Source organism: Rhinolophus sinicus, chromosome 18, assembly GCF_057876585.1.
Source record: "Rhinolophus sinicus isolate RSI-liver-muscle chromosome 18, RSI-T2T, whole genome shotgun sequence".
Taxonomy (NCBI): Eukaryota; Metazoa; Chordata; class Mammalia; order Chiroptera; family Rhinolophidae; genus Rhinolophus; species Rhinolophus sinicus.
The window spans coordinates 91,081,394-91,369,751 of NC_142518.1; the positions used below are offsets into that span (position 1 = coordinate 91,081,394).

At 38.5% G+C, this 288,358-nt stretch overlaps 2 protein-coding genes across 12 annotated transcripts; one reads left to right on the top strand and one right to left on the bottom strand.

The window, feature by feature from the left end:
* Nucleotides 1-26,231: 26,231 nt before the first annotated feature.
* Nucleotides 26,232-143,173, bottom strand: SMARCA1 (SNF2 related chromatin remodeling ATPase 1). 9 transcript variants are annotated; one of them, XM_019719814.3, is made up of 25 exons: nt 142,808-143,159; nt 138,192-138,278; nt 136,065-136,231; nt 135,648-135,748; nt 135,440-135,540; nt 132,875-133,054; nt 129,114-129,269; nt 127,836-127,967; nt 126,258-126,326; nt 122,785-122,894; nt 118,211-118,437; nt 117,129-117,250; nt 114,469-114,504; nt 113,397-113,549; nt 100,420-100,552; nt 99,669-99,817; nt 96,380-96,499; nt 90,778-90,888; nt 90,386-90,499; nt 69,614-69,736; nt 66,042-66,174; nt 54,189-54,307; nt 53,861-54,073; nt 28,085-28,195; nt 26,232-26,968 (listed from the first exon to the last, which is right to left on the bottom strand). In XM_019719814.3, exons 1-25 carry the CDS (start codon nt 142,979-142,981, stop codon nt 26,897-26,899), a joined length of 3,213 nt encoding a protein of 1,070 aa, XP_019575373.2. In that variant the 5' UTR covers nt 142,982-143,159; the 3' UTR covers nt 26,232-26,896. The 9 variants fall into 9 exon arrangements, with proteins under 9 accessions (XP_019575373.2, XP_019575376.2, XP_019575374.2 ...); XM_019719817.3 differs by having other exon boundaries at nt 28,054-28,195; XM_019719818.3 differs by having other exon boundaries at nt 26,804-27,037.
* A 15,850-nt stretch (nt 143,174-159,023) lies between these two features.
* OCRL (OCRL inositol polyphosphate-5-phosphatase) lies at nt 159,024-224,078 on the top strand. 3 transcript variants are annotated; one of them, XM_074323274.2, is made up of 24 exons: nt 159,024-159,263; nt 159,486-159,565; nt 170,309-170,388; nt 173,519-173,557; nt 182,253-182,363; nt 182,793-182,879; nt 183,547-183,667; nt 183,756-183,917; nt 185,112-185,213; nt 185,739-185,853; nt 186,995-187,111; nt 187,215-187,402; nt 191,807-191,918; nt 193,248-193,357; nt 195,050-195,185; nt 204,238-204,348; nt 205,001-205,166; nt 205,433-205,668; nt 213,407-213,430; nt 216,087-216,203; nt 219,753-219,837; nt 220,442-220,569; nt 221,322-221,433; nt 221,650-224,078. In XM_074323274.2, the coding sequence occupies exons 1-24, from the start codon at nt 159,225-159,227 to the stop codon at nt 221,772-221,774; spliced, it is 2,703 nt and encodes a 900-aa protein (XP_074179375.1). In that variant the 5' UTR covers nt 159,024-159,224; the 3' UTR covers nt 221,775-224,078. The 3 variants fall into 3 exon arrangements, with proteins under 3 accessions (XP_074179375.1, XP_019587848.2, XP_074179377.1); XM_019732289.2 differs by having other exon boundaries at nt 159,076-159,263; nt 159,495-159,565; XM_074323276.1 differs by lacking the exon at nt 213,407-213,430 and having other exon boundaries at nt 159,076-159,263.
* The last annotated feature ends 64,280 nt before the right edge of the window (nt 224,079-288,358 follow it).

Sequence of the window (288,358 nt, forward strand, 5' to 3'; positions counted from 1 at the left end):
AAGAGGCTGTCTTTGCTCCATTGTATGTTTTTAGCTTCTTTGTCAAAAATTATCTGTCCATATTTATGTGGTTTTATTTCTGGGTTCTCAATTCTATTCCATTGGTCTATGTGTCTGTTTTTCTGCCAATACCATGCTGTTTTGATTATTGTAGCCCTGTAGTACAAGCCAAAGTCAGGAAGTGTGATACCTCCATTATTGTTCTTTTTTCTTAAGATTGCTTTGGCTATTCGGGGTCTTTTGTGGTTCCAAACAAATCTGATGATTTTTTGTTCTATTTCTTTAAAATGTGCCATTGGGATTTTGATGGGGATTGCATTGAATCTGTATATTGCTTTGGGTAATATGGCCATTTGAACTATGTTGATTCTTCCAATCCATGAGCACGGAATGTCTTTCCATTTCTTTGTGTCTTCTTCAATTTCTTTCAAAAATGTCTTATAGTTTTCAGCATATAGGTGTTTCACATCCTTGGTTAAGTTTATTCCTAGGTATTTTATTCTTTTTGCTGCAATTGCAAAAGGAATCGTTTTTTGTATTTCTTTTTCTGAGATTTCATTGTTAGTATATAGGAAGGCAATGGACTTTTGTGCGTTGATTTTGTAGCCGGCAACTTTACTGTATTCGTTGATTGTTTCTAATAACTTTTTGGTGGAGTCTTTAGGGTTTTCTATATATAGCATCATGTCATCTGCAAAGAGTGATAATTTAACTTCTTCATTCCCAATTTGGATGCCTTTTATTTCTTTCTCTTGCCTGATTGCTCTGGCAAGGACTTCCAACACTATGTTGAAAAGCAGAGGTGACAGGGGACAGCCCTGTCGTGTTCCTGAACGTAGAGCAAAGGGCTTCAGTTTTTCTCCATTAATTATGAGATTAGCAGAGGGTTTGTCATATATGGCCTTTATTATGTTAAGGTATTTTCCTTCTATACCCATTTTATTAAGTGTTTTAATCATAAATGGATGTTGTATCTTGTCAAATGCGTTTTCTGCATCAATTGATATAATCATATGATTTTTGTCCTTTATTTTGTTTATGTGATGTATCACATTGATGGATTTGCGTATGTTGAACCATCCTTGTGCCCCGGGGATGAACCCCACTTGGTCGTGATGAATAATCTTTTTAATGCATTGTTGTATTCGATTTGCTAGAATTTTATTTAGGATTTTTGCATCGGTATTCATTAGAGATATTGGTCTGTAGTTTTCTTTTTTTGTGTGATCCTTACCAGGTTTTGGTATCAGGGTAATGTTGGCCTCATAGAATGAGTTAGGGAGTACTGTCTCTTCTTCAATTTTTTGGAAGAGTTTGTGCAGAATTGGTATTAGATCCTCTTTGAAGGTTTGGTAGAATTCACTATTGAAGCCATCTGGTCCCGGACTTTTGCTTTTGGGAAGGTTTTGGATGACTGATTCAATTTCGTTACTGGTGATCGGTCTGTTTAGATTTTCCAGTTCTTCATGGTACAGCCTTGGAAGGCTATATGTTTCTAAGAACTTGTCCATTTCTTCTAGGTTGTTGAATTTGGTGGCATATAGTCCTTCATAGTATTCTTGGATGATCCTTTGTATTTCTGTGGTGTCCGTGATAACTTCCCATTTTACGTTTCTGATTTTGTTAATCAGTGTCTTCTCTCTTTTTATCTTAGTAAGTCTAGCCAAGGGTTTGTCAATTTTGTTAATCTTTTCAAAGAACCAGCTCTTTGTCATATTAATTTTTTCTATTGTCTTTTTGTTCTCTATTTCATTTAGTTCTGCTCTAATTTTTGTTATTTCCTTTCTTCTGCTGACCTTGGGTTTTACTTGTTCTTCTTTTTCTAGTTCTTTAAGGTGTAACATGAGGTTATTTATTTGGGAGTTTTCTTGTTTCTTGAGATAGGCCTGTAGTGAGATAAATTTCCCTCTTAAAACTGCTTTCGCTGCATCCCAAAAATTTTGGTAGGATGTATTTTCATTGTCATTTGTTTCTATGTATCTTTTGATCTCTCCTCTAATTTCTTCTTTGACCCAGTCTTTCTTTAAAAGTATGTTATTTAATCTCCATGTATTTATGTTTTTTCCCTCTTTCTTTTTACAGTTGATATCCAATTTCAAAGCCTTGTGATCAGAGAATATGCTTGGTATGATTTCAATCTTCTTAAATTTGTTGAGACTGATTTTATGTCCCAATATATGGTCTATCCTTGAGAATGTTCCATGTACACTAGAAAAGAATGTATAGTCTGATGTTTTAGGATGAAGTGCTCTATAAATGTCAATTATGTCCATTTCATCTAATGTGTCATTTAGGGCTACTATTTCGTTATTTATTTTCTGTTTGGATGATCTATCCATAGCTGTCAGTGATGTATTTAAGTCCCCTAGTATAATTGTGTTTTGGTCAATTTCTCCCTTTAGTTCTGTTAGTAGTTGCTTGGTGTATTTCGGTGCTCCCTGATTGGGGGCATAAATATTGATGACTGTTATGTCTTCTTGTTGTACAGTCCCCTTCACCATTATGAAATGTCCATCTTTGTCTCTTGTTATCTTTTTCACCTTGAAGTCTGTTTCATCTGATATCATTATGGCTACACCTGATTTTCTCTGGGCACCATTTGCTTGGAGTGTCAATTTCCACCCTTTCACTTTGAGTCTATGCTTGTCCTTGTAGCTGAGATGTGTCTCTTGGAGACAGCATATGGTTGGGTTTAGTTTTTTGATCCAATCTGCTACTCTGTGCCTTTTTATTGGTGAGTTCAGTCCATTTACATTTAGGGTGATTATTGATATGTGAGGATTTCCTGTCATTCTATCCTTAGTTTTCTGGTAAGGTTGTGTCTCCATTGTTTCTTTGCCTTTTTGTTGTTGTCTATTATTTCTGTGTGGTGGTATTCTATGATGTTTCCCTCTGTTTCTTCTTTTATTTCAGTATATATTTCAATTCTGGATTTATTTTGAGTGGTTACCCTTAAGTTTATGTAAAAGAAAGTTTGATATTTAGAGTATTCCATTTTCTTCAGCACGCTTACTTTCTCCATTCCCATATTCCGGTTCAGGCCTTTACTCTCCCCCTTTTTGAGTTGTGGTTGCCACAAATTGTCCCTGTTGATGGTGGTCGAATAGCCTCCTTTAGTATTTCTTGTAGTGCAGGTCGTGTATTAGAAAATTCCCTCAGCTTCTGTATGTCTGGAAAGGTCTTTATTCCTCCTTCATATCTAAAGGATATCTTTGCTGGATATATTATTCTTGGCTCATGGTTTCTCTCTTTCAATAGTTTGAATATTTGGTTCCACTCCTTCCTGGCTTGTAGAGTTTCTGCTGAAAAATCTGATGATAATCTAATGGGCTTTCCTTTGTAAGTTACCGTCTTCTTTTCCCTGGCTGCCTTGAGGATTCTTTCTTTGTCGTTGATTTTAGACAGCTTCAATACAATGTGCCTTGGAGAAGGTCTGTTGGGATTGAGGTAACTAGGTGTTCTATTTGCTTCTTGGATTCGAGGGTCCAGTTCTGTCCACAAATTTGGGAAGTTCTCATCGACAATTTGTTTGAATATATTCTCTGTTCCCTTCTCTCTTTCTTCTCCTTCTGGTATGCCCATTATTCTTATATTGCTCTTTCTGATGGAGTCAGAAAGTTCTTGTAGAGTTCTTTCATTTCTTTTAAGTCTCAAATCTCTTTCTTCTTCAATTTGTGTCATTTCCAGGTTTCTATCTTCGATGTCACTGATTCTTTGCTCCATCTGGTCAACTCTACTACCTAAGCTGGTTATTTCATTCTTAAATTCTTCTATTGAGTTCTTAATCTCCAGAAATTTTATTTGGTTCTTTTTTAAAATTTCAATCTCTTTCGTAAAATGCTCATGCTGTTCTTTGATTGAGTTTCTGAGTTCCTTTAACTGCCTATCTGTGTTTTCTTGTATCTCGTTGAGTTTTTTCAGAACTGCAATCTTGAATTCTCTGTCATTTAAGTCACATATTTCTGTATCTTTAAGTGCCTTCTCTGGAGATTTTTCACTTTCTTTCTGAGCTATCTTGTTGCCTTGGTTATTCATGGTGATTACTGGTTTACTATTTCTCTTCCTAGACATCTACAGGAGTGACTTCTGCAACAGGTTGATAGAAAGCGGTCTTTCTTTTGTTTGCCAGTACTTGTTGGTAGAATGTTTTATTATTTCTCCAACTGCAACTTATTTTTCTTCTCTCACACAGTAATGCTATGTTTTCTCTGCACTATTCCAACTTCTCACGCAAAGGGGGGATTCCCTGGGAGACGGGCTTCTCCTCTGTTAAATAGTTCGTGTAGGTCACAGGGCGCAGTGTCCTGGTGGCTATGCGGAGAGCTTTTGATGTTCGAAAGCTCTTCCAGCTGCTGATTCAGAGCCCGTATATTTCAGCAGTTCTGTTTACTCCTGCAGGGATCCGCCCAGATAGGTGGGGTCAGGGGCGGGGTGAGTTGTGAGAGGTGGCCCAGAGCAATGGCGGCGACCACCACCACAGCCGGTCCCGCCTCCACTGGTCTCTCCCCTTTGCTGGAACCAGCTGGGCTGCGAATTTGTGCTTGCGGTGCACAGATCTCAAAACAGCAAATTTTCCGTTGTTTTGATCTGACACTGCTACTGTTTCGCTTCTAGCACCGGGCAGGTGGGGGCGGGGCGAGCTCTGGGAGGGGAGGGAGGGGGCGGCTAGTCTCAGTGCCTAAGGCTCTGTTCTCTGCTCGGCAGTGCGGGCTTAAACCACCGTTTTCAGCCTTTTTCCCTCAGTCCTTTCTCCGAGGTCTCTGCCGTAAGCGTTGGGTTCAGCCGTGGTATATGCTGTCCCCTCAGCCCTGTGGAGCCCTGGCGGAGCCCTAGCAGTCCGAGTTCTTCCCTCTCCCGCAGCTGCGGTAGCTCCGGGAAGCAGCGAGCTCGGCGCACTGAGCCAGGTCTGCGTCCCGCGCCCGCGCGCCTCCGTCTCCGCGCCCTTCTCCCTTTCCTCCTCCTCCCTCCACTCGCGCGAATCTCCCACCCGTAGGTGATTTCAGTCGGTAGTGGGCCTCTTCATGTTGCCCGTCTGCTGTGCAGGGAGTTCTTTGTGGAGCTTTTGTTGTTCGATTCTTTGTAAATTCCGGGGGAGCTTTACAGAGGCTCACCTCACGCCGCCATTTTTCCGGAAGTCCCCATTTCCAACTTTTTGAGATACTCCATACTGATTTCTATAGTGGTTACACCAATCCCACCAACAGTGCACAAGGGTTCCCTTTTCTCCACATCCTTGCCAGCACTTGTTGTTTGTTGATTTATTGATGATAGCCATTCTGACTGGAGTGAGGTGGTATCTTATTGTGGTTTTTATTTGCATTTCTTTAATGATTAGTGATGTTGAGCATTTTTTCATATGTCTGTTGGCCACCTGTATGTCCTCTTTAGAAAAATGTCTCTTCATGTCCTCTGCCCATTTTTTAATTGGGTTGTTTGTTTTTTTGGTGTTGAGTTGAATGTGTTTTTTATAAATTTTGGGTATTAACACCTTATCAGATGTATCATTGACAAATATCTTCTCCCATTCACTAGGATGCCTTTTTGCTTTATTGGTGGTTTCCTTTGTTGTGAAAAAATCTTTTTAATTTGATGTAATCCCATGTCTATTTTTTCTCTTACTTTCTTTGCTCGAGGGGATATATCAGTATAAATATTAATAAGGGTAAAGTCTGCAAATTTACTTCCTATATTTTCTTCTAGGAGTTTTATGGTTTCAGATCTTACATTTAAGTCTTTCATCCATTTTAAATTGTCTTGTATATGGCCTAAGGAAGTGGTCCAACTTCATTTTTTTTTTTTCTTGCATCTGTCTGTCCAGGTTTCCCAGCAACATTTAGTGAATAGACTGTCTTCACCCCAATGTAAATTCTTGCTTCCATTGTTGTAGATTAAATGACCATATAGGTATGGATTTATTTCTGGGTTCTCTATTCTGTTCCATTGAACTATGTGTCTGTTTTTATGCCAGTACCATGCTGTTTTGATTACTGTAGCCTTGTAGCATGGTTTGATGTCAGGTATGATGATTCCTCCCACTTTGTTCTTATTTCTCAAGATTGCTGTGGCTATTCTTGGTCTTTTATGGTTCCATATAAATTTTAGGATTATATGTTCTATTTCTGTGAAAAATGTCCTTGGTCATTTGATAGGAATTGGGTTAAATCTGTATATTGCCTTACACTTTATGGACATTTTAACTAAATTATTTCTTCAATAGGTGTAACTGTTGATTGGAATCTCACAAAGCCAAAAGCAAACCAATCATTCCTGACACTGTAGGTTTTATATTATGCAGATAAATCCCAAACACAACTGCACTGAGCTCAAGGCTTATGTGACACCCCAATGTTACAAGTCAACTTTTGAAAAGAATGCAAACATGTTCACTCTTTGCATCCTTTCCTGTGCAAACTCCTCTAGATTTTTCATTAAAACGATCCATAGACCAGAGTAGCGGTAGTTGTTCCTGATTGGTAACTTGTCTAGAAAGTGACTAATACAATTCCTTATTCTTAATAACCATATTGTTGCTAGGAAGTATAAATTAAGCAGAATATACTGATGGAGTGCCCTCAGGCAAAAGTAGCTTGATTTTATTATTGGAAGACCACTGCAGTATTGGAAGACCAATACCCCAATCAAAAGTATTACCCCATGAGCTGGTTCTTCTGTCCAAAATTCTTACCATTTGTCATTGTCAGGGTGTCCAAAGACCTTTGCCTCTTAAGCCCTAGGATCCATTCTAAGTCTCAGGTCAGTTTCCCATGCTCTCACGAACACTAGTTAACACTCATTGAACATTTACTTATATGCCAGGCACTCAGCTAAGCACTTCACATTCATTACCTCACTAAATCTGTACAAAACTCTATGAAATAGGTAATAGTATCCTATTTCTGATTCCAAGATACCGTTGATTTTAAGATTCTCTATTTAACAATACTTATATGAGTTACACACTAATTATAAAATACATATCATAGTTTAGTGGTTGCCAGAGGGTAAGGGGGGTGGGGGGTGGGGGGTGGGAGATGAGGGTAAGGGAGATCGAATATATGGTGATGGAAGGAGAACTGACTCTGGGTGATGAACACACAATGGGATTTATAGATGATGTAATACAGAATTGTACACCTGAAATCTATGTAATTTTACTAACAATTGTCACCCCAATAAATTTAATAAAATAAAATTTTAAAAAAAAAACCTAATACATGCTGCATCCAGCACCATCCAGCACCAAAACGATTGAAATATAGAGGAATCCTTGAAAGACATAAAGCAGGTGAGATAGTACTAAAGAAAGAAACTATAGCCTAGGACTTATGCAGTAAAACTCTACTGTGGTAGATGACAGCAGTACAAAGGATGTTTCATGCCCTCAGGTGATGGAAACAGGAAGAGTTCAAGGACAACTACAGGACGATTGGGCAAGATCAAGTAGAGGATTCGGCCCTGCACATCCCATCCCACCCTCTCCTTCCATAGACCAAGTAGTAGCAACAATAGCAGCAGTAACGTCTAACTCCAAGTGAGAGCAGAGAGAATGGGAGCTTCAATTAAAGAGACAGCAATGGGTTACATGTTATATTGTCACACAAAACACAGGCCACCCAGTTAAATTTGAATTTCAGGTAAGTGATGAATTTATTTCTCGATAACTATGTACCATATATTTCATGGAACATGCTTTTTTTTAAGATTTTTTTATTGGGGAAGGGGAACAGGACTTTATTGGGGAACAGTGTGTACTTCCAGGCCTTTTTTTCCAAGTCAAGTTGTTGTCCTTTCAATCTTAGTTGTGGAGGGTGCCGTTCAGCTTCAAGTTGTTGTCCTTTTAGTCTTAGTTGTGTCGGGCGCAGCTCAGCTCCAGGTCCAGTTGCCATTTTCTAGTTGCAGGGGGCACAGCCCACCATCGCTTGTGGGAGTCGAACCGGCAACCTTGTGGTTGAGAGGATGGGCTCCAACAAACTGAGCCAACCGGGAGCTCAGTGGCAGCTCAGCTCAAGGTGCCATGTTCAATCTTAGTGAATTCTACCAAACCTTCAAAGAGGATCTAATACCAATCCTGCTCAAACTCTTCCAAAGAATTGAAGAAGAGACAGTACTCCCCAACTCATTTTATGATGCCAACATTACCCTGATACCAAAACCTGGTAAGGAGAACACACAAAAAAGAACACTACAGACCAATATCTCTGATGAATACAGATGCAAAAATCCTAAACAAAATTCTAGCAAATCGAATACAACAATGCATTAAAAAGATTATTCATCACGACCAAGTGGGGTTCATCCCCGGAGCACAAGGATGGTTCAACATCCCAAATACATCAATGTGATACATCACATAAACAAAATAAAGGACAAAAATCATATGATTATATCAATTGATGCAGAAAAAGCATTTGACAAGCTATAACATCCATTTATGATTAAAACACTTAATAAAATAGGTATAGAAGGAAAACACCTTAATATAATAAAGGCCATATATGACAAACCCTCAGCTAATCTCACAATTAATGGTGAAAAACTGAAGCGCTTTGCTCTACATTCAGGAACACCACAGGGCTGTCCCCTATCACCTCTGCTTTTCAACATAGTGTTGGAAGTCCTTCAGAGCAATCAAGCAAGAGAAAGAAATAAACGGCATCCAAATTGGGAATGAAGAAGTTAAATTGTCACTCTTTGCAGATGACAGGATGTTATATATGGAAAACCTTAAAGACTCCACCAAAAAGCTATTAGAAACAACCAACGAATACAGTAAAGTTGCCGGCTGCAAAACCAACGTGCAAAAGTCCATTGCATTCCTATATACTAACAAAGAAATCTCAGAAAACTAGTACAAAAAGCAATTCCTTTTGAAATTTCAGCAAAAAGAATAAAATACCTAGTAATCAACTTAACCAAGGATGTCAAAACCTATATGCTGAAAACTACAAGACATCATTAAAAGAAATTGAAGAAGACACAAAGAAATGGAAAGACATTCCATGCTCATGGATTGGAAGAATAAACATATTTAAAATGGCCATATTACCCAAAGCAATATACAGATTTAATGCAATCCCCATCAAAATCCCAATGGCATTTTTTAAAGAGGTAGAAAAAAAAAATCATCAGATATGTTTGGAACCACAAAAGACCCCAAATAGCCACAATACAAAAACGAACAATACTGGAGGTATCACACTCCCTGACTTTAGCTTGTACTACAGGGCTACAATAATGAAAACACCATGGTATTGGCAGAAAAACAGACACATAGACCAATGGAATAGAATTGAGAACACAGAAATAAAACCACATAAATATGGACAGGTAATTTTTTTAATTTATTTTTTAAATTTATTGGGGTGACAATTGTTAGTAAAATTATATAGATTTCAGGTGTACAATTCTGTATCACATCATCTATAAATCCCATTGTGTGTTCACCACCCAGAGTCAGTTCTCCTTCCATCACCATATATTTGATCTTCCTTACCCTCATCTCCCACCTCCCACCCCCCACCCCCCTTACCCTCTGGTAACCACTAAACTATTGTCTGCATCTATGAGTTTCTGTTTCTCATTTGTTTGTCTTGTTCTTTTGTTGTTTTTGTTTTATATACCACGTATCAGTGAAATCACATGGTTCTCTGCTTTTTCTGTCTGACTTATTTCGCTCAGCATTACACTCTCAAGATCCATCCATGTTGTCACAAATGTTCCTATATCATCTTTTCTTACCGCCGAATAGTATTCCATTGTGTATATATACCACAACTTCTTCATCCGTTCATCTATCGAAGGACATTTTGCTTCTTTCCATGTCTTGGCCACTGTAAACAAAGCTGCAGTGAACATTGGAGCACACGTGTCTTTATGTATAAATGTTTTCAGATTTTTGGGGTAGATACCCACGAGAGGGATTGCTGGGTCTTATGGTAATTCTATTCGTAATTTTTTGAGGAACCTCCACACTGCTTTCCATAACGGCTGCATGGACAGGTAATTTTTGACAAAGAAGCAAAAAACATACAATGGAGGAAAGACAGCCTCTTCAATAAATGGTGATGGGAGAATTGGATAGCCACGTGCAAAAGAATGAAACTGGACTGCTATGTGTCACCATGTACCAAAATTAATTCAAAATGGATCAAAGACTTAAGCATAAGACCTGAAACAATAAACTGCATAGAAGAAAACATAGGTACTAAACTTATGGACCTTGGGTTCAAAGAGCATTTTATTAATTTGACTCCAAAGGCAATGGAAGTAAAAGCTAAAATAAACGAATGGGACTATATGAAACTTAAAAGCTTCTGCACAGCAAAAGAAACCATCGACAAAAAAAATGAGGCAACCAACTGAATGGGAGATTTTTGCAAACAGTGCCTCCAATAAAGGGTGATCCAAAGTATACAAGGAACTCATGCAACTCAACAACAAAAAAACAAATAACCCAATTGAAAAATGAGCAGACGACCTGTAGAGACATTTCTCCAGAGAGGACATACAAATGACAAATAGATATATGAAAAAATGCTCAACATCACTAATCATCAGAGAACTGCAAATAAAAACCTCAATAAGATATCACCTCACCCCAGTCAGAATGGCTATCATCAACAAGACAAATAGTAACAAGTGTTGGAGAGGCTGTGGAGAAAAAGGAACTCTCATACACTGTTGGTGGGAATGCAGACTGGTGCAGCCGCTATGGAAGGCAGTGTGAAGGTTCCTCAAAAAATTACAAAAAGAATTACCATATGACCCAGCAATCCCTCTCCTGGGTATCTACCTAAAAAAATCCGAAAACATTTATACATAAAGACACGTGTGCTCCAATGTTCATTGCAGCTTTATTTACGGTGGCCAAAACATGGAAACAAGCAAAATGTCCTTCGATAGATGAATGGATAAAGAAGTTGTGGTATATATACACAATGGAATACTATTCGGCGGGAAGAAAAGACAAAATAGGACCATTTGTGACAACATGGATGTATCTTGAGAGTATAATGTTAAGCGAAATAAATCAAACAGAAAAAGCAGAGAACCATGTGATTTCACTGATATGTGGTATATAAACCAAAACAACAAAAGAACAAGACAAACAAATGATAAACAAAAACTCATAGACAATAGTTTAGTGGTTACCAGAGGGTAAGGGGTTAGGGGAGTCAGAAATGAGGGTAAGGGGAGCAAATATATGGTGATGGAAGAAGAACTGACTCTGGGTGGTGAACACACAATGAGATTTATAGATGATGTAATACAGAATATACACCTGAAATCTATGTAATTTTACTAACAATTGTCTCCCCAATAAACTTTTAAAAAAAGTCAATTGTGTATCAGGCCACTCTCTAAGACAGCATTCTTCTGTGAGGTGACTCAGGAGTTAAGACTGCTATGATCATGTGGCTCTATTATCTCTAAAGCCTATCTCCATGCCCATGACGCAAGGTGGAGAGAGGAAGTGAAGAAGAGAAAGAGACTATAGAATCAAGAGACTTTTCACTGCCTCAATGAGGAGGTGACCCACATCACTTCTGCTCACATTTTATTGGTCAGAACTAGTCATATGGCCCTGCAAGAGGACTGAAAAGTATAGTTTTCTGTTGTTCAGGAAGAAGGACTATGAAATAATTTGGTAAATATATAGCATGTCTCTGACACAAATGTGCATTTCAGTTTATAAGGTGAAAAAAATATAGTTTGTAATGTAAAAACTTGAAAACAATATGAATATCCACCAAAGTGTTAAATAAAGTAGAGATTTATACACTGGAATACTATAGTTAAAATGAATGAACTAGGTCCATCCATGTTGCAAATGTAAGATTTCATTCTTTTTTTATAGCAGATGGAAGGGGTGTTGAGGCATAAGGGAGAAGGTGAAGGGATTAGAAAGTACACATTGGTAGTCACAAAATAGTCACAGGGATGTGAAATACAGTATCGGAAATATAACCAATAATGTTGTATAGTTTACATAGGGTGCCAGATGGGTACTGGACTTACTAGGGGGATCACTTCATAGACTGTGTAGATGCCTAACTACTGAGCTATACAACTGAAGCTGAAGTAGAATAACATTGAATGTCAACTATAATATATACTGGGGGTGCCAAAATAATGTATACACATCACTTGTATTCATCTTTTGTTATTGGTATACACTGAGTGTTACAATTTTAATAGTTTCTCCCTTTCTTAAAATGTGTATACAATTTTTTGGCACCCTCTGTATATATCGTTAAGGGATGTAAAGTAGAGCATAAGGAATATAGTCAATGGTATTGTCACAGCTATATATGATGTCAGATGGGTAATAGACTCGGGGGCATTATCACTTTGTGAGGGGTGTAAATGTCTAATCATTATGCTGTTTTCTAAACCTGAAACTAATATAAAAAATGTTTTAAAAAATTAATGAACTAGATCTGCATGTCTTAACAAAGTAATTCTAAAAAAACATAATGTTGAAAAAGCATAACAAGATGTATAGGAGGAATAAGTACCAACTTCTAGATAATGATTACCTCTGAAGAGGAAAGGAAGGAGGAGAATGACGGTTCGTGGAAGGGTAATGAGTTTTCAGTGGTATGATGTGACATTTTGTTTTTTTTGAAAAATGATATGAAGGGGAGACTTCCGGAAAAATGGCGGCGTGAGGTGAGCCTCTATAAAGCTCCCCTGGAATTTACAAAGAATCGAACAACAAAAACTCCACAAAGGACTCCCTGCACAGCAGACAGGCAAGACTAACAGGCCCACTACCGACTGAAATCACCTACACGTGAGAGATTCGCGCCAGTGGAGGGAGGAGGAAAGGGAGAAGTGCGCGGAGACGGAGCCGCGCGGGCGCAGGACGCAGACCGAGCTCAGTGCGCCGAGCTCGCTGCTTCCCGGAACTACCGCAGCTGCGGGAGAGGGAAGAACTCGGACTGCTGGGGCTCTGCTTAGGGCTCACAGGGCTGAGGGGGCAGCATATAACATGGCTGAACCCAACGCTCACGGCAGAGACCTCAGAGAAAAGACTGAGGGAAAAAGGCTGAAAACGGTGGTTTAAGCCTGCACTGCCGAGCAGAGAACGGAGCCTTAGGCACTGAGACTAGCCGCCCCCTCCCTCCCCTCCCAGAGCTCGCCCCGCCCCCACCTGCCCGGTGCTAGAAGCGAAACAGTAGCAGTGTCAGATCAAAACAACAAAATTTGCTATTTTGAGAACTGTAGACCGCAAACACAAATTCACAGCCCAACTAGTTCCAGCAAAGGGGAGACAGCTGTGAAAGCAGGACCGGCTGTGGTGGTGGTCGCCACCATTGCTCTGGGCCACCTCTCACAACTCACCCCGCCCCTGACCCCACCTATCTGGGCGGATCCCTGCAGTAGTAAACAGAACAGCTGAAATATATGGGCTCTGAATCAGGAGCTGGAAGAGCTTTGGAACATAAAAAGCTCTCTGCATACCCACCTGGACACTGCGACCTGTGACCTAGACGAACTATTTAACAGAGGAGAAGCCCGTCTCCCAGGGAATCCCCCCATTGTGTGAGAAATTGGAATAGTACAGAGAAAACATAGCACTACAGTGTGGGAGAAGAAAAATAAGTTGCAGTTGGAGAAATAATAAAACATTCTTCCAACAAGTACTGGCAAACAAAAGAAAGACCGCTTTCTATCAACCTGTTGCAGAAGTCACTCCTGTGGATGTCTAGGAAGAGAAATAGTAAACCAGTAATCGCCATGAATAACCAAGGCAACAAGATAGCACAGAAAGAAAGTGAAAAATCTCCAGAGAAGGCACTTAAAGATACAGAAATATGTGACTTAAATGACAGAGAATTCAAGATTGCAGTTCTGAAAAAACTCAATGAGATACAAGAAAACACAGATAGGCAGTTAAAGGAACTCAGAAACTCAATCAAAGAACAGCATGAGCATTTTACGAAAGAGATTGAAATCTTAAAAAAGAACCAAATAGAATTTCTGAAGATTAAGAACTCAATAGAAGAATTTAAGAATGAAATAACCAGCTAAGGTAGTAGAGTTGACCAGATGGAGCAAAGAATCAGTGACATCGAAGATAGAAACCTGGAAATGACACAAATAGAAGAAAGAGACTTGAGACTTAAAAGAAATGAAAGAACTCTACAAGAACTTTCTGACTCCATCAGAAAGAGCAATATAAGAATAATGGGCATACCAGAAGGAGAAGGAAGACAGAGGGAACACAGAATATATTCAAACAAATTGTCGATGAGAACTTCCCAAATTTGTGGACAGAACTGGACCCTCGAATCCAAGAAGCAAATAGAACACCTAGTTACCTCAATCCCAACAGACCTTCTCCAAGGCACATTGTATTGAAGCTGTCTAAAATCAACGACAAAGAAAGAATCCTCAAGGCAGCCAGGGAAAAGAAGATGGTAACTTACAAAGGAAAGCCCATTAGATTATCATCAGATTTTTCAGCAGAAACTCTACAAGCCAGGAGGGAGTGGAACCAAATATTCAAACTATTGAAAGAGAGAAACCATGAGCCAAGAATAATATATCCAGCAAAGATATCCTTTAGATATGAAGGAGGAATAAAGACCTTTCCAGACATACAGAAGCTGAGGGAATTTTCTAATACACGACCTGCACTACAAGAAATACTAAAGGAGGCTATTCGACCACCATCAACAGGGACAATTTGTGGCAACCACAACTCAAAAAGGGGGAGAGTAAAGGCCTGAACCGGAATATGGGAATGGAGAAAGTAAGCGTGCTGAAGAAAATGGAATACTCTAAATATCAAACTTTCTTTTACATAAACTTAAGGGTAACCACTCAAAATAAATCCAGAACTGAAATATATACTGAAATAAAAGAAGAAACAGAGGGAAACATCATAGAATACCACCACACAGAAATAATAGACAACAACAAAAAGGCAAAGATACAATGGAGACACAACCTTACCAGAAAACTAAGGATAGAATGACAGGAAATCCTCACATATCAATAATCACCCTAAATGTAAATGGACTGAACTCACCAATAAAAAGGCACAGAGTAGCAGATTGGATCAAAAAACTAAACCCAACCATATGCTGTCTCCAAGAGACACATCTCAGCTACAAGGACAAGCATAGACTCAAAGTGAAAGGGTGGAAATTGACACTCCAAGCAAATGGTACCCAGAGAAAATCAGGTGTAGCCATAATGATATCAGATGAAACAGACTTCAAGGTGAAAAAGATAACAAGAGACAAAGGACAAAGATGGACACTTCATGATGGTAAAGGGGACTATACAACAAGAAGACATAACAGTCATCAATATTTATGCCCCCAATCAGGGAGCACCGAAATACACCAAGCAACTACTAACAGAACTAATGGGAGAAATTGACCAAAACACAATTATACTAGGGGACTTAAATACATCATTGACAGCTATGGATAGATCATCCAAACAGAAAATAAATAACGAAATAGTAGCCCTAAATGACACATTAGATGAAATGGACATAATTGACATATATAGAGCACTTCATACTAAAACATCAGACTACACATTCTTTTCTAGTGTACACGGAACATTCTCAAGGATAGACCATATATTGGGACATAAAATCAGTCTCAACAAATTTAAGAAGATTGAAATCATACCATTCATATTCTCTGATCACAAGGCTTTGAAATTGGATATCACCTGTAAAAAGAAAGCGGGAAAAAACACAAATACATGGAGATTAAACAACATACTTTTAAAGATGGACTGGGTCAAAGAAGAAATTAGAGGAGAGATCAAAAGATACATAGAAACAAATGACAATGAAAATACATCCTACCAAAATTTTTGGGATGCAGCGAAAGCAGTTTTAAGAGGGAAATTTATCTCATTACAGGCCTATCTCAAGAAACAAGAAAACTCCCAAATAAATAACCTCATGTTACACCTTAAAGAACTAGAAAAAGAAGAACAAGTAAAACCCAAGGTCAGAAGAAGAAAGGAAATAACAAAAATTAGAGCAGAACTAAATGAAATAGAGAACAAAAAAAAATAGAAAAAATTAATATGACAAAGAGCTGGTTCTTTGAAAAGATTAACAAAATTGACAAACCCTTGGCTAGACTTACTAAGATAAAAAGAGAGAAGACACTGATTAACAAAATCAGAAACGTAAAAGGGGAAGTTATCACGGACACCACAGAAATACAAAGAATCATCCAAGAATACTATGAAGGACTATATGCCACCAAATTCAACAACCTAGAAGAAATGGACAAGTTCTTAGAAACATATAGCTTTCCAAGGCTGAACTATGAAGAACTGGAAAATCTAAACAGACCGATCACCAGTAACGAAATTGAATCAGCCATCCAAAACCTTCCCAAAAGCAAAAGTCCGGGACTAGATGGCTTCACTAGTGAATTCTACCAAACCTTCAAAGAGGATCTAATACCAATCCTGCACAAACTCTTCCAAAAAATTGAAGAAGAGACAGTACTCCCTAACTCATTTTATGAGGCCAACATTACCCTGATACCAAAACCTCGTAAGGACAGCACAAAAAAAGAAAACTACAGACCAATATCTCTAATGAATACCGATGCAAAAATCCTAAATAAAATTCTAGCAAATCGAATACAACAATGCATTAAAAAGATTATTCATCACAACCAAGGGGGGTTTATCCCCAGGGCACAAGAATGGTTCAACAAACGCAAATCAATCAAAGTGATACATCCCATAAACAAAATAAATCAGGCAAAAGAAAGAAATAAAAGGCATCCAAATTGGGAATGAAGAAGTTAAATTGTCACTCTTTGCTGATGACATGATGCTGTATACAGAAGACCCTACAGACTCCACCAAAAAGCTATTAGAAACAATCAACGAATACAGTAATGTGGCTGGCTACAAAATCAACGTACAAAAGTACATTGCATTCCTATATACTAACAATGAAATCTCAGATAAACAAATAAAAAAACCAATTCATTTTGCAATTGCAGCCAAAAGAATAAAATACCTAGGAATAAACTTAACCAAGGATGTGAAACACCTATATGCTGTAGACTATAATACATTTTCGAAAGAAACTGAAGAAGACACAAAATATGGAAAGACATTCCATGCTCATGGATTGGAAGAATCAACATAGTTAAAATGGCCATATTACCCAAAGCAATATACAGATTCAAAGCAATGCCCATCAAAATCCCAATGGCATATTTTAAAGAAATAGAACAAAAAATCATCAGATTTGTTTGGAACCACAAAAGACCCCGAATAGCCAAAGAAATCATAAGGGAAAAGAACAATAATGGAGGTATCACACTCCCTGACTTTAGCTTGTACTACAGGGCTACAATAATCAAAACAGCATGGTATTGGCAGAAAAACAGACACATAGACCAATGGAATAGAATTGAGAACTCAGAAATGAAACCACATAAATATTGACAGACAATTTTTGATAAAGCAGCAAAAAACATACAATGGAGGAAAGACAGCCTCTTCAATAAATGGTGCTGGGAGAATTGGAAAGCCACGTGCAAAAGAATGGAACTGGACTACTATCTATCAACATGTACCAAAATTAATTCAAAATGGATCAAAGTCTTAAGCATAAGACCTGAAACAATAAACTGCATAGAAGAAAACATAGTTACTAAACTTATGGACCTTGGGTTCAAAGAGCATTTTATGAACTTGACTCCAAAGCAATGGAAGTAAAAGCTAAAATAAACGAATGGGACTATATGAAACTTAAAAGCTTCTGCACAGCAAAAGAAACCATTGACAAAATAAAGAGGCCACCAACTGAATGGGAGAAGATTTTTGCAAACAGTGCCTCCGATAAGGGGCTAGTATCCAGAATATACAAGGAACTCATGCAACTCAACAACAAAAAAACAAACAACCCAATTGAAAAATGGGCAGAGGACTTGAAGAGACATTTCTCCAAAGAGGACATACAAATGGCAAATAGACATATGAAAAAATGCTCAACATCACTAATCATCAGAGAAATGCAAATCAAAACCACAATGAGATATCACCTCACCCCAGTCAGAATGGCGATCATCAACAAGACAAATAGTAACAAATGTTGGAGAGGCTGTGGAGAAAAAGGAACCCTCATACACTGTTGGTGGGAATGCAGACTGGTGCAGCCGTTATGGAAGGTAGTGTGGAGGTTCCTCAAAAAATGAAAAATAGAATTGCCATATGACCCAGCAATCCCTCTCCTGGGTATCTACCCAAAAAATCTGAAAACATTTATCCATAAAGACAAGTGTGCTCCCAAGTTCATTGCAGCTTTATTTATGGTGACCAAGACATGGAAACAACTAAAATGTCCTTCGATAGATGAGTGGATAAAGCATTTGTGGTATATATACACAATGGAATACTATTCAGTGCTAAGGAAAGATGAAATAGGACCATTTGTGACAACATGGATGGATCTTGAGAGAGTAATGCTGAGCGAAATAAGTCAGACACAAAAAGCAGAGAACCATATGATTTCACTGATGTGTGGTATATGAACCAAAAACAACAAAAGAACAAGACAAACAAATGAGATACAGAAACTCATAGACACAGACAATAGTTTAGTGGTTGCCAGAGGGTAAGGGGGGCAAGGGGTGGGGGGTGGGAGTTGAGGGTAAGGGGGATCAAATATATGGTGATGGAAGGAGAACTGACTCTGGGTGGTGAACACACAATGGGATTTATAGATGATGTAACACAGAATTGTACACCTCAAATCTATGTAACCTTACTAACAAGTGTCACCCCAATAAACTTCAATTAAAAAATAAAGAGGTGGTAAAATATAATTAAAAATAAGAATTATTAACTCAAAGTCAACATATTTTTTAGGGGAAATTAAGGGAATACAATAATAGAGAATCACACAGGGGGTTTTGAAATTTAAAAAAAATCTAAGCATATTGTGACTACCAATTTGTGCTTTTTAATTGCCACGGGAATGTGGAAAACAATTTCGGGAATATAATCAATAATGTTGAAAAGATTTTTTAGGGTGTTAGGTGGGCACTTGTCTTATTAGGGAGACCATTTCATGGACAGTGTAGATGCCTGACCACTGTGCTGTACACCTGAAGCTGAAGCTGAATGATAATGAATGCCAACTATAACTATAACTATAACTATAACTATAACTATAACTATAACTATAACTATAACTATAACTATAACTATAACTATATATATATATATAGTCATAGGATGTGGAGTACAGTCATAGGGAATAGAGTCAGTGGAATTGTAACAGCTATATACAATGTCAGAGGGGTAATAGATTGGGGGAGTGAGGTTATCACTTTGTGACAGGTGTAAATGTCTATCGATTACATTGTTTTTTACACCTGAAGCTGATAATAAAAAGAAATCTAAGCATAAAAAAAGAAAAAATCTACAAGTGAAGAAAATTGTGGAGTGCAAATTGTTCACTCATAGTTTGTATCACTTCTTTTTAAACTACAAATAAAAGCAAATATTTTAAAAATAGTCCATCCATATTCAGATTTTAGCAGTAGATATACATTCATAACAGCATATGAAAGCATCACTTTTTCTCCTATCATGACCAGGAACTGTTGCCATCTCCCCGAAGAGAAGACTCAAAACACTGTGACACTGTTGTATAGTAAACCATTGTTCTCAAGGACTCAAGTTCACTGACAAATTTAGTCTCAACAATAATCACAAAATATGGTAGATAAGAAATCCCTCAGGGGTGATATGATTCTCGTGAGAAGTTATCACATTTGCATTCTGTAAAGGTACCTCTTGTGATACCTTTTGTAAGTTTCTGTTCCAGCCATATAGCAACATGTAATCAACTAAAAGCTGTAGGAACTAACCTGGCTACAGAAGTTGAGTATCTAAGCACAGCACCCATACTGGTCTCCAGAAGGGGTTCAGAGCTCCTCTCTGGTCCTCTCCCTGTCCCCCTACACAAGTAGTGAAGGAGTGCTGAACTGATGGGTAAGATTCTTGAACACTTGTTGAACCAGTTCCAGTGGGTGGAGCTTTGGGACTATAAACAATCCGATATAATTAGAAAGCTTCTTTCTGGATTCATTCCCTCTGGAGCTGGTAGCTGTGAGCTTTTATTCTCAATGGAATCGGCAAATTCTGGTATTTGATTTTGTTTTAAGGGAAATGCTAAGTTACTCATCCTGCTTTGGTTCTGAGTTCCAGGCTGTTTCAACCCTAAACCTCATTGTGGTCAACTGAACAGTGTGCTGAACTGGAGTTTGGAGCCAATGTCCCACTTAAAAAATGTCACTTTGCTTTCTTTTGCCATACTTTTACGCACATGTACCACTTTTAGAACACACAAGGGTGGTAGGGCCAAGGCAGGATTTAAGTATTCCTGAGTCCCCTGGCCTATTACCACCATAATTCCATCCCTTAATAGTGCCTGGATCTCACCTCTGCCCCTAACACTGACATGATCTCAGCAAGCAGAGCAAATATATGCCCCAGGAACTGACATTTGGAGAGCAAAGTCCCACAAAAGAGATTGAGGTTAAATTCTCAACCTTGAAGCACTTCTTCCATAGGTTTACAATATAATCTTCCACGCAACAGGCAGGTGTTGGTACTGATGTAAACGTCCATTTAGAGCTATGGTAGTCTTTCTTGTCCATGACTTCAAATTGCAGGAGCAGCAAGGTCTGCAACATGACGGAGGCCTTCAAAAAATAAGCAGCATGACATTTTTGGCCTATTGGATTATTAGATCCAAATAGTCATATGGCCAACTAGATGGCAGGCCCAGATTCTGTTCCTGTTATTCTTATTTTAATCTGCATCCAGGAAAAAAAGAGAATGGTGGCGAAATAAAATTCCGGGTGTCATGTGCCTTATCTAAAGTTTTCTGACTCCCTTCTCCACCACAGGTTCTCATGTTGACTTTGATTTGGACATTATATAAATCCTAATCTATGGATTTGTGGAAGATAAAGGGATAGAGTAACAAAAAAATAACCCGTCATGATTTGCAAGGCTTGAGACAATACATTCCTTGCAATGGATTTCCTGATCAGGTATCTTCAGTGAGCACTGCCAAATATCTAATCATGGTTGTGATTTCAGACTTCAGAGTGCGGTTGAAATCACTGCAGAGAGGTAGATTTCACCAATAAAAATGAATTGAGGTGTTTAGTGCGTGGGGAAAGGAACCTCTTGGACTGAGGTAGAGAGGAAAATTTAATGAAAGGAAAAACAAACCAAAAAGGCATTGAATAATGCCTGTACCCAGAATGGCTTGGGTTTGAGAATTGGTTTGGTATGCTCTCCAGTCATTACTCGCCTAAAACACCCCCACCTCTTTATGAAACTAGGGGTTAAGAAGAGCTATGTGTATAAGGTTAGTGTCTTAATTTGGGATTCCTCAGAAGTAGACCCTGAGATAAAGATTCTAATGCAAGTAGTATATCTAGGAGTTGACCCCAGGAAACGCCCACAGGGAAATGAGGAAGTAATACAAGGAACGGAAAGCAGTCAATAAAGAGTGTGTTATCAACAAAGGTACGACTGTAGGTGAGTGGAGCTTAATCACATGGGTGAAAACTGGGGAATCATATAAATCACATACCTTTAAGTGACCTTGCTCAAGGGGTGAGAGAGCTGGGGTACTTATACAACAACTCCAACCAGTTTTGGGTTGAGAGCCACTCTCAGAGGCATTAACCCTCTAGATCTTCCAACCTATCACGCAAAGGGTAGAAAAGCCTTTCAAGGCCTCTTATAAAGGCCTCTTCTAACTGCCTTATACTGGCAGTTAGAAATCAGCAGGAGCACACAGAAATGGTAAGGCTGAGGAACAGGGAATAAGACAGATGGCATTAGCTACATGTATTTGAACCACAGGAAAATCTTACCCCTTATCTATCAAGGAGGGGAAGGGAGCTTAGGCAGACTAAAAGAAGGAGATGTGGGATAGAATACTGACAGAAGTTTGAAATTTGAAACTTAAGGATTTCAGGAGTTGATAAGAACACCTGGAGAGAAAGCAATGTGGACACCAGCATTATTGTGGGTCTTGAAACTAGCCCAGGAATCTGAACTGCATTGGCTACTGGCAAAGGTCCCCACTGTGATCTTCTATTGCCATTAATTGGGAAATAATAATTTATTTTAGTGACAGTATCATGAGTTGGGTAGAGGCTTTTCAAACCAAACACCCAACAGCTAGGAGAGCTGCAAAGATTCTAGTTCTGTAACTTCTCTTCACTGGGAAATTTCACACAGTGGACAAAATTGGGGGGCATAATTCATGGGAGAATTGTGTGATCCGACAAATCCCCAACTTTTCCATATAGCATAACCACTCATATGTCAAGGAGCCAGGGAATAAGAAGGAACTGTGCAATAAAGACAAAGATACAAATGGCTATGATGAAAATGATATTATTGAGCTCAACACCTTTTTTTGATTCTAAGGAAATTAAGGTCTGATTATCCAATTGATCAACAAAGACAGAAGCTTTATGAGGGCCTCAGTGTGAGTCCAAGGGTTGCTGGGAAACCTATTCAACTCTTGTCTTTTATAGATAGAGGCCTTGAGTGAAGGAAACTACTTAGGGTCCCTGTACTAATTATTTCCCTCCTTGCACGTTCCCCAAACAAGGAACCAGGTTGGATCAGATTTCAATATCATCAATTGGATCATTTCTGCTAGTGGGCTGGATCATTGTGAATTTATGAGTGCATGCACGCATATACCTGCAGATTTTCTTCTGCTTCCTCTGGCCTCCAAGCAGCTGACATGGTAAACTGACTATGCTGCTTTTTCTCCCCAACATGGCTGCCAGGTCTAGGGCAGCCCATCAGTCTAGGCCTGTTGCTTGAAATGGGATATCTTTGTTGGACTTTTAAATTCTCTATGACACTTTCTCTGCAGAAAATTGACAGTAAGTGAGGTTTCCCATAAAGACTTGGGGCACTTTGTATCCCCAACATTATATTATTTGGACTGTGCTGCCATCTGGTGTTCATTGTATGGGCTTCCTTGGTTGGCTATGTTCAACAAAGCTCCTGTACATAATCTAAGATGGGGAATAGAATAGGTGGTGAATTTTTCAGTAAATACATAGTGTGGTCTTTAACATCCTGAATAAAAGAGTTTCACAAGTTTGTGAGGGTGACAACAGAGACATTCAATGAACATCTTAGAAAGCTGAATTCCACATCTCTTTGGACCAAAATGACTCATAGCTGCCATTATATGGATTAGGCAAATGGCCCCATGAAAAAGCTCGAAGAACTTACCTGCAGATTTTCTCCCCTAAAGCAGACGTCACATACAGCTTAGCTATTAACTCTTTGGGTAAACAGAGAAATAACAAAAAGTAGAGACTGTTAAATTTCCGTGACAGAAGTTCAAAGACACTTTACTGTACCTACTCCCACCCTCCATCTTCATTCCTCCCTAACAAAAGAAATGCTAAAAGAAACCATCATACACTGCTGGTGGAAATCTAAGTTGGTATAGCCACTATGGAAAAAGAGTATGGAAGTTCCTCAGAAAATTAAGATTAGAGCTACCATATGACCCAGCAAGCCCACTTCTGGGTATCTACCCCCAAAATCTGAAAACATTTATTCAAAAAGACATATGTACCCCTATGTTCATTGCAACATTACACATGGTAGCCAAGAAATGGAAACAACCTAAGTGTCCTACGATCGGTGATTACATAAAGATGATACATATATATAATAGAATACTACTCTGCCATCAGAAAGGATGAAATCCTGCCATTTGCAACAACATGGCTGGATCCTGAAAGTATCGTGCTAAGGGAAATGAGTCAGACAGAAAAAGACAAGAACCATACGATTTCACTCATGTGGAATACAAAACAGAAAAGTAACACACGAACAAACAAAACAAACTCACAGACTCAGGCAACAGAAGGGTGGTTACCAGCGGGGAAGGGAGGGGGTGGAGGATGAAGAGGATAAAGGGAATCAAATATATGGTGACAAAAGGAGACTAAACCTTGGGTAGTCAGCACATAATGCAATATACAGATGATTTATTATAGAAATGGACACTTGAAACATATACAAGCTCTGACAATTAAGTTTGCAAACTTGTTGCAACGACGTTGCTAACCTTTTTTGATGTCAGAGGGATTATTCACTATGAATTTGTACCAGTTGGACAAACAGTTAACCAAGTTTACTATCTGGAAGTGCTGAAAAGCTGTGTGAAAAAGACAAAACCGACCTGAACTTTTCACCAACCATTCATGGCTCTTGTGTCACGACAATGCACCAGCTCACATGGCACTGTCTGTGATGGGAGTTTTTAGTCAGTAAAGAAGTAACTGTATTGGAACACCCTCCCTATTCACTTGATCTGGCCCCCAAAGATTTCTTTCTTTACCCAAAGATAAATATTGAAAGGAAGACATTTTGATGACATTCAGGACATCAAGGGTAATACAACGACAGCTCTGATGGCCATTCCAGAAAAAGAGTTCCAAAATTGCTTTGAAGGGTGGACTAGGCACTGGCGTCAGTACATAGCTTCCCAAGGGAAGTATGCTAAAGGTGACTGGAGTGATATTCAGCAATAAGGTGTGTAGCAGTTTTTATATGATGAGTTCGCAAACTTAATTGTCTGACCTCATATAATGTTATTAACCAATGTCACCCAATAAATTTAATAAAAATTTTAAAAAATAAAGTAAAAAAGACAAAAATCTACAAAGAAGAAAGAAATGCTCAACTAATTGATTAGAATTGAGGACTCTCACTGGGCTGTTTTCCAGTGCACAGAACTTGGGGGTATCAGTAAGACCCTCTTAGTTTATCATTTTCTCCCACTCCAGTGACTGCAGCTTTTAATTTCATTGGAGTGGAAAATCCAATATTCTATTTTGAACTTAAGAGCTCTGGATTTAGGTTTAGAGCCACAGCACCAGCTACTGAAGTATTATTTTGCTTACCTTCACTTCCTTTGTGGGCCTTACAGAAAGAGCAGTTAAGCCAAGGACAAATTTGGGTATCTCTGGGTCCCTTGATCTAACATCATCCTAAACTCATCTCTTACCAGCACCCCAATTTCACCAACCTCCAACAAAGTACAAGAGCCTAAGTCCTAATACTGAAAATAGTTATAGGAATCCAATCAGGAACATATCAGTAAGAAATAGGAAATCTGGACCATGAATAAAAACTTGGAAGAGTCCAGCAGACAGCGGGTTGTCATTCTAGATCTATTCCTATATTGCAGAACCATTATGAGAACACCAAGGATGTGAAAAATGCTGACTTGCACTCAGAGCTACCCAAAGATTTGCCAGTGGCACACTAAATAGAATTTGATAAGAAATGCAACAGATCTTGGTAGATGGGAGGAAGCAACTCTTTAGTGGTTCAAATCTTGTTTTGATAACTAACACCACTGACCTGTGTTCCTAGATTTCATTTATTATGTGTTTCACACTAGATTCTGATCCATTTTATCTGTTCCCTTATAAACTGACCTTGACTCTGATTAATTGCACACTAACAGTTTCATGTGACAGACCCAGATTCTTTCCTGAATAGACAGCCCCTGTAGCAAAAGCAGTAATGTAAAACATTTCGTTTGTTCCCCTACATTTGCCAGACCTCTCTTGCATATACACTGGACCACGTGACTAGTTTGGGACAATGAAATATAAGTGGATGTGACGTGTCACGTCTGGGCTGAGGCAACAAAGTGACTACATGAGCTTCTCCAGCCCCTCTTTTTTCCCTACAGGAGCAGCTGAATGGGCCACATGTCTCAGATGGTGAAGCTACAAAACAGTGGAGCCTAAGTCAACCTGGAACCTTGAGTGACTCTATGGAGCAGATCCCCTTCCAGTCTCACATCTCTCTCACCTGCAATAGGATCTGTAGTGTGAGCAAGAAATAAATACCTGGTGTATAAAATTTCTGACACTTTGAGATTATTTGTTATCTGAGCATGATTGTATTCCTATAGAAGACAGCCCCCTTTCTTCTGCATGCATAGTGCTTATTTCATACTTTTAACTTAGTTGTTAATAAATCTACAGACTCCTCTGAACTGGCTCTATGTGACAGAAAATCACACACATGTCAGCAAAGCTTTAACTTTCAACCAAATATATAGTAGTGAGCAATACAATTCAGTAAACACAACTATTTTCTACTGCACAAAAAACAGGAAATAATTAAATTTCTTATAGACATTTCTTTATTATATTTTCCCACTTGAATATTTAGAGAATAATTTAAATGTAATTCATACTGACAGCAAGCACAGTATCAAATATTAGTGTTTTTTTTAATATTTTTCTGTTCTCACCCTTTATTCCTTTAGGGGAAAAAATATTTAGATGATCTCAAAGAAACAATTATTATGCTAATCACATTATGCAGTAATACAAGCCCATACTCAATAGAAAAGAAAGCAACAAAGAAGTGAAAAAGTCTTTCTCCTCAAATCATTTTAATTCATTTTTCCACAGCCATATAAATTTAAAGTATGAAACAACAATAATACAGCTATAGAATCTAGGTTCTCTTTCAAAGCAGCGGCATATAAAACATAGAAAAGCTAAAACCTCAGCACAAGCTTAAAAAGAACAAGGACTGGGAGGATTTTGATGAAGACATGAAATGCACAAAACACAGTACACAAAAATACTAGAATGCATAAAATATAAAGCTACACATTTCAGGTAGAAAGCATTGTAAAATATATAAAATATGCAAGAAATCAAAATCAAAAAGATTTTTCTTAAGAGTACCATGAATACACTGGAACTGGCAATTAGCATTTGAAGATGGGAACAAGAAAATAGCAGTTTCCCATTTACAACTTTATTTCTAGGCTTTAGGATTTCACCTTCTTGACATCCTTCTTTCCAGAGCTCTCAGTAGCTGACTCTGCTTTTCTTTTCTGTGACTAAAATGGAAACAGATTTAATGTTCTGCTCCAATATGCATATTTTTAAATGGCCCAACAATGTTAAATCTAGGATGTAAATGCATTAAAAAAAAATTTTAACATGAATATTCACTTAAACGTTATACTCACAGTTAATGTTCTATATAGCCCAACAAACTATATAACCCAATGTAAAATAACCTTCAAAGATGTTTCTTTTTAAGACATAAAATATGCATCAAAAATAGTCATCAAGTGTCTACTTTCACATAGTACTATAAACGTCCTCTTATCTTAAAGAACTACTTAATACTTAAAGTTTTCTGGGCAAAAATGTTATTTATGAGTGTACTACTTTTAAAAACTGTACAATAGATGTTAAAATACCACATTTCATATATTCTATGATGCACATTTCTTTCCCACATTAACATCTCTGAAATCAGGATGCATCTTACAACAGATCACAAATTATAGTTAATTGGCAACAGTTTTTCTCCGTGGTACATAAAATAATGCTGTGTCTTACAGTAGAAGGCATCTCAGACTTGATGAAATATGGTAGTTTACATAACTGCACTCAAATAACATGACCTATTAAAGACTATTTTAAATTGTAGCAATACAAGGCAACCTGACTGGATTGAAATCAAGTCAACTTATTACTCAACAGTTAACTTATTAGCAAGTAAACCAAGTAAAGCTTTGCTGCCTGCTTAAAGTTCTCATTTGCACTCGTAGTTCCACAAAGATCAGAAAACTTATTTATCAAATAAAAACTCCATTTCAATTTCAGCCTCAACCCATCCCATCCCACCTCCCTCCTACTACTCTCCACGACAACTCTAGTATCAATTAGAAGGGTTTTACTTGCATTATACTTTTGCTGAAAGTCATGAGGAATTTTTTAAAATACTGAGCCCTGTTACTAGGGAGTTCCTAACTTTACGTTCTTTAAACAAATAGGAAACATGTGGTTGTAGTTTAATTCTTTCTCTGTCAAAAACAAATTAGCAGTTCATAAAACCAGTTTTTATAATAGGTATCACTATAGCATTAAACATAATATAGGCATTTTAATTATGTAAAAAAATGGGATCTACCTAAAAGTTAGGAAAATGCTGAAATTTTTACCATTGGAGTTTTAGTTGCCCGTTTCTTCTTTTCTGCTCTCTCTCTTTCCTCAATTTCCATATTTTCTTTCTCAATCAATGAAATAAGAGTATTACAGCGTCTCTGGAATTCCTAAAACAAATAATGAAAAATTTTTAATTTCTGAAACCCAGGAATAATCTTTAAAGAGTGATCATTCTTTAATTGTACTATTTCTGTGGTATAGAATTTCTAAAGTTGGTGTTCTTCAGAACAATATTCATATAGATTAATGGATTCAACCAAAAAAATATGAGTGGGTAAATGTCACCCATACCTTGAAATATTACTCAGCAATAAAAAAACAACTCTTGGTACACACAACAATCTAGATGAACCTCAAAGGAATTATGCTGAGTGAAAAAAGCTAATCTGAAAAGGTTACATACCATATTATTACATTTATATAACATTCTTGAAACGACAAAACTTTAGAAATGGAGAACATATCCATGGTTGCCAGGGGCTAGGGAAAGAAGGGCGAGTGGGTGTGGCTATAAAAACCCAGCACAGTGGAGTTTTGTGGTGGTGCTGGTTACATCTACATGTAATAAAACTGCATTGATCTACACGTAGACAAGTGCATGTATAACTGATGAAATATGAATAAGCTCTGTGGATTATACTAAAGTCAATCTGCTGGTACTATAGTTATGCAAGATGTTACCATCAGGGAAAACTGGGTGAGGGGTACCAAAGACCTCCTTGTACCTTTCTTTACAACTTCCTGTGAATGTATAAATATTTCAAAATAAAATGTTAACAAAAATCATGTTAACAAAAAAAATAATAAGGGGATGTCCTATTGCCAAAATAAGTTTTGAAAATACTGTTTTAAAAAGTCAAACAGATTTCTTTACTACAGGGCTCCTCAGGGACTTCAAGTTCCTGACCAGCACTGTCAACCATTAGGTAAGAAACATAGAATGCAAGCAGTCCTCAAAGCTGTTCAACCAATGGAACTCTCTTCTCATAGGACATCTTGTGGGATCAGAATTCTGAGGAGCAAATCTCAGGAGACATTACTGCATTTGTTAATTTGGAGCAAACAATAGCTAAAAAGATTTTGCATTAACCTTGCCACTACCTATATTTCATTGCCAGCAAACCAATGCACCCAATTATAAATTTTTTTATGAATGTATGGTGAGCATTAAGCATTTGATTCATTAATATAGACACTCATATATATTAACCCTGTATACTTGGCTATATTTTAAAGTTAAATAACAGTTTAATACCAAATGATAAGTAACACTTTAAAATATGATTCCTCTTCCATATAAGGAAAAATATATGGTAAAATATAAAATAGCTAAACATTCAAATGAAAATACAGGTTTATTAACAATTAAAAACCCCAATAGAAACTAATAGAAAAAAAAAAAGAAGAAAGAAAAGTGGAGCTACTAAAAGGAAAGAAGAATGCCAGAAAAGTAAATACGTGGATAAGTATAAAGGGCCGTTTTTTGTGTTTTTTTTTTCTTTCTCTTTATACTCTTAGAAGAGAACTGGCACAAATAAAATTAATAAAATATAAAATGTGATTTATAATGCAAAAAAAAATAAAAAAACAAAAAACACCAATAGAAAAATTGTCAAAGTACAAGAAAAAAACTCAGAAAAATTAAAATGTCCAAATATTAAACTTTTTTTCACTCAAACTAATGATCAAAGAAATGCAAAGTAAAAGAATGCCATCTTTGTGAAATTAGCATTGATTTGCACATGCATGTGTGTGTGGTGTGTGCATCCAGTGTTAATAGTAAGATGGTGAAATGAGAACTATCATTCACTGATGACAAGAAGTCAATTTTATGGACTGAATTGTGTCCCCTCAAAATTTATATGTTGAAGCCTTAGCACCCCCACAATGTGACTAAAGATAAGGCCTTTAAGGAGGTAATTGAGGTTAAATGAGGTCATATGGGCGTGGCCCTAACCTGATAGGACTTGTTTTCTTGTAAGAAGAGGAAGACACCCAAAGATACCTCTCTCTCCACACTAGCACAGAGAAAAGGACTATGTCACGACACAATGAGAAGGTGTCGTCTACAGGCCAGGGAAAGAGGTCTCACCAGAAACCAACCCTGCTAACACCTTGATCTTGGACTAACAGTCTCCAAACCTGTGAAAAATATCTGTTTAAGCCACATGCGGACTAATACACTACCGTGTATATACCCAGAGTGCCAAAAGACGTATACAAGTGGACACTGGTCAACATTGCTCAAGCAGTAGTTCACCATAATCAGAATTGTCTGAACACTTATGGTAACCACTTTGAGCACCTCTTGCAATTGCAGAAGTCAAACGTGACTTGTATTCGTCTTTTGTTATCAGTATATACTGAGTATTACAATTTTAATAGTTTTCCTTTCTTAAACTGTGTATACATTTTTTGGCACCCTCTGTGTGTGTGTGTGTGTGTGTGTGTGTGTGTGTGTGTGCGCGCGCGTGTGTATGTTTATACATACACATATGTTTATATACATACACACACAAATAAATAGCTGACTGAACATTAACTACAGCATTACTAGTGGTTAACAGCAACTGTCTATAGGACCAATAAGTAACTTATATTTTATTCCTTATACTAGCTTATATTTTCCAAATTTTCTGTAATGAACATTTAGCTGTTGGGCAACCTGCAACATTTTTAAGAAACAGCAAATGCTTTTGTAAAGAGTTTTGTCTTTCTAAATAAAAGCCAGAAAAATAGCATACAACATAACTAATGTTACATGTAGAAATATCAATTATCTAAGCATTTTCTACTCTCTAAAATTCAAGTCAAAAAACAAAGACAGTTTAGCCAGAAAACAAAATCATTAACAAGTTATTGTTTAACTATTAAAAATAACCTTACAAAACACTGGTACATTCAAATTTCATGTGCATCTTCAATTACCCAAGGTTAAATAATTTAGGAAAAATAACACTGAAATTTTCCTTACTTACCAAAACAACACTGGTATCTTTAATATGCAGACCAAATACTCTTCATAGCTTCATTTGATAACACACATACAAATTAAACAGCATGTCATTCAATTTATCTATTATAGAAATGGCTAAGTTGACCCTGATGAGATTTGATTGCTGGTTTCTAGAGAGACTAGATAGTCTTTATTTGAAGCTGCTTTCTTGAATCATTACACTATAACCTCTGGCCATTATTATTCTCAATAAGTAATAGTTGCCTGTGACTACAGATATCTTTAGATACATATTCATGGTACATACGGGTGATTCAGGAAAAGAAACACTAATACTTTTGAGAAAGTCTCATGCAGAGAAGCAGAATGTGTCAAAATGACTATATATAGACAATAAGTTCTTACCTTCATTCCTTTTTATGTCACTAACTATTCCAGACATAGAAAAATAATCTAACTCAGAATGGGAGAGTATGAATGTTACCTTCCTAGCACAGATGATGCCATTTTCTCTAGAGATACCAACCCCACTTTTTATTCACACATTTAAAGACAGCCTAACTAAACAGTAGTCATCATAAACAGAACACCAGGTAAAATCAGAAACTACAAGGAGAAAGGCCAGATTACCAACAAAAACAGTGATGTATTTTTTGAATAATTGAGTGACTGTGAAATGACTATGAGAAATTTTGTGATGTCAAAAACATTCATCTTACGTAATTTTTCCTTTCACATACATATTCTCCTATATTCTTAATACCTATTTATCTTCCTATTTTCCTGAGATTACAGGGAGTGGTTCATGTGGTCTCAAACTGTTTCTACAATTCTGTAGTTTAATTATCGCTTTCACTCAGCATTTCTCCACACTGGGTTTAGGAATGAGGTTGTTGAGAGAAAAACTAGCACACAAGAGGAAGAAAGGAGATACAAAAATAACAAAGACAAAAGGAAAATGACAAATGGAAAATTGTTCTGCAATATTAATGGTTGTGGCAAAAGAAAAAAGCATTTCGTGTTCACCCATGTGTGGAAATGCTGGATTTTAAAAAGGTTAAACAAATTTCTTCATGGCTGGACTTCTCAGAGCTTTTCACATTGTAATGTAGATTGGAGGTATCCAGGGCAGGATTCAGTACATATCAGCATTTTCCAAATATATTTGAACACAGAACCCTTGTTCTACATAAATATCATCTATCTGCTTATCCTACTACAATGTTTCGTAGAAGCCAACTGGGGAAATGTTGTGCAGGGTAAGAATAATGGATAAGTCTATGTTTGGATCAAAGTACAAAAGAAACAGAGAAACTAAGGACAAAGAACTAAGGTATTTTACTTAATTCAGTTGACAAAATGATTTCACTGACGATTTTTGAGCAGGAGCAGTGATGTAATCAGAAATGTATTTTTGTACTCAGAAAACTTTCCTTGATACAGATTCTCAATAATGAGAGTTCATAATATTATAGACTCTCAAGATGAGAAAGGGCCTTTAAAAAATCATTCAAGTTGATGCCTGAATCCCTTCTTCTAGGACCTTGTTAATTAGTTGTCCAGCATGGCTGAATTCTTTCAACGATGGGGGTTACTTTCTACCTCCCAAGGCAGTCTATTCCACTTTTGGACAAGTTAAAAATGTTCCCCTTTCCTACCTTAGAATTTCCAACAATCAGTTCTAGGTCTTAACTTTTGTAGTTATAGAAAACAAACCAATTCCTTCTTCCGTATGACAATACTTCAAATATTACAAGGCAGCTATCATGCTTCCATCACAATCAACAACAGATCCTCCAAACACCCCTCATTTAGGCTAAATAGCCTCTACAATTATGCATGCTTCATTGAACACTTTTTTTTAAAAATTTTATATTACTAAATTTATTGGGGTGACACTTGTTAGTAAAATTACATAGATTTCAGGTGTACAATTCTGTATTACATCATCTATAAATCCCATTGTGTGTTCATCACCCAGAGTCAGTTCTCCTTCCATCACCATATATTCGATCCCCCTTACCCTCATCTCCCACCCCCCACCTCCCACCCGCCTTACCCTCTGGCAACCACTAAACTATTGTCTGTGTCTATGAGTTTCTGTTTCTCATTTGTTTGTCTTGTTCTTTTGTTGTTTTTGGTTTATATACCACATATCAGTGAAATCACATGGTTCTCTGCTTTTTCTGTCTGACTTATTTCGCTCAGCATTGCTCTCTCAAGATCCATCCATGTTGTCACAAGTGTTCCTATATCATCTTTTCTTACCGCCGAATAGTATTTCATTGTGTATATATACCACAACTTCTTTATCCATTCATCTATCGAAGGACATTTTGGTTGTTTCCATGTCTTGGCCACTGAAAACAAAGCTGCAATGAACATTGCAGCACACGTGTCTTTATCTCTAAATGTTTTCAGATTTTTTGGGTAGATACCCAGGAGAGGGATTGCTGGGTCATATGGCAATTCTATTCGTAATTTTTTGAGGAACCTCCACACTGCCTTCCATAACGGCTGCACCAGTCTGCATTCCCACCAACAGTGTATGAGGGTTCCTTTTTCTCCACAGTCTCTCCAACATTTGTTACTATTTGTCTTGTTGATGATAGCCATTCTGACTGGGGTGAGGTGATATCTCATTGTGGTTTTGATTTGCATTTCTCTGATGATCAGTGATGTTGAGCATTTTTTTCATATGTATATTTGGCATTTCTTTGTCCTCTGTGGAGAAATGCCTCTTCAAGTCCTCTGCCCATTTTTCAATTGGGTTGTTTGTTTTTTTGTTGTTGAGTTGCATGAGTTCCTTGTATATTCTGGAAACTAGCCCCTTATCGAAGGCACTGTTGGCAAAAATCTTCTCCCATTCAGTTGGTGGCCTCTTTATTTTGTCAATGGTTTCTTTTGCTGCGCAGAAGCTTTTAAGTTTCATATAGTCCCATTCGTTTATTTTAGCTTTTACTTCCATTGCTTTGGAGTCAAGTTCATAAAATGCTCTTTGAACCCAACGTCCACAAGTTTAGTACCTATGTTTTCTTCTACGCAGTTTACTGTGTCAGATCTTCTGCTTAAGTCTTTGATCCATTTTGAATTAACTTTGGTACATGGTGACAAATAGCAGTCCAGTTTCGTTCTTTTGCTCGTGGCTATCCAATTCTCCCAGCACCATTTATTGAAGAGGCTGTCTTTCCTCCATTGTATGTTTTTAGCTTCTTTGTCAAAAATTATCTGTCCATATTTATGTGGTTTTATTTCTGGGTGCTCAATTCTATTCCATTGGTCTATGTGTCTGTTTTTCTGCCAATACCATGCTGTTTTCATTAATGTAGCCCTGTAGTACAAGCCAAAGTCAGGAAGTGAGATACCTCCATTATTGTTCTTTTTCCTTACGATTTCTTTGGCTTTCGGGGTCTTTTGTGGTTCCAAACAAATCTGATGATTTTTTGTTCTATTTCTTTAAAATATGCCATTGGGATTTTGATGGGGATTGCATTAAATCTGTATATTGCTTTGGGTAATATGGCCATTTTAACTATGTTGATTCTTCCAATCCATGAGCACGGAATGTCTTTCCATTTCTTTGTGTCTTCTTCAATTTCTTTCAAAAATGTCTTATACTTTTCAGCATATAGGTCTTTCACATCCTTGGTTAAGTTTATTCCTAGGTATTTTATTATTTTGGCTACAATTGCAAAAGGAATTCTTTTTTGTATTTCTTTTTCTGAGACTTCATTGTTAGTATATAGGAAGGCAATGGACTTTTGTGCGTTGATTTCGTAGCCAGCAACTTTACTGTATTCGTTGATTGTTTCTAATAGCTTTTTGGTGGAGTCTTTAGGGTTTTCTATATATAGCATCATGTCATCTGCAAAGAGTGATAATTTAACTTCTTCATTCCCAATTTGGATGCCTTTTATTTCTTTCTCTTGCCTGATTGCTCTGGCAAGGACTTCCAACACTATGTTGAAAAGCAGAGGTGATAGGGGACATCCCTATCGTGTTCCTGAACATAGAGCAAAGGGCTTCAGTTTTTCTCCATTAATTATGAGATTAGCAGAGGGTTTGTCATATATGGCCTTTATTATGTTAAGGTATTTTCCTTCTATACCCATTTTATTAAGTGTTTTAATCATAAATGGATATTGTATCTTGTCACATGCTTTTTCTGCATCAATTGATATAATCATATGATTTTTGTCCTTTATTTTGTTTATGTGATGTATCACATTGATGGATTTGCGTATGTTGAACCATCCTTGTGCCCCGGGGATGAACCCCACTTGGTCGTGATGAATAATCTTTTTAATGCATTGTTGTATTCGATTTGCTAGAATTTTATTTAGGATTTTTGCATCGGTATTCATCAGAGATATTGGTCTGTAGTTTTCTTTTTTTGTGCTGTCCTTACGAGGTTTTGGTATCAGGGTAATGTTGGCCTCATAAAATGAGTTAGGGAGTACTGTCTCTTCTTCAATTTTTTGGAAGAGTTTGTGCAGGATTGGTATTAGATCCCCTTTGAAGGTTTGGTAGAATTCACTAGTGAAGCCATCTGGTCCCGGACTTTTGCTTTTGGGAAGGTTTTGGAAGACTGATTCAATTTCGTTACTGGTGATCGGTCTGTTTAGATTTTCCAGTTCTTCATGGTACAGCCTTGGAAGGCTATATGTTTCTAAGAACTTGTCCATTTCTTCTAGGTTGTTGAATATGGTGGCATATAGTCCTTCATAGTATTCTTGGATGATCCTCTGTATTTCTGTGGAGTCCGTGATAACTTCCCCTTTTACGTTTCTGATTTTGTTAATCAGTGTCTTCTCTCTTTTTATCTGAGTAAGTCTAGCCAAGGGTTTGTCAATTTTGTTAATCTTTTCAAACAACCAGCTCTTTGTCACATTAATTTTTTCTATTGTCTTTTTGTTCTCTATTTCAATTAGTTCTGCTCTAATTTTTGTTATTTCCTTTCTTCTGCTGACCTTGGGTTTTACTTGTTCTTCTTTTTCTAGTTCTTTAAGGTGTAACATGAGGTTATTTATTTGGGAGTTTTCTTGTTTCTTGAGATAGGCCTGTAATGAGATAAATTTCCCTCTTAAAACTGCTTTCGCTTTATCCCAAAAATTTAAGTAGGATGTGTTTTCATTGTCATTTGTTTCTATGTATCTTTTGATCTCTCCTCTAATTTCTTCTTTGACCCAGTCCTTCTTTAAAAGTATGTTGTTTAATCTCCATGTATTTGTGTTTTTTCCCGATTTCTTTTTACAGTTGATATCCAATTTCAAAGCCTTGTGATCAGAGAATATGCATGGTATGATTTCAATCTTCTTAAATTTGTTGAGACTGATTTTATGTCCCAATATATGGTCTATCCTTGAGAATGTTCCATGTACACTAGAAAAGAATGTATAGTCTGATGTTTTAGGATGAAGTGCTCTATAAATGTCAATTATGTCCATTTCATCTAATGTGTCATTTAGGGCTACTATTTCGTTATTTATTTTCTGTTTGGATGACATATCCATAGTTGTCCATGATGCATTTAAGTCCCCTAGTATAATTTTGTTTTGGACAATTTCTCCCTTTAGTTTTGTTAGTAGTTGCTTGGTGTATTTCGGTGCTCCCTGAATGGGGCATAAATATTGATGACTGTTATGTCTTCTTGTTGTACAGTCCCCTTCACCATTATGAAATGTCCATCTTTGTCTCTTGTTATCTTTTTCACCCTGAAGTCTGTTTCATCTGATATCATTATGGCTACACCTGATTTTCTCTGGGCACCATTTGCTTGGAGTGTCAATTTCCACCCTTTCACTTTGAGTCTATGCTTGTCCTTGTAGCTGAGATGTGCCTCTTGGAGACAGCATATGGTTGGGTTTAGTTCTTTGATCCAATCTGCTACTCTGTGCCTTTTTATTGGTGAGTTCAGTCCATTTACATTTAGGGTGATTATTGATATGTGAGGATTTCCTGTCATTCTATCTTTAGTTTTCTGGTAAGGCTGTGTCTCCACTGTTTCTTTGCCTTTTTGTTGTTGTCTATTATTTCTGTGTGGTGGTATTCTGTGTTGTTTCCCTCTGTTTCTTCTTTTATTTCAGTATGTATTTCAGTTGTGGATTTTTTTTGAGTGGTTACCCTTAAGTTTATGTAAAAGACAGTTTGATATTTAGAGTATTCCATTTTCTTCAGCACGCTTACTTTCTCCATTCCCATATTCCGGTTCAGGCCTTACTCTCCCCCTTTTTGAGTTTTGGTTGCCACAAATTGTCCCTGTTGATGGTGGTCGAATAGCCTCTTTTAGTATTTCTTGTAGTGCAGGTCGTGTATTACAAAATCCCTCAGCTTCTGTATGTCCGGAAAGGTCTTTATTCCTCCTTCATATCTAAAGGATATCTTTGCTGGATATATTATTCTTGGCTCATGATTTCTCTCTTTCAATAGTTTGAATATTTGGTTCCACTCCCTCCTGGCTTGTAGAGTTTCTGCTGAAAAATCTGATGATAATCTAATGGGCTTTTCTTTGTAAGTTACCGTCTTCTTTTCCCTGGCTTCCTTGAGGATTCTTTCTTTGTCTTTGATTTTAGACAGCTTCAATACAATGTGCCTTGGAGAAGGTCTGTTGGGATTGAGGTAACTAGGTGTTCTATTTGCTTCTTGGATTCGAGGGTCCAGTTCTGTCCACAAATTTGGGAAGTTCTCATCGACAATTTGTTTGAATATATTCTCTGTTCCCTTCTCTCTTTCTTCTCCTTCTGGTATGCCCATTATTCTTATATTGCTCTTTCTGATGGAGTCAGAAAGTTCTTGTAGAGTTCTTTCATTTCTTTTAAGTCTCAAGTCTCTTTCTTCTTCAATTTGTGTCATTTCCAGGTTTCTATCTTCGATGTCACTGATTCTTTCCTCCATCTGGTCAACTCTACTACCTTAGCTGGTTATTTCATTCTTAATTTCTTCTATTGAGTTCTTAATCTCCAGAAATTCTCTTTGGTTCTTTTTTAAAATTTCAATCTCTTTTGTAAAATGCTCATGCTGTTCTTTGATTGAGTTTCGGAGTTCCTTTAACTGCCTATCTGTGTTTTCTTGTATCTCGTTGAGTTTTTTCAGAACTGCAATCTTGAATTCTCTGTCATTTAAGTCACATATTTCTGTATCTTTAAGTGCCTTCTCTGGAGATTTTTCACTTTCTTTCTGAGCTATCTTGTTGCCTTGGTTATTCATGGCGATTACTGGTTTACTATTTCTCTTCCTAGACATCTACAGGAGTGACTTCTCCAACAGGTTGATAGGAAGAGGTCTTTCTTTTGTTTTCCAGTACTTGTTGGTAGAATGTTTTATTATTTCTCCAAGTGCAATTTATTTTTCTTCTCCCACACGGTAGTGCTATGTTTTCTCTGCACTATTCCTGCTTCTCACACAATGGAGGGATTCCCTGGGAGACGGGCTTCTCCTCTGTTAACAGTTCATCTAGGTCACAGGGCGCAGTGTCCCGGTGGGTATGCGGAGAGCTTTTGATGTTCCAAAGCTCTTCCAGCTCCTGATTCAGAGCCCGTATATTTCAGCAGTTCTGTTTACACCTGCAGGCATCCGCACAGATAGGTGGGGCCAGGGGCAGGGTGAGTTGTGAGGGGTGGCCCAGAGCAATGGTGGCGACCACCACCACAGCTGGTCCTGCTTCCACAGCTCCCTCCCCTTTGCCGGAACTAGTTGGTCTGTGAATTTGTGTCTGCGGTCCACAGTTCTCAAAACAGCAAATTTTCTGTTGTTTTGATCTGACACTGCTACTGTTTCGCTTCTAGCCCCGGGCAGGTGGGGTCCGGGCGAGCTCTGGGAGGGGAGGGAGGGGGCGGCTAGTCTCAGTGCCTAAGGCTTCGTTCTCTGCTTGGCATTGCGGGCTTAATCCACCGTTTTCAGCCTTTTTCCCTCAGTCTTTTCTCCGAGGTCTCTGCCGTGAGCGTTGGGTTCAGCCGTGTTATATGCTGTCCCCTCAGCCCTGTGGAGCCCTCGTGGAGCCCCAGCAGTCCGAGTTCTTCCCTCTCCCGCAGCTGCGGTAGTTCCGGGAAGAAGCGAGCTCGGCACACTGAGCTAGGTCTGCGTCCTGTGCCCGCACGGCTCCATCTCCGCGCCCTTCTCCCTTTCCTCCTCCCTCCACTCGCGCGAATCTCCCACCTGTAGGTGATTTCAGTCGGTAGTGGGCCTCTTCGTCTTGCCTGTGTGCTGTGCAGGGAGTCCTTTGTGGAGTTTTTGTTGTTCGATTCTTTGTAAATTCCAGGGGAGCTTTACAGAGGCTCACCTCACACCGCCATTTTTTCGGAAATGAACACTTTTCTTAAAGGACTGTTTAACACTTACATCTACCCTTGGTTATATTACTTCTTCCTACCTTTCTTACACATTTGTTTTAAACCAGGGGTCAGCACATCTTTTCTGTGAAGAACCAGATAGTAAATATTTTCAGCTTTCCAGACCACAACTACTCACCTCTGCCACTGTAGCATGGAAAGAGCTCTATACAATGTATAAACAAATGAGTTTGACTGTGTTCCAATAAAACCTTACTTACAGATACTAAAATTTGAATTTTGTACAATTTTTACATGTCACAAAATAGTTTTCTTTTGATTGTCTTTCAACCATTTGAACATGTAAAACTCATTTTCTGCTTACAGGCCATACAAAAACAGGTGGTGAACCACAGTTTGCCAACCCATTTTCAACTACAGACTTTAGATTTACTTTAAACAAATTTTACTGCTTTGGTTTTCTATACCCTTTTAATGGTTTACGATTATATTCACTGCAAAGTCACCTGAGTTTCAACTTTTGAATACCAACAGGTATCTCTACCTTTATGTAATAAATGATGGAATGTTTGCAGTGAGCAGAGTTGCCCTTTAGTGTGTGGTAAACATCAATCATGCTGGGCACCAAGTTCAAACATCCCTTTGTCCCAATACTCAGCTTCAAAGTAACAATTCAAAAGTCACAGAAAGTATCAGTAGACTTGTTGGAAGAAATTAAAGAGACTCCACATCACATTTTCCATGTACTAAAATCCTAGACACTCAGCCTACCTACCAAAGTCTGAATGACAGAAGGTCCATGCCCATTATGGCTGAAAGTCAAAAACAGGTAAATGAGCAAGCACAAAAAAATAAACTGCACTACACATTTGCGTCTTTAAATTTTCAGGTAGTTCTATAAAGTCAGAAATTTCTTCTACAGTTCTTAAACAAAATGGGTATTTTTTTATCTTTGCTCTTTATTATAAACTCCCTGTACTTTACTGCCAGAATCAATATCTTCACCTATACATTGTGTGGTATATTTCCCAGGTTCTTTGCAATCTTGGAAACTCTATCATACTGACAAAAAGCAATGGAATTCTATAGTGGAATCTCAGGGCCCAAGAACACTGGCAGTTAAACGGGAATTAATATTTTAATAAATATACCTCACATTTCTTTTTTTTTAAATTAAAGTTTATTGGGGTGACAATTGTTAGTAAAGTTACATAGATTTCAGGTGTACAATTCTGTAACACGTCATCTATATTTCACATTGTGTGTTCATCACCCAGAGTCAGTTCTCCTTCCGTCACCATATATTTGATGCCCTTTACCCTCATCTACCACACCCGTCTCCCCTTACCCTCTGATAACCACTAAACTATTGTCTGTGTCCATGAGTTTTTGTTTCTCATTTGTTTGTCTTGTTTTTTTGTTTGTTTGTTTTTGGTTTATATACCACATATCAGTGAAATCACATGGTTCTCTGCTTTTTCTGTCTGACTTATTTCGCTCAGCATTACACTCTCAAGATCCATCCATGTTGTCACAAATGGTCCTATTTCATCTTTTCTTACTGCCGAACATTTCTTTAAAAGGTATCAAATGTTATGATGCTTTTACTTAACGGCTGCTGCTTAAATATCATTATTCATAAAATGTAATCTCACCTTCTTACAAGGTAACACATAAGTATAAATACCTAAAACAGGCTCATATTACTGCATTTATTGTATTTCAGGTTGTTAGAACAGTTCAGTCTTAAACACTACAGTCACTAATAAAACATGATATTTAAAACTGGCTATTCAAACTTATTAATAAATAAAACCTGCAGGGGTGAGAGCCAAATAAAGTTTAGCATTGGAAAAAGGTATATGAAAAGATAGAAACGTACTCAAAACCCATTGCTGCATTTCTTCACATTCTATCCAAATCTGGTCCAACAGTAGGAGTCTATGAGATAGAAGCAAACTGAAGTACAAAAATGCCATGCTCATATAGTCACTGAATACCTACTTCGTGCAAGCTGCTGTGCTGGTCCCTTTAGATAAAACCAATTGCACTTGAAGGTTAAGAGAGCAGTAGTAAAAAAAATGCCTCTGAGGTAGATAAGTACTACATTAGCCAAGAGAAGAAAGGAAAAAAGAAAACATGAACTGAGAAAAGACAGAGATAGAAATTTGGGGACCATGAGCCTATAGTTGGGTAGTTGAGGTAGACTTCCACAGAGCAATATTTCTAAAATGTAAATCTGAGCATGACAATGACCTGTTAAAATCTGTCAACGACTCCCTACTTCCTATAGACTAATGACGAAAGACTTATATAGAGCAGACAGGGCCCTTTGTAATTTGGCTGCCAGCTATTTCCTCATCCCCCAGTACTTCCCTACTCACACCTTATCATACCAACCTACTTGTAGTTTCTCAATACGCTGTGCTTGTTTATTTATACCTTTGCACATATTGTTTCTACAACCTGGAATGTAGTCCCATGGGCAACTCATAGTTTGTTAAGACTTTGTTCCAAGAAGGACCTCTTCTGTGAAGCCATTCCTCTGATCTACCCCTCAAGGCAAAGTTAAACACTATCTCCTCTGTGCATATGTCTATACAGGACCTTTTCAAAATTAAGGCTGAAAAGAGACATTTTTGTCTTTTAAGTGCTATGAGTATAAACATACTGGGTTCTTAATATTTTAATAATTCCATAGACAAGAACTAATCAACACATTTTACAGTTTACCATTAATGTTTTAATTCATGTTTCTCACAATTCATTAACAATATAATGCTCTAAAATATCAAGGTTATTTAGCTGTTATCATATAATTAAGTACTGACATATAAAAAAATTATGAGTGGCCTTCTTTATGACATTTTCTCGACCGTGCTGCATAAGCAACAAACAAAAGTGTTACTCTGACTATAGAATAAGTTGGAAATTTTTGAATTTGACTTTCATTTTTCTAAAATAGCTACAAAGAAAATCCTTCTCTGACTGTGATGAAGAATCTAATTCACATTTATTATTACTGATAAACCTATAAAAAGGAAAATAAAAAATAGTGATATTTTCTAAAAAAGTGTTTTTCTCCTATAATTCTAAAGAGGCATTTCATTTTCTTAATTTTTTCATTAATAATAAAATTGATTTGAAAACAAGCAATAACACGAATTTTTTTATTACATTGTATACATTATGTGATCTCTCTCTGAGATGCTTTCAGAAAAAATGCATTTTTTAAAAGGCAGGGTAATAACTAATTACTAATACTTTGGTTCAACTCCAAGGTACATGGCCACAGGCAATGTGCACACAGCTTCTTGAGCAGTCTAGGAAAAGAAAGAAAAAAGCTCCCCAGAAGTTAAAAGATAAGAATTTATTTTTTTACCAAAATTAATAGTCAAAGCAACCCTGCAATAAATGGTTATATCAAGAAATGTTCTTTATCTCAGGGAGTAAAATTCTGCCTTTTCTCCTTGAAGTACTTAAAAGGACCAAAGTACTTAAAGATTCAAAGAAGTACTGATTAAGCTTTGGGTACTTTCCACGTGTCCTTTCCAGTACACTGACTAATATGCTAGATCTTTTGGACCTCTCAGATTCTCAAATTTCCCAGTCACGTCAGTATATCACTAAATGAATTGAGATAGTACCCTGACATCCATTCCCTAAAATGAATAGTAAGAAAATGAGCTAATGTTGGTAAAGGGATTGGCAATTGGCAAGCATTACATAAAAGGTACTATATAAATACAAAATATTATCCTTTCGTCTTATAGTCGTTTGGTAAAAGTCCTTTTCATTCTAATAGTTTTTGAATGTCCTAAGACTAAGACCCCATTTTTAGATATTTTTCTTAGGAGGAAAATAGAACTATTCCTATGCTCTGAGCTTAAAAATCTAAATTGATCACATCCTTCCTACTTGTTTATGTAGTTCAATAGAGACTGATTATATACTTAAAGACCACACAAGTTCTCAGAGAAAGAAATTACAATCTTTTTAGCATAAAGAAATGGAACTAAGACTCGTATTTTTTTTCTTTGCACAGCAAGAATTTTTAACTGGTGAAGAGCCTCAAAGAAATCTTCAACCTTATAGCTGCAGGCTTTCAAAGTAAGGCATATTTAGAAATAGAGGTTCATGCCTTTAAGCACTTTAAGACTGTTATTTAAATCAGGAGCCATGAATTCAGTACTTTCAGGTCTCAGAATAAAATATAATTACCAAGGTTTCTACTTTTTTTCTAAATATTTCACACTGTTTATCGTTGTCTCTGGGAAAGAAGAGCATCATCTTTAAGCAAGATTATGTTTTTAAAGATAGCTTCTTTAGTAAATTAAGTTTAAAGTTTAAACATTAATAAGATTTTAATTGGAACATAGTAAAACTCAAATACTGAATTCAATTACATCCTCTGTATTTCTAAGATGTGATTTTTTAGTGAAATACATTTTAATTCTGGAAATCATAACTGCCTTTTTCAAGAGGGAAATTTCTCTTCCTAGATTGTGAATGTGATTCGCTATACAAGAACAATCATATAAAATAAGGGGGCAAAGAGATCATCTAGGAATACTAATATTCTATTCATTTAAAATTATCCACTAACCAGGAGGAAAATAAAAACCTCATGACAGAAAAGTTAACAAACAAAAAACTTTAGATTAAAATTTTAAATCTGAAATAAACTATTATACATTTTTAAAGATTCTTTAGAAATCCCACCTTCTAGAAGGTAATTAGGACACAGATGTCTTCATTTGCAAAAGACAAAATGAAGGCTTCATTTTGCAATCACCTATATAGTTAATATCTGCTCTTTGGAAAATACATATCAGAGATTTAAAGATTTAAAGATTTAAATCCTTGGTAAAGAAAGAGGTAAATGCTTTGTAGAAAGAAGACAGGAAAACAAAGATTCTTTACAAAGGAGTCCAGAGACATCTAGTGGTTAATAATATACTTGTGTGTGTTTTTCTTGGAAAATGATAGAAGGTTATGTAGTTCAACAGTCATGTTGATATTACAAATAAAAGATTTTCCTTGTACTTTTGAATATTTCAATGCACTGCTTTTGTTTAATGACTTGAGAAACTAAAAACAGTATTAAACTCTCAAGCTTTTAAAAATTAATAAAAATCACTGAAATAATACTCAAAATTCAGCAAACATTCCATCAGATAAAAGGGCATGTGTGATCTAAAACAGGATTCACAAAAAAATGCAGGTAGTCATTTATCTTTTACAAGTTGTTGATGCTGCTCTAAATAAGATCATTACACGCATAAAACTCCAAATGGCTAAAAATGTTAAATGCAAGAGGTACAAACTTCCAATTATAAAATAAGTAATAGGGATGTAATGTACAGCATGGTGACTAGAGTCAATGATATTGTAGCACATACTTGAAAGTTGATAAGAGAGTAAATCCTAAAATTTCCCACTACAAGAAAAAAAATTATTTTGTAACTCTATATGGTGACAGATGGTAATTAGACTCATTGTGGTGATCATTTCACAGCGTATACAAATACCAAATCATTATTATGCTGTACACCTGAAATTAATGTTCTATGTCAGTTATAACTCAACTTAAAAAAAGGCATGGCTTTTGAAAGGAGTTCTCTGCTAAACATGGTCACAGATGCACTGAGCTAGAAGGCACCTTAAAAGGCCAAGCAGCTCTCTCCCAAAGCCTTCAGAGAGTCAAAACAGAATCTCATTTTCAAATCTAATAGAAAAGCTATTCTACATTGTTTTTCAATAATCTATGTTAATGCTCCAAAGAACCGTGTCAAACAATTCTTCCCTACATCCAGTATCAGTCTTCCATGCTACAGCTCAATTCTTACCTTTTTTATTTTCTCTCGTCTTTCTACTGCATCTTATTAACACATGCACCTCTTAATATTCTTTTGAACATGTACAACAATTTAAATGTATTTCTATTAAATGTTGTGCTGTAGCTATGGAAGGCAATGTGGAGGTTCCTCAAAAAAATTAAGAATATTATTACCATATGATCCAGAAATCCCTCCTCTCCTAGGTATCTACCCAAAAAATCTGAAAACATTTATCCATAAAGACACGTGTGCTCCAATGTTCATTGCAGCTTTATTTACAGTGACCAAGACAGGAAAACAACCAAAGTGTCCTTCGATAGATGAATGGATAAACAAGTGGTATATATACACAATGGTATACTATTCTGCCATAAGAAAAGATGAAATAATACCATTTGTGATAACATGGATGGATCTTGAGATTATAATGCTAAGCAAAATAAATCAGATAGAAAAAGTAGAGAACCGACTTACGGAAAAATGGTGGCGTGAGGTGAGCCTCTGTAAAGCTCCCCTGGAATTTACAACAAATCGAACAACAAAAACTCCACAAAGGACTCCCTGCACAGCAGACAGGCAACACGAAGAGGACCACTACCGACTGAAATCACCTACAGGTGGGAGACTCGCGAGAGTGGAGGGAGGAGGAAATGGAGAAGTGCGCGGAGACGGAGCCGCGCGGGCGGAAGACGCAGACCTAGCTCAGTGCGCCGAGCTCGCTGCTTCCCGGAACTACCGCAGCTGCGGGAGATCGGACTGCTAGGGCTCCGCCAGGGCTCCACAGGGCTGAGGGGACAGCATATAACACGGCTGAACCCAACGCTCACGGCAGAGACCTCGGAGAAAAGACTGAGGGAAAAAGGCTGAAAACGGTGGTTTAAGCCCGCACTGCCCAGCAGAGAACGGAGCCTTAGGCACTGAGACTAGCCGCCCCCTCCCTCCCCTCCCAGAGCTCGCCCCGCCCCACCTGCCCGGTGCTAGAAGCGAAACAGTAGCAGTGTCAGATCAAAACAACAGAAAATTTGCTGTTTTGAGAACTGTGGGCCGCAAACACAAATTCACAGCCCAACTAGTTCCAGCAAAGGGGAGAGAGCTGTGGAAGCAGGACCGGCTGTAGTGGTGGTCGCCGCCATTGCTCTGGGCCACCTCTCACAACTCACCCCGCCCCTGACTCCACCTATCTGGGCGGATCCCTGCAGGAGTAAACAGAACTGCTGAAACATACGGGCTCTGAATCAGGAGCTGGAAGAGCTTTGGAACATCAAAAGCTCTCCGCATACCCACCGGGACACTGCGCCCTGTGACCTAGACGAACTATTAACAGAGGAGAAGCCCGTCTCCCAGGGAATCCCCCCATTGTGTGAGAAGTTCGAATAGTGCAGAGAAAACATAGCACTACTGTGTGGGAGAAGAAAAATAAGTTGCAGTTGGAGAAATAATAAAACATTCTACCAACAAATACTGGCAAACAAAAGAAAGACCGCTTTCTAGCAACCTGTTGCAGAAGTCACTCCTGTGGATGTCTAGGAAGAGAAATAGTAAACCAGTAATCGCCATGAATAACCAAGGCAACAAGATAGCTCAGAAAGAAAGTGAAAAATCTCCAGAGAAGGCACTCAAAGATACAGAAATATGTGACTTAAATGACAGAGAATTCAAGATTGCAGTTCTGAAAAAACTCAACGAGATACAAGAAAACACAGATAGGCAGTTTAAGGAACTCAGAAACTCAATCAAAGAACAGCATGAGCATTTTACGAAAGAGATTGAAATCTTAAAAAAGAACCAAATAGAATTTCTGGAGATTAAGAACTCAATAGAAGAAATTAAGAATGAAATAACCAGCTTAGGTAGTAGAGTTGACCAGATGGAGGAAAGAATCAGTGACATCGAAGATAGAAACCTGGAAATGACACAAATAGAAGAAGAAAGAGACTTGAGACTTAAAAGAAATGAAAAAACTCTACAAGAACTTTCTGACTCAATCAGAAAGAGCAATATAAGAATAATGGGCATACCAGAAGGAGAAGAAAGAGAGAAGGGAACAGAGAATATATTCAAACAAATTGTTGATGAGAACTTCCAAAATTTGTGGACAGAACTGGACCCTCGAATCCAAGAAGCAAATAGAACACCTAGCTACCTCAATCCCAACAGGCCTTCTCCAAGGCACATTGTATTGAAGCTGTCTAAAATCAACAACAAACAAAGAATCCTCAAGGCAGCCAGGGAAAAGAAGATGGTAACTTACAAAGGAAAGCCCATTAGATTATCATCAGATTTTTCAGCAGAAACTCTACAAGCCAGGAGGGAGTAGAACCAAATATTCAAACTATTGAAAGAGAGAAACCATGAGCCAAGAATAATATATCCAGCAAAGATATCCTTTAGATATGAAGGAGGAATAAAGACCTTTCCAGACATACAGAAGCTGAGGAATTTTCTAATACACGACCTGCACTACAAGAAATACTAAAGGAGGCTATTCGACCACCATCAACAGGGACAATTTGTGGCAACCACAACTCAAAAAGGGGGAGAGTAAAGGCCTGAACCGGAATATGGGAATGGAGAAAGTAAGCGTGCTGAAGAAAATGGAATACTCTAAATATCAAACTTTCTTTTACATAAACTTAAGGGTAACCACTCAAAATAAATCCAGAACTGAAATATATACTGAAATAACAGAAGAAACAGAGGGAAACATCATAGAATACCACCACACAGAAATAATAGACAACAACAAAAAGGGAAAGAAACAATGGAGACACAACATTACCAGAAAACTAAGGATAGAATGACAGGAAATCCTCACATATCAATAATCACCCTAAATGTAAATGGACTGAACTCACCAATAAAAAGGCACAGAGTAGCAGATTGGATCAAAAAACTAAACCCAACCATATGCTGTCTCCAAGAGACACATCTCAGCTACAAGGACAAGCATAGACTCAAAGTGAAAGGGTGGAAATTGACACTCCAAGCAAATGGTGCCCAGAGAAAATCAGGTGTAGCCATAATGATATCAGATGAAACAGACTTCAAGGTGAAAAAGATAACAAGAGACAAAGATGGACATTTCATAATGGTGAAGGGGACTGTACAACAAGAAGACATAACAGTCATCAATATTTATGCCCCCAATCAGGGAGCACCGAAATACACCAAGCAACTACTAACAGAACTAAAGGGAGAAATTGACCAAAATACAATTATACTAGGGGACTTAAATACATCATTGACAGCTATGGATATGTCATCCAAACAGAAAATAAATAACGAAATAGTAGCCCTAAATGACACATTAGATGAAATGGACATAATTGACATTTATAGAGCACTTCATCCTAAAACATCAGACTATACATTCTTTTCTAGTGTACATGGAACATTCTCAAGGATAGACCATATATTGGGACATAAAATCAGTCTCAACAAATTTAAGAAGATTGAAATCATACCATGCATATTCTCTGATCACAAGGCTTTGAAATTGGATATCAACTGTAAAAAGAAATCGGGAAAAAACACAAATACATGGAGATTAAACAACATACTTTTAAAGAAGGACTGGGTCAAAGAAGAAATTAGAGGAGAGATCAAAAGATACATAGAAACAAATGACAATGAAAATACATCCTACCAAAATTTCTGGGATGCAGCGAAAGCAGTTTTAAGAGGGAAATTTATCTCATTACAGGCCTATCTCAAGAAACAAGAAAACTCCCAAATAAATAACCTCATGTTACACCTTAAAGAACTAGAAAAAGAAGAACAAGTAAAACCCAAGGTCAGCAGAAGAAAGGAAATAATAAAAATTAGAGCAGAACTAAATGAAATAGAGAACAGAAAGACAATAGAAAAAATTAATGTGACAAAGAGCTGGTTCTTTGAGAAGATTAACAAAATTGACAAACCCTTGGCTAGACTTACTAAGATAAAAAGAGAGAAGACACTGATTAACAAAATCAGAAATGTAAAAGGGGAAGTTATCACGGACACCACAGAAATACAAAGGATCATCCAAGAATACTATGAAGGACTATATGCCACCAAATTCAACAACCTAGAAGAAATGGACAAGTTCTTAGAAACATATAGCCTTCCAAGGCTGAACCATGAAGAACTGGAAAATCTAAACAGACCGATCACCAGTAACGAAATTGAATCAGTCATCCAAAACCTTCCCAAAAGCAAAAGTCCGGGACCAGATGGCTTCACTAGTGAATTCTACCAAACCTTCAAAGAGGATCTAATACCAATTCTGCACAAACTCTTCCAAAAAATTGAAGAAGAGACAGTACTCCCTAACTCATTTTATGAGGCCAACATTACCCTGATACCAAAACCTGGTAAGGATCACACAAAAAAAGAAAACTACAGACCAATATCTCTAATGAATACCGATGCAAAAATCCTAAATAAAATTCTAGCAAATCGAATACAACAATGCATTAAAAAGATTATTCATCACGACCAAGTGGGGTTCATCCCCGGGGCACAAGGATGGTTCAACATACGCAAATCCATCAATGTGATACATCACATAAACAAAATAAAGGACAAAAATCATATGATTATATCAATTGATGCAGAAAACGCATTTGACAAGATACAACATCCATTTATGATTAAAACACTTAATAAAATGGGTATAGAAGGAAAATACCTTAACATAATAAAAGGCCATATATGACAAACCCTCTGCTAATCTCATAATTAATGGAGAAAAACTGAAGCCCTTTGCTCTAAGTTCAGGAACACGACAGGGATGTCCCCTATCACCTCTGCTTTTCAACATAGTGTTGGAAGTCCTTGCCAGAGCAATCAGGCAAGAGAAAGAAATAAAAGGCATCCAAATTGGGAATGAAGAAGTTAAATTATCACTCTTTGCAGATGACATGATGCTATATATAGAAAACCCTAAAGACTCCACCAAAAAGCTATTAGAAACAATCAACGAATACAGCAAAGTTGCCGGCTACAAAATCAACACTCAAAAGTCCATTGCCTTCCTATATACTAACAATGAAATCTCAGAAAAAGAAATACAAAAAACAATTCCTTTTGCAATTGCAGCAAAAAGAATAAAATACCTAGGAATAAACTTAACCAAGGATGTGAAAGACCTACATGCTGAAAAGTATAAGACATTTTTGAAAGAAATTGAAGAAGACACAAAGAAATGGAAAGACATTCCGTGCTCATGGATTGGAAGAATCAACATAGTTAAAATGGCCATATTACCCAAAGCAATATACAGATTTAATGCAATCCCCATCAAAATCCCAATGGCATATTTTAAAGAAATAGAACAAAAAATCATCAGATTTGTTTGGAACCACAAAAGACCCCGAATAGCCAAAGCAATCTTAAGGAAAAAGAACTATAATGGAGGTATCACACTTCCTGACTTTGGCTTGTACTACAGGGCTACAATAATCAAAACAGCATGGTATTGGCAGAAAAACAGACACATAGACCAATGGAATAGAATTGAGAACCCAGAAATAAAACCACATAAATATGGACAGATAATTTTTGACAAAGAAGCTAAAAACATACAATGGAGCAGAGACAGCCTCTTCAATAAATGGTGCTGGGAGAATTGGATAGCCAAGTGCAAAAGAATGAAACTGGACTGCTATTTGTCACCATGTACCAAAGTCAATTCAAAATGGATCAAAGACTTAAGCATAAGACCTGACACAATAAACTGCATAGAAGAAAACATAGGTACTAAACTTATGGACCTTGGGTTCAAAGAGCATTTTATGAACTTGACTCCAAAGGCAATGGAAGTAAAAGCTAAAATAAACGAATGGGACTATATGAAACTTAAAAGCTTCTGCACAGCAAAAGAAACCATTGACAAAATAAAGAGGCCACCAACTGAATGGGAGAAGATTTTTGCAAACAGTGCCTCCGATAAGGGGCTAGTATCCAGAATATACAAGGAACTCATGCAACTCAACAACAAAAAAACAAACAACCCAATTGAAAAATGGGCAGAGGACTTGAAGAGACATTTCTCCAAAGAGGACATACAAATGGCAAATAGACATATGAAAAAATGCTCAACATCACTAATCATCAGAGAAATGCAAATCAAAACCACAATGAGATATCACCTCACCCCAGTCAGAATGGCTATCATCAACAAGACAAATAATAACAAATGTTGGAGAGGCTGTGGAGAAAAAGGAACCCTCATACACTGTTGGTGGGAATGCAGACTGGTACAGCCGTTATGGAAGGCAGTGTGGAGGTTTCTCAAAGAATTACGAATAGAATTGCCATATGACCCAGCATTCCCTCTTCTGGGTATCTACCCAAAAAATCTGAAAACATTTAGAGATAAAGACACGTGTGCTCCAATGTTCATTGCAGCTTTGTTTACGGTGGCCAAGACATGGAAACAACCAAAATGTCCTTCGATAGATGAATGGATAAAGAAGTTGTGGTATATATACACAATGGAATACTATTCGGCAGTAAGAAAAGATGATATAGGAACGTTTGTGACAACATGGATGGATCTTGAGAGAGCAATGCTGAGCGAAACAAGTCAGACAGAAAAAGCAGAGAACCATGTGATTTCACTGATATGTGGTATATAAACCAAAAACAACAAAAGAACAAGACAAACAAATGAGAAACAGAAACTCATAGACACAGACAATAGTTTAGTGTTTGCCAGAGGGTAAGGGGGGCGGGGGGTGGGGGGTGGGAGATGAGGGTAAGGGGGATCGAATATATGGTGATGGAAGGAGAACTGACTCTGGGTGATGAACACACAATGGGATTTATAGAGGATGTAATACAGAATTGTACACCTGAAATCTATGTAATTTTACTAACAATTGTCACCCCAATAAATTTAATAAAAAAAAAAAAAGAAAAAAGAAAAAGTAGAGAACCATATGATTTCACTGATATGTGGTATTTAAAACTGAAAACAACAAAAGCTCATACACACAGACAATAGTTTAGGGGTTACCAAAGGGTAAGGGAGGAGGGGGGCTCTAGAAGAGGGTAAACGGGGTCAAATATATGGTGATGGAAAGAGAACTGATTCTGCATGGTGAACACACAGTGTGAAATATAGATAATGTACTACAGAATTGTACAACTGAAATCTACGTAACTTTACTAACAATTGTCACCCCAATAAACTTTAATTTAAAAAAAATGTCATGCTGTGAGATTCAACTGATCCATCATTCCAGTTTCTCTAGTTCCCTCTGGATCTTGGCTTGATCCAAAGAATGTGCTAGCTCTCCCAGCATTACATATTCTATAAACTTGATAGACACATTCTAGTAACAAAACTCTAAGTTTGTGTTAAAGTTTTAAGGAGTATCTGATCTTACAAAGCATCCACCAAAATTAGCATCTTCAATACAGCAACTTAGATTTTTCTTTTCTTTTTAATTCAACTTGAACTGAAAATATAAAAATGAGTCAAACGAAAAATTAAACATTGCTTTGCACCCCTATGAACTTTTGGCCAAGAAAACATTCATGATAGATAGCAACTACTTAAGAAAAAAGTCCAATGTTTGGATTGTTAGTTTATAGTTACTTTTAATTTTTAGGCTGTATAAATCTATTTTTGTTTTAACTACCTTTGCTAATGAAAGATGGATGTCAACATTAAAAGCATGTTGCATTTATTTCAATATCATCATCACACTGCTAAGCAGCACTAGAAGTTAACAGCAACAAAAAAAATCTCAAAAGAAAAAGAAAGTAACAGAGTAAATTACATACTGCTAAAACAAAACTCTCTCTTCTACTTAATTATTCTCTGTCTCACAATATTCTTATAAAGACGCGACTTCTCATTAAAAACAAACCCTTAAGTTTTTCAGTCTTAAGTATCGCCTGCCTAATTACAAAGGGGAAAATACACCTTCAAAGTGGACAAATCTAGTCACCATATTAACCAAGTTATCAAACTTGGCATAACCAAAAGTGTGACAACCTGACATCATGTGCAGCTGATGTGAAGCAATAAGAAATACACATCACTTATGTTGCATTCTTGCCAAAAAAGCTTAACCTAAATCTAACAATGAGCAAACAATGAGATGTGGAACATTCTAAAAGGCAATGAGTCATTGCTATGGAAAAAAAAGTTGTTGATTGAAAGACTAAAGAGACTCAACAGCCAAATGTAATGTGTGAACCTTGACTGGACCATCACGTTTAAAAAACAGCTATGAAAGGCACTTTTGGGACAGTAGGAAATTTTGTACATTGACTATATACCGGATGACATTACTGAATCAATGTTAACATTTTTGGGGAAGATAATGATATTGTGGTTCTATGGGAAAATGTCTTTATTTTTAGGAGATGAATGCTGAGGTATTCACAGGTGAACACAAATGATGTATGAAACTTACTTTCAAATGGTTCAGAAGTACAGATATGTATATTTGTGAATATAAAACACAGATACGTATTTCTGAATGTAGACGTGTTTCTGTATTTCTGAATATCACATATAGACTCTACATGTATCTATAGATTATATGCATGTATGTTTAAGTATATACATATGCGGGTGGGGAGGAGAAAGCCAATGTGGCAAAATGTTAACAATTACAGTCTAAGTAAATAATACATAATATGTGAAAATTTCAAAATGAGAAGTTGGAAGAAATAAGGAATACATACCATGGCGGTTCTAGACTTGATAAACCAGTCAAATCTAAACTGAGGAGCATTCCGTACACACTGTCTTAATTCTTCATACACGTTTTCTCTATCAAAGCCCATTTTGTGTAACATACAGATCAAGAATCTATCTTCCTCCTCAGTATAGTTCTTTCCTTTGCTGGTTCCATACTGAATACGTAACTGATGAAATGGAGCCTTGTATCTTGCAATCTATAGATTTAAACAAAATAGCACTTTTAACTAAATGTGCAGTAATAAGTCAAAGCTAATCACCATATCAATTAAAACAATCTAATAATATTTTGACAATTATGAAATACAGTACTTTGGCATCCAGGGCTTTCTTGATACTGATCTTCCGTTGAATTCTTGCTTCTCCACGTTCAATTTGGGCCATAATTTTCTCAATGTCCTGTAACTCATTGCAACGTTCCCAAAATACAGCTGAAAAACAGTTATTACTTTACAACACTATCATCTTAAGCAAATGAGTCCAAGGAACTGTAGAATAAAGAATTAACATGAGAGAATATAGTAAAATTATACTGTTTAAAATTAAGATTCAGATTCATCTGTATGTAATATGTTCAATTATTTAATACCTCTAACTTTTCATTTAAAAGAGGGTAACGGGGGCAGGGGGTGGGGGGTGGGAGATGAGGGTAAGGGGGATCGAATATATGGTGATGGAAGGAGAACTGACTCTGGGTGGTGAACACACAATGGGATTTATAGATGATGTAATACAGAATTGTACACCTGAAATCTATGTAATTTTACTAACAATTGTCACCCCAATAAATTTAATTAAAAAAAAAAAAGTAAGACCTCAACAACGAGGTTTAGGTTAGTAAGTCTCCTTTCAAGAAATACTATGGCATTTTTAATTATCTGTCCCAAATGACTAGGATTTCAAAAGATACTACAGATACTAATTTAAGGTATGTTTTTATTCAAACATGATATAGAAGGGGCAGAACACATAAAGTGGAAAGGAGGGAGGGTAGCCATATAAACTTAGAGAACATAGCTTCCTAGCAAGCAAAAACAAAAACAAAACCATTATCAACAGATTATTAAACTTTCTGTGAAGCAGCAATTTCCACTGAAATTGTTGCTTCAATTTTGGAACCACTCACTGATCTTAAAATATGCCCAATAACCTATAGCTTGTTTTTTAAACTTACTTGGAATAACTCTTTCCTAAAAAGAAAAAAACAAAACACCAAGTCACCCAAATTTTATAAAGGATCTAAATAATCTGGCTGCATTAATATGTCACATCTTATGACTTCAGTGAAAGGCGTCTTAATGATACACTTTGCATTCTCAAATTTTTCATTTTTAGAGCTTATCGAGAAAGGAATTTTAGCACTCTGATTTTTATAAGCACCTGTGTTCATTTATTCATTCTCTCACTTATTCATTCAGCACAATTTAAATACCTGCTATGTAAAAGATATTCATGAACAGCCAACTGCACACATTTCTTTTTATATTGCAACCAATTACATAAACCCACTCCAATCTCCCCACCCTCGGACAGAGCCCCAATTAAGCTGTCCTAAGCTAGTTATCCCACCAGGCCTGGTGTCAAATTTGAGGGAACAGCTAACATGGTATCTTTTAGAATCACTTGTTTTCTTGAAACTTCAAACACATGGATGCTACGTTGAATAAAAATCTATTTCAGAAAATCTCTTTGCACATATCCTTTTACACTCTTTTCAAATCTTGCTGCTAAAATTATTTTCTTGTCTATTGTTCCCTTCGCTAAGCCTCCAAAAGCCCTAAACTTACACAATAAAGTTTAAGAGTAATAGAAATGTTATGTTGGTATCAAGGAAAAAGAAGTTCATCAACCTGATTTATTTATACAAAATAAAAAATACAATCAACCTCTAAAGTCCCTGGTAATCACGAGAAGACCCCTTCATATTTCCGAAAGAAAAAAAAATGTATTGTCTAAACCTGGAGTTCTTCAAGCATTCGCACTATAGATATTTTAAGAGCTGTTCCTAGACTGCATTAATCTTTGGTACATTTATTAGTATTGTAATGTTTCCTCCCTACTATGTTGCATTGCAAAAGAACACAGAATTTGAGTTGCTAAGATAAATAGGCTTTAAGGAGCAAGCATAGAAACCTAAACCTACTTTGCAACATTGCTTCCATGACAAAAAATGTGCTAGATTCAAAACAGCTGATATTTAGATTAAATTTGAGAGCTCAACCTATCAGAAAGTTAGAAACTTCCTGTTCCATGTTGGATATGCTGTGACACATACTAACTCCATATGCTTTAGCAGCTAATCTAGTTCTGATCAACACCAAAGACACAGATCAAAATGGAGGCGTGAGGTGAGTCTGTAAATCTCCACTGGAATTTACAACTCACCGAACAACTATAACTCCACAAAGGACTACCTGCACAGCAGACAGGCAAGACGCAGAGGCCCACTACTGAACTCACCTAAAGGTGGGCGAATCGCAGGGGGGGGGAGGGAGAAGTGCGGAGAGGGAGCTGCGGGGGTGCAGGACGCAGACCTAGCTCAGTGCACCAAGATCGCTGCTTCCCGAAACAACTGCAGCTGTGGGAGAGGGAAGAACTCGGCCTGCTAGGGCTCCATTTATGCCCACAGGGCTGAAGGGACAGCATATAACACTGCTGAACCCAACGCTCACGGCAGAGACCTCGGACAAAACACTGAGAGAAGAAGGCTGAAAACGGTGGTTTAAATCCCTCACCGCCGAGCAGAGAACCGAAGCCGTAGGAACTGAGACGAGCCGCCCCCTCCCTACCCTCCCAGAGCCTGACTCGCCCCCACCTGCCAGGTGATAGAAGTGGAAAAGTAGCAGTGTCAGATCAAAAGAACAGAGTATTTGCTGTTCTGAGAACTGTGGACCGGGGACACAGATTCGCAGCCTAACTAGTTCCAGCAAAGGGGAGAGAACTGTGGAAGCAGGATTAGCCGTGGTGGTAGTCACCAGCATTGCTCTGAGTCACCTCTCACAACTCACACCGCCCCTGTCCCCACCTATGGGCGGATCCCTGCAGGAGTAAAGAGAAATGCTGAAACATACTGGCTCTGAATCTGGTGCAGGAAGAGCTTTGGAACTATAAAAACTGTCCGCATACCCACACGGACACTGTGCCCTGTAACCCAGGCAAACTATTAACAGAGCAGGGATTCGCCCCATTGTGTTAGAAGCTGGAACACTGCAGAGAAAACATAGCACTACCGTGTAAGAGAAAAAAAGGCTGCAGTCAGAGAGAAAATAAAACATTCTACCAACAAGTACTGGGGAAAAAAAAGAAAGACCTCTTCCTATCAACCTGTTGCAGAAGCCACTCCTGTAGATGTCTAGGAAGAGAAAAAAATCAGTAATTGCCATGAATAACCAACCCAACCAGACAGCTCAGAAAGAAAGTGAAAACTCTCCAGAACAGGAACTTAAAGATATGGAAATATGTGACATAAATGATAGAGAATTCAAGATTGCAGTTCTGAAAAACCTCAACAAGACGCAAGAAAACACAGAAAGGAAGTTTAATGAACTCAGAAACACAATCAAAGAACAACATGAGCATTTTATGAAAGAGATTGAAATTTTACGAAAAAACAAATAGAGTTTCTGGAGATTAAGAACTCAGTAGAAGAAATTAAGAATGAAACACTTTACTATTGTTTGTGTCTATGAGTTTTTGTTTCTCATTTGTTTGTCTTGTTCTTTTGTTGTTTTTGGTTTATATACCACATATCAGTGAAATCACATGGTTCTCTGCTTTTTCTGTCTGAATTATTTCGCTTAGCATCATACTCTCAAGATCCATCCATTTTGTTACAAATGTTCCTATATCACCTTTTCTTAGAGCCGAATACTATTAAACTATGTATATATATATATATATATATCACAACTTCTTTAGCCATTCATCTATCAAAGGACATTTTGGTTGCTTCCGTGTCATGGCCACCGTAAACAAAGCTGCAATGAACATTGGAGCACACGTGTCTTTATGGACAAACGATTTCAGATTTTTTCGGTAGATACCCAGGAGAGGGAATGCTGGGTCATATGGTAATTCTATTCGTAATTTTTTCAGTAACCTCCTCACTGCCTTCCATAATGGGTGCACCAGTCTGCATTCCCACCAACAGTGTATGAGGGTTCCTTTTCCTCTACAGCCTCTCCAACACTTGTTACTATTTGTCTTGTTGATGATAGCCATTCTGACTGGGGTGAGGTGATGTCTCATTGTGGTTTTGATTTGCATTTCTCTGAAGATTAGTGATGTTGAGCATTGTTTCATATGTCTATTTGCCATTTGCATGTCCTCTTTGGAGAAATGCCTCTTCAAGTCCTCTGCCCATTTTTCAAATGGGTTCTTTGTTTTTTTGCTGTTGAGATTCAGGAGTTCCATGTATATTTGGATATTAGCCCCTTATCAGAGGCACTGTTTGCAAAAATCTTCTCCCATTTAGTTGGTGGCCTCTTTATTTTGTCGATGGTTTCTTTTGCTGTGCAGAAGCTTTTAAGTTTCATATAGTCCCATTCGTTTATTTTAGCTTTTACTTCCATTGCCTTTGGAGTCAAATTCATGAAATGCTCTTTGAACCCAAGGTCCATAAGTTCAGTACCGGTTTTCTTCTATGCATTTTATTGTGTCAGGTCTTATGCTTAAGTCTTTGATTCATTTTGAATGAATTTTGATACGTGGTAACAGACAGCAGTCCAGTTTCATTCTTTTGCACGTGGCTATCCAATTCTCCCAGCACCATTTATTAAAGAGGCTGTCTTTTCTCCATTGTATGTTTTTAGATTCTTTGTCAAAAATTATCTGTCCATATTTATGTGGTTTTATTTCTGGGTTCTCAATTCTATTCCATTGGTCTATGTGTCTGTTTTTCTGCCCACACCATGCTGTTTTGATTATTGTAGCCCTGTAGTACAAGCCAAAGTCAGAAAGTGTGATACCTCCATTATTGTTCTTTTTTCTTAAGATTGCTTTGGCTATTCGGGGTCTTTTGTGGTTCCAAACAAATCTGATGATTTTTTGTTCTATTTCTTTAAAAAAATGCCGTTGTGATTTTGATGGGGATTGTATTAAATCTGTATATTGCTTTGGGTAATATGGCCATTTAAACTATGTTGATTCTTCCAATCCATGAGCACGAAATGTCTTTCCATTTCTTTGTGTCTTCAATTTCTTTGAAAAAAGTCTTATAGTTTTCAGCATATAGGTCTTTCACATCTTTGGTTAAGTTTATTCCTAGATATTTTATTCTTTTTGCTGCAATTGCAAAAGGAATTGTTTTTCGTATTTCTTTTTCTGGGATTTCACTGTTAGTATATAGAAATGCAATGGACTTTTGTACGTTGATTTTGTAGCCACCAACTTTACTGTATTCGTTGATTGTTTCTAATAGCTTCTTGGTGGAGTCTTTAGGGTTTTCTGTGTATAGCATCATGTCATCTGCAAAGAGTGACAATTTAACTTCTTCATTCCCAATTTGGATGCCTTTTATTTATTTCTCTTGCCTGATTGCTCTGGCAAGGACTTCCAACACTATGTTAAAAAGCTGAGGTGATACGGGACATCCCTGTCGTGTTCCTGAACGTAGAGCAAAGCGCTTCAGTTTTTCACCGTTAATTATGAGATTAGCTGAGGGCTTGTCATACATGGCCTTTATTCTATTATGGTACTTTCCTTCTATACTTATTTTATTAAGTGTTTTAATCATAAATGGATTTCTGTCTTGTCAAATGCTTTTTCTGCAGCAGTTGACAAAATCTTATGATTTTTGTACTTTATTTTGTTTATGTGATGTATCACATTGATGGATTTGCGGATGTTGAAACATCCTTGTGCCCCGGGGATGAACCCCACTTGGTCTTGATGAATAATCTTTTTAATGCATTATTGTATTCGATTTGCTAGGATTTTATTTTGGATTTTTCCATCTGTATTCATCAGAGATATTGGTCTGTAGTTTTCTTTTTTTGTGTTGTCCTTACCAGGTTTTGGTATCAGGGTAATGTTGGCCTCATAAAATGAGTTAGGGAGTACTGTCTCTTCTTCAGTTTTTTTGTAGGAGTTTGAGCAGGATTGGTATTAGATCCTCTTTGAAGGTTTGGTAGAATTCACTAGTGAAGCCATCTGGTCCCGGACTTTTGCTTTTGGGAAGGTTTCGGATAACTGATTCAATTTCGTTACTGGTGATCGGTCTGTTTAGATTTTCCAGTTCTTCATGGTTCAGCCTTGGAAGGCTATATGTTTCTAAGAACTTGTCCATTTCTTCTAGGTTGTTGAATTTGGTGGCATATAGTCCTTCACAGTATTTACGGATGATCCTTTGTATTTCTGTGGTGTCCGTGATAATGTCCCCTTTTTCATTTCTGATTTTGTTAATTAGTGTCTCCTTTCTTTTTATCTTAGTGAGTCTAGCCAAGGTTTTGTCAATTTTGTTAATCTTTTCAAAGAACTAGCTCTTTGACACATTAATTTTTGCTATTGTCTTTTTGTTCTCTATTTCATTTAGTTCTGCTCTGATTTTTGTCATTTCCTTTCTTCTGCTGACCTTGGGTTTCACTTATTCTTCTTTTCCTAGTTGTTTAAGGTGTACAAGAGGTTGTTTATTTGGGAGTTTTCTTGTTTCTTGAGATAGGCCTGTAACGAGATAAATTTCCCTCTTAAAACTGCTTTCGCTGCATCCCAAAAATTTTGGTAGGATGTATTTTCATTGTCATTTGTTTCTATGTATCTTTTGATATCTGCTCTAATTTCTTCTTTGACCCAGTCGTTCATTAAAAGTATGTTGTTTAATCTCCATGTATTTGTGTTTTTTCCTGCTTTCTTTTTGCAGTTGATATCCAATCTCAAAGCCTTGTGATCAGAAAATATGCTTGGTATGATTTCAGTCTTCTTAAATATGCTGAGGCTGATTTTATGTCCCAATATATGGTCTATACTTGAGACTGTTCCATGTACAGTAGAAAATAATGTATAGTCTGATGTTTTAGGATGAAGTGCTCTATGTATGTCAATTACGTCCATTTCATCTAATGTGTCATTTAGGGCTGCTACTTCGTTATTTTCTGTTTGGATGATCTATGTATAGCTGTCAATGATGTACTTAAGTCCCCTAGTATAATTGTGTTTTGGTCAATTTCTCCCTTTAGTTCTGTTAGTAGTTGCTTGGTATATTTCGGTGCTCCCTGATTGGGGGCATAAATATTGATGACTGTTATGTCTTCTTGTTATATAGTCCCTTTTACCATTATGAAATGTCCATCTTTGTCTCTCGTTACCTTTTTCACCCTGAAGTCTGTTTCATCTGATATCATTGTGGCTACACCTGATTTTCTCTGGGTACCATTTGCTTGGAGTGTCAAATTCCACCCTTTCACTTTGAGTCTATGCTTGTCCTTGTAGCTGAGATGTGTCTCTTGGAGACAACATTTGGTTGGGTTTAGTTTTTTGATCCAATCTGCTACTCTGTGCCTTTTTGTTCTTGAGTTCAGTCCATTTACATTTAGGGTGATTATTGATATGTGAGGATTTCCTGTCATTCCATCCTTAGTTTTCTGGTAAGGCTGTGTCGCCATTGTTTCCTTGCCTTTTTGTTGTTGTCTATTATCTCTGTGCGTTGGTACTGTATTTTTTTTCCCTCTGTTTCTTGTTTTATTAAAGTATATATTTCAGTTGTGAATTTTTTTTGAGTGGTTACCCTTAAGTTTATGTAAAAGAAAGTTTGATATTAAGAGTATTCCATTTTCTTCAGCACGCTTACTTTCTCTGTTCCCATATTCCGGCTCAGTCCTTTACTCTCCCCCTTTTTATGTTTTGGTTGCCACAAATTGTCCCTGTTGATCGTGGTCAAATAGCTTCCTTTAGTATTTCTTGTAGTGCAGGTCATATATTATAAATTTCCCTCAGCTTCTTTATGTTCGGAAAGGTCTTTGTTCCTCCTTCCTATCTAAAGGATATCTTTGCTGGACATATCATTCTTGGCTCATAATTTCTCTCTTTCAATAGTTTGAATATTTGGTTCCACTCCCTCCTGACTTGGAGAGTTTCTGCTGAAAAATCTGCTGAGAATCTAATGGGCTTTCCTTTGTAGATTACCGTCTTCTTTTCCCTGGCTGCCTTGAGGATTCTTTGTTTGTTGTTGATTTTAGACAGGTTCAATACAATGTGCCTTGGAGAAGGCCTTTTGGGATTGAGGTAATTAGGTGTTCTATTTGCGTCTTGGATTCGAGGATCCAGTTCTGTCCACAAGTTTGGGAAGTTCTCATCAACAATTTCTTTGAAAATATTATCTGTTTCCTTCTCTCTTTCTTCTCCTTCTGGTATGCCCATTATTCTATATTGCTATTTCTGATGGAATCAGAAAGTTTGTAAAGTTCTTTCATTTCTTTTAAGTCTCAAGTCTCTTTCTTCTTCCATCTGTGTAATTTCCAGGTATCTATCTTCGATGTCACTGATTCTTTCCTCCATGTGGTCAACTCTACTACCTTAGCTGGTTTTTCATTCTTAATTTCTTCTATTGAGTTCTTAATCTTCAGAAGTTCTATTTGGTTCTTTTTTAAAATTTCAATCTCTTTAGTAAAATGCTCATGCTGTTCTTTGATTGCATTTCGGAGTTCATTAAACTGCCTTTCTGTGCTTTCTTGCATCTCGTTGAGTTTTTTCAGAACTGCAATCATGAATTCTCTGTCATTTAAGTCACATATTTCCAAATCTTTAAGTTCCTTTTCTTTAGACTTTTCACTTTCTCAGCTGTCTGTTGCCTTCGTTATTCATTGCAATTACTCATTTATTGTTTCCCTTCCTAGACATCTACAGGAGTGGCTTCTGCAACAGGTTGATAGGAAGAGGTCTTTCTTTTGTTTTCCAGTACTTGTTGGTAGCATGTTGTTTTTCTCTCCGACTTCAGCCTTTTTTTCTCTCTTACATGGTAGTGCTATGTTTCCTCTGCACTATTCCACCTTCTCACACAATGGGGGAATTCCCTGGGAGACAGACTTCTCCTCTGTTAATAGTTCACCTGGGTCACAGGGTGCAGTGACCGTGTGGGTATTCGGAGAGCTTCTGAAGTTCCAAAGCTCTTCCTGCACCAGATTCAGAGCCTGTATGTTTCAGCAGTTCTGCTTACTCCTGCAGGGATCCGCCCAGATAGGTGGGGTCACGGGCGGGGTGAGTGTGAGATATGGCCCAGAGCTATGGCGGAGACCACCACCACAGCCAGTCCTACTTCCACAGCTCCGTCCCCTTTGCCGGAACTAGTTGGGCTGCGAATCTCTGTCTGCGGTCCACAATTCTCAGAACAGCAACTATTCTGTTCTTTGGATCTGACACTGCTACTGTTCCACTTCTAGAACTGGGCAAGTGGGGGCGGGGCGAGCTTTGGGAGGGTAGGGGGGCGGGGCGGCTAGTGTCAGTGCCTATGGCTTCGGTTCTCTGCTCGGCAGTGAGGGCTTAAACCACCGTTTTGAGCCTTCTTCCCTCAGTCTTTCTCCAAGGTCTCTGCCGTGAGCGTTGGGTTCAGCCGTGTTATATGCTGCCCCCTCAGCCCTGTGGGCCATAAGCAGAGCCCTGGCAGTCCGAGGTCTTTCCTCTCCCACAGCTGCAGTAGTTCTGGGATCCAGGAAGCTGGGAGCACTGAGCTAGGTCTGTGTCCTGCCCCTGAAGAGCCCCGCCTCCGCACTTCTCCCTTCCCTCCTCCACCCCCCCCCACCGCTCGCGCGTTTCGCCCACCTTTAGGTGAATTCAGTAGTGGGCCTCTTCGTCTTGCCTGTCTGCTGTGCAGGGAGTCCTTTGTGGAGTCATTGTTGTTCAATTAGTTGTAAATTCCAGGTGAGCTTTACAGAGGCTCACCTCACGCTGCCATTTTGATGACGTCACTCTCCCCCCACTATTGACAGATAATTTTTGACAAAGAAGCAAAAAACATACAATGGAGAAAAGACAGCCTCCTCAATAAATGGTGCTGGGAGAATTGGTTAGCTACGTGCAGAAGAATGAAACTAGACTGCTATCTGTCACCATGTACCAAAATTAATTCAAAATCGATCAAAGACTTAAGCATAAGACCTGACACAATAAAGTGCATACAATAAAACATAGGTACTAAACTTAGGGACCTTGGGTTCAAAGAGCATTTTATGAATTTAACTCCAAAGGCAACGTAAGTAAAAGCTAAAATAAACCAATGGGACTATATGAAACTTAAAAGCTTCTGCACAGCTAAATAAACCATCAACAAAATAAAGAGGCACACAACTGAATGGAGAAGATTTTTGCAAACAGTGCCTCCGGTAAGGGGCTAATATACAAACTGTACAAGGAACTCATGCAACTCAACAACAAAAAAACAAACAACCCAATTGAAAAATGGGCAGATGACCTGAAGAGACATTTCTCCAAAGAGGACATACAAATGGCAAATAGACATATGAAAAAATGCTCAACATCACTAATCATCAGAGAAATGCAAATCAAAACCACAATGAGATATTACCTAACCCCAGTCAGAATAGCTATCATCAACAAGACAAATAGTAACAAGTGTTGGAGAGGCTGTGGAGAAAAAGGAACCCTCATACACTGTTGCTGAGAATGCAGACCGGTGCAGCCATTATGGAAGGCAGTGTGGAGGTTCCTCAAAAAATTATGAATAGAATTGCCATATGACCCAGCAATCCCTCTCCTGGGTATCTACCCAAAAGATCTGAAAAAATTTATACATAAAGACACATGTGCTCCAATGTTCACTGCAGCTTTGTTTACGGTGGCCAAGACATGGAAACAACCAAAATGTCCTTCGATAGATGAATGGATAAAGAAGTTGTGGTATATATACACAAGGGAATACTATTCGGTGGTAAGAAAAAATGATATAGGAACATTTGTGACAATATGGATGGATCTTGAGAGTATAATGCTAAGCAAAATATGAGAGACAGGAAAAACAGAGAACCATATGATTTCTCTGATATGTGGTATATAAACCAAAAACAAGAAAAGAGCAAGACAAACAAATGAGAAACAAAACTCATAGACACAGACAATAGTTTAGTGGTTGCCAGAGGGTAAGGGGGGAGGGGGTTGGGAGATGAGGGTAAGGGGGATCAAATATATGGTGATGGAAGGAGAACTGACTCTGGGTGGTGAACACACAATGGGATATTTAGATGATGCAATACAGAATTGTACACCTGATATCTATGTAATTTTACTAACAATTGTCACCCCAATATATTTTAAAAAAAAGCCCAAAGACACAGCTGAGTAAGAGAGGAATATGTTCCTAGGATCTATCAACAAATTTATTCAAGCAGTTTTAGATTTATTGCAGCTTGCCTGGAGTTCATGGAGTCCACATGACCTGCCTGAAGTTTACCGGAATCCTGAGGGTGTCTGAGGATCTAAAAGGGCCTGATAGGAATTCTCTACTTCAAGCATGGCCTAGAAAGACACTAATTGAATCCACTGAACCGGAAGTCTGAAACTTGACTTGCCTAGGAGAGGACCAAATTCCAGAGGTGGGAAAGTGGGTGTCATGCACTGTCTCTGGTCCCGCTCCCCACATAAAAATGCAGGATATGGTGAAGCCAAAAAGGAACACCAACAGAGCCATGGATGTGGGGTTCATACCACTATATTCTTGCTGGTGGGAAGCAGAAGCCTCACCATCCATAACCTGCTGTCCACTTCTCTGCCAACCAACCAACCCCTTGCTAGCGGCAATCCACACTTGCTAGCTCAGCCATGGCAGTTATATCAGTGGCCAATGACTAACTAGATACAGCTGATAACCATCTACTATCCGAGCCAGCACGTTTCCACGTGAGGTTGAGAGCCTCAAAACTGCTCTCTGGGACTCTGTCCCCACAGTGGGGTATTTATTTTATCAATGTTCATCCAATAGCCACTCTTGTTTCATCAGAGCTTTACTTTTCTCCATTAGCTAACTACCAGGGACAGTAACAGTCACTTTGGTTTGATAAATCTTATGATCTTTTAGTAGAAATACAATTCTATTTTATACTCTCACCTACATTTTATTCATGAAAGTATAAAATATCTCTGAACAATGGTACAAAATTAAATTGACACTATTGAAATGAATAAGATTAAAATTAAACAACATGTTTGAAGTTATATACAAACCTGAATACTCCATGACCTCCTCAGGGGATTTGCCCTCCACCTCTCGAGCTATATTATCAATGTCATCTCTTCCATACTTCTCATTAGCTTTAATAAACTGGTTAAAATCTCGCTTAGTCCAGTTTGTGAATCCCTGTGGAAAAAAAAAATAAACATCATCAATCAAGGTTAAATTAACAACTCTATTATTACTTCTATACAATGATACATTAAAACAGTTTAAAAGATTTAAAATGTTCCTCCTTTTAAAACCCCAGGTTTTTTACGTTGGAATCAAAAGTTGAATGAGCGTTATTCATAAAAATAACTGCTTTTCTATCATGAAGAGAATGTACTTCTCTCCAAGTACTAAAAACTGATTTATAGGTCTTAAACCAAAAAAAAAAAAAAAGTGCTAAAATCTTGTGTCGTTTTTAATTGCATATTTTATAGATGCCTACATTAAAATACAAAAGTATTAAAGTGCTACTATAAATGCTGAAGTCCTGATATTCCAGAACTTCATATTTTTGTGTATTTTTAAATTATTTTTCATTTTCTATTACAGTTGACATTCAATATTATTTTATATTAGTTTCAGGGGCACAGTATAGTGGTTAGACATTTATATAATTCACAAAATGGTCCCCTGATTAGTGTAGTACCCACCTGGCACTATACATATCTGTTCCCATGTAAATTAAGGGAGGAATGTGGATACATTAAATCAAAAAACAAGCATGGAGGAAAAAAAGAATGCAGAAGAAAAATTTTGTAGCTCTTTATATCATTTCAAATACATAAGTAATTTCAAATAAGTAATTTCTGTTCAAAACTGTATTCACAAATAGAATTTCTATAAACAGAATTTTATTGGGCTTACTCAATTTCTTTACTAAAACATAGACCAGTTTAACCAACCATTGTTTTTAAACTCTTTTGGTTATTAGCATGTCTGTGAAGTCACAAAACCAAGAATTTGTTTTCTACTCATTTCTCAACCCACATAAATGTGATACCCTCAATATTGCACAACTCTATCCCTACACTTTAGTTGATGAAGATTTCAGATGACCCCACATATTGTTCTTTTGTACTGCCATGAGTTCTTAATCATGGATATATGGTCAATTAATTTATGACAAATAAGTCAAGAACACAGAATGGGAAAAGGACAGTCTCTTAAACAAATGATGTTGGGAAAACTGGACAACCACAAGCAAAAGAATGAAACTGGACCACCATCTTACATCATATACAAAAATTTTCTCAAAAAGAATTAGACTTGAACGTAAGTCCTGAAACCAAAAACTCCTAGAACACATAAGTAATAAGCTCCTTGACATAGGTCTTGGAAATGATTTTTTTGAATCTGACACCAAAAGCAAAAGGAACAAAATCAAAAATAAACAAGTGGGACTACATGAAAATATAAAGCTTTTGCACAGCAAAGGAAACCATCAACAAAACCAAAAGGCAACCTACTGAATGGGAAAAAAAAATTGAAAGTCATATATTTGATACGGAGCTAATATCCAAAATATATAGAGAACTCATACAACTCAACACCAAAAAAAAAATCCTCTAACCTATGTAACTTTACTAACCATTGTCACCCCAATAAATTTTAATTTAAAAAAAATCCGATTAAAAAATGGGCAGAAGATCTATATAGACATTTTTTCTAAAGAAGACATATAAAGGGCCAACACGTACATGAAAATATGCTCAGTATCTTTAATCATCAGGGAAATGCAAATCAAAACCATAAGGAGATATCACCTCACACCTGTTAGGATGGCTATTATCAAAAAGACTAGAAATAAGTGTTGGCAAGGATGTGAAAAAAAGGGAACCTTGTGCAATGTTAATACGAGTGCAAATTCATGGAGCCACCACAGAAAACAGTATGGAGGTTACTCAAAAATTTACAAGTAGAACTATCACATGATCCAGCAATTCTACTTCTGAATGTTTATCTGAAAAAAATGAAAACACTCATTCGAAAAGACTTATGCACCCCTATGTTCACTGCAGCACTATTTATAATAGCAAAAATATGGAAACAATCTAAGTATCCATCTATGGATGAATGGACAAGTTAATTGTGACACACACAGATTATTATTCAACCATAAAAGAATGAAATCTTGCCATTTGCGACAACATGGATGGACCCTAAGGGCATTATGCTAAGTGAAGTAAGTCAGAGAAAGATAAATACTATACATGGAATCTTAAAAACAACAACAACAAAAAAAACTAAGCTCATAGATACAGAGAGCAGTGGTGGTTGCCAGGGGAAAGGTGGGGAGTAGGAGAAATGGGTGAACTGTATTTGGGGTGTTATTTTTTTCAGTTTAAATAAATTGAAGGTTTTTTTAAAAAACAATTATTTAGGGCAGCAGATAAAGATGATTATAGGTGAATTAAACTAGTAGGAGAGGCAAAAATTTTGATTTTACTTGTAATTACAAACTAAAGCAATTTCTCATTTGAGACTGTATATTCACAATATATTGTACATTCACAATATACTGCAAGCCACGTAGTATTCTAATACCATAACTTTATTTTTGTGTTCAGGAAATAAATTATGAAAATAAAAGATGAATATTTAAATATTTTATTCTGTGGTAAGTCTCAATATTCAGCCAACTGCAATTATTTTTCAAACTACACTTTATGACTTCCAGGCATTTGGCTCAAAAACTTCTGAATACAATTTATAAAAATTCATGCAATAAAATTACATGTTATAACAAAGAAAAGACCTATTTAATAAAAAAGATATAAAAACTACCTTTCAATAATTAATGTGGAAAATTTCCTAGCAATGTGCCATGCATATTTTTCAAAAGAATTTGCTGAATAAATAAATCTTGCTGGTAACTTTCTATAATAAGGTGGTATCATACAGTACACATTTTTGTTTATTATTTTGCAAGGGTATTTAGTGCTATAACTTTTTCATCTTCTACAGGTTACTTTGTAAGTATGACAGTCATAAAACTCATTAAAGCAACAATAACTAGAAAGTATTAATATTTTGTCCAAATGGAAATGTTCCCGATTTAGAAAGTATTAGCTTTTAATTATACAATGATCACCTTAAAATGTCTTAGAAATCTCTCATCATTGTATTAAAGTTCTTTCCAAGAAAGGATGACACGCATTTTGACAATTATGAAATTATTCCATAAATAAAAGATTAGTAGAACATAATTTCAGAACACTATTCATATCACTCAAAAAATCAATTTAAATTTTCAAGAATATGCTAGTAATTATTGTCTATCAGGATTCATGTGAATTAACTGACCTAATTATAATTGATAAAATACATGTCTTCTTTCTAATAATTGACACCTACATTTTTCATTTTTGTCTTTTCTAGTATTTCCAAAAGGGTATAGTATGTGAAAGAGATAAAAAAAATAGGGATATTTGGTCTAAACATATACAAAATATCTCTATGTTTTGTTAATGTGTCCAATCAGAGTACTGGGCCCATACAATAAGAAGTAAGTGATCCATATTTTCTTTTTTCTATTGGTTGACCAGAAGTAATTCAGCTATTTAAAATATTTTACTTGTGTGAGAAGTTTTTCCTTTTCTTCAGTCTCTTCTGGTGTGAGAGGTTCAGCTCCATCAATCTTTTTTTGTTCCTCTCTTTGAGCCACAGCTGGATTTGGCATATCAGGATTCCTTGGGACCTATAAATCAAGAGATAACTTATGAGTAAACTGTTGGGAAAAATTAATTAAGGGTGTATATACATGCATCAATCTTTAGATTTATTCCAACAGTAAACAATATAACGTCATACCAGAATGATACATGATCCTCTCTACATTCCCACTACCATGATATTACCAAAATAAAAACCTTAAGTGTGCCACTTAGTATTTTAGAGTTAAAACCCAATGCTAAAGGCCACATTACATTCTAGAGTTAGTTATACTGTAAAACAAAATGTATCTTTTAATATTGTAATACATGGCAATAACAATTATATCATTAACCTCAATACCAACATTATACAATAAATTCTCAAGCCCAGAAGAAACAAAAAGTTTGGAAGTACAAAAAGAGCCCATATTCATCCAGCAATATAGACCAGGGTAGAGAAGTGGCAATGCACCCGAAGACTGCATCCACTGCTCTGATCAGTTCATTGTGAAAAAGGAAAGGAATGCTTTTATTGCCTGCCAGGGTATGGAAAGAGACAGAGCATCTTCACATAAAATGCAAAAAGTCTAGAAATGATGGGATAATAGAGAAGCAAAAGATAATAATAGATTGTGTGTGAATGTGTCAGTGTGAGTGTGAGTGTGAGTGTGTGTGTGTGTTTGTGTTTGTGTGTAGCAGAGCACACAAACAGCTGTGAGGAGATCCACAATCAAGGGAAAAAGACTACAGTAGCAATGGTCAACAGATGTCATAAATAGTGTTCTGGGTACAGAGTTGCAAATACACTCTCAACTAAGAGGAAAAGAGTTTAACTCCAAAAGAATGAGGACAGAAACTTAGCTCTCCAAAGAAGCAGTCAGTCACCTATATCTCAAAAATGTAGCCCCAGGGCCCTCGGTTTATTACAGTGAACACAGACAACCAGTACAGTTCAGCAATATGGAGCAGCATTCATTGTATGGAGTGACAAACTAAATCACTCAGTCCAAAGCCTCACAATATTTCTATGTGCATCTACAGTGATGATGCAGCACACTGATTGAAAAAGGCAGGTACATAATGTTTGTAGTACATTTTATTGTATGCCATTACACATGAAAAGGGTTGACAGTAAGCCTTCCACTGTTTGGAATGCACACCTATCATAAATGACTCATTCCCTAAGGGAATCACATGGTTTTAGTACAATGTAATTATAACATATATTATAGTACATTTTTCTAATTTTGATATATATTTCATAGAGTTTGAAACTGTATCATTGTAACTTAAAATAAATATTTTTAAAACTATTATATTCAACAGTTGTTTAAATATAAAACCTACTAACTGGGCATTAAAAAGAAATACTGAAAAAAAACAGATTAATTTGTAGTCAACATCAGAAAATCAAATTACGAAGTATTCACTAAATGTCTACTACCATATGTCCATAGCACTATAATAGGTATTCATTGAAATATAAAAGATGTAGTGGACATGACCCTTACCCACAGGGAGCTCACAACCTAGTTGTGGTATTTTGAGCTGTACCTTAAGAAACTGAAGGATTTGAAGATATGGAGAGGAGGGAAAGAGTATTCTAGGCTGGAGCACTACAAGCAAAAACAAAGGAAGAAATGTACATGAATGAGCACATATGGTTTATTCTGAGAAGGGATAAGACACAAGGCCAGGTGGAGACAGATTTAGAGCGCCTTTTGAAACTACACAGCAGACAACAGACAGCCATTGGAGACTTTTGAACAAGGGAATAAAGTGTCAAAACATAAATTTTTCACCCTTTAGGCCTTCTGATACATGGATTAAAGTGGGGAAGTGACCAGCGGCAAGAGAACCAGCTAAACTATTGTAATCTAGAAATGAGGTATGATCACCTAGCCTAGGATAATGGCAAATGGAAATGGAAAAGAAGGCAAAATTTAAAAATGAAACGTAGTTCAGTGATAAGCATGATTAAAAATAACTTTTTTCAATGGCTAAATTCAGTTTATAAATTACAGGATCACCATCAATTCCATTCCTAACTATTCATCCAAGGAAATAAAAACAAATCTTTACAAAGATTTTTACACAAATGTTCACAGCTGCTTTATTCGTAATAGCCAAAAACCAGAAAACAGGACAGATATCCATCAACAAGAGAATGGATAAGCAAACTGTACTATATCTTTACAATGGAACAGTACTCACCAACTAAAAAAAGAACTACTTAACAATGGGACAACATGAATGAATCTCAAAAACAGTATGCTAAGTAAAAGAAGCCTTACACATAGTGTATGATTCAACTTATGTGAAATTCTAGAAAAAAAAATACTAATCTATGGAGAAAAATAATAGCTGAACAGTAGTTATGTCTGGGGAGTGGTTATGGGGATTGACTGAGAAGAGGTACTCTCTGGGGTGACAGTCATGTTTTGCATCTTTATAGGGGTTTTTAGTTATGTAGGTGTAACCATTTGTCAAAATACATCAATTGATACACTTAAGATTTATACATTTCACTGTACGTACATTTTACCTTGAAAAAGAATCAAATGATATTGAACTCTGGCTAACAATATGCATGTTGAAGTGTTTCTGGGTGAAATATACTTATGTCTACAACTGTGAAACGGATGAAAAAATAAGATGGATATCCATTTGACAGAAGGTTAGAGAATACAACAAATAGGCGATAAACCAAATACAGTAAAATATAAATTGGAAAATACATATGGTGTGTATATGGGTTTTCAGTGTACAATTATTTCAGCCTTTTTTGTATGTATGCTTAAAAACAATTACAGACATCACTTTAAAAGTTTAATACACTCCTTAAATTATTGGTATGTGAAATGATTTTGCCTTCAAATTTCAACTGAGAAAAATACCTTTAATCTTAAAATACTTCTCTATCAAATAACTTCAAAATTCTATGTCTAAGAAATCATATTTTAACAAAATGAAGTTATCTGATAAGCATCTAAATTTATGACAGAAATTGGATAAAATACACAAAATAAACTCTATGCCTATGGAGATATCCCCAATACTAAAGCTTTCCCTCTTGAACATTAATATAAGCAAAATCAGAATATTATGTCATATGATTAAATATTAGGATGCACTACAGACTACTTCCACATCCACTGGTCATATTTTTTAATACAGCAAAACTTCAGAATGACTTCATCAATGTCACGTTTACTATTTTAATTCTAGAAATTACTCAAATACATAGTTGCTAAAAATTTTTAGAATTAGATAATGGCTTTAAATTCCAGTATCTCATCCTACAAAACAATCTCCTTCTTAACATTCATCATTTGTAAAAGGTATGCATTTCTCACCTCATGAGATTCTTATCAGCATTAAGCTTCCTGGAGTGATTTCAAAGTGGTATATAAGAATTAAGCACAGGGCCGGCCCGGTGGCTCAGGCGGTTAGAGCTCCATGCTCCTAACTCCGAAGGCTGCTGGTTCGATTCCCACATGGGCCAGTGGGCTCTCAACCACAAGGTTGCCAGTTCAATTCCTCGAGTCCCGCAAGGGATGGTGGGTAGTGCCCCCTGCAACTAAGATTGAACACGGCACCTTGAGCTGAGCTGCCTCCCGAATGGCTCAGTTGGTTGGAGCGCAGGCTCTCAACCACAAGGTTGCCAGTTCAATTCCTTGACTCCCACAAGGGATGGTGGGCAGCGCCCCCTGCAACTAAAAAATTGAACATGGCACCTTGAGCTGAGCTGCCGCTGAGCTCCCAAATGGCTCAGTTGGTTGGAGCATGTCCTCTCAACCACAAGGTTGCCAGTTCGACTCCCGCAAGGGATGGTGGGCTGCGCCCCCTGCAACTACCAACGGCAACTGGACCTGGAGCTGAGCTGCGCCCTCCACAACTAAGGCTGAAAGGACAACCTGACTTGGAAAAAGTCCTGGAAGTACACACTGTTCCCAATAAAGTCCTGTTCCCCTTCCCCAATTAAAAAAAAAAAAAAAAAAACCTTTAAAAAAGCAACAAAAAAGAATTAAGTACACAGATTTCCAGTCAAGATGGCATAGTAGGTTGTCTTTCAGGGTGTGATGCAGGGTCTCTAGTCCCGCTCCCCACATAAGAATGCAGGACATGGTGAGGCCAAAAAGGAGCACCCACGGAGCCATAGATAGGGGAGTCATACTACTATATTGTCACTGGCAACTGGGTTGGAAACACAGGAAGCAGGAGCCACACTATCTGCAACCTGCCGTCCACTTCTCTGACAACCAAACTCACGTGCTAACTGCAATCCGTTCTTGCTAGCTCAGCCACCAACTTCTTGCTAGCCCCCATTTTTTCTGCTAGCGTAGCCACAGCAGTTATATTAGTGGCTTACCTCATGTCACGACTACATCAAAATTACAACTAAACTATACAACCACCATCATTGAGAATCACCTGAAATCTTGCTGAACCAAAGCCCTACAATGAAGGATATACAGAAGAAGCCACCTCGAGAATGGTAGGAGGGGCAGAGACACCAAACAGGCTGGTTCCACACTCACGTGTGACCATTAAAAGTCAGGAGGAATATCTCAGCTGTGGAGGTCCCACCTCGGAGGAGGGGTCCCAGCCCACCAGGCTCCCAATCCAGGGTTCCAGTGCCAGGAAAAAGAAGTCCCCACAACCTCTAGCTGTGAAAACCAGCAAAGACTATGGCTGAGTGAGGCTGGATGGAGGGCGGCTGGAGTCCCAGGCATTCCTCTTAAAGGGCCTATGCATGGACTTACTTGCTGATGGACTCACTCGCTCTGAGCTCCAGTGTTAGGGCAGGAACTCAAAAGGTGCCAGGGACATTTGGGGAGGAACTGAATTATCTGGCTTAGGGCGAGGGATTAAGGAACAGATTTCTCCCGGATGGTGGTGCTGACCAAAGCCATTGTTTCTTTGTTGAGCCCTACCTACTCCTAGTATACAGACACAGGGAGCAGCCATACCTGAGTCTCCATCAATCTGGCTAACTCCAGTCATCCATCCTCCCAGGTGATTCCCTAAGACCCTGTGTCGTGCGGGGTGTCATGCGGGGTCTCAGCTCCCGCTCCCCACACAAGAACATGGTGAGGCCAAAAAGGAACACTCACACAGCCATAGATAGGGGAGTCATACCACTATATTCTCGCTGGCGGCTGGGTTGGAGACACAGGAAGCAGGAGCCACACGATCCGCAACCCGCCGTTCACTTCTCTGCCAACCAACCAACTTGTTAGCTGCAACCTGCCGTGCTAACTGCAATCCATGCTTGCTAGCTCAGCCACCATCTTATTGCTAGCCCCCATTTTCTGCTTGCATAGCCACTGCAGTTATATTAGTGGCCACTGGCTCACTGGTTACAGCTGACGACCACTAGCCACAGCTGATGGCAATCCAATCACAGTTGATGGCCATTTACTACCTGAGCCAGTACCTTTCCACGTGAGGGCGAGAGCCTGGAAAGTGCACTCCTGGCTCTGTCCCCACACCCTGTCCCACCCAACTTTCAGGCACATCCAAGCTGCTTCCAGTGGCTTTTCCATACAAATGACCTGTCTTGGCCCATGCTGCAGACTTTCCAAAATTTTCTCAAACGGTCACAAAACCCAAGCAAGCAAAATCTGGATTCGGTGTGTCCCATACCTCTTGCTGAGCAGCTCCAAACCCGGCACTAGCAGCATCCAGCCTCAGTCCATGGCTTGGCTTCTCGAGGCACCTCCATGCCCAGCATGGGTAGCAGCCATTTGCAAATTGCTCTGTGGCTCATGCCACATGGCCCCATGCAGGGCACAGGCTGCAGCTGAAACTGTCCTGTGGCTGGGCCCTCCCAGGAAGGAAGCTGTGGGACTGGCAGGCCCAGAGGCCAGCTTTGGATGGAGGTGGAGCATCACCCAGCCACCTCCAAGGACAACACACCCAAAAGGTACACTGGGCAGGCACCAGAACCCTGCTAAAGTGAATCCCGTTCTATAGGGTCAGCCCCTGCACAAGAGCTCCTCCACTGTAGTCAAGGCCAGTCCTTACAACCAGTCAACCCAAAGGTCAATCCCTCTCACTGATGTGTGAACAGCAACCAAGTCTCCACTTGGAAGGCACATACAACCCACACAAGCGACACACCTGGAACACCCAGCTCTGGTGAACAGGGAGACTGTGCCACTGAAACCCACAGCACACTTACTACATAAGGCCACTCTACTAAGACCACAAGGCATAGCAGTCCTACCTAATACATAGAAACAAACACAGGGAAGCAGCCAAAATGGGGAGACAAAGAAATATGACCCAAATCAAAGAACATAACAAAGCTCCAGAAAAAGAACCAAGCAAAATGGAGACAAGTAACCTACCAGAGGCAAAGTTCCAAACACTGATTCTTAGAATGCTCAATGATCTCAGGAAGAACTTCAACAAAGAGATAGGAAACATAAAAATGGAGATAGAAAACATAAAAAAAAGAACCAATCACAAATGAAGAACATAACAATTGAAAAGGATACATTATAGGGAATCAACAGATTAGATGAAGGAGAGAATCAAGTCAGCGATTCAGAAGGTAGAAAACACCCAAACAGAACAGCAAAAGGAAAAAAAGAATCCAAATAAATGAGGATAGTTTAAGGGGCCTCTGGCACAACCTCAAGCACACCAACATTCGCATCATAGAGGTACCAGAAGGAGAAGAGAAAGCGCAAGGAATTGAAAACCTATTTAAAGAAATAATGACAGAAAACTCCCCTTACCTGGTGAAAGAAATATACATAGAAGCCCAGGAAGCACAGAAAGTCTCAAACAAGATGAACTGAAAGAGGCCCACACCAAGACATATTATAATTAAAATGCCAAAGTTGAAAGACAAAGAGAGAATCCTAAAAGCAGCAAGAAAAAGGCAACTATTTACTTATAAGGGAGCTCCCATAAGGTTATCAGCTGATTTCTCAACAGATACTTCACAGGCCAGAGGAGACTGACACAAGATATTCAAAGTGATGAAAAGCAAGGACCTACAAAGATTCCTCTACCCAGCAAAGCTATCATTTAGAATCAAAGGACATATAATGAGCTTCCCAGACAAGAAAAAGCTAAAGGAGTTCATCACCACCAACCCAGTATTAAAAGTAATGTTATAGAGACTTCCGGAAAAATGGCGGCGTGAGGTGAGCCTCTGTAAAGCTCCCCTGGAATATACAACGAATCGAACAACAAAAACTCCACAAAGGACTCCCTGCACAGCACACAGGCAACACGAAGAGGCCCACTACCGACTGAAATCACCTACAGGTGGGAGATTCGCGCGAGTGGAGGGAGGAGGAAAGGGAGAAGTGCGCGGAGACGGAGACGCGCGGGCGGAGGACGCAGACCCAGCTCAGTGCTCCGAGCTCGCTGCTTCACGGAACTACCGCAGCTGCGGGAGAGGGAAGAACTCGGACTGCTAGGGCTCCGCCAGGGCTCCACAGGGCTGAGGGGACAGCATATACCACGGCTGAACCCAACGCTCACAGCAGAGACCTCGGAGAAAAGACTGAGGGAAAAAGGCTGAAAACGGTGGTTTAAGCCCGCACTGCCGAGCAGAGAACGGAGCCTTAGGCACTGAGACTAGCCGCCCCCTCCCTCCCCTCCCAGAGCTCGCCCCGCCCCCACCTGCCCGGTGCTAGAAGCGAAACAGTAGCAGTGTCAGATCAAAACAACAGAAAATTTGCTGTTTTGAGAACTGTGGACTGCAAACACAATTTCACAGCCCAACTAGTTCCAGCAAAGGGGAGAGAGCTGTGGAAGCAGGATGGGCTGTGGTGGTGGTTGCCGCCATTGCTCTGGGCCACCTCTCACAACTCACCCCGCCTCTGACCCCACCTATCTGGGCGGATCCCTGCAGGAGTAAACAGAACTGCTGAAACCTACGGGCTCTGAATCAGGAGCTGGAAGAGCTTTGGAACATCAAAAGCTCTCCGCATACCCACCGGGACACTGCGCCCTGTGACCTAGACGAACTGTTAACAGAGGAGAAGCCCGTCTCCCAGGGAATCCCCCCATTGTGTGAGAAGTTGGAATAGTGCAGAGAAAACATAGCACTACTGTGTGGGAGAAGGAAAATAAGTTGCAGTTGGAGAAATAATAAAACATTCTACCAACAAGTACTGGCAAACAAAAGAAAGACCGCTTTCTATCAACCTGTTGCAGAAGCCACTCCTGTAGATGTCTAGGAAGAGAAATAGTAAACCAGTAATCGCCATGAATAACCAAGGCAACAAGATAACTCAGAAAGAAAGTGAAAAATCTCCAGAGAAGGCACTTAAAGATACAGAAATATGTGACTTAAATGACAGAGAATTCAAGATTGCAGTTCTGAAAAAACTCAACGAGATACAAGAAAACACAGATAGGCAGTTAAAGGAACTCAGAAACTCAATCAAAGAACAGCATGAACATTTTACGAAAGAGATTGAAATCTTAAAAAAGAACCAAATAGAATTTCTGGAGATTAAGAACTCAATAGAAGAAATTAAGAATGAAATAACCAGCTTAGGTAGTAGAGTTGATCAGATGGAGGAAAGAGTCAGTGACATCGAAGATAGAAACCTGGAAATGACACAAATTGAACAAGAAAGAGACTTGAGACTTAAAAGAAATGAAAGAACTCTACAAGAACTTTCTGACTCCATCAGAAAGAGCAATATAAGAATAATGGGCATACCAGAAGGAGAAGGAAGACAGAAGGGAACACAGAATATATTCAAACAAATTGTCGATGAGAACTTCCCAAATTTGTGGACAGAACTGGACCCTCGAATCCAAGAAGCAAATAGAACACCTAGTTACCTCAATCCCAACAGACCTTCTCCAAGGCACATTGTATTGAAGATGTCTAAAATCAACGACAAAGAAAGAATCCTCAAGGCAGCCAGGGAAAAGAAGACGGTAACTTACAAAGGAAAGCCCATTAGATTATCATCAGATTTTTCAGCAGAAACTCTACAAGCCAGGAGGGAGTGGAACCAAATATTCAAACTATTGAAAGAGAGAAATCATGAGCCAAGAATAATATATCCAGCAAAGATATCCTTTAGATATGAAGGAGGAATAAAGACCTTTCCAGACATACAGAAGCTGAGGGAATTTTCTAATACACGACCTGCACTACAAGAAATACTAAAGGAGGCTATTAGACCACCATCAACAGGGACAATTTGTGGCAACCAAAACTCAAAAAGGGGGAGAGTAAAGGCCTGAACCGGAATATGGGAATGGAGAGAGTAAGCGTGCTGAAGATAATGGAATACTCTAAATATCAAACTTTCTTTTACATAAACTTAAGGGTAACCACTCAAAATAAATCCAGAACTGAAATATACACTGAAATAAGAGAAGAAACAAAGGGAAACATCACAGAATACCACCACACAGAAATAATAGACAACAACAAAAAGGCAAAGAAACAATGGAGACACAGCCTTACCAGAAAACTAAAGATAGAATGACAGGAAATCCTCACATATCAATAATCACCCTAAATGTAAATGGACTGAACTCACCAATAAAAAGGCACAGAGTAGCAGATTGGATCAAAAAACTAAACCCAACCATATGCTGTCTCCAAGAGACACATCTCAGCTACAAGGACAAGCATAGACTCAAAGTGAAAGGGTGGAAATTGACACTCCAAGCAAATGGTACCCAGAGAAAATCAGGTGTAGCCATAATGATATCAGATGAAACAGACTTCAAGGTGAAAAAGATAACAAGAGACAAAGATGGACATTTCATAATGGTGAAGGGGACTGTACAAGAAGACATAACAGTCATCAATATTTATGCCCCCAATCAGGGAGCACCGAAATACACCAAGCAACTACTAACAGAACTAAAGGGAGAAATTGACCAAAACACAATTATACTAGGGGACTTAAATACATCATTGACAGCTATGGATAGATCATCCAAACAGAAAATAAATAACGAAATAGTAGCCCTAAATGACACATTAGATGAAATGGACATAATTGACATTTATAGAGCACTTCATCCTAAAACATCAGATTATACATTCTTTTCTGGTGTACACGGAACATTCTCAAGGATAGACCATATATTGGGACATAAAATCAGTCTCAACAAATTTAAGAAGATTGAAATCATACCATGCATATTCTCTGATCACAAGGCTTTGAAATTGGATATCAACTGTAAAAAGAAAGCGGGAAAAAACACAAATACATGGAGACTAAACAACATACTTTTAAAGAAGGACTGGGTCAAAGAAGAAATTAGAGGAGAGATCAAAAGATACATAGAAACAAATGACAATGAAAATACATCCTACCAAAATTTCTGGGATGCAGCGAAAGCAGTTTTAAGAGGGAAATTTATCTCATTACAGGCCTATCTCAAGAAACAAGAAAACTCCCAAATAAATAACCTCATGTTACACCTTAAAGAACTACAAAAGAAGAACAAGTAAAACCCAAGGTCAGCAGAAGAAAGGAAATAATAAAAATTAGAGCAGACCTAAATGAAATAGAGAACAAAAAGACAATAGAAAAAATTAATGTGACAAAGAGCTGGTTCTTTGAAAAGATTAACAAAATTGACAAACCCTTGGCTAGACTTACTAAGATAAAAAGAGAGAAGACACTGATTAACAAAATCAGAAACGTAAAAGGGGAAGTTATCACGGACACCACAGAAATACAAAGGATCATCCAAGAATACTATGAAGGACTATATGCCACAAAATTCAACAACCTAGAAGAAATGGACAAGTTCTTAGAAACATATAGCCTTCCAAGGCTGAACCATGAAGAACTGGAAAATCTAAACAGACCGATCACCAGTAACGAAATTGAATCAGTCATCCAAAACCTTCCCAAAAGCAAAAGTCCGGGACCAGATGGCTTCACTAGTGAATTCTACCAAACCTTCAAAGAGGATCTAATACCAATTCTGCACAAACTCTTTCAAAATATTGAAGAAGAGACAGTACTCCCTAACTCATTTTATGAGGCCAACATTACCCTGATACCAAAACCTGGTAAGGACAGCACAAAAAAAGAAAACTACAGACCAATATCTCTAATGAATACCGATGCAAAAATCCTAAATAAAATTCTAGCAAATCGAATACAACAATGCATTAAAAAGATTATTCATCACGACCAAGTGGGGTTCATCCCCGGGGCACAAGGATGGTTCAACATACGCAAATCCATCAATGTGATACATCACATAAACAAAATAAAGGACAAAAATCATATGATTATATCAATTGATGCAGAAAAAGCATTTGACAAGATACAACATCCATTTATGATTAAAACACTTAATAAAATGGGTATAGAAGGAAAATACCTTAGCATAATAAAGGCCATATATGACAAGCCCTCTGCTAATCTCATAATTAATGGAGAAAAGCTGAAGCCCTTTGCTCTACGTTCAGGAACACGACAGGGATGTCCCCTATCACCTCTGCTTTTCAACATAGTGTTGGAAGTCCTTGCCAGAGCAATCAGGCAAGAGAAAGAAATAAAAGGCATCCAAATTGGGAATGAAGAAGTTAAATTATCACTCTTTGCAGATGACATGATGCTATATATAGAAAACCCTAAAGACTCCACCAAAAAGCTACTAGAAACAATCAACGAATACAGTAAAGTTGCCGGCTACAAAATCAACGCACAAAAGTCCATTGCCTTCCTATATACTAACAATGAAATCTCAGAAAAAGAAATACAAAAAACAATTCCTTTTGCAATTGCAGCAAAAAGAATAAAATACCTAGGAATAAACTTAACCAAGGATGTGAAAGACCTATATGCTGAAAACTATAAGACATTTTTGAAAGAAATTGAAGAAGACACAAAGAAATGGAAAGACATTCCGTGCTCATGGATTGGAAGAATCAACATAGTTAAAATGGCCATATTACCCAAAGCAATATACAGATTCAATGCAATCCCCATCAAAATCCCAATGGCATATTTTAAAGAAATAGAACAAAAAATCATCAGATTTGTTTGGAACCACAAAAGACCCCGAATAGCCAAAGCAATCTTAAGAAAAAAGAACTATAATGGAGGTATCACACTTCCTGACTTTGGCCTGTACTACAGGGCCACAATAATCAAAACAGCATGGTATTGGCAGAAAAACAGACACATAGACCAATGGAATAGAATTGAGAACCCAGAAATAAAACCACATAAATATGGACAGATAATTTTTGACAAAGAAGCTAAAAACATACAATGGAGCAAAGACAGCCTCTTCAATAAATGGTGCTGGGAGAATTGGATAGCCACGTGCAAAAGAATGAAACTGGACTGCTATTTGTCACCATGTACCAAAGTCAATTCAAAATGGATCAAAGACTTAAGCATAAGACCTGACACAATAAACTGCATAGAAGAAAACATAGGTACTAAACTTATGGACCTTGGGTTCAAAGAGCATTTTATGAACTTGACTCCAAAGGCAATGGAAGTAAAAGCTAAAATAAACGAATGGGACTATATGAAACTTAAAAGCTTCTGCACAGCAAAAGAAACCATTGACAAAATAAAGAGGCCACCAACTGAATGGGAGAAGATTTTTGCTAACAGTGCCTCCGATAAGGGGCTAGGATCCAGAATATACAAGGAACTCATGCAACTCAACAACAAAAAAACAAACAACCCAATTGAAAAATGGGCAGAGGACTTGAAGAGACATTTCTCCAAAGAGGACATACAAACGGCAAATAAACATATGAAAAAATGCTCAACATCACTAATCATCAGAGAAATGCAAATCAAAACCACAATGAGATATCACCTCACCCCAGTCAGAATGGCTATCATCAACAAGACAAATAGTAACAAATGTTGGAGAGGTTGTGGAGAAAAAGGAACCCTCATACACTGTTGGTGGGAATGCAGACTGGTGCAGCCGTTATGGAAGGCAGTGTGGAGGTTCCTCAAAGAATTACGAATAGAATTGCCGTATGACCCAGCAATCCCTCTCCTGGGTATCTACCCAAAAAATCTGAAAACATTTAGAGATAAAGACACGTGTGCTCCAATGTTCATTGCAGCTTTGTTTACGGTGGCCAAGACATGGAAACAACCAAAATGTCCTTCGATAGATGAATGGATAAAGAAGTTGTGGTACATATACACAATGGAATACTATTCGGCAGTGAGAAAAGATGATATAGGAACATTTGTGACAACATGGATGGATCTTGAGAGAGTAATGCTGAGCGAAACAAGTCAGACAGAAAAAGCAGAGAACCATGTGATTTCACTGATATGTGGTATATAAACCAAAAACAACAAAAGAACAAGACAAACAAATGAGAAACAGAAACTCATAGACACGGACAATAGTTTAGTGGTTGCCAGAGGGTAAGGGGGGTGGGGGGGGAGGTGAGGGTAAGGGGGATCGAATATATGGTGATGGAAGAACTGACTCTGGGTGATGAACATACAATGGGATTTATAGATGATGTAATACAGAATTGTACACCTGAAATCTATGTAATTTTACTAACAATTGTCACCCCAATAAATTTAATTTAAAAAAAAAAAAAAAAAAAAAAGTAATGTTAGAGAGACTTCTTTAAGATGAAATACATATATATACATATGTGTGTGTGTGTGTGTATATATATATATATATATACACACACACATATATATATGTACATATATATATACACACACACATATATATGTGTGTGTTTGTGTATGTGTGTGTATATATATACATATATATTGCACAGCATTATATATATAACGTAACGCACAGCATAGGGAATATAGTCAATAATATTGTGATAGAGTGATACAGTGTCAGATGTTTGCTGGACTTACCATGGTGATCACTTCTTTAGGCATATAAATGTTGAATGACTGGTGTACACTTGAAACTAGTATAATATTGTATGTTAACTATATTTTAATTAAAATATTTTTAAAAGTAAACAAAACTACAGCTATCTGGCTAGTTACCTACCAGTCAGATGGATTCTGAATTAATGGATCTGAGATAAAGCCTGAGGATCTGTATTTTTTTCAGTTCCCAAGTGACACATAGTGACACAGAGCCAGATTTGAGAGCTAGATAACAGCCCGGTACTCCAATCTGAACGAATCTTTCTTTTCCTCTACTAGTCATCATGTACACTCAACTTTTCTTAGTGTTTATTAAGTAAAATATAAAACTTTAGCTAATATTGAAGAGATGACTAACTTGTGTCATGAAGACACATTTCGGAAACATGAAGTATTTCCATATTCAAGAATTAGTGAATTCATGAAGATCTCAGAACATAATCCTCCTGAATGTCAAGTCTACCATATCTTATAAATTTTAAGATTGCAATAGCAACCATATTATATTTAAAATCATTAAATTTTAGAACTAAAAAAAGAAATTGTTGATTAAAAAATAATTAAGTACACAAATTATAAACCGATAATACTAAATACCTCAAAGGTATCTCAATTACTCATACTGTACGTCTTACTAATGGTCCCCAGCAACACTTAATATAACCACAATATACAAAAAGTTATCTTTCAAAAGGAAACATCTCAGTTACTATATGGATTTCTAGTCAGACCCTGAGAAATCTGTGATTAAGAGCTGTATTCCATGGAAAAGTAAAAACCTTTTTTTGTTCTTGTTTCTTAGGAGTTTTAGCAAGCATTTCATAGAAATATGGAATACTGAATTAAATGTGACAGCACACGAAGTGAAAGCAGTAACCTGAAATCAGCTCACTGAATTTTAGTTCTACCACTGCAGAACAGGTGGCCCACAATGACACATTACGAAAACTCACAAAGATTATGGAACTTCCTCAATTTATCAAATGTTTATATCTATCTCTGAAGAATTTTTTGTTGAAGATAAATGTTAGTATGTTCTACAGCTTTCTTCAGCTTCAAATTTGGCCAAACTCTTTCACTCCAGGTCTTACCCTGTTTCCCCGAAAATAAGACCTAGCCGGACAATCAGCTCTAATGTGTCTTTTGGAGCAAAAATTAATATAAGACCCAATATTATTATATTATATATTACATTATATTATATTATATTATATTATATTATATTATATTATATTACATTACATTACATTACATTACATTACATTACATTACATTACATTACATTACATTGTATTATATAAGACCCGGTCTTATATTATAGTAAAATAAGACCTGGTCTTAAGACGAATTAGAGCTGATTATCCGGCTAGGTCTTATTTTCCGGAAACACAGTAGATTCAGTGGAATTTCTAAACACTCTGAATTTTTTTATTCTGCAATTGAAATTTCAATTAAGTCATCTCTTCCAATGTAAAGATTTTAGTGAACTAGTGATTAAATGCATTAAGTAACTCCTCAAGTTGCAAGAGCAATGAAGCTTCTGAATGTCTAATTTGCAACAAGGTCAAAGTTCAGACAGTGGGGAGAATTTGCACAAATGCACTGCTATCCACCAACTGGTTAGGGCAAAACAAACCAATACTTCTGTCAGCCTCAAATAAAACAGAACTACAGACCTTATCAGCAATATTGCTGTGACCTTATTGTACTGAATATTGGGAGGGGGAACAAACAGAAAATAAAAATGCAAATAATCAGGCCCTCAGGAAAAGTGCTCTTTCCCAGCTACTTCAACACTACTGAGCCCCTCACTATGGGGGACTCAAAATGGACAAAAACTGTACTGTGCACCACAGTGCCCCCAGGTATGGACAACACCTCTCTGCCCTGGGCTAACAATTATTTAAGCAGGAATGGGGAAAGGAGGCCCTTTTTGAGAACCAAACTGTGCATAGAGAATACCAAGTAACCGTACTACAGCAGTTCTATTCATCTGAGAATAAACTATTGCTCCATTCATTTGTGGCTCTGGTGAGTTTTCTGGACTCAATGCTACGTATCCATGAGAAGACAGGTCTAACGCTTATCAATATCACATTATCCTTGAAAGGAAGCTTTTGCAGATAATTAACATGTCATGCTCTTATGTCTGTACTCTGAACTCAAACATACAACCCAGCCAATTAAAGCACCCACCTCAGCTTAGGTCTGCAGCTTCTGGTAAAAAATGGAAGAGTCAAAGTTCAGAAAGAACCGACATCCAGAATGTATTCTTATTTGTCTTATAAATCATCAACTAAATATGCATACAAAGGATCAAGGCAAGTCTTAAGATACAGAGGTAATCTGGGATGGGGCTGAAGAGAGTACAGGCTAAGGGTAGAGTGGTAGGGGATCGATCATCCCCTCCTCCTCCTCCCTCACCTCCTCCACACTCCAACCCACCACCATCTTCTCTCATCTTCACACTTCAACAGCCTCCTGGTTGGTTTCCCTGGAGAAACTCACTATTCTCTGTGTCGCAGCCAGAGTGACCTTTCAAAACTGTAAATCTGATCATACCCTACCACTTAACAAGTTTGACCTTTAGCAAATTACTCAAGACAAATTACTTAACCTCTCTATGCTTCAGTTTCCCCATCTGTAAAATAGGGTTGTAGTTCCAGGGCTGTTACAAGGATAATGAGCTAATCTTTTTAAAGAACTTAGAATAGTAAGCATCATAAATAAGGACTAAATAAGTAGCTGCTATTATCATTTCACCACCCACCCACCCCTCTGTCTTGAAAACACCTCAATGGTTTTCCTTTGCTCTAAAACTGAAGTCCAATATTATTAATATGACCTATAACGGCTCCACACAATTCCACTCTACCTGCTCACCAATTGCATCTCAAGTCACTCTCCTTTTCGTTACTCCCTAGCAACACTGGCCTTCTTCCAGTTTCTAATGGGGCAATCCTCCTACCAACCACAACACCTTTGCACCTGTGGTTCCCCTGCCTGAGCTCTTCTCTCCCACACTGCACTTGGCTAATTCCTGTGTATCTCTTTGATCTCAGCTTAAATGACACTTCCTAAGGGACCACTACCTTGATCTTGAAGTCCATATTAGATACCCATGTTATACTCCCTTGTAAACGCCCTTTGTAAGCACTGAAACACACAAATAGCAATGTCATTACTCTGTGCTATCTGCTTAATGTCTGTTTCCATTAGAACATAAGTTCCATGCACGCTTACCACTTTATCCCCGTGCTTAGCATAGGTCCTGACACAGAGGAATATTCAATAAATATATATTAAATGGGGGAAAAGCCCTGCTTTCACTCATTCTCCCTCTCCTGTTGCTTCTTTCTGGGAGGTGAGGAAGAGAAAATCGAAAGGTGCCATAACATGGACGCCATGCCATCTTCCCTCTCTTCATTCATCCCTTTCCTCCCTTCTTAACACTTTCCTCCTTCCTATCACGCTTCACAGCTGTCCCTTCATTCCTCCCTCTTCTAAGGTTTCCTCTTTCCTCCCATCTCCTTCCAGTTGGCCATCACCCAACCAGTCATTGTGAGACCTCGCTCCTAACCACAAGCTGCCTGTGATGAAAGGCACTGTTCACATTAAAACCAAAGCTATGGCTAGAATTTTGTGGGCACTGTATTATCACAGGGAACAAAATTTCAGTATCTGCAAAGAAGGAACATAAACAGTTCTATCAGCAGAGATGATTTTTTTGTTGCTTCTACTGAATACCACTTGGCTCACCTCCCAAACATGTCACACCACTGTAAACACAGTCCTTATTTAGGGCTGCAGAAAGAAACAGGGTTCTGTCACATGCAGAAATAGCCCAGGATGTCTGAGTGGAAAGAGCATAGCATTTGAACATTGAGAACCTGAATTTGAGACCAGCACCCTTGGCAACTCTGTTAGTTATGTGACCTTGAACAAGTCATTTAACCTCTCTGAACTTCAGTTTCCTGACCTATTATACAAAGGTGATAATAACACATACCTCACAGGCTTGTTAGGAATCAAATGAAATGTGTGGTACAGCATTTTATAAGTTATAAAATGCTCTACACAGATATGTGGTTGATTACTGAGTCTAACATTTCAATTGATTTTCCTTTGAAGTCTCACTTAAACAGTCAATAAAAGTAACAGAAAATAATGTCCTAAATCTAGTTTTTAGAGCCCTTAGTGGGATAATATATATCTGTTTACCTCATGAAATCTTTTTTTTTTCTTTTTTTTTAATTTTATTTTATTAAATTTATTGGGGTGACAATTGTTAGTAAAATTACATAGATTTCAGGTGTACAATTCTGTATTACATCATCTATAAATCCCATTGTGTGTTCATCACCCAGAGTCAGTTCTCCTTCCATCACCATATATTTGATCCCCCTTACCCTCATCTCCCACCCCCCACCCCCCACCCCCCTTACTATTTTATTAATTTTACTATTTTTACTCTACAGTTTGGACCTATAGATTTCTTGTTTATTCTGGCAGATCACTGTTTTCACTTTCTCTGAAACTGTTTAATGCCTGGTCTGAATGTTCAACCATGGTTACATTACTCTTCTACAACTTCCTGAGAAGGATTTTATCCAGTTAAGCTAGTTAAATACATTTAAATTTAATCACATTTCCTTAACCAGATTATAATGAACTAATTATATTCACCTTAAGCTTCTTGTTCCTATTTACGAGGTGCGATCAAAACATACGGTGAAATGTTTAAATAAAAAATTATTACAGTAAAAGAAACATTGCCATTAATCCTCCTCAAAATACTCCCCCTTGCTTTGAACACACTTATCCCATTGTTCTTGCCACTTTCTGAAACAGTTCTGAAGTCCTCTTTTGTGAGTGTCTTCAGTTGTGCTGTCGTGGCTGCCTCGATGTCCTGAATAATTTTGACTTTGGGGAAGAGCCAGAAGTCTCACAGTGCCAGATCCAGTGAATAAGGTGGATGAGGGCACACCAAAATATTTTTATTTGACAGAAATTGCCATATACCAGAAGCGATGTGTGACATGGAGCCTTTCCGTCATGATCACAAAATATGGTGAATGCTGTTTTCCAGTGCCATCCAATGGAAAGGCAGGGATCTTCAATATGGGAAGTGGCATGTCAAACCTTAATAACAGTGTATGACAAGTTTCAACTTGTTCAGTGCAGTCAGTTGGGTATAAGCTACAGTTGAGAGAAGGTGTGTTTTAAAGTGTGCCATAAATCATCCGCCATAATGACAATGCCCCATGGCACACATCGCTTCCGGTATACTGCAATTTCTGTCACATAAAAACATTACGGTGTGTCCTCATCCACCTTATTCACTGGATCTGGCACCATGAGATTTCTGGCTCTTCCCCAAAGTCAAAATTATTCAGGACATTCGAGGCAGCCACAATAATGCAACTAAAGACACTCATGAAAATGGGTTTCCAAAATTGCTTCAGAAAGTTGTAAGAATGATGGGATAAATGTGTTTAAAGCAAGGCGGAGTATTTTGAGGGGATTAATGGCAATGTGTCTTTTACTGTAATAAATGTTTTTATTTAAACAGTCACCATATTGTTTGATCACATCTTATATATACAGAGGGTGCCACAAAAATGTATACACATTTTAAGGAAAAAACCGTATTAAAATTGTAATACTCAATATGTACCGATAACAAAAGATGAACACAATTCACATATGACATCTGCAATTACAAGAGGTGCTCAAAGTGGTTACCATCAGCATCCAGACACTTCTCATTGAGGCGAACTACTGCTTTAGCAACACTGACCAGTGTCCACTTGTATACATTTTTTGGCACCCCAGGTATATTTAAACTTCAGTATATAAATAGCAAGTAAAACCTTTTTTCTGTTTCAAATGTCAATGCTCCCACTCTGGACTAATAGCAGAAACATTCTAGAGGTCCATAGAGTTCCAAAATATAAACAAACTACGTAATTCAAATATATGGAGCTTTTCTAGGCACATTAAAACATCTAATCAAAATAATTTGTCATAGTTAAACTTTTGTTAAAGGTTCACAAAATAAATTTTGAAACACAGCTTCCAATTCATAAAACTAAAAACTTTATAAAATTGCAACAGTGTTAATATTTTTTAATTTTGTTTATACTATTGACAAATATACTTTTGGTCATCCCTTTTCATTCACTAGGAAGTCAATTTCATCATATAGAAATAAACTTGTATGCTTAATCTCTCAATGTGATAGCTTAAGTGTGATAAACATTAAATTTCACTCACAAAAATGGGTTCTTATCCACCTATATAAATAAGAATTTTGAATTCCAAAAGTTCATTTTAAAATTATAATGATTCATTATTATGTTTATCATTAACACCTAAATGACCACAGTTTACTAACCACCAACAGGGCTTTCATCAACCTTGAGCAATAAATACAAAAACACTATTTCTTGGTCATCAAGGAAAATGATCAAAAGTTCCTACCTCCTATCATACATTCACTTTTAACTGACCACATACCTACTGTTCTTTCTGCACATTCTTTAACCACTCAAAATCCAGCATTATTAAAATAATATATGGTATTATTACATTTTTGAAATATTGAATAATTGTCAATTAATCCCATGTAGTGATGATCGGTGATTCGGTAGTTTGATGCTTTACTTCTGGTTAAACCTCCTCTTTGGTTTTAAAAACACCACTATTTTGATTTACTCTTACATTCTCTGGCATTAAAATGGAACACCTTCTAGTCTAGCTTAATAGATTATGTTAGCTTAAAAGATTAGATTATGCTAATCTAAAAAATTGAAAATTTACCTTATAGCCTATTGTCTTCCTATAATAAAGAATTTCCTTTTCCAGGAGCTCAAATAAACGTGGTGGGAAAAATTGAAAATCCTGAACATTTGGCTGTTTTGGAGGTCGTGGAGCCTGTGTAGGGAAAATGCATTACACACATATATGTTTTCAGTACAGGAAGTGAACATATATATCTTTTACTATTTCTTTAATATATAGAAAAATAAATACAATGAAATCTATTTGTATGGCTGGGCCATATCAAGTACTTTTCTGTATTGTTTTAGGGACTATGATTTAGCACTAATATAAGTAAATCTGAATCACAGACCATGTTATAAGAGAATCCTGTTGTAGGACATAAAAACTGGCCTCATACTGTGTTTTTTTTTTCCTTTTTTTTTTTTTACCTTTGGCACCTTTGGCTCGCTGACACGTAAAGCCTCTCTAAAGTAGGCATCCACTGCATAGCTTGCTTTGCGTTCTCGTTTAGGAGGTTCAATCCATTCCACCATTCCGAGCTATACACAACAAATAAGAACAAGGAATTGAATTACTCCAAACTCATAAAATTCAGCACATCAAGGTTGCAGAAGCATGAGAAAAACCAAAGCCATTAGAAACAATCAAAATTCTTTTTTGTAAGTTAGAATTATACATCTCAAGTTCCAAAACCTTGCCCTGTACACCAAGTTCAGCTGCAAGAATGCTTTCCTTTCTTTAAGTAAGTTTAAAACTTAGCTCTTCCTTAGTACTTGAGAAGAATATGTACAATTTGGTTCATATTTTATGCCTAATAAATAGTATCTAATGTAGAAGGAAGACTACCATTGATTCTGATAACTTTATTAAGTGCATGAATTAGAAAATAACTGAAAGGGGTAAATGATGAATATCAAGATGACAGGCATATGTCCCTTCAAATCAAGCGAAAATTTTTTAATGAGACCTCTTGTTATGGCAGCTGTGAGAAAAGTCAGTGAAATCAGAAACACCTGAATTTGAAACCAAGTTCTGCCACTTTACCAATTGTGTAACTTTGGGGAAATTATTTTCTTCATCTGTAAAATGGGAATAACAATACCTACCCTGAGGATTAAATGTGAGCATATATGTGAAAGCATTAGGTAAATGGCCAAGAGTTAAATGTAAGTTATTATTAAATGTCCAAATAGGGGTGAACAATGATTTGGTAGCATTACAAAACTGCACCCCAATATCAGCTAGAAAATACAATTTAAAAATCTATAGACAAAACTTACACTACAAAGTTCTGGAGTCTGCAGGTATTGTTTTCTAGTTCAGATATTTTTCTTGATTTCACAGTGCCTACCTAGCCTGGTGCCTTCACAGAAAAGAGAGCATTAATGGCCTAAAAGAGTCCATTGTCTATAATTAATAGTCCCACTCTATTTGATCTATTATTAAGGGTTCCACCCTTAGTATCATATTTTAAGAGTGGATGATAAACTAAGATGACAGGGATGGTTAGAGATCTACAAACTCTCACAGTGTCTAGAGAAGTAAAAAATGAAGACAGACAAAATGGTGGCATCCACATATATAAAAATCTATCAAATAGAAAAGAACACTGTTCTTTGTTGACCATAAGATTAAAACCAATGTGGAAAAGTCACAGGAAAGTAGATTGCTAGTTAATATAATTTAACAAATATGTTTAAGTACCTACTATATTATTTGCAAGTAATTGTCAAGCATACAAAGATGAATAAAATAATCTCTTCTATGAAGGAGCTTATAAGTCAAATGAGAAATTTTCTGAGAGCCAGATAATATAAATCAGTGAAATGAATTATCCTGAGAGGAATAGGATTCCCAGCATGACCTTATTCAGAGGCTGGGTAACTGTCCTAGATACTATAATGGGATTTCTTAATTACAAAAACGGTTAGACTAAATAACCTTTACTGTATCTTTTAAGTCTATGAGTCTATGAGATATGCAAAGTGTAATGTGAGTTTACATAAAATGAGAAATACCCAGAGCAGTGAAATGAGTTTTGGGTTTTTTTTCCACCTCAGATGGATTAATGTGAGATGACAGTAATATTTTATAAATAACCAATTATTTTATTTGTCTCCTGGGGTGAAAAATAAATCAATGATTTAACTTTCTAAAAGAAATGTACTTGGCCATTTAACCTACACTTGTGTTAATAAGGTCTAAGTATTCAAAATTCAAAATAAGTATTAAAAACCAATTCCTGAACTTTCAAAAGCAGAATAAATAATGCTGAATTCGTTTGTTTTAGATAAGAGTGCATTAATACAAAGTTATTCAGGTTAACTTATTCAGAATCAATGTCAACCATTATGACTTAATTTACCAGGTGTGGTTGTAAAGTAATGCAACTGGTTCAACAAATTATATATGAAAATCTACCTCACTGTGTAATTCCCATGATTCATGTATAAACAACCTTCTTGCAGGTTTTCAATTCTCTTCAAGGGATAGTACAAACCTATTTTAAGAACCTATCTAGGAAATATGAAATGACAGAAATTAAATATAATCTAAAGTCAGAATATTCACAGAAAATTCTTATTTGTCAGACATTCAATTATAAAAATACAAGTCATCGTTATTAAAATTTCTCTGTATCTGTATATCATTATTTTGCTAGAATTAGAAACCCTGAAAAACCAGTTATTTAGAAATAATCAAGTATTTTACTAAGTCTACTTTTCCTCTAAGAATGTAGATAAGAAGCACCACTGATATTTAGACTTTTCACTGTTTAATATTTTTCTGCTTTATAAAACACTCTTCATCCCACTAAGCCCACGGGAATAACTATAAAATTTATCAAGTTCATACCACATAATGAGATCAAAAAACCATGTTAGGAAGGCAATTTCCACCCTGTGATGTAGGCCATCACCTGCATCTCATCACAATAAAATTTAAACAGTCAGAATTAAGGCTACAGATATAACTAGAGATTTAAGTCAAGACACTCAAAAGTACCAGAAAAAAAAATGATAGCAACAAAGCATTCTCAGCATACTAGTTGCACTGCAAACTAAAATGGCTCACTTCTCATTTTTCAGTAAAATCAATTTCCAAGAAGAAGCACTTTTCATTTTAATAAACTTCATTTGTCAATTAAAAAATACAGCTTTATAAAACAATTTGAACAAATGACAAAACTGTATAACTCAAAAAATTAACTATCCGTAAGTCCATGTTGCTATAAATAAATGAGTATATAAATAAATGAGAAGGGAAAGCTCTTCCTTACAGAAAAATTCCCAGTAAATATAGAGGGAATAAAGGAAATACAAAATTATCATTAGGCAAACACCACAATAATGACTGTTGCAGGCAAACTCCACCAACCGATGCTAAAATCAGTGGGTGAAGGTTTGAGGAGTATCTCCTACAAGATATTTATCATACAAAGGGAAAATGGTAACCCTACAGTGGAGAAATCCAGCAGACACCACCTCAACTTACTGATCAAGGTTAACATCCCCTATAATAAGATATAGCAACATCATATGTTCCATGGTATGATATACTGAGGACATAACATCACTTCCATGGCACTCTTGCCAAAAATACACTCATATAGTTTCAATCAAATCATGAGAAAATGTCAGACAAACCCAAAGTGAGAGACAAACTACAAAATAACTGACCAATACTCTTCAAAAGTAACAAGGTCATGAAAGACCAAAAAAAAAAAAAAAAAAAAAAAAGGACTATGAACTATCACAGATTAGAAGACAGTAAGGAGACACAGAAACAAAAATGCAATGTGGTTCAAAAGAACTAGAAGACAAGCCACAGACTGGGAGAAAATATTTGTAAAAGACACATCTGATAAAGGACTGTTATCCAAAATATACCAAGAACACTTAAAACTCAACAATAAGAAAACAACCAACCTGATTAAAAAATGGGCAAAAGATCTGAAAAAACACCTCCCCAAAGAAGATATACAGATGCAAATAAGCAAATGAAAAGATGCAAATAAGCAAATGAAATGAGATACCACTACACACCTATTAAAATGGCAAAAATCCAGAACACTGGTAACACCAAATGCTGGTGAGGAGGTGGAGCAACAGGAACTCCTATTCATTGCTCACAGGAATTCAAAATGATACAGCCACTTTGGAAGACAGGTTGACAGTTTCTTATAAATAAACATATACTTAGCACAGGATCCAGAAATCACACTCCTTGGTATTAACCCAAAGGAGTTGAAAATCTATGTCCACACAAAAACCTGCACATGGATGTTTATGGCAGTTTTATTTGTAATTGCCGAAACTTTAAAGCAACCAGGATGTCCTTCAGTAGGTAAATGGATAAACTGTGGTACATCCAGACAACGGAGTATTACACAGCACTAAAAAGAAATGAGCTATGAAGCCATGAAAAGACATGAAGGAACCTTAAATGCATATTGCTAAATGAAAGAAGCCAATCTGAAAACATACTGCGTGTTTCCAACTATATGATAAACTGGAAAAGGCAAACTTTGGAGAAAGTACAAAGATCAGTTGTCACAGGGGTTGAGGGGAGAGTCGGAAGATCAACATAATTGGCATAATTGGTTTTGGTTGTTTCTATAACATGGTGAGTCTCACAGACCGTGCCAAAAACACTGCTACTCCCTTGCATACTTATCAATAAAAACCTCCAGTCGGCTTTGTTCTGGGCTCCAGTCTTTCAGAACTGTGAGACCCCTGGCCTTCTGAGATTTAACTGCATTAAGTCTCTGTATGTTTCTTTCTTTTTTTTTTTTTTTCTTTTTTTTTTTTTAAATTTTATTTTATTAAATTTATTGGGGTGACAATTGTTAGTAAAATTACATAGATTTCAGGTGTACAATTCTGTATTACATCATCTATAAATCCCATTGTGTGTTCATCACCCAGAGTCAGTTCTCCTTCCATCACCATATATTCGATCCCCCTTACCCTCATCTCCCACTCCCCACCCCCCGCCCCCCTTACCCTCTGGCAACCACTAAACTATTGTCTGTGTCTATGAGTTTCTGTTTTTCATTTGTTTATCTTATTCTTTTGTTGTTTTTGGTTTATATACCACATATCAGTGAAATCACATGGTTCTCTGCTTTTTCTGTCTGACTTGTTTCGCTCAGCATTACTCTCTCAAGATCCATCCAAGTTGTCACAAATGTTCCTATATCATCTTTTCTTACTGCCGAATAGTATTCCATTGTGTATATATACCACAACTTCTTTATCCATTCATCTATCGAAGGACATTTTGGTTGTTTCCATGTCTTGGCCACCGTAAACAAAGCTGCAATGAACATTGGAGCACACGTGTCTTTATCTCTAAATGTTTTCAGATTTTTTGGGTAGATACCCAGGAGAGGGATTGCTGGGTCATATGGCAATTCTATTCGTAATTCTTTGAGGAACCTCCACACTAACTTAACCCAAAGCCGCCCCTTCTCGTACCCTCACTGCCCGTGTTGTGCTGGACGCAACAAATTCCCATTTCTTCAAGGGACCTTGCTGTCCATGCAGTATATTACAAGGCATTATTTCATAAATGAGACCACCTTTAACAAATTTAAGTATCTATATGTCAATAATAATACTACTAATAGTTATTGTCACACATTGTTTGAGTTACTTTATGAATATTAACTAATTTAATTATCAGAATCATTCTATGATGTAATTACTATAACCTTCATTTGATAAGCGAGAAAACTGAGTACTCAAAGACACTTAACTAGAGACAGATTTGTGAATTCAGCTCCAGAATCCAGGAACTCAACCACAAAACGATGATGACGATGATGATGGTAATGATAATAAACCAGCAAAATATATTAAAGATGGCCTTTGCATGATATCTTTTGACCTACATCAACTTTCACTCTATAGCAGAGTATTATAATAGGTAGTGCCAGTGTTTGTTTGTTTGTCTGTTTGCTTTTTAATAATTGCTATGGGAAGAAATGCTAACTTGACAGTCTAATGGTTGAGAATAAAAAGTTACCTTCTGTTTTTCTCTGTAATCTTCTCCTTCAAACTTGTACAAACTTTGTTCATTGTCCATTCTAAAATTTCTCAGAGAAGACTCTCCCATTTTCTGCAAGCGTTCATTCATCTCTGCAGTCTAAAGTTGAATGCAGTGAAACAAGAAAATTATCACTGAATCATATATAAACATGTGAGAATTCTCTCTCTTTTTAAAAGTTCAGTTTGACATGAAATATCCAATCTGCTAATTTCCAAGGTAAGAATGCAATACCAACATGAAACCTGAATATAAATTTAACTTGCCCCAAGTATTTTAAATACTTAGATGGTTCTTCCAAAGTAGGCTTTCCACTTAGGCTTTCTTTAAAATCTTTTATCTTCGAAGATGTACCCATATTATAATTTCTATTGCATAATTTTAACGGGTCAAATAGCTAATGCTAAAATGAAGGCAAACTTGGATTAAACAATACATTTTGCATACTAATATGAAACATACCAATACAAGATTGCTCAAAATTCAAGATATTATACATGAAAAGATGCTCAACATCAGGGCAATACAAATCAAAACCACAATGAGATATCACCTCACACCTGTTAGAATGACTATTATCAACAAGACTAGAAATAACAAGTATTGGCGAGGATGTGGAGAAAAGGGAACCCTTGTGCATTGTTGGTGGGAATGTAAACTGGGCAGTCAGTATGGAAAACAGTACAGAGGTTCCTCAATAAAAATGAAAATAAAAATACCATATGATCCAGCAATTCAATTTCTGGGTATTTCTCCGACGGAAACAAAGACAGTAAGTCAAAAAGGTATATGCATCCCCATGTTCTTTCAGCATTATTTACAATACTCAAGACATGAAAACAAGCTAAGTGTCCATCAATGGACGAATGGATAAACATATAGATATACATATACATATACATATACATCAATATTCCATATACATGTATATATATATGGAAAAAGGCTTTCCTTCTTTTTATGGCACATTAATATTCATATATATACATATATATATGTATACATATATATACGTATACATATGTGTATGTATATGTATACATACGGAATATTAATGTGCCATAAAAGGAAGGAAAGCCTGCCATTTTCGACAACATAGATGGACCTTGAGGACATTATGCTAAGTGCAGTAAGTCAGAGAAAGACAAATATACCATATGATCTCACTGATATGTGGAACCTAAAAACAAATAAACTCATAGATAAAGAGACCAAATTGGTGGTTGCCATTTTGAGGTCTGGGTGTCAGTTATAAAATAAATAAGTCCTAGAGCTGTAATGTAAAGTAAATTTGTGTGTGTGTGTGTGTGTGTGTGTGTGTGTGTGTGTGTGTGTAAAACCTCAGAAACAAAAAGTGGTCTGAAAAGTAAATTCAACCAATTTACAGGAAATATAGTAAATAACTGAATATAATACAATACTCCATGGGAATGGAATCAGCAATATTCAAACTGTGAGCAATTCAAAAGGCAAACAACCCAGTTTCTACACCAAACAAGTTACAAGGGAAAAATATATAAATGGAGAGAGAACCTACAGATTAAAAAATATGTAGATGACATGTGTGGACCTTATGTGCATTCAGATTTTAAGAAAACTTTTTTAAAGAAAGTATAGCTATTAGACTGGCCTGGTGGCTCAGGCGGTTGGAGCTCCCTGCATCTAAGGCCGAAGACTGCCGGTTCGATTCCCACATGGGCCAGTGCGAGATGGCTCAGTTGGTTGGAGCGCGGGCTCTCAACCACAAGGTTGCCAGTTCGACTCCTCGACTTACGCAAGGGATGGTGGGCTCTTCCCCTGCAACTAAGTTTGAATATGGCACCTTGAGTTGAGCTGCCACTGAGCTCCCAGATGGCTCAGTTGGTTGCAGCACGTCCTTTCAACAACAAGGTTGCCGGTTCGACTCCCGCAAGGGATGATGGGCTGCGCCCCCTGCAACTAGCAATGGCAACTGGCCCTGGAGATGAGCTGTGCCTTCCATAACTAAGAATGAAAGGACAACAACTTGACTTGGAAAAAGTCCTGGAAGTACACCTGTTCCCTGATAAAGTCCTGTTCCCCTTCCCCAATTAAAAAAAAAAAAAGATCCAGTTTTTTTTAAAAAAGAAAGTATAGCTACTTATGAAACAATTAAAAATTTGAATATTAACAGGATATTTGATGTTATTGAATTACTGGGGGTTTTCAGGTGGGACAATGCTATAATAATTTTGTTTTTAAAAACTTCTTTTAGAAATACACAATTAACACGTTGCGTATGGCAGAGTTTAAATCCCTCAAACCCCTCAGTTCCGGCAGGTTTTTAAAAGAAACTACTTTAAAATGCACTCTTCTCTTTAAAGCGTAAATGCTTCTATGTCATTTATTATTTTTCTATGGAATTTTTTAGGATTTACTCACCTGTGATGTTAGTAATTCCTCCTGATGTGATACTGCAGAAAGCAACTTCCTTTGTTATTAATGAAACACAAATAATTCAATAAAATGTGCAAAGTAAAAAGAGTCAACAGTAAAAACCAGAATTCTCATTATCCGTCCTTAACGCATGGCTCAGAAAAACATGAAGATTCTCGTGATCCGTACGCAACGTGTTAAATATTTACAGCTGAAATATGTCTGAGATTTGCTTTAAAATAACCCAGGAAGGGGGGAAGATGAATTTTGGAGTATAAATGGGGTAGGACTGGTTTACGGCTGTTGGAAATGGGTGATAAGTACATGGGAGTTCATTTACACTATTCTGTCAACTTTTGCTTATGTTTGAAATATTCGTAATAATTTGTGAAAAAAGGTAAATTCAATATAAAACTACAATATTGTGAAACGGTTTATTATATATACTTGAACAGAAAAAGCTTTAATATTGCATGAAATGGACACAAAAGATTTTCAGTTAACACAATGTATTAATACACACTTTTTAATACAGTGCAAAACAAAAGTCATAAAAATGTCATTCTGATACATGTGCTTAAAAACAAAATTTATTTGGCTTTTAAATAAATACCAACATCATTTTCAAAAAGCATGCGATAAAAGGTCACTCAATTTCAAACTCTGGTGCTTAAGTCTTTCTCTCCAAAAAATAATCAAAAAAACCTAAATTACTCCTAGATATAAATCTATAACGTCTTAGAGAGAACATGAGTCATATGAAACATGCAGTTTGAAACATACATTTGAAACAACGCAAATACAATAAATATACTTATTAAGTATGTTGATTTCAAAACAATGATCATGAAAACAAAATGCCATTTTAACTAACCTTCTTTTCTCCTCTTTCCAGAAGAGTTGTAATGTCTTCATCTGTCAGCTTACTTTCTTTAGAAGCAAAAACATGAGTGGCTCCATGCCGTATCATTTGCAACATTTCCTCTTTTGCCAGCTTGTTGGATTGTTGGTCAATGAGTCTTCCTAATAATATAAATAAAAGTTGTATATGCTCAATTATATTCCACAGAAAGCATAGCATAATGATTTTAATAAGACACTACTACATTTAACCATAAGTAAAGCTTTATAAGAACAGAAAATTAGTAAGCTTTAAAGTTACTGTTTTAATGAACAGCCCTACTAGATTTTCTTCTACCATACCATCTATTTCAATACGAATTTCCTTCTGTAAAATTCAGTTAAAATTCAGAAGGACAGAATCATTTATTCATGTACAAACTTTGCTTTTTAGATCAAATATCTCTGTATGGACAGGCAACCTCTAATACATGTTTTAAAACTTTTAACTCAATATTTTGTCTGCTAAATAATATCAGGCACTTCAAAAAACATGCCACTGACATTCAACTATACGCTAGTGATGTTCAACTAGCTGATAATGAATGTAAGGTTTAGTTAACGAAGATTTAAACTAGCATTTTGTTTCAAAAACTAACTTTTTTTCTCTCAGTAAGTTTGCAAATTTTGGTCAACTTTCATTAAAAGTAATCTCCTTTGGAGAAAACTGCATGTATTTTTGCAAAAAAAAAAAACCACCTAAGTAAGTTGATATGTATAAATACCTTGTTGTATAACAATTGAGTCAAGTCTCAGTTTTATTTCAGCTCTTTCTACAATCCTTTCTTCAACAGTGTTGTCAGTGATGAGACGGAACACACAAACTGGCTTCTTCTGACCAATACGATGTGCTCGATCCTAGTAGAAAAAATCCTAATATAAGATATTGGGTATTCTGGATAAAATGTTTAATATGGTGACCATATGCTATAAAATTCTGTAAATAAAATTAGTTCCTGATCTCTCTACACATGGCACTTTTGAAAGGAGGATGATGACTATTAAGAATGTTTAAGAACCCTGGGATCAAAGAAATATGCAAATATTCTACAGTACCATTAACAGAAAACTTCCAGGAGGAAAACAGGCAAAGCCCTACCATAAGACCCAGCAATTTCATTTCTGGGTATTTAACCAAAGAAAATGAAAACACCTCTTTCTTGTGGCAAAATAGTATTCCATTGTGTATAGATAATACAACTCTTTTATCCAATCATCTATCGAAGGACAGTTTGGTTGTTTCCATGTCTTGTCCACCATAAATAAAGCTGCAATGAACAATGGAGCACATATGTCTTTACAGATAAATGTTTTCAGATTTTTTGGGTAGATACCCAGGAGAGGGACTGCTGGGTCATATGGTAATTCTATTCTTAATTTTTTAAGGAACCTCCACACTGCCTTCCATAGTGGCTGTACAAATCTGCATTCCCTCCAACAGTGTATGAGGGTTCCTTTTTTTCAACAGCCTCTCCAACACTTGTTGTTATTTGTCTTGTTGATGATAACCATTCTGACTGGCGTGAGGTGATATCTCATTGTGTTTTTTATTTGCATTTCTCTGATAATTAGTGATGTTGAGCATTTTTTCATATGTCCATTGGCCATTTCTATGTCCTCTTTGGAGAAATGTCTGTTCAGGTCCTCTGCCCATTTTTAAATTGGATTGTTTGCTTTTTTGTTGTTGAGTTGTATGAGTTCCTTATACATTTTGGATATTAGCCCCTTATCGGAGGCATTGTTTGCAAAACTCTTCTCCCATCTGGTTGGTTGCCTCTATTCTGCCATAAGAAAAAATGAAATAATGCCATTTACGATGACATGGATGGATCTTGAGGTTATTATGCTAAGCGAAATAAGTCAGACAGAAAAAGTAGAGAACCATACGATTTCACTGATATGTGGTCTATAAACCTGAAAACAACAAAGGAACAAGACAAACAAATGAAGAAACAAAAACTCAGACATAGACAATAGTTTAGTAGTTACCAGAGGGTAAGGGGGTAGGGGGGTGGTAGATGAGAGTAAAGGGGATCAAATATATGGTGATGGAAGGAGAACTGACTCTGGGTGGTGAACACACAATGGGATTTATAGATGATGTAATACAGAATTGTACACCTGAAATCTACGAAACTTTACTAACAATTGTCACCCCAATAAATTAAAAAAAAATAAACACAGAAGCTGCTAGAGCAAATAGGTGAAGGGAGAAAGGGGGTTGAGGAAAAAAAATCAAAGAAACAAGGTTCAAAACAGCCCTTACACTAAATATAAAAACACTAGAGCCCAGTAACAGTTTCAACACAGAATACTAAAAGAGAATGCAACATCCTTATACATATTTAAAATTTCATACTCAAATCAGTAAATCATGAATGATCAGCTATACTGTAACATTTTTATTGAAATAAAGGTTATCATTAATGAGTTTTCCAGTTCAGTAATACTGTAACTTACTGGGGCTTATACCTACTTAGTCATATCACACAGGCAGTTTAATACCATGCTAAACTACTAATTATGCCACAGCATATTGATATAAAAGTGTCTTGACAGTCAATATTTTTCAATTCTCTATTATTAAAAAAACAAAACTTCCGGAAAAATGGTGGCGTGAGGTGAGCCTCTATAAAGCTCCCCTGGAATTTACAATGAATTGAACAACAAAAACTCCACAAAGGACTCCCTGCACAGCAGACAGGCAAGACGAAGAGGCCCACTACCGTTTGAAATCACCTACAGGTGGGAGATTCGCGCGAGTGGAGGGAGGAGGGAAGGGAGAAGTGCGCGGAGACAGAGCCCCGCGGGCGCAGGACGCAGACCTAGCTCAGTGCTCCGAGCTCGCTGCTTCCCGGAACTATCGCAGCTGCTGGAGAGGGAGGAACTCGGACTGCTAGGGCTCCGCCAGGGCTCCACAGGGCTGAGGGGGCAGCATATACCACAGCGGAACCCAACGCTCACGGCAGAGACCTCAGAGAAAAGACTGAGGGAAAAAGGCTGAAAACGGTGGTTTAAGCCCTCACTGCTGAGCAGAGAACGGAGCCTTAGGCACTGAGACTAGCCGCCCCCTCCCACCCCTCCCAGAGCTCGCCCCGCCCCACCTGCCCGGTGCTAGAAGCGAAACAGTAGCAGTGTCAGATCAAAACAACAGAAAATTTGCTGTTTTAAGAACTGCGGGCCGCAGACACAAATTCACAGCCCAACTAGTTCCAGCAAAGGGGAGAGAGCTGTGGAAGCAGGACCGGCTGTGGTGGTGGTCGCCACCATTGCTCTGGGCCACCTCTCACAACTTACCCCGCCCCTGACCCCACCTATCTGGGCGGATACCTGCAGGAGTAAACAGAACTGCTGAAACATACGGGCTCTGAATCAGGAGCTGGAAGAGCTTTGGAACATCAAAAGCTCTCCGCATACCCACTGGGACACTGCGCCCTGTGACCTAGACGAACTATTAACAGAGGAGAAGCCCATCTCCCAGGGAATCCCCCCATTGTGTGAGAAGCAGAAATAGTGCAGAGAAAACAGCACTACCGTGTGGGAGAAGAAAAATAAATTGCACTTGGAGAAATAATAAGACATTCTACCAACAAGTACTGGAAAACAAAAGAAAGACCTCTTCCTATCAACCTGTTGCAAAAGTCACTCCTGTAGATGTCTAGGAAGAGAAATAGTAAACCAGTAATCGCCATGAATAACCAAGGCAACAAGATAGCTCAGAAAGAAAGTGAAAAATCTCCAGAGAAGGGACTTAAAGATACAGAAATATGTCACTTAAGTGACAGAGAATTCAAGATTGCAGTTCTGAAAAAACTCAACGAGATACAAGAAAACACAGATAGGCAGTTAAATGAACTCAGAAACTCAATCAAAGAACAGCATGAGCATTTTACAAAAGAGATTGAAATTTTAAAAAAGAACCAAAGAGAATTTCTGGAGATTAAGAACTCAATAGAAGAAATTAAGAATGAAATAACCAGCTTAGGTAGTAGAGTTGACCAGATGGAGGAAAGAATCAGTGACATCGAAGATAGAAACCTGGAAATGACACAGATAGAAGAAGAAAGAGACTTGAGACTTCAACGAAATGGAAGAACTCTACAAGAACTTTCTGACTCCATCAGAAAGAGCAATATAAGAATAATGGGCATATCAAAAGGAGAAGATAGAGAGAAGGAAACAGAGAATATATTCCAACAAACTGTCGATGAGAACTTCCCAAATTTGTGGACAGAACTGGACCCTCGAATCCAAGAAGCAAATAGAACACCTAGTTACCTCAATCCCAACAGACCTTCTCCAAGGCACATTGTATTGAAGATGTCTAAAATCAACGACAAAGAAAGAATCCTCAAGGCAGCCAGGGAAAAGAAGACGGTAACTTACAAAGGAAAGCCCATTAGATTATCATCAGATTTTTCAGCAGAAACTCTACAAGCCAGGAGGGAGTGGAACCAAATATTCAAACTATTGAAAGAGAGAAACCATGAGCCAAGAATAATATATCCAGCAAAGATATCCTTTAGATATGAAGGAGGAATAAAGACCTTTCCAGACATACAGAAGCTGAGGGAATTTTCTAATACACGACCTGCACTACAAGAAATACTAAAGGAGGCCATTCGACCACCATCAACAGGGACAATTTGTGGCAAACAAAACTCAAAAAGGGGGAGAGTAAAGGCCTGAACCGGAATATGGGAATGGAGAAAGTAAGCGTGCTGAAGAAAATGGAATACTCTAAATATCAAACTTTCTTTTACATAAACTTAAGGGTAACCACTCAAAATAAATCCAGAATTGAAATACATACTGAAATAAAAAAAGAAACAGAGGGAAACATCATAGAATACCACCACACAGAAATAATAGACAACAACAAAAAGGCAAAGAAACAATGGAGACACAACCTTACCAGAAAACTAAGGATAGAATGACAGGAAATCCTCACATATCAATAATTACACTAAATGTAAATGGACTGAACTCACCAATAAAAAGGCACAGAGTAGCAGATTGGATCAAAAAACTAAACCCAACCATATGCTGTCTCCAAGAGACACATCTCAGCTACAAGGACAAGCATAGACTCAAAGTGAAAGGGTGGAAATTGACACTCCAAGCAAATGGTACCCAGAGAAAATCAGGTGTAGCCATAATGATATCAGATGAAACAGACTTCAAGGTGAAAAAGATAACAAGAGACAAAGATGGACATTTCATAATGGTGAAGGGGACTGTACAACAAGAAGACATAACAGTCATCAATATTTATGCCCCCAATCAGGGAGCTCCGAAATACACCAAGCAACTACTAACAGAACTAAAGGGAGAAATTGACCAAAACACAATTATACTAGGGGACTTAAATACATCATTGACAGCTATGGATAGATCATCCAAACAGAAAATAAATAACGAAATAGTAGCCCTAAATGACACATTAGATGAAATGGACATAATTGACATTTATAGAGCACTTCATCCTAAAACATCAGACTATACATTCTTTTCTAGTGTACATGGAACATTCTCAAGGATAGACCATATATTGGGACATAAAATCAGTCTCAACAAATTTAAGAAGATTGAAATCATACCATGCATATTCTCTGATCACAAGGCTTTGAAATTGGATATCAACTGTAAAAAGAAAGCGGGAAAAAACACAAATACATGGAGACTAAACAACATACTTTTAAAGAAGGACTGGGTCAAAGAAGAAATTAGAGGAGAGATCAAAAGATACATTGAAACAAATGACAATGAAAATACATCCTACCAAAATTTTTGGGATGCAGCGAAAGCAGTTTTAAGAGGGAAATTTATCTCATTACAGGCCTATCTCAAGAAACAAGAAAACTCCCAAATAAATAACCTCATGTTACACCTTAAAGAACTAGAAAAAGAAGAACAAGTAAAACCCAAGGTTAGCAGAAGAAAGGAAATAACAAAAATTAGAGCAGAACTAAATGAAATAGAGAACAAAAAGACAATAGAAAAAATTAATATGACAAAGAGCTGGTTCTTTGAAAAGATTAACAAAATTGACAAACCCTTGGCTAGACTTACTAAGATAAAAAGAGAGAAGACACTGATTAACAAAATCAGAAACGTAAAAGGGGAAGTTATCACGGACACCACAGAAATACAAAGGATCATCCAAGAATACTATGAAGGACTATATGCCACCAAATTCAACAACCTAGAAGAAATGGACAAGTTCTTAGAAACATATAGCCTTCCAAGGCTGAACCATGAAGAACTGGAAAATCTAAACAGACCGATCACCAGTAACGAAATTGAATCAGTCATCCAAAACCTTCCCAAAAGCAAAAGTCCGGGACCAGATGGCTTCACTAGTGAATTCTACCAAACCTTCAAAGAGGATCTAATACCAATTCTGCACAAACTCTTCCAAAAAATTGAAGAAAAGACAGTACTCCCTAACTCATTTTATGAGGCCAACATTACCCTGATACCAAAACCTGGTAAGGACAGCACAAAAAAAGAAAACTACAGACCAATATCTCTAATGAATACCGATGCAAAAATCCTAAATAAAATTCTAGCAAATCGAATACAACAATGCATTAAAAAGATTATTCATCACGACCAAGTGGGGTTCATCCCCGGGGCACAAGGATGGTTCAACATACGCAAATCCATCAATGTGATACATCACATAAACAAAATAAAGGACAAAAATCATATGATTATATCAATTGATGCAGAAAAAGCATTTGACAAGATACAACATCCATTTATGATTAAAACACTTAATAAAATGGGTATAGAAGGAAAATACCTTAACATAATAAAGGCCATATATGACAAGCCCTCTGCTAATCTCATAATTAATGGAGAAAAACTGAAGCCCTTTGCTCTACGTTCAGGAACACGACAGGGATGTCCCCTATCACCTCTGCTTTTCAACATAGTGTTGGAAGTCCTTGCCAGAGCAATCAGGCAAGAGAAAGAAATAAAAGGCATCCAAATTGGGAATGAAGAAGTTAAATTATCACTCTTTGCAGATGACATGATGCTATATATAGAAAACCCTAAAGACTCCACCAAAAAGCTATTAGAAACAATCAACGAATACAGTAAAGTTGCCGGCTACAAAATCAACGCACAAAAGTCCATTGCCTTCCTATATACTAACAATGAAATCTCAGAAAAAGAAATACAAAAAACAATTCCTTTTGCAATTGCAGCAAAAAGAATAAAATACCTAGGAATAAACTTAACCAAGGATGTGAAAGACCTATATGCTGAAAACTATAAGACATTTTTGAAAGAAATTGAAGAAGACACAAAGACATGGAAAGACATTCCGTGCTCATGGATTGGAAGAATCAACATAGTTAAAATGGCCATATTACCCAAAGCAATATACAGATTCAATGCAATCCCCATCAAAATCCCAATGGCATATTTTAAAGAAATAGAACAAAAAATCATCAGATTTGTTTGGAACCACAAAAGACCCCGAATAGCCAAAGCAATCTTAAGGAAAAAGAACAATAATGGAGGTATCACACTTCCTGACTTTGGCTTGTACTACAGGGCTACAATAATCAAAACAGCATGGTATTGGCAGAAAAACAGACACATAGACCAATGGAATAGAATTGAGAACCCAGAAATAAAACCACATAAATATGGACAGATAATTTTTGACAAAGAAGCTAAAAACATACAATGGAGCAAAGACAGCCTCTTCAATAAATGGTGCTGGGAGAATTGGATAGCCACGTGCAAAAGAATGAAACTGGACTGCTATTTGTCACCATGTACCAAAGTTAATTCAAAATGGATCAAAGACTTAAGCATAAGACCTGACACAATAAACTGCATAGAAGAAAACATAGGTACTAAACTTATGGACCTTGGGTTCAAAGAGCATTTTATGAACTTGACTCCAAAGGCAATGGAAGTAAACGCTAAAATAAACAAATGGGACTATATGAAACTTAAAAGCTTCTGCACAGCAAAAGAAACCATTGACAAAATAAAGAGGCCACCAACTGAATGGGAGAAGATTTTTGCAAACAGTGCCTCCGATAAGGGGCTAGTATCCAGAATATACAAGGAACTCATGCAACTCAACAACAAAAAAACAAACAACCCAATTGAAAAATGGGCAGAGGACTTGAAGAGACATTTCTCCAAAGAGGACATACAAATGGCAAATAGACATATGAAAAAATGCTCAACATCACTAATCATCAGAGAAATGCAAATCAAAACCACAATGAGATATCACCTCACCCCAGTCAGAATGGCTATCGTCAACAAGACAAACAATAACAAATGTTGGAGAGGCTGTGGAGAAAAAGGAACCCTCATACACTGTTGGTGGGAATGCAGACTGGTGCAGCCGTTATGGAAGGCAGTGTGGAGGTTTCTCAAAGAATTACGAATAGAATTGCCATATGACCCAGCAATCCCTCTTCTGGGTATCTACCCAAAAAATCTGAAAACATTTAGAGATAAAGACACGTGTGCTCCAATGTTCATTGCAGCTTTGTTTACGGTGGCCAAGACATGGAAACAACCAAAATGTCCTTCGATAGATGAATGGATAAAGAAGTTGTGGTATATATACACAATGGAATACTATTCGGCAGTAAGAAAAGATGATATAGGAACATTTGTGACAACATGGATGGATCTTGAGAGAGTAATGCTGAGCGAAACAAGTCAGACAGAAAAAGCAGAGAACCATGTGATTTCACTGATATGTGGTATATAAACCAAAAACAACAAAAGAACAAGACAAACAAATGAGAAACAGAAACTCATAGACACAGACAATAGTTTAGTGGTTGCCAGAGGGTAACGGGGGCGGGGGGTGGGGGGTGGGAGATGAGGGTAAGGGGGATCGAATATATGGTGATGGAAGGAGAACTGACTCTGGGTGGTGAACACACAATGGGATTTATAGATGATGTAATACAGAATTGTACACCTGAAATCTATGTAATTTTACTAACAATTGTCACCCCAATAAATTTAATTAAAAAAAAAAAAAAAAAAAAAGAAGACATAACAGTCATCAATATTTATGCCCCCAATCAGGGAGCACCGAAATACACCAAGCAACTACTAACAGAACTAAAGGGAGAAATTGACCAAAACACAATTATTCTAGGGGACTTAAATACATCATTGACAGCTATGGATAGATCATCCAAACAGAAAATAAATAACGAAATAGTAGCCCTAAATGACACATTAGATGAAATGGACGTAATTGACATTTATAGAGCACTTCATCCTAAAACATCAGACTATACATTCTTTTCTAGTGTAAACGGAACATTCTCAAGGATAGACCATATATTGGGACATAAAATCACTCACAACAAATTTAAGAAGATTGAAATCATGCCATGCATATTCTCTGATCACAAGGCTTTGAAATTGGATATCAACTGTAAAAAGAAAGCGGGAAAAAACACAAATACATGGATATTAAACAACATACTTTTAAAGAAGGAATGGGTCAAAGAAGAAATTAGAGGAGAGATCAAAAGATATATAGAAACAAATGACAATGAAAATACATCCTACCAAAATTTTTGGGATACAGCGAAAGCAGTTTTAAGAGGGAAATTTATCTCATTACAGGCCTATCTCAAGAAACAAGAAAACTCCCAAATAAATAACCTCATGTTACACCTTAAAGAACTAGAAAAAGAAGAAAAAGTAAAACCCAAGTTCAGCAGAAGAAAGGAAATAATAAAAATTAGAGCAGACCTAAATGAAATAGAGAACAAAAAGACAATAGAAAAAATTAATGTGACAAAGAGCTGGTTCTTTGAAAAGATTAACAAAATTGACAAACCCTTGGCTAGACTTACTAAGATAAAAAGAGAGAAGACACTGATTAACAAAATCAGAAACGTAAAAGGGGAAGTTATCACGGACACCACAGAAATACAAAGGATCATCCAAGAATACTATGAAGGACTATATGCCACCAAATTCAACAACCTAGAAGAAATGGACAAGTTCTTAGAAACATATAGCCTTCCAAGGCTGAACCATGAAGAACTGGGAAATCTAAACAGACCGATCACCAGTAACGAAATTGAAGCAGTCATCCAAAACCTTCCCAAAAGCAAAAGTCCGGGACCAGATGGCTTCACTAGTGAATTCTACCAAACCTTCAAAGAGGATCTAATACCAATTCTGCACAAACTCTTCCAAAAAATTGAAGAAGAGACAGTACTCCCTAACTCATTTTATGAGGCCAACATTACCCTGATACCAAAACCTGGTAAGGACAGCACAAAAAAAGAAAACTACAGACCAATGTCTCTAATACCGATGCAAAAATCCTAAATAAAATTCTAGCAAATCGAATACAACAATGCATTAAAAAGATTATTCATCACGACCAAGTGGGGTTAATCCCCGGGGCACAAGGATGGTTCAACATACGCAAATCCATCAATGTGATACATCACATAAACAAAATAAAGGACAAAAATCATCAATAATATCAATTGATGCAGAAAAAGCATTTGACAAGATACAACATCCATTTATGATTAAAACACTTAATAAAATGGGTATAGAAGGAAAATACCTTAACATAATAAAGACCATATATGACAAGCCCTGTGCTAATCTCATAATTAATGGAGAAAAACTGAAGCCCTTTGCTCTACGTTCAGGAACACGACAGGGATGTCCCCTATCACCTCTGCTTTTCAACATAGTGTTGGAAGTCCTTGCCAGAGCAATCAGGCAAGAGAAAGAAATAAAAGGCATCCAAATTGGGAATGAAGAAGTTAAATTATCACTCTTTGCAGATGACATGATGCTATATATAGAAATCCCTAAAGACTCCACCAAAAAGCTATTAGAAACAATCAACGAATACAGTAAAGTTGGTGGCTACAAAATCAACGTACAAAAGTCCATTGCCTTCCTATATACTAACAATGAAATCTCAGAAAAAGAAATACAAAAAATAATTCCTTTTGCAATTGCAGCAAAAAGAATAAAATACCTAGGAATAAAATTAACCAAGGATGTGAAAGACCTATATGCTGGAAACTATAAGAGATTTTTGAAAGAAATTGAAGAAGACACAAAGAAATGGAAAGACATTCCGTGCTCATGGATTGGAAGAATCAACATAGTTAAAATGGCCATATTACCCAAAGCAATATACAGATTCAATGCAATCCCCATCAAAATCCCAATGGCATATTTTAAAGAAATAGAACAAAAAATCATCAGATTTGTCTGGAACCACAAAAGACCCCGAATAGCCAAAGCAATCTTAAGAAAAAAGAACAATAATGGAGGTATCACACTTCTTGACTTTGGCTTGTACTACAGGGCTACAATAATCAAAACAGCATGGTATTGGCAGAAAAACAGAAACATAGACCAATGGAATAGAATTGAGAACCCAGAAATAAAAGCACATAAATATGGACAGATAATTATTGATAAAGAAGCTAAAAACATACAATGGAGCAAAGACAGCCTCTTCAATAAATGGTGCTGGGAGAATTGGATAGCCACGTGCAAAAGAATGAAACTGGACTGCTATTTGTCACCATGTACCAAAGTTAATTCAAAATGGATCAAAGACTAAAGCATAAGACCTGACACAATAAAGTGCATAGAAGAAAACATAGGTACTAAACTTATGGACCTTGGGTTCAAAGAGCATTTTATGAACTTGACTCCAAAGGCAATGGAAGTAAAAGCTAAAATAAACGAATGGGACTATATGAAACTTAAAAGCTTCTGCACAGCAAAAGAAACCATTGACAAAATAAAGAGGCCACCAACTGAATGGGAGAAGATTTTTGCAAACAGTGCCTCCGATAAGGGGCTAGTATCCAGAATATACAAGGAACTCATGCAACTCAACAACGAAAAAACAAACTTTCCAATTGAAAAATGGGCAGAGGACTTGAAGAGACATTTCCCCAAAGAGGACATACACATGGCAAATAGACATATGAAAAAATGCTCAACATCACTAATCTTCAGAGAAATGCAAATCAAAACCACAATGAGCTATCACCTCACCCCAGTCAGAATGGCTATCATCAACAAGACAAGTAGTAACAAGTGTTGGAGAGGCTGTGGAGAAAAAGGAACCCTCATACACTGTTGGTGGGAATGCAGACTGGTGCAGCCATTATGGAAGGCAGTGTGGAGGTTCCTCAAAAAATTACGAATAGAATTGCCATATGACCCAGCAATCCCTCTCCTGGGTATCTACCAAAAAAATCTGAAAACATTTAGAGATAAAGACACGTGTGCTCCAATGTTCATTGCAGCTTTGTTTACGGTGGCCAAGACATGGAAACAACCAAAATGTCCTTCGATAGATGAATGGATGAAGAATTTGTGGTATATATACACAATGGAATACTATTCGGCGGTAAGAAAAGATGATATAGGAACATTTGTGACAACATGGATGGATCTTGAGAGTGTAATGCTGACCGAAATAAATCAGACAGAAAAAGCAGAGAACCATGTGATTTCACTGATATGTGGTATATAAACCAAAAGCAACAAAAGAACAAGACAAACAAATGAGAAACAGAAACTCATAGACACAGACAATGGTTTGGTGGTTGCCAGAGGGTAAGGGGGGTGGGGGGTGGGGGGTGGGAGATGAGGGTAAGGGGGATCGAATATATGGTGATGGAAGGAGAACTGACTCTGGGTGATGAACACACAATGGGATTTATAGATGATGTAATACAGAATTGTCCACCTGAAATCTATGTAATTTTACTAACAATTGTCACCCCAATATATTTAATAAAATAAAATTTAAAAAAATAAAATAAAATAAATAAAAAAATAAAAAGGACTTCTAAGCTATGCGTCATTAGCATATGACTTTAATTGCTTCCAAAGACAGTCGATTGTCTCATAACTTCTTGGAATTCTGAATGCATAGCTCTTCTGAATCTTTTTACTTCTGAAATTATATTTATCTTAAGATGTGTCACATGGGCGAAAGTTGTAGCTCTAGTTCAGTAAATGACATCATGATGAAAGGTTAAGAGGAATAGCTCCTGAATTTTTTATCTTAAGATGTGTCACATGGACAAAATTTGTATCTCTAGTTCAATAAATGACACCATGATGAAAGGTTAAGAGAAATAGCTCCTGAATTTTTTTTTTAACTGGTAAAATAGTTTCTGACGGTGTCCTCAGGTAGCAAATGTTTTCCTGGAATATATTCCTTTGTTACCTTCTTACCTTCTCATCCCAACTGTTTTATAATGACAGTTAAAATCCCACCTCCCCTAATTTCAGTGCTAAGGATTTTAATATATTTAGTTGTTAAACAGAACAATATTGAGATTAACTTTTTAACCCTTTTTCTTTAAAACATGCATTCATCCTCTTCAATATTTAGGAGTGGGAAAAACAACATTTCTGCTTCATGATAAAAGCCAAAATCAACACACAAATGCTATGGTTGGATTTGAGTTGTTATTGTTTTCATTTCCCCTGTTTGTTTTTGCAATCAGCACATCAACTGTAAAATTATTTGTTTTCCAGGATAATCTATTTTAACATCTACAAACCCTCCCCAAAATTGTTGTTATTCTTTTACTATAAATTGCCTTGGTGCTGTATAAATAACAATAGTATTCTGAGCTAAGACAAATTTCTGACAACATTAAAGATTACTAACCATAGCTTGTAGATCAACCTGTGGATTCCAGTCTGAATCATATAGTATAACCACGTCAGCACTTGCCAAGTTAATTCCAAGACCTCCAGCCCTGGTACTCAGCATAAAGATGAATTTCTTACTATTAGGAGCATTAAAGGCCTCTATTGCTTCCTTTTTATAATTGACACAGGAGATAAAAGAAAAAGAGAAAAAAAATCAAATTATATTACCAGAATCCTTAAGAAAGAAGTATTTTAACATGCATACTCAAAACCCCACTTCATAATATTCTTCCACTTCCAAAAATATTTAAGCATCTATCTATATACTGTACTGCACGAATTGCTGTGGAAAGTATATTATACAAAGTTCCTAATTTTATAAGCTTATATCAATAGAGACAGACTTAGAATAATCATACACAAATTTAACTAAGCAAGTAATAAATCACTGGAATTATTTTAAAGCAATAATAGTGAAAATGTTTTGAGTGAGAGCTGACATAAACCTGGGGGGCAAGATGTCAGGTATCTCAATGTCATACACATTAGTTTAGTAGACCAACCAAGAGAAAATAAAAGTTTAGAAATGAGAAAGTGAGCAACAGGTATCAGGAAAGGTAAGTAGATTTATTTCCATATGGTGAAAAGGGAAAACAGAGAAGTAATGAGGAAAATCAGGAAGGTAACTGAGGGCTATTCAGTAAAGAGTCTTAAAAATTAATGGAACATTAATATGCTTACTATATAAAGAGCTCATACAAATTAATTAGGAGGAAAAAAAACAAAACCTAAGTCCCCAAAAGAAAAATGAGAAGAAAAAAAAAAAAAACACAGACAATATACAGAAGAACAAATACAAATGGCTAATAAACTAAAGAATAATGCTCAATCACTAGTAATCAAATAAATACAAATTAAAACAACATAATACCATTTTTTGAAGATTTAAAAAAATGATAATACTCAATGTTGACGAGGGGGCGGTGAGACGGGCACTCTCATACATTGCTGCTGGGAATATAAATTGGTACAACCTTTTTGGAAAGCAATTTGGCAATATGCATCAAGAGTCTTAAAAATGTTCATACCCTTTGACCCCGTAATTCCACTTCTAGGAATTTATCCTAAGGAAATAATCAGAGATGTGCACAAAGATTTATGTATAAGGACTTCTACTTTAGCATTATTTATAATAGTGATAAATTGGAAACAACCTAAATGATCAACAATAGTGGATAAATTATTTATAGTACATCCATAAGATGAAATATTACACTGAAATTATTTTTACAATGATTTTTTTATATGAAAGTACAATATAATATTGAGTAAAAAGTTATCAGGATACTGAACTTTATATATAGTGTATACAGTATAATTTCAATTAGTTACATATATTATATATACATAAAAAAGGTTGGCCAGGAATACTTTTCTTTATTTTTCAAATTTCTTCAGTAATGAAATATTACTTTCACAATCACAAAATGCAAGACATTATATTTATAATGAATGGAATGGCATGGTCAAAAGTTGCAGGCAGAAAAGGTGACTCCCACTGCCGCAGTGAGTATAGCATGTAGAAAGGGCAGTATAGAAAGCAGCATGGTGTACTGAGAGGCAATTTGGTGTAGAGGAAATAGCAAAAACCTGGGCATGAGTCATAACTCTACCATTTATTACAGACGTGGTTCTGAGCAAGCATTTAACCTCTCTGAGACAGTTTCAAGTAGAGAAAATTCCACCAATACTTTACTGGGCTGCTGGAAGAGTTCAATTGGAATTGTAAGTTACCTAGCTTATAGTAGTTACTTGACAAATGTTAGTCCCTTTCCTTATAAAAGTGAGGAGGCTGATTAAATGAAAGTTACAGGAACTGAGTTAGAGGATGACCAAAGACTTAGCTGAATTTAGCTGTGGCAATTGAAAAAGGGCAAATCTGAGAGCTATTGAGAAAGAACTGTTTATTAACAGCTGGTAAATGATTAAAGTAAGGAATCAAATATGGTCTTCCCCTTCTTATCGGCAATGATGAAATGACTATGTGGGCAACAACATAATGGGAAAGCAGGGCATTTTGAAAAAAAATAATGAACAGCTCTGACTTTACTGTATCTAAAGTCAATATATGGAATTTAAAATCTCTGAAGGGAGAACATTATTTGAAATGTTAAGAAACCAGAAGAATTCGGGCATAATTAGGTAAAGTCTGCATTGTTCATGACCAGAGATCAGTCAGAAATGCAATTTGGCTATCTGAGGTCAGAAGTCACCTACCCTTCTGCCTTAGTATCATCTTCATTCTAGGAAGAAGGGTCATCTTAAATAGTACTATATGGCCAACATTTAACGGGATTTGGAGAAACCTATTCTCAGGAATAAACCAGCAAAAGCTCAATAAAGCTTCAAGATACCACTTCAGAAAGAGTAAAATACTATAGAGCAGGGAAGAGTGTCAGCTTTGAAATGTTCCACATTTGTAAATGTTAACACAACTGTTTCCCCAGAGCGGGTAGAAGGTAAACCCTTAATAAGAAAAGGGCCTGTGTGCCTGCTGTGGACACTATCATATGCTCTAGCCCAGCTTCAATAAGAGGGTGCACAGGGGACAGAGGGCCCACTGCAGTTATGGAAGGAGAGAGCCATGGACTGAGGGTTTTTGTGGCCTAAGAAGGGGCCCTAAAGCTGAGAGGTAAAAAGGCCGGTGTGCAATTTCATGACATGTGGTATATATGCCACTATACAGTTTCAAAACTGCATTCATACCTATTATGTCCAATGGTCCTCACGTTGTCAGGAAAAAAGAAGCCCAGGTATTAGTATTTCCCTTATAATACAGTTAAATATACTAAGGCTCAGAGAATTAAATGGCTTGCATACACTACAAAGTGGTGAAGTTGGTGCTAAAATTCAAGTCTTCTGAAACCAAGTTCAATGCAGTTTCCACTATACCATGAAATCACAATCTTTGCCCAGAGCATGAGTACAGACTTAAAACAGAGGCCAAAGACAGAGTCCTGAAGGATTACAGAAAAGAGAAGATAAATTAGCAAAGCCCTCCCCAAAAATGTGCTTTAAAGGGTTTAAAATACATTAGACCCATGACATTCATGAGGAATAATCTAAAGATCATTAAGAATTTCCAAATCTGGGAAAGACAGATACTAGGTAGGCTTCCTCACTAGCTAAGTGACTCATTTCTGCATACCAAACTTTTAGTATTCCAAGATCCAAATGTATGATCAGAGCACCTATACCTATGTTGTCCCATTCCAGTTTTACAAAGTCTCTGTAAGACTGAGATTACTCCCTTTACAAATTACTATGTTTCATGATTCTTTAGGGTTGCTTATAAACTGGAAAAATCTGAACTGTTAAACTCCACGAATGGTGAGGGTCTACTGTAGGAAGAAAATCAAGAAAAGAAAAATACATCAAATCAGAGGTCAAAGAGCTAGCTGAGAAACAGTAATCAAAACATCAGAGACAGTAGTCATTAGAGGAGGTAAGGATGTAATGGTGTATTATCATTTATGTAAGTGAGAATGTCTTTGAAAATCTTCAACAGACTGATTGATGAAGAGTCAGTGTAATGGAAGCCAGATTGAAGATCTGAGAGAGAGGTGGTAGTGAGAAATTCAATGCACCTAGCTAAAGAAAAGGCCAAAGTTCAAAACTACCTAATGATGAAAACATGGCTTAATTGAACTCTGATTTTTGAAGTCCGATTTTCTTTTGTCTTCCTTACCTCTCTTTCTTCATGTGGGGTTTGTCCATCTAGTCGACAATACTCATAACCACGCCACATACAATAATCTTCCAAAATGTCCAGCAAGCGAGTCATCTGGCTAAAAATGAGAACCCTTGAACCTAAAACATTTCATGAAAAAAAAAGAAAAAAAAAGGTATTCAACTTGTATAAAACGAACTTGGAAGTTACAAAAATTAAAAGGTTATATGCAATATAAACATACAGCACATGAACACTCCAGTAAACACATACACTTTCAATGGATGCTATACAGAATTATGCATTTGTTGAGTTTTGTATTTTTAAGGCTTTTACAACCCTCCACAAATACTGAGACAATTTAAAATCTGCTTTTACTCTGTCCTGAGGACGAGCGATGGGTCCATACCATCTTTCATTGGGCTACTGCAACAGTCTCCCAACTTGTCTACTGTTTCTAGTCCATCACACTTAGTAGATTCCCCCATACTGCTTCCAAGGTTCTCTTCCTAACATACAAATCTGGTTGTGTCACTTTCCACAGCCAAGTCTTCAATGACCCACCAAACCCACCCCACTCCACCTTTAAAAATAGCCCAAACTCCTTAAAGCTTGGTTTAAAAGGCTTTTGTAATTTGGCCCCATCCATCTTCCCAGATTCATCACTACCAACCACTCTACCCCAAAATACCATTAAGTTCTGCATTCCTTTCCTTCGACACCTGTTTCACTGCCCTGGAAAGCCCTTCCCCTCCTTTTTCCCATGGTTTACTCACACACATTCTCCAGTGCTCACCTCAAATGTCATCTCTGTAACCACTTCCCCAACTCCCAATTTCTCAACATTTCATAGCACTTATCACAATGAATTGCAACTATTCCTCCTCACTACACTGTGGGCTTCTCGAAGGCAAAAAAAAAAAAAAAAAAAAAAAAATTGTTGTCTTATGTATCTTTATATACCCAGCCCAAAGAACAAATCCTGGCAAACAGTAAGTGTTCAACAATGTTTGCTGAATGAATTATTATGCAAAATGTTATTCATATGCAAGTCATTAATATTAAGTTATTTAATGTTAATTGGAAGATTTTTAACTCACCCTGTTCTTTGAGTTTGGCCAACAGTTTATCAAGAACTACCATTTTACCACTGTTGTTGACAATATGCTCATCAGTGGTATAAGGTGGACCAGGTTCAGCACCATCAAACAGGTAAGGATGATTACAACACTTTCGAAGCTGCATGAGAATGTTTAAGAGTCGCATCTTGTCCATCTTGCCAGCAGAGTTTAAAACATCAATATCTTTCATTAGGATTTTTGTATACCTGAAATTTATTAAAATATAATTAAACATCGATTATTAGAAAAATTTAATGCCATCAAAAATGTCCCTTTGGTGATCAGCTTAGATTCTCATTTAAAGATAAACAACAAGATTTGATTTGAGAGTAAATCTGATCAGCAATACCAAGAAACTAGTGAAGATTTGAACATTTTAACTTGTATGTTGCCTATAAACCTATTTCCTCCTGTTTTTATCCATTACTAAAAATTGCTATCAGCTGATAACTACTCAGGATAATTATATCTGATAATTATTCAATAACTACAATGTTTGCTGAAAGTTGGCATCCAACCTTTACGCATTTGAGCTAAAAACAATCCCAGTTTTTTTATACCTGTCTTCCTAGGTCATTGTTTTTTTCTGATTCTATAAACAGTTTTCATTATCCTTTCTAAACCTTCATCCAGAGAAAAATATACCTACATATCCACCTGAACAGTAAGAGTATTTAATTATAATAAGAGCCAACCTGTACTGAGTGTAAGTGCCAGGTATCATGTCAAGGGCTTTATATGAATCATCTTGATAAATTTTCACAAAAACTTTGAGAGGTGTATTAGTATCACCCCCATTATACAGATGGGAATTCAGGCAGCTAAGAGAAGTGAAACAACTTACTCGGGGCCACAGAAAGGGACAAATACAGGGTTTGATCTTACGTCTGAGTCCAGAAAAATATACTCTTCACCAGTACCCTATACTGGTTTCAATAGTAGAGCAGCCATTATAAATTATAAGTGACCTAATTTTATTTATATAAGGAACATTTTGCTTCTCTTAACAGCACTATTTGTTTTTTGTCTTTCTGACTGGTTATTTCACTTAGCATAACATCCACAATGTTCACCCATGTTGTTGCAAATGACAGGATTTCCTCGTTTATTTATTTTTTTGACTGAATAATAGAATACGTAGTTTCCTTCTTTCTTTTTTTTTCATCAGTTTCAGGTATACAAAGCAACGTAATAGTTTGACATTTAAACCCTCCACAAAGTGATAACCCAGCCCCCAAGCTATTACCCCTCTGACATCTTATATAGTTGTTACAATACCATCGACTATCTTCCCTATGTTGTATTCCACATCCCATGACTATAAATACCTATATGTGTAGTTACAGTTGACATTCAGTATTATTCTACTTCAGCTTTTCAGGTGTATAGTGCAGATTGGTCAGGCCATCTACACAGTCTACAATGTGTTCCCCTGATTAAGTCCAGTGCCCATCTGGCACCTTACATGAGCTTTACAACATTGTTGATTATATTCCCCATACTGTATTAACTACCAGTTTGAATTTCTTAATGCCTTCACCTGTTTCACCCTGTCCCCCAACACCCCTCCCATCTATCACCCTGATAGATCTAGTACCATCTGACAGCATACAGAATTACAATATTGCTGACTATATTCCTTATGCTATACCCTACATCCCCATGACTACTGTATAACAACCAATTTGTGCTTCTTAATCCCTTACCCTTTCACCCATCCTTAACCTCTCTCCCATCTTAAAGAAGTCCCTCTAAGATTCCTTGTAATACTGGTTTGGTGGTGATGAACTCCTTCAGCTTTTTCTTGTCTGGAAAGCTCCTTATGTTTTTCAATTCTAATGACAGCCTTACTGGGTAGAGCAATCTAGGTTGTATGTCGTTGCTTTTCATCACTTGGAATATTTCCTGCCACTCCCTTCTCGCCTGCAAAGTTTCTGTTGAGAAATCAGCTGACTGTCTTATGGTGGCTTCCTTGTAGGTAACTAATTGTTTTTATTTTGCTGCTTTGAAGATTCTTTGTATTTGACCTTTGGGATTTTAATTATGACGTGCCTTGGTGTTGGCCTCTTTGGGTTCATCTTGTTTGGGATTCTATGTGCTTCCTGGGCTTGGATGTCTATTTCCTTCATCAGATTAGGGAAGTTTTCTGTCATTATTTCTTCAAATAGGTTTTCAATTCTCTTCTCCTTCTGGTACCTCTATAATGCAAATGTTGGTATGCTTGATATTATCCCGGAGGCCCCTTAAATTCTCCTCAATTTTTTGTGTTTTTTTTTGGCTGTTCTGGTTGGGTGTTTTCTGCTACCTTATCTTCTACATCGCTGGTTGGATCCTCTGCTTCATCCAATCTACTGCTGATTCCCTGTCATATATTCTTCGTTTCCATTATTGTATCCTTTATTTCTGACAGGTTTCCATCTCCATTTTTATTCCTCCTAGCTCTCTGTTGAAGTTCTCCCTGAGATCACTGAGCATTCTTATAACCAGTGTTTGGAACTCTGCATCTGATAGATTGCTTATCTCCATTTCGCTTAGTTATTTTACTAGAACTTTGTTCTGTTTTTTATTTGGGACATGTTTCTCCCCATTTTGGCTGTCCCCCACCCCCGTGTTTGTTTCTATGTATTAAGTCGGGCTGCTGTGTCTTCCGGTCTTAGTAGAATGGCCTTATGTAGTAGGAGTGCTGTGGGGTTCGGTGGCAGTCTTTCTGGTCACCCGAGCCATGCACTCGTTGCGTCCCTTGTGTGGGTTGTATGTGCCCTCCTCTTGTAGTTGAGCCTTGGTTGATAACTGCACATAGATGTGAGGGACTGACCCTTGGGCTCACTGGTTGTGAGGACTGGCCTGGACTATAGTGGAAGAGTTGTTGTGCAGGGGCTGATCCTACAGAGCAGGATCTGCCTCAGTAGGACTCTTGTGCCTGCCCAATCCACCCCTTGGCTATGTCATACTTGGAGGTGGCTGAGTGATGCTCCAGCTCTTTTTGAAGCTGGCCCCAGGACCACCTTGTAGGGGATCCGCTTTCGGTCTACGTCAGCCACAGCCCGTGTCCCACACGGGGCCACCCAGCGGGAGCCAGAAAGAAATATGCAAATCACTGCCACCTGAGCTGTGCCTTGAAGTGCCTTGAGAGGCCAAACCACGAACCAAGGCCAGCTGCCACTAGTGCCAACTTAGAGCTGCTCAGCCAGAGGTACAGGACATGCTCAAGCCAGATGCTGCTTATTTGGGTTCCACAAAAGCCTGCAGGTAGTGTGCATGAAAAAGCCACTGAAAACAGCCCTGTTGTGCCTGAAAATTGGGTGGGGCCACGTCTCATATCGCCAGGGTATGGTGAACTAATGGCGGAGACTCAGAAATGGTGGCCGCCTATGTTGGCATGCCGGGAATGGGGAGGGCTCAACAAAGAAACAATGGCCTCTGCCAGTCCCTCCGTCCAGAAGAAAGCAACCTGTCCAGACCCCATCCTCAGCCAGACAACTCAATTCCCAACCATTTGTCCCTGCCGCCTTTCCAACTGCTGCCCCAGTGCTGGAGCTCAGAGAGAGTGATTCCATTGGTGGGTAAGTCCGCACATGGTCCCTTTAAGAGGAGCGCCTGGGAGTGTAGCTGCATTCAGTCTCACTCAGTCACAATCTCCGCTGGTTTTCACAATCAGAAATGATGGGAACTTCTCTTCCCGGCACTGGAACCCTGGGCTGGGGTGCGGCTGGGATTTCTCACTCCTCTAGGGACCCCCACAGCCAAAATAGACCTCCCGATATTTAATGGTCACACGCGGTTATGGGACCAGCCCATTCCACATCTCTGACCCTCCTACCAGTCTGGAGATGGCTGCTTCTGCATGTCCTTAATTGAAGGGCTTCAGTTCAACTTGATTTTATGCATTTCTCAATAACGGTTGTTTGGTAGATTAGTTGTAATTTTAATGTGGTTGTGAGAGAAGGTAAACACAGTGTTTACGTACTGCGCCACCTTGGTTGTCTTCTCAGAACATCAACAGCATTATTAGTAATATGTCTAATTTACAATTCCTTGTGACTCCGCTTGTCACTTTCCTGCTTTGCTTGTATTTATCAAACCATTCCAGCTTCTATTTTTGTAATATCCACAATCACTGATATTTTCAACCATCTTATTACTGATTATTATTATGGTCATTACTGTTTTCACTGATGGAAAAACAACAAAAATTAGCAAATGTACCAGTAACATTATCCCCCTTTAACCCTGACATCATCCTCATAAGCTGCGTATTATTATCCCCATTTTATAGAGGGAAAACTGAGGTTATGTAACTTTCCCAAGCTAAATAGCTATTAAGAGGCAAAGTATGCACGTTCAAACAGGTCTATAGACTCCAAGGCTGGTGCTCTTTCCCAAAGATTAAATAAAATACTCATCAATTTTCTACTGAAATATTTGAACTACTTAACTTGCCATTTAAACATAAAATGTAATTTCTGAACTAAAGGCATAATTGAACCACTACAAAGCTAATTTTTAATAAATCCTTATACATACATAAATTCTAATGGAAAAAAATAGCTCACCATTCTCGCTGCATTTTACTGAGTCCCAAGTAAATCTTTATCTCCTTTTTAGGAGGCAGGCTCTTCTCTACATCAGTTTTTATACGACGTAACAAAAATGGTTTTAAAACCTAAAAAGTGACAATTTTTATAAAAGTTTATAAAGTATCTAATATATAAACCTAAATTAGACATCAATAATGTGATGGCATAAAATATATTAAAAATTAAGACACCAAGATTATTGACTATTGAATAAGTGCAAAAGAGCCTTTTTAAAAATATGCTGTAATATAAGATTTTTAAAAGTTAGAAGAAATCTGAAGTCAGAGTATGGATGAGAGAGAGTCTCTAAACGTGAAATAAAATTCAGCCATTTCAAAATGGTTAAATATATGAATAAGGAGAAAATGTTTCAATGTTAAGGACGATACGAATGAATACAGAAAAAAGATGAAATAAGACTGTATACCTGCAAGACAGATTCTATCATAAGAAAATAATAGTGCTACCATCTACAGAGTACCTGCAATGTGCCAGACACTACACCATGAACTTTAAATATCAAGTATTGAATCCTTACAATAAATATTTGAGGGAAATGTGATTATTCCAATTTTAACAACATCTCCAAAGTCACTTTGCTAGTAAGCGGCAGAAGCAGAATTCAAACCCAGGTCAAGCTGATTCTACAATCAGCTCAGTCCCTGATTAGCAGTCGTAAGCTGGTCAAATTCCTTTCTGACATTGTTTCCTCAGCCATTCATCCAAAAATATATATTTGTGGTAAACGTATATACCAAGCATTTTTAAATGGGGATGACACCTATTTCTAAGGCTATGACAATTTCTGGTAGTGCATTATAGACTTTAACCACAGGACACATTGGGAATCTGAGATATTATTATTAGATATGTATGGGATGTAAGGAAAAGGAAGACGTAAAAGCAGACTTCTAGTTTATAGTTTGGGCCTGTTAAATTTATCTAAGAGAGATTATTAAGAGTTTAAACTGCCTGTGAGATATTTAGGCAGAAGACTCAGAAGGCTATGGAAGTCTAGAGCTTAGGACGGCGATATAGAGAGACAGATTTACGAGTTTTAAGTATATAGGTGATAGCTGAGACTATGGGACTAAATGCCCAGGGAAAGCATGTATGAAAAAGAAAGTCAAAGGCAAAGCCCTACAAAACACTGAACTTTCAACGACACACCAAGAAAGAAAAGCCCATAAAGGGGAATAATAGGAGCAGCCATAGAGGTTAAGAGAGGCTGTAGTAGAGTATACGCCATTCCATACCTCAATGTAGTAGGCCATTCCATACCCCAGAAACCAAGCAGGAGAAAGTTTCGAGCAGGAGCATTTAGCAGTGCTAAATAGTACAGAGAAGCCAAGATATTGATCAAAAGCTGTACCCTGAATACAGAAGGCAACTGGAAAATCATTGAAAACTTGTGAGATAACTTTAAGTTGTACGGAATGGACAGAAACCGGTGGTCAATGGATCTAGGAGTAAAGAGAATCCACTAGAGACAGAATAACCAGCCCCCAGAGCTGACCAGGTTCCTGATATCTGAAGCCCCACTGTACTACAACTTGTGTGACTAGATTCTTGGAAGATTTGTCTTCTACTCCTCTTCTGCATTCTTACAATAAATTCCCCATTACTTAAGATAATTTATTTCCTGACTTGTTCTGTTTAACTCTGAACAAATATTAACAGCATGATGACAGTTGGGGATTCAAGTCAATAAATGTTTAATGAGCTGTTACTCTGGACCAGGCACACAGGGCATAATGTGGTGGAAAACAGACAAGGTTTCCGCCACATGAAGCTTATATTTTGCTAGGGTATGGGGAGAGAGGTAGAGGCAGACAATACATTTTTTTTATTTTTTTATTTGTAAAAAAGTCTTGAGATTCTCATTAAAAATAGCAGACAGAAAAATAGCAGACATGCATCTATAGCCACTTCCTCACAAAACCCACTAAGACATTTTTTTTAGTTTTGAGGTATACATAAAAAATGAGTGAATAGATTAGGTAATAGGGATGGAGAGGATAAACTACTCTTTCAAGAAGCTTAGCTATCAAGGGGAAATAAAACAGAATCACAGCTAGAGAGGGACACATTACTCAGAGGGTGCTGCTTTGTATGTGTGAGAGCGGTTGGATATGGATGTAGGTTTGGATTTAGTAAGGGAGATAACTGAGCATGTTTACATGTTGAGGGAAACAAACCAACATGGGAAGACAGAAGTAGAAAATTCAGTCAATTAAAAGGATCAATCATGGGGAAAGGTCTATAAGGAAACAGGAAGAGATGAGATCCTTGGTTCACATTGGAAAAATTAGTCATTGTCCATAGAAAGAATACTTCTTCCACTCAGACAGAAGTTAACACACATGCAGATACCCTTTGAAGATGGATATCCTTGAAGGAGTCCCAACCCTACTGACTTCTATTTTCTCTTTGAGAGAGGAATAATGTTACTTGCTGAGAAAGGAGGGAACAGAATACCTGGTATGGAAGTCTTGGGGAGACTAGAAAAGGTATCAAATAGCTATTATAGAAAATGGGGGAAAATGCTGTAGAAGGCCATGCTGAAGGGACAGTAGCACCATCAAATCCGAGCTTACGTTAGGGAACATGAAATCACAGTAGTTCCACCCTGTACAGCTGTATAATCTTCTTTATCAGCATTGAGCAGCCCCGTACAGAGCAGGTCACTCTGCTAGTAAGTTGTAGAAACAGAATCCCAACCCAGAGAACAGAGACAGTTACATTATTACAGTGTAGGGCTTTCAGGACAGAAATGGCAGGTCGAGAGCAAGGAAGTTTGGGAGTATTGGCCAAAAAGTGGTTCAAGTGATAGAAAATGGGCTCATTGCTGGGTACAGAAAAAACTAACAACAGAAATAGATTGATGGATGGGGAGAGAAAGCAGGGGTCCAGCGACTGGAGGTCTCCATAAAGTAACAGAATAACTACAAAAGTAACATGAAGTAAATAGAAGTTATCAAAGAATGGAAAATTGGTGTTCAATGAACGTGAGGAAGTCATACCTTATGATAAGTAGATGACAGACAAGAGAACTGGTGGAGGGTGGACCTGTGAGTTAACTTGAGTCTCAAAGGAAGAGTTCTGTACATGACAGTGGGGAAGCAGTGGCTTAGATTGGCACTGGGGAACTAGGAGAATACTGATGCGAATTTGAGGACGTGTGGGGTGTGGGAGCATGAACAGCCTCTACTATAGACTACCACATTATCCATGGGGGGGAGAGCCAAAGCTAAAAAGCTATTCCACAGAGAGGCTAAGGATATAATGCAGTTTGTTTCCCAAAGAGGCTGTCAGAAAGACTAAGGGAGAAGCAGTGAGACTGAGCCAAGAGGCAAACCCACAAGTTCAAACAGATTCTATGGCAGTTTTTTTTCTTGTCTTGGTTATATGTATTTAACGACTAAATTTTCTTATCTGCTATTACTTACTGCGTGAAGTCTTTCCACCAGTTTTTGATCACCAAGACAATTTTTAGTGTCAAACCAAGAATCAAAGTCCTGTGGGGGTGAAAATTCTGTAGTAAGTGCAGTTTTGTGTGTGTGTGTGGTTTTTTTTTTAAAAAAAAAAACCTCAATATTCTATAAATTCTTATATAACTAATATAGCAATAATTCATTTTAAATGCACTTGCAAAAATACGTTAACTGTGATGGCCAATATTTACTTCTGAAAATATATAAAATACCGGAGCAGTTAACAAAATTTGAACCCCATTATACAGGACTCCATCAGCAGTTTTTCCTTAAAACACTTTTATTAGGTTTCCCCATACCATAGTAGCATTATATCCAGTAGGAGGAATAATATAGAATCAAAGACAAAATACTAATGAAAATGTTAATTAAAAAAATCAAAAGATAAGGTATACAAACAAGTGGATAGCTGAACTTAGTACTTTTTATTATCAATTAATATCAGTAATGAGGAAAATCAAGCTCCAAAGTCCTTAAATCATTCAATTCACAACCTTGTGTTAATGATAAAATCAATATACAACATACATTTACAAAATATGTTCTTTTCAAACCACACATTATGAGCTCCTTAATAGTCACCAAATGTTAATGCCTACAACAATCAAAGACCATTTTAAAGACTCCACCTGCCAAATCAGGATGCAAAAAGCCCTTCCAACTTAATTAAAAGAAAATTGTCAATGTATGAGGTCTGACAATTAAGTTCGTGAATTTGTTGCAACGATGTGGCTAATCTATTTTTTATATCAGAGGGATTATTTATTATGAATTTGTACCAACTGGACAAACAGTTAACCAAGTTTACTATCTGGAAGTGCTGAAAAGGCTGTGTGAGAAAGTTAGACAACCTGAACTTTTCACCAACAATTCATGGCTCTTGCATCACGACAATGCACCAGCTCACAAGGCATGGGCTGTGAGGGAGTTTTTAGCCAGTAGACAAATATCTTTATTGGAACACCCTCCCTACTTACCTGATCTGGCCCCCAATGACTTCTTTCTTTACCAAACATAACGTAAATATTGAAAGGAAGACATTGTGATGACATTCAGGACATCAGGGATAATACGATGATAGCTCTGATGGCCATTCCAGAAAAAAGAGTTCCAAAATTGCTTTGAAGGGTGGACTAGGCACTGGCATCAGTGCATAGCTTCCCCAGGGGAGTACTTCGAAGGTGACCATAGTGATAGTCAGCAGTGAGGTATATAGCACTTTTTCAAGGATGATTCTTGAACTTAATGGTCAGACCTCATACTACTCTGAACTCAGCCTATCTCATAAGTTCTAGCAGTGTGATATAGGCAAAGTTTAACAGGCAGGATGATCTCAAAGAAAGAAAACATGATTTCTCTAAATAGCCCCATATGAAAAAATTTGTACTTAAGAGCTCTTTTCTGAGAAAACCAAAACACACAGATAAGAAATTAAAAATGAAAAAGAACTATAAATTTCAATCTACATTCTATACTTTGAAAAAATATGTCAACATAGAAAAATTATACTTAAAATGTATGACTTAAACTTACATCTGCAGAATTAAAGACATCAGGCAATAAAAAGTTGAGTAATGCCCAGAGTTCATGCAGGTTATTCTGCAAAGGTGTTCCAGTAAGGAGCAAGCGGTTAGTTGACTTGAATTCACGAACAATCTCTGAAAGCTAGAAAAATAATAGTTATTTTAACATTGTTTTATTTATTAGAATACTCAACATTCAGTTCTTTATCCAACCAAAACATTTTTTGAATAAAACAAAACTTGAAAATTAATTTTCTATGGAAAAATATCCTAGTTCAGGTGACCTTGCCACAGTAAAGCACAACTGAACAATATATTCTAGACATTTCTACACTTACAAGAATGCAGATCATAGTCATACCTGAGACCCTTCCCCCACTTCAAAAAAAAATGTTTTTTTTCCATTTTGGGTCCACAGAAACAGTCAGAGCTCCATGGAATTCACTCTAGTCACTTTACCCAATAATATCTCCTTCACCCTGTCAATTATGTTCATATACATACTTAGCCAAGTTCTAACTTGGCCTGGCCACAATTTTTAAGCACCAGAGTTAAGCCCATTTTCCCTGATAACTTACAATTTTCTGAATATACTACCACAAAAATGAAAGCACACAAGGTATAAAAGAACAGTAATCTAATCAATAAAAATGCACATTTTTATAATTCTCTTAAATAAACAATTATTCTCTAACATGCGTCCTTCTTATCAGGTATTAGTTCCAATTTGAAATTAGTATGATCCACCTGGTGGTTTTGCTCCAGTTCTGTCCCTGTTTCTCCCAAAGTAGCCCAGTGATCCAAAGAGAGGTTCATCATAATAATTGATGCTTTTCCTACTGTTGATGGAGTTGAATGGCAAGAAATATTGATATTTTTCAATGTTAACACCACACTCTAATTCACACAAGTCAGATAATTCCAGGAAATGAATTTTTCTAATCCATATGAATACACATCAGGTAGCTTCTCAATAAAAAATAAATGCAAATGACATTTGCACTCCAAATATTACCAAAACATTAAAATACTGTAGTATAACAGAATTAGGCTATAACAGGTATAGCAAACGAACACCTAATTTTTATTACATTAAAAATTATGCTCAATTTTCATGTGTCTTATATTCATTAATTTACATTTTAAAACCATTTTAAAAACTGATTTTCATTCACATGCCACGAATAAAATCACAATCATCCATTAGTTTTTTATTTTGAATACAGAGACATAAACAGATGTAACAGTTAAAAGCAAACTTTAATAAAGATATTGAGAACTGGCTTACCTTAGATTTTTCATTCTTTATTCTGTGAGCCTCATCAATAACTAGGTATCGCCAATGAAACTTTTTAAATACAGATTTTTCTTTAATTATCATCTCATAAGAAGTAACACAAACATCCCACTCTCCTGGCATCATTTCATCACGAATAAAAGCAGCCTAATGCAAAACAAAGTTCCTTATATTAGAGTATGGCGACAAGATGATCATACATTTAAAGCATCAAGAATTAAGAATTCTAAGAGACCCTGGGAATCACCTGATCTCATCCATTTTAAAGATAGGAAAACTACGGCCCAAAAGATACCTTTGTGGTCAATTATCAGGATGACATGCTAATATATTCATTAACAAAAGAGAAGCAAAGGCTTCCCTTAAATGAGTACAGCATATTGAATGAACTGGAGAAGTTCGTATCACCAGATTACTAAATTACTAGGCTCTCTCTTCAGACCACAAGGGGTCCAAAAGGACATGGGCAAAGTAACTGCTTTCTGAATACCATATTTTTGCCAAGATCCAAGCAGTACCAACATGATACAGTTTCAACAAATGGAAAGAACTCAGTATGCATGAGTGAGTCCAACCTTTTGCAATCTCTTGGATGTTCCTTAGTTTCTAGTCGATTCAAGTCATATTCCTTGTTAAAGGGTCATAAAAGCCTACTCATTTTTTGGTGAACTTGCTGATGTTGTTATGAGGCTATGAATGTGATTTCATAAAGGGGATTTGCTCTATTTAGCACAGGAGTCTATTTAAAACCGTGAGACTATTTGAAACTATTTTTAAATCTTTGCAGACAGTGGCCAACATGGTAGCCAAGTTGACTGAGAGCATTTTTAACTTGTATGAACTGAATTCCAGATGTTATGGGTCAAAATAAAACCACGGAGTTAACAGGGAGCAGCAAAACCTGTATTTGAGAAGGAGCTGATTAGTATTATAAATCTGAAATTACAGTGCATAAATAAAATTAACTGTTCACTGAAAAGTCGTTACTTCATAAATTCATAGTTATGCACCAAAACACTGTGAACTCTTTCAATAAATATTCACTGAGTGCCCACTATGTATAAAAAGGTTGCCTGAACGGAAGTAGAGGACAGGAAAAACAGCCTTTGTAGAGATCTCAGTTGCACCTGGGAAGTGGTCATATTTAAAAATTATGACATTAGGGATTGGAGACAAAGAGATCCAGGGTGCCAGACGCCATTCGGTCCTGCAATCATTGTATCCATGTTTGATTTTGTGAAACATTCAGTTTAATGATTCCTCTTACAGGTTCATGGAATGTATGCATATTTTAAATTTAAATTAGCTCTGCTTTGAAATTTGTGAAGCACTTGATAGATTTAAATATCTTGACAGAACACTAAAGATCACATAACCCAAAACTTCTCATTTTATAGGTGACAAAATTAAGGCCCTTCAAGATTCATGCAATATCGCACAGTCAGTAACAAAGCCAGAACTAAAACCAGATCTCCTATTTCCATGTCCATGATCTTTGATCTGGAATGGAAAAGGAAGGGGTCACAACTTAATATACTTCAAGACTACATTAGCATCAGACAGGATCAGGAATATCTCTAACAATTTCCCAACTCGATTTAAATACCTATTGTAGATCATACCAATTTTTCATTACTAAATACTGACCTCATGTTTACAGAAGGCCAGGAAACCAGAAAGACCCAATATATCCATCCCATGAGGTACCAAGCTTCAAATGTATACATAATGGTCTGGATTTTCTCTATGCAAACCAACATCAATGTCTAGGTGTTGAATATGGAATACTCGTTATGTAATTAATAATTTTTAGGTTGCAATCCAGTATACACATACATGTTAAAGTGTATATATACAGAAGGAAGCAATATGCATCCTTACTATGCATAAAACACTCTATTTCTTATTCTCCTCTATCGCAGTGTTTTAAAAAATTGTTGTCACTAACCACTAAGATTAATTCCCAACCTACTAACGAGTGGCAATTTGAAAAACACTGATTTTGGAGGCTGGCTTTCAAATAAGAACCTTTTGAAGTTACCAGAAGAATCCCAATCTCCCATGGGGTAAAGATAGGGTAGCAACAAATTAAATATATCCACTCTCTTTAAAAGTCATGAAATACTTATATACTTCATAAAACCCTTGGATTCAATATAGTTGAAAACCACTGACATGTATTTTTACTGAGACGTAATGAAAACACAAACCTAAGTATTTATTTTCCTTATGATCTTCAAGAAATCATTTCAGCAAAAGTCAGTATTTTAGAAATACAAAGTTTTGTAAGGAGTGGCATTACATTAAATAATAGTAGTGATCAGAAAGACTTCTAAGTGACTAATCTGCTACTGGGAAATATTAGGCATAGGGCAGAACCAAGCTTGTAATTCTAAATTTATGAGCTCAATATTCCAATGTTTAAATTATTCATATGTTAAATTAAAATACATTTAAGTAATTTTTCTTCAAGCAAAATGATAAAAATAAAATTACAGAATTCAACATGCTGCCATTTTTTTGAGGATATATTTTGATAAACTACCTAACTATGTAAAATAGAATAAATCTTTATACTGTAAACGATGCTCTCTGGAGGCAAAATAAAGACAAAGTTTAATAATATGCTTTCTAAGCTAATTATTCATTTTAGTATTTTTGCATATTTATTTTTAAATTAATTCTATGGTCCTAAAATAATTGTAGCCTACAGATTGACAAATGGCTAATTTAAATAAGAGCCCAGAGTTTCTAATATTATCTAAGAATATATGCAAACACATACTTTTCTATTCAAAGACCAAAGCTGAAAGCTGTTGCCTATGCATAAACACAAAGAAAAGCCTCTCTGTACAAATAGAAAAGGTTCCATTCATGTGTGTATGCACATGTGTATGCATGTATACAAGTCAAAGTCAAAAGTCAAAACCTTCAACATAAAACATTTTAAGTCTTGCAAATTTACACGTTTCTGGTGTCAAAATAGTACAAATGATAGAGTCACTAATAAGATACACTGTCAATAAAGTAAGTTTTTAAATAAAAAGTCACTTAAAAGTTTAATTCAAAAATACTTTGGTTAATGAGCTAGTTAAAAGTAAATACAGGGGCGGCCAGATGGCTCAGCTGGTTAGAGCATGAGCTCTGAACAACAGGGTTGCTGGTTCGATTCCCACATAGACCAGTGAGCTATGCCCTCCACAACTAGATTGAAGACAAGTTTGAGCTTCAGGATGGGCAGCCAGATGGCTCAGTTGATTAGGGAGAGCTCTCAACATCAAGGTTGCTGGTTCAATTCCCACATGGGATGGTGGGCTGCGCCCCTGCAACTAATGATTGAAAACAACAACGGGACTTGGAGCTGAGCTGCGCCCTCCACAACTAGATTGAAGGACAAGACAACAACTTGGAGCTGATGGGCCCTGGAGAAACACAGTGTTCCCCAATATTCCCCAATAAAAAACTTAAAAAATAAAAATAAATACAAAGTGTGCTTATATTTAAAAAAAGTAAATGCAAATAAAAATAATGGATTGTCTGTTTATTAATAGGTAACACATCTACTACACAGGAGTGTTATGAGAATGAAATATATAAAAAGCACTTACAACAGAGCCTAACATACTGTAAACTTAAGTGTTATTTAGCAGTAGTAGTCAACTTAATTAAATGACTTTTATGGCAATAGTATCCAACTTAACACAGAAATGATGTTATTCTTGATTGCCTTTTAAAACCTGTTTCTCACTTACTCTCGCATCCTTGTCTCCGACGAAACAAATAACACGGAGAGATGGGACCCATCGTTTAAATTCATTCATCCAGTTGTGTAAAGTAGACTTTGGAACTAAAACCATGTGAGGTCCAGGAATGTTTCGGTAATGTTTCAGGTAACCAAGCAAAGCAATTGTTTGTAATGTCTTACCAAGACCCTGCATTATCATTACAAGGAAAAAAAAATCCATAATTTCTTTTTTAATGAAACATTTTGTTAGAAGCAACATTACAAAAGATATTTGCCAAATATCTCACATAGGGAAAAGTTAAAAGATTTTTCTTTTTTAAAGTGAATAACCATTCCAATTCAATACTTACTGTTATAAGAAAGGAAGGAAGGAAGGAAGGAAGGAAGGAAGGAAGGAAGGAAGGAAGGAAGGAAGGAAAAAAGGAAGAAAGATAAAAAAAGGAAACCAAAAACTTGCAGTTAAAAAGTTGCTCAACAAAGCAACTTTCTATTTAGACTTTTACTCCTAAAGAAGCAAGTTATCTGCTATATAATTTTTTCTACTAGTTGCAAAATTATGAATTTTGAGTGTGTATTTCACAAAACACATTTCATGTACCAACCTACTCAGATACCAGTCTTTCTTTCCCATTGTCCCCAACATTACTATAGCCCAGCCATGAAATATTCAGACTCAAGGGACATATGGCTCTACATGTGTATCTCACACCACTGAAGACCTAAAGAACCACAAAACAACAAAACATAAAAGAATTTTGCAGCCCGAAAGGACATTAGAGATTACCTAGTCCAGTGGACTTTTAAAAATAATATATTTAACACCTATGAACCCAGCACTAACTCATGGGTAAGGGAACAATATCCTATGCTGCATCGCCTTTTAAAATAGTTTCTGGCTTTATCCCTATGCAAAGTATGTATTTTCTTTCATAAACCTAAACTTAAAGCTACTTTTATAGGGTTTATCCTATCTGACATTTCACTTAATGAGATGGGTTTTATGAATGCTATGCATTAAAAGCTTATGCATCAAAAGCTTAAAATGTTTACTCCTTCACCAAGAAATTCCACTTCTAGGAATATTTTTTTAATGGAAATAATCTGAGACGTACGGGATAACTAAATTACAAGAGTGCTTATAACAACATTATTATATACCATACATACTATAGATATAGACATAGATACCAACCAATACACACTACATGTACACTACACTACCTGTATATATATACATGTATATATCTATGTGTGTACACACACACACACACACACACACACAATACATCAACCAATCCAAATGACCAGCAATAAGGGAGAAGATAAATAACAGTACTTCCTTAAGATTAATTATTATGCAGTCATTAACAATTATTTTTACAAAAAAGGTTTAAGTATGTGGAAAATACGAATGTGAAGAAATCAGAATACCTAATTATATACAAAATATTATCTCAACTATGCAAAATAAATACACCTGAAGGAAAAAGGCTAAAAAGAAATATGCCCAAATGTTAACTGTGGTTATTTCTAAGTAGCAGAATTACAACTTACTTTTAGTTTTTTTCTTGATTTTTCCCCCCAAATTTTCTATACTCCTTAAAGTATCTTTCCCTTTGTCAGTAATCAAACCATATCTGCTGTCAGCATAAATTCAATATGAAGGATCTTTAGCTCTTTCATGTTTAGACAGGCTGCAGCCAAGAGGAGTCACATAAATATGAATATCAGTGGGTCATAAAGATCTAGAACTCCCCCGACCTCTAACTCTCATCGTATTTATGTGGTCTTAAAATATCAATCTAGGCCTTCCTATACTACCTGGATCTGCTGAATTATCATCTTAAAAGGCTTTTTTTTCTCTTTGATCTTTTTATTTATGTATCATTGGCTTACTTCCTGACCCCCACCTGGCACTCAACTGCCAAAACTCAACTTTGCTCTTTACTGTTTTGTTCTTTTGTCTATCTATTCACTTTATGACTTCTCACACATGGAGGCATTTACATTTATTCATGCCTGCATAAATCTTTATTGTTTGGTTTATTCGTTCATTTAGTGTTTGGTTTATATACCCGCCTCATTCCCAAAACGATTTCAGGTAGCCAAAAATGAAAACATGTTTCAGGTGGCCTACAACGAAAACATGAAACATAAATTAATGGTAAAATAGAAATAAAGAGGGACCAAGAAAGTAAGACTAGAAGGCAAAGAATAGGAAAAGGCACAAAGGACAAAATGAGCAGACCATTGAAAATTACACAGATGTTCCATTTGGGCATTCATTTTGTGTCTGAGCTTCCTAGAAGCCAAAATGCAAATAAAAACAAAAGTACAAGGGTTTTTTAAATACGATTTAAGGAAAACTCAGTAAGAATTTTGCAGCCAGTAAAAGTGTATGTTCTATAGGTTACTTAAAGAAACAAATCTAGACTTTACAAATGCCTTTTACATCATAATAACTAAATAAAGCAATTATCCCCCAGGCCTCAAGGGGGTAGTTCAGCTCTGGTTTTCAAATTTACATAAAAATTGATGAGTGAAAATGCATTTTTGGCTACCAACTACTTACCATTTCATCGGCCAAAATACCATTGACTCCATTTTCATACAAAGAAATCAACCAGTTCAGTCCTCGAATCTGATAATCTCTCAGTGGTCCCCCTTTCACATCTGGAAAAAAAAAATCAATGACATCTCATACTTTCATTAATAAAATCAAGTAAAATTTTTCTAAAACCAAATCGAAAGGAAAAACACCAACATGATGAAGTACTTACATGAAGGTGACACCTCAAATCTAACACACATATTAGATGTTTTACGACTCTCTGAGAGTAGCTCTTCATCTTCTTCTTGTTCCGTGCGTCTGTGGCGGTAGCTGAGATGAAGAAAGAAACACCTCCATATTCAACCCAAATGCTAAGGTGTCAATTAAGTCAGTATACATTGCTAATATCTTTTATGAAAACAGCAATGAGTTATTTAGGGTCTTGCTTAGAAGTTGGTAAAACCAGCCTACATTTTTACTGATTGACTGCTAGCGAGAAAAAAATGCATTACTACCTACAAAACATATCTGCACAGACAATTAGAATAAATGAAGAGAGAAGTGTATGAGGGGAGGGAGAAGGGGGGATAGGAGGAAGAAAGGAAAGGAAAGAAGGAAGAAAGTAGATAGAGAGATGCCAACATACTCTCCAGCAGAAATTAAGCTCTGCTTGTCATCCTTCTTTATTTGAGGACGTCCCAATTTCATGTTCAGAGGAGATGTTGGAGATTTCTGTGCTGAAGGTTGAATGAAATGTGCAAAAAGTTCTGTCTGCTTCAGTAAAAATTCAAATCTCTTTGCTCGGTCTGCTTTCTAATTTACAAAACAAAATTAAAAGCAATGATTTTCCTTTTTATTAATTCAAAATTACTAAACAAACACGAGTATATTGTACTTAATCTGTACTACGTTCTAAGCTTTAAACATACTATCCTATTTAATTCTCTTAATAAACCTATGAGACAGGTCCTAGTATTATCTCCATTTTACTGATGATAAAATTGAGATGCAGAGAGTAAGTAAATTGCTCAAGCTTCCACAACTAGTAGGTAGCAGAATTTGAAAATAGTATTTTCAGATAGTTTGAATAGAAGCCAAGTGATATGCCAGACTTAATGCCTCCATAAGAAGTACCCTGCTTAAAGAGTCGGAGTGGAAAAATAAATCCACTTTCCAAACCACAATGATTTTCTTTTCCTAAACAGTTAACAAAATTAAGTATCATAATATATAATGTACCCCAAATATAGAAATATAAATTAACTATGATATATATATATATATATATATATATATATATATATATATATATACCATAAACTAAACTCTTAAGAATTTTCAAGCTGCATCTAGAAATAACAGAAATCTTAGAATACAGTATCATCTTGCCTCACTGTATTTTTGATGTCATGGTACAATAGTGTAACAAACATTTCTCTCATCAATTACAGCGATCTGAAAAATCACATTTTATGCTAACAGTATATACAGTTTCTCCATAAAGTGAGCATTTGGGGGAAAATACAAACACAAACACATACACACACACACACACACACACACATGAAATAGTTAATATATATTAACAACTGAAAATTGATACATAATTTCTCAATAAATTGTAAAAGGTCATAATTATACCATATAAATGCAGTAAAACTTCTTTCTCTATAAAAATCTTAAAAAATCAAAACATGCATATACATCAGGTTAGGAAACAATGAAGTTTTTTTTTTGATTCCCAGTCACTTTCTGAGCACAGAGTAGAGGACATTTGATTGCTAGTTAAGGATGCATAATTAATAACACCAGAAACTTACAAGAGTTCATTAACATAAATACAAGAATTAGACAGATATATTCAGACCAGTAGCTGGAAGGAGGCCAAAACCTTTCCATTTTATGTTATCCTCACTGGAATGTTGTTTTTAGAGTTGTTAAAACATTAACTGTCTACATTAGATGTGGCCTTAAACATTAAGGAATGGAGTTTTGTAAAATCACAATGAACAACCGAAAAACGTACTTCATCTCTACTTATTTTTCAATTATTACTGCGAAGATAACCCCTCAACAACAACAAAAACTCAGTTCCAACTACCTGTTAATTTCTTTTTTGAATTAACCAAATTCACTGGTCGTGAAAAATCCCAAGACATAAAAATTTAGTTAAATTAAAGCTAAAATATGGATTTTAGTGACAAAAAAATTAAATAATTAAATGTGTAGCAAAGCAATAGGTGCGCATAACTAAGGTTATGCTAGTTAAACATGTAATATTTTAATGCACTGGGCAAATAACCTTCCCTCAAGAAAACATTACCATATTACAAGTTTCATAATGTATAGCATTCATTCATATATCCAAAGCAAGGAGAGACAGACAAAAAAACATCAGTCTGGCTTTGTGACCTGCTTTCTTTCAGCCATACTGATATTGCTACTGATATTTTCACTTAGTGGATAAAACATTTCTAGCACAAAACACCTTACTATGGGGTATAAAGAACACTGAACAAAAATGAAGAGATGTGGCTTCTGGTCCCAATTAACCCATATAGTTTCTCTGATTTTTTATTTCATCATGTGAAAATAAGGAGATTCATTTATTCAACAAAAATCTATTATGATGGATTATATATTAAATTACTTTCCAATTCTAAAATCTACAATTGTGTATTCATTATACGTACATAGGTATTTTTTAATCTTTCACATCTCTTCTATAACAATCAACTATGGTATTCACTATCCTACCCAAGAATATATTTACCATTTTCTCTTCATATTCTGGGTCCATTTCCTTTTCAGATTTAGAAGCTTTAGCAGCAAGTTTGAGTTGAAATGGAGAAACAGTTTTCTAGAATTTCAAAGAATATAAATCATCAAATTACAAAGCAAGGTCTTAAAAGTGGTCAATATTCTCATTTGAAGAAAGTAAAAAGTAACTAAATACTAAATAAATAACATGGGTCATGCATGGACCAGCGATGACAGCATGTCATAAATCAAGGCTTACGATGTATCCATTTCTGTACACCTGAGGTCCAATAAAAAAATATCTGAAGAATTATGAAAGCCAGAGAAACATTAATTGCCTATTTTTAATTCAAAGCATAAGAAAGTGTGTAATCACTGATTGGAGATTTAAAATCTAGAATATACCAATATTATCAATTACAAACCAAAGAATTCAAGGAAAGTAAATATTAACACTCAGAAACACTTCTTTATGTAATGGAAGCAAGTCAGAGTTTAACAAGAAAAGAGTATGGTTTCTGTTCCTGAAAAAGACACTTTTTTATTGTTTCCATATTCTAATCAGAACATTCAAACTTCTTTAGGTAATGCAGTGTGACCATTTATATTTAAAATAATAAAACAGTAGTTTCAAACTTTTGGCTTATGTTAATTTTCTCCAACTGGGAAGAAAACTATTTTAACTATTTCTATTATATAAATAGTTTGCAGAAGCAGTTTGTCAGGGCTATTAACTATTAACCTTTGGTATTTAAAAAGCTGTAATTTAGTGAAAATTAACAAATCAGCTACTTAAAAATACTGAAATTATCTGGGGGCTTCTCTCAGGCATCCTATCCTTTATAAAGACAAGCTTGTACTTGTAAATATAAATAGACATATAGACTACACGTCCTTCCCTGTAAGGAATCAAGCTATAAAACAAAAACACAAATCTACCCATCAGTACCAAAGCTGAGAGTATTTCAGTTTTAACACAGACTTTGCACAAATCGAAATACAAATCTGTTTGTGTAAACTAAAGAAATTATGTCCATTTTATCATGGCTTTTGTCAACATGTTCCTGAAAACTTAAATCATAAATCAACAGAATGTGATCTTAAACATAGGAAAGCATGGCTCCAATAGTTAATGTATATATTTTCCAACATTTATTAAAATTTCTATTTTGACGAAATCCAAACCAAGATCATGGAATTTGGCTCTGGTCAGGGTTCTACTTTGGAGCACTGATCTGATATTGTTCAGTTATTCTTAACCCAAATAATAGCCGTCTTGATTTACAGCCTCCCATGTGTACATATCATCTATGTGGGATGTTTTGAATGTAATCCTGGATGGATGAGAATAGAAAACTGCTAAAAATCCCCTCAATTCCACACTTTCAAACTGTCACATATACTATAGATGCTATTTTATTATCAAAGCAACAAGTAAAGGAAAATTGGGTGACAAAACCCATCTCTGTATCATTCCTTGAAAAGCTACATGAAATCTAGTTTTCAAGTTTCAAAACAGTGAAAATTACTTATCTCATATACACAAAGTGTATATCTAATAACATGAGACTTAAAAAATTTAAAGCTTTAATATTAGAAAAACAATTTACTCATTACTTTTTTGATTACCTTGTGGTAAAATATAAAATTTTAATTATATGCTAACTAAAATTCTTAATCTTGAGCAGTGCTATTTAAAGCTGTAATTACTTAATTGGCACTATCTTCCACAAGGAATTTTAAACCTACCCTCTAAAGCTTCTCATTTGTATACATGTTTTCAAAAATACACTTCTCATACCAGAAAAGATAAAGGTGACTATGATATTCTAATAAATCCCTTATGGATTTTATCATCTAGTAATCTAGATGCCATGAAAATGTAGTGCAAGGTCATCAAGATGCCCTGTCTTAAAGACCATGACCTTTTTCTTGACGTTTTTAGTACCAAAAATACCAACTCCAGTTTCCAGATAACCTCACAGAGTTAGGTTATCCAACAATCACAAACCAAATACGTTTAAGAACCAGAAAGTAAGCAAAAATACCTTTCTGTAGCTAAATATCACAAGTCAATCGACTAAATCTCATCTACTTTATATATCATGAAAATGCTCATTCAGTGCCTATTTTAATTTGATATGTAATTCTACCAAGTTTGATAGTCTGACTTCCCATACCAGAGAATAAAAGCAGCCAGCAGCAGCAGCAAATGACATGAGAAAACCACTAGAAGGAAGGCATACTGTCAACAGCAAGACGGGCTGGTAAAAGCCCAGGATTCAAATGTGAGTTCTACCATAGCACATCCCTTCTCCTTGGTGTTCAGCGGTAATTATTTCCCTCTCCCTGCTGTATGACTTATAGTTTTGTGTTTTACAGTTGTTTTAAATGATTTTGTGATGTTGTTACATCAATGTCCTTCATCATAAACAAATTCTTTCTGATGAAAGTAGATGAAGTATTTAAAAGTGATAGTTAATAGCCCGACATTTGAGGGAGGAGACTGAGAGATTTAAAAATCAACACAATACAGGAAGTGTCTGGGAGGTGGTTACTTAATTTAGGGAAAACAACCTCCTAGATCTCAAGTGCTTTTGTATCACTGTCAAGATTACAATAACTGATGGGTATGAGGAAAAGGTTAATCTGCACTTTTAATATACCATTTAAGGAGTCAAGGTAGTGTGCAATATATTTAGGGGTTTTGGGGAGATACCAAATCACTTTATTCGAAGGAATGGTACAAATAAAAAAAAACTTAAGTAGATGTTTTGTACTATTTAGTTTTTAAAGAAAAGTTAAAAATAAAAAAAGATGCAATGACCAAAGCAGTAAACTTCAGATATCCAGAAAGTTCCTGTCATGCAGCACCTCATAGGGAACTATGCTGAGTGGACAAATGAGGCACTATTATTAAGGCAATTTCTGATAAGGCTACAGGGTTCGTGAATATATATGTTATCAACTCAGTGTTTATTTTATATGTTTTTTTAAATTGATTCCCATTCTTTTCACAATTCAAAAAAATGTATCCAACCTGGAAATTCAACAACCTTTACTGCCATACAAAAGACAGTTTAGCACTTATATTTGCCCAGTCAGGGGATTAAAATGCACCTAGACACGTTTCTGAATTTCCAAACATTTGATTTATATTGACACTTGGTATCTGGCCCAACTTTAATCATCAATGTTGTCTTACCGATCCAAGTACCGCATGGGTCTTAAAACGTGTATGTTTTCTACGGTTTACACTTAGCACTACAATTATCTTTGTTTAGTCAACCATGTAACAGTAAAACACTTAAACAACTACTGAATTTAAAATTACTCCAATTCACAGCAAAAGGTGTTAATTTCCCTCAAAAGCTTTTCATTTGGTCGTATAGTCTCATAATGATTCAGACAAAGCCACTTGAGATCTCGAACGCAGAATTTTACTTACCTACCGTTTTTTTAATTGTGATATGTCTATTGTAAATGGAAGAAAAGTGCACCCATAAATGATCCGTTCTACAATTTTAGTATACATCAAAAATCCTTATGCCCCATCCTATTTTTATCTCAATTTTGCGATGTTTCATAGTTTTATTTGTATGTCTGGATCCATACAAAATTTACCTTATGGAGATAATACATATTTTCTGGATTTGGCTTTAATAGGTGTCTGAGTGGTCCCCTTATGCACGTTAGCAGCAGCTCATGCTGGCGAAGCTTGGTTAAAAATATTTTTTTTTTTTAACATGCATGTGTCCAGGAGCCAACAGCGCCCACTAGGAGAGGGAGGCGGAAGCATGAAAAGGCTTGGGGCCGGATTGGGGGACAATTTTAGGTGTCCCTAGAGTGAAACACTATACCGTCGGGGGCGGGGCAGGAGAGGGTGAGGATGCACACGTCGGAAATTTTCCTAAGCAAGCGTCCTCGCTTTCTCAGTTGGGGGTTTGAACTGGGGGGACGGGGTACGACGCAGAGAGCTCATTTTGTCGGGGTGACACCCCCGCCTTAGCAGGCGGGGACCCAATGAACAAGGGATTTTTTTTCTTTCCTGACACCCAAAAGACCAACATTGCCAATTAAAGCAATAAAGGTCTCTCCTATCGTCCTCCGCCACCCAACCACCGGCACCTTGAAATTCAAATTTAAAAAAAAAAAAAAAGCCCCAGCAAAACCCCTTCTGCGCGAGTGTGGGATTGAAGGGCCCAGATTTCCCAGGCAGAGGCCGACGGGAAGGGGGGGGAGAGGAGAGGGAAGGCGGAGGCTGGTTCCTGCACGGCCCCATCCCCCACCCCGCGCGTTACCCCAGTTCCGGGAATGTGAAGGGGGTTGGGGGCTGTCGAGGGGCTCCCCAGATCCCATGTCCCCAAGCCCCGAGATAACGGGCACCCTGCACCCAACGCCGTGCCCGCGCCCGCGCCCCAGCCCCGCCCCCGCCCTCCAGGCTGCGAGAAGGAAAGGGGGAGGGGAGCGAATGCTAGACTGTTCCGCCACCCCCACTCCGCGCGTCCGCAGCCCCCATCCCCGCAGAGCTCGCCGGTACCTGTCGGCGCCGAAAGGTCAGGGTTTGCGCCCCTCCGAGGGGCCGGACACAGAATTTGTCCACCCCACACACACCCCTTTCCGATTTACCTCCTTCTTCTTCTCGCCCTTCTCCGTGGCCACGGTGGCTTCGGTGGCTGCGGCCGCCGCTCCCTCCCCCTTCGAGGTGGACGGCCCCGGCTGCTCGTCGTCTACGACCACGATTGTGGCGGTCGCATCAGCGGCTGCCACGGTGGCTGCCACTGCAGCGGTGTCCTGCTCCATGGCGTTGGAGCGGGAAAGAGGAGAGGGACGAGGATTCCTGGGCGGCGACAGTGGCTGCACTGGAAAGAGCTAGACGGAACAGGGGTGGGGAATCACTCTGCTTCCAACCCCTTCGCTCGGCCCCCCCTTTAAATAACCCTCAACCCTGCCCCACTTCCGTCCACCCACCCTACGTCATGGCCTCCCCCCGTCACCCTCCCCTCTTCCTCCCCCCCCCAACGATCGCGAGACTCCCCCTCCCCACCCAGAGCCTGAGCTGGCCCCGCACGACCAACTGTTGCCTGAGTATGGGGCGCGGACTGGGGCGGAGGCGGGAACCCACAGCCCGTGGCCCCCTACAAATCTCCTTTCCCACACGCCCCCAACAGTCAGCCTGAGCTCCCCTCGCAGATGTGTGCACAAGGAATCCTCTTTCCCTTAAATCTGCTCTTTGTACTTCGGGGTGCTTTCATCTCTTGCACAAAGAACTTTTCCTCTGCTTATAACTGTATTATAGAAGGTCTTTCTCACCATTTGCAAAGCCCAGAACCCTTCTGGGGACTGCCCTTTCCCAGGTCCAAGGGGTATTGGTGGTGCAATTCCCACCTTCATAAATTCTGCAGAAGGAAAACACTCCTTGAATCCCGATTGCAGCTGCATTCACTTACAAGGCAAAGCATGACTCTTAGGTTTTGTGTATATGTGCTCTCTTTTCAATGATACTTCTCAGATAGCCAAGGTACCGTAGTCCTTCTTTTGCTATCACCACTAAATTTTAAAAATCCTGGGGGAAAAGTCAAAGTCCCCACGGAACCTGGGGCAACTCATGGTAAGTACCTAATATAAGTACTTGGATTGAATTACTGTGATTTTTTTGGTACGTGTTCTATTTGTATCCTTGTTATTATTTAGTAGTAATTCAATACCAATAATGTGCATAATCATGGATATAAAAGCTTTTCGTAAAAGGTGCAAAAATCGCTAAATGCCAACTATTAAATATTATCTTTTCTATTTCTCCTCACCATTTATTTTGATCAACAACGGGAAGATTTACATCCTAGTTTTAAAAATTCAGTCATAAGGAACAAAAGGTAGCAAAACATATAGAAAACAATGATCACAAAACCTACAATTTCCAAAACGAAACATATACAAAGTGTAAAGAAATTATGATTAATTTCCCTCAACACACCTTCCTAAATTACCAATCTGAAATCAAGTGTGATTTCTGCAAATAGCAGGAAGGCACACAGTTGCCCCCTCCCAATATATCCCCCTTTCCTGGGGATAATACCCTAAATTCCTTTGTGTTTTAAAGTTGTGATTCTTAATATGCGAAAATCTTGTGACATTTTAGCTCCTATTGGTCATTTGCACTTTAGTGTGAATGAGTGTGGGATCCTGTCCTGGGACTGGTTTTGAACAGAGGAAAAAAGGCAAAGAGCAAGACACTGGTGATTGAAGGAATGTGCCACTGAGAGAGGAGAGGAGAGGCTGGTGGTGCTAGCTAGATTTGCTCTGATTTTACTTTCATTATGTTCTCATGTACTTCAGATTTCTCCCCCAGTGCCCACGTTTGTCATCCTGAAGTACACATGTATACTATCCAACAGGTATAGAAAGTATCAGTATAAAGATGGTTCCTATTTCTGGAGCATCAACTTTAGTCAAAAGGTGTTTGAAATACGATTCTTTTTCTATTAAAATATACAGATGTATTAAGGAATGAACTGCAGAGTCTGACATGTCTCCAAATAAAAGCTTGAGATTTTCAGTTAGACATCCTACCCCTTCCCCACTACCTGTTCAAGCTCCTCATTCATTAAGGGTTATTCGGTGAGAAAGTTCAAGAAGCACTGAAATAGAGAGATGCTGCAGTGCATGCATCCACCTGACTAGAGAAGGACCCTTCCAGGCAAGGGCAGTGAAGGATTCCTTTTTCACCAAACTGCAGCTATGGGAGGATAGAATTCCCCTTTCATTGCTTGGGGTTTCAAGGGGAAAGGTTCAAGAAATATTTGTTGTGTATTGATGTGTTCCTGCTTGCAAGGGTACTTTGTTCCATTGTAGTTCCCATGGCCAATGCACAGTATTTCAGTTACATCGTGGGCTAAATGCACTTTTGTGAGGAAGTCTGGGAAGCTCACATCCCTTTATCACACCTTTTCTATGGGAACATGTGTTCCAAGTTTCAAAAAATAATTTAGAAATTAATTTAGGGGACAGAACATATTTGTACATTGGCAATTTTCCATCTATGTTTAATGTGATCCTTCCTTTTTTCAAGGTGACACAGCTGAAAGTGCTACGAAGTATATGAGTTTGGCTGGAAAGGTCAAGGCTTGGTCCATAGACCTTGCCACAGGATTCATGTAAATATTGCCCTTTGGCTTGTGGCAACAGCTGCTATTTACAGAGCATGTGCTATCATTGTTTGCAAATCTGCCTAAAATTCATGATCTGTAGACTTTGTTCAACAAGAGCCACCTTGTTTCTGATCCTTCTCAACACCTTGCTCTATCTGCTACTATTTTCCCTTATTGTCTTTTCATTTGAAATGATCTTTAATTGTTCTACTCCATTGAGATTGGAGAACAAAGCATACCTTTATAGAGAACCTTGGGGCCATATTTGGGAACCTCAAAATGAATCCTAGTCTACTGAACAATACATCCATTTTGTCAGATTATGAATATTGTAGTAGTTATCCAATAGCCATTTTTGCATAACCAAACTTGTTTAGTAGCTATCAGAATGCATAAAAGTATTAAATACTTTTATTAAATTCATAAAGACAAGGTCAAGGGCTTGGTGTTTCTTTTCTTGTCCTGTATCTGAAATTTATCATTGAAACCACAGTATGACTTAAAACTACATTGCCATCCCACTGATCAATGTTCTCCAGAAGCTGATACAAAGGATTCTGTTCACAGTATCTTGGTAGTAACCATTCTGTTCATATCAGCAAGCCTTTCTCACCATTCTTTTTAAAGACATTCATGATAGTGTCATTTTTGAAAATGTGGTACGTCCTCAGTGCTCTGTTAAGGAAAAAGTAATGATAATAGCTTGTGTACGTCTACCGTTTTTTGAGCACCCACTATTGTGTCAGGCATTCTGCTAGATTCTTTATGTATGATATTACTAATCCTCCTAGTAATTTTATGAAATAAATGTTATTATCCCTATTTTACAGATCAGAAAACAGAGACTTATAGAGGCCAAATAACTCATCTAAGATCCCACAGCTAGTGAGTGACAGAAGCCAGATTCAAATCACAGACTGTCTGGCTCCAGACCTCCTTTTTTCACCTCACTTTATTAAGCTCTTTATTCTTTATGGGGCTTCCTCCTTGACAGTAGAAATTGTATTGAAAAAATGACTGAGAAATATTTTTACCATTCCTCTCTATGCTGTTCCCTCTGAGTTTATAAGGAGATATTGTCACTCTTAAGGCTCTGGTAATATGCATGGCCAGATAATTTATTTAGCTCTACATAGAAGTTATTATAAGGTGGAAGTTGGAGAATAATTTGGGATTCTTGCATGTATCCAAAGTAAATTCTTGGAATAGTAATGGGACTCAGAACAGTGAGAGTGCAGGGAGCTGGAAAACTTAACAGAAACAACTTAGATGTCAAAGAAGAATTGTTTGACCAAATAATGTGCTGTACATTCAGAAGTGGAACACTATGCAGTCATTATGAATGATTTTGTAAATATATATCTGTTGACATGAAAATATGCTCTTAATATATTGTTGAGTGAAAACAGGCAAACAAAATAGAATGATCCTATTTTTGCAAAAAAGAAACTATTCATATTTACGTAAATGAATTTCTACAAAGGAAAATGTCTGGAAGGTTCTACTCCAAATATTAAGAGTAGTTAAAGCAAGGTAGTAGGATTATGAGTGACTTTTTTCATATTTTTGCTTTTCTATTAATTTTCTTTGATTAAGGTATTTATACTTATATAAGAAATAAAACACATTTTAAAAGATGATTCAAAAATAGTGCTCAAAAATAGACTGGTTGAAATAATCCCTAACAGAAGGAAGGAGTAGAAGGAGCAAGTAGGTAGAGTCAAAAAAAAGAAAAGAAAAGAACAATTTCATACTGAAAAGATAATGCAGTTATTTAATGTGTGATGTAACAGAAGAAATATAAATTACTGTGTTATTTATGATAATGTTACCTGAAGTTGCATGTTAAAGGATTTTTCTACTTCGAAAAATTGTCATATAAAATCTAGCTCAGGAAAAAGATATAGCTGATTTTTAAGTATCTCCCACCCTGAAATTCTACACACCTATGTATGCCCTAAGACATGAAACACATGCTAAATAATCTGAATTTGGCTTGCCATTGTCTTGCAATATTGCAAATGATGAATATTATTAGAAGCAGAATAGCACAATTATTACCAGCTTGGGCCCTAGAATCAACAAGACTTGACATTCCAATTCTACCAAATTATTTAACCTCTCTGAACCTCAGACTTGCATCTGTAAAATAGATACCTACCGTGTTTCCCCAAAAATAAGACCTAGCCAGACAATAAAAATTTACTTATAGTAAAATAAGACCGGGTCCTATATAATATAATATAATATAATACCCAGTCTTATATTATTTTTTGCTCCAAAAGACACATTAGAGCTGATTGTCCGGCTAGGTCTTATTTTCGGGGAAACACGGTAACTCAAAGTGGCTTTATGAGGATTTAATGTAAAAGTATATGTAAAACATTTAGCATGGTCTTGGCATGTAATATGCACTCAATAGATGGTAGTTAACAAAAAGAAAAAAAGCAAGGTGATACTTTGAGCTACAGACTGAGCCAAGGAAAATGCCAGGAGATGAGAAAGTCATTCTGGAAGTCAATCCTAAACTAAAGCGGGAATAAGGCAGAGAACTGTTGTTTGCCAAGTTAATTTTCTCGTTCATTTTTATATATTAAGGTCAGCAATTTGGTGCAATTACACTTTCTCAAAAGTAAGGTCTGAAGAAAGGCAGTAAATGAGGAAAAAGAGGGACAGAACACTTCTCTACTTAGACTGTGACCTCTTTGAGGACAGGGAGCATATCTGATTCATCTTTGTTAAAAGACTACATAAAATGAGATAGAGGAAAGGGGGTCCAGGGACTGGCTCCGTAGCTACATTGAGTCCTCCATCCTCCACACATACCCTTCAGATTTTATGTTGCCTTCTGTGGTTTCTCTCACTTTTCCTCCTTTAATTTTGCCCTATGTGTCCATTTGGGCCAGGTTTCACATGTATAATAATATATTCATAGAACACTTTTTTTTTAAATTAAAGTTTGTTGGGGTGACAATGGTTAGTAAAATTATATAGGTTTTAAGTGTACAACAATACATCATCTATATATCACATTGTGTGTTCACCACCCAGAGTCATTTCTCCCTCCATCACCATATATTTGACTCTGTTTACCCTCATCTACCACCCCTTCCCCCTTACCCTCTGGTAACCACTAAACTATTGTCTATGTCTATCAGTTTTTGTTTCTTTGTCTTGTTCCTTTGTTGCTTTCAGTTTTATATCCCACATATCAGTGAAATCATATGGTTCGCCACTTTGTCTGATTTATTTCGCTTAGCATAATAATCTGAAGATCCATCCATGTTGTCTCAAATGGCACGATTTCATCTTTTCTTATGGCAGAGTAGTATTCCATTGTGTATTTAAACCAAATCTTTATCCAATCGTCTATCAAAGGACACTGATTGTTTCCATCTGTCACCATATACCAAAATTAACTCAAAATGGATCAAAGACCTAAACATAAGACCTGAAAAAATAAACTGTATAGGAGAAAACATAGGTACTAAACCTGTGGACCTTGGATTCAAAGAGGATTTTATGAATTTGACCTCAAAGGCAAGATAAGTAAAAGCTAAAATAAATGAATGGGACTATGTCAAACTAAAACATTTCTGCACAGCAAAAGAAACCATTCACAAAATAAAGAGGCAACCAACCGAATGGAGAAGATTTTTGCAAACAAGACCTCTGATAAGGGGCTAATATCCAAAATATATAAGGAATAAGGAACTCGTACAACTCAACAACAACAACAACAACAATGAAAATGAAAAACAAATGATCCAATTAAAAAATGGGCAGAGGACCTGAATAGACATTTCTGCAAAAAGGACATAGACAGTTGGCCAATAGACATATGAAAAGATGCTCAACATCACTAATCCTCAGAGAAATGCAAATCAAAACCACAATGAGATATCACCTCACCCCAGTCAGAATGGCTATCATCAACAAGACAAATATAGAACACTTTTCAGGCTCTTTTACAGCTGTGTAGAACAAGATATCAAGGACTATAGTGGCTTGCAAAGAAAATGGATTAGGTCCTTGTCCTGAGGCTAGACCAGTGGTCTCAGACTTGAACACATCAGCATCACTTGGAGGGCTTGTTAAAACACAGATGGCTCACCTTACTCCCAGAGTTTCTGAATCAACAGATTTGGGGTGTGGCTAGGAATTTGCCTTTTTAACAAGTTCCCGGGTGATGCTGATGCTGCTGGTCCGGGGACCACACTTTAGAACAAGTGACTTAGAACAGGGATCAGCAAACTTTTTCTGTAAAGGGCCAGATAGTGAATATTTCAGGTTTGTAGACTGTAAGGTCTTTGTCACAATGACTAAGCTCTGCTGCTATAGCATGAAAGCAGCCATAGACAATAGGTAAACACATGAGCATGGCCAGGTTACAGTAAAATTTTATTTATGGACACTGAAATTTGAATTTCATATAATGAAATATTATTCCTCTTTTGATTTTTTTCAACAATTTAAAAATATAAAAGCCATTCTTAGGTCAAGGGCATACAGAAATTGGCATCAGACTGTGTTTGCTGACCCCACCTGAAAGAGACTCATTATCTGAGAAAGAAAACATACACAAGTGTGTGTGTGTGTGGGGGGGGGGAGACATAAAGCAATAAACACATGAGAAGGTGTTTAACCTTGATAGTCGTCAGGGAACTGCAAATTAAAGCCATAGTGAGCTACTGCTCCACATCCACTAGAATGGCCAAAATTTTTTAAAGATTAACAATACCAAGCATTGGTGAGGGTGGGAAGCAATGGGTACTCTCACATAGTACACGTGAGAGTATAAATTGTACCACCACTATGAAAACCAGTTTGGCATTGTTTACTAGAGTTAAACACATATGTGTCTTATTGTGGTAGAGAAACGAAGATGTGCCACCCAGATTCTCCTTTAAGGAAGGCCATTTTGTGCAAATACGGGGAATGCCGTCAATAGATAGCCTCCAGCTGCCAGCTCCTTGAGAGTTTGCCTTAGCTGCACAGAGTTGCTTTGCTCAAGGTCATGCTGTTCCTAAAGTGAATGAACAAAGCAGAAGTGGAAATGAGAGAGGCCTGACGCATAACACACTGATGGGCATTACTTGCTCAGCTTCATGTCAAGCTGACCCAAGCTTTATCAGACTTGTATCGCAGCTCATCCTCTCCCTCTGGACAATTGTACTTCCTCTGCCTTCCATTCATGAGTTTGGGTCTCTGATAAACATCTTGTAGTCAACACTCCATCTCAGCTTTTGCTTCTGGAGAGCCCAACCTGCAACACCTTTGAACCAGTAATTCCACTAGGATAATATACCCCAGAGAAAATCATTCATATATGCACCAAAAGATATGCATAAAAATGTTCATAGCAGCTTTTGTTTATAATAACCAAATACAGGAAGTCACCCAAATGTCCATCAATAGGAGAAGGAATGAACTGTGATATATTCATATGATGGAGTATTACACATCAATGAATATGGCAGCTATATATGACTACACGCATGACATACGGTAATACTGAGTGAAATAAGCAAGATATAAAAGAATGCATACTGTATCGTGCCATTCATATAAAGTTCAAAAGCAGGCAACAGTATTTATGGTTGCATTCAAAGTGATAAGACTATAAAGAAAAGCAAATAAATAATTATCAAGGAATTCAAGATAGTGGTTATGTCCTAAGGGATGATCTTCAATAAAGGTTAACAATCAGTGTGACTCAATTCTTGACCAATCCAAAGAGACAGAAGCTTTTATACATCATCAGAGTATGCTGGCTCAATACCAGCCCTGGTTTAATTCTGGGTGGGAGAATAAGGGATGGTCAGAGAGAGAGGTGCCTAGTTTGGGGGTGTTTTCCAAAAAGCTAACAATGTTCGATTTTGTGACCTGGATGAAGGTTACATAGGCATTAACAATCATTTGTTAAACTCTGTGTGTGTGTGTGTGTATGTGTGTGTGTGTGTGTGTGTATGTGTGTGTGTATACTGCACATTAAAAGAAGGAAAATGCAGGCATACTGTAGGGAAATATAAATAAATGTTTTATAAACATTTACTTTAAAAAGTGTAACTATAACGCGCTGAGAAGATTGGGGGGGAGCGAAGATAAGAATGATCAGAGCTCATCATGTGCTTGTTCATTCTGTAACAATGTGATACAAAACAGACCTTGAGAAGTTCCAAGAAGTTCTATAAGAGGTACACAGAGACACTGTTGTTCAGAAGAGGGAGTGTTCTTTTCCAGCTGAGAAGTGAAAGGAGAAAAGCTTCATAGAGGAAGGACCATTTGAGGTGAGCATTGAAGAATAGAGAAGATTCCAGCCAGCACAGTTGGTAGAGGAGGTTTGGGGAAAAGACAGCATTAAGGAGATGGAAGTAAGAATAAGCAGCATGTGATCAAGAACTCAGAAATCAAATAGTCAAATTGATTAAAGCAGCATCTCCCAACGTCCCCCCCCCCACGCTGCAACTTGTTTTGATGCTTAACATCCTCAGGAAAATTCTAAATCATACATTATTTTCTGTAAGGAATAGTCATACATTCCACAGATACCTACTGAATAACTACTATGTTAGATGGCAGGTACTAGGAATACAGCCATCCTAGCAAGACAGAAAGGTTCTGGAGCTTACACTGCCTATAGCAGGGTTCAGTTTCTTTCTAAAGGCACCATTGAGAGCAGAAAACAGCCTAGACTCATGCCCATAAACTTAGTCAATTCAATGTTGGTTGTATGTGTGTGTGTGTGTGTGTGTGTGTGTGCGCACGCGCGTGCGTGATTTCATGATTAAACTCAATCAGATTTAGGGTCACCCTCTCCTTCTTTCATGACCCTCGTGTTGATTTTGAACTCCAGAGTTTTTGTAAGACTGAAATAGCAGTGTTGGGGAGGAGTTGTCCATTTCTTGGACTTTTACGATATTCTGCACTGGCCTTCACTGAGATGTACAGCCATCCTGTCATCCCTTTCTGCTGCCATCCATTAAAGTGGCCAACTCCTCATCAGGCCTCTAATGGCACGGTCCCTACTGCCATTCAGTGCTGCTTCCCCCTTGTCATGACCACAAGACCCCAGCTTCTAGGTTCTCTTTTCCTATGTGCCTCCTTCTCAGTTCTGAGACTCTTATCTATTAGGGTGGAGGGATGGGATGAGTAACCTAACAGCAAGCGTTCTTCCCTAAATCTTTCTGTCTTACACCGTTGGACTGAGACAGTAAATAGTAACCTAAAAACCAAGAGTATGTTCTGCCCTTCCTTTGTGACACCTGCAGTGGAGGTGAGACCAGCCTCATGTGTCACTGCCCGCCTTGAGAAGGGTTACAGGGTTGAGAGTAGAAGGGAACTCAGCTAACCTTCACGGATTGTCCCACTGGATCCATCAGTGTAGATAGATTAAATGTCACAAAGAGCAAAAACTGTTTTCAAGACCTGATTGGAATTCTTGAATTTTGTGCTTTAAAAAAATAACAATTTGTTTACTTTAATAATTTTTGTATTTTGTTTCTAAATCATGAGATTAGAGAGATGGTTTTACTTGGCAGATGTGGATAATTTTTATTGTCAATAAGCGAAAAACTGGTTAAATTTAGCCATAACTCTATTTTCTCTTTTAGGGTTTTCAAAGTACTGGAGAAATCTTTACATGCTGTGTAAGAATTTTAGTCAGATAAATGCAGCTTATGGGTGTGATAAGTATCATCTTGAGAATTTGTAGAATTTTTATCACTTTTATGGCCTATATTTCAACATCAGCATCTCTTTGATTCTTTGTAGATATATATTAAACAACTCATAACCAGTTTAAAAAAATTAACACTCTATAAAGGTTAAGACCAAGATGGCAATTTAGCAGTACTAGCTGGATGATCAATGGAGTACCTGAGTCATGAGCACACCTGTCTGATTGCCACTAACCACCACATGTGTTCAATTCCTAAGGGAAATGCTGGGTAGAGCATGAAATTTGTGAAGAGTGGTCTTGGGAGGTCACTCTGGAAAAATGTGTTCAAGACATACTCCTTGGAGCCTTAAATGCAAGCTAACTCCGTGTTCTTTCAGTTCATACATTATCTCCAGTTTCTGAGGCAAGGAGGAAAGTAGGCCTGGGCAATGCCAGACCTGGCTATGGGATTCACTAAGCAGACAGGAGAGCCTAGCCTAGAAGAATGAAATAGGGCAAAGGGAATTAAGAAACTAGCCAGAACGGAAATAAAGTAGCAAAGGGAAGGTAAGACTTAGGGGGAGAAGGAGGACCTGCAGGGCCTGGTGTTCCAAAGGAGGACATCTTCTCCTGCCTGTTGTACCTATCACCATCTAATGAGCCTTTCTCACCCCAAATTCTATATAGAATGAAAGTATAAATGGAAATATGTAAATGAAAATGAGCTCTTCTTCATGTTGCTCTGTATGGAAAGCAATATCTATGTTGGACTTGTGTATATGAAAAGCGAGGCTTTTCAACTAGTGGTGACTTAAAAATCAATGAATCATTTATGCCTCTGCCCTGCCTGCCTTCCAGCCTCTGGCTGCTGACTCACCTATGCGAAATCTTCTTCCCCAGCCTCATCTATGTTAGACAGGCCTGTTTTTGCCTTTGCAGGCCCTAAGCCCTCTTACTTGTGAAGGCTTCAGCCAGCATCATATTAAGCATATTAAAATGCATCTGAATCCTGCATTAAATATTTATATTTTTGCTATAAATTTTTGAAAGGACTTTTATAATTTTGCTCTTCAAATTGTGTATAACTAATTTAATTTGTACCGACTATGATTTCCTCATAATTATAATGCATACTTGAAAATTCTTGGGAAGTAAGAATATCCAACCCAAAAATTTTCTCAAAGACAATGGCTATTTTTAATAAATACAAATTTAATAATTAATGAACTTGTTATGTTATATTTTGTAACCATTTAATTAAATTGTTATTATTTTGAGTGTTCCATTTCCTTTTAGTGTTTTATAGTTTCTTTTTAAGATCTCAAGTTTTATTTTGTCTCTAAAAAGCCCATAAATCCTAAGGATTTAGTTATAGTTCTCTAATGGATAAAAGACAGGCACTGAGCACCCATTTAATCATGTGCCTCTGTGTGTGTGTGTGTGGGGGGGTGGCGGCAAAGGAGGTGAGACTCATGTTTTCTTAAAGCTAGAGTTTCATTTATTTGAATTTTATTCAGTGACCAGTTAGCTCTTTGCAATGGATATTTCTTATATGTAAATACAAGTATAAGGCACAAGACCTTTACTCGGTTAGGAAAAATGCTATCTAGTGATGATAAGTGAGAATGATCAGAGCTATACAGTAAGGAATTTACCATAAAATTAACAAAATTTGAGTTATGGGATATCATATGTGAAGGAGAAGCAGGGTTCATGGATAAATCTGAAGTTTCAAACATGGGTGACTAGTTAAACAGTGGTATCATGAACAACCACAGGTAAGTCAGAAGGTGGTTATGGATTTTTAAAAAATGGTTTAGCCAACTTACAGAAATGACTTCACACATACAGAAGCACATAAGTAAGCATAGTCCCCAAAATGATCCCCCAAAAGGAGATACAACAATTTGCCGCAGAATGAGGCCTAGGGAAATGATTATATTTGTCCAGTTGCCTTTGTCCCCTCTACTGGCCCTAGGCTGAGGAGATTAATATCTTCACCTAACTTTGACTCCAGGGCCAGCTATTTCAATGCATTCTAAACACCACTTTAGACTCTCTCACCCCATGACCTCCTGCTGTGCCTGCTATACTAACTCCCAAGCCTAATGCACCTTCTTGGCATGTGTTTCCTACTCTTGCTTTCCATCTTAAAGTGTTGCCAAAGAAAGTTATAGGCATGTGTTCCTTTGAACCACTATAGAAATTCATGCCATCTGCCTCCAATTGTGCTCTCCGTTGCTCTGAAACACTTTACCTTTTCTGCATTCACTGTCACTCTCCAACAGTGCCTGTTCCCTCCTTCTCCATCGTATTCAAGTTCTCAAACCCTCTACTCTCAACTTTAATTTCATCAGATTAAATGTGATCATTCAGGTAGACAAGTTACCAGAGTAAGTGGCATATAGAATGTTCTAAATAAACACTGTTACTACTATTAATACTAAATGAACAACATAATATGTTGGTTAAAAAGCTAAGGCTTTGGATTCAGACAAATGTCAGTTTCTGCCATTTACTAGTTAATGGTCAAGTTGCTCAACGTCTCTGAGTCTCAGTTTTCTCATCTTTAAAATGGAAACAATATTAATAATTTACAGCGATTTAGTGAGAATTAAATGAAAGGCCATGAGAAGAGTGTCTGTCACGTGAGTCTTCAACATAGCCACCAGGATCAGGTATTATTGTTGTTGTTATTACTATTATAATATCCACATTACTTTTTTTGGAGAAAATCATCAGCTCCTCTGTGAGAGATCACAGTTTTTAACGTCCTCACCTCCATGTCTTCACAACTTCTTATTCTTTACAACAAACATTTGAGTACCCCACTATATAGAGGGCACTATTTTAGGTGCTGGGGATACTGGAGACTTGGAGGACGAAGTTACCTTCTTCTCTAAGGTTGATGCTTCCATCTGTACCTTGGATCCTTGTCCTTCCCTAATTACCGAGGGGTTTTTCTTGCAACCTTCCTGCTCTTCTCTTCTTGTATCTTAAATGCCCCCCTCTTCGCTGGCTCCTTCCCCTTTGCTTTAAAGTGGCTTCAGGTTGTATCAACTATTTCTGTTTGACCCTTCTAACTAACTTAATTAAAATTTCATTTTACTCCTTTTTATTTCCAAGCCTCTTCAATGCATGATCTCTTATCTCCATTTCCTCACGATACAGTCCCTTCTCAATTCTGTCACCTTGTTTCTACCTTCACCACATATTGAAACCACTTTTTTCATGGTCTCCAGTGAACTCCTGAAGAAAGTCTCTCAGTCCTCATTTTCCTTGTCCCTTTTTCAACATTTGACACTACTAACGCTCCCCTGCATATTATTTCTTTGTTTTTTCATTTTCATTGATTGCAAGCAATTTAAAATTCAGAAAAGGACATGAAATAACATAACCAATATATGTACCTACCACCCAGTTCTATCAAACTCTGCAACATCAACTTTCAGATTGTGTTTAAAATATATACATATAGATATATATATTACAGATACAGTTGATATTCCCTGTGTGCCTCTCTCCAGCCTATGTCCTCTCCCTGTTTTGTATTTGGTGATTATCATGCCCTTTCTTGTTTTATATACTTTTACTATTATGTCTATGTAGCGATAAGCAACATATAATGTTTTCAGATTTTATGTAGATGGTAAACCATACATAGTAATATTCTGAAATTTTCTCTTCATGCTCAACATTATATTTTTGACAATGAACTCTGTTAATACATATAGTTTGAGCTATTCATTTTAATTTCAAAATAGTATTCAACTTCATGAATACTATGATTTATTTATTCATTCACCTACTGATGGATATTTAATTTGATTCCATTTTGTGAGATTACAGATAATGCTGCAGTGAACAGTTTTTTATATGTCTCCTTGTGCCCAAAGTGTAGAATTTTGCCCAGGTCTATTGCTAGATTTGGAATTTCTAGGTTGAAAGGTATTACATGTACAATTATATGATGTCAAATTCCTCTTCATAGCAGTTCTACCAATTTACACCCCTTCTCACAGTGACCAGAGTTCTATCTGTTCTACATCCTCAACATTTGGTGTTGCCTGAATTTCAATTTTTGCCAAACCAAGGGTTGTAAAATGGTATTTTATGGTTTTAATTTTCAATTTCACTGAATAGTAATGAAGTAAAGCATCCTTTCATGTCTTTATTGATCATTTGGGTATCTTTAACTATGAGTTGCTTATTCACATATTTTGTAAATTTTCTACTAGTTTTGTTTCTTTTTTCTCACTTATTTATAGGGGTCTTATACATTCTGGATACTAATTCATTCATTCAATCAATGTTTTTCTAGCATCTACTTTGTTCCAAGAATGCTTCTAGGCACTAGGAATGAACCAATGAACAAAACAGACAAAAATCCCTGCCCTCATGGAACTTACATTCTAGGGGGGGATGTAAACAATAACCAAAATTAATAAGTAAAATAGAATAATGGATAGCAATAAATCCTCTGGAGAAAAATAAACAGGGAAGATAAATAGGGAGCATGTGTGTATGGGAGTGGGAAAAGAGACTGTTGAACTGCAGTTTTAAATAAAGTTGTCTAAGAAGGCCTCGCTGAGAAAGTGACATTTGAGCAAAGATATGAAGGAGGTAAAAGTGCAGGCATGGTGAACAGCAAGTGAAAAGGCCCTGAAGCAAGAGTGTTTCTGGCATGTCCTAGGAATAGCAAGGAGCAGTGACTAAGCAGAGTGACTTGGAGAGAGTGGTGGAAGAGGAAGTCAAAAAGGTGATGACAGCTAGAAGTGTAGAACCTCACAGGTTATCCTTTGTAAGATACATGCATTTAAAGTATTTTCTCCCAGTCTATGCCTTTTCTTTTAACTTGTGTATGTTGTCTTTAAGTAAAGTGTAAAGTAGTTAAATGTGTTAATTCCTTTATTGTTTGTGCTTTTTAGTATCTTAAGTAATTATTCACAGTCCCTATTCCAAGGTCATAAAGATGTTCTTCTGTTTTCTTCTGAAAGTTGTAAAGATTTGCATCTCGTATTTAAATGTTTGATCCACCCGGAATTGATTTTTCCCCTGTATGGTGTGAGGTAGGGATCTAATTTTATAATTTTCCATATGGATGATCAATAGGCCCAACACTATTTAGTGGATAATCCATTGTCCCCTATTGCTTTGAAAGTTAACATGTATGCTGCATATCAACTTCCTTCCTATATGTGTGGCTCTGTTTGGAGGCTCTGGCTTCAGTTCCATTGGTCTCTCTACCTCCATACCACATTGTCTTAATTACTATAGGTTTAAAATCAGTCTTGATATATAGTCAATTGTAGATTCTTGAGCAAATTAATAACAAAAATGAAGCATTCCTCTGGGATTCTTAGAATATTCTTATAACTGTCGACAGAGTGAAATAGTCCAACGAGATATAACAAGGGCTTACAATAAAGTGATGGTAGTGCAAATAGAGAGAAAACAAGAAATCTAAAAGTAATTCCAAAGAAAATATTAACAAGGCTTATTGACTGATTGGATGCAGAGAAATTAGGAGAGAGGAAAAAAATCATATGGCTTTGAAGTTTCAAGCCTGGGGTGGCTGTGTGAAGTGATGAGTTATTTTTGTCATTCAGTGTTGTGCTAACAATGGGGTATATTAGGCAAGGGATCAGAGCCAGGGATGTATTTTTGGTCGTTGCCTGCATAGAGGTGACTCGGAAGGGGCGCAAAAGTCTGAGCTTTGGAGATTTTTCAGATTTAGGAAGTGGAAGGAAGAAGAGGACAGGGGCGGGGGAGATAGACTAACCAGTGCATTATAACCCTAATAAGGAATATTTTGAATGGATGATGTGGGTCCTATTGACCCAACACTTTTGAGACCCTTATAGGTATGACTATGTTTTGTTTCTGTGGCAATCGTCAAATCCCCAGAACAGTTTTGGTGTCATGGGCAGCATTTAAAACATATTCCTTGCTGGACGTGGTGGAGATGCCCCAGGTCCGTCGGGTCTCTAGCTGCAGTTCCGAAGTTTGGCCGCAGGGGGCAGACTCTGCGGCGGCCTGGAAAACTGGCGGGGGCGCGAGACGCCGCTCTCTCTCGGGTCAGGCTCTCAACGCCCGGCTCCCGGCTCCCCGCGCGCGGTGCGGAGCGTTTCCTAAAAAGACGCGCAGCCGAGTCGCGTGGGTGGGAGGACGCGGCAGGCAGTGTCGTCGGATCCGCCCGCAGTCCGCAGCCCAGCTGAGTCCGGAGGTCGCCCGGATGGAGCCACCGCTCCCAGTCGGAGCCCAGCCTCTTGCCGTATCCGCCCGAGAGATGGGGGAGGGAAGGCCTCGTAGGGCGGGGGTGGGTGTCGGGGGAACGGCGGGACGCGGCGGAGGCTGGCGGGCTGGGGGTTGCGGTGAAGAACAGAGGCCGAGCCGAGCGGGGGAGGGGAGTGGCGCGGGAGACGATACCCAGGGCACCAACCAGGGCACGCAGAGGGGCGACAACCTCCCACAGACCCTTGACTAGCGCTCGCATACTGTCGAGGGTATGGAGATGAAGGGTCCTCTCCGGGAGCCCTGCGCCCTGACCCTAGCCCAGAGGAACGGGCAATATGAGTAAGTAACCACCTGATTCCCGCAGAGGAGGGGAGCCTGCCATTACCGCCCAACCCCAAACCGCGATGAGCCACCCGCCTCCCACAGAAGCCACGCTGGCAACAAGTTCAGGGCCAGGTGTGAAGTGCGAGTGCTCTAACCACGGGGTTTTGTCCCCAACTTCCAAGCCCTTGGATTGCTCCTGGCTTTGAGGCTCACTGGAAGGACTCGGTGGGCGGGGAAGCAGGAAGCCTGGGTTCTCAGTTCCTACCCCTGCAACTGACAGTGTTGTGTAACCTTGGGCAAGTCAATAAAGCTTTCTGGGCCTTAGTGTCCTCATCAGTTAAATAAAAAATTAGCTGCCTACCTTATAGCTTTTGGAGTTTTAACTGGGACAATAATAAACGTGAAAGTGATTTGCAAAAAGTAAAAGTGCTGTAGGATCACATCATTGTTAACCTTGACAGAAGTGCCTTTTCTTAATTCCAATCAACAGGTTCCTGTAGTCTCCCCACAACCTTAATCCACTTGCTAAAAGGCATATTCATTCATTCAGTAATGGTTTAGTGTAGGTCAGTAACTGCCTCATTTATTGACTTGATTGTTAAAGTAATGAAATGTGCAAAAATATAAACGACATTTGGCATTTTATCAGTGTGTGTTACCTTCCACTCTGCCTTGTAAATAGGAGCTCGGTAAATACTGTTAACTGATTGATCAAAAGATTATTTTGATAAGCTGTCACTATAGCTGCTGCTCTCACTCCCTTGCTACAAATGCTTCATATTAAAAGTATCTATGGTGACCATCACATAATATCATAGGGCCCTATTCCTGTGTGCCCAAGTCTCCCTTGGTGATCACAGGTTTCTTTTTTATTTTTTTTTTTATTAAATTTATTGGGGTGACAATTGTTAGTATACTAAGTTACATAGATTTCAGGTGTACAATTCTGTATTACATCATCTATAAATCCCATTGTGTGTTCACCACCCAGAGTCAGTTCTCCTTACATCACCATATATTTGATCCCCCTTACCCTCACCTCCCCCCCCCACCCTCCTTACCCTCTCGTAACCACAAAACTGTTCTCTGCGTCTATGAGTTTCTGTTTCTCATTTGTTTGTCTTGTTCTTTTGTTGTTTTTGGTTTATATACCGCATATCAGTGAAATCAAATGGTTCTCTGCTTTTTCTGTCTGACTTATTTCGCTCAGCATTACACTCTCAAGATCCATCCATGTTGTCACAAATGGTACTATTTCATCATTTCTTACCGCCGAATACTATTCCATTGTGTATATATACCACAACTTCTTTATCCATTCATCTATCGAAGAACATTTTGGTTGTTTCCATGTCTTGGCCACCATAAATAAAGCTGCAATAAACTTTGGAGCACACGTGTCTTTATCTCTAAATGTTTTCAGATTTTTTGGGTAGATACCCAGGAGAGGGATTGCTGGGTCATATGGTAATTCTATTCATAATTCTTTGAGGAACCTCCACACTGCCTTCCATAACGGCTGCACCAGTCTGCATTCCCACCAACAGCGTATAAGGGTTCCTTTATCTCCACAGCCTCTCCAACACTTGGTACTATTTGTCTTGTTGATGATAGCCATTCTGACTGGGGTGAGGTGATATCTCATTGTGGTTTTGATTTGCATTTTTCTGATGATTAGTGATGTTGAGCATTTTTTCATGTCTTGGCCATTTGTATGTCCTGTTTCAACAAATGTCTCTTCAGGTCCTCTGCCCATTTTTTAATTGGATTGTTTGCTTTTTTTGTTCTTGAGTTGTATGAGTTCTTTCCATGTTTTAGATATTAGCCCCTATTGGAGGCGCAGTTTGCAGAAATCTCCCATTCAGTTGTTTGCTTCTTCATTTTGTTGATGGTTTCTTTTGCTGTGCAGAAGCTTTTAAGTTTGATATAGTCCCGTTCATTTATTTTAGCTTTTACTTCCCTTGCCTTTGGAGTCAAATTCATGAAATCCTCTTTCAACCCAAGGTCCATCAGTTTAGTACCTATGTTTTCTTCTATGCAGTTTATTGTTTCAGGTTTATGCTTAGGTCTTTGATCCATTTTGAATTAATTTTGGTACATGGTGACAGATAGCAGTCTAGTTTCATTCTTTTGCACGTGGCTATCCAATTCTCCCAGCACCATTTATTGAAGAGGCTGTCTTTGCTCCATTGTATGTTTTTAGCTTCTTTGTCAAAAATTGTCTGTCGATACTTATGTGGGTTTATTCCTGGGTTCTCAATTCTACTACATTGCTCTGTGTGTCTATATTTCTGCCAATACCATGCTGTTGTGATTATTGTAGCCCTGTAGTACAAGCTGAAGTCAGGGAGTGTGATACCTCCAGTATTGTTCTTTTTTCTTAAGATTGCATTGCCTATTCAGGGTCTTTTGTGGTTCCATACAAATCTGAGAATTTTTTTCTGTTTCTTTAAAAAATGCCATTGGGATTTTGATGGGGATTGCATTAAATCTGTATATTGCTTTGGGTAATATGGCCATTTTAACTATGTGGATTCTTCCAATCTGTGAGCGCGGAATATCTTTCCATTTCTTTGTGTCTTCTTCAATTTCTTTTAAAAACGTCTTGTAGTTTTCAGCATATAGGTCTTTCCAATCCTTGGTTAAGTTTCTTCCTAGGTAGTTTATTCTTTTTGTTGCAATTGCAAAAGGAATTGTTTGGTTTTCTTTATTTCTCTTTCTGAGATTTCATTGTTAGTATATAGGAATGCAGTGGACTTATGTATGCTGATTTTGTAGCCGGCAACTTTACTGTATTCGTTTATTGTTTTAATAGCTTTTTGGTGGAGTCTTTAGGGTTTTCTATATATAGCATCATGTTATCTGCAAAGAGTGACAGTTTAACTTCTTCATTCCCAATTTGGAAACCTTTTATTTCTTTCTCTTGCCCGATTGCTCTGGCAAGGACTTCCAACACTATGTTGAAAAGCAGAGGTGATAGGGGACAGCCTGTTGTGTTCCTGAACGTAGAGCAAAGGGTTTTAGTTTTTCACCATTAATTATGATATTAGCTGAGGGTTTGTCGTATATGCCCTTTACTATGTTAAGTATTTTCCTTCTATACCTATTTTATTGTTTTAATCATAAATTGATGTTGTATCTTGTCAGAGCTTTTTCTGCATCAATTGATATAATCATACAATTTTTGTCCTTTATTTTGTTTATGTGATGTATCACATTGATGGATTTGTGTATGTTGAACCATCCTTGTGCCCCTGGGATGAACCTCACTTGGTTGTGATGAATAATCTTTTTAATGCATTGTTGCATTCGATTTGCTAGAACTTTCTTTAGGATTTTTGCATCTGTATTCATCAGAGATAATGCTCTGCAGTTTTCTTCTTCTTTTCTTTTGTTAATCTCATCAGGTTTTGGTATCAGGATAATATTGGCCTCATAAAATGAGATAGGCAATATTTTATCTTCAATTTTTTGGAAGAGTTTGAGTAGGACAGTTATTAGATCCTCTTTGAAGGTTTGGTAGAATTCACCAGTGAAGCATCTGGTCCTAGGCTTTTCCTTTTGGGAAGTTTTCAGATGACTGATTCAATTTCCTCACTGGTGATTGATACTTTTAGATTTTCCAATTCTTCATGATTCAGACTAGGAAGGCTATATATTCCTAAGAACTTGTCCATTTCTTCTAGGTTATTGAATTTGGTGGCATATATTCCTTCAGAGTATTCTTGGATGATCCTTTGTATTTCTGTTGTGTCCGTTATAACATCCCCCCTTTCATTTCTGATTTTGTTTATTAATGTCTTTCTCTTTTTAGTGAGTCTAGCCAAGGGTTTGTCAATTTTGTTAATCTTTTCAAAGAACCAGCTCTTTTTCACATGAATTTTTTCTGTTATCTATGTATTCTCTATTTCATTTAGTTATGCTCTGATTTTTATTATTTCCTTACTTCTGCTGACCTTGGGTTTCATTTGTTCTTTTTCTATTTCTTTAAGGTGTAACGTGAGGTTACATATCTGGGAATTTTCTTGTTTCTTAAGATAGCCTGTAATGATACAAATTTCCCTCTTAAAACTGCTTTCACTACATCCCCAAAATTTCGGTAGGATGTAGTCATTCTCATTTGTTTCTATGTAACTTTTGTTCTGTCCTCTTATTTCTTCTTTGACCTGGTCGTTCTTTAAAAGTATGTTCTTTAATCTCCACAATTTTGGGTTTTCCTGATTTCTGTTTTCAGTTGATATCCAATTTCAAAACCTTGTGATCAGAAAATATGCTTGGGATGATTTCAATCTTCTTAAATTTGCTGAGGCTAGTTTTATGTCCCAATATATGGTCTATCCTTGAGAATGTTCCATGTACACTAGAAAAAAATGTATAGTCTGATGTTCTAGGATGAAGTGCTCCATAAATGTCAATTATGTCCATTTCATCTAATGTGTCATTTAGGGCTGCTATTTTGTTATTTATTTTCTGTTGGGATGATCTATCCATAGCTGTTAATGATGTGTTTAGGTCCCCTACTATAATTGTGTTTTGGTCAATTTCTCCCTTTAGTTCTGTTAGTATTTGCTTGGTATATTTCGGTGCTCCCTGATTGGGGGCATAAATATGATGACTGTTATGTCTTCTTTTTGTACAGTCCCCTTTATCATTATGAAATGTCCATCTTTGTCTCTTGTTACCTTTTTTATCCTAAAGTCTATTTCATCTGATATCAGTATGGATACACCTGATTTTCTCTGGATACCATTGCTTGGTATCCAATTTACACCCTTTCACTTTGAGTCTGTGTTTGTCCTTGTAGGTGAAATGTGTCTCTTGGAGGCAGCATATGGTTGGGTTTAGTTTTTTCTCTTCCAATCTGCTACTCTGTGCCATTTTACTGGGGAGTTCAGTCCTTTTACATTTAGGGTAGTTATTGATATGTAAGGATTTCTTATCATTGTATCTTTGGTTTTCTGGTAAGACTGGATCTCCATTGTTTATTTGCCTTTTTGTTTTTGTCTATGATTTCTGTGTGGTGGTATTCTATGATTTTTCCCTGTTCCTCTTTTATTACGTTATGTATTTCAGTTCTGGATTTATTTTGTATCGTTGCCATTAAGTTTATGTAAAAGAAAGTTTCATATGTAGAGTATTACACTTTCTCAGCACGCTTACTTTCTCCATTCCCATATTCCGGTCCAGGCCTTTACTCTCCCCCATTGTATGTTTTGGTTGCCACAAATTTCCCCTGTTGATGGTGGTCGAATAGCCTCCTTTAGTATTTCTTGTAGTGCAGGTTGTGTATTAGAAAATTCCCTCAGCTTCTATATGTCTGGAAATGTCTTTATTCCTCCTTCATATCTAAAGGATGTCTTTGCTGGATATATTATTCTTGGCTCATAATTTCTGTCTTTCAATAGTTTGAATATTTACTTCCACTCCCTCCTGGCTTTAGAGTTTCTGCTGAAAAATCTGATTATAATCTAAAGGGCTTTCCTTTGTAGGTTACTGTCTTCTTTTCCCTGGCTGCCTTGAGGATTCATTATTTGTCGTAAATTTTTGACAGCTTCAATACAATGTGCCTTGGACAAGGCCTATTTGGGTTGAGGTAATTAGGTGGTCTATTTGCTTCTTGGGTTCGAGGACCCAGTTCTTTCCGCAAGTTTGGGAAGTTCTCATTGACTATTTGTTTTTATATAATATCTGTTCCCTTCTCTCTTTCTTCTTCTGTTATGCCCATTATTCTTATATTGCTTTTTCTGATGGAGTCAGAACGTTCTTGTAGAGTTCTTTCATTTCTTTTAACTCTCAAGTCTCTGTCTTCTTCCAACCAGTGATTTCCAGATTTCTATCTTCGATGTCACTGATTATTTTCTCCATCTGGTCAACTCTGCTACCTAGGCTGGCTATTTCATTCTTCATTTCTTTTACTGAGTTCTTAATCTCCAGAAATTCTAGTTGGTTCTTTTTTGAAATTTCAATCTCTTTGGTAAAATGTTCATTTTGTTCTTTAATTGTGTTTCTGAGTTCATTAAACTGCCTGTCTGTATTTTTTTGTTTCATTGTGTTTTTTCAAAACTGCAATCGTGAATTCTCTGTCATTTAAATCATATGTTTTCATGTCTTTAAGTCATTTTCTGGAGACTTTTCATTTTCTTCCTGAGCTGTCTTGTTACCTTGGTTATTCATGGCAATTAATGATTTGTTATTTCTCTTCCTAGGCATCTACAGGAGTGGGTTCTGCAACAGGTTGATAGAAAGAGGTTTTTCTTTTGTTTTCCAGTAGGTATTGGTAGAATGTTTTGTTTTCTCTCCTCCTATAGCGTTTTATTCTCTCTCACACTGAAAGTTATATTTTATGTGCACTATTCCAGCTTCTCACACAATGGAGGGATTCCCTGGAAGGCGGGCTTCTCTGGGAACAGTCGCCTGGGTCATAGGGCACCGCCTCCTTGGGAGGATGTGGAGAGCTTTTGAAGTTCCAAAGCTCTCCCAGCCCCAGATTCAGAGCCTGTGTGCTTCAGAAGCTCTGTTTACTCCTGCAGGGTTCCACCCAGATAGTTGTGGACAGAGGCGGGTGTGTAGTGAGAAGTGGCCCAGAGTAATGGCAGTGACCACCACCACAGCCAGTCCTGCTTCCACAGCTCCCTCCCCTTTGCCAGAACTAGTTGGGCTGTGAGTTTGTTTCTGCAGACCACAAATCGCAGAACAGCAAATATTCTGTTCTTTTGATCTGACACTGCTACTGTTCTGTTTCTATCAACGGGCAGGTGGGGGCGGGGTGAGCTCTGGGAGGGTAGGGAGGGGGCAGCTAGGCTCAGTGCCTAAGGCTTCCATTCTCTGCTTGGCAGTGAGGGCTTAAACCACCGTTTTCATCTTTCTTCCCTCAGTCTTTTCTCCGAGGTCTCTGCCGTGAGCGTTGGGTCCAGCTGTGTTATATGCTGTCCCCTCAGCCCTGTGGGCCATAAGCGTAGCCCTAGCAGGCGGAGTTCTTCCTTCTCCCGCAGCTGCTCTGAGCATGAGCTAGGTCTGCGTCCTTCACCCATGTGGCCCCGTCTCCACACTTCTCCCTTCCCTCCTCCCTGGCTCGCACAATTTGCCTGTCTTTAGATGATTTCAGTAGTGTACCTCTTCATCTTGCCTGTCTGCTGCGCAGGGAGTCCTTTGTGGAGTTATAGTTGTTCAACTTGTTGTAAGTTCCAGGAGGGATTTCAAGAGGCTCACCTCATGCCATTTATATGACGTCCTCTTCACTGGTTTCTTGACATCAGCATTTAAAAATTGTTGATAACTTAAATCTTGCCATCACCCAACTTTGTATTCTACCTGAAAAACAATTTTTCTCAGTCCTTACTTTTAGATTGTTCAGACTCAGTCTGTGTCTATGCTGTCTAATTATACAGAATAAATTCCCACTGGCCTATCCTGCCCTTTTCTGAGACCTTGATTCCACTCTAACTGGAAGTCAACTGGTTCCATGAAGTAGCTCCAGCCTATGTCCTGTTTGGTCCGTTGTGTTGATGTAGGAAACTCATTATTTTTCCCAGATTTCATCAAACCCTGGAAGACCAATTTAATAAAAGCCAATTTAACAGAAATACGAATTACAAAGTGGAATACCACTGCTGCTTCCAAAGGCTAGAATAGAGTGGAGAGATGTGACCCTTGGACAAATCAGTAAATTTTTTGTGCCTTGGTTCCCTCTTCTGTAAAAACAAAATTATGAGGATTAAATAAAGTAGCTACATTGTTAAGATGATCACAGCCTAGGATCTGATCCCTTGGTCTGTAGGTTTGGAGTTCTATTCAGCTAATAAGTGAAAAGACAGGTCAGGTGGCCTTGAGATAAATGTCTCATTCTCTATCAGCTCTTGTACCAGAACTTTTAAACTTGCATTAGTAGATCTCTTAACTATTTGTGTCTTTCCCACATAGAAATCAAATTCTTGTGTTCCATAATTGTATATTATGGGGATATAGCAGCAACTAACACTTAATGGCTTGATCTGTGCCAGGTAATTTTCTAAGCACTTTTCATGAATTAGTTCTTTTAACCCTTATGTGAGCAGTACTGTGAAATAGTAATATTTTCATCATCATCCCCCTTTTCTAGATCTAGAAGTTGAGGTACAAAGAGGTTAAGTCACTTGTTCACAGAATGTAGCCTAGTCAAGATTTGAACCCATGTAACTTATTTCAGCATTATATTGTCTGAGAAGTTTTTTTATTTAGAAATCATTTATTAGAGACACCTATAATCCTAAAATTCTTACCTCTTTGGTGCCTTCTCTGAATGGGTGTCCAGAACTTTGGTACTTTTGGCCTTTTTATCCTAGAACTTGAAGCATATTTTAATCTTTAGTTCTGTAGTTACTCCTATTGACCATAGAAGAAATTTACATGAGAAACTAACATTACAGTTGAAAATAAGTTTTTTGGAAACAGAATCAAACACTAAAGTTCATTTTTTTCAAGGAAAATGGATTATCATGCAACATGTTTCATCTTTAACCTTCCTTGAATGACTCAAAGTATTTCCATGTCACTCTGTTCTGTTTGCCAGCTATCAAATTCTGATTTCTATTGTTTTGCCATGTACCCATTATTTTTCATCTTTCTGTTCTGAAAGCAATGGTTACAGTTAGGTAGAATTTTTATTATTAGTCTTAGCCCTACTCTCGTGGTACAATTTATTTAGTGACTAACATATAGTAGATAATAAATATTTGTAGAATTGAGTTAAATTCCCAGTGTATCTTTGCTTTCTAATGGGCTGGGTTTTTTTTTTTTTGGGGGGTGCATTTTTTACTGAAATATGTAATGAGTCGATATTCATATATGTTGTGAAATATTCACATATAGTTAAAAAATTTTTTTCCTGTGATGACAACTTGTAAGATTAAGTTTTAGCAACTTTCAAATATGCAATACATTATTATTGACTCCAGTCACCATGCTGTACATTACTTCTTCATTACTTATTTTATAATGATTTTTGTACTTTTTGGCCACCTTCACCAATTTTGCCCACCTCCTCCCTGCCTGCCTTTGAGGTCCAACAGTCTGCTCTCTATCTATGAGTTTCTTTCTGATGATTAGTTTGTTGACATCATACAGTATTTGTCTTTCTCTAATTTATTTCACTTAGCAAATTGCCCTCAAGGTCCATCTGTATTATCTGTTTGGTGATGGTTTTCAACAATACAATCCAGTTGAAGCTTTACTGCTAATGTTTAACACCATTTCTAGTCTGGTTACTTTGAGATTACATTGGTTTGTGTTCATTTTCCTCAAAGTAAGCTCTTCCTCCTTGACCCTTGCTTTTTCAGCCTTATCTCCATCTGGGTTTCTAGGTCTCAGCTCGACTCATGAACTTTGCAGTTTGAAAGGGTCCCATATTCCTCTAGTCATCTTAAAATACAAACCCTTGCAAATTAGGCAAGCAGGATCAGAACGGAAAGACAGCATTATTTCCCTTCGTTCTGTATAAGCAATTTCTTTCCCCAGGTTATCTCCTTAAAAGATAACACATTTGAAACAAAATTCAAAAAGCTGAAACAAGACCCCCAAAAGACAACAAAATATAAATCAAATCCTTCAAAACAATGGCAATTTTAATGTCAGTAATTGAACAAATATATTTAGAAATTCATCTCTTTATAGCTTAATCTAGTTTATTTATTCAACCAGTATTTATTGAGCACCTATTAGGCAGGAGACAAAACTGAATATGATTGGGTCCTTGTTTTCAAGGAGCTCAAATCAGTGAGGGAAATAAATATTACTATAATTGAGTATGTAGTGCTCTATTAGAAGGGCAAGCAAAGGAGACAAGGCCACTGGCTCTGTTTGGGAGTGTTGGGGGAAGCTTTACCAAGGAGGTGATACTTGAGCTGGGTCTCAGCAAAGAGAGTGTTCCTGGCAAAAAGAACCACTGAAAGAGTGCTTGACTTGGGGGGAGCTAGGAGTTATTCAGAATGGCCACTTACCAGTAAGTTATACCTTGATTCTGGGCCACTAAGGATAAGTAGTAAGTGAAAATTTCAGGAGTATGTAGGAATTTAGAAGTCTCACATTTCTTACTGGGGGGCCAAATTCTTCAATCATGTTTACCTAGAACTACCTGCATAATGTTGGAAACCAGAGTAATAGCACAAGGCATGTAAAGGCAATGTGGTTGTCAAATCTGCTACCTTTTTGGTCAGTGGGCTTATTTTAACCAATCCAGCAGGATGGGCACCTCCTCTTCCTCCTCCATGAACCTGTTTACTTGTTTGAAGAGATGGAACCATTGTTTGGCAAAAGCCATGCAGATATAATAAAACTAATTCATGAAATTTCTAATTTCATTTAACAAATTTGAATGACTGCTATGGGTCAGGTACTATGGTAGGTGCTAGAAATACTATGGTGAAAAGACATCCATAGTTCCTGCACTCATGGAGTTCACACCTAGCTATTCATTCTTTAGTATGCATACTCTAAAGGTGTATGTGCTGTAATTCATGCTCTTAAGATTGTTAGCTGTTCTTAGGATATAGACTATTCTATGGTCTTTATGACATAGAACAGTGAGTATTCAGATATTAATCACCACTAATATTTTTTTAGACCTAAAGCAGTATCTAGGCGTTATGACGCTCAGATTCAGGGAACAAGATGCAGCAATCCTAATCAATACAGACTAGATTTGTGTAACAACACAGCAGTATATTTGGTTAAATGTTTGGGTTTTTCTGTAGCTATTCGTTGATGCATTCTTCTGTTTCCTAGGTTAATAATCCAGTTGCACGCGAAGGAACAGCATGTTCAAGATATCATTCCTATAAATAGCCACTTTAGATGTGTTCAAGGTACTAGCTTTAATTGCTTGGCTAGTTTTATAATGTTTTTCTTTGGCCATTGCCTTGTATAATACCATGCGTATTTAAATTTGTCACTGCATGTAAAATGAAATGTATTACTCTTTGCATAAAAAGATAACATTACTAATCTACTATTCAGAAGATGATAAATGCTTTGTCTAATAGAGCTGAAGGGTTATACTGGATACACAGAGGGTGCCAAAAAATGTTTACACATTTTAAGAAAGGAAAAGACTATTAATACATACCTATAACAAAAGATAAATACAAGTCACATTCGACTTCTGCAGTTACGAGAGGTGCTCATAGTGGTTACCATCAGCATGCAGACACTTCTGATTATGGCGAACTACTGCTGGAGCATAGATAACATCTCTTAAAATGTGTATACATTTTTTGGCACCCCCGTATATGTATCTATAGAGCGAGAGGGTGCCAAAAAATGTATACACATTTTAAGAAAGAAAGAAGAAAAAAAACTGTTAAAATTGTAATACTCAATATATACCAATAACAAAAGATGAATACAAGTCACGTTTGACTTCTGCAATTACAAGAGGTGCTCAAAGTGGTTACCATCAGCGTCCAGACACTTCTGATTACGGTGAACTGCTTGAGCAAGATTGCCCAAAATGTTAACATCTCTTAAAATGTGTAAATATATTTTTTGTCACCCCCAGTATATAGTCTCACTTGTTTCCCTGGCTGGGGGTTATAGATGTATGTAGTCTGTTGTCTTTTATGCTGACGGACATATATGTGGATTTAAGTGACTTTCTTGGGTTTAACTAACATACTACTCACTGTAAAATAGCAAGGTCACTAGGATTCACACACAGTTAGCACTTTCTCCCCTCACTATTTGAAATTAAAACATTTGGCAACATTCCTTGATAGATTGTAATACCATATAAGCAATTGTGCTGATTCTCAAACCTTGACATTGGTGAGTCATAAGAAAATCGACTCCTGGGAGGAATTATTTGGCTTCCTGCCCTCAAATTTAGGGACAGAGAATATAAAATCTGTTGTTTCATCTGCTACAATGAGACTCAAAAATTGGGAGGCTTGTGTAGGAGGTGTTGCTTCTGTCGTGTCATACTGCTCTCGAAAGGAAATCAATTACTAGAGAATGAATGCATTATGTTTCCAGTGGGTCCATTGGCTTTATCAGACAGAAGCATTCTGTATCAGTTGTAGCTTCTTGGAAAACATGAATCCTACATTGCATGGATTCCTTCTTAAAAACTACATTGAACTTTTTTTTGTCACAAAACTAATATATATACTGTAAAAAATGTGGTAAATCAGAAATATATAAAGAAAAGCAAATTATCATCCTTCAGAGATAAAACTTAACATTTTCCTTTTTTTAATACATGTAACTTTTAGAGTGAGTGGAACTCATACTATATATAGTTTTTTGTCTGTTCTGCCACATTGTGAGTGCTTTTCCATACTATTGATAGCTACATAATATTCTGTTTTTATGACTGGCCCATAAAGTAATTATTTCCTTGTGTTTGACATTTGGGTTATTTTCTGCTAGTATAGATAGTAATGCAATGAACATGTCTGTACATAAATCTTCCCACATGTCTCTTATTTCATTAAGATTTATTCCTGTAAGTAGAAATACTAAGTGGGTACAACTTTGTAAGACAGCATGTATTAAGAATTAAAAATACTTGCAATGAATAGTATACACATTGCATAGAAGAATGAAGTTATAGCCATTCAGCTTGCTTTATGTTAGAGAGACATTGAACAAGGCACCTGCATGCCATAGCAAGTTGCTGTAGTCCCCTCACTTCTGGTGTAACACCCGATGTTACATACCCAGCCCTTTAACGGGGAGAAAAGCCAAGAACATGACTTTAGATTAGTATCCTATTCACTTTTTGAATTACTACTAGAGTTTTTTTACCCCGTTTCTCTTAGTATTGTTTTTAATAAGAAATAACAGATTGTTAGATTTGAATCTAGGAAAATACGTGTGCACACATACAGTAGTTCCCCATAACCAAAGGAATAGTTACCTCCTTGAGTTTTCATATCTTTTCTGTTTCCCAACCTGTGCATCTGTTTTGAAAAGCCTATAAATTATCAGGTTTTAAAGAATTAAAGCTACTGAAGAACAATGGTAAACATATAATAGCTATGTCTTAATGCCCCATTGTCCCTTGCTCCATCATGCTAGTAACAATATTGAGACTATTTTCTAATATTAAACAACTTAGTTCCTTACCAGTTGCTTCTCTTGTTCCTGAATAATGGAGCTAAATATACAATCCACACTTGTGAGAGAGCTAGAAATGGCTGAGACTACTCTATCTGGCCACTATAGATCCAGGCTAACCCCAAAGAGTCAGTTCCCAGAGTTCAACTAGTCAGGAGGGTCTGGCAGGTGCCGTTGGCCAAATAACAGGGAAGTTAGAGAGGAAGAGATGGGTTTCCTTCCTTACTAGGTGTAAGGAAGGAAATTTGGGGAGAGCCATGGAAAGAAAAGAGAACTCTGAACTTGGAAACTATGCTTTGCCCCAATTTACACTTCCTTGTTGGCTGTGGTATGCCTTGTGCCTACAGGTATTAAATGTAGCCTGAAGGTGAAAAAAATTCAGGTGTTCTGTGTTCCTGTACAGAGCAGGGGCGGAGGTAATGGGACCCCTGGGAAATTTTTAGAGACTAGATCTGAATTAAGAAAGTAATTCACCTCTGGGCCTTTGGGGTCACTTCCTTGGCTTTTTATAAGAATTGTCTAAATGATACAATTAGGTTATGTTAAATTAGTATGTTCTAGTTGGGGGTAATTAAACTCAGTTTCACTTAAATTAACATGTTGTTATATTCCCTACTATTGTTATTCCTTGATTTGCTTTGAGGCATTCCATTCAGTTACGTGTTCAGTTCATTTTTCTTTTAGTTGAATTGCTCAGAATCTTTAGAACCTAATGCTATTAAAATTATTTTTTAAAAAATGCTAAACAAAAAAACAAAGGATTTTAAAAATGTGTTCTAAGACCTAGGAGTGGTGATTGAGAGAAGCAGTTATTTAGTTAGGCATATACTTCTTTTGTTTTTTTCTTCCCTGATCCTGTTCTTTCTTCTTTTCCCTCAGAAGCAGAAGAAACTCTTTTGATTGATATAGCTTCAAACAGTGAGTATTTTTCTGAATGGAGTTGATTTTCATTCAGCAGATATTTACTTGAATACCCACTATATTTAAGACACCTCTTTTGGCACATCTTGTATCTTACCATCTTATCCTCTATTCTCCATTTTCTTCAGGCAGCCATACAAATTAGCATTGTCTCCCAAAAACATTTAGGCTAACTAAGCATGAGAAAAAGCAAGTGGCTGGCAAGAATCTTGGCTGGCTGAAAATATGACCTGCTTTTCTAATGCTGAATTTCTTTGACCTACCAGTTAAATCACTGCTGTGGAATTGGTAAATGTAAGAAGGCCCAGAAAATGTTTAAAGCACAAAGTTTATGAGTGTTTTTTGCTGTTTTTTTTTTTTAACCATTGTTTTAAGCTCCCCCCCCCCCACTTATTACTTTTGCATGTCAAATCATAATGTTTTTCTTTATTTATTATATTATTTGGGAGGCTATAGAATCCCTCTTGTACCAAAGATAACCTTATTTATACCAGGCATACCTTTTTTTTCTTAAAATAATTTTGTTTTGTTTTTTTATTTAAGCCCCACCCCCTCAAGGCATCCCTTTATTAGAGAGAACATTGTGTTCCTTCTTACTGTTTTTATTCTTTCATTCGTTTCTGTTTTAAGCAGATCATCACTGATTTTATTTGCAAGCTGTTCTTTATCATCTAATTGTCCTGTGTTATAGGGAGGAGATAACGAGCACTTGAATGCTACTGTGACTACTCTGTGGTTGCTATAGAAAAGAGTAGGTAACCACAAGAATCTAAATCAAACTGGTTGCCTTATCTCTTGGTTGAGTCCTTGGATGAGTGGGGCTTGGCTCTTAGTGTGGAGCTACAGATTATACATACTTTTGTTTAGACGCAATCTCTGTCCTTGGCACCAGTAATTTGCATTAAACAGTTTACATGGGCTTCTTCTGGTTTGGGTTTTATTATTCTTTTCTTTGGTGATGGATTTTGGAAGTCTTAAAGGCTGATCCTGAAAGGCTAAGTAAACTCAGCTGTTGGTTTCTTCAGGTACCCAAGAAAGCAAACAATTTGATATCTCTGTTTCATTGTGCTTTAGAAAGGAGAAGGCAAAAACGACACTAAAAACTCCAAATCTGAGCAAAGGTAGTTCAGCAGTGACTGACATTGCTGCTGAGAGAAGATACCAGAATCTCCTAGGTATTTCATCCAAAGCTGAAAAGTTAAACTGAGCTGTGCCTTTTCTCTTATAAACACCTAATTTAGGGCTTTAGGTTTTTTTGTTTTGTTTTGTTTTTTGGTGGTGGCCTCTCCCACACAGAAATTAGCCATGTGTTGCTCTGTCCAGAGTTCAAGTTACTGGATCACAGAGGGGAAATAGTTAAGTAACCACTTGAATTTTTATTTCTTTGTTATTTCTGCTCATTTAGTAATATTTGCACTGAAACTAGATTTTATCTCAATCCTTGGGCTTCATACATAAACTTTAGAGCACACAGTACGTTGCAGGAGGAGGACCCTGGGTTTGTTAGGCAGGCCTGATTTTAATGTAAATATATATTTTCCTATTGTCTAGATGTTGGTATTAAACATTTTAAATTAATTTTTTTTCTGATTGTCAAGGTAATATATCTTCATTATATACAATTTGGAAAAATTTAAAGTATCAAATTAAAATTATGCTCCTGCAATGTGTAGATCACCACTGTGGTTACCATTTTTATATAGCTCCTTCCACTCTTTTATTTATACTTTTACATAATTGGAATCCTTGTATGTAGGTTTTATCTTATATTTTCATTTAATGTTAATTATGGCCCTTTCCCATGTCATTAAGTTATTTAAAAACATGATTTTTAATTACTAATATTTCACCATATATGTCAAATTTTATTAAATTAACTCCTTTATAAAATTAAGTCATTATCAAGGAACATGATATCGCTCTCTACTTATTCAGGTTCTCTTTGTATCTCTCAGTAATGTTGTGCAGTTTCTTCATATACTGGGGGTGCCAAAAAATGTACATTTATTTTAATTGGATCTAGGAGTGTCTTTTTTCTTTTCCTTTTTTTAAAAAAAATTGGGGAATGTTGGGAAACAGTGTGTTTTTCCAGGGCCCATCAGCTCCAAGTCAAGTGGTTGTCCTTCAGTCTAGTTGTGGAGAGCACAACTCAGCTCCAAGTCCAGTTGCCATTTTCAATCCTTAGTTGCAAGGGGTACAGCCCACTATCCCATCGGGAGTTGAACCGGCAACCTTGTTAGAGCTTGCACTCTCACAACTGAGCCATCCGGCCACCCCTACAGCAGCAGCAGCAGCTCATTGTCTTCAGTCTAGTTGTGGAGGGTGCAGCTCACTGGTCCATGTGAGAATCAAACCAGCAACCCTGTTGTTAAGAGCTCGTGCTCTAACCAACTGAGCCATCCGGCCACCCCAAATGTACACATTTTAAGAGATGTTATCTATGTATTATTTTTCCAAGTTGAATTAAATTATGGTACCAATGTGTAGTATGTTCTCTCAAAAGATGGCGTTAATCAAATGAGTGCTAGCATCATTCATTGTATTACAATTTTAATACAGTTTTTTGTCCTTTCTTAAAATGTGTATACCTATTTTTGGCACCCTCTGTATATCATACATTTTTAAGTTAAATATTTTATGGTGAATTTTATTTGTTTGATGCTGTTGTCAATGGAACATTTTTTCTCTTCTTATTGCTTATTGTTAGTATACAGAGCAACTATTGAGTTGTAGATATTTATCTTTTATCCAGCCACTTCACAGAAATTTAATTTAATTTTTGGCTGTTTGTTTGTTTATTTATTTATTTATTTATTTGGGTTTTGATAAACAGCACTAGTAATCTGCAAATAATAATTTTGTCTCCTTTTCAGTAACTATAACTATTAGTTTTGCTTCATGTCTCATTACACCAATGAGAATTTTGAGACCAATGTTAAATAACGATGATGATTCTTGTTTAGCTCCTGATTTCAGTGAGACTGCCTCAAGTGGTGCTTTGCTGTTGAGGACATGATTACCTATTGATTTAACAGGGTTTTTTAAAAAAAAACATATTGAGAAACTGCATTTATTCTAAGTTTGTGTGGTTCTTTAACTCGTGAATATACATTGAATTTGATCAAATGTCTTTTCAGTATTTATGGAACTTGTTATACTGTTGTTCTTTATTTGATCTATTGGTTTACTGTATTATACTCATTTTCTGATATTAAACTTTCCCTTATGTGTTCATTATTCATCAAATATTTGTTGAGCGCCCTCTATTTGCCAGGCACTAAGTGCTACAGAATCAATAGAGAGCCACATAGATAAGGTTGCTGCTCCTGCTTTGGTTGTTCTTCTGTGGTTTGGTACTAGTGTCACATAGATACCTATAATCCATTAATTCATTCTATAAAAATATAAATACCTTTCATGTGCCAGGCACTGTGCTTACTAGACTCTAGAGATATAGCAGAAAGCAATATAGTCATGGTACTTCATGGAACTTAGTGCAAGAAACAGACTTTAAGTTGATAAGGTATAGATACTTGCATACCATGTTTCCCAAAAACAAGACTGGGTCTTATATTAATTTTTGCTCCAAAAAACGCATTAGGGCTTATGTTCAGGGAATGTCATCCTGAAAAATCGTGCTAAGGCTTATTTTCAGGGAAACACGGTAATTGCAGTTTTGATAAATGCTGTCACGGAAAAATACAAAGAGTTTTAAGAGGGATAACTAAATTAGGCAGAGTGATCAGGGAAGGCCTTCTTGAAGAAGTGACATTTAAATTGAGGCCAGAGAGGTTAAGTAAGAGACAGGTGGAAATGGGGAAGAGTATTCCAGGTAAAGGGAACCACATGTGTAAAGGCCCCAAATTAGGAAGTATCTTGAAACTTTTTTTTTAATGAAAGAATGCCAAGGTACCTGGAATAAAGCTTAGTCACCAAGGTAGGATGGGCTAGGGCCAGATCAAATAGGTCTTCTAAGCCATGGTAAGGAATTTGGATTTTCAGATTTAAAAAATGGGAAGAATATGAAGGATTTTATATTGGGGTATCATCATTTGTATGGAAGCCAGTTAGGAGATTGTTTTGTTAGTTTAAGCTAAGGAGTCTGGTGACAGTAGAAATGGAGAGAAGTGGACAGATTTGATAAATGTTTATGGAGGTTAAATCAACAAAGGTTGGTTTGGGTATAGGGGTGATAGGAAGAGAAGTGTCAAGGATGAATCCCAGGTTTCTGGCATGAATGTGGATGCTGGTACCACTTGCAGAAATGAGAACATTGCAGGAAGAATGCGTTTTCCTATGGGGGTGGGTGGGTCATGAATTCAGTTTTAAGTATGTTCAGTTTGAGATTTCTTTGAGGCATTTGAGTGTCGGTGAGAAATTAGCAGTCGAATGTATGCATCTGAACCTCAGAAGAAATGTCTGGGTCACTAGCACATAGATGGTATTTAAAAGCAAGAGAGATGATGTGATTACATATAGAGCTGTGCTGTCAGAGTAGCCACTAGTTACATGGGCCTATTTAAGTTAATTAGAAATAAAATTAGAAATTCAGTTCCTCGGTTACACTAGTCACATTTCAAATGCTCATTAACCACATGTGGTCATTAGTTACCATATTGGACAACACAATTATAGAATGTGTCCATTATCACAGAATGTCCTATTGGACAATGCTGATACAGAGTGAGAAAAAGGTTTAGGATTGAACTCTAAGGAATTCTACTTTTTAAAGGTTAGATAGAGAAGGAGCTACTTCAGAGGGCACTGAAAATTAGGGAGTGGGGGGAGAGAGACTGAGACACTAGATGAATATGGTGTCATAGAAACCTTTGGAAGAGATTATTTCAAGTAGTGGTGTGGGGACAGAGCCAGGAGTGCAGTTTCCAGGCTCTTGGCCTCACGTGGAAAGGTGCTGGCTCAGGTAGTAAATGACCATCAACTGTGATTAGATGGTCGTCGGCTATGACTGGTTGGCTGTTGGCTGTAACCGGTTGGCCAATTGGCCACTGATATAACTGCCGTGGCTACGTTGGTTGGTTGGATGGTTGGCAGGCAGAAAAATGGACGGCGGATTGTGGATCATGTGGATCCTGCTTCGTGTGTCTTGCCTGGCCAACAGCGAGAATATAGTGGTATGATTCCCCTATCTATGGCTCCGTGGGTGTTCCTTTTTGGCCTCACCATATCCTGCGTTCTTATGTGGGGAGTGGTAGCTGAGACCCCGCATGACACCCTGCATGACAAGTGGTCAACTGTTGATTTCTGCTAATAGGTCAAATGAGACAACTAAAGAGTGTCCATTGGACTTAATAATGTGGAGGTTATTGGTAACCTTATCAAAGCAATTTCATAAGGGTGGTGGAAGCCAAAGTGATATTGGAGTGAATTAAAGAGAGACATAGGAGGTGAGCAATTATTGACTTTGGTTTTTTAAAGAAGCTTGAGTGTGGAGGGGAATAGCGATATGGACTAGAGTTGGAGGGAAATATGAGGTCGAGGAAGGTTTTTTTGTTTTTAAATTGAGGGTGATTTAAAACACGATTTAATTTAATGCTGATAAGAAGTAGCCTATGAAAGGGAGAAGTTAAAGATACAGGGGGAAGGTGTCTAGGAATGATTGTGTGTATACGATTCCTGAGAGGATCAGAGGGGTTGTAGTTCAAAGAAAAGTTGGCCTTTGATAGGACTACTTTTCTTCCTTGTATCTGAAGGGAAAGGAGATGAGTACAAATACAGGTAGGTTTCCATGTGATGGCTTCCATTTTCTTTGAAATATGAGGTGAAGCAATCAGCTTGGAATGAGAGGACTTGAGAAGAAGGGGATCCAAAGATTGAGGATAAATGAGAAGATGTGAAATAGTTGTTCTAGATAGTAGTAGGAGACTGGTTGACTATGGAAACTTAGATTGCTCCCTATACATTGAGCACTCAGTTGAGGGTAGCAATCAATTTCTAATGGGGGGTGTGTGTGTGTATGTATGTATTCCCTCTGGTTGCTCAGATATAAGTACAGAGAAGGCAATTAGTTGGATTTCAGAAATCGGGTCGGATGTTATCCAGGTAGGTGCTGTGGAAGAACAGGGTGGTAAGGCTGTTCTGGACTTTTGGAACAGAGTATAATGATGGCATCTGTTTGGTAAAAAGAGAAGTGAATGCCAGAGGGAGTGAATGAATACTGAGAAAATGGAGGGATCAGTGGGCTGGAGGTTCCCATATGAGCAAGTAAGCTGGAAGGAGTAACAGGTCAGAGTGGGATATTTGAATTAGAGATTTAGGAGGTGGTGGTGTGTCTGTGATTATAAGGTCCATGGTATAACTGAGAGAGTTCCAGAAGGGACTGAGGGAGTAGGTGGCTGAGATGGAGGGGCAAGAACATTGGATAAGGAAGTTAAAGGTGTTGACTGGGTTTTCTGTGCTAATTTTAAAGGGTACCCAAAATTAAGGCAGGAGGTTTTATGCAGAGGAAGCCTTATGAGTCAGGTATTGAACCCTGCATTAAGAAGGTTCTGGGAGGATGGTAAATGCTCTCATGGAGGAAGGAAGGGAAGACACTGGTATAGCCCAATGGGTGAGCCTCAAAGGAGAAAGGATGTTTTTCCTAAGGGAGGTGGGGAAGGAATGGTCTGGAAATGGCATTAGGACAAATAAGGACACCAGTCTTCAATTACATAGGGTGTGAGAGACTATAAACAGCCTCTACCTTAGAGAGCTATAGGGGGATTGCTGCTCCCATTTGCACCAGACATTTGCAGGTGACTCTGATTTTCAATCCGGATGCACGATAGAATCACTCAGGGAATATTTTAAAAACTACCAGTATCTGGGCTTCATTCCCAGAGACTATGTTTTATTGGCCTGGGGTGGGGCCCAAGTGTCAGTATTTTCTAAAAGTACCCCTGGTAATTCTAATAGCAGCCATAGTTGGAAACCACTGAGAGATGCAGGGAATGTTCAGAGGAGAAGTTGAGGAACTAAAAGTGTTTGCTGATCACAAAGAGTCCCAATGGTTTTGGAGAGGAGCTGATTAGGAGGTTGGGTTGTGGGGTAATTTGTCCTCTTTCCCATGCAGTGTGGTGAGAAAGCATCTAGTGTTATTTTGTAAGCAATTTCTGGAATCTTCTGTCTGTTAAGTGGGTTAGTTTATTTTTTTATATTTGCTAAAATATATCTTTCAAGGATTGTGTGAGAGAGAAACTATGTGTTATTGTTCTAAATTTCTATCAGATAGAAACTTCTCTTATTTATTTTTTACTGCTTTTAATATAAATGATCTGAGAAAGAAAGGACTACTTGTACCCTGAAGGAGTTTTCCCCTGTATTTCAAGGCTGCTCCTAATTGACAGTCTTTATTCATGCTCTTTTTTCTTTCCTCCTCCTTACAGTGAGTGGCACCTCATGAATTTCTTATTTCTGGTTCACTTGGATGCCTTCTTTTTCATTTATTTCTCTAGTTTTGCCTCTTTTCTTCTGATCACTAAATCTATGAAGATAGAAACTTAAGGAAAAAAAGACTCAAAGGTTCAGAAGTGGATTTCCACCTTAAGAAACTAGGATTTTCATTTGATTTTCTCATCTCTTTGTTACTTACAAGTGTGAAAGAGTCCAGTTAAATAGTCATTTATTCAATGTCTTCTGTCTGCGAAGTCTGTCATTGTCATCAGTAAGGTGACCAACCATCCCTGTTTGCCTGGGATGTTCCTGGTCTTAGCTTTGGAAGTCCTGAGTCCTAAGAAGCCCCTCAGTCCCGGACAAACCCCAGGAGACCATCAAAAGTGTTGTGCTGGATAACTTGTATGTGTTCCCTGCCTCTTGCTCTTAAGGAGCTTATAGTTTCTGGGGGCCTGAGAAAGCAACACGTGTAATAAATCAGTTAAAATGTAAAGAAGTACATACGTAGGTTTCCTGGATCACCATATCCAGACAAATGATACAGATGATAACTAGAGGGCATCAGAAAAAGGGAGGTAGTATGTTGTATACATAAGAAACTGAAGTCCTAGATAAATTTGCCTCTAATTATACTGTTTCCCAATTGGTTATACTTAAACCAGACTACTCCTAGACATAGGTCATTATTATATTGCTTTTGTAAGTTTATTCAAGGCATACATATACACTTGTAATGATGTATAGATGGTGCTTTTTAGAATGATTCCAACCATTCCCACTGTTCTTTTCTTTTTTAATTAGTTTGTAAATTCAATTGCCTATGTATGATCTATACCTAGGAACAAACCATCCTATTTCTTTTATTTCCTTCATGCTTCAGAAACTCTTACTATATGATCTGGATTTGAAATGGTAGGAATTTCCAGCTAAGAGATGGAAGGAGGGTGGCTGGGGAAATGATACTTTGCTAGAATTTGAAAGTTCCCACATTAATATCTGAAAGATATATCAGAACCTAGGAAACTATGATTTTAGTATGTATCATATCATTATACTGGGCTACTCATTGACACAGTTATCAGCCCCTTAGATATCCCTCTCTGCATCACCCCCAATCCTGCATCACCCCACTACCACCACCACCACCACACTGAATCCCTTGATCTTGTAGACATACTTCCTACATTAGAGGTCTGGAATATTTGTTATATGGACTTTCTGTTACACTAGTAAGTTGAGAATATGATCCCAAGAAAACATTGTGTTCTAAAGCTATATATGTCTGGATTTCCATTCATTTTAGGTGGCTGCAAAATTCGGGTTCAGGGGGACTGGACCAGAGAGCGCCACTTTGAAATCCCTGATGAGGAACACTGTTTGAAGTTCCTGTCAGAGGTCCTTGCTGCTCAGGAAGGTAACTCAAGATTCAGCAGTTTTCTTTCTACTATCTGAATGGGAATGAAATTCTGACATGCTGATACAGAGGCAAATGGCCATGAGCAAAGTATACCTCATCCCCTGAACCTTGATAGCTGATTTTTTTTTAATTCAGGAATGACCCTAGGGCTGGGTTAGGGAACAAGTCTTATTCAACTTTAATGACACTGAGCCAATTTCCAGAATCTTCGGTGTCATGGCATGGACAGCTTACTGTAGGCTGTAATCTGCCTTCTGCCCCCAGATGATCCCCGAGCTGCCCTCATTTTCTTAGTCTCTTCCTTTACATTCAAGAATGCTGCTGGCCCCTGCATTTGAGGAGTGCTGAGAGAATGACTTTTGGGTGTGGTAAATTCCACTCAATGAAGGGCCCCCGGGTTTCTGACCATGACCCTTACCTCTCCAGCACAGTTACAGCTTCTTGTTCCAGAGCAAAAGGACTCATCCAGCTGGTACCAGAAATTAGACACTAAGGACAAACCTGTGTTTTCAGGTACTGAAAAGATTCTTTTTTTCCCTGGTTGCTTTGATCATTGCAGAGTCAACAGATTTTTATCTGGACAGATAACATAATGTGGATTAATGTCAATGTCAGACACCTCCTATAGAGTTGTTTTATGGAGTCCATGCCCACTAACTAATGTGCACTCTTGATCCTTTCTGTGGAATGTTAGCTCTTCAGGAGCGAGCTTAGTAGTGTGGTAAAAAATGCAGGCTCCAGGGCTACACTGCCTGGGTTTGAATCCCCAATTCTACGACTTACTAGTTACATGACCTTGGTTAAGTTACTCAACAACTCTTAGCTTCCATTTCTTTCTGTAACATGGAAAAATTTTAATAGCACTGACCTCATAGGGTCTTATGTGAGATAATGATATAATCCCTTATGATCAACCAGGCATTGTGCTAAGTCTTCAATAAATGTTAGCACTCGTTATTTAAGGTCCAAATTAATGTAACTTACTATTGATCTAGTTAATATGGCAGTGCTTTCGGTACAGATGTGCTTCTTCCTCCAAAGTTCTCAACTTTTTGTTTGGTATTTGCCATTGAGCAAATAGTGATCAAATCAAAACCACTGATCAAAGAAAGCCTTATCTATACTGGCTAAGTTGGACGTTATTTCTCCCTCCTTTGGTGCTGGGTTCTGTGTCTTTCAGGGCTTCTTGGATTTGAGGATAATTTTTCATCTATGAATTTGGACAAGAAAATAAATTTACAAAATCAACCTATGGGGATTCATCGGGAGCCCCCACCCCCACCCCCTTCAATGAATAGAATGTAAGTCCTATGTCAAAACATATTTTCAATGTAGGAGACTTTTTTATTTTAGGCAGTTTCACTTTTGAATTTCTCATTTATTTGCTAGGCTTCCACGTGACAAAGAAGCTTCTAACAAGGAACAGCCCAAAGTGACCAACACCATGCGGAAGCTCTTTGTACCAAATACCCAGTCTGGACAGCGGGAGGGTCTCATCAAACATATCCTGGCAAAGCGAGAGAAAGAATATGTCAACATTCAGGCTTTCAGGTTAGTCATTTTTATACTTACTGAGGTATAGCAGAAAATGGCCTTTTGGTAGTTGTTAGTTTAATTAGCTTAATTAAGAATGAAAGCATAATAAAAAGCAATGGTCAACTGATTCAAGGTAATCAAAATAATGTAAATGCTACAATTTATGCCATGCCTATTAATGTTGCTATCAACTCTTAGAGAACCAAATCAAGCTCACATGCACTAGAGAATTGTCCCCTAGCACATTCCGTAAGCAAGTGTCTTTTTCTGTCAGACACCTGCTGGATTTTTTTCCCACCAATATTGGAAAATTAAAGTCCACCATTACCACTTGATCTTAACTTAACTTCGCTAGTTAACTAAATAAGGTTTCACCTGATCCTCTTGAAGGGGCGGTCTGTCTTGGATTCTTTCCTCTGTATCATATTTTTCATGTCACCTTTACTTGTTGATACCTTCTTTTCTGGACCCAGTGTGTGTGGTGTGTGGTATGGTGTGGCCTGGCGTGTATCCCAATGTACAAAGCAGTAACACTTTTCTTTGTTATTTGTGAAGAGCATGTACCCTTCTAGTCCAAGATTCCAGTCCCATCTGCTATCCCATTATGCTTCATTTATTCTAATTCAATCATAACTGTATTCCTATGTTAAAACCTCCAATTCTTCATTTCCCCATCATGCTTATATTTGTATGTAGACAGTTAAGACAATCATGAGTTTTCCCTTCTGCTTTCCCCTTTAATACTCTATCTACCTCAACTGAATTTCCTACTCAGATATCCCTGTAATCCTTCAGGGCATGAGTTTTGGGATTCAACTACAGCTCCTTACAGAACAGATACCTATATTAGGCATGCTTACAGCATGAAGATATCTCTTTCCCATCCGCAAGCTTTCCCTTCAAATGTGAGTTTGGATATAGTTTAATTGAAAGGAAATGTGGTAGAGCAATTAACTTTGTGTTTTTTAAATAGATACTTGGTTCCTCTCTGTAGGTTCACCTGATATAAAACGTACAGAGAATAAGTTCACTGCCTTTGTGTTCTACAAAAACCTCTGCAGGAGGTTTTTCTTAGGTGTGTGGCAAAACATTTGAGAAATTATTATGTTGGTTTATTGTGAACCTACACTTGTATAGAAGTGATGAGAAAACTTCTGTTGGTTCATTCTTGACCTTTGTTTTCACATTATTTTTGGTATTATGTATTAGGTTTTTTGTTGGAACTTGGAACGTGAATGGCCAGTCTCCAGACAGTGGGTTAGAACCTTGGCTGAACTGTGATCCGAATCCTCCTGATATCTACTGCATTGGGTAAAGAACACATCTGGAATTTCCTTTTGGCTCTGTTTGGTGTTAGTTTACATGACATTTTGCATTCTTTTTTTTTTTTTTAAGAAAAAAAAATTATTTGGTGAAAACCTACTATAGACTATAAGTGAGAATTAACTTGTGGGTCAAATGTGTGAGATCAGAAAGGAACAGATAAAATAGTGTAAGGAACCATCTAGTCCTCTCAAAACGCATAGAAAACTATATTCTTCATAGAAATTGAAACATGTGTTCAGTTCTAACAGTGATGATTCCTAAGATATATAAGCAGAGCTCTACTGTTTTCCTTTGTGGAGGTTTTTTTGTTTACATCTTGCCTAGCCTGTGCATATACTTGTGGAGAGTCTTTGGAAAAGAAAGCTACTTGTCCTTACTGATCACCTGGGTCAACAGAGGAGTTCTATGAAATTTATCCCATTCCCTTTTTCACTTGTCTCAAAATGGGACAGAAGCTAGTCAAAGATAATTATGGGATATGTATAGATCTCACATCCTCTTGCTTCTCAGATTCCAAGAGCTGGACTTGAGTACAGAAGCCTTTTTCTACTTTGAATCTGTGAAGGAACAAGAGTGGTCCATGGCTGTGGAAAGGGGTTTGCATTCCAAAGCCAAGTACAAGAAAGTAAGCCATATTTAATTATCTTTTTTAGTACATGACTGAATAGAACTCCCTAGAACTTATTCTGTTGTCTATAACTTGTTCCAAAAGAACGGTTTAGTTGAATTCTTTCCCATTTGTAATACTGGAATATGGCAGACTAATCCTTTTTATACCTGTTTCCTAGAGAAAAAATATTCCCTGAGCTTTCTGGTCCTATATTTTCATTGCTCAGGTAGCTTTTAGGAGAAAAAAAGTAATTTTGTTCTCATAACAATAATTAACTCAAAATGATTACATTTAAGGTAACTGACCTGTGCAATAAGAGTTTAAGATTGAAATTGTTCACTGACACTGTCAGAACTAGATGCTTTACAGAAAAGCAGTTTGAAGCATGTAGGTGCATATGGTGTGCTTTGGAATCAAAGCAAGAATAGAAGTGTTGTGGAATTTAAATGAGTTCTAAACTTGGTTGTAAGTCAAGAGTAGTGTTGACTTTAACAAGGTGGGCCAATTTGTTGGTCTTTAGAAGGCACAAGGTAGAGGCTACCAGAGAGTTATTTTAATTGCAAGGCTACCGCACTAAAACCTTTAAAACGAGTCGTCTGTTTAAGTAATTTTCGTCTGTATCTTCTAACAGTTAATTTAGGTTATAAAGCTCCTGATGATGTTATTTCTCTCATATAAGTCCCTGGCTAATACATATTTCAGATCTATTTCTACTAGCTCTAGTTCACAGACTTAAAATAATCAAAATAAAAAGGATTGCTGTTTTATAAAGGTAAATTTCTTAGGAAGTTGAAAATCAGAAACAAGGAGGAGCAAAAGGAACAAGCTTGGATAGAGGTTTTCTCTTTATTATTTGAATTTTTAATGCTCCCTACTCCCTATAGGCTAGAAAGTGATTTGAAAAATGGGTCTAGAGCTGAGTGTACTCATTGTCCCCAAAGACATTTAACTCTTACTGGTCAGAGCCAGATTAGAGCTTCCCCAGAGAAATTTTATTTTCTCTTTATGGGATCCACTGGGAAATTAAATGATTTGGATTCAGATTTGGGCATCGTTATGTCTTCTTGGTGGAATATTAGTTGTGGGAAATCAGCTATGTAGTATCTAAAAAGAGTGGTATTAACATGAACCTTTTCTAATTTCCTGGAACTCATAGGTTCAACTAGTTCGTCTTGTTGGGATGATGCTCCTGATATTTGCCAGAAAGGATCATTGGCGATATATCCGTGATGTTGCTACAGAAACAGTTGGAACTGGAATCATGGGGAAAATGGTGAGTACCTTTGGAAATGAGCTTGATTATTATTATTTATGTCCGTGTGAAATTTAATTGCCATTTGTGTCGTTGTACTAAATGTGAATACTTTTGCCAACAGGGAAACAAGGGTGGGGTAGCTGTGAGATTTGTATTTCACAACACTACCTTTTGCATTGTCAACTCCCACTTGGCTGCCCATGTGGAGGACTTTGAGAGAAGGAATCAAGATTATAAGGACATCTGTGCACGAATGAGTTTTGTGGTCCCAAATCAGGCCCTCCCGCAGCTGAACATCATGAAACATGAGTGAGTGGTTAAGTTTCCTTTAACTTTGAATAATAGAGCTGAGAAGAGATTGAACGTAGTGACAAACTAGAACTGTAAAGAGTGAAGGATTACCATTTAGGGATTGGGGTGTCAAAGGAGAGGATTTTTGAGGAATACCGGATTCACTGAAGCAGAGAAATTAGATTTGCTATCAGAGAAAAGGTTAGTTCTGTTAGAGGGTACTAGGGTAATACAGGAGGGGTCTGTCAATTGGAGTCAATTTTTACTGTTTTTTATTGCAACACAGAAATGTGCATTGTAAATATAATAAAAGATAAAAGTAAAAATCCCTCATTTCTTATCCTCTACTCTCCCTAGCCAGTCCCTCTGTCCAGAGGAAACCACTGTCAAAAGCCTGGTACCCTGTTTCCCTGAAAATAAGACCTAGCTAGACAATTAGCTCTAATGTGTCTTTTGGAGCAAAAATTAGTATAAGACCCAGTCTTATTTTACTATAAGACTGGGTCTTGTATTATAAAATATAATATAATACCAGGTGTAGTATAATACCAGGTATGATATAATACAATACAATACAAGACTGGGTCTTATATAATATAAGACCCGGTCTTATATTAATTTTTGCTCCCAAAGACACATTAGAGCTGATTGTCCGGTTAGGTCTTATTTTCAGGGAAACACGGTGTCGTGCGGGGTGTCTGGCGGGGTCTCTGCTCCCGCTCCCCACAAGAGAACGCAGGATATGGTGAGGCCAAAAAGGAACACCCACAGAGCCATAAGTAGGGGAGTCATATCACTATATTCTCTCTGGCGGCATCCGCCTCTCTGCAATCCGTTCTTGTTAGCTCAGCCACCATCTTCTTGCTCACCCCCATTTTCTGCTAGCGTAGCCACAGCAGTTATATTAGTGGCCAGTGGCTCACTGGTTACAGCTGACAGCCAACTAGCCACAGCTGATGGCCATGCAATCACAGTTGATGGCCATTTACTACCTGAGCCAGCACCTTTCTATGTGAGGCCGAGAGCCTGGAAACTGCTTTCTGGGGCTCTGTCCCCATACTCCACCCCTACAGGCTCTCGCCTCACAATCTACATGACAGGCGTCTTCCGCGAGGGGCCCTGTGCGAGGAGCCTGGAAGTGAATGCAATATTTTGGACACAGCCAAGCTCTCTGGGCACAGCCAGGGTTTCTCAGGGCACCACCAGTACTTTTGGGCACAGCCAGACTTTCTGGGCTTCTTAGGGTACCACCAGTTTTCCCGGACACAGCCAGGGTCTCTCAGGGCACTGCCACTCTCTCTGGGCACAGCCAGACTTCCTTGACTCAGCCAGGGCTCTCAGGGCACTGCCACTCTCTCTGGGCCTCTCAGGGTACCGTGCTGGAACAACAGCGACTCACAATCAAGGTGCTTACATATTCTCGATGGTGGCCGGTCAAGGCACAAAAACAAACATCCGCCAGTTCCACTACGTGGTGGTATGTTCCCAAACAGTCAAGCGGTCCATTAAATTAGGGATGGAAGGCAATTCCCCATAGTCCATAGTCATTCACCAGGGATGTCCTGGGGGTGAGGGATGACCTTGACCTCACCCGCATCTCCCACGGAGGACTCAGCAAGCCTTTCCTCCTGGGACAAGTCCCTCATCCGGGCTGCCTGAGCAGGAACTTCCCACCCCACAGGGCTGCAACGACCTTTGCTTTCTCCGGTCTATGCTGGTTGGGGAACCGTCCATGGCTTCCCAACCCTCCACGGAGATCCAGCTCTCCAGCAGCTACATGGCTTTTCCTGTGCTGGTGGGAGAACTGTCCACATCCTCCCACCCCTCCACGGGGGTCCAACTCTCCGGCAGCTGTTCCTCCTGGTCTTCCAGAGACTGAGTGTTCATACACACAAACTGCTCCACCACTCTTCTGAGAGCCGTGGCCGGCACCATATCCTGCCAACTACGCCATGTGTCGTGCAGGGCGTCCGGCGGGGTCTCTGCTCCCACTCCCCACAAGAGAACGCAGAATATGGTGAGGCCAAAAAGGAACACCCACGGAGCCATAAGTAGGGGAGTCATATCACTATATTCTCTCTGGCGGCATCCGCCTCTCTACAATCCGCTCTTGTTAGCTCAGCCACCATCTTCTTGCTCGCCCCCATTTTCTGCTAGCGTAGCCATAGCAGTTATATTAGTGGCCAATGGCTCACTGGTTACAGCTGACGGCCAAGTAGCCACAGCTGATGGCCATCCAATCACAGTTGATGAACATTTACTACCTGAGCCAGCACCTTTCTATGTGAGGCTGAGAGCCTGGAAACTGCACTCCTGGCTCTGTCCCCACACACGGTATGTATCCTTCTAGGTCTATGCATTCTGTGGGAACAGAGTCCCAGAGAACAGTTTCTAGGCTCTCGGCCTCACGTGGAAAGGTGCTGGCTCGGTTATTAGATGGCCATCAGCTGTAATCAGATGGCCATCTACTGTAGCTGGGTGGCCATCAGCTGTCACTGGTTGGCCATTAGCCACTAATATAACTGCCATGGCTACGCTAGGGGGTGGGTTGGTTGGCAGGGAAGTGCACAGTGGATTGTGGCTAGCAAGTGCTGTTAGCAAGTGGATTGTGGATTGCGGATTCTGTTGATCCTACTTCCTGTGTCTCACCCAGCCGCCAGCGAGACTGGGGTGCAGGAAGACCCCTCATTGGGGTACTGGTGGGTGTTTGCTTTTGCGTCTCGACCAGCTGCCATCGAGAATATAGTGGTATGAACTCCCCTATCTATGGCTCCGTTGTTGTTCCTTTTTGGCCTCACCATATCCTGTGTTCTTGTGCGGGCAGCGGGAGCTGAGACCCTGCATTACACAGTTCAATATGACAGCCAGTAGCCATGGGTGGCTAAGGATATTAGAAAGCAGCTAGTCCGAATTGAGATGTGCTGTAAGCAAAAATACAGGGGATTTCAGAGAAGGAAAATATGTAAAATATCTACATTTTTAAATATTGACTTGGATATATTGAGTTAAATGAAATTTATTGTTAAAGTTATTTCACTTGTTTCTCTTACCTTTTAAATGCAATTACTAGAAAATTTAAAATTACATTCATGATGTGCATTGTATTTCTTTTGAATAATGCTGTTCTAGACTTTTCTCTATGCACCTACAAACACACACATACTTTTTATATAGGACTATATTATATTTGTCGTGGATCATTTTCAAGCCAGTGTATATAGAGCTACGTTGTTCTTTTTAATAGCTGTCATTAAGAATAGGTGTGGCAAAGATTTAAAGACCCCAGTGGATCAATAGTATAATATGAGAGAAAGGTTAGTAAAGAATGGGACTTAATTAAGGATAGAAGCAGAAATCAGTTGAGGAATGGCTTGGATGGTAGAAAATGATTACTTGTAAAGAAATTAATACTAGTAATTGAAATTCTGAAAGGGTGATGTGGTTTGGAATAAGTGGTTTGAGACGGGACTTGTAGGAAAACAAAAGATAATTTAGGGTATTAGAATCAGTAGAGAGTAGGGTAATGGAGGAAGGAGTAGGGAAGGGTAGTGATATTGGCCTGTTTCCATATTGTCTCGACAATTAGGATCATATGGGATTCTTTTTCACAGTGGTAAAGTCAAAGCCTTGATATTAATGGTCATAAAGTTGCCCTGAAATTCCATAAATTTATTTCCCCATGATTCCAGAAATTCCATGTTGCACTTTAGATTGGCAAAGAGACTCATTCAGAACTTAAGATAGCTCACAGGAGAATCCATTTTGCTGTGGTAATTTCAGGGTCTTACCTGTGAGGTTTTCAGCACAGCTAGGTGCCTATTACTGTGAATGTGGGCCCAAGGATCCCATCGTGAACCTGAACCCCATAGTATGCCAGTCTCCTGCCTGCCTGGGATTTGGATCTGGGGCAGCAGTAGAAAGATTGGCTGTGTGGAGAGCCCTGGACCCATGTTTGCTAGTGAGCCCTGCCTGGGAGAGCTGTCATTCAGACCACACAGACCTTACCAGAGACCCTGCAGAGCGTGAGGGCTCAGAGATTCAGAAAACGTTCAAATTCTCTTCCCTTAGAGACCTGGCAAGCAGCCAGGCAAAATTTTGAAGCTAGTCCAGCAAATGAACTACATGCTTCTTTCTCTCAGGCAGTTAACTCCTTGGCTTCTGAATCCCATGCATATACTGTATTTCCCTATCTGTTCTTCATGTATGGAGAGCCTATCCTGTCTATTTTGTAATACCTAGTCCCTCTCAGGTGTTGATACGTAGTACTTGCCCCCAAAAGATAGTTACAGCTCCAACTCCTTGTCAAGTAGTGATAAATGAATCCTTATCAGTAATCAACCCATTTTTCTTCTCTCAATTCTTCTCTGATTGATTTTTATGCTAATTATTGCTACTTCTGTTCATGTATTTCTTAATCCTCAGTGTTGTCATCTGGTTGGGAGATTTGAACTATAGACTTTGCATGCCTGATGCCAATGAAGTGAAGAGTCTTATTAGCAAGAATGACCTTCAGAGACTCTTGAAATTTGACCAGGTAAATTTTCATTTTATAGGTACTTCCCTAGATAGCAAATAAAATTGTTAGGTTTATGAGTTAGATGTGGGAGGTGTGTCTCACTCCAGGAATAGATGGAAAGGTCTCATTATCTTGGAAACAGTGTGATGAGTGATGCAGTGAATACACACAGGTTTGTAGTGCTTTTATTAAGCGCTTAGATGGCAGGAGGGGAGGTAGCGATAGTGATAAAGAGTACATATAAGGTTTATTCATTAAAGTTTTATCAAGAAGAGATTTGTGTCAATGAGTTGGAGAATGGGTAGGATGAATTGGAGAATACTTCCTGGAGGAAGGGGGCCTTCAGCTATGTTGATGTGATTTGGCAGATGGAATAGGGAAAGCTTCTCTGATTGACTTGGCAGGCTGAGCAACAGCTTGGAGGTAAGAAAGGGAGGCCCTGTGAGGCGATTGGGAAGCACAGAAGAGAAGTTTGCCTGGGACAAATAGCACAGACTGTGGTCTAATAGGAACTGATTGAGAAGTTGGGGCTAGCTGGGTTATAGTTAAAACCTGTGGGGGAAAGCATTTATTTGGTAACATATAAAACTTGATATTCAGTCACCTAGTTTTCTGTTTATTTCCCTCAGTACCTAGCACATGATTTGCATTTTTATTTCAGCTTATGAATACTGGCTGCTAAAAGTGAATTTTTTTTCAAGGGAAGAAAATGTTTCAACTTGATTTGAATACCTTTAAATCTTTATGTGAGAATTTTGACCTTACATAGTCAAAATTCAGGAGTTTTGCAGTAGAATGATTTTTGTAGTGAACCTTTCTTGGCCATGTCTTTCTTCACATTGAGGTTGGCTGGCTAATTTCTTTGTATGATTTCCTCTATCTCACCTCCAAAGGGTGTCCAGTTGGAATAAACTCTGAGTATTATGTAATTCTAGTAAAATATTTTAGGATAACTTTCAAAACAGTTTATAACTGTTCACTGAATTTGGCTTCTGGAATTATCCACTCAATATTTGTGTGCTTTTTTTAAAATTAAAATTGTGCTAGATAGTTCCTGTCCACCTTCAGGGAATTTATGATTATTCAGATTTCATTTTTCCATTTTTACCAGGCCACTAATAGCAATAAAAAATTACTGATATGCTCATAATGAGCATTCTATCTGTTGGTGAGTTTATGTGTTACTGGAATGGCAAGATTTAATTCGTAAGGTACAGAAATTATTTATGTACTCTGACAGTTGCAAAGGCTGTGGAACTAGATACTTAGAAATGGCTGATCAACCTGATTGTCCCTAATATTCAGTTCGTATTACCCTGCTTATATGATGCTTCTTTCCATTTCTAGCTAAATATTCAGCGCACACAGAAAAAAGCGTTTGCTGACTTCACTGAAGGGGAAATCAAGTTTATCCCCACTTATAAGTATGACTCTAAAACTGACCGATGGGATTCCAGGTAAAGTAACAAGAACCTCCTCGTAGAATATGTTAAGGCCTGATCTTATTTCTGTCCCTCCATACTGGTGAAGGGCTAGGAATTTTTTAGGTCTTTCCAGAAGCAGATATAAAAAATCTGATGCCTCAGTGCTATTACAGAAGAGTTTTTAATTCATGTGTATTCAAAAGTGAGCATATCTTTAAAAAGTGTAACTTCTGTGTCAGGGCTGTTGAAGTTTATGTGCTGCCTGCAGTGCCTTATTTCTGTCACCTCAGCAGACTTGCTTAGATTTTGACATACCTGATCTTGCCCCTATTTCCTTACCATTTACCTGTTCTGTTTTTTCCAAACTGTTTCTTAACTATTTAACTCAAGACACCATTAGATGAAAACAAAGAGACTTGAATGGTTCTTCCAGCACAGTGGTTCTCAATACTGAGTACTCATTAGAAACTCTTTCGGAACTTTAAAAAATAATGATGTCTGGGTCCAATCTCTCCAACTGCCAGTGAAAGCTGAGACCGAGTCTGGGAAGCCCTTTAATTTCCTAATTACTCCCAGTAAAGTGCCATTGTCAGTACTTCCTGGTAGCTATTTGTCTTCCACCTACTATCTATTTCTTTGCTTCCTGTGGTTTCCTAGCTGGCAGAGCCCAGCTTGAAAGAGAGAATCCCTGGGCATATTCAGCTTCTTTAGACTCACAGAGCACTAGAGTGGGGTGGGGAGGAGTCTGTGCTCCACAGGAGCCGGTCAGCAAGTGAAAAGTGACACTGATAAAAGATCTGTACACTGGTCTTGTTTCTTCCACTCACCTGACTTGAGAGTCAACTGAAGAGCTACTGATAAGAACTTATTTGTGGGGTGGCTGGTTAGCTCAGTTGGTTAGAGCAAGGTGCTCTTAACAACAGGGTTGCCAGTTCGATCCCCACATGGGCCACTGTGAGCTGTGCCCTCCACAACTAGACTGAAACAACTACTTGACTTGGAGCCGATGGGTCCTGGAAAAACACACTTAAAAAAAAAGAACTTATTTGTGTCACCTTCTGAATCAGGTGTACAAGGTGTTACTTATTTTAATAGAAGGATGAATGGGCTTTTTCCCTACTTTTGGTATTCTATGTGCTGTTATGTGTTCAGAATTGCATGCTTAGATGTTAGTTCATTTCTAGTAGGAGAAGCTAGACTTGTCCATAAAAGCCCAGGTTTAAAGGAAAAAATTCTACTATTACTAATCTCCAGAGTTTAAGCCCAGTCTGGGAATACAGGATAGGATTTTTAGATTTTATTAGTTGTCTGTCTTTTGCAAAGTATCATTACGGTTCATAGAGCAAAGGAGGAGGACGTGTGCTGAATATAATCCTGAACTTCTGAGGATATTTTAAGAAGGTACTATTATACTTTCCCATGGGACAAGGTTGTTGAAGATGTAATCCTAATCTTAGGAGCACTGTTTATTCATTCATTAGGTAATTGTTCATTGAACACCTACTTTGCAACAGATACTTTGCTGGGGGCTGGGAATTCAGTGGCAAACAAGCAGACACACTTCCTTCACAGAGCTTATAATATAGTAGGGAAGATAATAGTTGGGGATTTTAAGAAAAGACAAGTGTATGTGACAAGAGGGCCTAACCTAGGTCTGAACCAGTGTGGTAGGTATTACACTCTTGTGTGGTATGTTCTTTTTATAATTCCTTTCTTTATTTGCAGTGGGAAATGTCGGGTTCCAGCCTGGTGTGACCGAATTCTTTGGAGAGGAACAAATGTTAATCAGCTTCATTACCGGAGTCACATGGAACTGAAAACCAGTGACCACAAGCCTGTTAGTGCCCTCTTCCATATTGGGGTAAACACTTGTTTGTTCCTTCACTTATTTGTGTATTAAGTATCTTTTCTTAGAACACTGTTTACATTCAGAACAGATCAGTAGTAGTTCAGTGATCCATAAATGTTTCTAAAACCAAACAATCATTTGCAGCATTGAGAAGTTAGTGCCCTCGACCCTTCAAAATGCTGTTTCTATGGCTTTTAATGCTCCAGGCCTCTTAGTGACGGAGATGTTTCTCATGCTGCATAATGGCTGGAAAGTAGCTTTAGCCTCTGTCATGCGGGGACTCAGCTCCCGCTCCCCACATAAGAACACAGGATATGGCGAGGCCAAAAAGGAATACCCATGGAGCCATAGATAGGGGAGTCATACCACTATATTCTCGCTGGCGACTGGGTTGGAGACACAGGAAGCAGGAGCCACATGATGCGCAATCCGCCTGCTACTTCTCTGCCAACCAACCAACCAACGTAGCCACGGCAGTTATATCAGTGGCTAGTGGCTAACCAGTAATAGCTGATGGCCAACTAGTCACAGCTGATGGCCATCTACTACCCAAGCCAGCACCTTTCCATGTCTGGCCGAGAGCCTGGAAATTGCTCTCTGGGACTCTGTCCCCACAGCCTCTTAAGTCCTTATGTAAAAAAGAGCGGCTAGGTTTTAAAGGATGAGTAGCTTTTCATCAGATAACTTGTAAGGAGCGGAAGCACCGGGAGAGAGATTCCAGTTGGAGGGGTGGGGACAGCAGGAGCAAAGGAATCCATTGGTCAATAATATTGTAATAACTATGTATGATGTTAGATGGGTACTAGACTTTTCAGGGTCATCACCTTGTAAGCTATATAAATGTCTAGTCACTGTGTTGTACACCTGAAACAAATATAGTACTGTATGTCAACTGTAATTGAAAAATAAAGTTCTAAAAAAATCTGAAAAAAAATACAGTCAAATTTGTATATACGTTAAGCGTATTGTCAGCCCTATTTTAGTGAACCCTTCACATCCAGGAGCACAGGTTTAAAATTTTTCTTTAACACTGTTGTTTCCTGGGCTGAATTAATGGCCAGTTATTTAGCTGTTTTTTGTCTCTGTTGTGAGTAGAGTTTTTGTTTTCACATTGTATCTTCTAGCTGTGTGTTATTAGTATGCAGGTTATATCTTGGGATCTTGTTGATTTAATTAATGACAGCTAGTACATTTAGATTATTTCTTATAGATTGTCTAGACTTGCAGTCATACATTCTGTCAGAATATGTATAGTACATTGCTTGATAGGATGGACTTTATAACTAGACTGCTTAGATTTGCATCCCAGCTCAACCACTTTCTGTGTAACCATGGAAAATTTATGTAATATCCCTGTGCCTCAGTTTTCTCCTCTATAAAATGGGAATAAAATAATACCTACTTATGAGGATTAATGAGGAAAGACATGCCAAAAGCATAGGAGGGTGGTTACTTTCTTCTGTATATGTCAATTTTGGGGGCTTCTGAGATAGGCTATCACCCACATGCCTTATCCTACTCCTGTGTGTTTTTTTTTATCCTACTCCTGTCTTTTTTTTCAAATGTTTCATTTATTTTTTATTAGTTTCAGGAGTACAAAACAATGTAATAGTTAGACATTTATCATTTATATCCCTCACACTGTGTGAACCCCCCTCCCCCCATCCACTATCCCTCTGACATCGCATACAGCCATTACATTTCCACTGTTTCTATTCCTAATGCTGTACTCCACTTCTTGTAACTATATACACACACATACATATATATATATATATATATATATATATATATATATATATATATACATACACACACATACATATAAAATTGTAGTGACATTCATTATTGTTCAGCTTCAGCTTCAGGTGTACAGTGCAGTGATCAGGCATCTACATCATCCCTGAGGTGATCTCCCTAATAAGACAAGTGTCCATCGGATACCCTACAAAATCTTTACAACATTATTGATTACATTCCCCAAATTGACTTTCGTATCCTCATGGCAATCTTGTGGTTACCGATTGTGCTTTCTAATCCCCTCACCTTCCTACTCCTGTCTTAAAGGGGAATGACTTTGAGGCATTTCTTTTATGTAAAACATTAGTTCTTGGTCTTAGAATAGAGTCTAAATTTTATTGAGGCAATCATGACTTTACTTTAGTCTATTTTTACATTTTAAAATAATAATAATAATAGTAAGTATTCCTCAAATAGTAGCTAATATGTGCCAGGAACTGTATCAGGCAATTTACATACCTCTCATTTACTCCTTCTAACAATGCTTTGAGTTAAATATTTCTCATTTAGCAGATGAGCAAATGGAGAACCAGTGCATTTAGATAACTTCTTTAAAGAGCATTCAGCTGCGATTCCTGAGATTCAAATCTTAGGTCTGTTTAACTCCCAACCCTGTAGATGCTCTTTCCACTAACTTTACAATGACTCTATAGCTCAGAAGAACTGACTAGATATGCCCTCAGATACTACTTTTAGCCCCAACTAATTTCTAGTTTGTGCTTGTGGGCTGCTCTGTTTTCTTTTTGTTTTTTTGTTTTTTAATTAAAGTTTATTGGTGTGATAATTGTTAGTAAAGTTACATAGGTTTCAGGTGTACAGTGCTGCAATACATCATCTGTATATCACACTGTGTCCTGTTTTCTTCATTTGCGTTCTCTTAATCCATTTTTAAAAGGATGTCTTTCCCCAAACACTAACCTTTTTGGTTTAATCATCTATGCTTGGCTTTTTTGTTTGTATTTCTTTTCAGAACTTTGGAATATTTGTAATACTCCATACACATTAATCCAGAGCTCCCAACAGGATATTTAAATTTTTTCCACACTTCCTATGTATTTTTGTGTATCTTTAATAAAGGTCTACCATTCTAGTTTTCAGTACTCTTTAAATTACACAGGAATTCAAAAGGGCTTTGTCTTTAAAATTGAAAAAAAAAGCAAACTTTACAGATAAGGGTGAGGTTCTTTAATTCCTGTTCTATCCCCCATTCCCACCTTTGCCCAAAATCCCACTCCCCAGCCAGGCCAACTACTCTTATGGATTTTTATTTTTATAGGCCTCCACTGTCTAATAGGTCTTTCTGTGATGACAGATCTATCCTGTCGAGTACATTAGCTACTAGCTTCAGGAGGCCATTTATCACTTGAAGTGTGGCTAGTGTGACTTTGAGAACTGAATTTTCAATTTCCTTTACTTTGAAGTAATTTAAAGGACTACTCGCTATTATATTGGACATTACAGTACTAGACCTTTGCATATGCTTTTCTGTTTACTCACTGACAGTATAGTATTGTTTTGTTTGTTGATGTGTATATATCATAAATGATCTCATACTATATGCATTGGTCTGCAGCTTGCTTTTTTTTTTAATTCAGTGGTGTGTCTTGGAGAGCTGTCCGTGTTATTACATAAAGATCCAGCTCATTGTACTTTTTCCTTGTTTTAATGTTTTTATTAAAATACAGCTAACATACAATATTATATCAGTTTCAGGTGTATACCATAGTTATTCAACATTTATGTACCTAAAGAAGTGATGACCATAAGTCCAGCAACCATCTGATACCATACAACACTATTACAGTATGATTGACTACATTCCCTATGCTGTACATTACATCAGGTGTACAGCATAGTGGTTAGACATTTATATAATTTGAGAAGTGATCCCCCTGACTACTCTAGTACCCACCTGGCACTATACATAGTCATTACAATATTATTGATTATATTCCCTATGCTTTACTTTACATTCCCATGACTATTTTGTAACTCTCAATTTGTATTTCTTAATCCCTTTGCCTTTTCACCCTGCCCCAAACCCCCTCCCATCTATCACCCCAATAGATCTAGTATTCATCTGACTACATACAGTTATTACAATAATATTGACTATATTCCTCATGCTATACCCTACATCCCCATGACTACTGTGTAACAACCAATTTGCACTTCTTAATCCCTTCCCCTTTTCTCACCCACCCCCAGTCCTCCTGCCTTCTGACAACCATCAAAAAGTTCTCTGTATGTATGAATTTGTTTCTATTTTATTTATTTTGTTCTTTAGATTCCACCTATCAGTGAAATCATAAGACATTTGTCTTTCACTGTCTGACTTACTAAATACCGCGTTTCCCCGAAAATAAGACCTAGCTGGACCATCAGCTCTAATCCGTCTTTTGGAGCAAAATTAAAATAAGACCTGGTATTATATTATACCCGATATTATACCCGGTCTTATATAAGATCTGGTCTTATATTAAAATAAGACCAGGTCTTATATTAATTTTTGCTCCAAAAGACGCATTAGAGCTGATGGTCCGGCTAGGTCTTATTTTTGGGGAAACACGGTAGCACAATACCCTCTACGTCCATCCATGTTCTCGTAGATGGGAAGATTTCATTCTTTTTAATGGTTGAGTATTATTCCACTGTATATATATACCACCTCTTCTTTATCCATTCATCCATTCAGGGAAACCCAGGTGGCCTTCATATCTCTGCTATTGTAAATTATGCTGCAATGAAAGTATGGGTAAATACATCCCCTCAAAGTAGCATTTGGGGTTTCTTCGGATAAATACCCAAAAGTGGGATTACTAGGCCCTTCTTTGTCTCTTGTTACAGCCTTTGTTTTAAAGTCATTGTTTGGTATAATTATTGTTACCCCAGCTTTTTTTTTTTCCTTTCCATTTTCATGAAATAACTTTTTCCATCCCTTTACTTTCAGTCTGTGTGTGTGTTTTGATCTGAAGTGAGTCTGTTGTAGGCAGTATATGTATGGGTCTTGTTTTCTTATCCATTCAGCCACCCTATATCTTTTGATTGCAACATTTAATCTATTTACGTTTAAAGTAATTGTTCAGAGATATGAAGTTATTGCCATTTTATTATTCATTTTTTTTTCATCTTAAATAAGGCCCTCTAAGATTCCTTGTAATACTGGTTTGGTGGTAATGAACTCCTTTAGCTTTTTCTTGTCTGGGAAGCTCTATCTGTCCTTCGATTCTAAATGATAGCTTTGCTGGATAGAGTAATCGGCTGTAGATCATTGCTTTTCATCACTTTGAATATTTCCTGCCAATCCCTTTTGGCCTGCAAAGTTTCTGTTGAGAAAAAAGCTGACAGTCTCATGGGGGTTCCCCTGTAGGTAACTAACTGCTTTTCTCTTGCTACTTTTAAGATTGTCTCTTTGTCTTTAACCTTTGGCATTTTAATTATGTTTCTTGGTTCCGGCCTCTTTGGGTTCATCTTGTTTAAGACTCTGCACTTCCTGGGCTTGGATATCCATTTTCTTCTCCAGGTTAGGGATTTTTCCATCATTAGTTCTTCAAATGGGTTCTTGATCTCTTACTCCCTCTCTTCTCCTTCTATTACCTCTATGATGGCGAATGTTGGTATGTATGATGTTGTCCCAGAGGCCCCTTAAATTGTCCTCATTTTTTTGGATTCTTTTTTCTTGTTGCTGTTCTGATTGTGTGTTTTCTGCTACCTTCTAAATCACTGATTTGGTCTTCTGCATCATCTAACCTACTGTTGATTCCCTGTAATATATTCTTCATTTCAGTTATTGTATTCTTTATTTCTGACTGGTTCTTTTTTGTTTCCTATCTGTTTGTTGAAGTTCTCCCTGAGATCACTGACCATCCTTATAACCAGTGTTTGGAACTCTGTGTCTGGTAGATTGCTTGTCTCCATTTTGTTCAGTTCTGTTTCTGGAGGTTTGTTCTGTTCTTTTATTTGGGACATGTTTCTTTGTCTCCCCATGTTGGCTGTTTCCTTGTGTTTGTTTCTATGTATTAGGTAGGGCTGCTATGTCTCCCAGTCTCAGTAGAGTGGCCTTATATAGTAGGTGTGCTGTGGGGCCTAGTGGTGCATTCTGCCTGGTCACCAGAACCAGGTGCTCCAGGTGTGTTATTTGTGTGCGTTGTGTGTGTCCTCCTGTTATAACTGAGCCTTTGTTAGTGTTTGGAAGGGAATGACCCTTGGGTGCATTGGTTCTGAGGACTGGCCATTACTACAGTGAAGGAGCTATTGTGGAGGGGCAGATCATATGGAATAGGATTTGCTTTAGCAGGGCTCTGGTGTCTACCCAGTCTGCTCTTTGAGTCTATTGTCTTTGGAGGTGGCATGTGGTGCTCCAGCTGTGTCCGAAGCTGGCCAGCCCCAGGGCCACTGGGGAGGGATCTGCTGCAGGCCAAGATCAACCACAGCGTGTGCCCTGCCCAGGGTCACGTGGCATGAGCCACAAAGCAACCCACAGATGGCTGCCACCTGTGCTGTGCTTGGAGGTGCCTTGAGAGGCCAAGTCATGAACCAAGGCTGGTTGCCAGTAGTGCCGAGCTTAGGACTGCTCAGCCAGAGGTATGGGACACACTAAAGCCAGATACAGCTTGTTTGGGTTTTGTGAACTTTTGAGACTTTAGGATAGCCTGCAACATGATCCATGGCAGGCAGTTTGTACAAAAAAGCCACTTGAGGCTGCTTGGGTGTGTCCAAAAACTGGGTGGGATGGGGTCTCAAAATCACCAGGGTGAAGTGAATGAAGGGCGTTAGCCAGGTTGATGGAGACTCAGATATGGCAGCTGCCTGTGTCTGCACACCAGGAAGGGGGAGAGCTCAACAGAACCAGTGGCTTCCTCCAGCTCCTCCGTCTGTGAGAAGGCTGCCCCTCTAGCCCTCATTCTGTGACCAGATAATTCATTTCCTTCCCATGCTTCTTTCGTTTTTGGAGCTGCTGCCTCAGCACTGGCGCTCAGAGCATGTGAGTTCATCAGTGAGTAAATCTGTGCATGCACCCTCCAAGAGGAGCTCCTAGGAATGCAGCCACCCTCCATTTCACTCATCCACAATCTCTGCTGTTTTTCACAACCAGAAGTTATGGGGACTTCTGTACCTGGCACTGGAACCCTGGGCTGGGGAGCTTGGTGTGGCACTGGGGCCCTCACTCCTCTAGGGGGGACCTCTGCATCTGAGATATCCCTCCCGATTTTTAATGGTCACACAAAGGTGTGGGACCGGCCTGTTCCGTGTCTCTGCCCCTCCTACCAGTCTCGAGGTGGCTTCTTCTGTATATCCTTAGTTGTAGGGCTTTGGTTCAGCAAGACTGCAGGCAATTCTCAATGATGGTTTTGTAATTTAGTTGTAATTTTGATGGGGTTGTAAGAGAAGGTAAGCACAGCATTTACTTATTCCACCATCTTGACTGAAAAATCTGTATTTTTTTCTTAATTCCTAATTTTGTCAGTTTCCTTTTCTAAGATGGATGTATCAGGTGATGACATTCTATGGTGTTTTACCCCTTTATTATTCTTAATGTGCCATTACGGGCTATTATCATGATAACCTGCTGAGAAAAGCTTTGGTTTTATTGAGTAACCACCCCATATTTTGGACTCTTGAACATGCTATGATTAGAGGCTTTAAAAACCACATTATATTTTTGCCACCATTAGCATCAATGACTGCTAACAAAGGGACCAAGTACTGAGTGGCAAATTAACTTTAGAAGACTTGTGAGCTGACTGAGTTTAAGCCGAGATAGGGTTCCCACCCTTGCACTAGGTAATGAGATCTGTTTTATTGGTTCTCAGACTTTGGTGGACATAAGAATTGCCTGGAGAGCTTTAAAATAATGTAGATGCATGGACCTCAGCCCTGGAGATTGTGATTAGTAGGTCGAGGCATCTGCATTTTAAGACCTATACAAGTTGGTCCTTTTGCCTACCTGGTATTTTCGAAAGGGTCTTACACTAGAGGTCTAGGTATCACCTTTAGTACTAACTATGGCAGTGAGCTGCTTCGTTGATCTTTTTGTTATCTCGATGTTCTCAACTGTTAGAAGAAGAATAATCCTTGCTTTGGTAGCCTCCCAGGTTATTGTGACAATAAGATGACACATGTAAAATACTTTTTGAAATAAAAAGTTGCAAAGTTTTACAAAAGTATTTAAAAAGTATAAATTTCCTCTTACCTGACACTATAGTATGGACCCTGGTAACACTAAGTGATTGCTTGCTCCTCAGTTCTCAAGCGTTATGGTTCAGATATGTAAAAACCTGTCTTTAAGAGATTTGGCTCAGATTTAATGTTTTTATTTTCCATATTTTCTTTACAACCTCTATTACCTGCATCAGTCTTTCTGTGACATTGGATTTGTGAAGTTTTCTATTCTAAAAAGAAACTGGGATCTTGATAAGTTAAAATGCTGTGCTAATTATGTTCATTTTTGCCATTGATTTGTATGAAGTTTCAATAGTGAAAAGAACACAGCTAAATCATGAAGCTGAAAGTGCTGTGTCATATGGGAGATTTTTGATCTGTCAAGATAGCTTGTTTGTCTGTTGTCATGCTTTTACTCTAATCTAGGACAATTTGGGTCAGCTGTTTTCTAAAATAGTCATAGGTTCCATTTACTAACATACTTTTATCATTGTGTATAATCTGAGCATTGATACTACGTATGATTCTTGGCATTGTGTATAACAGCTAATAGAGTTCAATGCTTTAGTCATTTTTTTCTGCTGTTTCAACACTTTATGATCATTGTTACAAACAGTATGAGGTATGTTTTGACACTGTGAATTTGTACAATGCAGGAAATTGTTTTAAAAAATCGTCACATCTTCTCCACCACCAAATAACCATTGAGCAAGAAAATATTCTTCTTATATGTTTATCATTATTGCCAAGCACAGAGGTTTAATTTTTCCAGGAAGGTAACCAATTAACCTTACCTTTACTTTAAAGTGTGTGATTCTGTAATGCTTAGTTTAATTTATGTTTGCTTTAGTGACATTTAAAAATTTTTAGACTCTTAGAGATATTTAAGTTTGCGAGTCCATAAGACTAAAATAAGGGTCTGTTTTCTTTCAAGTAAAAGTTGTGGATGGAGTGAAATATCAGAAAGTGTTTGACGATGTTGTTTTCACCACAGTTTATTTTCAATGATTGCTGTGATGGCTGGTTTTAAATTGTTAGGTAATCTCAAAGGATGATGAGCTAGGCACATGTAAGACTGAAAAAAAGGTTCGTTTTCTTTCAGGTGAAGGTTGTGGATGAACGGAGGTATCGGAAAGTGTTTGAAGATATTGTACGCATCATGGACAGAATGGAAAATGACTTCCTTCCTTCCTTAGAACTCAGCAGGAGGGAGGTGAGCAAAAATACATGGCTGCCCCATCTACTGCCCATCATGGTTAGCAAAGGGGAAACCATGTTACTTAGAGAAGGCAACACGGCAAAGTGGTGAAGACCATATATGCTGAAGTCAGACTGCCTCCATTCCAATCCCAGCACTGCCATTTAGTATATGTATGGCCACAGGCAAGTATCTTACCCTGTCAGAGCCAAAGTTTCCTTTTCTGGATGAAGGGATGGTTGTGAGGATTACACGAGTTAATATGTGTGAAGCTCTTAAAACAGCAAGTGGCACAAAGTAAGCAATCAGATTTTAGCCACTCTTATTTAATATTTCAGAGTTGCTAGCTAATTCATATCTCAAGAACCAGGACTTGGTCATGGGATGAATGCCCTGACCCAAGGTTGGGTTATCCTCTTAAGATTCCAGGAAAAATCAGTATAGCTTGGAGAAGTAGCAAGAGCTGCCTAACTCCTCCCCTGCTTGTATGAGTATAAAATTTTTGAGAGGGGATGGTGTATAGCTGGCTCAGTTGGCAAGTGGATATAGCAGTTGCACACCTGGTTAATAATTACTTTATTCTTTATTCATATTTTCTATGGAATAATCCAACTGACTTACTTCCCCTACTAGTGATGCATGTTTGTGTCTGTCTGTTATTCACCAGTTTGTGTTTGAGAATGTGAAGTTTCGGCAACTACAAAAGGAGAAGTTCCAGATCAGCAACAATGGACAGGTTCCCTGCCATTTTTCTTTCATCCCTAAACTTAATGACAGCCAATACTGCAAGCCATGGCTTCGGGCTGAACCTTTTGAGGGCTGCTTGGAGCCAAGTGAGTTTTCCCTTTACCATTGTCTCTGCTTCAGATGTACCATCTCCTCATGACTCCCACATCCCCTCCCTTTGTTTAACTTCTTGTTTTCTAACCACACGTCTCTTACCTTCACTGTCGTTATATTGGGGATATCTCTTTTGTGTGTCCAATCTCTCTTTCGTCACTTGGTGATATTTTAGAAGACACTTTTTCTGTTGGTTTCACCCTCATTTTGCTTTTCCACTGGAAATTTCTGTTACCACGTGTCATCTCTTACATTTCAGATGAAACAGTGGACATTTCTCTTGATGTGTATGTCAGCAAAGACTCTGTAACCATCCTGAACTCAGGGGAAGATAAAATTGAAGATATTCTTGTCCTTCACCTGGATCGAGGCAAAGATTACTTCTTGACCATCAGTGGAAATTACCTCCCAAGTTGTTTTGGTACATCCTTAGAGGCTTTGTGCCGAATGAAAAGACCAATCCGAGAAGTTCCTGTTACCAAACTCATAGACTTGGTAAGAAACGGCCTAAGACATGAACCTCTGTTGGATATAATTTTCACAATAGTTAAGTGATGTCTTCATTATCTCTGTGCTTTCTCTTTTGTTGGGGGGTGGGGGTGGGAGGACTGTCAAGTGATAAATAAGAATAAGAATGTCACTTACTCTAGCATTACTTTCATTGTGTTAAGCCTAAAAGAAAAAAGAGAGAGTAACCTGTAATTGGCTCTTCTCAGGAATATAATAGATAATACTAAATTCACTGAATTAGATTAAAAGTTCCCTTCTCAAAGATATAATGTGTCATACTTCCAAGTCACTTTTGTGTAAATTAGCAGGTATGTAAAGTATAGTAAGTGAGAGAGGCAGTATTATGCTCATTACACACCTGAGAAAACTGAGGCACAGACACAATAACTTGCCTAAAATTAGTGACAGATCTATCACCCAGATTTTCTGACTCCAAGTCTACTACGGCTCACTATATCATATCTAATCTAGGTCAAACTTGGCTGCTTATTGCAGCCCAGACCTATACATGAAACTCAGAGTACTTGCCTCAGAACACCTGTCCTTATGTAAGTACAGGTCCCTCCTCCCACTCACCTCTGGCAACAGAATCAGAATCTCAGGATGTGAGGACTATTTATCTGCATATACCAGCATTCCAGATGATTATAATGTGCATGGAAGTTTGATACAAGTTTAATGTGACTCATTTAAGAAAGGAAAGGAGGATTTCCCTTCCCTGTCACCAAGCTGTAATATCAGTGTCCTTATGGAGGAAATGCTTATATTATCTTCAGTGACATAAATTGATTTTAGTAGCAAGTTCAACCTATTAAGTTTTCTTCTAAATGAAAGTATTGTTGGATTTGTGTGCAGACCTCTTTGGGCTATAAAAGTACCATGTTTCCCCGAAAATAAGACCTAGCTGGACAATCAGCTCTAATGCATCTTTTGGAGCAAAAATTAATATAAGACCTGGTCTTATTTTACTATAAGATCGGGTATAATATAATATAATAATATAATATAATTCCAGGTCTTATATTATTTTTTGTTCTAAAAGATGCATCAGAGCTGATTGGCTAGGTCTTATTTTGGGGAAAACATGGTATGTTCTTGGTCTTTTACCAAAGAAATTTAGGTGACGTGACAACCATACATTATTATTACCATTAGAATTCACTGGATCCATTTGCCCTAGCCAAAGTCGGTGATTGTATCATCTACCAGGAAGGGCTGGACCAGCAGGCAGGCTGCTGGCTTGTCTGAGTGTGATCTGTTCTGTTTCTATGGAATTGTTTTAGCTATGACTCAGCAGATTAAAACACTTGAGTCCAGTCCCAGCATTCTTTCTTGGAATTATACCTGTTTCCCTATAGCCTTCATGACTGAATGTATTACACCTCTGTTTGAGACCATTTTCTTCAGAAATTCATATCCTGACAGTCTATTATTTTTCATAGTTGTTTTTTCTTCTTCTACCACCGTATTCCTGTCTTTCAAATTTAATATTTAATCTTTTAGAATATATTCTAAATGAAATTGTGTCTCTTTTTTCATACCTCCTTTTCTCCATCCCAAACACCATTTCCCAGCTTTATTTTTCCCAACTTTTTATCATGAAAATGGCAAATGTGCAGAAAAATTGAAAGAACAGTAAAATAAACATCCACATGCCTTACATACCTATGTAGAGATATATTTCTTGCTGTACCATTTTAAATTAAGTGATGATATGTCACTTTCTCCAGTGAATACTTTTGCCTGCCTCTCTTAAGAAAAAGGAAAACTTCTCTGTAAGCACAGCACCATTATTACGCCTAAGAAAACTAGCCAGTCCATTTCCAGATTGCTCCAGTTGTCCCAAGAATTTATTTGGTAGCTTTCTGAAAGCCAAAATCCAATCTGGATTCATACAGTACATTTGGTGAGGTCTCTGCAGTCTCTTTTAGAGTAGAACAGTTCTCCCTTCTTTTTTCTTTAATGGCATTGAATTTTTAAGTCTAGTACAGTTGTCCAGTCACGAATCCACCATTTCTTAAATTTCTTTAATTATTTCTTCTTGGTAATTTTTGAAACTTATCCCTTTAAACTCCCTCCTCCCACCTTAGTTCCTGTAAACTGGAATCTAGCTTTAATTTTGGTCAGAGTTGGCAAAAGCATTATAATACCCTTTACAGTAATTGTCCCATGTCAAACTGACTGGAAGGAGGCTCAACCAGTATGAAATTTTTAAATTTTATTTAAAATATTATCAGGTAATTTAACCATGTTTGACCATTGTGGGGACAGAGTCCCAGAGAGCAGTTTCCAGGCTCTCAGCCTCACGTGTGGGGAGGTGCTGGCTCTGGTAGTGAATGACCATCAATTGTGATTGGTTGGCCATCAGCTGTAACCAGTGAGCCAATTGGCTACTGATGTAACTGCAGGGCTGCGTTGATTGGTTGGTTGGTTGGCAGGCAGATAAGTGAATGGCGGACTGCAGATCATGTGGCTACTACTGCGTGTGTCTCGCCTGGCGGCCAGAGAGAATATAGTGGTATGACTCCCCTACCTATGGCTCCGTGGGTGTTCCTTTTTGGCCCCACCATATCCTGCGTTCTTATGTGGGGAGTGGGACCAGAGGCCCCGTAGGCCGCCCCACATGACAACCATGAATAGGAAGTAGCCAAAATCTTTAGTGCAGTTAATGGTTCTGTAGGAAGCCCTGTCCTTTTTGTGTACAAATGATTCAAGATTTTTAAAAATTTAACCTGATCATTTTTTGTTACAAAATTGCTGAATTCTTATTAAATTGTATGTGTGTGGTCATCATTTATTCTTTTAAAGCTTTTATTTTTTTAGGATTTAGGGTTCTGATTCTTTTTATAGTGTGTTGCATTTCTGTGTTACTAAATTCCTGTATCTCATCAATGAGGAAATTATCTACATTAATGTGGGGCAGTAAACAAAAATTGTAGCATTATCTGTACCCCATTTGTAATTCCTTCGCACTCTGTTTTGAATTGATTTTGTGCTTCTGAAATGCTTTCTTAGGTTTGTTTATTCATCTTTGTTCTAAGACCCAAGATGATATTTTAAATTCCATGAGACAATGCTATTAATAATGGTACCTGTTGTCCTCTTTGTATAATTTACTCTAAATTTTTAGTGAAACCAGAAATGAGTTCAATGCCTGTGCTGACTCTCCATATTCTGTTTCAGAAAAATTCTTGTAACACACCCTCTTCTCACCAAATATAGAATTAAGTAGCTGGCATAAGTACTTTTTATTCTTCCTGCTCTTCTCAGTGACAGTGACTTTGCCAATCCTGCAATAATTGGGATTACCCCAAGTGGCAAACAGAGGAGAATCTGTTTGTGATTATCTTTATTCTTTTTCAGAAGTAAGATAGAGTTTTTTTGTTTATTAACTAGCATATTAAGTAGCATCTAATCATCAATATTTATTCAATACACATTGTATACGAAGTATTATGGAGTTTATGTGGGTTCTATAATTTCATGGTGATGAAAGTTTACTTGTATGTACAATATGGCTAAATTCTAAGTCAAGGTTAATATTGTTTGGTTAGAGATAATCTAAACATTAACCACCTTTACTGGCTAATAATGTCCAATGTGTTTGGTAAGTCGATATTTTGGAAAGTCATTTAGAATGAGAGTTATGGAACTTGTAATTGTATTAACAATAGATTCCTTTCCTGTGCTGTTTACTTAAGCCCTAATGCTATAAAAGCTTATTGGTTGACCAGCTAATCTCTGTAAAAATCAATCTTAGAATCAGTCTGTTTTGGCTTTAATGAATATTTCATGCATGTCTTATTAACATAACTAGAAATAAGTTCAGCACATAAGAATAAAATGGACTAGGAAAGTGTTTTGGGGTTCATCATAGAAGTATTGTGTCAAGTCCAAGTATTTAAGAAGCATGTATTAATATATTAGGTGAGCAGGCTCTTCCAGATATAAGAGACATCATGAATAAAGGTTAGAAGGTGAAAGGAAAAAGAATGTTTGAAAAATTATAAGATTTCCATGGGAAGAGTGGAGAATAAGAATAAGAGTATGTGGAGTTGGCTAGGTAGGGTGGGGGCAGGGGATAGAGTCTCGAAGTGTACAGATGAGTTTATGCTGGAGCCAGAGAACATCTAGAACCATCATAAGGCTTTGATGAGTGGTATGAACCTTTAAGTTGACACATTTGAAGGAATATTCCAGCATTGACTAATGGAGAGGAGAGCAGATTTGAATGCTCCAGATCTGGTTAAAGGTTTGGCTTGTGAAGGTTTGGCTTATAAATGCAGAGATGAGAAAAGTTGAGGGATGGGAGGACAACCTGTATTTGCTTGGGGACATGTCTATTAGGAAAATGATATCAAAAATTTGAAATAACAAAAATAACAACTTGGTGGTTATTTCATCCCTGGTGATTTCTCTACTAGGTGTTTCCTTTGTCTTACTGATCTAACCTCCTTTTTTTTCATTTTATTAAATTTCTTGGAGTGACATTGGTTAGTAAAATTGTATAAGTTTCAACCTGTTAGCTGTATGGTTTGTGTTTCTTCTCTTTATATTTCACATGAAGTAATCCTTTCTAGAACTTTAGCATTCAGTGTTTGGCTTTTTATTTTTAAATTTGAACGTACCTCTAAATGATTATTTTTACATTATTTTAGCTACATTTACTACTGGGAAAATTCCTCTAAGGGTGAATTTTGAGGTGAAAAATGATTTGCAGTACATTTGTTGTGTGCCAATGTTGCCCCACTGGGGAAATCCTGAACTAGGTTCCCTTTTTTAATGTTATCAACGTGTCTGTAGTCTTTTGCAAAGAGTGGGCTGGTCAGTTGAACTAAGTAATTAGCAATAACTGTAGGACTGTCTTAGGAGTATGCTGTTTATTAGTGGGGACTAAGCCTAGTGTTGAAATAACTAATTTATATCTATTTTATGTTTGTAGCCAGGGAAAGAAACTCTCAGTGTAAATCTGCTACCCCTCTACCAGTATCTAATCAAAATCCTTTTGATTGATTATTCTTTCAGAGTTTTCTCTTATATCCATTAATTTTTTTAAAAAAATATTTTCCCATTTTCAGTTAAGGTGCTTACTCTCTCCTGCTTGACCTATCTTGATAGCCTTTTAACAATTCCTTTTGCGTCTGTATCCCTACCCTCTTCAGGGCTGTCAGATTGATCAGGTTTGGGGCCTGTCACTTCCTTGCTTAAACATAGTCAGTAGCTCCCCCATGACTGCCGAATGCAATCCAAATTGCTTTACCTGTCATTCACGGTCCCGCACAGTCTAACTTCAACATACTTTTTCATATTTATTTCCTACTTTTTCTCAGTATCCCCCCATGCTCCCACAAACCCGAAGACTAACTGCTCCCTGACCTCACCTTATGATTTGCCATCTCTGCACCTTTGTTTATTTCTGTCTCTTCTATTTGTAATGCCTCTGCCACATTGCTAACTTTTAAAATCCTATCAATCTTTTAAGGGCTAGTTAGGTCCCATATCTGTTGGGAAAAGTCCCCTGACAGCCCCAGGTGAAAGCCATCTCTCCTTCCTTTGAACACTGTTTTGTTTGTTTGTTGTTTTAATCATTTATTGAGAACTCATGTGAATTATAACAATATCAGGCTATAAATTCTGGGACTCCTCACCCCAACTCAGTTGTAAACCCAAGTCAGGGACCATGTCTTTCTCCTCTGCAGCTGCATTCTCATCCTCCCCACCACCCAAAGACATTAGTACAGTACCTTGCAGAGATAGTGGTCACTGCTCAAAGAAAACTGCTTTGAGGAACTGGTTTGACAGGTTAGTATGTAAAAACTCTGCCTAGTTTTACTCATCATATCATGTGGCATGTAATCCTGGGAGAGAAAATTGAGTTTGTCAGACAGGCAGATTCTCTATTTGTTACTTAGTCCTAAATTTTAAAAAAGGTGGTGTTCCAAAATTGTGTTAGATGTTTGGCACTCAGAATTAATTCTGACATTAGAAAGTATTGTAATTATAATACTATAAATACTATATACTTTATAAAGCACTATTACTCTGATTATTTTTATTTCATCTTATATGTGGTATTTAAACATCCAGGTAAACCCAGAAAGAAATGTTTAATTCATAATGTATCTAATAATACTAACAACCGACCCACCATATGTCACAATTGTTTGCGGGAAATGCACTCAGCATTACCACTCAGAATGCCAGGGAACACATACCCCCCCCCCCCCACTCCCTCATTCCCCATCATATCTCTGAGAGCAAGATCAGATTTCTCTTTTTACTATCAGACCTGAAACCTGTGATTTATCCTCAAGTTCTTGGTGACCCTTGGCGGGATTGGGAGAATTCCAGTTGGGAGTTGCTGGGGAGGTGTGAGGAGCTTTGAGAGATCCAGCCGCTGCTGGCCTAGTGCCCCACCAGCTCTGGGTTTAGGCTGCTTTCCTGTCCCTGTGAGGTAAATATTGTTATCCCTATTTTAGAGATGAAGAAACTAAGGCTTTGCAAAGTTTAGTAACTTGCTTGAGGTCTGTACAAAATTAATAAGAGGCAGAACAGAGATTTGTACCCAGGACTGTCAAACACCAATACCTGTTGTCTTTCTACTTACTATGCTGCATTGTATTTGGGGTTTCTCACTATCTTCAGCCTGTTATGGAGTGGAATACATTCTCACAGCTTTTCCCTGCCTCTTTGTCCAGGAAGCAGTCAGATTGTCTTTTTTGAGTTGTCTAAGGGAGCATAGTGGTAATGTCTGTGGAGTCATAACTGAGTTGTAATACTGATTCTGCCACTCACTACCTAATAGTGTGACCTTGGGCAAATAATGTAACCCCTCAGAGCCTCAGTTTCCTAATCTGTAAAATGGGAACAATATCTACTTTGCATATGTGTGCAGACTAAATGACATTGTGTAGGAGCATTTTGCACAGTTCCCAATACATGGTGGAAGCTCCCTAAGTGGTGGCATTATTGTTACTGTTGTTGTTATTGGACTGTAGTAATAGCACAAAAGACAGAGATGATTAAAAAGCTTTTCAATTCAGTGCTTCTTCGCTCTCCTCTGCTTTTCTTTTTTCTGTTATACCCTGTAGGGTAATACAGTTGGGATAAAGATGGATGTTCTGGCCTACAAAGATCTGAAATGCAAGTAATTTACATTTCAGAGGGACCTCCATAGTTGGGGATTCTATGAGCCTTTGAGGATGGGAGTGGGTATGGGGAGATAGAAAGGAGTGTAACTAGCTAGGGTGAGCAGAATGGCAGTTGAAAGAAGAGAAGCTTACCATCTCCTTCTGAATGGCCATCGTCGGACTCACAACCAAATTCTTCCAGTGAAGTGGCATTAGGGTGAAGCGAGAAGCCACACAGTGCAGCAGCAGGACCTGCCTCCAAGCAGCACGTGTAAAGGAAATGTCAGAGGGTATTTGGCCAGATCAGCTGGCAGCTGCCAAAGGGCACAGTAGTCTAGGACTGTACATGTATGCTTCTTGAGTGATAGCCTCAGTAAACTGCACAAAAATTTAATATGCATAATAGGGAACTTTGCATAAGAGAATGTGTTCCATTTTTGACAATCATTTATTTGAAGAATTTAAAACTGATTAAAGTATATGTATCTAGTAAGCTAGTGAGTGCTAATAATGCTGATCTATTTCTAATTCTGTAAATTAATTCTAATCATTTTCTATCTGTCAATGACTTTCTTTTCCTGCTCTGCTCTCAGGAAGAAGACAGCTTCCTAGAAAAGGTAATATAATCTATTGGTGGTTATGTGTTTCCCTGTGCTTAATTAACACTTAACCGTGGTCCCTGGAATATGTCCCTAGGTTTTCCCATATTAAATTCCTCTGACTTTGTGAAAATCCCCCAAAGTCCTGCCAGTGGTCTTTTAGTGTGTCTAAAATTTAGGAAAGATACTTACTGTTCTGGTCAAGTCATTGAGACCTAGGACCTTAAAGCAATAGGACTCAGGGTTCCAGACTTATGTTTTTGAAATGAAAAATAACTAAAGAGCTGCCTGATGCATCTGAAAGCTCATGAGATGGAGGAGGGTACTGCTTGGGTGTTCTCCATTTCCAATGATTGTAAAACCAGAAGTGGATTTCTGTTGCACTAAGAATGATTTGGGGTTAGTGATCATAGAAAGAATACCCAGATATGGTCAAGAAATACAGCATAGAATGGAATCATAGAACTGAACGAGCTCATAAGGGTTACCTGGTCCAGCTCTTTGCCTTTAGACAGGGTAAGGTGTTTTCTCTATTCTAATTGATGAGACATCCAAGGCCCAGCAAGATTGTAAAATTCACTAGAGTCATACTGCTCCTGACATCAGCGGTGTGGGGTGGAAGGGACTAGAACCCAGCTCTCCTGCCTAGTAAAGGAATCTAGTCAGGCGCTCCTGCGGCTTTCCACTTCTTTGAGCTGGAGAGTGCCTGGCTTCACATAGCACTATCAAGTAGAGAAACATGGGCTTGAAAAACATTTTTAAACACTTTCACACAGTTTCTAATGTGACCTCCTCATTTGGTGGAGTTAAGGCATTCTGATGGTGAGGATGGTGTACTGTTTTAGTGCTTTAGTTATTAGCACTAAGGTTACAATGAGTGGGCTTATCAGGCACCAAATGTGTCTTGTTGAAAGAAGACAATGTCTGGTTTTCCCTTTGAAAATTAGAGTTCAGTATAATTTGTGGATTTTTAAAAAAGTATTGTTTCTTTGCATGATCTTTCTGTAGACTTCAGAGACACAAGTATGACATTTTGTATTATCACATATGAATTTGAAAATGGATAGTGGATGGTGTATATAACCTAGTGACATTTTATTAACCTTTGTAAACCACTAAGGATTGTGACGGCTCTGCTTCACAGCCATTTCTTGTTAATAGCAGGCCATGTTCTGTCTTTTCATCTTGGACAGTGCCTTGTGTTGCCTTAATGCCTTAGTATGGGGAAAAAAACAATTGGATGTCAGATTTTTTAAAAGTACATGAATCAGTGCTGAATAATTTATATATGGTAAGTGTGGAGGCATCTGCTAAAGATGCTGTACGTGTGTTGCCTTTGGTCCAGAGGGTGAGCAGAGTGCATTATGGACAGTGTTTTGGCTCAGATATCATGTGGATACCTGGATTTAATACTCGCAACTGGAAAGAAATTAGTGGATGAGCCACTGATAGAAGTCCTGGCAGTTCTAGGGAACATGAATAGCAAGTGATAGAAGCCTAGGGAAAGAAAGAAAGGAGGCAAAATAAATGTGAAGAAAATAGATTTTAAGTGGTAACCAGCTGCCATGCTCCCTTCTCTTCTTTCTCATTCCCTTAGAAAGACACAGTGGCTTTAAGGGGTCACCAGTGCTTATTGAAGAACATAATGTTAAGAACAGCCCTCAGCTCTGCTTTAGTGTATACAATCTCTGGAAGTAGTAAAATGCTTCTTTTATTTTCCTTAGAGAAACATGGCTGGGGGTTGTGGATGGAATTTACGGAATTTCCTAAAGTTGAACATACATAATATATGACCGTAAGCTGGAAGTGGAGGAGGGGGAAGATGCAAAACATTGGTCACTGTTTTCTCCACTAGGATATTTTTGAAGGCTGCCTTCACAGGCCTTTTAACCTATTTCACACATATTCTTGATATAATTTGACTATACATAGGTAACTAAGTTTATTCCACCACCATTTTCAAGTTTAGATTTAGTTATCTATGTCACTTCTGGGTTTTTCACTTAGATTCTTTCAGGAGAATCTAACAAAAAGTAGAAAGATAGGTGGAAGGAGTCAAAACCTCAAGAAATCTTTGCTGAGCTATTAATATGAAGAATAACTTCTACACTCAGACCCTAGACTTTTCATAGTATTTCTAGCTCTTAGGATGCTGTATTCATTTTACTATTTTTGGATCTTAAGGCTTACGAATTTTAGTGCCTTAAAATTAGACCTTTCATCAAGCCTAAAATAGTTCATACCTGTAGGTCTAATGTGGAGAATTGTACATTAAAAGTCAACAAAAACCTAAGTAGATGTTGCTCTCTCAGAGTACTATATTGACAATTGTAATTTAATAATCCACAAATCTCCAGTGGTATGTGAACTTTACCATGATTGTATTGCTCATTCTCAGTGCCACCCTTGAAAGGATTTACAACACACAATGCATCCATGTGATAAACACAATAAACCAAAATGAAATGCTTAACAATTAAGTGAAGCATCTAGAGATCTTTGAACTGTGGGAATCACTATCAGGTGCTTTCTGACCAGGTCTGTCCCCAGTGAGGAAAATCTTGAGACGTGAAGGTCAAATTGTACCCATATAAAGCAGAATTTGAAGGAGATTACATTACAGACAATTTTTATTGAGATCCCTTTGATTCTCATCCTTTTTCTTATCTCTTAGGAGAAATCCCTTCTGCAAATGGTTCCCTTGGATGAAAGTGCCAGTGAGAGACCCCTTCAGGTCCCCAAGGAGATCTGGCTTCTGGTAGATCACTTATTCAGATATGCCTGTCACCAGGTAAGTGAGAGTGGGCCTGCCCTGCAACTTTGGAAGCTGTATGAGTCCAGTGGGAAATGCTAATCCCTGATATCAGTATAGCGCTTTTAACCTTCCCAAGCTACCTCCACAGAGCAGCACTGTCAGATCGCCTGGGAAGATGGAGGTATCTTTATTTACAGATATCAGAGCTGAAACATGCAAACTAAGTGATTTACCTAAGACCACGACATAAGCATAGTGGCAGAGGTGGGGCCCAAACCAAGTATGCCTGTCTCCTGCCTACACATACCTTCCTCTAGACTGCTGTGTACCTGAGACTATTATGCCTGCTTTAGCTGTCACATAGGCATTGCAGATTGTAAAGTTCAAAGCAAACTTCAAGCCCATTTCTTTAATTTGGTCCTCATTTTTCTTTAAAATCCTAATATATTAGCCACCCCTAGCCCATTCCCCACAAAAGGAGAAATTTCTTGGGACCAAATTGAAAGGGCAGTGTTGTCTTACCTACAAAAGAATAATAGAACTTGAAAGCAAGGTTTGATGTGGACATGCCATTTACTCTTTTTTTTTAATTAGTTTCAGGTGTACAAAGCAACTTAATAGACATTTACACCCTCCCCCAAAGTGATAATGCCCTCCCCCAAGCTACTACCCTTCTGACATCTTATATAACTGTTACAATACCATTGACTGTCTTCCTTATGCTATCTATACTCCATATCCCGTGACTGTGTATGTGTGTGTGTGTGTATGTACATACATAAAATTATAGTTGACATTCAATATTATTCTATTTTAGCTTCAGTTGTACAGTGCATTGGTCAGGCATCTATACAGTCTATGAAGTGATCCCCCTGATAAGTCTAGTACCCGTCTGGCACCCTACATAATTTTTACAATATTGTTGATTATATTCCCCATAGTGTATTTCATATCCCCATGACTATATTGTGTCTACTCATTTTCTCTTTCTAATCCCTTCACCTTCTCTCCCGTCCCATTCCCCCTCCCATTTAGCAGCCAACAGGTTTTTTTCTGTCTCTGAGTCTATTTCTGTTTTGTTTATTCATTTATTCTGTTCTTTAGATTCCATATATAAGTGAGATCATGTGATATTTGTCTTTCTCCATCTGACTTATTTCACTTAGCATAATATTCTTAATGTCCATCCATGTTGTTGGAACTGGTAAGATTTCATTCTTTTTTATAGCCGACTAATACTCCATTGTATAAATGTACCATGGTTTGTTTATCCAATCGTCTATCAATGGGCATTTCAGTTGTTTCCATAACTTGGTTATTGTGAAGAGTGCCGCAATAAACATAGGGGTGCATATAGTTTTTCGAATTAGTGTTTTGGATTTCTTTGGATAGATACTCAGGAGTGGAATTGCTGGGTCATAAGGTAGTTCCATTTTCAATTTTTTGAGGTACTTCCATACTGTTTTCCATAGTGGCTGCACCAATCTGCAATCCCACCAACACTGCACGAGGGTTCCCTTTTCTCCACATCCTCACCAGCATTTGTTGTTTGTTGATTAATTGATGATTGCCATTCTGACAGGAGTGAGGTCATACCTCACTGTGGGAGGTATCACGCTACCTGACATCAAATCATACTATAAGGCTATATAATAATCAAAACAGCATGGTATTTGGTATAAAAACAGACGCATAGATCAGTGGAATAGAATAGAGAGACCAGAAATAAATCCATGCCTATATGGTCATTTATAACAATGGAAGCAAGAATTTACACTGGGGTAAAGACCATCTATTTAATAAATGGTGCTGGGAAAACTGGAGAGATACATGCAAAAAAATGAAACTAGACTACCTTCTTATGCCATATACAAGAATAAATTCAAAATGTATTAAAGACTTAAATGTAAGGCCCGAAACCATAAAACTCCTAGAAGAAAATATTGGAAGTAAATTTGCAAACATTACCCTTAATAATATTTTTACTGATATATCTCCTTGGGCAAGGGAAGCAAAAGAAAAAACATGTGGAACTACATCAAACTAAAAAGTTTTTTTTTTGTTTGTTTTATTTTTATTGGGGAATATTGGGGAACAGTGCATTTTTCCAGGGCCCATCAGTCGTTGTCCTTCCATCTAGTTGTGTGGGGTGCAGCTCAGCTCCAAATCCAGTTGCCGTTGTCAATCTTAGTTGCAGGGGGTGCAGCCCACCATCCCATGTGGGAATTGAACTGGCAACCTTGTTGTTAAGATCTTGCACTCTAACCAACTGAGCCATCCAGCCGCCCCACCAGCAGCTCAGTGGCAGCTCGTTGTCTTCAATCTAGTTGTGGAGGGCACAGCTCATTGGCCCATGTGGGAATCGAACCAGCAACTCCATTTTTAAGAGCTCGTGCTCTAACCAACTGAGCCATCCAGCCGCCTCTAAAAAGTTTTTTCACAGCAAAGGAAACCATCAATAAAACAAAAGGCATCCTACCAAGTGGGAGAAGATATTTGCCAATGATACATCTGATAAGGGGTAATATCCAAAATTTATAAAAACCTCATACAACTCAATACCAAAAAAAACAAACAACACTATTGAAAAATGGGCAGAGGATATGAAGAGACATTTCTCTAAAGAGGACATACAGATGGCCAACAGACATATGAAAAAATGCTCAACATTATTAATTATTAATTATTAGAGAAATGCAAATAAAAACCACAATGAGCTACCATGCCATTTACTCTTGCCCTAGCATTCTGTAGTATACGTCTTTCCCAGTATCTGAAAGTGGAGCGTTCCTATGAAATGTTTTGTAAGCCAAAATGGTGTAAAGCAAAGAAGCATTTATCATTAATTGATATGAAAAACTGTTTGAGTGTTCCCAGACCCAAAAAATAACCTAACAAATAATACTGAATAACATATAAAACCTAAAGGAACATTTTAAAATATAGTAAAATCCAGAATGCACAAAATAAGTGGAAATGCTCACAACACAGTTCAAACCTATGGCGGCTTGATGCTGAGATGCTGAGTGTGGTTCCCAGGGAAGGAGCTTGGCAGGGTCATTCATACTGCTTGGCATGTATGCTGCTTGTAGAACAGCTCGCTGCAAAATGAACACTGAATGCTATTTCAGCTTTTCACCTTTTTTCATATAAGCGAAAACATCTTCAGATTTCTTTTGGTTAGTGAAAATAGGTACTAACGTAGGTCTTTCATAAAAGCTAAGTATCATAAAACATGAACTTTAAAGAAGTGGGAGACACCTGTGTCAGTGTTTGAATGTGGTTCTACTGTTTGACCTCTGCCTTCTACCTGTCAATAGGCTAGAAGTGCGAACACCTGGTCTCCCTATCTAGCCATCAAGTACAGGCTAAAACCTTTGAAGATTATTTTATGGTTTGAAAAAAATTTTCACACGGATTATAGAGATGATAAAAAGAGGCACCATTGTCACACCTCCTTTCCTAAATCATGATATGTATACCACCCTTCCCTTTACTTCCTGCTGCTCTCCTGATCCCTGGGTGGTCTTCAGAACCTTAGGACTTTTAACTTGCCCATTCCATTCCTTGTGACTTTTCTGGTAGGAGGACCTGTTCCAAACTCCTGGAATGCAGGAGGAGTTACAGCAGATCATAGATTGTCTGGATACCAGCATTCCCGAGATAATCCGTATCCTTTTCGGCAAAGGCTTAAGAAACTGAATGAATACTTGGCCAAGCTCTTCCACCTACATTTCATTTTTGTGCTTCCATCTTTTTCTTCATAACTATCTTTTATTATAAGATAATCATTGACTAGCTATTTCTCAGTTTCTTTTGGGAACTTTTGACCTCTCTCTCTCTTATTGAAAGGAATCAAGGAGTGAGTAACAACAACTTTTAATAAGCATGAAACCTAGGACCCGCAGTACTGGTACTGTTCTGCTTCAGGCGATTGATCACTCCTGCCACCACATATCCTGTCACTAGGACAGGGCAGAGGATGGGAAACATCAGTGACTAGTTTCCAGGACAGATTCAGTGTGGACTGTCATTCTGCAGGCTATATTCCTCTGACTCTCAAGTTGGGCCAAACCTCCCAAGGGTCTGATCAATTCTGTGACAACTTAGCTGCAATGTACCTGGAGCAATAAAATACCAAACCTGATTATGGTCAATGTGCCCTGAATAAGAAAAAGAAAATAGTCACTGAGGGAGCTTGAGGAGGGAAGCAAATCAGGTGTCTGTGCACCCTTTTTCCTGGAGCTCCTTTCCCTTGACTTAAGTCCATCCAGCTGGCAGTAATCACTCTGTGGCTGAAGCACTGCTCATTTTCCTGGAAGCCCTGCCAGAGCCTGTCATCTGTTATGAGCTGTATCAGCGATGCCTGGACTCTGCTCAGGATCCCCGGGTCTGTCGACAGGTGAGTTTTATTACTCTAAGAATGTTTTGGGGGCAGGTTCCCCCATAGAGAAGTCATCGATTTTACAAAGCCAGGTGGGCAGCCAGCTATGTGGTAGGATGGGTCTGGATCTGTTTTTCATGGCAGGACACCAGCATTGAGAGTTGGGACCCTTGAATTTTAGGTTGTGTTTTTAACTATTATATTTGGCACCCTCTTCCAGTTGGCCTATGGAGTAGGGTAGATACCTTTACTCTGGGGTAAGATTGCTGAAGCTGATCACACATGGGATTCTGACTGACATTATTTGTGAGCCTTTCTTCTTTCTTTCGTCTTCGTATTACAATAACTGAGAATACCTCCAAATCAGGCTAGGGAGTATCAGGAGGAGCTCCCATCATGCTAAATGAAATGGCAGAGAAAATCATTCAGCTTCACAGATGCCGTGGGTACTTGGCATTTTCCCATCATAGGGAGATGGGAAGAGACCAGATTAACACTGACCTGCTTGTGAGGTGGGCTGTGCATGTGAACATGTGATGATGGTATGGCCTGGTCATTGAGTCGAGAGGGGACAAACAGTACGACCATTCTGACTTGCAAGTTATCATTTGGCAGTTACTGTGTTGGTCATGAGTAAATCAATGAGGGTTGGGACAGATAAATGGGGTTCTGTAAGGGTTGGATTATAAACTACTTTTATGGAAGCTGTAACCTGTTCTTACTCCCTTCTTCCACCTATTCTCACTGCCTACCCCCTTTTTAAAAAATAGGTGATTTCCCAGCTTCCAAGATGCCATAGAAATGTCTTCCGTTACTTGATGTCATTCCTTCGAGAGCTCTTAAAATCCTCCGAATACAACAATGTCAGCGCCAACATGATCGGTAAGAGTAGCTCATAAGAATGTCCACAGGGGGTGTTGGTCGAGATAGTCTGTGTACAGTATAAACAATGTATTTTGTCTTTAATGTCCAGGCACAGGACAGTCACTTCCTCCCCCCACTGCCCTCATCTCCTGGTTCCCCACTCTAATCCCTGAAGCTTTGCTTAGATTGTGTCTGACAAGGGGTTTTCCTCCTTTTCTTTCTCTCGTCCTCTAGCTACTCTCTTCACAAGTCTTCTCCTAAGGCCTCCACCCAACCTGATGGCAAGACAGACTCCAAGTGACCGTCAGCGTGCTATCCAATTCCTTCTGGGTTTCCTGCTTGAGAGCGATGAAGACTAATAAGCCTTTTTCTCTTAACTACTCTCTGAGAGTCTAGAGGTGGAAGATCTCCGGCACCAAGTATTTTAGAATGATTTGCAAAGTCATGCCACAGGAAGGGTCTATTGCAGAATTTTAAGGCTGTTGGTATGAAAAAGTTGTTTCTAAAGCAAAGGAAGAGAGTTTCCTAATCCCTCCCTTACCATATCCTACACAGCAAAATTCTTTTAGACTTATATTACCAAGCCAAAGTTTCCATATTTTGGTGTTTTTGTGTTCTCTATAAGGCAAGAGATCTGTATTTACACTCCTTTACCTGGGGATGTGTTTGTTGCCTCCTGCCTAGCTGTCATGATTGTCCTTAGTACCCTAGGCCTAGATTCTGAGATGTTCCCGTTCTAGGCCTACAAGCACTACTTGCTGTAGCTCAGACTTGTGTGTGGTCCTTCCTCTCAAGCACTTTTGCCCCCTTCCCTGTATCACCCTTTTGCACTCACTTCACTACTACTATCACATTAAAGGAGATCTAGGTGAGGCTAGTGACTCCTTGGGTGTCCCCAACAGTGAATTAACTGTCTACATATGGTTGTACATGCATTTGTGCATTTTTACTACAGTGGTGTTTGTATGTCTCTGTAACATTGGCCTTTTCATGGATCTGCGCCGTATTGTCTTGTCTCAGACTACATTTAGTAGCAGAACTTTAGGGACTATTTGAGATGACATCCCACTGATGTGATAGAATCACAGAGTGGAAGTGTTTTGAGTATTTCAGGAGTGAGAATATTCATGTTTGATGGGTCCTGCTTCCTACCATCCCTTTCTCTTATTCAAATTTTACCCAAGAGCTAATCTTGGGTGTCTATGGGAGCCATCCCCCGCTTAAAAATCCACCTCTGGAGCAACACTTACACCAGTCAAAAAGCAAGTCTGCACCTCAAGCAGGCCTTTCTAGAGATACTTACTGTTCCTTCCCCCAGCAAGAGTACTGAAGATGGCCTTGGAACCTCCGCTCCAGTATCCTAAAGCACGAGGGGCAGACATCACCCCCTCTCTCATCAAAGTAGACTGGGATCAACATCCAGTTCCCTTTGGCTCCCAGGCACTTTTTCTAGTGCTTGTGAGAAAGACTGTGCAGTGGGCCCAGCCAAGCACCTTTCTCTCCCACCTGAGACAACCCTCTGAGCTTTTCATTTACTCGAGCTCTGTGGGGCAACCTTTAAAAAAAATTTAATTTATGTTGGTTGGCAAACCAGCCACCAGCCACTGACTGCAAAACTGCCTGGTGCAATTGGCTTCCTCCTGGTTTTCTTTCATTAAAACCACCCTGAGTCAACTCATTTTTGCCTGTTACCATTAATCCAAGGAGCCTAACAGACAGGCACTGTGTCCAGTGTTGGGCATCAACTCCTGACTTTTCTAGTGCATCAAAGGAGGGAGCCAAGAGAAACACTGCAGCTGAATGGTTCTCCAGTTTCCCTGTCTCTTATAAGTTGAGTTCTTTGGGGGAAGAAAAGGTATATATCCTGTGATAAACTGATTAAACTCTTTCCTGACTGGGAGTTTTGGAACTAGGAGTCAAGTTATTGGTGCCAAATAGCTGCAGATCTGATAGGTTAGGGCACTGTGTGTTGACTTAGTCAATGGAAGATGATGAGCAGAACACTTGTCTCCCTCAGGCCAGAAAGTGATCACCAGAGAGGCAGATTATAGAAGCTGGGGCAATGTTACCACACAAAGACAGGGCGATGCCTATCCTGGGCACGTTTTCTAGTATGTTGCCAACCTGGGACCTTTGGGTGATTAAGGATGTGGTTAGTGGGGGCTCTGTGCAGCATCCTAGCTCCTTCTTCACAAGACACATGCACTATTTTGGTTTACTGCCTCAACCTTTTGTCAGCTCTGGTCCTGGGATGTACACAGGGTTGAGGGTTTTAGACAATCTTTAGGTAGGGGAGACAAGAAATAGAGCAGACATAAGAGAGATGCCTCCCTACTGTGCCTCCTCCAGCACCCCAACTTCTAATTTCTAAGTACCTCTAATGTACTACTCCATAGCATTTCTGAAGTAGGGGCTTCAGACCCAGCTGGTAGAGAAGGATTCTGCATCTACAGTTTTAGGGAAGAAACAGTTCAAACTCATGTGATACTGCATTAGTCTCCCTTTCACTGTTTTCTGATTCTTATTCTGTAGTTGTTTGTTATAGTTCCCCAAAATGTCTTGGTCACTAAGCAAAGCTGCTAGTGGGATCCTGTATTTTGTGTCATCTTTTTTATTATAATTTATTGCAAATTTTTCTGAATAAATATATGTTGTGTGAAAAATCAAAGTGTGATCTTGATGAGGAAGAACTGAGGAGGGAGGCTTATGTCCCTGAGTCCCCCTTGACTGCTGAAGTCCCCACAGCTATGCCTGCACTGTCATTTCTTGTCTTACAGGGAAACATCAGAAATCACCAATATATTTGCCCTTGGAGAGGAGTAACAGCCACGTATTTTCAGAGGCTAATAAAGAAGTCACTGTTTCTGAAAGCCAGCCAAGGATCCTCATTTTAACTCTAGGAATTCAGGCAACAAAATGGCACTGTTAGGAGAAAGGATGTCGATGCCTAATGCATGTAAATGTCACACTAGGTCAGATCCATGAGCACTCCAGGCCCAGAAATGTGACACACCTCAACATTACACATTTTGGAAGAACCCAGTTATCATAGCCTCAGTAGTTTCAATATGCCCCCCAAAAATCCTGTTTTCACATTATTCATTTTGCAATTTTTGACAACCAGTTTTGAACTTTCATTACCTCTTGGGGTGACGAAGTCCATAAATTTAATACTTTTTTTGCTCTAATATGAACTCTAGCACTTTAAGAGGAAACCCCTAACTTGAGTGTGGTGCCTTTGTTCCCCTGCCATCTCCACTATGAATTTGCACATTCTGATTCCATTCCCTTTGAGACTGAAGGGGCCTCAGCTGGAGGTTTCTTCTCAACCAGGGCCCTCTTCCAGTTCCAACTGTGAGCTTGACCCTGATGAATGTGCTGATTCATTGTTGTCATGAAAAGTGTTTCTAGCCCCACCCAAAGCTTTGGCAGAAGAAGGTGTTTGTTTTTTGTTTTGGGTTTTTGTTTTGTTTTGTTTTGTTTTTTTGTGGGGGGAAGAGTGATTCCTCTCAGTGGATGGAGACTGACACCCAAGTTTTTACACAGCAGCAGACAATGTGGCTGAGCAGCCTCAGTGACCACCTTTCCAGAGGTTAGAAACTGTATCCCCATCTGCTGTCCCAGGAGAACGCTTAGGGCCTTTCTGGCTGCCAGCCAAATTGAAGACCTGGTTCTTGGTGTAGCCTAATAATCTAAAACCGCACACTGCCACAGTAGGCTCACAAACTTAGAGAGAGAAACTTAGTGATGATCTAGTCCAATCTCATTGTTCTCGTGGGCAAAGTCAGGGTCAGAGGGGACATTGAGGGACTTAAGATCACTTAAGTTTGATATGAATGATTACACAGCATACATGCACACACACCCCCACCAAAAAAGCCAGCTCTACAAGATCTGGCAAAGAACCTTCCCAGCAAAAGGAAGAGCAAATACAAAGGCCCTAAGGGAGCAAAGCATCTTGCCATGGTCAGGGACAGTGTGGCAGAACACAGTGTGGCTGAGGTGGCATGTTGGGTTGAGAGATGGGCAGGAACCTGATCACTCAGTCCTGTGGAGCCCGAGGAAAGAGGCTACCTTTCATTCAATGTGCAACAGGAAACCATGGATGCCTTTACTCAGGACTGACATGATTTGTGCTCCTTCCCCCTACCTTAATAATAGTAATAACTAATAACTATAGTTATTATTTATCTCAGGTGCTGTACTAATACATTTTACCTCACCTTTGGCCTTGACAACTACCTTATAAAGTAACCCATTATCCCACTCTTATAGGTGAAAAACACACCAGAATATGACCCCAGACCAAAAATTGACCCTTAAACACAGCCACTATCTCCCCAGCTGGAGTGGGGGTGAAGGTGGGGCTGTTCCCTAAAAATCCTTCCTTTTCTAGCTACATCCCCATATTTTAAGTCAGCTGGATAACCTGTCAGGAGCTCAAATTCAACCTGACTTTGAACCTGACCAACTTCTCCTGGCATCTTCTTCTCTTATCACCCAGGCTTGAACCCTTGGTTATTTTTGGCCCCTGCCACACTTCTAATCACCCACCAATTGCAATCCAGCAAATGTTTATAGAGCACCTGCTAAGTATAGGCCACTATGCAGGGTTCTGAAGGAAACCCAAACGAGTAAGACTCATCATCATAAGATAAGGCATAAATATATTTTTAAAGAAGGAGGGAGGAAACAAGGTAGGGAGGGAGGAAGAAGGAAGGAGAAGTGGAGGGGAGGGGAGAAAAGGTATGATGGGATATCTATGGGAAAGGAGCCAAGTTCAGGTCATTCACAGTCTCCTCTATCTGGCCCCTTCTTTCCATTGCCTGCTTCTCTCTCCCCACCTGCAAATTCAAACCGTCATTACCTCAGGATTATGGTATCCCTTTTAATCCCTTTCTAATTTCTCAGCTGCCAGTACCTCTCCCTTTCAGTTGATCCTACATACATCACTGCCAAAGTAATGTTTCCAATGCACTGCTTTGATGCCACTCCCATAATCAAAACCCCTCCAGGCCCCTCACCCCTACTTACCACAGAAGTTCCAGTTCTTCAGCCTGGCATTAAAGCTCTCTTTAGTCTCTTCCACTCAGCTCTCTGGTCAAATTGCCCACTCTCGACCTCATGCCCTCCACTTCCCTAAACTCATGGACACACCACTTGGCTCAGTTTGTGCCAACCACCTGGAACTGTCTAGCCTCTACCACTCTACCTGCCCATATTCTATAAAACCCAAATGTCACTTCCTCCAGGAAGCCTTTCCCCATGATTTCTGCCTCCCCCGAATGTTTAGAACCTTCCCTTTGTACCACTATTTTAACATACCACACAACAAAGGGTGTTACTGACCCTCTGGGACTAGAGGCTTTGAGACAGTGGAAACCAAGCTGGGCATATTTTGGGTTTCCCAATGATGTCTTGCAGAGAGCAAGTGCTCAACAATATTTGGTCAAAGCACTTAAAGACAAGTCTGTAAACAATAGGTGTTCCTGAAATGTGTATACATTTAATTATTCATACTGAGCTCTATTAATTTTAGAGGCATTCACATGTGTGTACTTAGTAAGTTATATTGACATAGTCTAAGAAGGAAATAGCTTTTAACAGCCATCGAGTACTGTTTTCTATTGTTTTGTAGGCAACGAAATCAGCCTTGTTGAATTCGCTTTTTTAAAGTGATTCTCAAGGTTCCTCAAAAAATTAAAATAGAGCTACCATATGATCCAGCAATCCCACTTCTGGGTATTTATCCAACAGAATTGAAAGCAGGAACTTGAACAGATATTTGCACACCCATGTTCATAACAGCATTATTCACAATAGCTAAAATGTGGAAGCAACCCATGTGTCCATTGATGGATGAATGGAGAAACAAAATGTGGTACATGCATAAAACGGGATGTTATTCAGACTTAAAAGTGAAGGAAATTCTGACATATGCTACAAGATGAACGAAACTTGAGAACATGAATGAAATAAGCCAGCCAGTCACAAAAAGATAAATACTGTCTGATTCTACTTACATGAGGTATCTAAAGTAGTACTCAAATTCATAGACACAGAAAGTAGAATGGTGGTTGTTGGGCTGGGGAGAGGGGTAACAGGAAGTTGTTTAATGGGTGGAGTTTTAGTTATGCAAGATAAAAATGTTTTGGGGATCTGTTGTACAACATTGTGAATATATGTCACACTACTGAACCATACACTTTCAAATATGGTAAACGTTGTTCCTTTTTCCCCACAATTTAAATTTTTTTTTATTTTATTTTATTAAATTTATTGGGGTGACAGATTTCAGATATAGGAACATTTGTGACAACATGGATGGATCTTGAGAGTGTAATGCTGAGCGAAATAAGTCAGACAGAAAAAGCAGAGAACCATGTGATTTCACTGATACGTGGTATATAAACCAAAAACAACAAAAGAACAAGACAAATGAGAAACAGAAACTCATAGACACAATTTAATTTTTAATTAATTGAATCAATGAGGGTAAAGGGGATCAAATATATAGTGATGAAAGAAGAACTGACTGGGTGGTGAACACACAATGTGATATATGGATATATTACAGAACTGTGCACCTGAAATCTATGTAACTTTACTAACAATTGTCACCCCAATAAACTTTAAAAAAAATTGATTCACAAAAGGCAAATTTGATCACATCAACACTGTTTAAAACCATTCAGTGGCTTCCTGGAGTTCTTACCAGGACCCACAAGGCCCAGCAGGTCTAAGTGTCATTGAACTCCAGCCTCCTCCCATATCCTGCCACCTCCATTCTCTTGGCTTCAGCCACGTGCACGTGAGACGTCTGTCCTTGACTGCTCTCTGCTCCCTCCCACTACAGAGCCAACTCCTCTTGTGCTACATTCTCATCACACTTCCTCTCCTCCAGAGCACGCATCACAGTTTGTAATTATACATTCATTTTAATTAAAGTCACTCTCACCAGGTCAGGAATTCAGCGGAGGCACAGACCACCTTCTTTTTTTTTTTTTTTTTTTTTTTTTTTTTTCATTTCTTTACTATGGTATCCCCAGCACCTAATCTAATGGCTGGGACTCAAAAATATGTGTCATCTACAACTCTAGTGGTGGCAAAGGTGAGCGAAAACATGCATGTCTGCTGCTTGTCAAAGGGTGAATGAGTGTCACCTTTCTAGAAGCCATATGGCAATATGTATCAGGAACCTGGAAACATTCATAGCAGTAATTCCACTTCTAGGGAATGATCCTAGAGCAGCACAAAAGTGTTAAGTCCATGGAGGTTAATCCCAGCATTGTTCATTAGACAAAAAACTGGAAACACTTTACAATAGCCTTCAGAACTGGAATGTGGGTAAACACATTGTACATTTACATGGATAAGATATTATGCAACTTTTACCAATAATGTTGCTGAAGAATGCTGACATGGAAAAAGGCCAAGATGTAACATTAAGTGGAAAAGCAGGATACAAGTAGGTATGTACCAAATGTTCCTAAATTTAAAATCAGATATAAAGATAATGCATAAAGATAACACATATAATGTGCAACATGGCTACTAGAGATAACAATGCTGTATTGTATATTTGAAAGTTGCTGGTATACAGTAGGAGATGACATCATAGAAATGGGGTATGAGGTGAACCTCTTGAAATTGGCCCTGGAATTTACAACAAATTGAACAAATGTAATTCCAAAAAGGACTCCCTGCGCAGCAGACAGGCAAGACTAAGAGACACGCAATGGCAGTAATCTAAAGGTAGGCAATTTGGGCGAGCGGGGGCTGGGGGAAGTGGGAAGTGCGGAGACACGGGCAGTGTGGGTGCAGTATGCAGACAGAACTCGGAGCTCTGAGCTCCCTGCATTCTGGAGCTGAGGCAGCCACAGGAGAGGGAAGAATTCAGACTGCTAGCACACCCCTTATGGACCACAGTCCCGCATGAGGGATCAGCATATAATATGGCTTAACCCAACGCTCAGGGCAGAGGCCTCAGAGCAAAGACTTAAGGAAAAGAGTGAAAATGGAGGTTTAAGCCCTCACTGCCAAGCAGAGGATGCAAGGCTTAGGCACAAAGCCTAGCCGACCTCTCAGAGCTAGCCCCACTCTCACCCTCTCAGTGCTAGAGGCAGAATGGTAGCAGTGTCAGATTAAACGTACAGAATATTTGCAGTTCTGAGAACTGGACCGCAGCCACGACTCACAGCCCAGCTGGTTCCGGCAAAGGGCAGGGAGCCTAGGGTGCAGGACAGCCTATGTTGGTGGTCACCGGAATTCTTCACAGCCACCTCTCACAGCCCACCCCGCCCCCTCCCCCACCTATCTGGGCTGTTCGCAATGGGGTAAACAGTGCCGCTGAAACACACAGGCCCTGCATCTGGTGCACGAAGAGTTTCGAAATTCAAAAGCTCTCCATATCCCCCAAAGAAGGCAATGCCCTGAGACCCAGGCCTCTTGCTCACAGAGGAGAAGCCCACCTTCCAGGGAATTCCCCCCTTGTGTGAAAAGCCAGAACAGTGCAGAGAAAATATAAAACTACAGCATGAGAGAGAATAAAAGGCTACAATTGGAAAGAAAATAAAGCATTTTGCGAACACCCACTGGAAAGTGAAGACCTCTTCCTACCAACCTGTTGAAGAACCCACTCCTGTGGATGCCTAGGAAGAGAAATAATATACTAAATGCCATGAAAACTAAGGTAACAAGGCAACTCAGGGAGACAATCAAGTCTCCAGAAAAAGAACTTATACATGGAAATATGTGACTTCCGCCATTGCTCTGGGCCACCTCTCCCAACTCACCCCGCCCCTGGCCCCACCTATCTGGGCGGATCCCTGCAGGAGTAAACAGAACTGCTGAAACATACCGGCTCTGAATCAGGAGCTGGAAGAGCTTTGGAACATCAAAAGCTCTCCGCGTACCCACCGGGACACTGCACCCTGTGACCTAGACGAACTATTAACAGAGCAGAAGCCCGTCTCCCAGGGAATCCCCCCAGTGTGTGAGAAGCTGGAACAGTGCAGAGAAAACATAGCACTACTGTGTAAGAGAGAAAACAAAGGCTGCAGTCGGAGAAAAAATAAAACATTATACCATCAAGTACTGGAAAACAAAAGAAAGACTTCTTCCTGTCAACCTGTTGCAGAAGCCACACATTTAGATGTTTAGGAAGAGAAATAGTAAATCACTAATTGCCATGAATAACCACGGCAACAAGACAGCTCAGACAGAAAGAGAAAAGTCTCCAGAAAAGGAACTTAAAGATATGGAAATATGTGATTTAAATGACAGAGAATTCAAGATTGCAGTTCTGAAAAAAAACTCAACTAGATGCAAGAAAACACATAAAGGCAGTTTAATGAACTCAGAAACACAATCAAAGAACAGCATGAGCATTTTACGAAAGAGATTGAAATTTTACAAAGAACCAAACAGAATTTCTGAGATTAAGAACTCAATAGAAGAAATTAAGAATGAAATAACCAGCTTAGGTAGTAGAGTGGACCAGAATGGAGGAAAGAATCAGTGACATCAAATATAGACACCTGGAAATTACACGGATGGAAGAAGAAAGAGACTTGAGAATTAAAAGAAATGAAAGAACTCCACAAGAACTTTCTGACTCCATCAGAAAGAGCAATATAAGAATAATGGGCATACCAGAAGGAGAAGAAAGAGAAAAGGGAACAGAGAATATATTCAAACAAATTCTCGATGAGAACGTCCCAACCTTGTGCACAGAACTGGATCCTCGAATCCAAGAAGCAAATAGAACACCTAATTACCTCAATCCCAACAGGCCTTCTCCAAGGCACATTGTATTCAAGCTGTCTAAAATCAACGACAAAGCAAGAATCCTCAAGGCTGCCAGGGAAAAGAAGACGGTAACCTACAAAGGAAAGCCCGTTAGATTACATCACATTTTTCAGCAGAAACTCTACAAGCCAGGAGGAAGTGGAACCAACTATTCAAACTATTGAAAGAGAGAAATTATGAGCCAAGAATAATATATCCTGCAAAGATATCCTTTAGATATGAAGGAGGAATAAAAACCTTTCCAGACTTACAGAAGCTGAGGGAAATTTCTAATATACAACCTGCACTGCAAGAATCACAAAAAGAGGCTATTAGACCACCGTAAACAGGGTCAACTTGTGGCAACCAAAACATAAAAAGGGGGAGAGTAAAAGCCTGAACCGGAATATTGGAATGGAGAAAGTAAGCGTGCTGAAGAAAACGGAATACTCTAAATATCAAACTTTCTTTTATATAAACTTAAGGGTAACCACTCAAAAAAAAATCCACACCTGAAATACATACTGTAATAAAAGAAGAAACAGAGGGAAACATCATAGAATACCACCACACAGACAAAATAGACAACAACAAAAAGGCAAAGAAACAATGGAGACACAGCCTTACCAGAAAACTAAAGATAGAATGACAGGAAATCGTCACCAATGGAATAGAATTGAGCATCCAGAAATAAAACCACATAAATATGGACAGATATTCGATCCCCCTTACCCTCATCTCCCACCCTCACCATATGGTGATGGAAGGAGAACTGACTCTGGGTGATGAACACACAATGGGATTTATAGATGACGTAATACAGAATTGTACACCTGAAATCGATGTAATTTTACTAACAATTGTCACCCCAATAAATTAAAAAAAAAAAAAAAACATATCATCTGAAAAAAAAAAAAAAAATATGGACAGATAATTTTTGACAAACAAGCTAAAAACATACAATGGAGCAAAGACAGCCTCTTCAATAAATGGTGATGGGAGAATTGGATAGCCACATGCAAAAGAATGAAACTGGACTGCTATTTGTCACCATGTACCAAAGTTAATTCAAAATGGATCAAAGACTTAAGCATAAGACCTGACACAATAAACTGCATAGAAGAAAACATAGGTACTATACTTATGGACCTTGGGTTCAAAGAGCATTTTATGAACTTGACTCCAAAGGCAATGGAAGTAAAAGCTAAATAAACGAATGGGACTATATGAAACTTAAAAGCTTCTGCACAGCAAAAGAAACCATCGACAAAACAAAGAGGCCACCAACTGAATGGGACAAGATTTTTGCAAACAGTGCCTCCAATAAGGGCCTAATATCCAGAAAATACAAGGAACTCATGCAACTCAACAACAAAAAAACAAACAACCCAATTGAAAAATGGGCAGAGGACTTGAAGAGACATTTCTCCAAAGAGGACATACAAATGGCAAATAGACATATGAAAAAATGCTCAACATCACTAAGCATCAGAGAAATGCAAATCAAAACCACAATGAGATATCACCTCACCCCAGTCAGAATGGCTATCATCAACAAGAGAAATAATAACAAATGTTGGAGAGGCTGTGGAGAAAAAGGAACCCTCATACACTGTTGGTGGGAATGCAGACTGGTGCAGCCATTATGGAAGGCAGTGTGGAGGTTTCTCAAAGAATTACGAATAGAATTGCCATATGACCCAGCAATCCCTCTCCTGGGTATCTACCCAAAAAAATCTGAAAACATTTAGAGATAAAGACACGTGTGCTCCAATGTTCATTGCAGCTTTGTTTACGGTGGCCAAGACATGGAAACAACCAAAATGTCCTTCGATAGATGAATGGATAAAGAAGTTGTGGTATATATACACAATGGAATACTATTCGGCGGTAAGAAAAGATGATATAGGAACATTTGTGACAACATGGATGGATCTGGAGAGAGTAATGCTGAGCGAAACAACTCAGACAGAAAAAGCAGAGAACCATGTGATTTCACTGATATGTGGTATATAAACCCAAAACAACAAAAGAACAAGACAAACAAATGAGAAACAGAAACTCAAGACACAGACAATAGTTTAGCGGTTACCAGAGGGTAAGGGGGATGGGGGGTGGGGTGTGGGAGATGAAGGTAAGGAGGATCAAATATATGGTGATGGAAGGAGAACTGACTCTGGGTGATGAACACACAATGGGATTTATAGATGATGTAATACAGAATTGTACACCTGAAATCTATGAATTTTACTAACAATTGTCACCCCAATAAATTTAATAAAATTTTTTAAAAAAACTAAAAAAAATAATAATAATTTAAGAACATTGAAATCATACCAAGCATATTCTCTGATCACAAGGATTTGAAATTGGATATCAACTGCAAAAAGAAAGCGGGGAAAAACACAAATATATGGAGATTAAACAACATACTTTTAAAGAACGACTGGGTCAAAGAAGAAGTTAGAGGAGAGATCAAAAGATACATAGAAACAAATGACAATGAAAATACATCCTACCAAAATTTTTGGGATGCAGCGAAAGCAGTTTTAAGAGGGAAATTTATCTCATTACAGGCCTATCTCAAGAAACAAGAAAACTCCCAAATAAACAACCTCATGTAACACCTTAAACAACTAGAAAAAGAAGAATAAGTGAAACCCAAGGTCAGCAGAAGAAAGGAAATAACAAAAATTAGAGCAGAACTAAATGAAATAGAGAACAAAAAGACAATAGAAAAAATTAATGTGACAAAGAGTTGGTTCTTTGAAAAGATTAACAAAGTTGACAAACCCTTGGCTAGACTTACTAAGATAAAAAGAGAGAAGACACAAATTAACAAAATCAGAAACGAGAAAGGGGAAGTTATCACGGACACCACAGAAATACAAAGGATCATCCAAGAATACTATGAAGGACTATATGCCACTAAATTCAACAACCTAGAAGAAATGGACAAGTTCTTAGAAACATATAGCCTTCCAAGGCTGAGCCATGAAGAACTGGAAAATCTAAACAGACGGATCACCAGTAACAAAACTGAATCAGTCATCCAAAACCTTCCCAAAAGCAAAAGTCCGGGACCAGATGGCTTTACTAGTGAATTCTACCAAACCTTCAAAGAGGATCTAATACCAATCCTGCTCAAACTCTTCCAAAAAATTGAAGAAGAGACAGTACTGCCAAACTCATTTTTTGAGGCCAACATTACCCTGATACCAAAACCTCGTAAGGACAGCACAAAAAAAGAAAACTACAGCCCAATATCTCTGATGAATACCTATGCAAAAATCCTAAATAAATTCTAGCAAATTGAATACAACAACGCATTAAAAAGATTATTCATCACGACGAAGTGGGGTTCATCCCCGGGGCACAAGGATGGTTCAACATACGCAAATCCATCAATGTGATATATCACATAAACAAAATAAAGGACAAATATCATATGATTATATCAATTAATGCAGAAAAAGCATGTGACAAGATACAACATCCATTTATGATTAAAACACTTAACAAAATAGGTATAGAAGGAAAATACCTTAACATAATAAAGGCCATATATGACAAGCCCTCTGCTAATCTCATAATTAATGGAGAAAAACTGAAGCCCTTTGCTCTACGTTCAGGAACACGACAGGGATGTCCCCTATCACCTCTGCTTTTCAACATAGTGTTGGAAGTCCTTGCCAGAGCAATCAGGCAAGAGAAAGAAATAAAATGCATCCAAATTGGGAATGAAGAAGTTAAATTATCACTCTTTGCAGATGACATGATGCTATATATAGAAAACCCTAAAGACTCCACCAAAAAGCTATTAGAAACAATCAACGAATACAGTAAAGTTGCCGGCTACAAAATCAACGCACAAAAGTCCATTGCCTTCCTATATACTAACAATGAAATCTCAGAAAAAGAAATACAAAAAACGATTCCTTTTGCAATTGCAGCAAAAAGAATAAAATACCTAGGAATAAACTTAACCAAGGATGTGAATGACCTATATGCTGAAAACTATAAGACATTTTTGAAAGAAATTGAAGAAGACACAAAGAAATGGAAAGACATTCCGTGCTAATGGATTGGAAGAATCAACATAGTTAAAATGGCCATATTACCCAAAGCAATATACAGATTCAATGCAATCCCCATCAAAATCCCAATGGCATATTTTAAAGAAATAGAACAAAAAAATCATCAGATTTGTTTGGAACCACAAAAGACCCCGAATAGCCAAAGCAATCTTAAGGAAAAAGAACTATAATGGAGGTATCACACTTCCTGACTTTGGCTTGTACTACAGGGCTACAATCATCAAAACAGCATGGTATTGGCAGAAAAACAGACACATAGACCAATGGAATAGAATTGAGCACCCAGAAATAAAAGCACATAAATATGGACAGATAATTTTTGACAAAGAATCTAAAAACATACAATGGAGGAAAGACAGCCTCTTCAATAAATGGTGCTGGGAGAATTGGATAGCCACGTGCAAAAGAATGAAACTGGACTGCTATTTGTCACCATGTACCAAAGTTAATTCAAAATGGATCAAAGACTTAAGCATAAGACCTGACACAATAAAGTGCATAGAAGAAAACATAGGTACTAAACTTATGGACCTTGGGTTCAAAGAGCATTTTATGAACTTGACTCCAAAGGCAATGGAAGTAAAAGCTAAAATAAACGAATGGGACAATATGAAACTTAAAAGCTTCTGCACAGCAAAAGAAACCATTGACAAAATAAAGAGGCCACCAACTGAATGGGAGAAGATTTTTGCAAACAGTGCCTCCGATAAGGGGCTAGTATCCAGAATATACAAGGAACTCATGCAACTCAACAACAAAAAAACAAACAACCCAATTGAAAAATGGGCAGAGGACTTGAAGAGACATTTCTCCAAAGAGGACATACAAATGGCAAATAGACATATGAAAAAATGCTCAACATCACTAATCATCAGAGAAATGCAAATCAAAACCACAATGAGATATCACCTCACCCCAGTCAGAATGGCTATCATCAACAAGACAAATAATAACAAATGTTGGAGAGGCTGTGGAGAAAAAGGAACCCTCATACACTGTTGGTGGGAATGCAGACTGGTGCAGCCATTATGGAAGGCAGTGTGGAGGTTTCTCAAAGAATTACGAATAGAATTGCCATATGACCCAGCAATCCCTCTCCTGGGTATCTACCCAAAAAAATCTGAAAACATTTAGAGATAAAGACACGTGTGCTCCAATGTTCATTGCAGCTTTGTTTACGGTGGCCAAGACATGGAAACAACCAAAATGTCCTTCGATAGATGAATGGATAAAGAAGTTGTGGTATATATACACAATGGAATACTATTCGGCGGTAAGAAAAGATGATATAGGAACATTTGTGACAACATGGATGGATCTTGAGAGAGTAATGCTGAGCGAAACAAGTCAGACAGAAAAAGCAGAGAACCATGTGATTTCACTGATATGTGGTATATAAACCAAAAACAACAAAAGAACAAGACAAACAAATGAAAAACAAAGACTCATAGACACAGACAATAGTTTAGTGGTTGCCAGAGGGTAACGGGCGCGGGGTGTTGTGGGTGGGAGATGAGGGTAAGGGGGATCGAATATATGGTGATGGAAGGAGAACTGACTCTGGGTGATGAACACACAATGGGATTTATAGATGATGTAATACAGAATTGTACACCTGAAATCTATGTAATTTTACTAACAATTGTCACCCCAATAAATGTAATAAAAAAAAAAGATACAACATCCATTTATGATTAAAACACTTAACAAAATAGGTATAGAAGGAAAATACCTTAACATAATAAAGGCCATATATGACAAGCCCTCTGATAATCTCATAATTAATGGAGAAAAACTGAAGCCCTTTGCTCTATGTTCAGGAACACGACAGGGCTGTCCCCTATCACCTCTGCTTTTCAACATAGTGTTGGAAGTCCTTACCAGAGCAATCAGGCAAGAGAAAGAAATAAAAGGCATCCAAATTGGGAATGAAGAAGTTAAATTATCACTCTTTGCAGATGACATGTTGTTATATATAGAAAACCCTAAAGACTCTACCAAAAAGCGATTGGAAACAATCAACGAATACAGTAAAGTTGCTGGCTACAAAATCAACGTACAGAAGTCCATTGCCTTCCTATATACTAACAATGAAATCTCAGAAAAAGAAATGCAAAAAACGATTCCTTTTGCAATTGCAGCAAAAAGAATAAAATACCTAGGAATAAACTTAACCAAGGATGTGAAAGACCTATATGCTGAAAAGTATAAGACATTTTTGAAAGAAATTGAAGAAGACACAAAGAAATGGAAAGACATTTCGTGCTCATGGATTGGAAGAATCAACATAGTTAAAATGGCCATATTACCCAAAGCAATATACAGATTCAATGCAATCCCCATCAAAATCCCAATGGCATATTTTAAAGAAATAGAACAAAAAATCATCAGATTTGTTTGGAACCACAAAAGACCCCGAATAGCCAAAGCAATCTTAAGAAAAAAGAACAATAATGGAGGTATCACATTTCCTGACTTTGGCTTGTACTACAGGGCTACAATAATCAAAACAGCATGGTATTGGCAGAAAAACAGACACATAGACCAATGGAATAGAATTGAGAACCCAGAAATAAAACCACATAAATAGGTACAGATGATTTTTGACAAACAAGCTGAAAACATAAAATGGAGGAAAGACAGCCTCTTCAATAAATGGTGCTGGGAGAATTGGATAGCCACGTGCAAAAGAATGAAACTGGACTGCTATTTGTCACCATGTACCAAAGTTAATTCCAAATGTGTCAAAGACTTAAGCATGAGACCTGACACAATAAACTGCATAGAAGAAAACATAGGTACTATACTTATGGACCTTGTGTTCAAAGAGCATTTTATGAATTTGACTCCAAAAGCAATGGAGGTAAAACTAAAATAAACGAATGGGACAATATGAAACTTAAAAGCTTCTGCACAGCAAAAGAAACCATTGACAAAATAAAGAGGCCACCAACTGAATGGGAGAAGATTTTTGCAAACAGTGCCTCCGATAAGGGGCTAGTATCCAGAATATACAAGGAACTCATGCAACTCAACAACAAAAAAACAAACAACCCAATTGAAAAATGGGCAGAGGACTTGAAGAGACATTTCTCCAAAGAGGACATACAAATGGCAAATAGACATATGAAAAAATGCTCAACATCACTTATCATCAGAGAAATGCAAATCAAAACCACAATGAGATATCACCTCACCCCAGTCAGAATGGCTATCATCAACAAGCCAAATAGTAACAAGTGTTGAAGACGCTGTGGAAAAAAAGGAACCCTCATACAATGTTGGTGGGGATGCAGACTTGTGCAGCCGTTATGGAAGGCAGTGCAGAGGTTCTTCAAAAAACTACGAATAGAATTGCCATATGACCCAGCAATCCCTCTCTTGGGTATCTACCCAAAAAATCTGAAAACATTTAGAGATAAAGACACGTGTGCTCCAATGTTCATTGCAGCTTTGTTTACGGTGGCCAAGACATGGAAACAACCAAAATGTCCTTCGATAGATGAATGGATAAAGAATTGTGGTATATATACACAATGGAATACTATTCGGCGGTAGGAAAAGATGATATAGGAACATTTGTGACAACATGGATGGATCTTGAGAGAGTAATGCTGAGCGAAATAAGTCAGACAGAAAAAGCAGAGAACCATGTGACTTCACTGATATGTGGTATATAAACCAAAAACAACAATAGAAGAAGACAACAAATGAGAAACAGAAACTCATAGACACAGACAATATTTTAGTGTTTGCCAGAGGTTAAGGGGGATTGGGGGTGGGGGGTGGGAAATGAGGATAAGGGGGATCGAATATATGGTGATGGAAGGAGAACTGACTCTGGGTGATGAACACACAATGGGATTTATAGATGATGTAATACAGAATTGTACACCTGAAATCTATGAATTTTACTAACAATTGTCACCCCAATAAATTTAATAAAATTTTTTAAAAAAACTAAAAAAAATAATAATAATTTAAGAACATTGAAATCATACCAAGCATATTCTCTGATCACAAGGATTTGAAATTGGATATCAACTGCAAAAAGAAAGCGGGGAAAAACACAAATATATGGAGATTAAACAACATACTTTTAAAGAACGACTGGGTCAAAGAAGAAGTTAGAGGAGAGATCAAAAGATACATAGAAACAAATGACAATGAAAATACATCCTACCAAAATTTTTGGGATGCAGCGAAAGCAGTTTTAAGAGGGAAATTTATCTCATTACAGGCCTATCTCAAGAAACAAGAAAACTCCCAAATAAACAACCTCATGTAACACCTTAAACAACTAGAAAAAGAAGAATAAGTGAAACCCAAGGTCAGCAGAAGAAAGGAAATAACAAAAATTAGAGCAGAACTAAATGAAATAGAGAACAAAAAGACAATAGAAAAAATTAATGTGACAAAGAGTTGGTTCTTTGAAAAGATTAACAAAGTTGACAAACCCTTGGCTAGACTTACTAAGATAAAAAGAGAGAAGACACAAATTAACAAAATCAGAAACGAGAAAGGGGAAGTTATCACGGACACCACAGAAATACAAAGGATCATCCAAGAATACTATGAAGGACTATATGCCACTAAATTCAACAACCTAGAAGAAATGGACAAGTTCTTAGAAACATATAGCCTTCCAAGGCTGAGCCATGAAGAACTGGAAAATCTAAACAGACGGATCACCAGTAACAAAACTGAATCAGTCATCCAAAACCTTCCCAAAAGCAAAAGTCCGGGACCAGATGGCTTTACTAGTGAATTCTACCAAACCTTCAAAGAGGATCTAATACCAATCCTGCTCAAACTCTTCCAAAAAATTGAAGAAGAGACAGTACTGCCAAACTCATTTTTTGAGGCCAACATTACCCTGATACCAAAACCTCGTAAGGACAGCACAAAAAAAGAAAACTACAGCCCAATATCTCTGATGAATACCTATGCAAAAATCCTAAATAAATTCTAGCAAATTGAATACAACAACGCATTAAAAAGATTATTCATCACGACGAAGTGGGGTTCATCCCCGGGGCACAAGGATGGTTCAACATACGCAAATCCATCAATGTGATATATCACATAAACAAAATAAAGGACAAATATCATATGATTATATCAATTAATGCAGAAAAAGCATGTGACAAGATACAACATCCATTTATGATTAAAACACTTAACAAAATAGGTATAGAAGGAAAATACCTTAACATAATAAAGGCCATATATGACAAGCCCTCTGCTAATCTCATAATTAATGGAGAAAAACTGAAGCCCTTTGCTCTACGTTCAGGAACACGACAGGGATGTCCCCTATCACCTCTGCTTTTCAACATAGTGTTGGAAGTCCTTGCCAGAGCAATCAGGCAAGAGAAAGAAATAAAATGCATCCAAATTGGGAATGAAGAAGTTAAATTATCACTCTTTGCAGATGACATGATGCTATATATAGAAAACCCTAAAGACTCCACCAAAAAGCTATTAGAAACAATCAACGAATACAGTAAAGTTGCCGGCTACAAAATCAACGCACAAAAGTCCATTGCCTTCCTATATACTAACAATGAAATCTCAGAAAAAGAAATACAAAAAACGATTCCTTTTGCAATTGCAGCAAAAAGAATAAAATACCTAGGAATAAACTTAACCAAGGATGTGAATGACCTATATGCTGAAAACTATAAGACATTTTTGAAAGAAATTGAAGAAGACACAAAGAAATGGAAAGACATTCCGTGCTAATGGATTGGAAGAATCAACATAGTTAAAATGGCCATATTACCCAAAGCAATATACAGATTCAATGCAATCCCCATCAAAATCCCAATGGCATATTTTAAAGAAATAGAACAAAAAAATCATCAGATTTGTTTGGAACCACAAAAGACCCCGAATAGCCAAAGCAATCTTAAGGAAAAAGAACTATAATGGAGGTATCACACTTCCTGACTTTGGCTTGTACTACAGGGCTACAATCATCAAAACAGCATGGTATTGGCAGAAAAACAGACACATAGACCAATGGAATAGAATTGAGCACCCAGAAATAAAAGCACATAAATATGGACAGATAATTTTTGACAAAGAATCTAAAAACATACAATGGAGGAAAGACAGCCTCTTCAATAAATGGTGCTGGGAGAATTGGATAGCCACGTGCAAAAGAATGAAACTGGACTGCTATTTGTCACCATGTACCAAAGTTAATTCAAAATGGATCAAAGACTTAAGCATAAGACCTGACACAATAAAGTGCATAGAAGAAAACATAGGTACTAAACTTATGGACCTTGGGTTCAAAGAGCATTTTATGAACTTGACTCCAAAGGCAATGGAAGTAAAAGCTAAAATAAACGAATGGGACAATATGAAACTTAAAAGCTTCTGCACAGCAAAAGAAACCATTGACAAAATAAAGAGGCCACCAACTGAATGGGAGAAGATTTTTGCAAACAGTGCCTCCGATAAGGGGCTAGTATCCAGAATATACAAGGAACTCATGCAACTCAACAACAAAAAAACAAACAACCCAATTGAAAAATGGGCAGAGGACTTGAAGAGACATTTCTCCAAAGAGGACATACAAATGGCAAATAGACATATGAAAAAATGCTCAACATCACTAATCATCAGAGAAATGCAAATCAAAACCACAATGAGATATCACCTCACCCCAGTCAGAATGGCTATCATCAACAAGACAAATAATAACAAATGTTGGAGAGGCTGTGGAGAAAAAGGAACCCTCATACACTGTTGGTGGGAATGCAGACTGGTGCAGCCATTATGGAAGGCAGTGTGGAGGTTTCTCAAAGAATTACGAATAGAATTGCCATATGACCCAGCAATCCCTCTCCTGGGTATCTACCCAAAAAAATCTGAAAACATTTAGAGATAAAGACACGTGTGCTCCAATGTTCATTGCAGCTTTGTTTACGGTGGCCAAGACATGGAAACAACCAAAATGTCCTTCGATAGATGAATGGATAAAGAAGTTGTGGTATATATACACAATGGAATACTATTCGGCGGTAAGAAAAGATGATATAGGAACATTTGTGACAACATGGATGGATCTTGAGAGAGTAATGCTGAGCGAAACAAGTCAGACAGAAAAAGCAGAGAACCATGTGATTTCACTGATATGTGGTATATAAACCAAAAACAACAAAAGAACAAGACAAACAAATGAAAAACAAAGACTCATAGACACAGACAATAGTTTAGTGGTTGCCAGAGGGTAACGGGCGCGGGGTGTTGTGGGTGGGAGATGAGGGTAAGGGGGATCGAATATATGGTGATGGAAGGAGAACTGACTCTGGGTGATGAACACACAATGGGATTTATAGATGATGTAATACAGAATTGTACACCTGAAATCTATGTAATTTTACTAACAATTGTCACCCCAATAAATGTAATAAAAAAAAAAGATACAACATCCATTTATGATTAAAACACTTAACAAAATAGGTATAGAAGGAAAATACCTTAACATAATAAAGGCCATATATGACAAGCCCTCTGATAATCTCATAATTAATGGAGAAAAACTGAAGCCCTTTGCTCTATGTTCAGGAACACGACAGGGCTGTCCCCTATCACCTCTGCTTTTCAACATAGTGTTGGAAGTCCTTACCAGAGCAATCAGGCAAGAGAAAGAAATAAAAGGCATCCAAATTGGGAATGAAGAAGTTAAATTATCACTCTTTGCAGATGACATGTTGTTATATATAGAAAACCCTAAAGACTCTACCAAAAAGCGATTGGAAACAATCAACGAATACAGTAAAGTTGCTGGCTACAAAATCAACGTACAGAAGTCCATTGCCTTCCTATATACTAACAATGAAATCTCAGAAAAAGAAATGCAAAAAACGATTCCTTTTGCAATTGCAGCAAAAAGAATAAAATACCTAGGAATAAACTTAACCAAGGATGTGAAAGACCTATATGCTGAAAAGTATAAGACATTTTTGAAAGAAATTGAAGAAGACACAAAGAAATGGAAAGACATTTCGTGCTCATGGATTGGAAGAATCAACATAGTTAAAATGGCCATATTACCCAAAGCAATATACAGATTCAATGCAATCCCCATCAAAATCCCAATGGCATATTTTAAAGAAATAGAACAAAAAATCATCAGATTTGTTTGGAACCACAAAAGACCCCGAATAGCCAAAGCAATCTTAAGAAAAAAGAACAATAATGGAGGTATCACATTTCCTGACTTTGGCTTGTACTACAGGGCTACAATAATCAAAACAGCATGGTATTGGCAGAAAAACAGACACATAGACCAATGGAATAGAATTGAGAACCCAGAAATAAAACCACATAAATAGGTACAGATGATTTTTGACAAACAAGCTGAAAACATAAAATGGAGGAAAGACAGCCTCTTCAATAAATGGTGCTGGGAGAATTGGATAGCCACGTGCAAAAGAATGAAACTGGACTGCTATTTGTCACCATGTACCAAAGTTAATTCCAAATGTGTCAAAGACTTAAGCATGAGACCTGACACAATAAACTGCATAGAAGAAAACATAGGTACTATACTTATGGACCTTGTGTTCAAAGAGCATTTTATGAATTTGACTCCAAAAGCAATGGAGGTAAAACTAAAATAAACGAATGGGACAATATGAAACTTAAAAGCTTCTGCACAGCAAAAGAAACCATTGACAAAATAAAGAGGCCACCAACTGAATGGGAGAAGATTTTTGCAAACAGTGCCTCCGATAAGGGGCTAGTATCCAGAATATACAAGGAACTCATGCAACTCAACAACAAAAAAACAAACAACCCAATTGAAAAATGGGCAGAGGACTTGAAGAGACATTTCTCCAAAGAGGACATACAAATGGCAAATAGACATATGAAAAAATGCTCAACATCACTTATCATCAGAGAAATGCAAATCAAAACCACAATGAGATATCACCTCACCCCAGTCAGAATGGCTATCATCAACAAGCCAAATAGTAACAAGTGTTGAAGACGCTGTGGAAAAAAAGGAACCCTCATACAATGTTGGTGGGGATGCAGACTTGTGCAGCCGTTATGGAAGGCAGTGCAGAGGTTCTTCAAAAAACTACGAATAGAATTGCCATATGACCCAGCAATCCCTCTCTTGGGTATCTACCCAAAAAATCTGAAAACATTTAGAGATAAAGACACGTGTGCTCCAATGTTCATTGCAGCTTTGTTTACGGTGGCCAAGACATGGAAACAACCAAAATGTCCTTCGATAGATGAATGGATAAAGAATTGTGGTATATATACACAATGGAATACTATTCGGCGGTAGGAAAAGATGATATAGGAACATTTGTGACAACATGGATGGATCTTGAGAGAGTAATGCTGAGCGAAATAAGTCAGACAGAAAAAGCAGAGAACCATGTGACTTCACTGATATGTGGTATATAAACCAAAAACAACAATAGAAGAAGACAACAAATGAGAAACAGAAACTCATAGACACAGACAATATTTTAGTGTTTGCCAGAGGTTAAGGGGGATTGGGGGTGGGGGGTGGGAAATGAGGATAAGGGGGATCGAATATATGGTGATGGAAGGAGAACTGACTCTGGGTGATGAACACACAATGGGATTTATAGATGATGTAATACAGAATTGTACACCTGAAATCTATGTAATTTTACTAACAATTGTCGCCCCAATAAATTTAATAATAATAAAAAAATAATTATCACCTATTCTCCTCAAGGTATTACAAAAACGACAGAAGGAGGGAAGGCTCCCAACTCTTTTTACGAGGCCGCTATCAACCTTATCCCAAAATCAGACAAAGACATTACAAAAAAAGAATACTATAGGCCAATATCCCTAATGAACATAGATGCAAAAATACTCAACAAAATAGTATCAAACTGAATTCAGCAATACATTAAAATGATCATACACCACGATCAAGTGGGATTCATTCCTGATATGCAAGGGTGGTTCAAGATCCACTAATCAATTAATGTGATACACCACATTAACAAAATGAAAAATAAAAATCATATGATCATATCAATAGATGCAGAAAAAGCACGTGACAAATTCCAGCAGCCATTTATGATAAAAGCTCTTAAGAATGTGGGAATAGAGGGTCCATATCTCAATATAGTAATGGCAATATATGATAAACCCACAGCTAACATCATACTCAATGGGGAAAAGCTAAAGTCAGTCCCCATAAGATGAGGAATAAGGCAAGGATGCCCACTTACTCCACTTGTATTCAAAATAGTTCTGGAAGTTCTAGCCACAGCAATCAGAGAAGAAAAAGAAATAAAAGGCATCCAAATTGGCAAGGCGGAAGTAAAATTGTCATTCTATGTAGATGACATGATACTATATATAGAGAACCCTAAAGACTACACCAAAAAAACATTAGAATTGATAAATGAATTTAGTGAAGTAGCAGGATGCAAAATTAATATTCAGAAATCAGTTGCATTTGTATATAGCAATAATAAACTATCAGAAGGAGAAATTAAGAAACCAATCCCATTTACAATTGCTTCAAAACTATAAAATACTTAGGAGTAAATTTAACCAAAGAAGTAAAAGACCTGTACTCAGAAAGTTATAAGACACTGAAGAGATACACTAAAGAAGATAGAAATAGATGGTAACACATACCATGCTCATGGATAGGAAGAATTAATAGTTAAAATGTTCATACTGCCTAATGTAATATACAGATTCAACGCAATTCCTATCAAACTACCAAGGACATTTTTCACAGAAATAGGACATATAATCCTAAAATTTATATGGAACCATAAAAGACCCCGGATAGCCATGGCAATCTTGAGAAATAAGAACAATGTGGGAGGTATCACGATACCTGGCATCAAATTACACTACAAGTCTATAGTAATCAAAACAGTATGGTACTGGCATAAAAACAGACACATGGATCAATGGAACAGAATAGAGAGCCCAGAAATAAATCCATGTCTATATGGTCATTTAATCTACAACAATGTGAGCAAGAACTTATGTTGGGGTAAAGACAATCTATTCAATAAATGGTGCTGGGAAACCTGGACAGACACATGCAAAAAAATGAAGCTGGACCACCTCCTTACACCATATACAAGAATAAATTCAAAATGGATTAAAGAATTAAATGTAAGATCTTTAACCATAAGACTCCTAGAAGAAAATATAGGAAGAAAGTTTGCAGACATTACCTGGAGTAATATTTTTACGGATATATCCTCTCAGGCAAGGGAAGTTAGAGAAAAAATAAACATGTGGGATTACATCAAACCAAAAAGTTTTTTCACAGCTAAGGAAAACATCAATAAAACAAAAAGGGAGCCTACTGAATGGGGGAAGATATTTGTCAATGCTATGTCTCAGAAGGGGTTAATATCCACAATTCATAAAAAACTCATTCAACTCAACACCTAAAAAACAAACAACCCAATTAAAAAATGGACAGAGATCATGAAGAGACATTTTTCTAATGAGAACATACAGATGGCCAACAGACATATGAAAAAATGTTCAACCTCACTAATCATTAGAGAAATGGAAATAAAAACCACAATGGGATACCACTTCGTTCCGGTCAGAATGGCTATCATCAATAAATCAACAAACAACAAGTGCTGGCAAGGATGTGGAGAAAACGGATTGCACATTGGTGCAGCAACTATGGAAGACAGTCTGAAGGTATCTCAAAAAATTGAAAATGGAACTACCTTATGACCGAGCAATTCCACTTGTGGGTATCTATCCAGAGAATTCAAAAATGCTAATTCAAAAAAATCTATGCACCCCTAATTTTATTGCAGTGCTTCACAATAACCAAGACATGGAAACAACCGAAATGCCCATCGGTAGATGACTGGATTAAGAAGACTAGATTTATAAATGGAGTGTTATGCAGCCATAAAGAAGAATGAAATCTTACCATTTGCAACAATATGGATGGACCTAGAGAACATTATGCTAAGTGAAATAAGTCAGACAGAGAAAGACAAATACCATATGATCTCACTTATATGTGGAATCTAAAGAATACAATAAATGAACAAAGTACCAGAAACAGTCTCAGAGACATAGAGGAAAAACTGAGGGTTGCTAAATGAGACAGGAGGTGGGGATAAGGGAGAAGGTGAGGGCATTAGAAAGTACAATCTGTAACCACAAGATGGCCACAGGGATACAAAAGTCAATTTGGGGAATATAATCAATCATGTTGTTAAGATTCTGTAGGGTATCCGATGGACACTTGTCTTATTAGGGAGACTACTGCTGTAGATGCCTGATCCCTGCACTGTACACCTGAAGCTGAAGCTGAATAAAATGAATGTCAATATAATTCAATATATGGATATATAGTCAGAAGAAGTGGAGTACAGCATAAGGAATAGAGATAGTGGAAATGTAATGGCTATATGCAATGTCAGAGGGGTAGTAGATTGGGGGAGGGAGGTTATCACCTTGTGAGGGGTATAAATTATAAATGTATAACTATTACAGTGTTTTGTACACATGAAACTAATAAAAAAAAGTTATTATTAATACAACCTGAACCTGGAAGGAAAAAAATGGACAGAGGACCTGAAGAGACATTTCTTCAAAGAGGACATACAAATGGCCAATAGACATGAAAAAAATATCCAACATCACTAATCATCAGAAAAATGCAAATAAAAACCACAATGAGATATCACCTCACCCCAGTCAGAATGGCTATCATCAACAAGACAAATAGAAACAAGTGTTGGAGAGGTTGTGGTGAAAAAGGAACCCTCCTACACTGTTGGTGGGAATGCAGACTGATGTAGCCGCTATGGAAGGCAGTGTGGAGGTTCCTTAAAAAATTACGAATAGAATTACCGTATGTCCCAGCAATCCCTCTCCTGGTTATCTACCCCAAAAATCTGAAAATATTTATTCATAAAGATTTATGTGCTCCAGTGTTCACTGCAGCTTTATTTATGGTGGCCAAGACATGGAAACAACCAAAATGTCCTTCGATAGATGATTGGATAAAGAAGTTGTGGTATATATACACAATGGAATGCTATTTGGCCATAAGAAAAGATGAAATTGTGCCATTTGTGACAACATGGATGGATCTTGAGAGCATAAAGGTAAGCAAAATAAGTCAGACAGAAAAAGTAGAGAACCATAAGATTTCACTGGTATGTGGTATATAAAACTGAAACCAAAAACAAATAAAAGACATGCAAATGAAGAAACAAAATCTCAGACAATAGTTTAGTGGTTACCAGAGGAGCGGGGGGAGAGGGTGGTGTATGAGGGTAAAGGGGATCAAATGTATGGTGATGGAAAGAGAACTGACTCTGGGTGGTGAACATACTATGTGATATGTAGATGATGTATTACAGAATTGTACACCTGAAATCTATGTAACTTTACTGACAATTGTCACCCCAATAAACTTCAGTTAAAAAAAAGAAAGTTGCTAAAAGTTCTCAGCACAAGGAAAAAATATGTAACTGTGTGGTAATGGATGTTAACTACACTTATTGTGGTGATCATTTCACAATATATTCAAATATTGGTCATTATGTTGTACACCTGAAATTTATATATGTCAATTATAAACTATATGTCAACTACATCTCAATAAAAAATAAATTTAAAAAGATGGTAATACATAGGCACCAAAATGGTGGAAATCAATGCTCCGTAAATAGCAGCCACCCCTAGGTGATTGCACTGCGGTGATTCCAGAATGTCTATAAAGGAAGGTTTAGAAGCCATTCAAAGGGCGGCTAGGAACTTTGTCTTGAAAGTGTAAGTTGTCTTTGCATAACAAGCAGTTTTTCCTTAAATTGCGTGTGTACTTGGAATGACTTTGGGGATGCTGATGGAGATTATGCTGAAGCCTCCAAGCCACCATCTGGTGCCAACATAAATGATTTTTTTTTTACTGTTGTATTTGTCTGGTTTTCTAAATGTTTTACAATGAGTATGCATTACTTTTTACATCAGAACAAGATTAAAGAAAATATTATTTCATAGAATAAAGAAACATCTGTGTGTTATAATGAATGGACACAGTGTCATGCTCAGACATGTAGCCGGGCCCACTCCACACTGCTCCCTTGCATCCCAGGCCTTCTCTGTCCCTTGCATCTGCAAGTTTCTCTCCTCTACCTTCTGGCACATCAGACCAGCAGCCACCAGGCAGCCTTGGGGCTCCCTGGCTAGTCAAGGTCCCATCTTGACTGTGGGCCTCAGGACTCCGCTGGGCCTGGCATTCTAAGCCATGTCCATGCAAAAAGCACACTTGCAAGGGCCTTTTGGCACCATGGGCCACCCCTCTACCTCTAACAGCGGCTGGCCCTGGCTCCGAAAAGCAGGGATCATTTATGGATTGTAGCAGTGTCCAGCAGATGGCAGAGGAGAATGACTGTTCCCAGTTGTAAAACTGGTATTTAAAACTGCACTTACTTTTTTGGTTTCATGATCATTTCTTTTTTTTTTTTTTTTTTTATTTTATTTTATTTTATTTATTTATTACTTATATATATATTTATTTAAAAAATAATTGTCATTATTTTAAAAAACATTATATATCAATTGCAATTGACATACAATATTGCATTAGTTTCAGGTGTACAGCATAGTGATAACACATTTATATAACAACAAAATGATCGCCCCAATAAATCCAGTACCCTTCTGACACCATACATAGTTATTACAATATTATTGACTATGTTTCCGATGCTATATTTTACATCTCCATGACTACTTTGTAACTACTAATTTATTCCTTTTAATCCCTTCCCTGCCTTCATCCATCCCCCCAATCCCTCTCCCATCTGGCAACCATCAAAATGTTCTCTGTATATTTCTGTTTTGTTTGTTCACTTATTTTGTTTGTTTTTTTTTGTTTGTTTGTTTTGTTATTTCTTTCTTTTTTTTTTTTTATTAATTAGTTTCAGGTGCACAAGACAAAGCAAAACTTAGACATTTATCATTTATATCCCTCACACTGTGTGAACCCCCCTCCCCCCATCCACTATCCCTCTGTACGTTCCCAAAACCTCTCACCTTCCCCTTATCCCCACCCCCCTGCCCATCTAGCAACCCTCAGTTTTTCCTCCATTTTTCCAAAACTGTTTCTGATTAGTTCATTCACTTATTCTTTTCTTTAGATTCCACATATAAGTGAGATCATATGGTATTTGTCTTTCTCTTTCTGACTTATTTCACTTAACATAATGTTCTCTAGGTCCATCCATGTTGTTGCAAATGGTAAGATTTCTTTATTTTGAAGAATTTGATGGACTAGTCTCTTCAAATTTCTTGTGGCCTAAAATGTCAAAAACAACCATAAACCTTTTTTTTTTTTTTCAGGACTGGATTGAAATTGACTAAAGGTTATGGAGGTTTCAGTCCTATCTTTCATTGCTGAAAGCTGTTGAGTTAGATCTTCTCTAGAGAAAGGTGAACTGGAAGGATGGATGAAACTGCTGGAGGAGAGGGAGGTACAGATGTGAATGGGATGGAAAAGAATGACTCCTGGCCAGACAGTTGGAGAGGAAGTGGAAAGAAAGGAGACCAAAAGGCTTATTATGGGTTGAATTGTGTGTCCCCCCTAGCTTCTGGTAGTTTGCTGGCAAGCTTAATTGTTCCTTGGCTTATAGATGCATCACCTGGATTGATCTCTACCTGCATCTTCAGATGACACTCTCCATGTTTGTGTCTCTGTGTCCATAGTTCCTCTTTTCATAAGGACACCAGTCATATGGGACTAGGGCCCACCCTACTCCAATATGACCTCATCATATACTTAACTAATTACATGTACAATGACCCTATTTCCAAATAAGGTCACATTCACAGGTACTAGAGTTTAGGACTATAACAAGGTGTTGGCAGGGTTGGTTCTTTCTGATGGCCAAAATCTGCTAGAAAGCAGAGCACATGCCACACCTAGGGGATGGCTTATCATCTCCAGCCAGATGGTACTGGAGACACCATCAGTGGGTCAGTGATCACTTCATCCTCCACACCACACCTGGAGTTTCCCCAAGAACACATGGCAAGTACCTGCAGTCAGAGGGCTGCATTTTCTGACCCAGGCTCCTTAGAACACTTTTTCAATTACACCAGACAAGTCTTCTGCTTTAAGCCACAAGGTCATATGAGGCTCTGGCCATACACTCATAGGCTCTGGTGTGGAAGGGAGAGAGAGTAGAACAGTAGGTAGGTTCTTTCTAACATTCTATGGTGGCCAGGCCCACTGGCTGGCTGGCAACATGCCCACCATTGGGAACCCAATTATGAGACACACCCCACCCCTCCTATTTTCTGGGTATGTCCACAAGAAGGTTAGGGCTTGGGGCTGGGAGGTTCCTCAAACATAACTACCTTTATTTGTAGGGAGGTATCTATCAAATATGGAAGGCTGCGGATTTTGGAGACTCTGACCCGTTCCACCTGGAGCATCTTCCTGAGTCCTGCCAAGAATACAGACTTCAGGATCTAGTTGTTCCATTCTTCCGATGTCATCTTCGGCCACCTCTCTACCAGCAGGTCCACCAAACACATGTGTTGTTCAGATCCTTAATAGCTGAGAAGTGCCACTGTGCCTTGCCAGAGGAGTAATCAGGAAAGTAAAGCTTTCCCAGGGTCTAAAAACCAGTCTCCCATCTCATCTCAGCCTGCAGTGTGCTGTGTGAGCACTGGGAGGCACTGTTGGGTCAAAAGAAATTTCAAGAAGCCAGGCCACTGTTCCAGTCCCAGTAATCTGGGGGTGAGAAAGACCCTAGGGAAGCCTGTGGTGTTCTGGAAATGTTTGGGATTTTCCCCCATGGTAGCAAGGATCTGTTCTAATCAACCATGAAGTTCTGGGCTGGGTACCTCATGCTAGCTGTTGCAAAGAGTGGTGCAGAGAGGAAAAGAACAGGGGCTTAAAGGGGTGCTAGCTTGATTCCAGGCACCAGACCCTGGCTGGTTAGCTGGACCAAATAAGGGGTGAGACCAACATGCAGAACCAAGCAGGTGTGCAACTGAGAGGAACCAAGCAGGAGGCAGGCCAGAGTGGGGCAGGAGGTAGGGGTGGAGGGCAGGGCAGGGTTCTGGACAATGTCTTGGCTCCTGGGTTTAGAGGTTCTCTGGGATGTTTGAGGAAGGACTCTTGACTTCAGTGTGTGTGGTGGTTGGGAAATTAGAGGACCCAACACAGAGAAAGCCTGAACTGGAGCTTGGGTGTTATGTTTGACAACTCTCTCTCTCACCTTCCCTCTTCTATGTCATTTCCAACCCAAATTTTTCCATTTGTATCTCCTGAATACCCCTTGAATTTTTCCACTTCTATACAACGCTAGTACTTCCACCCTAGTCCAAGCTTCCATCATCTCTCCTTGATGACTCTAAAATACAGTTGCCAGGTAAAATATGGGTTGCCCAGTTAAAATTTGAGTTTCAAATACATAAAGAACAATTTTAGTACATCCCATATAATATTTGGGATACACTTATACTAAAAATTGTTCTCTATCTGAAATGCCAATTTCAGTGGGCATCCTGTTTGTTTTTCTTTCTTTTGTTTTGTTTTATTTCTAAATCTGGCAATTCTCCCAAGAGCCTCCTCAGCTTTCCACCTCTATAATCCATTCTCTGCAAAGCAGCCAGAATGAACTCACAGAAATTCACATCTAACCATGTCACTCAAAGCCCTTCAAAGATTGCCTACCATGCATGGGTCAGATTCAAACGCTCCTTGTGGTACCCAAGTCCCTCCATGCCTTGACCACCAGCAAGCTCTCAACTTCTTCTCCCGCTGTCCCCCAAACCCATACTATAGCCCCAGCTTGAAAAACGTCCTATAGTCCCTTACAGATACACTCATGCCTTCACGCACACCCACCTGTGTCCTGAAGGCCCTTTCCCCAGCCATCTAAAGAATTCAAAGTCAGTCATCAAACTCAACCATCACTTCTTGCCAAGCTCTTACCAACATGCCCCTTGCCTCCCTCAAGCCAAGCTCATTGCCCTTGCACCACATAATGATCTTTAACAAAGCAATTATTTAACTATATCAAAATGATCTCTTTGTGTGTCTGTCTGCCCTGCTTGACTCCAGCCCCCTTCAAGGAGGGGCCCTAGTGTTATATAACTTTGTATCCACAGTGTACTATAGTACAGAGCCTGGCCTGGAGTGGGGCACTCAATAAATGTGTAAGGCATGAAGGAATATGTGAATGAATTGATGCGCATAAGTGATTTTAAATTTCCAGAAACCTAAATGGATCACTAACAGTGACTACAGGGGGCAGAATAACCTCAATTTTGTTTGGCTTATTGGGGGAGTGGTACAGAAAGCTGCCTTTCTGATGCTTGGCTCCCTTCTCCAGTTCCAAGGAGAGTTTTTGTTGGTGTTTTGTTTTATTTTCAAATCATGGAAACACAAAGCAGGAAAGGAACTTAAGAGCCCATACAAACCAGCCCTCTGCCTTCAGGTAGTTAAAAAACTGTTTTAGTTTCCATTTAATACCTGCTTTCAGGTAGTTAAAAACATTCTTTGGTTTGTTACAGATCAACCACAGAGACGTTAGGAAACTTGCTCCAAGTTACACAGCAAGTGAATATACATGGACACTCTGCCATATATTAGCTGTGCAACTTTGGATAAGCCACTTCTCTCTGAACCTCAGTTTCTTCAGCTTTTAAGTAGGGATGATAACACCTCACTCAGAATCTGAGTAAGTCAGATGAGACAGCATACAAGAAATGTGAGCTAGCAGAGCACTTGGTAGATAGAGGTATACAATTAAAGTTGGTACTGTTATTAGCAGGCATTACAAAGGGAAGGGGGAGTCAAGGAAGGTTTCCTGGAGGAGATAAGGCTTGAGCTTGACTTTGAAAGAGAATAATTTGGAAGGTCAGATGGAAGAAAATGCTTGTAGGTAAGTCTTGCCAAACATTAAAAAAAAAAGGGCAGGTCCAAAGTTCACTTCCATCCTCTCTCATGTATGGTCTAAAAAGATGGTCATACAGGTGACCTGGCCCAAGAGAGGCATATCAGTGAAAAGTCACAGGGAAACTGAAGTGCTGAGATGGCCCTCCTGTTCCTGAAGAAATTCAAACCTCCTCATGGCCATGGGAGGGCTGGGCCAACCTGTGTGGTCTTCTTCTAATTTGTGACTCAGGGTGGTCCACAGAGGCCCCAGCCCTGTGGCTCCATCCCTCCCCTGAGAAATCCCTCCCCTGGGATATTTAAGGGAAAATCTGGACATTCCTCCAGAGGCCAGTGATGTTCCAGGGGTCTGCATGGAGTCTTCCCTCAGGCAATGTGGCTCTCCATCATGGTCATCAACCCAGGAGCAGCATGGCAGTAACCTGGAAAGAATGCTAGGCCATAGAGATTGTGATCATAGACAAGGGCATTGTGATCATAAGCAACCACAAGTTTCAGAGTAATTATCTAAAGCAAGGAACTGGACAGGGGACATTTCAAGCTCAAACCGCAAGGAGGGGGTATTTCAATTGTTAAGCTCTAGGGCAGGGAGAGGCGAGGCTAGGGACATTGCAAGGCCTCTTTTCTGGGGGTCCAAACAGGGCCCTGTTTCAATCTTAGAGACTTTCCTTCTTCAGCAAGTCTCAGCCCAGAAGAGAGCGGTGGCAGAGATTGTGCTCAACATGTATCCATTTGTTCCCCTATATTTCCCAGCCTCCCTTGCATTTGAGTTTGGGGCACATGACTAATTCTAACCAACAGAAAGTCGTCAGAAGTAATGTGCACCATTTATGAGCTGAGGCAGTTAAGAACTGGTGAATTGCGTCCCCACTCCTCAAATGCACATGTTGAGACCCTAAGCTCCAGTGTGGCAGTTTTTAGATCCTCTTTGAAGGTTTGGTAGAATTCACTACTGAAGCCATCTGGTCCTAGGTTTTTCCTTTCGGGAAGGTTTCAGGTGATTGATTCATATTCCTTACTGGTGATCGATCCTTTTCGATTTTCCAATTATTCGTGATTCAGACTAGGAAGGCTATGTATTCCTAAGAACTTGTCCATTTCTTCTAGGTTATTGAATTTGGTGGCATATACTCCTTCAGAGTATTCTTGGATGATCCTTTGTATTTCTGTGGCATCTGTGATAACTTCCCCTCTTTTATTTCTAATTTTGTTTATTAATGTCTTTTCTCTTTTTATCCTAGTGAGTCTAGCCATGGGTTTGGCAATTTTGTTCATCTTTTCAAAGAACCAGCTCTCTGTCACATGAATTTTTTCTATTATCTTTTTGTTCTCTATTTCATTTAGTTCTGCTCTGATTTTTAATAATTCCTTTCTTCTGCTGACCTTGGGTTTCACTTGTTCTTCTTTTTCTTGTTGTTTAAGGTGTAACATGAGGTTATTTCTCTGGGATTTTTCTTGTTTCTTAGGATAGGCCTGCAATGATATAAATTTCCCTCTGAAAACTGCTTTTGCTGCATCCCAAGAGGTTTGGTAGGATTTTTTTTTTTTTCATTTGTTTCTTTGTATCTTTTCATCTTTTCTCTTATTTCTTCTTTGACCTGGTCGCTCTTTAAAAGTATGTTGTTTAATCTCCACATCTTTGTGGTTTTTCCTGCTTTCTTTTTGCAGTTGATATCCAATTTCAAAGCCTTGTGATCACAGAATATGCTTGGGATGATTTCAGTCTTCTTAAATTTGCTGAGGCCAGTTTTATGTTGCAATATGTGGTTTATCCTTGAGAATAATCTATGTACACTAGAAAAAAATGTAGAGTATGAAGTTCTAGGATGAAGTGCTCTATAAATGTCAATTATGTCCATTTCATCTAATGTGTCATTTAGGGCTGCTATTTCTTTATTTATTTTCTGTTTGGATGATCTATCCATAGCTTTCAATGATGTACTTAGGTCCCTACTATAATGGGTTTTGGTCAATTTCTCCCTTTAGTTCTGTTAGTAGCTGCTTGGTATATTTCAGTGCTCCCTGATTGGGGGCATAAATATTTATGACTCTTATGTGTTCTTGTAGTATAGTCCCCTTTATTATTATGAAATGTCCATTTTTGTCTCTTGTTACATATTTTATCCTGAAGTCTGTTTCATCTGATATCAGTATGGCTACACCTGATTTTCTCTGGACACCATTTTCTTGGAGTGTCAATTTCCACCCTTTTACTTTGAGTGTATGTTTGTCCTTGTACCTGAGATGTACCTCTTGGATGTAGTGTATGGTAGGGTTTAGTTTTTTGATCCAATATGTTACTCTGTGCCATTTTCTTGGTGAGTTCAGTCCACTTACATTTAGGGTGGTTATTGATATGTGACGATTTCCTATCATTCTATCTTTGGTTTTCAGGTAAGACTGTGTCTCCATTGTTTCTTTGCCTTTTTCTTCTTGTCTATTATTCCTGAGTGGTGGGGTTCTATGATTTTCCCATCTGTATCTTCCTTTATGGCATTACATATGTCAGTTCTGGATTTTTTTTGAGTGCTTACCATTAAGTTTATGTAAAAGAAAGTTTCATGAAAAATGGCGGAGTGAGGTGAGCCTCTGTAAAGCACCCCTGGAATTTACAAAGAATTGAACAACAAAAACTCCACAAAGGACTCCCTGCACAGCAGACAGGCAAGACGAACAGGCCCACTACTGACTGAAATCACCTACAGGTGGGAGATTCGTGCGAGGGGAGGGAGGAGGAAAGGGAGAAGTGCGCGGAGACGCAGCCCCGCTGGCGCAGGACGCAGACCCAATTCAGTGCGCCGAGCTCGCTGCTTCACGGAACTACCGCAGCTGCGGGAGAGGGAAGAACTCGGACTGCTAGGGCTCCGCCAGGGCTCCACAGGGCTGAGGGGACAGCATATAACACGGCTGAACCCAACGCTCACGGCAGAGACCTCGGAGAAAAGACTGAGGGAAAAAGGCTGAAAACGGTGGTTTAAGCCCGCACTGCCGAGCAGAGAACGGAGCCTTAGGCACTGAGACTAGCCGCCCCCTCCTTCCCCTCCCAGAGCTCGCCCCGACCCCACCTGCCTGGTCCTGGAAGCGAAACAGTAGCAGTGTCAGATCAAAACAACAGAAAATTTGCTATATTTGAGAACTGTGGCCCACAGACACAAATTCGCAGCTCAACTAGTTCCAGCAAAGGGGAGAGAGCTGTGGAAGCAGGACCGGCTGTGGTGGTGGTCGCCGCCATTGCTCTGGGCCACCTCTCACAGCTCACCCCGCCCCTGGCCCCACCTATCTGGGCGGATCCCTGCAGGAGTAAACAGAACTGCTGAACAAAAGAAAGACCTCTTCCTATCAACTTGTTGCAGAAGTCACTCCTGTAGATGTCTAGGAAGAGAAATAGTAAACCAGTAATCGCCATGAATAACCAAGGCAAAAAGATAGCTCAGAAAGAAAGTGAAAACTCTCCAGAAAAGGCACTTAAAGATACAGAAATATGTGACTTAAATGACAGAGCATTCAAGATTGCAGTTCTGAAAAAACTCAACGAGATACAAGAAAACACAGATAGGCAGTTAAAGGAACTCAGAAACTCAATCAAAGAATAGCATGAGCATTTTACGAAAGAGATTGAAATTTTAAAAAAGAACCAAATAGAATTTCTGGAGATTAAGACCTCAATAGAAGAAATTAAGAATGAAATAACCAGCTTAGGTGGTAGAGTTGACCAGATGGAGCAAAGAATCAGTGACATCGAAGATAGAAACCTGGAAATGGACTTCCGGAAAAATGGCGGAGTGAGGTGAGCCTCTGTAAAGCTCCCCTGGAATTTACACAGAATCGAACAACAAAAACTCCACAAAGGACTCCCTGCACAGCAGACAAGCAACACGAAGAGGCCCACTACCGACTGAAATCACCTACAGGTGGGAGATTCGCGCGAGTGGAGGGAGGAGGAGGTAAGGGAGAAGCGCGCGGAGAAAGAACCGTGCGGGGGCAGGACGCAGACCTCGCTCAGTGCGCCGAGCTCGCAGCTTCCCGGAACTACCGCAGCTGCGGGAGATCGGACTGCTAGGGCTCCGCCAGGTCTCCACAGGGCTGAGGGGACAGCATATAACACGGCTGAACCCAACGATCACGGCAGAGACCTCGGAGAAAAGACTGAGGGAAAAAGGCTGAAATCGGTGGTTTAAGCCCGCACTGCCGAGCAGAGAACGGAGCCTTAGGCACTGAGACTAGCCGCCCCCTCCCTCCCCTCCCAGAGCTCGCCCCGCCCCAACCTGCCCGGTGCTAGAAGTGAAACAGTAGCAGTGTCAGATCAAAACAACAGAAAATTTGCTGTTTTGAGATCTGTGGACCGCAAACACAAATTCACAGCCCAACTAGTTCCAGCAAAGGGGAGAGAGCTGTGGAAGCAGGACCGGCTGTGGTGGTGGTCGCCGCCATTGCTCTGGGCCACCTCTCACAACTCACCCCGCCCCTGACCCCACCTATCTGGGCAGATCCCTGCAGGAGTAAACAGAACTGCTGAAATATACGGGCCCTGAATCAGCAGCTGGAAGAGCTTTCGAACATCAAAAGCTCTCCGCATACCCACAGGGACACTGCGCCCTGTGACCTAGACGAACTATTAACAGAGGAGAAGCCCGTCTCCCAGGGAATCCCCCCATTGCGTGAGAAGTTGGAATAGTGCAGAGAAAACATAGCACTACTGTGCGGGGGAAGAAAAATAAGTTGCAGTTGGAGAAATAATAAAACATTCTACTAAGTACTGGCAAACAAAAGAAAGACCGCTTTCTATCAACCTGTTGCAGAAGTCACTCCTGTAGATATCTAGGAAGAGAAATAGTAAACCAGTAATCGCCATGAATAACCAAGGCAACAAGATAGCTCAGAAAGAAAGTGAAAAATCTCCAGAGAAGGCACTTAAAGATACAGAAATATGTGACTTAAATGACAGAGAATTCAAGATTGCAGTTCTGAAAAAACTCAATGAGATACAAGAAAACACAGATAGGCAGTTAAAGGAACTCCGAAACTCAATCAAAGAACAGCATGAGCATTTTACGAAAGAGATTGAAATCTTAAAAAAGAACCAAATAGAATTTCTAGAGATTAAGAACTCAATAGAAGAAATTAAGAATGAAATAACCAGCTTAGGTAGTAGAGTTGACCAGATGGAGCAAAGAATCAGTGACATCGAAGATAGAAACGTGGAAATGACACAAATAGAAGAAGAAAGAGACTTGAGACTTCAACGAAATGAAAGAACTCTACAAGAACTTTCAGACTCCATCAGAAAGAGCAATATAAGAACAATGGGCATACCAGAAGGAGAAGAAAGAGAGAAGGGAACAGAGAATATATTCAAACAAATTGTCGATGAGAACTTCCCAAATTTGTGGACAGAACTGGACCCTCAAATCCAAGAAGCAAATAGAACACCTAGTTACCTCAATCCCAACAGACCTTCTCCAAGGCACATTGTATTGAAGCTGTCTAAAATCAACGACAAAGAAAGAATCCTCAAGGCAGCCAGGGAAAAGAAGATGGTAACTTACAAAGGAAAGCCCATTAGATTATCATCAGATTTTTCAGCAGAAACTCTACAAGCCAGGAGGGAGTGGAACCAAATATTCAAACTATTGAAAGAGAGATATCATGAGCCAAGAATAATATATCCAGCAAAGATATCCTTTAGATATGAAGGAGGAATAAAGACCTTTCCAGACATACAGAAGCTGAGGGAATTTTCTAATACACGACCTGCACTACAAGAAATACTAAAGGCGGCTATTCGACCACCATCAACAGGGACAATTTGTGGCAACCACAACTCAAAAAGGGGGAGAGTAAAGGCCTGAACCGGAATATGGGATTGGAGAAAGTAAGCGTGATGAAGAAAATGGAATACTCTAAATATCAAACTTTCTTTTACATAAACTTAAGGGTAACCACTCAAAATAAATCCAGAATTGAAATATATACTGAAATAAAAAAAGAAACAGAGGGAATCATCATAGAATACCACCACACAGAAATAATAGACAACAACAAAAAGGCAAAGAAACAATGGAGACACAACCTTACCAGAAAACTAAGGATAGAATGACAGGAAATCCTCACATATCAATAATCACCCTAAATGTAAATGGACTGAACTCACCAATAAAAAGGCACAGAGTAGCAGATTGGATCAAAAAACTAAACCCAACCATATGCTGTCTCCAAGAGACACATCACAGCTACAAGGACAAGCATAGACTCAAAGTGAAAGGGTGGAAATTGACACTCCAAGCAAACGGTACGCAGAGAAAATCAGGTGTAGCCATAATGATATCAGATGAAACAGACTTCAAGGTGAAAAAGATAACAAGAGACAAAGATGGACATTTCATAATGGTGAAGGGGACTGTACAACAAGAAGACATAACAGTCATCAATATTTATGCCCCCAATCAGGGAGCACCGAAATACACCAAGCAACTACTAATAGAACTAAAGGGAGAAATTGACCAAAACACAATTATACTAGGGGACTTAAATACATCATTGACAGTTATGGATAGATCATCCAAACAGAAAATAAATAACGAAATAGCAGCCCTAAATGACACATTACATGAAATGGACATAATTGACATTTATACAGCATTTCATCCTAAACCATCAGACTACACATTCTTTTCTGGTGTACATGGAACATTCTCAAGGATAGACCATATATTGGGACATAAAATCAGTCTCAACAAATTTAAGAAGATTGAAATCATACCATGCATATTCTCTGATCACAAGGCTTTGAAATTGGATATCAACTGTAAAAAGAAAGCGGGATGAAGAAGTTGTGGTATATATACACAATGGAATACTATTCGGCGGTAAGAAAAGATGATATAGGAACATTGGTGACAACATGGATGGATCTTGAGAGTGTAATGCTGAGCGAAATAAGTCAGACAGAAAAAGCAGAGAACCATGTGATTTCACTGATATGTGGTATATAAACCAAAAACATCAAAAGAACAAGGCAAACAAATGAGAAACAAAAACTCATAGAGACAGACAATAGTTTAGTCGTTACCAGAGGGTAAGGGGGGTGATGGGTGGGACATGAGGGTAAGGGGGATCAAATATATGGTGATGGAAGGAGAACTGACTCTCGGTGATGAACACACAATGGGATTTATAGATGATGTGATACAGAATTGTACACCTGAAATCTGTCTAAAATCTATATAATTTTACTAACAATTGTCACCCCAAAAAATTTAATAAAATAAAATTAAAATTAAAAAAGCGATAAAAAAAAGAAAAGAAAATGAAAGTTTCATATGTAGATTATTCCTTTTTTTTTTAAATTAAATTTATTAGGGTGACAATTGTTAGTAAAATTACATAGATTTCAGGTGTACAATACTGTATTACATCATCTAAAAATTCCATTGTGTGTTCATCACCCAGAGTCAGTTCTCCTTCCATCACCATATATTCGATCCCCCTTACCCTCATTCCCACCCCCAACCCCCCGCCCCCTTACCCTCTGGCAACCACTAAACTATTGTCTGTGTCTATGAGTTTCTGTTTCTCATTTGTTTGTCTTGTTCTTTTGTTGTTTTTGGTTTATATACCACATATCAGTGAAATCACATGGTTCTCTGCTTTATCTGTCTGACTTGTTTCGCTCAGCATTACTCTCTCAAGATCCATCCATGTTGTCACAAATGTTCCTATATCATCTTTTCTAACCGCCGAATAGTATTCCATTTTGTATATATACCACAATTCTTTATCCATTCATCTATCGAAGGACATTTTGGTTGTTTCCATGTCTTGGCCACCGTAAACAAAGCTGCAATGAACATTGGAGCACACGTGTCTTTATCTCTAAATGTTTTCAGATTTTTTGGGTAGATACCCAGGAGAGGGATTGCTGGGTCATATGGCAATTCTATTCGTAATTCTTTGAGGAACCTCCACACTGCCTTCCATAATGGCTGCACCGGTCTGCATTCCCACCAACAGTGTATGAGGGTTCATTTTTCTCCACAGCCTCTCCAACATTTGTTACTATTTGTCTTGTTGATGATAGCCTTTCTGACTGGGGTGAGGTGATATCTCATTGTGGTTTTGATTTGCATTTCTCTGATGATTAGTGATGTTGAGCATTTTTTCATATGTCTATTTGCCATTTGTATGTCCTCTTTGGAGAATTGTCTCTTCAAGTCCTCTGCCCATTTTTCAATTGGGTTGTTTGTTTTTTTGTTCTTGAGTTGCATGTGTTCCTTGTATATTCTGGATACTAGCCCCTTATCAGAGGTACTGTTTGCAAAAATCTTCTCCCATTCAGTTGGTGGCCTCTTTATTTTGTCAATGGTTTCTTTTGCTGTGCAGAAGCTTTTAAGTTTCATATAGTCCCATTCGTTTATTTTAGCTTTTACTTCCATTGCCTTTGGAGTCAAGTTCATAAAATGCTCTTTGAACCCAAGGTCCATGAATTTAGTACCTAAGTTTTCTTCTATGCAGTTTATTATGTGAGGTCTTATGCTTAACTCTTTGATCCATTTTGAATTAACTTTGGCACATGGTGACAAATAGCAGTCCAGTTTCATTCTTTTGCACGTGGCTATCCAATTCTCCCAGCACCATTTATTGAAGAGGCTGTCTTTGCTCCATTGTATGTTTTTAGCTTCTTTGTCAAAAATTATCTGTCCATATTTATGTGGTTTTATTTCTGGGTACTCAATTCTATTTCATTGGTCTGTGTGTCTGTTTTTCTGCCAGTACCATGCTGTTTTGATTATTGTAGCCCTGTAGTACAAGCCAAAGTCAGGAAGTGTGATACCTCCATTATAGTTCTTTTTCCTTAAGATTGCTTTGGCTATTCGGGGTCTTTTGTGGTTCCAAACAAATCTGATGATTTTTTGTTCTATTTCTTTAAAATATGCCATTGGTATTTTGATGGATATTGCATTGAATCTGTATATTGCTTTGGGTAATATGGCCATTTTAACTATGTTGATTCTTCCAATCCATGAGCACGGAATGTCTTTCCATTTCTTTGTGTCTTCTTCAATTTCTTTCAAAAATGTCTTATAGTTTTCAGCATATAGGTCTTTCACATCCTTGGTTAAGTTTATTCCTAGGTATTTTATTCTTTTTGCTGCAATTGCAAAAGGAATTGTTTTTTGTATTTCTTTTTCTGAGATTTCATTGTTAGTATATAGGAAGGCAATGGACTTTTGCGCGTTGATTTTGTAGCCGGCAACTTTACTGTATTCGTTGATTGTTTCTAATAGCTTTTTGGTGGAGTCTTTAGGGTTTTCTATATATAGCATCATGTCATCTGCAAAGAGTGATAATTTAACTTCTTCATTCCCAATTTGGATGCCTTTTATTTCTTTCTCTTGCCTGATTGCTCTGGCAAGGACTTCCAACACTATGTTGAAAAGCAGAGGTGATAGGGGACATCCCTGTCGTGTTCCTGAACGTAGAGCAAAGGGCTTCAGTTTTTCTCCATTAATTATAAGGTTTGCAGAGGGCTTGTCATATATGGCCTGTATTATGTTAAGGTATTTTCCTTCTATACCCATTTTATTAAGTGTTTAATCATAAATGGATGTTGTATCTTGTCAAATGCTTTTTCTGCATCAATTGATATAATCATATGATTTCTGTCCTTTATTTTGTTTATGTGATGTAGCACATTGATGGATTTGCGTATGTTGAACCATCCTTGTGCCCCGGGGATGAACCCCACTTGGTCGTGATGAATAATCTTTTTAATGCATTGTTGTATTCGATTTGCTAGAATTTTATTTAGGATTTTTGCATCGGTATTCATCAGAGATATTGGTCTGTAGTTTTCTTTTTTTGTGCTGTCCTTACCAGGTTTTGGTATCAGGGTGATGTTGGCCTCATAGAATGAGTTAGGGAGTACTGTCTCTTCATCAATTTTTTGGAAGAGTTTGAGAAGGATGGGTATTAGATCCTCTTTGAAGGTTTGTTAGAATTCACTAGTGAAGCCATCTGGTCCCGGACTTTTGCTTTTGGGAAGGTTTTGAATGACTGATTCAATTTCGTTACTGGTGATCGGTCTGTTTAGATTTTCCAGTTCTTCATGGTTCAGCCTTGGAAGGCTATATGTTTCTAAGAACTTGTCCATTTCTTCTAGGTTGTTGAATTTGGTGGCATATAGTCCTTCATAGTATTCTTGGATGATCCTTTGTATTTCTGTGGTGTCCGTGATAACTTCCCCTTTTACGTTTCTGATTTTGTTAATCAGTGTCTTCTCTCTTTTTATCTTAGTAAGTCTAGCCAAGGGTTTGTCAATTTTGTTAATCTTTTCAAAGAACCCGCTCTTTGTCACATTAATTTTTTCTATTGTCTTTTTGTTCTCTATTTCATTTAGTTCTGCTCTAATTTTTGTTATTTCCTTTCTTCTGCTGACCTTGGGTTTTACTTGTTCTTCTTTTTCTAGTTCTTTAAGGTGTAACATGAGGTTATTTATTTGGGAGTTTTCTTGTTTCTTGAGATAGGCCTGTAATGAGATAAATTTCCCTCTTAAAACTGCTTTCGCTGCATCCCAAAAATTTGGTAGGATGTATTTTCATTGTCATTTGTTTCTATGTATCTTTTGATTTCTGCTCTAATTTCTTCTTTGACCCAGTGCTTCTTTAAAAGTATGTTGTTTAATCTCCATGTATTTGTGTTTTTCCCCCGCTTTCTTTTTACAGTTGATATCCAATTTCAAAGCTTTGTGATCAGAGAATATGCTTGGTATGATTTCAATCTTCTTAAATTTGTTGAGACTGATTTTATGTCCCAATATATGGTCTATCCTTGAGAATGTTCCATGTACACTAGAAAAGAATGTGTAGTCTGATGTTTTAGGATGAAGTGCTCTATAAATGTCAATTATGTCCATTTCATCTAATGTGTCATTTAGGGCTACTATTTCGTTATTTATTTTCTGTTTGGATGATCTATCCATAGCTGTCAATGGTGTATTTAAGTCCCCTAGTATAATTGTGTTTTGGTCAATTTCTCCCTTTAGTTCTATTAGTAGTTGCTTGGTGTATTTCGGTGCTCCCTGATTGGGGGCATAAATATTGATGACTGTTATGTCTTCTTGTTGTACAGTCCCCTTCACCATTATGAAATGTCCATCTTTGTCTCTTGTTATCTTTTTCACCTTGAAGTCTGTTTCATCTGATATCATTATGGCTACACCTGATTTTCTCTGGGCACCATTTGCTTGGAGTGTCAATTTCTACCCTTTCACTTTGAGTCTATGCTTGTCCTTGTAGCTGAGATGTGTCTCTTGGAGACAGCATGTGGTTGAGTTTAGTTTTTTGATCCAATCTGCTACTCTGTGCCTTTTTATTGGTGAGTTCAGTCCATTTACATTAGGGAGATTATTGATATGTGAGGATTTCCTGTCATTCTGTCTTTAGTTTTCTGGTAAGGCTGTGTCTCCATTGTTTCTTTGCCTTTTTGTTGTTGTCTATTATTTCTGTGTGGTGGTATTCTATGATGTTTCCCTCTGTTTCTTCTTTTATTTCAGTATATATTTCAGTTCTGGATTTTTTTTGAGTGGTTACCCTTAAGTTTATGTAAAAGAAAGTTTGATAATTAGAGTATTCCATTTTCTTCAGCACGCTTACTTTCTTCATTCCCATATTCCTGTTCAGGCCTTTACTCTCCCTTTTTTTTGAGTTTTGGTTGCCACAAATTGTCCCTGTTGATGGTGGTCGAATAGCCTCCTTTAGTATTTCTTGTAGTGTAGGTCGTGTATTAGAAAATTCCCTCAGCTTCTGTATGTCTGGAAAGGTCTTTATTCCTCCTTCATATCTAAAGGATATCTTTGCTGGATATATTATTCTTGGCTCATGATATCTCTCTTTCAATAGTTTGAATATTTGATTCCACTCCCTCCTGGCTTGTAGAGTTTCTGCTGAAAAATCTGATGATAATCTAATGGGCTTTCCTTTGTAAGTTACCGTCTTCTTTTCCCTGGCTGCCTTGAGGAATCTTTCTTTGTCGTTGATTTTAGACAGCTTCAATACAGTGTGCCTTGGAGAACGCCTGTTGGGATTGAGGTAACTAGGTGTTCTATTTGCTTCTTGGATTCGAGGGTCCAGTTCTGTCCACAAATTTGGGAAGTTCTCATCGACAATTTGTTTGAATATATTCTCTGTTCCCTTCTCTGTTTCTTCTCCTTCTGGTATGCCCATTGTTCTTATATTGCTCTTTCTGATGGAGTCTGAAAGTTCTTGTAGAGTTCTTTCATTTCGTTGAAGTCTCAAGTCTCTTTCTTCTTCTATCTGTGTCATTTCCAGGTTTCTATCTTCGATGTCACTGATTCTTTGCTCCATCTGGTCAACTCTACTACCTAAGCTGGTTATTTCATTCTTAATTTCTTCTATTGAGGTCTTAATCTCCAGAAATTCTATTTGGTTCTTTTTATAATTTCAATCTCTTTTGTAAAATGCTCATGCTGTTCTTTGATTGAGTTTCAGAGTTCATTTAACTGCCTATCTGTGTTTTCTTGTATCTCGTTGAGTTTTTTCAGAACTGCAATCTTGAATTCTCTGTCATTTAAATCACATATTTCTGTATCTTTAAGTGCCTTCTCTGGAGATTTTTCACTTTCTTTCTGAGCTATCTTGTTGCCTTGGTTATTCATGGCGATTACTGGTTTACTATTTCTCTTCCTAGACATCTACAGGAGTGACTTCTGCAACAGGTTGATAGAAAGCGGTCTTTCTTTTGTTTGTCAGTACTTGTTGGTAGAATGCTTTATTATTTCTCCAACTGCAACTTATATTTCTTCTCCCACACGGTGGTGGTATGTTTTCTCTGCACTATTCCAACTTCTCCCACAATGGGGGGATTCCCTGGGAGACGGGCTTCTCCTCTGTTAATAGTTCGTCTAGGTCACAGGGCGCAGTGTCCCTGTGGGTATGCGGAGAGCTTTTGATGTTCCAAAGCTCTTCCAGCTCCTGATTCAGAGCCCGTATGTTTCAGCAGTTCTGTTTACTCCTGCAGGGATCCGCCCAGATAGGTGGGGTCAGGGGTGGGGTGAGTTGTGAGAGGTGGCCCAGAGCAATGGCGGCGACTACCACCACAGCCGGTCCTGCTTCCACAGGTCTCTTCCCTTTGCCGGAACTAGTTGGGCTGTGAATTTGTGTCTGCGGTCCACAGTTCTCAAAATAGCAAATTTTCTGTTGTTTTGATCTGACACTGCTACTGTTTCGCTTCTAGCACCGGGCAGGTGGGGGCGGGGCGAGCTCTGGGAGGGGAGGGAGGGGGCTGCTAGTTTCAGTGCCTAAGGCTCCGTTCTCTGCTCGGCAGTGTGGGCTTAAACCACCGTTTTCAGCCTTTTTCCCTCAGTCTTTACTCCGAGGTCTCTGCTGTGAGCGTTGGGTTCAGCCGTGGTATATGCTGCCCCCTCAGTCCTGTGGAGCCCTGGCAGAGCCCTAGCAGTCCGAGTTCTTCCCTCTCCCGCAGCTGCGGTAGTTTCGGGAAGCAGCAAGCTCGGCGCACTGAGCGAGGTCTGCGTCCTCCGCCAGCGCGGCTCCGTCTCTGCGCACTTCTCCCTTTCCTCCTCCCTCCACTCGCGCGAATCTCCCACCTGTAGGTGATTTCAGTCGGTAGTTGGCCTGTTCGTCTTGCCTGTCTGCTGTGCAAGGAGTCCTTTGTGGAGTTTTTGTTGTTCGATTCTTTGTAAATTCCAGGGGAGCTTTACAGAGGCTCACCTCACTCCGCTATTTTTCCCTAGCCTCTATTTCTAATCCATCAAACACATCTTCACCATATTACTTTCCTGACTAATAACTGTCCGATTATTCCTTTTTTTTTTTTCAGCATGTTTACTTTTTCCATTCCTATATTCCTGTTCAGGCCTTTATTCTCTCCCCTTTTATATTTTGGTTGCCACAAATTGTCCCTGTTGATGGTTGTCGAATACCCTCCTTCAGTATTTCTTGTAGTGCAGGTCATGTGTTAGAAAATTCCCTCAGCTTTTGTATGTCTGGAAAGTTCTTTATTCCTCCTTCATATATCTAAAGGATATCTTTCATGGATATATTGTTCTTAGCTCATAATTTCTCTCTTTCAATAGTTGAATATTTGACTCCACTCCCTCCTGGCTTGTAGAGTTTCTGCTGCAAAATCTGATGATAATCTAATGGGTTTTTCTTTGTAGGCTACCATCTTCTTGTCCCTGGCTGCCTTGAGGATTCTTTCTTTGTCATTAATTTTTGACAGGTTCAATACAATGTGCCTTGGAGAAGGCCTGTTGGGATTGAAGTAATTAGGTGTTCTAGTTGCTTCTTGGATTCGAGAATCCAGTTCTGTCCACAAGTTTGGGAAGTTCTCATCGACGATTTGTTTGAATATATTCTCTGTTCCCTTCTCTCTTTCTTGTCCTTCTGCTATGCCCATTATTCTTATATTGCTCTTTCTGGTGGTGTCAGAAAGTTCTTGTAGAATTCTTTCATTTCTTTACATTTCAAATCACTTTCTTCTTCCATCCGTGTCATTTCCAGATTTCTATCTTCAATGTCACTGATTCTTTCCTCCATCTGGTCAACTCTACTACCTAAGCTCGCTATTTCATTCTTCGTTTCTTTTACTGAGTTCTTAATCTCCAGAAATTCTATTTGGTTCTTTTCTAAAATTTCAATCTCTTGGTAAAATATTCGTTTTGTTCTTTGATTGTGTTTCTGAGCTTATTATACTGCCTATCCGTGTTTTCTTGCATCTCGTTGAGTTTTTTCAGAACTGCAATTTTGAATTCTCTGTCATTTAAGTCATATATTTCTATGTCCCTAAGTTCATTTTCTGTAGACTTTTCATTTTCTTCCTGAGCTGTCTTGTTATCTTGGTTGTTCATGGCAATGAGTGATTTATTATTTCTCTTCCTAGACATTTGCTGGAGTGGGTTCTGCAACAGGTTGATAGAAAGAGGTCTTTCTTTTGTTTTTCAGTAGATGTTGGTAGAATGTTTTATTTTCTTTCCGACTTCAGCCTTTTATTCTCTCTCACACTCCTGTGTTATATTTTTTCTGCACTATTTTGCCTTCTTGCACAATGGGGGTATTCCTTGGAAGGCGAACTTCTCCTCTGTGATCAGTTGGCCTGGGTCATAGGGTGCCGCCTCTGTTGGACGATGTGGAGAGGTTCTGAAGTTCCAAAGCTCTTCCTGCACCAGATTCAGAGCCCGTGTGTTTCAGCAGTTCTGTTTATTCCTTCAGGGATCCACCAAGATAGGTGGTGGTAGGGACGGGGTGGGCTGTGAGAGGTGGCTCAGAGCAATGGCAGTGACCACTACCACCAGCCAGTCCTGCTTCCACGGCTTCATCCCCTTTGCTGGAACTAGTTGGGTTGTAAGTCCGTGTCTGCGCACCACAATTCTCAGAACTGCAAATATTCTGTTCTTTTGATCTGGTATTGTGACTGTTCCCCTTCTAGCACTGTGAGGGTGAGGGTGGTGAGAGCTCTGGGAGGATAGGGAGGTGGCAGCAAGGCTCAGTGCCTAAGGCTTCCATTCTCTGCTCGGCAGTGAGGGCTTAAACCACTGTTTTCCGCGTTCTTCCCTCAGTCTTTGATCCGAGGTCTCTGCTGTGAGCGTTGTGTTCAGCTGTGTTATGTGCTGTCCCCTCAGCCCTGTGGGCCATAAGCGGAGCCCTAGCAGTCCGAGTTCTTCCCTCTCCCACAGCTGAGGTAGTTCCAAATGCAGCGAGCTCAGAGCACAGAGCTAGGTCTGCGTCCTGTACCCACGCATTCCAGTCTCGGCACTTCTCCCTTCCCTCCTCTCCCGCTCGCACAATTTGCCCACCTTTAGATTATTTCAGTAGTGCACCCTCTTAGTCTTGCCTGTGTGCTGTGCAGGGAGTCTTTTCTAGAGTTAGAGTTCTTCAATTTCTTGTAAATTCCAGGGGAGATTTCAAGAGGCTCACCTCACACCGCCATTTTTTTTTAGTTTATTTTTTTAATTTATTGGGGTGACAATTGTTAGTAAAATTACATAGATTTCAGGTGTACAATTCTGTATTACATCATCTATAAATCCCATTCTGTGTTCATCACCCAGAGTCAGTTCTCCTTCCATCACCATATATTTGATCCCCCTTACCCTCATCTCCCACCCCCCACCCCCTTTACCCTCTGGTAACCACTAAACTATTGTCTGTCTCTATGAGTTTCTGTTTCTCATTTGTTTGTCTTGTTCGTTTGTTGTTTTTGGTTTATATACCACATATCAGTGAAATCACATGGTTCTCTGCTTTTTCTGTCTGACTTGTTTCGCTCAGCATTACTCACTCAAGATCCAACCATGTTGTCACAAATGTTCCTATATCATCTTTTCTTACCGCCGAATAGTATTCCATTGTGTATATATACCACAAATTCTTTATCCATTCATCTATCGAAGGACATTTTGGTTGTTTCCATGTCTTGGCCACTGTAAACAAAGATGCAATGAACATTGGAGCACACGTGTCTTTATGTATAAATGTTTTCAGATTTTTTGGGTAGATACCCAGGAGAAGGATTGCTCACACCACCATTTTTATGAGGTCAGTCATTTATATTTTGTATTGTTGTGGGTTTTTTTGGTCTCTATTTCATTTATTCCCGCTCTGATCTTTATTATCTCCTTCCTTGTACTCCCTTTGGGCTTATTTTGCTGTTCTTGTTCCAGATCACTTAATGGTAAGGATAAACTCTTGATCTGTGATTTTTCTTGTTTCTTTAGGTAGGCCTGCGTTGCTATGAATTTCCCTCTTACGATTGCTTTTGCTGCATCCCATAGATTTTGGGTCATTTTGTTTTCATTTTTGTTTGTCTCGAGATATCTTTTGATTTCTTCCTTAATGGCATTGTTGACCCATTCATTATTTAGTAACATGTTATTCAGTCTCCATGTATTTCAGTGTCTTCCAGTTTTTTTCTTGCAATTGATTTCTAATTTCATAGCACTGTGGTTAGAGAAGACACTACATATCATTTCAATTTCTTAAATTTATTGAGACTTGTTTTGTGGCCTAACATGATCTATCTTGGAAAATGTTCCATGTGCGCTTGAGAAGAATGTGTATTCTGCAGCTTAGGGGTGAAACGCTCTGAAAATATCAATTAAATCCAACTGGCCCAATGTGTCACTTAAGGTCACTGTTTTCATATTGATTTTCCATTGGGATGACACGTCCCTTGTTGTCAGTGGTGTGTTGAAGTCCCCTAGTATGATAGTGTTGCTGTTGATCTCTGTCTTTATGTCAGTCAATATTGGTTTTATATATTTAGGTGCTCCTATGTTGGGTGCATAGATGTTTACTAGTGTTATGTCCTCTTGTTGGATCAATCCCTTTGTTATTATGTAGTGCCCATCTTTGTATTTTAATATATTGTTCATATTAAAGTCTATTTTGTCAGAGACAATATTGTTAGTCCAGCTTTTTTCTCATTTCCACTTGTGTGAAATATCTTACTCCAACACTTCACTTTCAGCCTGTGTGTGTCTTTTGATCTGAGGTGTCTCTTGTATACAGCATGTGCAATGGTCTTGTTTTCTTATCCACTCAGCCACCCTATGTCTTTTGAGTGGAACATTTAATCTAGTTACATTTAAAGTGATTATTGTTAGGTATGTAGTTATTGCCTTTTTGTTATTTGTATTTCTGGTCTTCATTAGTTAGATTGTTTTCGTCTTTCTTCTGCTTATAGAAGACCTTTCAACATTTCCTGCATTGCTGGCTTGGTGGTAATGAATTCCTTTAGCTTATTCTTTTCTGGAAAGCTCTTTATCTCTTCTTCAATTTTAAATGATACCCTTGCTGGACAAAGCAATCTAGGTTGTAGGACTCTGTTTTTCACCACTTTGAATACCTCCTGCCACTCCCTTTTCGCCTGCAAAGTTTCTGTAGAAAAGTCGTTGTATAGTCTTATAGGAGTTCCCGTGTATGTAACCCACTGTCTTTCTCTTGCTGCTTTTAGGATTCTCTCTTTGTTTAACTTTTGCCATTTTAACTATAATGTGTCTTGGTATGGGCCTTTTTGAGTTCTTCTTGGTTGGAACACTCTGTACTTCCTGGGCTTGTATGTTGCTATCCTTCACCAGGTTAGGGAAGTTTTCAGTCATTATTATTTCAAATATGTTCTCAATCCCTTGCTTCCTCTCCTCACCTTCTGGTATTCCTATGATGCACATATTATGTGCTTGCTGTTAAGGTCCCTTAAACCATTTTCATTGTTTCTTTTTTTTTCTTTTTCTTTTTTTTTTATGTTCTGCTTGGCCGATATCTGTTAACTTGTATTCTAAGTCACTGATTTGATCCTCTGCCTTATTTAACCTGCTGGTAATTCTTTCAAGTGTGTTCTTCATTTCAGTTATTGTATTCTTTTGCTCTAACTGGTTGTTCTTTATGATTTCTCTATCCTTCTATATGTTGTCAATAAACTTCTTAAACATTCTTATCATCAGTGTTCTAAACTCTCTCTGATAGGTTGTTTACCTCTATTTCATTTAGTTCCAATTCTGGACGTTTCTTCTGTTCTTTTATTTGGGACATGTTTCTTTGTTTCCTCATTCTGGCTAATTCTCTGTGTTTGCTTCGATGTATTAAGAAGATCCCGTAGGGTTCTCAGTCTTTGCTTTGTGGTTTTATGTAGTATGTGTCCTTTATATTTGACTTGCTCCGCTTCCATATTCTCCTGTCCGTTTACTCCAGAGGTGACCCTTGTGTTATGTGTATTCCCTTGTTAAAGTTGAGCTTTAATTGCTTTTGGCTTGTCAGTAGGTGGGATTGACTCTTAGGCTAACTAGTTGTGAGACTTGGCTCTGCCCACAGTGGATGATCTGCTGCATGACGATTGACTGTTCAAATGAAACTTGGCCCCTATGGGCTCTTGTGCCTGTAGAGAATTCCCTTTGGGTGTGTCACTTGTAGGTCAAACCTCGTAATACTCTGGTTTGGTCTGGAGCTGGGCTCTGAGTGTGTGAATCTTGTGCCTCTTGTTCTGGGTCCTGGTGTAGGGCAATTCAGAGCAAAACAAATCAACAAGCACAACAACAACAACAACAACAACAACAGCAAAGAAACCAAATACACTCACATGTAAAAACAACCAATAACCAACACTCAACACAGGCAAAAATATCAAAAATATGAAAAATAAGAAAAGCAGTGCCAGTGTTGGCTTGAGCCCACCAAACTATCTCCAGGTTGTCTTCTGTTGTACAAAGACTGTTCTGAGTCCTTTGGAGGCAGAGCCGGCCACCTGGTGTCCAGAGTTACCCTAGCAATGCAGTTCTAGATGAGTGGGGTTATGAGGTGTGGTTGGTAATTTTTACACAGTGCAGTTTCTGTTCTCACCTGCACAAATGCGTGCTTAGAGCACCACAGCCAGCCACTGGGAGGTGGGGTTATTCCCTGTGCACCAGTCTCCTGGGTCTTAGGGCACTTCTTTCATCGGGGTGTGTGGAAGGTGCAAGATTTCTGAGCTGCTGAAAGCCCAGAGCTGCCTCTGCCACCCACTGCTGACCCCTGGATTTGTCTCTGCAGCTGCAATTGTCCTGCAGTGAGCAGCCCAGAAAAGGTGGTGGCTGGGAAAGCAGGTGTCTTCCATCTCCCAGCCTGCTCTGTTCCCTAGCTCACAGCTGCAAACTGGCTTTTTCCAGAACCTGAGCACTAGAGCTCATCTGTAATCTGACACTACTCCTCAATTCAGGGACCAGCTTGAGACTCTGGAAGGGCAGGGGTAGGATTACTGTGGGAGAGTGGGGAGAGGGGCCCAGGTATGGCGTTTGTTTTTCTTTTTTTTATATTAAATTTATTGAGGTGACAATTGTTAGTAAAATTACATAGATTTCAGGTGTATAATTCTGTATTACATCATCTATAAATCCCATTGTGTGTTCATCACCCAGAGTCAGTTCTCCTTCCATCACCATATATTCGATCCCCCTTACCCTCATGTCCCACCCCTCACCCCCCTTACCCTCTGGTAACGACTAAACTATTGTCTGTCTCTATGAGTTTTTGTTTCTCATTTGTTTGCCTTGTTCTTTTGATGTTTTTGGTTTATATACCACATATCAGTGAAATCACATGGTTCTCTGCTTTTTCTGTCTGATTTATTTCGCTCAGCATTACACTCTCAAGATCCATCCATGTTGTCACAAATGTTCCTATATCATCTTTTCTTACCGCCGAATAGTATTCCATTGTGTATATATACCACAACTTCTTCATCCATTCATCTATCGAAGGACATTTTGGTTGTTTCCATGTCTTGGCCACCGTAAACAAAGCTGCAATGAACATTGGAGCACACGTGTCTTTATCTCTAAATGTTTTCAGATTTTTTGAGTAGATACCCAGGAGAGGGATTGCTGGGTCATATGGCAATTCTATTCGTAATTTTTTGAGGAACCTCCACACGGCCTTCCATAATGGCTGCACCAGTCTGCATTCCCACCAACAGTGTATGAGGGTTTCTTTTTCTCCACAGCCTCTCCAACATTTGTTACTATTTGTCTTGTTGATGAGCGACATTCTGACTGGGGTGAGGTGATATCTCATTGTGGTTTTGTTTAGCATTTCTCTGATGATGAGTGATGTTGAGCATTTTTTCATATGTCTATTTGCCATTTGTATGTCCTCTTTGGAGAAATGTCTCTTCAAGTCCTCTGCCCATTTTTCAATTGGGTTGTTTGTTTTTTTGTTGTTGAGTTGCATGAGTTCCTTGTATATTCTGGATACTAGCCCCTTATCGGAGGCACTGTTTGCAAAAATCTTCTCCCATTCAGTTGGTGGCCTCTTTATTTTGTCAATGGTTTCTTTTGCTGTGCAGAAGCTTTTAAGTTTCATATAGTCCCATTTGTTTATTTTAGCTTTTACTTCCATTGCCTTTGGAGTCAAGTTCATAAAATGCTCTTTGAACCCAAGGTCCATAAGTTTAGTACCTATGTTTTCTTCTATACAGTTTATTGTGTCAGGTCTTATGCTTAAGTCTTTGATCCATTTTGAATTAACTTTGGTACATGGTGACAAATAGCAGTCCAGTTTCATTCTTTTGCACGTGGCTATCCAATCCAAACCTTCAAAGAGGATCTAATACCAATTCTGCACAAACTCTTCCAAAAAATTGAAGAAGAAACAGTATTCCCCAACTCATTTTATGAGGCCAACATTACCCTGATACCAAAACCTGGTAAGGACAGCACAAAAAAAGAAAACTACAGACCAATATCTCTGATGAATACCGATGCCAAAATCCTAAATAAAATTCTAGCAAATCGAATACAACAATGCATTAAAAAGATTATTCATCACAACCAAGTGGGGTTCATCCCTGGGGCACAAGGATGTTTCAACATACGCAAATCCATCAATGTGATACATCATATAAACAAAATAAAGGACAAAAATCATATGATTATATCAATTGATGCAGAAAAAGCATTTGACAAGATACAACATCCATTTATGATTAAAACACTTCATTAGCAGACAAGCCCTCTGCTAATCTCATAATTAATGGAGAAAAACTGAAGCCCTTTGCTCTACGTTCAGGAACACGACAGGGCTGTCCCCTATCACCTCTGCTTTTCAACATCGTGTTGGAAGTCCTTGCCAGAGCAATCAGGCAAGAAAAAGAAATAAAAGGCATCCAAATTGGGAATGAAGAAGTTAAATTATCACTCTTTGCAGATGACATGATGCTATATATAGAAAACCCTAAAGACTCCACCAAAAAGCTATTAGAAACAATCGGCGTTTGTTTTTCGTCTTTACCTCTGAGGTAGGACCCAGCTAGAGCTCTCAGCTGAGGTTACTGCCTCAAACGCTGGAAACCCTGTCTCTCGGCAGGAGATATCAGCTGTGGGATGCAGGGAAAGAGCCCACTGCCTGGCTCTTTTGATTTCTGGTCTGCGTCCCCAGGTCCCCGCAGTAGCAGATGCAGGCCGAGCCTCCGCAAAGCTCCCTTCCCTCTTCCCCTTCTCGCCCTGTTTGCCCACTTTCAAGTAATCCTCCTGCGAGTCTTTTAGCTGTTCTGTGTGATGAGCAGAGAGTCCTTTTATGGGTTATAGGTGTTCAATTTGTGGCAAGTTCCAGAGGAGAACTCAAAAATCCCACCTCACTGCCGCTATTCCTATGACGTCACTTGTTGCGTGTTTTTGTGTGCCATTGCGAGAATTTCTGAGACTGAATTAGAGCAAAGAACAAACATTAAATTTCTTATTAAACTTAGCAGGAGTGGAAGTGAGGTCAGGGATATGTTAGTCCAAGTTTATGGGGATAATGCCATGAAGAAAAGGCAGTGTATAAATGGATTAAACATTTTTCTGAGGGGAGAGAAAGCATCACTGATAAAGAGAGATCAGGGTGGCCAGTAACGAGCAGAACTGATGAAAACATTGCAAAAATTTGTCACATTGTGCGTCCAAATCGTCAGCTGACTGTGAGAAGCATAGCACACCAACTAAACATCAATAGAAAAAGAGTTAGGAAAATCTTTTTTTTTTAAATTAAAGTTTATTGGAGTGACAATTGTCAGTAAAATTACATAGATTTCAGGTGTACAATTCTCTAATACATCATCTATATATCACATTGTGTGCTCACCACCCAGAGTCAGTTCTCCTTCCATCAACATATATTTGATCCCTTTTACCCTCATCTACCACCCCCCGCCCCTCTTACCCTCTGGTAACCACTAAACTATTATCTGTGTCTCTCTGATTTCAAGTCAAGTCGTCGTTTTTTTCAGTAATTGTGGAGGGTGCAGCTCACCTCCAAGTCAAGTCATCATTTTCAATCTAGTTGCAAGGGCACTGCTCATTGGCCCATGTGGGAATTGAACCAGTGATGTGGGTGTTATGAGCACTGTGCTCTAACCAACTGAACCACGCCCCCCCAACCCAGGAAAATCTTAACCGAAAATCTTGTCATGAGAAAGGTGTGTGCAAAAATGGACCCAAAGGAGCTCACCAATGAACAAAAGCAAAGGAGAGTCAAAGTTTGCCAAGACCATTGGGAGAGGCAAGATGATGTTTTGGGCCATGTTATCACTGGTGATGAAACATGGGTGTACCAACACGACTCTGAAACAAGGCGTCAAAGTACACAACTGGAAGTCAGCAAATTCTCCATGATGAAAAAAGTTCTGTTAGTCCCAATCAAGAGTCAAAACGATGTTGCTAACATTTTGTGATATCAGAGGGATTACTCATTAAGAATTTGCCCCAACTGGACAAACAGTTAACCAAGTTTACTATTTGGAAGAGCTGAAAAGGCTGTGTGAAAAAGTTAGACGACAACGACCTGAACTTTTCGCCAACAATTCCTGGTGCTTGCCTCACGACAATGCACCAGCTCACACAACACTGTCTGTGAGGGAGTTTTTAGCCAGTAAAGAAATAACTGTATTGGAACACCCTCCCTACTCACCTGACCTGGCCCCCAGTGACTTCTTTCTTTACCCAAAGATAAAGGAAATATTGAAAGGAAGACATTTTGATGACATTCAGGAAATCAAGGGTAATACAACAACAGCTCTGATGGCCATTCCAGAAAAAGAGTTCTAAAATTGCTTTGAAGGGTGTACTAGGCACTGGTGTTGGCGCATAACTTCCCAAGGGGAGTACTTAGAAGGTGACCGTAATAATATGTAGGAATGAGGTATGTAGCATTTTCTAGGATTAGTTCGTGAACTTAATTGTCAGACCTTGTATATAACCCAGTGCAAAATTATACAGCCTATACTTTATGTTGTGAAAGAAGAGGGGAAGAACAGTGAGGGCCACAGCAGAGGAAGAGGGACTGGGCCTCAACCTTGAAAGAGAGGAAGGGTTGGAATGGGGTGAGCAGACTCAATCAGCTGTCTGGGGGCTGTCTGAGGGACCAGCAGGTGGTGAGGAGTGAAGGAGATGTGGGTTAGGCCCAGGCAAGAGGTGGGGGCCAGAGGTGGTGGCAGAAGAAAGGCAGAGGAACCTTTGGCCAGGTGGTTGCAGAGGCCCTGGGGGTGGCCCTTTCTCTCCAGCCCTTATTCTGTTCTTCTTTTAGCCCTTTTCTGCACCACTCCCTATACTCTCTCCCTCCTTTGGGTCTCTTTGTGGTCCTCCTCCCTCCTCTGAGTCTCATTATTTCATCTACAAAATAAGGATGCTCATATTGGAGGCTGGTGATGTCACCTCCCTGCTTCCATTCCACTTATGAAATGTGATTCAATTAGAGCTGCTGACATGGGGCTGCTCTCCCCGGCCTTGGCCCTGCCGGCTCCTGCAGATGTATGTCTTAGAGGGGAAACATGAGGGGCCAGGCCTTGGGTGCCCTGTTCCTGCTTGCTTGGGGTTGTTTTACTTCTCACTCAGGTTGGAGATGGGTAAGGATACCAAGTCTAGAAGTTGCTTTTCTTTCAGAATCAAATGGCTTCCTCTCAGAACCAGTCCCTTTAAGATGACATGGAAGCCAGAACAGATCTTTTATGTTCAATTGGAAAATTCATCAGGTGGGAGAAAGCCTGGAAATGCCAGAGTGAAGGGCTTTATCCATGGTCACTCATTGGTGGGGGTGCTGCCTGGACTTTGTTTTTTGAAGGCAAATGTTCCCTGGCATAAACACAGGCAGAGCAGAGAATAACAACATTCAGTCCCTAAACAAACAAAACAGGAATGGGACCTGCCTCGCAAGGGCGATGGCTCTTGCCGCAAAGATGCAGTTCAAGGAACGACCTTCATTATGGAATATCCTGCCTTGAACATGATGGATTTTCCATTCTTGTTTCCAAATGAACACCCTCCTTAAAGATTAGTGGCTGGCTTGGGGCAAGGCAAGACCCTCATGGAAATGGGCAACTCTGTCTCAGCTGGGACTATGTTCAGAGGGGCATGCCTCCCTTCTTGAGTCAGGCCTGGCATGAATGCTGCAACTGTACCCCTCAAAGCACCAAGAGATCCATTGACCTCAGGTGCCTGAAGATTTAGCTTGAAACCACCTTCTTTCTCTATCCCTTCTTGGACTACTCCTCTTCATGCACCAAGCACTCCAGCCAGAACAGAGTCGTCTCTGCTTTCCATGAGAGGGCCACGCTTTCTTGCATTCCTTAGTTTCTGCTTATTTTGTTCATTGCACCACTTTGCCCCCACCCTGTTTCTGCCCATTCAAGAGACAGTATACATCGTGGTTATGAACATGGACTCTGTAAGTTTGATTCAAGGATCCAATGCCTACTTTTCTGTGCCTCCATTTCCATGTCTGTTAAATGGGGGTGATAAAGGCACTTACTTCACAGGATTGTGGTTAGCCCTAAACCAGCTACTATTTGTGGTGCACTTAGACAAGCACCTGGTACATAGTAAGCACTATATAAAGTATTAGGGATTAATATTCAAATTCTAGGGTCTTTCAAAGTTTGGCTCAAATACCACCTCCTCCATGAAGTATTCCTGACCCACCCAAGTGGAAATGCTGTCTCCTTCCTCTAACTTCCCCTTGCCTTTTAGCTGGATCTGTCCTGGGGAACTAACTACTTGGTGTCATAACAATGTATGCACAGGTATCAGTTACCTGAGGACCCATAGTTGCTTAATAGATCCTTGGTGAATGATTGAATGGAGTTGGAAGGGGGAGAGCCATGATCGGCCTCCCCACAAGAAGGTGAGGGACCAATCACCAGCGAGTTACGTGTGTAGCGGTTGGGGCTAGCTCACCTGGATCCACTGCTACACCCTGATCAGTCTTTCCTCGTGAGCATGGGCAAGCCTGCAATACAGTCTACAGGGGACAGCCTGAAGCGATGCACCAAGCAGCCTCCACCATGTTGTCTGCTGACGGTAGCTCTGAGGCACCCTGGATCACATCTGGGCTACTCTATACCTAGTCTAATCCTGGGATTCTTGATCTGCAGTAGGACCAGATCAATCATGAACTGAGCCAAACCCCACAGATTTCCCCCCCAAAATGCAACCCATTGCTCCCCTTACCATACAATTGACTCAGTTTCTGCTGATCTTGGGGCTCCAGATGCTGCTTACTTCCCTTCCCGGCTGGCCAGGGATTATAAACATATTAGCACCTCCTTGAGTCAGGCCCATTGTCCACTGAGGTTGGACTTGAGCCCTACCAGGGTGCTGAGCTGTTTTCTTGATGACCCCAAGCTCCCCTATGTTCCTTTAACTACTCTACTCTCAGATTATTGTTCTTTGCCTGTGCCATCACTTGCTGAAATGACTTCTCTGTGGGCTTCAAGTGACCGTGGTGTTGTTGTATACTTCGCAGCACCTAGCATGGTGGGGGTGCAGGTTGGTCTTACACATAGAAGAGGCTTCCTTAATCATTTTTGGTTTAATTGCTGAATTAAGATGTGGGAGGAGGGAACTAAAGCTACAATCACTCTGATCATGTTCTTCTTAATTTTTAAAATTCTGATCATACTACTGTATCCCTGAGTTACCAGGGTCCTCCATACCTCTTAAGATCTAAATGACATTGCTTTGAGCTCCCCTCCACCCCTGTGCCATGAGCCATGTAAGTCAAAAGCCCTGTCCAATGTATTTTTTAATTTCTTGGGGTAAAGGAATAGGGAAGATTTATATTCTCATGGCCTCCTGCGCCACCCAGGTTTCTGCAGCTTTGAGCATGGTCTCTGCTTTCACCACATTGACTAAGGCATGAAACCTAGAGCCTTCTTCAGTTCCCACCAAGAAAATGAGAGTAGAGTTTACTGAAGGTCTTTGGTGGGTGGAGCCCTGGGGAGGGAATTGCATCATACACAGCTCACAGGCTTCCTCCATTTTTCAAGCTCCTCTGTCCCTTTTCCCCTCTGCTCCTTATCATTTCCCTCCATGGTTTCTGAGGTTGCTCCAAATTCTCCTCCCCTCTAAGCCTTGGTACCTAGTAATGGTGTGAAGATCAGGGATAGGTGTCACTTTCTACCCTCAAGAATTTAGCTAAGTATTTTTTTTATACCAATGTAGGTAGTTCTTGCCTTGTGGTTTATTGTCATTAAGTAATAAAAATTTCTCCACCTCGTTACGTGAGCAAGCTTCTTCCCCTCTCTGGACCTCAGTTTCATGATCTGTAAAATGAACTAAAATCACTAACTGAGTCTTGTCCAGTAGAAGTATAATGCAAGTCACATATGTAATTTAAAATTTTTTAATAGCCACATACACAAAAATAAACAGGTACAATTAGTTCTTTATCCTCTTGGGTTACAATGGGGGTCTACTAAATAATTTTAACAACATTATTGAGGTATAATTGACATAATGAACTGCACATACTTAAGGTGTACAATTTAAGTTTTGACATATGTATACACCTGTGAAATTATCCTCACAATTGAGATAGTGAACATAACCATCACCCCCACAAGTATCCTCATGCCCCTTTATAATTGTAAGTGTTCAATAGTATATTTTATTTAACCCAATATATTAAAATATTATTATTTATACATATATTCAATATGAAAATTATTAATTAAATATTTAACATTCTTTTTATGCAAAGTTTTCAAGTTCTGGTGTGTCTTACACTGATGGTGCATCTTGTTTTGTACTAGCCACATTTCAAGTGCTCCATAGTGACATTTGGCTGCTGGTAACTGTTTTGGACATCAGAGATCTACGTGATCTCTCAGCACCTTTTGCTCTCTCACTGAAGAGCTCCCTGTGTCTTTACCTCTCCCATGCATCTCCTGAAGTATGTCCTCATCTTTGGTCTTCAGGTCCTACAGCGCTCCTGTCCCTGGATTTTGTCATCTGGCCCTGTCTGAATGGGCTCCAGCTCTGTGATGTGTACCTACAGAGTGGTGAGCAGGATGCTTTCCAGCACTCAAGGTGGCTTGAACCAAGCTGATGCTGCTATGCATACAGCCCAGGTGCTGGCCCCTGGTGCAATCTGCCATCTGAAACATCCAGGGGAGAGCCACTTATTGGGGCCCCTCTTAGGCAATAGAATTCCAGAGCAGGCTCTGGATAGGGCCATTTCTTTCAACAACAAAGTTAGGCAGATCGGTTGTGAGGTGTGTTACTAATAAAGTACCGAATTTCACAAATGACTGACTTTTTATTATACAAGTTCTGACAATTAAGTTCACAAACTTGTTGCAACAATGTTGCTAACCTTTTTTGATATCAGAGGGAATTCTCATTATGAATTTGTACCAACTGGACAAACAGTTAACCAAGTTTACTATTTGGAAGTGCTGAAAAGGCTGTGTGAAAAAGTTAGATGACCTGAACTTTTCACCAACAATTCATGGCTCTTGCATCACGACACCACACCAGCTCACACAGCACTGTCTGTGAGGGAGATTTTAGTTATTCAACAAATAACTGTATTGTAGCACCCTCCCTACTCACCTGATCTGGCCCCCAATGACTTCTTTCTTTACCTGAAGATAAAGGAAATATTGAAAGGAAGACATTTTGATGACTTTCAGGACGTCAGGGGTAATATAACAACAGCTCTGACGGCCATTCCAGAAAAAGAGTTCTAAAGTTGCTTTGAAGGGTGGACTAGGCACTGGTGTCAGTGCATAGCTTCCCTAGGGGAGTACTTCAAAGGTGACCATAGTGATAGTCAGCAATGAGGTATGTAGCACTTTTTCTAGGATGAGTTCATGAACTTAATTGTCTGACCTCATAAACTAGGTTGGAGTCAAGATTATTCCTACTATAAATAAGAGTGGAGTCAGAGTCCCCCATAGAACAAGGTCACTTTCATTCCAGCAGGCTTTCTTAAATGGGAGAAGAAGGGGGTGGTTATAGCTTCTGTGCTGGGGATTGCACATGAGCCCTTGACTGTCTTCCCTATGTGTAACCCTTGAGCAACCATTAATGATCACTAATAAGTGTGGCTGTGATGACTACAAATTTGGTCAGGGGAGTTATCACAACCCAAGAATGTCAATGGGAGTATTCTTGGAGTATGTTGCAGTGCAAATAGATTGAGAAGTCCTGGAATTGGGTACCAAGGTAGGATGGGCTGTTCAGAGTGAGAGGCCTCTGGGGCCTGGTGCTCTTCACTGAGACCCTGACAGAAGATATGGAGGCTAAGCAATGGCCAGCAGGACCGTACGAGTGTGGGCACCAGTGAAAAGGTGAGAGGGCAATCACGTCTTCTAGATGCAAAGCCCTTAGAACCAGCCCCACTTTGGGCAACAGAAGCATAAGCTTGGGGTCAGGCAGGGAAAGAGCTATAGACAATCACTTTAAACTAGCCTATCTTTCCTTTAGGTCCAAGGGGAAACTTGCTGTGGGTTGAGGGAGCAGATTGCCTTCCTCAGGGACAGGAAGGGAGGCTGGGAGTAGGGGCTGACTGGGGCCCTACAGCTCCCAACCTCTAAGCCGGCCATTTGGGACTACAAGGAAGCTGCAGCTTTTGCTTGTGCAGCTGCAGCGGCAGTGAAGAAAGCAGGAGGGCATCCTGAGGCAGGAAATACCTATCAGTGTCATCCCCAGCTGCTTCCGATTTCCTCCTTCAAGGATCCCGTGGCTCCTCTGTATCCGCACCAACACCTCTCCCCTGTCCCAAGTTCTGGAAGGCAGCTGTGTGCCCCCTCAGGTCCCACGTCACAGGTCCACTGAGGGGCTCTCAGCTCCCCATTGTTCTCAAGGTTTCTCCAACATTCCTTTGGCTCATGAGAGGAAATGCCTGAAACACTCCCCACCCCACCCCCTTAGAGATGCTTGGTGAATAGTCGCCAGCACTCCTGGGCCCTCAAGGGACACTGCTTGAGAGGGTCTGGCTAGGCTGGCTGTCGTGCGGGAGACCCTGCTCGCTGCGCCATTTGTCATGCAGGGAGGCCTGCGGGGTCTCTGCTCCCGCTCCCCACACAAGAACGCAGGATATGGTGAGGCCAAAAAGGAACACCCACGGAGCCATAGGTAGGGGAGTCATACCACTTTATTCTCTCTGGCGGCACTATACTCTCACTGGAGGCTGGATACACACTGTCCGCAAACCGTCATCCACGCTTGCCAGCCCAGCCGCCATCTCCTTGCTAGCCCCATCCTTCTTCTCTTTCTCTCTTTCTAGCCACAGCAGTTATATTGTGGCCAATGGCTCACTGGTTACAGCTGACGGCCAACTAGCCACAGCTGATGGCCATGCAATCACAGTTGGCCATTTACTACCTGAGCCAGCACCTGTCTATGTGAGGCCGAGAGCCTGGAAACTACTCTCTGGGGCTCCGCCCCCACACTGGCTGCACCACAAGAATACCTACTAGGGGCCAAAGACCGAATCTGAGGGGCTAACGGCCTCTGTTTCACAGACTCACCCTAAATGCCCCAGAAGGGCATTTTCCCCCTCTCCCTCCTGAGCATATGCACAGTTACCCTACAGTTACACACACAACCACACCCCTATTCCCAATCCTACTCATTTCTTCACAGTTCCATACACACCCTCATATGCATACTCCCACCCAACCCATTCTTCCAGGGACGCTGTCTGGTGTGGCAGGGCCAGAAGCTACTTTTGCTGTGGGTGTGGACCGAGACGCTTCCAGAAAGCCTTTCTGATGACAGGCAAACCTTCCTGTGAGGGGGCTGACCCCACCCCTTACCTACTGTGTTCTAGGCTTACAGGCACTGGGAATACAGTAAAGAACATACCAGACAAAAGACTTGCCCTCCTGGAGTTTACGTTCCAGTGTAGGGAAAGGACTACAATAAACACACAAGGAAAATGTATACTATGAGGCATGGTGATAAATGCTATGGATAAAAAATAAAGGGTGAAAGAGGAAGAGTGAGTAAGCAGAGGGCTTACAATTTTAAATATGGTGGGTAGGGAAGGGTTTACTGAGAAGGTGAAATGTAAGCAAATACTGAAGGATGTGAGGGAGTAGACCATGCTGATATCCAGGAGAATAATATTGCAGAACAAGGGTGCAGCCAGTGGAAAGACGCTGTGGTAGGAATGTGCCTGAAGTAAGCAAGAAATAACAAGGAGTATTTCAAGTAGACTGCTGAAAGGAGTAGTAGGAGGTAAGTCTGGAGATGTAATAGATGCCAGATCCTATAATGAGGGAGATGGCAGCTCCCAGAGGGTTCTGAGCAGAAGCCTGATGCAATCTGACTTAGATTGTAAACGATTATTCCAGCTGCTGTGTTGATAATAGAGGGGGATAAGGGCAGACACAGGGACACCAGTTAGGAGCCTCTTCAAAGAATCCAGGTGACCAGTGATGGTATCTTCGGCCACAGTGGCAGTGGTGGGTGTGGTGAGACATGGGCAGAATCTAGATGTATTCTGAAGGTAGAGTCAGCAGGATTTGCCAATGGATTAGATGGTGGTGGGGGGATATGAAAAATAAGAGAAGAATCAAGAACTACTCAAAGGGTTTCTACCTGTGCCACTTTGGTGTTGCTATTTACTGCAGAGAGGAGAGAATCAAGTATTTACTGAGCGGTGGATGGGGAGAAAACCAGGCACTGAGTTATGGCCATATTAGGTTTGAGAAGACTATCAGATATTCAAATGGAGAAGCGAGTGGGCTGTTAGGTATACGAGTCTAGCACTCAGGAGAGAGACCTAAACCTTTCCCATGCATGTTTTTATGCTTTTATGGTGTATTGTGTATATAAACAATTTCTAGGATTGCTTTATAAGTGTTTAAATTTTATGTAAATGATACAATATACATATATTTTGCAACTTGCTCTTTTTGATCAACATTAAGTTTTTGAGATTTATTATGTTGAAATGTATAGATAGTCCTTTCAATTCAACTCTATAATATTTCATTGAATAATTATGCCTGAACATATGTACCCATTCCCCTATTAATCGATTTAGGTTGTTTAAATTACTGGATGTTTTTTTCTGCTTCCATGGAGTGTGATGCAGTGCTTTCTAGTGCTAGACACACAAATACTAAATGATTATGTCTGTCTACCTCCACCTGTATGCGTGGGATCATTAATTTCCAGGCTATAGGGAACAATCCATATCTGTTGATTTCATTGTGCCTTTTCACTGAGCTGGGCCCAACCAGTTTTCTCCCTGGTGATATTTCCTTCATGTAGCCCAAACTGCTGGAAAGTGACAGCAATGATTTGCACTTTTCAAGTTATGCCAAAACTTAACAGCTTAAAACAATGAGCATTTACCTCACAATTTGTGTGGATCAGGAGTAGGGTATGGACCCTACGTCTCAGCGTTTCTCACAGGCTGCAGTCAAGGTGTTGTCCAGGGCTGCAAGTACCTTAAGACTCAAGTTGGGGAGGATCGCTTCCAGCTTACTCATGAGGCTGTTGGCAGGAGCCTTCAGGCGCTGTCTGTTAGACTGACAGCCTCATATCTTGCCAGCTGTCAGCCACCCTCAGTTCCTTGCCACGTAGAACTCTCCACAAGGCAGTTCATAACATGGCAGCCAGTTTCCACAGCACAAGCAAGAGATGGTGAGAAAGTGTGAGAAAGACAGGAGTCACAGTCTTACACTCTAATCTTGGAAATGATAACTTATCACCTTTGCCATATTATATTTGTGCAAAGCAAGTCACAATGTCCAGCCTATGCACTAGGAGGAAGGATTAGACAAGGGAGAAAATACCAGGAGGTGGAAGAACATGGGGACCATCGTAGTGGCTGCCTACCACAGAAATTAGAGGACTTAGGTGGGTGCAAGATCAATGGGATCAAATGCCTGCAGAGATATCAAAGAGGATGGGGGATGATGACGATGAGGGGATGAAAGCTAGAGAGCAAGAGGAGGAGGGTGGACTATGAGCTGAGAAAAGGAAGGCATTTGGCAGAGACCATCTGTCTCAGAACTTCGGTGGTGAAAGTAAAGTGTATGTCAGTGGAGGGACAGGGAAGCTCCGAGCACATTTAAAGACCAAGGGGAAGGAGCCAGTGTGGAGCCAGGTCCCCAGGACAGGAGGAAGGACATCCTGTCATCTACCACTAAACATTTATGTAGCACACTGTAGGTTAAAAGTACTTTTACAAATACATTCTTATTTGATCCTCATGTCAACCCAGTAAGGTTGGTAGAACAGGTTATAGCATCATCCCCATTTACAGATGAGGAAACAGGTACAGAGAGGGGAAGTGACTTTCCCAAGGTTATATAGCCAATGTTTGAGCCAGGACTAGAATTCAGGTAGTCTGTCTCCCAGCATTTCAAGTCCAGTGCTGGCTCCTCACCAGGCCTCAGCACTTTCAGCATGCCATTCCATTGCTCAAAAACCAACCTGGCTCCCTTGTGCCTGTGAAGTTGAGGACCTCTCCTCACCCCAAGGGGACTGGATGAAGGACTACAGTTTCAGTTTCAGCTGGAAAGGAGTTAAGAATTCCTTGAAGGTAAGGGACTGTAACTCTAATAGGGCGGCTATGGGGTATAAGGAAGTGTAGGGAAGACCCTGCAGAGTAGTCTGGTGAGATATATGCTGCAGAGTCTATGGCTCTCTCTTTAGGCCTGATGAAGGAATGTGTGCAGGAAAGCTTCTGAGTCCATGTGGGTCAAGCAAGGTCCCTCAAGGGTGGCACATGGCCTGGGAGGCTGGCTCTCACTATGGAGAACCTGTCCCCATGATTTCCTCCCCCGGCCACTCAGTGCCACTGGCTCTGCAGGCAGCTGAGAAGCCCAGTGAAAAAGTTTCCATCCAGGCCTGGAAGGCCCTAGTGAGATCTGGGCAGCTGCTTTTATCAAGCCTCACCAAGGCCTTTCTTCCCCTTTCAGCTGGAGCCTAGCCCACTTTGGGCAACATTTGGAAACCCACTAGGGAGAGGGTGGTGTCCTTTCTGGGAATCTTTGCCTCAGGCCCCACCCCATCCCCAACCATGGCTTTAACCTTTCCCTAGGAGACCTAGAGCTCCTTGAGACTGGTGGCTGTGTGTCTCTTGGCAGGCAGGGAACCCAAACCCTGTCCTCTGTGAGCCCCCAGGACACACATCTCACCCTGACCCTGGGACAAGGAGCCAATGACAACCGACCACCTGGAGCCACCCGAGCTACAAGGGTTCTCAAAGACCTTCTAAAGCCTCATTTGTTAGATAAGGAAATTGAGGAGGTACAGAAGAAGGAGGAGTTTGGTGCAAGATCATAGAGCTACTGAGTAGCCAAGGTGGGGTATAGTTTGAAGGAAACT

Excerpts from the sequence above, each read along its gene's own strand:
- SMARCA1 (XM_019719814.3), bottom strand. The coding sequence starts at position 142,981 with ATGGAGCAGGACACCGCTGCAGTGGCAGCCACCGTGGCAGCCGCTGAT. Across the intron at positions 54,308-66,041 it reads GGAGGTCATGGAGTATTCAG|CTGTATTTTGGGAACGTTGC; the intron begins GTTTGTATATAA and ends ACTGTTTTTCAG. Across the intron at positions 54,074-54,188 it reads AGAAAGCCCTGGATGCCAAA|ATTGCAAGATACAAGGCTCC; the intron begins GTACTGTATTTC and ends TTAAATCTATAG.
- OCRL (XM_074323274.2), top strand. The coding sequence starts at position 159,225 with ATGGAGCCACCGCTCCCAGTCGGAGCCCAGCCTCTTGCC. Across the intron at positions 173,558-182,252 it reads GATTGATATAGCTTCAAACA|GTGGCTGCAAAATTCGGGTT; the intron begins GTGAGTATTTTT and ends CATTCATTTTAG. Across the intron at positions 221,434-221,649 it reads TGTCAGCGCCAACATGATCG|CTACTCTCTTCACAAGTCTT; the intron begins GTAAGAGTAGCT and ends CTCGTCCTCTAG.